The sequence below is a fragment of the Chamaea fasciata genome, unplaced genomic scaffold (assembly GCF_029207755.1).
Source record: "Chamaea fasciata isolate MVZ Bird 193981 ecotype frontalis unplaced genomic scaffold, bChaFas1.0.hap1 SCAF_7, whole genome shotgun sequence".
Lineage (NCBI taxonomy): Eukaryota > Metazoa > Chordata > Aves > Passeriformes > Sylviidae > Chamaea > Chamaea fasciata.
The window spans coordinates 33631815-33905459 of record NW_027094092.1 but is presented as its reverse complement, the minus strand read 5'-3'; the positions used below and the strand labels follow the sequence as shown (position 1 = coordinate 33905459).

General features: G+C 36.9%; 1 protein-coding gene across 4 annotated transcripts; it reads left to right on the top strand.

Annotated features, from left to right (window-relative positions):
* The first annotated feature begins 83101 nt into the window (after nucleotides 1-83101).
* STXBP6 (syntaxin binding protein 6) lies at nucleotides 83102-185439 on the top strand. Of its 4 annotated transcripts, XM_066188350.1 has the most exons (7): nucleotides 83753-83896; nucleotides 84865-85004; nucleotides 123120-123305; nucleotides 159501-159631; nucleotides 161421-161586; nucleotides 180985-181142; nucleotides 182305-185439. In XM_066188350.1, the coding sequence occupies exons 3-7, from the start codon at nucleotides 123152-123154 to the stop codon at nucleotides 182326-182328; spliced, it is 633 nt and encodes a 210-aa protein (XP_066044447.1). In that variant the 5' UTR covers nucleotides 83753-83896; nucleotides 84865-85004; nucleotides 123120-123151; the 3' UTR covers nucleotides 182329-185439. The 4 variants fall into 4 exon arrangements, with proteins under 4 accessions (XP_066044448.1, XP_066044447.1, XP_066044446.1 ...); XM_066188351.1 differs by lacking the exons at nucleotides 83753-83896; nucleotides 84865-85004 and adding an exon at nucleotides 83102-83205; XM_066188349.1 differs by lacking the exon at nucleotides 84865-85004.
* The last annotated feature ends 88206 nt before the right edge of the window (nucleotides 185440-273645 follow it).

The following is a 273645-nucleotide window of genomic DNA, read 5'->3' as shown; positions in this document are numbered from 1 at the left end:
GATACAAGTCTGCATTGCCACTTGCCTTTTATGTTCTGCTACTGCATTTTAAGTCATGTGCATGTGCTACACAGCGCAGGTACTTGTACCTTCAAAGCCAAAAGCAGCTTCTCAGACTAAACTTGTATTACAAGAAATCATCAGGAACTTATTAAGGCAAGACGGGACAGGAATGGAAAATGTGGGTTCTTACACTCTCTCCTATTTCATGAGTTTTTCTCCACTCATTTACAACAATTGAAGAAAGCTTTTTTTTTACTGTAGAAATTAAAATAGTTAGAATCTTTTGCAATATTGAAAAACTGGTTGCCACACTACTTTGATTTATAAAAAATGTGCTGCATGTATTAAGTTCAGATTAATAGAAAACAGACCCTAATTTATGTTGAATACTGAAATGGCGCATCATTAGGTATCAGCAACTGGCATACAGGTATGTGATTTTTTTTTTTCTTAGAAATGTAAGTTGAGGTGTATGATGTTCCTAATTCATACACACAAAAAATAAAAAAAAAGAAAGAATTGCTTTCAGAGAGACACTGAATCTTATCTATGGTATAATACAACAGCAGAGATAAAAAAAAACCGAAACAACCAACTCACTTAGCAGCGGGAATAGTAGTTTTACCAAGCAACAAATGTTAGTCACCTTGTTTAGTACCTTCCTGGAAGATACTAAAGTATATTATTGTCTTAAAGTGTGTGTAAAGTGTAAAACAGAAGAATTAGAACAGAAAATTCACGTAGAAAGTCATATTTTCTTGGTGTGTAAAGAATGTCCTTTTGTAGGCCCAACTTTCACATTAAAATGTGGTTTCATCATAGAAGATTGGACATAAACATCCATTTCCCTTTCCTGTCTACATCACTGGATGATATATTCAGAAAGGAATAATGTAAGTTAATTGTCGTCCTGGAGGATTCAGAATGGTAGTAGCCAGCTCTAGTAGTAGTATCAACAATTTGAGAAGAGATTGAACCTCTTTACCTGAGCTAGATAAAAATACTGGTCCCATTTCCGGTGTACTGACTCAGGTAAAGCTCTGTAAAGCCTTAAAGGGAGAGGCTTTATAAAGAACACGTTATCCTGACTATCACCTCAATTAACCCATATTTGTTGAAGGATAAACTTGTCCTGAATATAGAGCAGAAATTTTGGTAAGTGGTGTCAGTATCCTGTTAGATTCACAGGTTAGTGAAAGTGAAAATGTGTCAGTCATCTTCTGTAATTCAGCAGGTCACATCTTGATACAAATATACTTAGCAACAAACATATTTTAAAATTCTCAGGAAAATCTGGAGAAGTTTAAGACTTTGGCATAGGATGGCTGCAACTTCTTGTTAAAAAAACACATATAGACAGAGGGATGCCAAACATCTGATGAAAGCTGATGCTGATGTAGACAGTGAAACACTGTTCATAAGTGTTTGACTGCTGGCGTTTCTGTCCTATCAAAGGATGCATGTAGATCTTATAATTTTCTTTAGTGGATCTTGGTTAAGTAGAAACAAACTACTGAAGGTAACAGTGTGAAAAAACAGCATTTGGTTTGGTTAGGGGAGGAGTCTTCTTATAACATTCTACTAATCCGAGAATAACCTCATAAGAAAGGAATTCATTGCTGATTGAAGAATTACTATTACCAGCAAGAAAAATGCAATTTCCATGTCAATCAAACTCTTGTTAAAAACTCATTTTTATCCACTTTAAATATGAAGAGCGCTCATCGCATATGGCTCCTATACTGAAATTTCATTCAGTAATCACAATGTGAAAATCACTAAGGTCCAGCATAATGCTTGATCTTTTCCTTGCAATAAGTCTTTATTGCTGCTGCTAGAGCAGAGATGACTTTTCAAAGACATTAGGGAACTAAGAAAAAAATATTTTAATTTTTTATTCCTGCAATACTGTGTGTACCTCCTTTGGATTTTTTAGAAGACTGCAAGCAATCAGTTTCCCTAGTGAGGACCTGGCCTCTGGATCCCTGTTGTTTTCTACACCTGCTGAAAGAATGAGTAATCAGAGAATTTTAATATCCTTTCCTTAAAGATACGAAAAGCAGGTATTCTGGATCAGTGAGGTAGTTCTTTGCCTTCTAAGTCAGACTTTGATGGAATGAAGATGTGGGTAGGAGCAAGGGAACTCTGCCTTCATGACTCTGCCATCAAGAGCACAGAAGTGTCCTTAAACCTAGGAAAACAAGGCAGTTATTTGGACAAAGGACAGGGGAGAGGCTAGAGCAGAAAAAGGCTGAAGAATTCCTATTTTTTTTCCTTATTTTATATGAATATTTTTATTAATCCTTTCTCCCATATTCTTTAACAAACCACATTCTTCCTGTATTTACTCAGTCTCTCCCTGCTGCAACTGCGAGCTTTCACACCATCACCCAACATCTCCACATAATCCACTAAAGTAGTAACAAAATCATGTGTGCTTTGACCATTACCCCACTTTTCTCCCAAAACAGTAGATCTGTTTCCAGTTCTTGAAGCCCTTTAAAGGCCCATCATGGGGGAAGACCTCACGGAAAAATCATAGGTTATCCTTACAGTATTTTCATGTTCTTTGGTTAGCCTGGGAAAATAATTCATGAAGCTGAGTGAGACCTAAACTATGACAGAACATTTATACATAAACCACACAGAATTACACAGGGAGTAAACAATAAATGGCACAAACAGGAGCACACAAATATATTAGGTAATTAGTGTGATGAGCAAGAGTTACACAAACTGCAAATGACAACTAAATATTCCATTATAGTATCTGTGCACATACAAATTTCCCTCATTCTTTTTACATGTGAGAAGGGGAATATTATGTTTTTCATACTTCCTATTGTTTCTTCCTTCAATTCTCTTTATTATTCCTTTCTTTCTTCCTTCCTTCCTTTTTATCTTTTTAGAGACTTCTGAAACTAGCAAGATTTTATGACTGCACCTTTTTTGCACAGTAGAATATCAAAAATCAATATGATAAATCAATTTCTGTGTTCTCTCCATCATAGATAGCACAGGGGTTCATTGCATTTGCAACTTGCTGCAGCGATTGTTATGGCAAAAGGAAAAAATGGAAAGAAGAAAAATATTACATCTGTGACTAGAGCAAGTCTAGCAATGGATATCTCATCATTTATTTAATGACTTTTGCAATACCTTTAAAAATATAATCTGATCTAGATCTTTGTAATTTTTCACTGAGATCTCAATGTTTGAGAATGGTTGGAGAGATAACAGTCACTTCAGTGTCTGAAGTTTTGGAACTAATTCAACCCAGCAAAACAATCTTAGCCAAGTATATCTGACACCTGGGAGTGAAAAAGGAAGCAAATATGATAGTGACAGAAGTCACTGCAGGAAGCAACAGTAACAGTGATTCTGTCTGGAGCCAGAGGTGTTTCACTGTAATTGCTGCTAGATGATCTAACATATATTCTTTTTCTGTAATGCAGCCTTGGATGAAGCCTGGGTATCAGCTGACTGACTTCAATACCTGAATGCCAGAAAGTGCAATTTTAGAAGTGGCATTGCTGATCTATTTGCAGAACACATCACCTGCCATTTGCAACATTGCTTGGGAGGGGGATCCATTAGAAGAAAAGAAGCTTCAGAACAGAAATGAGGAGCTTTCCTTTCTTCTCTCTGGCCTCTTTTCATCTTCTTATGTTTCAGTAGGTAATTTTTCCCACTTCTTCCAGGCTTTACGCTGTAGTAGTGGTGCTGAATGCTGATGAAGCTCTGCTTAATGCAACTTCAGGCAATGCAGCCTAAGCTTTCTATAGTCAGAGAGCCTTTAAAGTGCCTTCAATTAGCAAGCATCTAGACAGAAAAGATAATAGAATGAAATACTTAATAAGCCCTTAAAAAGAGACCCAATAAAGGTACCAAGGCAAAAATTAGAACATGGTAGTAACATTCAAATACTTGAGATATATGTACAGTCCGAAAGATATATCCAAGGTTAATGTTCATCTTACTTCAATTACAACCATTTACTTCAATATCTCTAATATTGCTGGTTTTGTCTTTGAATAATTGCACTTCATCTATCCTTTGTTTGGCTGCAACCTGTACAGTAAGTCTGTATATTTTACAGTCAAGAATTTAGATTAAATTCTTACTTATCTAGCAGACCCAAAATTATTTGTGTGTTCTGGTACTGTGTAGCTTTCAAAGCAATTATGTCACCATGCAGACTTTGATTAGCACAAATGATATTTCAATTATAGATGGCTAGCGCCTGCTGAAATTAAACTCATACCTGTTTGAAAAGTCATTTATTTAATATAGATCATAGTGGCAGGAACACCATTTTGGAGCTTGCTTGCTTGCTTGCTTGCTTGCTTGCTTTCTTTCTCTCTCTCTCTCTCTCTCTCTCTCTCTCTCTTTCTCTCTCTCTCTCTCGTTCTCTCTCTCGTTCTCTCTTTCTTTCTCATTTATAAATATTGATTACCACAGACAGTACACTTTCAAAATACAGAATTGATTCTTTACAGTATAAATAAAATGGAAACAAAGTGCTAATCACCTTTTAGAACATTCAAATTGAATGTTCCAAAACATCCAAATATTTTCACATTTGAATACAAATGCAGAGCTAAATTTTGAAGTTGAAATTAAAGTGTCTCGAGAATGAAATATATCTCTTCATAAGTAAACAAGTCCATTGGGACAACTGTTAATATCCCATATATAGATAAACTTCAATTTACATAAGCGAAATGAAGATACATCAGAAGGGGACATATTCTGTGTTATGTACATCACTTTCTAAATTGTATTCAGAAATAAATGATGACTGAAATAGTGCTCTTCAAGTAGTATTTTCAAATAAACTAGAACTACACTCTTTTAGCTCTATTCAGATCCAGATTTTGCCTCAAAATGGAAAAGATACTCCTTCAGTGTTATGCAAAATTCAGTTTTCAAGAATTGGAATTGCAGATTTTTACCTCCAGTGGCCTCCAACTAATTGTAGACCTACATGAAGACCCCACAAGTGTTGCCATTGCAGCAGGTGACTTCTTTTGATTGAATAGTTCAAAGCCATACACTTCTTGCAAAGCCTGCAATCAAGTTTCATCCCCATTTGTTATAGTATGAAGCAATACAGATGAGGAATAATGCAGTGTTCAGGGTTCTCTGCCTCAGCCACACTTTTCCTCTCTGACAGTCAAATCAGTGATGGGATTCAGAAAAATTGTTAAAACTTATATGGGATTACAAAACTATTTTCAGTTGGATTATAGGAAGATTTAGAAATTGGATCTCAAAGGAAATCTATTTTTTCACTCCTGATTATGTGAAGACTTGTATATATGTTTATCTTTACATATGCAAGTTAAGAAGCTGTAGACAACAGAATAATTCACAAAAATGGTATTTAAAAACAGACACCACAGTTGTCAGGACAGAAACATCTATAAAACTGTGCCAGACAAGTCAATTGTTACATAGTTATTACTTCAGGGTAAAAAAAATACATTTTATTCAACTGAATAGATTATTTATGAAAAATGAGATGATCGATAGTTGAGTATTCTGCCTAAATCTATTCCACAGAATAAATCTCACCTGACTTGTTAATGTGGTGACAGCTATGAATCTCATTATTTTAAGTTCTTACTGCTGGACACAAGTTTTATTGCAATGACTGTCATGAGAAATATTTTTTACTTAAAAAACAGAGTACTAAAATCACAAACCCCTACCTTGAGGCGAGCTTGCAGCAGTTCTGTCTGTTCTTGGTAGAGTTGCTCTCAACAGCTACTGTGGGTTTAGAGCACCTCTTTGTGGTATGTTAGTGAGGTGTTACTTATGAAAAGAAAATTCATAGGAAAACTTATTTCATACAGTGGATAGAAATCTATTTTTAAAAAAAGAAAAATTGGAAAAATTATTAGTGTTAATTGTTAAATAAGTGATGGAGTGTGCATCCTTCCTGTGTTCTTTTTCTGTTGTTTCTGTTGGTGTTCTATACTGTATACCCTAGGCCATGAAAAGTTATGTACAAGATGTATTTAACATCTATTGTGATTACACAATCATTATATTTTCATTTTGGAAATAATAATATTAATAACAATAATAATGGAAAAATATATTATTGGCTTTTAAATACTTCCTGAAATTATCTCAAAATCTATGGTGAAGTATATCTGTTATGATAAAGATGAAATTTTATCTTAATAATGTTGCATTAAAATTTTCATTTATGCAACTAAATACATAAGTATGGAAACATAATAGCTATATTTCCTTAAGTTCAGTTCTAACACTGACCCATTCCTTCACTGGCTGAATCAACTGCATCCTCTTTATTCACAGAGAAAGGCAAAGGCACGTACAAATGATGCTGAGAAAAGGAAGTACATGCCTTATTTTCTCCCAGAGATAATGAATTTCCCAAGGCTTCTCAGCTGACTCTGCATGTAAGTCACAAGGCAGCATAATTCTAGGATTTAGAGGGAAGGTGTTAAGGTAGAGATGTCTGTTTTGGAGAGTACCTCAAGGAGCTATATTTATTTATGTTGTATAAAAGGCGCTGTTCTTTATGAATCAGTGACACATATGATAAGCGCTCTGTTATGGAAATTAGCATGGGAATCATCTTGAGTTCAAGTGAGCTTGTATAATTAGTATTTTAATAGTGTGGTTTTCCAAAAGAAGAATTTTCAAAACTGATACTTTCAAATGATTTCATTAAAATAAATGATTGATTATCTTTGGTAAATACAAATATATTTTAAAGTATTAGTGTTTTAATGTGGAAATTAAACTCATTCAGGTGATAGGAAGGAAAAAATTCTAGAGTTTAATCGCAGTGTATAAGCCTTCACATATATAGGCAAACTATAGAAAATGGTATGAAATATCTCCCTAGAACTGCATTTAGAAAATTATCAGTGGTCATTTCTTTTGCACAGCAAAATTTGGAAGGAGGATCAGACAGTTTGGAATTATGCATACATAAAGTATGTGTTTTGCCATAAAAATATTATCTAATACAAAAAGCAATAAAAAATATTGTTGGACACAGAAATCCTCTGCCGTTGCCCTGGTAGATACCCAGGGGGCAATTTCTTGTTCATATATGCTAGAGAATAAATCAGTCCTCAGAAGTAGGACTTTTATGTGTTAGGAGACATTCCCATTGGAAATTCATGTGCATTTTAATATAAATGAGCATTTATAATTTAGAAAGCTTAAACCCCCCACAACTGTTCCCTAACCACCATTTATTTATAATGCGTTTGTTAGTCTGTCAAGCCAATATTTAGGATTTTTTCCTATTATTGTGGAGGCCACCCTTGCAAGGATTATAACATATGACAAATATGGAAAGATAAGAGATTTTGGTATTTGCTCTAAAGCTTATGTCAGCTTTCCTGCTCTTTGAAGCATAAGCCTCTTTTTGAATTGTATCCAAATGGCCAGACATCTTGTGTGAAAAAATGTCTTACTATGCAAAGGTCTGTGAAATGACCATGGAATTCAAAGGGCATTCTGTCCATTGGGAATTTTGGAAAGAAAAGGAGTCTCACTTCAGCTTAGTTGTTTGAAATTAGTCTGTAAGCCTTTTCCGAATTTTCCTGTTATTTCACTCAGAAACGATGCTGCAGTCATGTTATGCATTTTTAGCCTGATTAGCAAACTGAAGCTACTGAAAGGTTGTCTGCTACCGTGAGGCAGTGGGCTACATCCCGAGCTTTCTGTCATACACATCAGATCATTATCTTGTTACCTTGACAATGCAAGTAACTTTAAGAAGCAGAAAAGTTAAGCAAATACCTTCACTATGCCAAGGACTACAGTTTACTGGGCTACACTGAATCCTCCAACAGTGTAAGATACGGATGCTACATGTGGCCATTACTAATGATGTAGTCTTACTGGATGTCATCTTTACTGAGGATGTATCTGAATGTAATAACATCTGAAAACAAATTTCAGATGTGCTAGAAAGAGGAGAAATTAATCATAAAGAAATGGTTCACTAATTTGTTTGGTTCTTTTTCCATTCAGGAATTATATGTGTTTTGGCTACAATTTTCAAGAATGCATCATTCTCTGTGGATTATGGGATAGGGTTTGTGAATTATTCTTGATCAGGAACTCATTCACTAGCAATTAGCTGGAAGAAATATATATTTTAATTCCTTGATTAAGGATGTGACTCCTCCCTATAAGGATGAGAAAAACAGCTAAATTTCACGTAATGTTGAGAGCATCAGACCCCAGATGAGTAATACAGCAGGACATGGTGCACAAGGCATACATTTGACTCTGAAGTGTCTAGGCATCCACACAAATGCAGTTGGAAAGCCTGCAACCCTTGTACAATACATACATAAAACTTCCTGTTTCAATATATTCTTGCTAGTAAAATAATTTCTAGAAAGAAAAGAGGGGGGAAAGGAACAGAAAAAGATGAAGAGATGCGAAGACAGGCAAAAAACATTGTTCTGAAGAATAAAATTACTTTTGGTTGCCCTAAAACAGATTATGAGCAAATAATTCATGTGACCTTTTCTTTCTGTGTGTTAAAACTCTTTCCTAATTACAAATTCATTGTCAAATTTTTTATGACAATGTTATTCAACATGGGAAGCTAAATATATTTATGTTTCAGCTGATGATTTCGTATGCCTACAGGTGGCAGGAGCAGAGTCATGGGAATTTGATTGCTACCCCGACTTTTTAAAAGTGATTAGTGCCGACTGTATTTATTAATACTTGGGGAAATAGTCAGAAGGTTTTGTTTGAATTATTTACTGGTAGAATAAATGTAGAAGGATAAATCAGAATTACATGCATAATGAATTAAATTTGTCTCAGCTAGACATGGCTTGGCTTTCAGGTGCTTCTCAAAACCAAAAAAGATTTTCTTCTGAGCACGGAGGATAAAAAGGGTCAGAGGTCAGAGGGAAGAACTGTAACACAACAATAACGAATCTCTGGTGATCTCAGGAAGAGTAACTGTTTCTGTAAACATCACCTCTCACACAAAGAAAGGACCTGAAAATATGTTCTTGTGCTACCTGGTTTTTCCAGACACTAGTTATTCATCCAACCAGTTGTACCATGACTGTCAATACAAGCATGGACTCAGAGGACCGAAGAAAACAACTGAGTCTGTCACATGCTAAAAGCTTTCACAGACTAAGCCATCATCAGCTTTCTCATTATTCTACGGCACTACTCACTGTTCCCAGTGACAGCCAACACCCTCTTTGGCTTTCACCATTCTGATTCATGACATTTCACAATATAAGCAAGTTAATATTTTTGTAGGTTTTGTGGCTCCTCTTGAGATCTGCGCAGTTTGATAAAACAGCAATTGCCTTTAGAGCTTAAAACAATTGTGACCCATTTTTTTTAAATAAAAAAGCAGATACACATTATATGACATCTCCTGAAAAATCACATAGGTAAGAAAATTTCATCAAATATACACTTATTTGTTGATATATTCCCAAAATGCATAAAGGAAAAAGAAGTTTCTCAAATGTCTTCATCGTAATTCTTAAAACTTCTAAGGAAAATATGTCTTTATTTATTTTATTTTTCTTTGAATATTGCTAAACTTTATACAATGTTTAGAGCTCAGTAGGTACAGTTTTGTCCATTTGAAATCAATTTCAGTTTGGTAGACTCAAATATTTATTTCAGTAAGGCAAGTTTGAAGTATATTCTTCTGCTTATTTCAAGCAATGTGTTCTACATTTATAACCTCAGACTGGTATTTTAAAGTCCTATCTAAATGATTGACAATGATATATTTTTGTCACTGTATAATTGCATTCTGAAAAAAATATTGGCTTTTCCAGTATAGGTTTTGTCTATTTTGCCTGAGAACCTCAGACAAGTCTCTATTTATGTGCATGTGCCTGTCTGCTGCCTGTCTGTGAAGGGAAATTACAAATTTTTGAATATTCTGAAACTGCTTAGGATGCCATATGTTCCTTTGTCCGCATATTATTTTAGTTTCAGTAAAAGAAGCAATTACAAGTATATTTGCAGATTCGAGTGTCTAAAAATTTAGGCAGAGTTTTAATTTTACAATTCAAGGAAGAATTTCGATTAAAATCAATATTGTTCTTCAATTTTGTAAGTAAGGACAGTTCATAAAAAGACTGTTAATGTTTAAGGAAAAAAATTCGTCAACAGAGAATTGCCCAGAAGGATTGTACAGGTATATATTGAAAGATTGTTTTTCCAATTATTATGCTCTTAATTTTGTGTAGGGATAAAAATCCTTCAAAACTATATTTCAAATCAAAATAAACATGCAAATGAATGCATAGGGTTTTGGTGTTTGGGGGGGTGGGGTTTGTTGGTTTTTTTGTGGGGTTTTTTGTGCGTGTGTGTTTTTGGGGTTTGTTTTGTTTTGTTTTTTGATTTTGTTTTGGTGGTTTTTTTTTTTTTTTTTGGTTGGTGTTTTTTTTATGCTCTTCTTTTCAAGAGTTTTGAAGAAGGGAAAAGTAATCCTGCACCCGTATTTCTATTTTGTCATCAGAATTCAAAGTCTTCTTCTTATAATTATTTTAATTAAATAAATGAGTTACAATATGTTTATATTGATATGCAGCATGCTTTGCGAGACCCTTTCTACAGACCACACAGTTATTTTCAGTGGTCTCTCACATGAATGCCTTTTTCCATGGCTGAGTTTTTTGACTCTTTTGGGGAATCTAGTCATTTTGCAGATGTGAGGCTAATTGACTGAGCAGTCTTTAAGGACTTCAGTTAATTTTAGTTGTATAAATGTATGCATATTTATTAAAGCACTAATTGGAAAATATGAATTATTTGTATTATTTAGCCAATATTAAACTGACAGCTAAATCATAAACCCTTCAGTGAGTGCACAAACACTTTTCCCTCATCTTTTCTTCTATGCCTCTTCTATTCTCAAGGTCATGTCATTCTCCACTTATATCTCTTGCTGTGTTTATTCTGGTTCAGATGGCCACTCCACTGCACTTGATCTGATTCTCTGAGCAGTAAGATAGCTGCCACTGTTATCAGTGTATTTTTATTCCTCTGGTTACCGCCTGCAGCCTTGTTTATCAGTCGTTTTGCTCTTCCCTATCTCTCCCACTTCCCTTGTCCCCAACTCCTACACAAGCAGATTTGTACTCATTCCTGACAGGATACTCCCTTGAAAAAGGAAAGTTCCATAATTTTAATTTCAGGGCTAAAACAGAGGCCATGAGACAGGCATCACAGTAGTAAAGAGCAAAAATTGCTATTCTTCCAGCATCCATGAAAACCCAAAATTCAGCAGCCCACTGCTTTCTCCTGGAGGCGCTAGATGGCAGCATGGATCACTGCTGCATTGCATCAGTAGCAGAACATGCCAGGAATGTAACAGTAGCGCGGCTTTCAATGAGGATTTTAATTGAGGAGAGGAAAGCTTCATTATGGACGCGCTGCATTTTCATTAAAATTTTTTTCAAAACTCTCGTTGTCTTTATAGTGAAAGACCAAGAGACAACGCTGGATATCAAGCCCGCTCCCCCACTATCTAAGGCAGCCACATCTATAATCTATTTCACCTTAAAATGACAGGCACTCTTTTTCTTCCGTGATTTTTCATGAAAGGTTGTTCCATCCTGTCTCCCATATTTAATGAATTTGTGTCTGAAAAATGTGCTTAAATGCAATTGTATTTCTAGCTGAATGAAAATTCATGAAAATTGTCCTGAGAACAAGGAACAGTAAGACACAAAGATGGACATGAGTAATACATAAAAGTGAAATGATCTAAGGGCCAGTTATATGCCTGGTCAGTTTCTTTTCTCTTCCATTTCGATGTTCCTTTTATTCTGAACAGACTATGAAGAGAGGTTGAAGAGGATCTCTTGCATCAAAACGCTTGCTTGTTTTTCTTTTACTGAAAGACAACTTTCCCTGCTTGTGCCTATACTCAGAAATAAAAATCAGTTCCCAGAAAGGAAGAATGCAGAAGAATGGGAGAGATGATTCTGATTAATTACCTAGAATCATATATTAAATTGACATGTATAATTTTATTTAAACAAAAGTGCATCTCAAACAAAAGAAACATACAACAAAGTAAGTAGAAAGGCATGTCTGGAGGGCATCTAGTCCACTTATTTGTTGAAAGCAGGGCTAATTTTGATATGAGATCAGTTTGGTCAGAGTCGTGTCAAGATGAGTTGTGAAAATCTTCAGGAATTTTTATTCCACAGGCTCTTGGAGAAGAAAAATAAGAAATTGGCAGAAACTGATGCACAGGAAGTTCCACCTAAACATGAGAAATAACTTCACTGTTTAGGTGACTGAGCGCTGGTATAGGTTGTGCAGGGAGGTTGCGGAGTCTCCCTCACTGGAGATATTCAGGAACTCTCCGGATGCAATCCTGTGCCATGCGCTCTAGGATGACCCTGCTTGAAAAGGGAGGTTGGGACAGATGACCCAGTGTGGTCCCTTCCAACCTGATCCACCCTGTGATTCTGTGAAAAAGAGGGCAGATGAAGACAAGAAGCAGAGAATGAGTGAAATGCATCTCAGAGCAGCAAGGTAAAAGCAGTGTTTCTGACACTGAGGCATGTGTGCACCTGTGTGGGTACATGCTTGGATTTGGAGCTGGGACAGGGGGCAGAGGAGAGCACCTGCAGTTACCAGACATTGTCTCACTGGAGAAGCCTCTCCAAAAAGAAAATTCACAGCACTGTACCTCTCTTCCCTTGCAGAGTTAGAAAGGGCAAATGTCTTTTATCTGTCTCTTCCTGCAGAAGAAGCCTTGTTCCATAAAAAACAAACTTCTGCTAGCTGAAAAACTTCAAAACAAATCTCAGCTTTTGTCCATATTTATGTCCTTCCACTCAGTATTCTTGTGGAAAAGATCAGTCCCAAGACTTTTGCCAGTAATGGTCATCCATTCCGTTCAGTAAGGCTCTGAGGTGGCCTCATTCCTGGACTTCTCTGTTGCTTTCTTCTGACTTATGGACAGGCATGTTAAAAATATCTCCAGTACAGAAGAGCGTTACTTCTTTTTCAGACTTCATAAACTAAAGTCAGATGGGAACTTCTGGTCCAAGGTAGGTTAACTAGGAGGCAGGAATAGATGGAGAGGATCTACATTTATTTGAAAAAAACAAATTAAAAAACCCCTGGAAAATCAGCAGACTTCAAATAAAAAATAAAAAATAAAAAATAAAAAATAAAAATAAAAAAGTGACAAAAAATAAGTCTCTGCTATGAAAGTCACAGAATGGGCTCTGTCCTTTTGTTTGCTACTGCATGATATTACAGTGGACAAGATGCAATATTAATGTTAAATGTAAGATAAACTTACATTTTCAAGCATTTTTAGTGCTTGAAATGTTTATTTTTAGTTTCCCAATGGGGGCACGGCTTTCTTCTCGATAAGTTTCTAAACTTTCTCCACTTCTTGAGAAAAGAGCTTATATCTTAAATTCAAATATCCCAGCTTCATAAAAACGTGAGTAATATGGGCCTACTGTACTTAGCAGAAACATTGCAATTGAAAATTGCTAGGTAAACAAGGAATAGTTTTCCATATTTTTTTTTTAATTCACCTGTTTTATCAATGACACTTTTAGTATTCTTTCTTATTTTTTCATCCCATTTATTATTAAATTATTCAGGGCTATATTTATTTTTAAAATATCTCAATAGCTGAGCCAATAAACAAAAATGCCAAGGAAGGCAGCAGATTTGTTTGGCTGCATTTACTGTTTGGAGAAGGCAGAACTACAATTAAGAGACCAGAAAGGAACAATTTCGTGTAAGCTGCAGTGGCTGATAACAGCTTTGAGATACTGAATAATCATACATGGTATGGGTGGCTGTAAAAATACAACAAAAGTAAGTATGATACCTTCAGACATGCATAAATTATCCATCTGTGAGGAAGATTTTGGAGTAGGTTTGTAATATCACTGTCATATAAGGTAACTCCAAATAATAAGAGCATGCAAGAATATTTGAAATGATTGGTTTACAGTTATAATTTTTAGTTATGAAACATTGTACGTACTTCTTTTATTTGTATGGTAAGCCCTCGAGAGAATCCCTCTTCCATTCTTGGAAGTAGTATTATGGTTCTTCCAAACCTTGTTTTAGATGTAAACCAAAAATATGCTATTGTCATCAGGTCCATATTAAAACATTATTTTTAAAATATATATATATTATTTATTCTTTATGCTTTCCTCAGTAAAATACTCTTCTAAGGTGGAGTAAAAGCAGAAAAAAATATTTTTATATGTTTAATTAGAATGTCTATTCTTTCTCAGATTGAGAGGTTTTATACATTGTCTCAATTACTTCTTAACCCTAAACAGTTTGTCTATGAAAAGAATTCTGTTTCCTACGTCTAGATGAATATTAACACTTAAACGTTATTTTTTATTCATTTAAACACATAAAAATATGACAAATTACCTGCTCTCCTTTGCTTATGGGTTAGTGCAGGGTTCGTGGTTTTGTTTTTTCGTTTGTTTGGGGTGTTTTTTTTGTTTTTTTGGGGTTTGTTTTTTGTTTTGTTTTTTGTTTTTTGTGTGTGTGTGTGTGTAATTTCTTAGGTAAAATCCAGCAATGCTCTAGCAGCTTTAACTTTGCCCACTGGAGGGAGTGCACGGGCACTTTTCCGCGATGTGAGGTAATGCCTCGTGCTCTGTCGGGGAAGTTTTTCTCTTTACTGGTTGTAGCTATAGAAATAAACTCCAAAAGTATAAAAAGAAACGAATGCGTGAATTTAAAAAAAAAAAAAAAAAATCTAATTACATGCTGGTCTTCCTAAATGCTAGACTTTCCAGAGCAAAGGAAGAACCCAGGCCTATGCACATTTATAGGCACCATTTAAGTTTCTAATTTCATTTCCCTCAATTAATAATGTCAGGTATTTGTCTAAGCAATTTCTCTAGTGGGAGTAAAAAAATAAAAAAGGGGGGGGAAGGAAAATGGAAAGGAAGCAAAAAAATAAGAACAAGAGCAAAAAGGGGAAAAAAGGAAAAAGAAAAAGCTCTAAGTCAAAATTGAGAGATATGATACTTTGGAGATCTAATTGTATATTCAACAGAGTGTGTAAGTCATTGCTAATACAAGATCAAATTGCATATTTAAAGAGGGAAGTGTGTTCTTCTGTGTACATACATCAAATTGCCCATGTTTTGCTATAAACAGAGATGTTCTTTGATATACAATATGTTTGTAAACTGAAAATAAAAAAGAAATCCTCATCACATTATTGTTGTAGCACACAATTCTTATCAGTCATCTCTTGTAGTCTTAATTGGGTTTCATTTTCTTTTCTGCTCTCTTGTGAAATATTTCCTTCAGTTCAATGGAGTTTTGCATGAATATGTCTCAGAAGAACTTTTCTCATTGTGCAGTGTATAGTTCTGTTGAAATAAGATTCTGTATCTGTAATGTCAGCAATTTAGTTAGAATAAAAAGATATTACAAATCAAGTATGGTAAATAGAGATTAGTGGGTGAATGTTAAGTTTGGTAAAGAACTCAGACAAGAGGAATCAGAATAGATTATGTTATTTAAAAAAGCATCAGTCACAAGGAAGTTGTTTTGAAATAGATCTTAATACCTTTTTAAATTTGAGCGAAGTATGAGTTTGATTTGTGGTAGTTTAGAGCTAGAAATGAGAGAAATTTACAGTCTGAACTGAAATAAAAGGCTGTGAGATTTTTTTTTCTGCTTTGCTAATTTGGGCCAGACAAGCTGCAATATATATTTAGTTTAACTTCTCTGAATCTTAGAAAAAATACTGATGGTGTTATACTAAATGGTATTAAACTGTGTATTTTAATGCAACATAGTAATTTTCATTAAAAGAATATTTCTTTAATGTTATTGACCGAAATGTCTTAAATGCCAAATTTAGTTCCCTAATCAGTAGGTTTTATAATAAATACAAAATAAGCATTGTATTTATTTTTGTAAAACATTATTCCCTTTCCCTTTTAATTTTTCAAACCTTCTCTTCCATAACCAGAATTCTTTCCAAAAGAACATCCAAAGGGGTAGTTACCACCATTGCTTCTACCAGCTCTAGGCAGTCACAAGCACAGCAGGAGCTTTTTAATGAAAGGACTGAAAATAACACAACTGAAATGCATTCTTGTTCATACAAGATACTCCAGCAGTGAGTTATTATTAGCTGTCTGCATATAATGATTGCTGACAGGTAGGCTCGTCAAACTATATTATGCGTAAACTTTTTTGTGTAGGTATTCCACTGATACACAAGTTGTATGTAATGTGGATGCTTTCTGTAACATCCACCATATTAAGAGGTTGAAGAACCAAAGGTATTTTTCCACAAGAGGGGGCTAATACTCCTTACTAGGCTCTGAGTGGTAAGTTTTTCATCAGACATCTGAAACCTAGGCATGCCACAGGGAGTGGAAGAGGGAGGGAGGGAGGGAGGGAGGGAGGGAAGGAAGGAAGGAAGGAAGGAAGGAAGGAAGGAAGGAAGGAAGGAAGGAAGGAAGGAAGGAAGGAAGGAAGGAAGGAAGGAAGGAAGGAAGGAAGGAAGGAAGGAAGGAAGGAAGGAAGGAAGGAACTAGAGTTACATTTCTGTTATGCCCATTCTAAAATGTTAAATCCCTGATCAAACGATCTGCCACTGTTGAGGGGTGACATTTTGACCTTGGAGAGACTCTACTCAATGCAGGATCAATAAAATTTCATCAGCAGTGAGCTGCTTTTAAAGAAAGAACTAGGCGGATGTGGTCCATAACCATGGTCCATTACTGAGTTATAATTTGAAATGAGTGAGTAGCTAGCCAAAGCAATTATGAGGAGTGAGGAATAAAGAAGAGTTGATAACAAAAATGAGCTGATCCATCCTACACCTTGATCACTTTCAGAGTAGGTCCTTAATCATGGCCTGAGCTGGAATTGGTGATAGAGCATTCACATTTGTTTTATCATTGCACTGAAGAAATTAAGTATACTTTGTAGAACTGAAATTCATAAAATATAGAGAAAAAAGGCTGGCATCTACTTACATAGACTGTAGTACATTGAAAAAGGACTCAAAGTATTAGTAATAGACTTTAGCAGATGGGGAGAGGGGATAATAACACTTGAAATTAACAAATCCATGTAGATAAGTTATGCCAAAAACAAAAAAAAAAAAAAAAAAAAAAAAAAAAAAAAAAAAAAAAAACCACAAAACAAAACAAAACAAAACAAAAAAAAAACAGGAAAGTAATAATTTTAGCAGTTTACAAACATGTTTTCATCTGCATCTAGAAAAGAAAACTATGTATTTTTTAAAAAAAAAATTGCTTATTTTAAACTAACATTTGTCAGTCAACGAGGCATGTAGTGATAGTGACAGCAGCGGCAGATATGGCAAGTTCTGGCAGGAAATACCTGAAAGAGCTAGAGGAGAGGTTCCTGGAGCCAGGGAAACCTGAGAAAAAAAAATGCATAGACTCAGCAGGACCTGGCAGCTCTCACAAGAGGATGGTATGCTGAGGGTCTTGCCAGAGCAACCACAGGACATGCAAATGGCTCCAGAGAGAGTGGGTAAGCAGTGCAGGCAGTTAGGGCATGGTGTGGCACTTCACACAGATGGAGCACGTAGGAGGACACAGCCACCCCCAGCTCCTGAGGCAAGCTCACCTGGGAGTTTTCACCTGCCCAACTAGGACACGCCCAAGGATGATTTCCACACTGTTGAAAGCCATCGCTGGAAGGAGCATGGTGATGCAGATGGAGCTCCCTGAGGAAAGTGCAGCTATCCAGATCTCCACTTCATCGGGCTGCAGGGATTGTTTGAGCCTGGCATCAGTATATGAGGGCAAAAGAGAGCAAATGCATGTGGTGTGACCAGATAGACGATCGGCCTGGTGGCAGAGCTTATATAGGAAGCAAAGAAGCTAAGGCCTATCAGGGAGTGTGAGAGAGAAATAGACTGGTAGTCACACCCTTCCCTGCCTGAGAGAAATGCAGCTTATGGAACCTTGACAAGAGTCAGAAGAACCCTGACTCTCTTGCTATAAGGCAGAATGAGGAGCCTACATCAACTGTGAGGAAAGAAAGAAATTTTTTTCAGAGCATTTTTTCTCAATACTGAATAATGGAAATACTACAGTAAGAAAAACAGTTATCATTTCTTGCAATTTTTTTTTTTTTTATGCTTGTGTATTGCTTAAGGCTGAAACCTTCAAGACATTTTCTGCTTATACAAAAACATACGCTTTCTTTTTCCGAAGTGTATCTAGCTTCTGCAGCTGCTAAGATAAGCTATAATACATGGCCTCAGTGAACCCAAAATATTCCCAACCAGGGAGCTAATTAAAATTCCATCCACTTCTAGAGGCTTGCTCTTCCAGCTTGCCTATTTGTTTGTATCTGATTATTTTATGCCATCTCATGATTTCTATGCAGCCTTAGTCATGATTCTTGAATGCTTGAGATAAGCAGTACCAGAGCACTTCTATTCCTAATGCTACATCAGTACTCTGCACCACTGCCCAGCTCCTGCTGAGAACCTTCCCCACCTTTCAGAGTTATTTTTGGTAAAAATTATGCCTCCTTCTTATGGCTGTAGTGAGGCATGAAGTACAGCTATCCCCTGCAGTGTGAATTTGGAATAGGATGTACAATGATCCTGTGCACATTTCCTGTTGCATGCTCCGTTACACTACCAGTTATACATTTTATATATATTATATATATATATGTATCTCCAGCTAATTGGATTGTTTCTTCATCTTCCAATTGCAATCAGGGATTACTTGATGACTCTATGCAGGTACAGCTCATTCACACAGTCCATCATTCTTATCACTGATTGCAGAAGAATCAACTTCCAGGATACAAGTGATTTCTGTCTTGTTTTAATAGTACCTGGATAGATAAAAAAGATCCCTTTTGTGTCATAGCGCAATATTCTGAACTGAACTTTCTGAGGGGAAATTTACATTGTGTGAAATTATGAACTCAATCAGATACTGCAATTTTGAGATCCTTAATTTTTTTTGAAAATACCCCTTTTTTCTCTCTCTTCAGTTGATGAGACACATTGATTAAGACTAATCACCAAAAGCAGATCATCTAACAATTGCAAATTTCAAGAGGTTGAAACAAATGGGGAATGTTTCTCATGGAACTCAGGTATTGAGCATGGACAATTCTTTGAAAAGTCGGTTAGGCCAAAGAATTTTATATTAAGTTTGAATGTCAGCAGTCCTTTTCATGAAAACGTGAACAGGTCCAAGCACATGAATCTTACTTGTAAGAAGAAATACTTCAACCATGTTTACACAGGCATTTTAGAGCAGTGTTCTGGTTTGTTTAAGTAATCTGAATAACAGTTCCAATTTTTTAGTTTGGAGAAGACAACAATAATAATCCGTAATGTCCAATACCTCTTTGCTGGAAATAGGCAGTCCCTGTTTTAGGTTACAAATCAAAGCAAAAAACATATAGCAAAAAATGAATCAATTAAGAAAACCAAACCTGAATAGAGGTACTTTGTACCCAAAACCTGCCTTTGAAAATATTTTATCACACTAGTCAAAACTTCATATATTTCCTGATCTATATTCCTCGATAATTTTCTTTTTTGTGTCAACTGTTATAGTGGTTCATATTTTTCATAAATATTCAAGTAAGGTTAAAGTAATAATCTGAATAAAATGTAATGGTTTTCTTCATGGTTTTCCTGCCTTGTCAAATTCCAAAACTCGTCTTTTATAAGACCAAAATAAATGTTGTCAATCATACTGTTAATCCAGATTTTATGCTAACAAACTCTTTTTTCAATTTTAAAACCAGGCAAAAGGCTTTCTTTAATCCATTTGGCTCACATTATGATGGTTTTATCATTATTATTTTTCTCATCTTTAAAAAGAAGACTAATCTATATTTTTCTGGTTTTCTGATTTTTTTCTTTTTATTATAATGATGAAGCCCAGACTAAGCAGTTCTTAAAATGGATCTGATATACTAACTTTTAAGAACAGGTTTATAATTCCACAAAAAGGGAGATTTTTAAATATTGTGTAGTAGATGTTGGATTTGAATCAAATTGGGAATGGCTCTGCAGTCCCTTGAAGTTCCATTCTCTGATCTCAACCAAAATCAAGATTCAGAGGGAGAGTAATTTTTTTTTTCTTTTTTAAAATTTGATCTCAGGAGTCTTATTTGCAAGCATATCTTGCACCAAAGTGCAAGATGGTACCAATTTTTATTTTATCTATAGACACTCATTCTGTATCTACTTATTTACATCAAAAGACTTAACACCTAACTCCCTGTTATGTTTCTATTGTTTTGTAAAAGATGAATGGTATGTAGGAGTCTGAAGAAGAGCAGGAATAGTGCCCTGATGAGAAAACATATTCTGTACAGAGCGCATATGCCAGATGTCTGGCACACATTGCTGATGTTCTCTCAGATAAAAGAAAAGCCAATATACAGAGATGGGAAATGGAGAAGACAATAGACAGATAGAAGACAGCAGATAGATGAAGAGCATGTCACAGTAAACAATACACACTTTTTGTCCCATGGCAGAGCAGGAGCCAATTTCAGAGCTTTGCCATCAATGGAATACACGTGCTTGCAGAGGAAGCCTGCTGTTTGAAGGCAAAATTGCAGTAGGTTTTGAAGAGAAGAGACAATAGGTGAGCACAGGAAGATGATCAAGGGTCCATTTTAATTCCCACGCCTGACAATTGTGCAAGGAGGTCAAGCAGCCTTGCACCTCACTGTAGATTTATTTGATGTCTCATAGGCTCACTCTGTCTTCAAGAAGAGGTACATCGCGGCACAGGAACTCAGTGCTCAGAGGATTCCCTTTGCCTATGGAATCCTTCAAGCTCATCTTCCTTTGAACACTGTCCCTTTAACAGTTTTTTTCCCTGTGTCCATGGGGTACTCCTTGGTATGCTTCACCTTTCAGAGCAAGAAATAATGCAGGAGGATCACTCCTTAATGGATTCAGCTCTTCATTTACAGGCCTGACACAGGGGTTTATATGCTATTTTGTTCACTAGCATATTCTGATTTTATTGGTAACATAACCTCAAACATACCACATGATTGGTGTTTGCACTGTGAGCACCTGAGAAGTTTCCACCTATCCCACTTTTCAGAATACATCTGGTTAGTTCTTACCCTTCCAAGTAAGCAGCCAGATTCAGTACCAGTATTTTTTATCAGTTGCTGTTGTCTGCCAGCAAGACAAATAGCCTTGCTCTGCCTCCAAGCAAGGTCAGTATAAAAAACTTCCTAACAGTCATTAAGAAAAAATTAGTTTGTCAACATGAAGATTATATGTAGCATTTAAGAAGAAAAAAAGCTAAATAATGCTCATATTGGTTACAGAAAAATACAATTGTGAGAAATAAATATTTAAATTCAGAGAAGAATCAGAATATTTGAAAAAGAAAGCCAGTCTAACTGGCGTTATTATAGAAGTTGTTACAGAATTGCATTAAATGCCATTTTCTTTACTCCAAATTAAATATATAAACTTAAGCTTGTTTTAATTAAATAATTTGGACTTGGAAACTGAATGCTGGTAACAATTTGCTTTCAAAGCATTTTGGTGGGGTTTTATTTTTGTCAAAAAAATGTATAACAAAGGCTTCATGAAACAGGGGAAAGAATCTGTCTGATAGTGACAGGTTGCTTGGTAACTGCAGTTTGAAAAATATCTTTCATAATCTACAATAGTTGCCCTTGTAAAAGTAGAATTTCCTGATGCAAAACTGGCTGTAAAAGCAATAGAAAATAAAACTGAGGAAGAGGAAATTGTTTGACCTTGAATACTTTAGGATTCAGGTCCTTATGAGATGTTCAAAAAAATCCAAATGTGTTTAAAACTAGTTTGGCACCTTACTTAAACAAACAAAAAAAACCATAATACAGGTTTCAGCTGAAAAAGCAAAATACATCCTTGCAAGATGCAATGACACACTTAAAACTAGCTAAATAGTTTTGAATAAAGAGTTCTTTTCTGATGGGATGCACTTCTTGAGTGAAATTTATGACCATGATAGTGCATGTGAGTAAATATATGAAAGCAACATACACACTTGAGGACACTAAAGATTTTTTAAATTTCCTTTCAAATTACAAGTTATTTTTTGTATCATTAAATCTTAGAAGTAATACATCAGAAATGTCTAGTGCATTTTTTGAGTCCTACAACAAATTACATGTATTCTACACTTAGTTATATTTCTTAATTATTTACAGCATTCCAATAGTCCAGCTCAACTTTTTCTGAAAGTACAGAAATAAATAATTCATAGAGACTTTTTACTTTAGGGTCAACTTTTTGTGAAAATAGTCCTAAATTAATAGACATGCAGATTGTCTGAAAACAATGCCTCAACCCATTTTTGGCCACAGAAATGATTTATTGACTGAGAACATCACCTTTCTCTTCAAAAGTTCTAATAAAAAATTGACAGCTGCTGTGAGGGATAAAGGCAAAGGCGTTGCAGCAGAAAGTGTATACACATAGGACCACTAAAATGATTAAAGGATTGAGTACCTGTCATATAAGGACAGGCTGAAAAGAATGGGAATTTTTAACTTGTAAAAAAGATGTCCTGGGGGAGGGGGAGGCACTTACCAACTTGTGTAAGTACCTGATAAAAAATGATGCAGCCAGATCCTTCTCACAGGTACACGGGGAAAGGACAAGAGGCAATTGATACAAACTAAAACAGCAGAAATTTCATTTAAACATAAAAATAATGTACTGTAACAGTGATAAAACACTGGAACAGGTTGCCCAGAGAGATTGTGGACTCTTCATCCTTGAACATGAGCAAAAGGCAGCAGGATACAGACCTGTACAATGTGCTATGGCTGACACTGGATGATCTGGTTTCCTTGGACTATAGGATCTCCAAACATCTCTTCAAACCTCAACCATTCTGTGATTATATGTGGAAACTACTGGGAAGAAATGACTATCAAATCTTAGTTAAAACACAGTTTGGCAAGGACTTATTTCTGATGTCCAGACATACAGACTGAAGAAATGTAGTCGTATCTGTCCTACAGCAGGGAGTGAAACATGCCAGACACTTGTATAATCCATAGAAGGGGAGTTTCTGAGCCTTGGCAAAGATTATGCACTTGGACTCTCTCAGTTGCAATCGAATTGCTTACTTGTATTTGATGCTTACACCAGATGGACAGAAAAACTTGGCTAGTAAACAAGATATCAAGTCCTTGCTTGTGATAAACGAGGCAGTTCACATTTCTAAGTTCAGGCATTTAAATATCTTCTGAGGGTGCCAATGCTCATAATTTCAAGTCTAATTTCACAATATAAGATGTGAAATCGCAGAAGTACAGTTTGGGAGTCAAACACATAGCTGGACGTTAAGTTATAAACTGGTGTTACAGTCTGATTCACCATTCAGTTGACAGTAGCATCAATCACGGGCCATTCACTTAAGAGATGGACTTGATAATCCTTGTAGGTCTCTTCCAACCCAGAATGTTCTGCGATTCTGACAGGGACAATTCTGCACTAGTCACACTCATGAATCACTCGAAGCAGTCTGAAACTCTTTCTGACTGCCACCAGTCAATCAGGCTGTCAGGGGTGCTGCCAAAATATTTGAAATTCCCCCCACTGAAGTATACAGGAGCTTCAGAAGTGGAAATTAAGTGTCTAAGTGTTGTGAGCTGAAAAGTTGCTTCATTACTCTAGGAGGAAATCCAGTTTTAAATAAATTCACCAAGTAATGAAGAACATGACTGTGTCAGTAATTACCCTCACTGTTTTATGGATACAAGCAATTTCTGAGAAGAAATTTTATCAGAATGTAAATTATTTAATACAATGGTGACTGCAATCCTGGCACAAATCATACCACCCAAGGAACTGAAAAAAAAAAAGATATTTGGACAACTTGTGTTTTACTATTAATACAACATAAATGGCCAAGGACATTTTACACTAATGCCCTGGATGGAAAAATTAGGCCTCTAAAGTGTACCTACACAAGGTGTACCATTCAAATAGCAAGAAAGAAGGACTTCTATACAGAATATACTTTGAAACTCACCTACTTGTTACCTCTTACATTTATATGGTGTCTCTCTTGCTCTGAAAAGTATCCTCTAGCCATGCCTGAACCACACTTATAGGACTATCATCTGTATGGATCCATATGATCCTAATCTTTTGGACTGCCTTAATGAAGTCCCTAAGATGAAGTGCAGCTGTATCCACTTTTACTGTTGGCATTTCTTTGTCAGCATATTTAGAATAAAGAGTTTTACCTTCTAGAACACAGCATGGTGTAAGACCACAGGTGCAAAACCTAAACACGGCCATGATGGTGAATTTATATTCCATTGTTTTTTCAAACATCTCAGAGCCGTGCCCCAAAGCAATAGACTTTTAAGTGCTTTTAAGGCTCTTCCAGTTGCAATATATTGTTTGTTTTTACCCTATCATATTACTTCCAACTTGTCACACTCTTCTTACTGAATGCATCTCCAGCAGGAATAACAACAATCTGTTTAGCTCATACCATTACAGAGGAACTTTCGGTTCTCATGTTGAGGAGTACCTTCAGGACAGATATCTCTGTGATAGCTGCAGTGTGAGCTGCAGGTCGATCTCTGGGTGAGGAGAGCCAGAGGCACAGCCCCTGCCCTGCCGACCTCTTGTGTAACAAAAGGCACAGGGACCTGTGGCCCAGCCAGGGGACCAGACACTCAGAGGCATAGCAGGAACCCACAGCGCACAGACTCTCGCACGCTCAGACTGTGAGGGTGGAAAAGCCTGGGGGTTCCTCTATTCACAGTCCCTCAGAGGCACCAGCTTCAGCTGTTACTTTGATTGTTATTGCACCATGATCAAATTATTTGAAGGATCTGGACATCTGAGACTGTTATGGGAAGCCTGGGGTCGAGCAGGTGAGGAAACCTGGTGGGACTGTGTGAGAGTAGAGGGTGCAGCTGTGAAGGAGCCTCACCAGTCCCAGGTGAGAGAGTGACTGCACCAGAGAGCTCCTGGATGGTCAGACAGGGCTGTTTCCTAACACTCAATGGACAGTTACTTAAAGAATAATTTCCAGCAACAACTTCTTTCTGCTACTACTTTATGACTGTTGTGGGGTATTTTTTGATTTCACCAGGATCATTACAACCACCATCTGACTTAGGAATTCTGATGAAGAGAAATGCTGACAGTCTTTGAATGAAGTCTGTAGCTAACAAGCAGATAAAGTGATAATGGTTGATCCTGCAATATTCAGAGAGGATTTGGAATCCTTTATGCCCTTTCATGCAACTCTTGTAGCCTTCAAATCTTCATCCTGTGTCATTTACCTGCTCATTTTGATGAATAAGTTTTGCATGACTATGTGCCTAAATACAACAACCACATTAGCATGCTGTGAAGCTCATAGTCCTTTTCACAAGTCTTATTTGGACAGCATATTCTTCTGCACAACTACTCTTTCAGCTAAACAATGAAATATTGACTTTTGGCTGAAATGACATTAGTAATGATATTTTTCTATTTTCATTTATTGAATTAAATTATATCACTTCTCATGTCATTATTCTTCTCTTCAGAATGCCAATATTTACCAGTGGCTTTCTAATTTACACAGTTTCTCTTCTCTATTGAAAAATTATGCTCAGTTATTCTTTTCAGCCTAAATGCTGATTATTACAGTTCCAATATTCAGAAGCTGACTAGGATTTACCGAGACGGAACTTTCAGAGCTTTTACATCAAAGCTTATACTGCTGTAAGGTCTTTGATGAAGTAAGGCAACATAAATTTTTTAATTAATTTAACTTTTTTTCTTAGCAAACATTTACCATCAAACTAATAGTCAACTTTAAACCACAGAAGGCAAAGAAGCACAAAATTTTGTTTCCTGTATCAATGAAATCAAATAATAGCCTCCAAGGATATCATTATGATGATGTTAACATCGATACTGTTTTGTAAGCATGTAGAAATAGTGATGTGATTCTACTTTGATACTTTCACAAAAAAATCAAAAAATTAAAAATGAAAACAAATGAGAAAACTTATTTCCTACAAAATAGTATATAATATGAAAATTTCACAGTCGCAGTCCTGTGGAATTCATTATATCCAAGGCCTTAGTGATCTTGAGCAAAATATTACTTCTCTATTGGGACTTTCACTTCAGATTTGATAACCCCATTAGCATGAGCAGCTGCTGAGCCTGCAGCAGGAGCCTGCTGGAACTCCCTGTGCAGGTCTGTGCTGAGTGCTAGGGGCTGCTGTGGCAGAGATGGCATTCCAGCCTGTCAGGAGAAGATGTGATATTTTTGTTACACAAAATGAAATTTACCACAATATCAGAGGAAGGAGAAACTTTTCCATAAATGGAGGGGAAAGGTCATCTAGGATCTGCCTGATTCTACACAAAATGCAGGATTTCCAGCCTCTGAAAGGATATAATACACACTCTTCAGTATTCTACTAAAAAAAAAAAAAAAAAAAAAAAAAAAAAAAAAAAAAAGTGGAATTTTTAATGCCATTTTTTGTCACAATTTTTTTATGGCAATCTGGTAGGAGCCCAACACCATCTCTCTCACTCACCCCCAGTGCAGAACATTGATGAAGGGAGAGGAGATGATGAGTTACATTCTTCTGCATTATTAGGATGAGTTTTGTGTTAATTCTGTTGACTCTGGGTTTTTTGCCTCTGCATTCAAATATATTAATATCTACACAGACACTCTTACTGTTGTCAGGAGGAAGAATAAAAGAGAGATCCCAAAGTCTGCTAGGGGATACTTCATAAAAATGTTTTTACATTTGAAGCTCCAGAAAAAGAATATGTAGTGGGTGACCACAGAAACAGGTACAGGTATAACCATGAGTTCATCTAAAAATGTACTGATAGCTAGGAAAAAATAGCAGCTGTTTCCCCCTTAATTTTATGCAAAACACTACTGGACTCTTACTTGACCGTATGAAGAATGAGTGGCTCAAAGTGGATAAAATGTTCCATGGAGAAGAATGATTTTCATTTGGTGGCCTCTTTTTCTAAAGAAAATAAAAGAAAAAAAATTGATAAATACAACAATTAGCATAAAGAATAAGATCAAGACTTTTTTATGCTCTGAAAAAGTTTAAAGAAATTTTTTGGAAAATGAACAGGAAAAAAATTTTCATCTCTACAGATATTGTCACCAGAATTTATTGGAATCTTATCATACTTCATACTTTGGCTAGTGGCTGGCATAACCAATAGTAAGAAATCTGGAAAAAGAGAGGAAGAGGTATTTTTATAATTTCCATGTTGGTTTTTTAAAAAGTAGAGTAGATGGATCTATTAAGGAGCAAATAATAGGTATATAGGCAGCAGAATTTACTGCTGACAGAAGTAATAAGGTAGAAAACACACTGAGTAAATCAGCACTCTTTCAGGTTAGATTGTCAGATGAAGCCCAGGGAAATAGCCAGAAGGTTTGTATGCCCACGCTTATATTTCTGGTAGCAGAGTACAGTGGAATAAAAATCTTGTTTAAAGTACAGTTTTTATCAGAGACATGTTTCCTGGAAAAATAGAAATTAATGTAGAGACTGCAGTATTCATTAAGTGTCAAACCTCAGCAGTCTCTTAGGGTCAACCCTGAATTTTACAATTCCATTATACTCAGAAGTTTCCCCGATATTTCCGCATCATCTTGCTCCCTCTGCATGCAGAAATTACTTCTTTTCTCCTCATCAGACATATACAACTGCAATGCTGTATGCAGTGTAGGAGATAGGTGCTGCATTATTAATTATATCCTATTATCTAATTTTTCCCTGTAAAAGAAAAAGAAATATTGAATGCATCATTACACTTGTAATTAGACTTAAGAGAGAACCGAGAGTTTCCTTTGTGGGAAACATTCATGTTTTGAAATAATTTAGTTCAAAATTTGTACCAAACATATTTCCGAAAAAATATTTAATCCTATTCTATATTACAAATGCCCTTCATTTTCTAAATTAGGTAAACAGAAAAGATATTTAAAATATTTCAATTCTGCTGCACTGCCATGTCATGATCTATCATAGGATGTAATGTGATATGATATTTACTAAATGCATTTGCTACTGAAACATTATTAAGAAAAGGGAAAATTATAATGATAATATAAAATAACAAAATATCTGTCTAAATAATGTCATTTTCAAACAGAAGTTTTCATTTTTTTGGTGCAAAGGTTTCCTTAGCTTTATAGATAACTCTTTTAGAAGACTTATTGTAAAGAATCCTTTTTTTTTTTCAAAATAGGTTTTGCCAAAAATAAGAGTTCTATTAAAATTTTGTAACATTTTTATTTCTGAAGTTACAAGGGTTGCTCCAAACAGTTGCTAATGAATAGATTGATAATCATTCCCTGCCCATATGCAGCTAAATGTTATTTGCACTGCAGTGACAAAGGACAGTGATAAATTGGTCAAATCCAATAAAAGTAACACTGAGTGCAAAATTATGCAGAATCCAATTTTGGCAGAAAAGCGACTGAGTACTAAATATTGAGAGTACTGAGAAAACCCATGCTCACTATTGAGGATATAGAATTAATCCAGTGAAAAGGAACATGTATATTTTATAGTCAAAGTGACTCTTCAAAAATTCAAATACAAGGTTTGGCTTAGAGAGAACAGTCATTTCAGAACCATTTCAGTAAAATATTTGATTTTGAGAATTACAAGCCTAGGTGAAAACAAACTAGTTCTTTTCTAGTTGTCTTTTTTTCTTTTCTATTTAGTAAACTGATATGAAGCAGAACAAAAAAGTCATCAACTCCAAAATTTGCAAAGAAACAAAATATCTTCTTTTTATAATTTTCATTATATGGATAATACATAGATTACAGATAATACAGAGAAACAGATGACTTTGTTAGGTGCTATGTCAATGAAAAACTAGAGTTACATTGATATTTCTTATAGATTTCAAGGGTGTCCCACAAGGTAGACTAATAAGGCATGATCAGGCAACCCAAAATGGTACTCTCAGGTGAGGTAATGTCCTTTAGATCCCATCAGAATAAAATCTCACAGGCAGCAACAGGGATCAATAACAACTTTGTTTGCATTCCTAAAAACATTTCATCAATATATATCTGTTATTTATTGTTTAATTTTATTTTGTAGGGCTTTTTAGCATAATTTAATTCATCATGTCTTACATGAAAGAAATGCAAAACTTTATTTATGCAACTAGTTTGAGATAACTGTCATTTATGACAATGCAATGTCTTGATTACATTCCTAGGAAAAGAGCTCATTTATATTACTGCATCAGACTGAAACTTTTCACATCTTCTTATACAAATCAGGAATTTTGAAGTCTGCCATTGTGATATCATATCATCAGCCTAACTTTGGAGGAAGTTTCTATACTCTACATATGTTGATCTTACCTCTTCCCCCAACCCCCACCCCAATCCCCCAAAATTCTTGAATAGAATATCACAGGAAAGAAATTAGGTCAGTTTTTTCCTCAAGCTAAGATATTATCTCTGTATCCCGAAACCCTTGTGGTACTTGCATCATCTCTTTAATCATACTAAAGAATACTTTCATTCCTTCTAAGGATGGAGTGATATATTCTCATTCACGGGCTTCTTCTGTGGAAGTATTTGCATGCTAGACTGCAGTCCTCAGGTTTTTTTACCTTTTCATCAGAAAAGCCTGGGATGTTTTCACTATCAATTATTTGTCTTGAGTAACAAAGCTTTAATTGAATTATGAATTCCCTAAAACAAGGTGAAACATTGCTTTTTTAAATTATATTTTAATCCAAGTCTTTTCTAACAGGACTCATCCCAGTTCTTTTGTTTTATTTGGAACTTTCTGTAAAGTCAGTATTTATGGTGAAGTACATAATTTTCAATCTATGCTAGATACCAGGATATTTTTTTCCTGATGTTTAAACAACAACCTGTTTTTACATACCACAGCCCATTTTATACTGCTTATTTTGATATTCCATCTGTGAGCTCTAGATTAAATTATTCTTCTTATTTTCATCATAAGTGAGCTGCCTGCAACTCTCTCAGGTCTTTTGGAACTTGTCTGAGAGGAAAAAGGGCACAACATTTTTTTCTACATTTTATTTTCTACAAAGTATTTTAGATTTTAAACTTTCTTAACATCTGAGGTCTAACTGTATTGTAATTTCAGGTGAAATCCAATGAGAGAAAGGTTTGGACTATATCACAGTGTATAATTTCTTGTTGTACTGGGAAATTAAGTAGATGGTGTATTTTCAATAACAAGTTCAAACTATTTCTGGTATTAAATTACAGTGACATATAATTGTAATAATGAAGTTACTACAACATAAATTAATCATGATTGGAGTGCTTCTTCATTGAAACAGTTATTGTCAATATGCCAGATCCTCTTTAAAATTAGTCTGTCAGTTTAATCAGCTACATTGAAAAGAGAAAAAAGAAATTGTGGAACTTTTCCCTCATCCAACAACAGTAAAGCTGATCTTGGTATGCCAGTGAACACCAATATGCAATGAAGATTTTTGCGCTGCAGGTAAGGAGTACCACAGGCACAGCACCATAACAACTGGAAAGCATTGATTTATTCAAGTGCCATTGATAAGGTTTGCTCTCTTTTATCAAGTTATGTGTAGATACTGAGGGCACCCATACCTGGGGGAAAGACAGGTTGTACATTTGATTTTTGATTATAGATTGTTGCAGAGGAACAATAATTATACTGAAAACTACTGTTCGATACCTAATGGTATCAGCAAGAATAAGTCATGAGTTATTAATATTCATTTGATTTTTAAAATCACATTAAATTATTAATATCAAATCAGTGTAATATGGGAACCATAATTAGAGAGTCTCGATTTGCATTTCTAACTACAGTAAATAAGAATTGTATTCAAATAGGTTTACTTTCTTAATCTACAGCTGAAGATTATTGAACCATACTTTTGTTCTGGTAGCTAGGAAAATGAAAATGGTCATGATGCGTCCACATCATTTTGGGGTTATTGCTGAGATTTTAAACAAGCTGAATTCTGATGTAAATGCAAAACATTGTCTATAAACTCTAAACTCTTTCCAGTGGAGTCTAGGGTGGCAATAACATATTAGCCACCTATGCTACAAGGTAAACTCACTTATGGAGCAGCATGCCATAAAAGCAAAATAGATTGAATATGTAGAAAAACAGAATATCCCCCAGTACTTTATTTATAACTGTCCTAAAGCATATGGGTAGGTGTTTTTAGAATATTTGGATACCTCCTGAAAGAATCCACTTGAGATATCACGTCCCAGAATCCCTTCCTGCTTCTTCATTTTGCCACTTCTTTTGCAGAAATCTCTCATTTTCAATTGCCTAGGAAAGAAAGTCCACCAAAGATCCCAGAAGTTCATGAGGTATGATCAGAATAAATCCTTTATATAGCAATTTGGATGAATAAATCTTTTTTTTTCCTTCTGTAAATAATCATTTGACATAAGCTTGGCTTTCATAACATTTTTTTTTCTTTGACAGAGGAGAATATTATAGTTTATAGCTGTTGGAAAATAGTACTTCACTTTCAGAAATTATTGAAGATGTCTTCTGCATTTCATATACAGTTTTGGGTTTTTTTTTTATTCTGGAGTAAAGGCTTCATTAGAAATAAAAACAAATGCAAACTTACTTTTGATTTTAGTAGAAGAGTACAGGGTTTTTTCCATTTTTTAGTCTCTACTTCCAAAACATTACAAAAGAAGATAAAATGCTAATGTTACTAAGCATAACTATAGCCAAAAAAGCAGTCCTTTAAGAAAGATGAAGTAACAGGAATCAAAATAAGCTGTTCAGTGAAAACATTTTCGCAAATTAGTCAATCATCTGTATCATTTGAATTCCCTCCAATGAACTCCATCTGCTTTCAGCTCTCCCTTCTTTCACAAAGCCCAGCCTCCTATATGCCCTAAGTTTCTTGGTACATGATGTCAGAAGTTCCTTTCTAACATGGTTAACTGTGAACAATCCACATTAAGCATGGGGCCTTTTGTTTGAAGGTCAGATTCATCTATCCAGCTTAGCTCTGTACATGAGACCATGAAGAAAACATCTTTGTGGATTTGCTTACTTGCGTGCTAGTGCAGATATTAGGTATTTTAAAGTTCTAAGTGTGAAGGCCAAAATCGTAATATGGAAATATGCCTGGAGTGTTCTTTCATACAAATGTGCTATACAGATGTAGACAAGACCAAGAACAACGTATGTTCATTGTCTTCACAATTCTTGAGCATTTTTTAAGAGACTGTCTTTCATGACTATGAAACATCTGGTCATGAGAGCTCAGCATGAGACCATGGAATATGAAGTATAAAGAGAGAACCTTTTCTGCTCAGTCTCATAAAAGGTATCAAAATATTTTTCTTTTCCTTCTTCAAAACATTTTTCTTTTTCATTCTGTCCTGTGTCAAGATTCGTCCGCCTCATCAGCCTTCTTTGTTGAAAAGTCTGTGGTATCACTTGATCTTCAATGGCTTCAGGAAAAAGGTTTCTGAGATATCGGTCTGCTTCTGGTATGTTAGAACTCCACATATTTGGGCTCCGAAAATCTTATTCATTCAACTTTAAAATAGATACCAGATTTCACCATTTAAAAGTATTATTAAGAACTAAATTGAAATATAAAACCCAAGGATAAAATTAATTATACAGTTTTCTACTGAATTGAAGTGTGCATGCCTGGCAACTTAACAGACCAAGTTATATTTCTGAAGATAATACATATTAATCACATTTCTATTATATATTCCTCACATTTCCTGAACACATGCATATAGGTTAACTATTTCTGTGAACTTATTTGGATATGAGTTAAGGGCTTTTGAGGGTCTTTGGTGGTGTTTTGGGAAAATCTCTTTTCTCAAAATTCCGTTTTATGGTCCCAGATCTTCTGAAGAATCTTCTTTCCTGGAGAGTGTCTCAAATATGCAGTTAGGTTATGATGCTCTTCTCTTGTTATTATTTCATTCGGCACTCTATCTCTGTTCTCAAAACTCACACTTCTCTACTACATCTCAATCACTAATATAAGGAAGCATTAGGTGCTACAAGACTCATTGGTAACAGATGTAGGGAGTTAACACAAGGCCACGTTAATCTCTGGTATTTGTGCTAACCCCTGTAGGTTACAAAACTAAGCATTAAAATGCATATAGGGATTGTACATTATTTTCCTAAAGCTAGAAGAATTTTCCAATGTCTTCCTCACTGATGCACAGACTTCTTAAATAAATATATCCTATTCATTAACATTACCTTTGGATTTCTTCAGGCAACATGAATAAAAAATTCAATAGATTGCAAATGTCATTGTATTACATTAACCCTCTGCTATTAAAAAGGCAATCTTTATATTATAGAGTGTGTGACAGAGGAGTTTTCCATTCAGTAAAGATGTGACAGGTTTTTTATTCAATTAGCAAAAATGAGGAATAGGGCTTTACACCTTTGTTCCTGTCAGGTTGTGCTGTCAATGAGAATTTGGCAGAAAGAAACTCTCCACGTGCTATAAAGCTCCCACAGTAACAAGTCTGTAAAATAGCTCCGACATAACTGTTCACCCACATATGAGCATCAGCAGTATTGCCAGCTCCAAATGTCCAAAAATATTCAGTCAATTTAAAAGAGTTTTTGAATAGTCTTTTATTTTTCAGTGTTACACTTAGGATTTAATATTGTGTAGTCGAGCTTAATGTTTCCAAAGCCAGGACAACTGAGATAATATCTCTTTAATAAAGAAAATCTGGTAATCTGTTAAATGAATCCAAGAGGTCCTTAAGACCTACAGGACAGATAATAAGACACTGAGAGCTTACGATGCAAAGTCAAAAGGGTAGAGTTGTGGGTCTGTAACACAAATCCCAACAGAATATTTCTGGTCTAATGTTGCAGACATGAGGATTAGGTTTTTTTCCCAGAAAAGATAATTTAATAAAGCCCAGTTTTCTGTGTTTTTCTGGAACTTTTTCTAAGCCCTCATCATAAACATATTCAGGGAAATTATCTCTTTTTCTTTCCCTCATCAGGTAATTTTTCTCACCAGGAATACAAATGTTCCCTGACTGTTACATGCAGATGGAAAAACTGGTGTGTTAGCACAATGAAACAACGTATGATGAAGATAAGGCTTGGAAGGGGCCGAATCAGCTCTGCAGGTCAATCTGCAGCTACTCCAAATCTTTATTGGCCACTTCAAAATTTTATGGATCTACTATTTTTGTAATATTTTAATGCTGTGATCTGAAGAACAGTTGGTGATGAACTTTGGTCACATAATGTATAACACCTTGTAGTAAATAACTGTACATTTAAACTCACTGAAGGGCTCTGTGGAACTATCTATCACCTCTATAAGCTCTATAGCAGCTTTACAAAATGCAGGTTGCTGCATTTCTTTGAAACTTTTAAATTTCTTGCTGTGCTTTGTATGTTGCTGTAACACACAAAATTATGAGGAAGCACATATTTTCTCCATCTTTCTAATAGCCGAAACTTTAAAGTGGGAGTGGCTTTTTCTTTTTTTTTTTCTTTTTCTTTTTTTTTTTTTTACTGCTGATACTGCCTCATTGAGCAGCCCAAGAATTTTCTCAGCTTGATATGCTAACAGAGCTGTGGAGGAATTTGTTTTAATGGGGTAAATTTTGCTATGTAAATCATTCTAGAAAACTGAAAGAAATATGATTCACCATAATTAAGGAGAAATTACACGTATTCTGTTTGATACCAGTCCAGTTTCTTCAACCAAAGGCAGTTGAAGCACACAGAAAATATTTACAATAGATTTACTTGAAATATTTGAAACTATTTGCATCATTTCCTACCTAAACAGCACCTCTAGAGTTAGACAGAAAACAATGTCTCTGGCAGCAGATAACCAATAATTACTTTTTGCCGAAACCATGTTAATGTTCTAAATAATGCAGTCACTTCTGTGTTAAAATTTCATGAGGTTGATTGTAATTATTCTTCAATTTGTGTCAGACTCAGCTCTGCAGTACACTCTACAAGGCATGATCCAGATCTAAAAATAGCACCAACTGTGACTGCTTTGTCCTTTTTTGACACTAGAAGACTGTAAATATGGGTGGAAACACCTTCTAACCCTGTCTGCCCTTTGTATGACATCTTACCTTTTCACCCTCATACAGCCACCTGATCCTTCACAGCACAGCTAACAGGCTCCAATTTCCTCTCAACCAGCTAACCCACTCTTTTATAATTCACATCCTTTTTGGACATAGCTGTGAGGACAAAGCTGTTCCCACTCTTTGGTAATTGGCAGAGCTGCAATCTATAAGGTGTGAGATTGCCTTCAGCACTATCTCTATTCCTCCTCGCACATGATGGTTTAGTTATTGCAAAGCAGTGCTTCCCCTAAGTCAAGAACTTTAATTTTCCAATCCTCTTCCAGTGAGGAGGTGCACAGGTAGCTCAGGAGGGAGCACAGCCAGGACAGGTGACCCAAACTGGCCAATGGGATATTCTGTACAATAGAACATCATGCCCAGTACATAACTTGCTTATATACCAAACACTGCTTGAGGACCAGATGGGCATCAGTCAGTGTGTTGGTGAGCAATGTTATTGCATACCACATGTATCTCTTCAGTTTTATTCCGCCTTCTTCTTGACATTAAAATTTGTAATAGTAGTATCCAATTTTTGTTCTCACATTTTGTATTTTCAGTTATTACATTGTTATTAGCTCACCTTTTCTTTCCAGTTCTCCTTCCCACCAGGGTTGGGGAGGGCAGGGAGTGAGTGAGCAGCCATGTGGTATTTAGTTGCCAGCTGCAGTTCAGTCACGACAATAATTTAAATCTTTGAGATAACCTTGGGGAAAAGAGCAAATAGAATCATTGTCATACAGGGTGTTCTGCAATGGGAGATGCTGGTCCATTATGGTCCCCATAAGACAGTCACTCAGACACTGTAAGGTATCATTCAAAATGCCATTTATTAGAATTAAAATTATAAGAAAAGAATAGCACAGATAATCTTACATTCCCTTAGTTGCTGCCAATCCCCGTGCAGCATGCCATGCAGACCCTGTCGAAAGGAGAGTGTTTCCTCTTTTGACCATTTGAGCTGTTATTGGATTTTCTTACAGGGAAGAAATTCTCCACTCAATCATTTCTGCAGTCAAACAGAATCCATGGTCACAGGAGAATTTCTTGCTGTCCTATTAGCTAAAGGCAAGGCCACAGGGATAGTGCACTCACATCCAGCCGAGGTGATCCTGCGGCCAAGGGTTTGTGCCACACCACATGGTCACAAGGGTGTTCTGGATGGACAGTGTGGCACAGCACAGGCCTGGACTTACTTGGAGTTAACTTTTGTGGATCACTAATTCCTTGGTATGCAATAATCTTCCATTTATTTGGGATGAAAAAAATACATGGGAGAATGTGAAGTGCCTGTTGAAAAGCTAAAGCTAGTGACAGAAATAGGAATACAAAAGAAAATGCATAAAAAGTAAAAAAGAAAGCATTCTGAGAGTTTATCCAGGTGGAACAATGGATACTTAATTATCAAAATATCACTTTTACAGATACTGTTTTGCAAAATAGGAACAATATCAAACTTCTTTTGCACAACTCTTTTGAATGGACTTTTCATTTTATTCCTAGAATATTGAATTGAGACTGCTTACTACAGAAAATCAAGTTATTTCACATAGAACAATCTGCCTTTAAAGGCTGATATAATCTTTAGGTTCAACTCAACAAAAGTGAACACCTGTGCCAATCTTTAAAAACTGGTCAAATAATCTATTAAACATTTGCACTGCTGCCTTTCTGTATTTATTTCACCTGATACTTATATGGATAATCAAATTGACATTTCATTCCAGTCACTGAAACTTCAAATATAATTTGTTATTCATACATTAAAAGCTCTGTTGACTGGGAGATCAGGTATATGAGATAATGTAAAGAAACAAGTGAAAGTAATGATTTCAAATCCAGTAAGGTCAATTTTAAAGGACAGAAAAGGAGTTTAAGTTAAGCAGTTTTAGACCACAGTGTGTTTAGCTTCTCTATAAATCCATTCTAAGCACGTATATCATCTCTATATATTCTACATTTATTGTTACCTTGTCTTTGTGGTGGCTTGACCCTGGGTGGATTCCAGGTACCCACCAAAGCTTCTCTATCACTCTGTCCTCCTCTGGACAGGGGAGTTAGAAAATATAATGAAAGGCTCATGAGTTAAGGTCTGAGAGAAAGTACTTACCAAATACTGTCATGGGCAAAATTGACTTTAGTTAGGCAAACAAGTTGTATTTATTACCAATCAAAATTAGAGGGGGATAATGAAAAGTTAAACAAATCCTAAAAACACATTGTCCACACCCCTCCTTCCATCACATGCCCAGCTTATTCCCAACGCTTTACCTCCTCCACCTCCCTCCAAAGCACAGGGAGGTGGAGAATGGGGTTTACAATCAGTTCATCACGTGGTTTCTGAAGGTGCTTCCTTCTCAAGGAGAGGAGCCCTCCCCCTGCTCCAGTGTGGGGTCCCTTATGGAAGGCTGTCCTCCACAAACTTCTCCAACATGAGTCCATCCCATGGGCTGCAGTTGTCACAAGCTGCTCCAGCATGGGTCCCTTTTTTTTTCACAGACTGCAGGTGGATCTCTGATCTACCACAGACCTCCACAGCCTGCAGGGAGACAGCCTGCCTTGCCATGGTCTGCACCACAGGCTGCACAGGAATTTCCACTCCAACTCCTGGAGCACCTTCCTCCCCCTTCCCCCTCCTCCTGATCTTGGTGTCAGCAGAGTCATTTCTCTCACTTATTCTCACTCCTCTCTTCTCTGGCCACAGTTTCATCTGTGAAATAGTAGGTTTCCTTCTTAAATATTTTACCACAAAGGCACTGATGGTCTCTGCCATGGCCAGCAGCAGGTCTGTCCTGGAGCGGGCTGGCATTGGCTCTGCTGGATATGGGGGGAGCTTCTGGCAGCTTCTCACAGAAGCCACCCCTGTAACCACCCACCACCCCCAGAACCTTGCCATGCAAACCCAACACAGTCTTGTAATTCACTTGTCAGAACTTATCCTCTGCTATTATTACTGGATCTGTACTGGCTTAAAGGATATATTACCATCAATTATGTATATTATAACAAAATTTGACATCTTATTTTGCTGTATGAATACAATAAGGGTGGATAATCAGGTCAGAGGCATTTAACACGTAATAAAAGCACAGAGGATAAGCTCTGATGGGTGAATTACAAGACTGCTGGTCAACTTTCAAAATCTCACTAATTCAAAAGTTAGAATACTTCTTCAGTTGTTGATGGATATCATAACAAGAGACAATCTGCTACAATGCAATAGCACAGTCTTTTACAGATTATTAAAATAACAGAATTTGGACATAGATACAGTTGATTCCTTTTGGCCTTGCAAGTAGAACACCAAAGAAGAAATCTTTCTAGTTATCTGGAGAAATCTGGAGAACTAATCACTGCCACCAAAAATTCATTTGAACAAATATTATATTCTGTTACAATATTCTAGTATGTTTTCAAAGTGTGTGGATATTTAGTAGACGATTTTTAAAATATCAGATCATTGTTAAAAATGCTATAAAACAGAAAAAGCAAATTACTAATACAATCTTTTCAAACTAGCAAAAGGCTGATTCAACTTTTGTTTCTGTTCTACTGTGAGCAGTTGGTCAGAAAAAGCCTCCATCTTTCAACAGTTTGTCTTAACAGAAACCATTGGTTTGTAGTACCATTTAATGCAAGAAGAAAGTTTCTTCAGGGTAGCACAACACATTCTATTTGCTCATAGATAAAAATAATGCCACTCCACAGAGAACACTTTGTATTACCTACATTTTTAATTTTTTTTTCTATAGAACACAGTAGGAAAAAAAATCATAATTTTGTACACCATATGTAATAGAAGATACTGTACAAGCAGAACATATATGAGTTCATTGTGGCAGTGTTCCTGGTACAAACATTTTTCATTCTGAAAAAGCCTACTGAAGGCAATCTATAAAGTCAGGAAATTAAAATCCAGCTTTGTATTAATTCCTTACACGAGTGATTTATGACAGTTAATTCCTTTATGCAGTCATCTTCCTCAAATTAATTGCATTAAAATTTACAGGGAAATAAAAGACTATTTCACAAGGATATTAGTATTCTGAGACTTCGGAAAACTTAAACACTTAGCTTGATATGACATACTAGTGACAGAACAGTTATTTTCCATTAATATTTTCTGAATTTTCAACTCAAAAGACAGTTTAGCAACATTTGTTATCTACACAATAAAAATCTGAATGCCGTGTAAAAACAAGAAATCTGCATACAAATAATGCTCTATCCTGACACTGTCATCGTATTTTGTGTTTTATAACATTTTAACTTATAAATATTCCTAAATAACTTGAAATATTCCTCTGTTTTATAAAGTAAACTCTGTTCTGAATAAGACTGGTAGCACAAGTACTAACAGCACCTTCCTCGTGTTACCTGAGATGTAGATATTCATTGTATTTTGTAGACTTCATTAAAATTTATTGCCTGGAATAAACTGGATTATCCAGAGTCTACACATTTAAATTGAGTATTTTTGATCCAAATTGAAGTCAGCGAGGATGTGTGGTGCAGTTACTCTGTGCAACCACAGAATAAGCAAATATTTACCAAGAAGGAAAGTGCTGTTAACAAGAGCAAAGAAGAACAGAATGAAGGTGCTGAAGTCAATTACATCCATGTTGCCAGTGGTGAGGCTGTGGAACAGGTTTCGCAGGTAAATTGTGGATGCCCCATCCCTGGAGGTATTTAAGGCCAGGCTGGATGGGGCTCTGAGCAACCTGATCCAGCAGAAGGTGTCCTTTCCCACAGCAGGGGAGGTTGGAATTAGATGACTTTCAAGGTCCCCTTCCAGCCCAAACCATGTCATGATTCTATGATTTTCTGAATCAAAACGCAGCTGTTTTGTTGGTTGAGTTCAAATTACACACCTTTACATCACCCATGTCAATTTTGTAATTTTAATTTTCTTTCCAGTTCAACTTTAAGAAGTTTGAATGTTGGCCATTAAATCTGTAAACGCTTTGAATACTACAAAGAAAGTTCTATAATACTAGTACCTTCTACTATGAAAGTAATTATAAACTAAATAAGACACCTTAACCTTCTTACTTTAGAGCTAAGTAAACTGGGTGTTTTTTACTGCATAAATAAAATTTGAGAGCTAGATCACAGATCAAACCTCTGATTCTACAATGTAAAGAGAAAAGTCTTTTACGGTGTATAAATTATTTAAAACTTTTTTTTTCCTAATATAGCAGTTGAATAGAGTCCTTTGTGTTTGCTCTAGACTGCATCACATAACTGGAAGGAAGTCCTGACTGCAGACTGAAAATCAAACTGATAATTAAATAATTGATCCTTAAGAAGCACTTATTTGAGAAACACGAAAGACATTGAACAAAATGTCAATAAAATATATCAAAATTAAATGTCTTCTCATTCTTCTCATTTCTCAAACATACAATCCAAAGCGCATGAATTTGATATACAAATGAAATCATTATGTTTGTATGGCTATCATGTTCTTGCTGCCGATCGCTAGCACAGCTACCAAGGTCTTAAAAGATCTCTATTTGTGCGTTTCTAGTCTCTCAAATTTAATTTTAAGAAATTTAAATTTTTAAGAAATATAAATTTAGTGATTAGTAATCAAATGCTGAAACTGTCTCAAAGTTCATTTTTAGCTGCAATGTATTTTACAAACAAGAAAAGTTACTATAACAGCCTTTTTTTTTTTTTTTCTGAGGCAATGAATTTTCTATTGCTTAGGCAAGTATTTTCTGCAGAAAGCCCTTACCCAGCATCATGGTTTCCTTCCTTGGAACTAAGATGCTTTGAGTCATCTCTGTAGATCCACTTCCTCAGCACCTGGCCTATCGTCTCTGTAGACAATCTTCCAGTTGTACTGTGGCATTTTAAACATGTTCGAAATCAAGGGTAAGGGCTGGATGTGTTTGTTTTCTCCAAAATCTTAATTTTCTCTTCTTTCTAACTACAGTTAATGCAAATGCAATATTGATTATATTATGAAGTAAAATTTATTGCACTGTGATGTTTTTAAACTAAGAATTAGTTATTCCAAAGACAGCAAGCAATACTAAAATGAGCATCAGTTTTTCTATCAGTATTGCATCTAAGCTATAGCACAATTCAAACATGGTGAATTTCTTTCAGTGAATATTTGAAAATGGAAAGCACCTACTTGAGAAAGAAACATCTCCTAGCTGAAGATGTACAGCTACTTGTGTGAATGTGTGAACATATATGGGGGCTTTGTGTGTATTATCATCATCTGTGCTGGTTAAACCACAATAATATCTTAAATCTGATCATCAAGTTAAGCATTAGTTAAAGTAGTTGCCTTACTTCTTCTGCATTTGTTTATACTAATCAAGGTACTAGCAAAACAATAATGCTGTTAGAAAGTGTTCTATGCCAACAGCTGATTTGTCTATATTATTGTTCCTTGAATGGTTAGAAAACAATTTAAGCAATATAGAGTTTTCAGGGCTGTCACAGCTTTAGAGGCAGTATAATTTTTCACAAATCTAGGTGGACTTCAAATGCTGCAATAATATTAGTAAAAGTAGTTTGATCAGAACAAGTCACAAATAGGATCACTAATTCAGTTGCTCTGGCCTTACTGCTCCCTGTGGAAAGGCTGAGTAATGGCTAAGGATTCTCTAGGAGCTAAGTTCACTTGCAAATGCTCTACACCTTTCTAAAAATAAAACTGTCTGAAAGGCATTATTACAGCATGCTTTAACCTTTGAAAGTTAAAAACATCAGAAGACACTGAAAAGTAAGAGAAATCATCTCACCTCGTAGCCTCTCTCCCTCTCTTTCTGGAAAGGATGGGGGAAAGAGAAGTGGCTTAATTGGAGTTGAATTTTTGGCTGATGTTAAACACCATTCAATTAGTGCCCAATGTGGGGCACAAGAGAATTGAGATAACAGCTTTGCCAGAAGCATTTGTGTATTAAAAAGAGAGGTATATGGTTACAGTGTAGCTTAATCACCTAACCCTGTAGATAGTTCAGTATGTGCTCCTCCTGACTTTTCAGAGTATAAAAAAGTGGAGAGGAGATCAGGATTGCTTTGTTGCTGTGCTGTGTGATATCAGTTTATGGCATAATAACAGCAAAGACAATGAGGGTCATCTGGGATATGTGTTCAGTGTTTTCCTCCTGCCCCACCATGGGTGCTACCTCTGGGAATTCATTAATAATCTTACCCAGCCTGTGGGGAAAGCAGAAGGTGGTTTTTCCAAATGTTTCACCTCCTTCTCCTCCTTAAGGCCTCCTACAACAGTGTTTGAGAATTTTTAATTCCCTCTGGATGTTAAGGAAAGCATGTTCCTGTTGCTATGTCTGTCTGCCAGGTTCCTCAGTACAGTCTATAACAGGTTTAGAGTCAGGATAGAGATTTCTAGGAAAGTTGTCCAGATATCTGCCCCAGGGTAGTCATGAGGAACATGAAATGTGGAAGAAAATGGTCCAGCTTTTGAAGGATTATTCTGCTATACTGGTTTGGAGCAAATGAACAAACACAGGATGCTTAAAAGGTGGCAAAACATTTGAAATAAAATCTCTGTAGCAGTTCCAGGCAGGTGCAAAATTATGCCAGGTGCTGGCCCCTGGCTACTGCTGATCAGATCCTGCTGCTCACGGGGCAGCGCCCTCGGGGGAAGGATGGGGAAAGCAGATCAAGGCACTGTGGCCGCTCAAGCTGCGCTGAACCAGAGGGACAACCCGTGTCAGCAGCACTCACCCCTATAGACAAGAAGAAATCCAAGACCAAATCAGTTCGTGCAGTGAGTAATGAAGAAGATGCAGGATCCTCACAACTAGAGAAAGAGACAGGGACAGAGATAACCACGCGATCTGTATCCCTGGGTGAGCTGAGAGAGAAGCAAAAACATTTCAGCCAGTGGAGAGATGAGCCCCTCCTGACCTGGCTGCTGCGGTGACGGGATGTCACGCCCAATGGTGTGACACCAGATGGAAATGAAGCCACGTAATTCGGATCCCTGTCCCGGCATGCAGGCATTGACCAAGGGACTACGAAAAGACCAGAAACTCTCAGATTCCTTATCCCAGTAAATAAAGATAAGTTGTGTGTGACGACTCAGCAGTTTTTTTGCCACTTAATGCGGCATTTTTAAAAAAATATCTGCTTTGTAGATCTGCAGGCTGGGATTTATTTTTGTTCATGGTATTAATATTACTCTATAGTAACCTCTGTATGATTGAAACAGTTTTGAGCCATTCAGTGGACAAGAAAATACATACTAAGGATTTTATGCTTCAAGCAGCATGGAAAATAGAAAAATATTTATAAGAAGCTACTCACTTCTGAAAGCCATTTCATTCAGAAAACAGGGAGTGTTTGTAGATAATGCTTCATTTAGCAAATATTTTGAGAAAAAATGTTGATAGTTTACTGTCATCCATAGAGTATAGAGACAAATTTTCATGTGGTAGATTGTTTACTAAAGAATTTTTTTTGTGAGTTTTCATACTCTGATCTTGTAGTGATAGCCTTCCTGATTTACAAGCAAGTTTTTAGTTACATCAGAATTATTTCTTTAAATATACATTACTGTCACTGTCTGATCACATAAGTAATGCTTGGCAACATGTTCCTTTAGAGTGTTGAAACCATAATTTTCCCAAAATATTTTTTCAAAGCACATATTTTTTACATTGAAATTGTATGATTTTTATATGGTCCATTAGCATTGGAGGTGTTCCAGATATAGCAGCTGCAGAATATAGCTGTTTGGAAATAACACTTCAGTGTTTTAAAATGAAAAAACCCCAAACCATAGTTTTCTAAGGTGTTTTGATTGTCAATGATACTGATAGACACGAACAAAAAGAAACAGCTCGATATTAACAAGCAATATCTAGGTCTCCAACAATTGCCTTAGGAGCAAATGCCTGTGAGAATTTGATGTTAAAATTTTCTCAGAGGGGTGCTAAGAGCTTTAAATAGTGGATGATACAAAAAAATAATAGTATAGCCGTTTGCTATTCTTTGCTAGAAGTAGGAAAATGGACAGCTGTCCATTTTCACACATAACTTTTAGTCTTTGATTTATTTCTTTATTATTTCTTTTTAAGGAAGAACTTAATACATTATAGTGCTCTAAACTACTTAACCAAGTAAAACAAATTGAGCTGGTGTTCATGGAAACACCCACCAATAATTTATTGTTGCAATATCTAAGCTATATTACCAAAGAAGAGATTGTTCTCTTGTCTTTAGATTTGCTGGGAATTATGAGATGTCTCCTGTATTGTTGTTTTTCATTTGTTTGATTGGTTGGTTGGTTTTTTAAAATATCAGTGAATTATTCTATTCTCGTCTAATTTTCTTACCAACACTGGTGTCAGCCAGTGGAAGTTCTCTCCAGCTTTAGGGTATAGTAGGAAAACTTCAGTTGTCTCTTAGTCACTGCCTCACAAATTAGAAAGTATATGCCCTGCTGGCATTTATCTTGAAGCAGAAAATAGTCATGAAGCACTGGTAGAAGTGACACAGAGTGCCACTTCTACATTACATTTCATGGTTGTATTTTATGACCTCAACTAATTTTCTTCCTCCTCAGTTGGGCCTGTTCAACCTCAAGAAGAGCTGACTGAAATGGGATCTCATTAATGCATATAAATATCTGAAGGGTGAGTGCCAAGAAAATGGATCCAGGCCCTACTGGGTGATGCCAACCAGTGGGACGTTAGTCAAAAGGCAGAAACTGGTGCACAGTAAGTTCCACCTGAACATGAGGAAGAACTTCTTTACTGTGCAAGTGACCAAGCACTGGAACAGATTGTCCAGAGAGGTTGTGGAGTCTCTCTCACTGGAGATATTCAGGAGCTGTCTGGACACAAACCCATGCCATGTGCTCTGTGTGCAATGACCCTGCTTGTGCAGGGAGATTGGAGCAGATAACCCACTGTGGTCCCTTCCAACCTGACCCATTCTGTGATTCTGAGATTCTTTGAATATAGAAAAGTTGGAAATATCTTACAAAATGAATATTTAGAGGTGACTATCAGTACTGTGGAGAATGACAGCTGCACTGGGTTATGCCTGTGTTAAGAATTGAATATAAGTGTAGACATAGGTTTTTGCAACTCAGCTAGTTTAGTTTTTGTACTGTCTACAACAATGGTGATGTGTGATAGAGCATACTCTTATGAATAGCTTTTCATGATACCAATTTGACAGACTCCATTACAGGTCTTGTTTTTACCACATGATGATGTCAGTCTATTCACTCCTTGAGACCTTATACTTGATGTGTTCTTGCATGAATTAAACCTGGAATTTCTGTAGGCAGGAGTAGAATAGTAGGCTGTTTTTAAAATTTACAATGGAATCCATGACTTCATGTCATTTTTGTAGCTTCTTGAAGCATATAAAAAGGAGCAATAATTAATTATTCTGTTTTATGTACCTTCAGCACAAACTTCACTAGCACTGAGAATACTGAAAATGGTGTCATGAAAATATTGAAAATAGAATATAAAGTTGTAGAAACATAGATAATGGTTTACAGTTCTTCACACCTTTACAAGTCAGGAATAAAGAATGCCAGATAAAAAATATCCTATTTATATTTTAAATAGTTTTTTAAAATTCCAGAAGCAACATATGTAGCTTTTCTTCTAAGCTAACAGTGAAATTCACTGTAGTAGGAAACACTAAAAATATTGTGTTTAATTTTTACCTAAATTCTTATTCTCAGCCAAAATTTAGGTAGAATACATTTTGAATAACAATGATCTTATAGCGTCATAAAGCAAAAATGTCATGAAGGGGAGATATGAGTTGGACTTGATGATCTTAAAGGTCTCTTCCAACCTACAATCACATTCTGTGATTCTGTGATATTTGCCTTAGCCCAGTGTAATATTGAAGTAATGTTGTTTCTTTATACAGTTTTTCCATAGTAGCCAAGAAGTTCTTCATAACAATTTTTAAGCCATTAACCATATTATTTTGGTCTCTCATAGTTGTGGAACATACAAAGGAAGGAATTCTGGTTGTTTCACCATTAAATTCAAATGCTAGTCCAAAAGTAGATAAGCTATCTTCATGCTTACATGCCTGAGTAAATCAGATCGAATAGAAGATGATGAATTGTCTAGCACTGTGTTCAATAATACTTTAATTACCACTCCTAACTATAGCCATGTTTGTTGAAATTTAAAATTAGTTGTTGTGACCTAAAAGAAAACATTCTATGTGTGAAGTTCCTGAGTGAAAGCCAATGAAAATAAAAGCTTATTAGTACCCTTCACAATTGTAGAATAGTCTAAAATCTTCACTGCTGATAATGAATTGAGGATAATACACATCAGTATGTGCATTACTAATAGTTATCTATGTATGAATAGAAACTCAGCCAAACTTGTCTAAAAGTATACCTCAAGGACTGCTCCTTAATGTTACATCTGAGGAACAGGTTTGTGAAGATGAACGTGACATTTATTATTCATTTAAGGATTGAAAATAGGGGAAATCTTATTCCTTTTAAGTATTTTAACCTTGTATAATGGTAGTATAGGTCCTTCAAAATTTCAAAGAGTGTCCTTGTGACCAAAAGCACTCAGACAGCAAACTGCCCTAAAAATTTCAGTTATGTCAGCTGTGGAAGTTATCTTTAAGTTCTTGTACTCTGAGGAATCACCTTGGGATTTCAAAGGAGTGAGGACTTTTGCCTAGTTGAACATATTCACATTTGGGAACAGTAAAGTGATATTTTTTGCTGCTGCAATGAAATTATTCAGACTAATCATTTTTAACATGAAAGTGAAAGGTTGCACTGATAACACTTAGTGACTGAAAAAATGACAGGTGATTTGATGACAAATACAAAGGAACACTGCTTCCAAATGTGCAGGCATTTTGTGGCAATTTTTTGATCAAATGTACTCACAATTTAAACTTCAATCTCTAATTCAGTTTCCTATTTCCTGTCAAAGATGTTGCCCATGCTATCCTAAAGCAGCTCTTGAAAATTCACATTTTTGTCTGTTGGAAACAAAAAAAGATGAGAATAAAACTCTGAACCCCAAGACTTGTTCAGAAAGTGCCAAACTGCATTACTAACATTTTCTACCATCCTCTCGGGCCAGACACACTGGAGGTTACTGATGCGTATAGCTCCACTGCAGTACAAACACATTACACTACAAACCCTTTAAACTCATACTATCTAAAAAAAGGCTTTTCACTGAATACTTTTATTTTTAATTTTAATGAAAATTAAATGGTTTGCATTTTACTGAAAACTTTCCTTACTGCTATACTAAGTTTAGTTAGGGAAAGTATCAATGCACTTTCACCACCTATTAAAGCATTAAAGAAGTTTACTTTAATTCAGGAATTGCTGGAGATGAATAAAATGTTTCTCTGGGAAACAGACAACCACTAAGTCTCAACATAATTTTTCTTTTTTTTTTTTTCTTTTTCTATGTGTTCAGTGCACATTCTAAACCTATGCAATACACTTGTTAATGAAAACTGACTGTAGGTCTGACAGATAAATCATCATGAAAAGATTTTGAAATTCAGAGACTTTTCACAGCTCTAGAATCTCTGTAGTCAGTGTTATCAAGCTATTGTGTGGTTGTTTCTTCAAAATATGAGCAAAAAAAAATATGACCTCTGTTATTTTCCTGGACTGATTTGATTTTTCCACTCTTCCAGGTAAGAAAATGGATATTTAATCAATTACAAAGCACTATATATATATGTTAATTATTGGAAAAATGAAACTGATAACAGCTGCTAGCATGGAAAAAAGGAGGTCTAGAGAAAAAAGTTGTAAAAATACTTAAGTGTGTGTTACAGATGAGTGCTGAAAAAGAGAAGGGAAAAAATATGTCTGACAAAGCAAGAATGAAAAGGAAATAACAAAAAAATAAACACAGAAACATTGTGAGAGAGGAGAAATGCACAAAAATGTAAAAGAGGGTCAGAGATCAGAAGATTTTAATATCTAATTCAGTAGTCACAAGTAATAGCAGATGCTAAAAGTCTACAAGAGTCAAAAAAGCAAAAGATTGCATCCATGGAAGAAAAAAATAACTTCAAGGACTACTAGATATAGAGGATTAATTCCTGGCTTTTGAATGTCTGAGCTGTAAAATGCTGGAGAAATGCAGGAGAATTTTCTGGGGAGCTGCTAATTGCAATTACTATATTCTTACCCTTTCTCCATGCTGTCCTGGCTATGCACTAAGCAAGTTAGCAATGAAACCACTGCCATCATTCCAAACAATTAATTAATCCTAAAGATAACAGAAATAGCTGAACATTCTCAATAATACTGGAGATCAATTCTTAATCAGCAGCAAAATTGGAAGACAATTATAACATACTTTGGTCACTAAAATGAAAAAAATCTTACAGAGAATGAGCCTATAGATTTTGTCACAAGTTCTGTAATGCAGCTGATTTAAATATTTAGATAAAGATTTTCCAATATTTTCATTAAAAACTGTTCATTTAGCAATATCTAAATCTTTTGGGTAGAAATAACTAATTTTGTGAATATTTCTATTACATTTATCCAAATTATTTGGTTTAGCAAGTTTGAAATCTATTTCAACTATATTGTTTTACTTTTATTATGAATTTTTTACAAGAAATAAAAGTGTTTGAACTTCATCATGAGGAGTAGATTTAATGTGAAACAAAGAAGTTATAAGAACCCCCTTGTTAATAACCCATCACCTTCGCTCCTGGCATTATATTAACATTTGACCCGACATTATATTCACTAGTAGTTAACACAGAAATGAAACTATCAGGTTTTGCAGATATTAAATTACAAACTCTTTCTGGTTGCTTTCTGGTTGCATCTTCAGATTTTATTTACTATAATTAGATACATGGATTTTTTTTTTTCTGTAGCATACTTCTGCTTCTGTTTTTTTGGACAGGGCAGAAGAGAATTTGGGCTGCATGCTTGTTCAGTCTACAGTGGGGCTATATGGAGAAGAACAATTCTGGGTGAAAAAAAAAACAGATAAAGACTTAAGGCTTATCGATACTCTAAACCAAGGAAGCAACTACAGCTCTGGAAATCTCAGAAGCCAATGCCTTATTCTGAAGACAAGCCCAACCATATATCTTTCAGTAATTTCCATGGACATAAGATACAAGGTTCAGTTCATACACAAGCCTAAATTCATATCAGATAGAACCAAGGATAATATTATGCAGTATTTGAATATCCAAGATGGAAAATTGAACCCGTATTTTTCTGTATTTTCTTTCCAGCAATGCAGAGCTTCATAAATTATCTTTCAAGAAGAACACATCACTTTATCTCAGATTTAATTCTTTCATTCTGAAATTGATGTCCCACTGAAAAGGAACACTGTAATGCAACAGATCTGCCTGAAATATGTTATGAACCATGTTGTCCTGGGTTGTAGTATAGGATGTGCACAAAGTATTCTATCACCATCTTCATGAACAGTTGAATCCAGGTGGGGCAGTGTTTCCCCAGACCCCCTCTCTCTGGGCCATTATCTTCTGTTAATGGCCCATCAGATGCCTTGCCCATGACTCATAGATAACTCCCTCCAGGAGTTATCTCTGCTTAATGGGCCATCAAGGACCCCCTGCATGACCCATCATCCCATTGTGAGATGCTGCGCCCAGGGGGAGGAACCAAGCATTCCAGCCTGGATATAATCTGGGGTTTGGGACAGTAAAGGGGGCCCTTACCCACTGGATTCTCAGAGGAACAGAGCTACCAGACCTTTCTACAGGATCACTGCTTCAGGAAGACCACCTCATCTGGACTGCTTCCATCACTCTGCTCAGGTTGTATTCTGACTCTGTCAGTGGTCTTTTGTATTATTGCATCTATTTTATTTTTCTTTCTTTTCTTTCTTCCTATTAAATTGTATCTCTGACTTGGAGCCTCTCATTTGTTTTGCTTTCAAACCAGTACACATGTTTTATTCAATATTACTCCTGATGGTAAGTAAGATGTTTACACAGCATTCTGCAAATGACTTGTACATTGGGAAAAAAAAGTCATTGGGAAAATGGAAAAAAAAATCCACTGAGATTCCCATAATTAAACAGAAGAGGGAAGTAGAGAGCCAATGTCAGTACAGTTCCGGCCATTGGACTTCATCAGGGCTATTTTCAGTTTACACTAACGAGTCAAGATATCTGGAAATTATTGACAGTTTCTGTGCAGCACAGGTTGCACTCAAATAATACTTAAGTGAATTTGAATGGGCTAGGTGAGAGTAAAGAATGGAAAAAATGTTTTAAAAGATCATAGCAGTTTCCCCTGCTTAGCCATCAGATATCTGAAAAAGCAGCCAAGTAAGAATGATTTCATGTTTACAGCAGGGTTGTGATTGCCATCAAGAAGCTGAAGGTATTCAGCAAGTGTTAATCTAGAATCTAGGGTAGATACTGTCTAGAATATGATGAGAATCCTAAGACAGAAACTCTAGGGGTTTTATAAAGATGGACATTTGAGAATTCATCACCTCATAATCAATGTAGAGGAGAAACAGCATGGTGTCACCGTCTGTCATAAGTGTGCCAGACTCTGCATAACTACATCATAGGTGCTGGCTCCTTTCTGATCATGTTTACAATCTTAAGTATAAGAGGAAAATCAGAGCAGCAAGGGTGAGAAAGACAACTGCCATGTCAGCATGATGGGCATTGCCTTAAACTGCCTAATAGCTATCTAGTTTTGAAAAAATGTCTATGAACTAGTTAGACTACCAATTCATGTAGTACTCTGAGTACTGTACACTTACCATGGAAACAGCAATGAAGGAAAGTGCCTCTTTGAAAATAAGAATGGTAGTTGAAAGCTAGTGGTAACGCAGTCCTAAGGCTGATCTTTTCAGACACCAGATTGCAGAAACTGCACAGAATCATGAACCTTTGCCTTCTGTTAGGGATGTCCAAGTCATAGAACATGTTTTTAAAAGGGAAAGCAGACAACACCTCATTAAAGTGTTAAGGTAATTTTTTGGGTTCTTGCAAAAGCTTTGCTTTGTTATTAAAGCCTGCCAAATTGCAAAAATTCTTTTTTCCAGATATTTTTTAAACTCTGTAGTTGTTTTTCCACTTAATTGTCTTCAGTGACTTTTCTGGAGTGCAGAAATAAAATTGACATTCCATTTCATTCATCTTTAAGATTAAATGATTATACATAATTTTTGACACATTGCATGGACAGTACACTTTTTGGACTATTTTACTGATCTTCACAGCATGAAAAGATGTAGACTGTGGAAACAGAGCTGTCAGCCTAATTTGAAAAACAGCAACAGCAGCAGAAAAATAACAAAGCCAGCTAACCCTTTAGTCCAAGAGCGAAACTACAGCAGCAGCAAATGCAATCCCTGCTGTGAGGGAACATTTCTTGTGTATTGCTTTCTTGACTCCTTCCTGGAAGTGATTTTTTTATGCAGGGGGGTTACTCCTTACTTGATTTACAAAGGAAATAAAGTCAATAGAACTGAACCAGCAGCCTGAAAACATACTACTAGGGTTCCTTAAAAATTCTGATTTAATCACTTTCCCACATCCACACTGACTTTGTAATTTAATGTGTAGGTTTTGGAATTTCTGCCTTGAGTTCTTCCTGCTTCTCTTGAAATTACCCTTCTGATTTTTGGATCACAGTCACTCTTAATGAAGCCCCTCTGCCAGTAAAAGAGCAAGGGAGGGAATATTAAATTTCACTGTTCTGTGATTGCACAGACCAATCAATCTCCCATTCCTGAACATGGTGTGCAAAAGACTGACCATTTTGATCATTCACTCGGAATTTTGTGTAATAATGAATCAAATCAGTATCTTGACTACTATTCTTTGTATACTGATAATATGTACAACACCTATATGCATATACCTATAAGCTTTTGAAACAGGAAGCATTTAAGCTGAAATATAGGTTACCTGGGTCATAACTGTCATGTCCAGAGTCTGCTTTGAGGCCTTTCTTAGGATCTTCATTTTACGTCTTTGAAAGGGACAGCAGTCATTCTAACAGTGACACTTCATGTGAGAACTAATGTATTTTCCTAGTTTATTAAGTGCATTATAACAGTACAGTTCTTGCTATTACTGGTGAAAATTATTCTGTTTTTCTTTCCCATACCTCTGTTTAAACTTTCTCCCACACAACAGAATTCTTTTTCCAGGAAGTGCGAAAAAACCCCATCATGGTATCCCAATATTTTTAAATCTTTAAGACAAAAGGTGTGAGAGATTCCAACCAATCTTATCTCAGGTGAACCAGATAGACAGAAGTGCAGGAGTGCCCCAGTTCTTCTGCCACAGCACATCACATAATCATGGAATCATAGACTGGACTCGGCTAGAAGGAACCTTGAAGATCATCTAGTTCCAGACCAACTGCTGGGAGCAGGGACACCTTCCACTAGGCTCAAAGCCTTATCCATCCTGTTCTTTAACACGTCCAGGGGTTGGAGACCCACAGCTTCTCTGGGCAACTTGCACCAGTGTCTCACTAACCTTGTAGTAAAGAATGTCTCCTTAGAGCATTTTTTTGATTTTAGTGTGTGAACACAGGCACCTACAACATGGCAGGCACAATTCCTGCTCTGAAGAATGGTGTCCATCCACATTGGAACGCCTTTAAAATTTTCTTTCCATTTTGAGTCCATTGCAGTGACCTGCAACGGAGTTAAGAAATATTATGTAACAAGTGTGATGCTTTTTTTTAAACCAATTCTTAAATTCCTTATAGGGTTGTTATGCACCCATGCACCTGTGAAATAGCCCTCAGTGGAAAATGTTCTAGGTCTTCTTAAAGATGTAGAAAAAGATGTGGTGTTTTCAGGCTCAGGCTGAGCATGAAACAAGGTCTGAAGTAGACTGTTACATGGTCCCTCACAAAATGTAGTTGCATTTTTTTTTGTTTTGTTTTCCGATCGGAGCTAAATACTCCTATCTTTAACTTTCGTCTTGATGAATAACCCATATTCTTCTTGTTTTGTATATCCTTCTCTTAAGCCTCTTGCATAATACACAAAAAATATGAATACATGTATCCACTACAAAATTTTCTGTTGAGCTCCCCACCAACAAAAAAGGCTGGGGCCAAAAATGATGAGCTGGTGTAATAATACTGGTGTCACAACGAGTACAAAATCTATATCCTTTAAAGAATCAGAATTTGTAAAGAGAAGAATATATATTATCAAACCAACTAATGAACATGGAAAACAACAGACACTTCTGAACCCATAAATCTCCTGCAGGTCTCTGGAAAAATTATCCCTATAAAGGGCTTCTCTTCCTAAAACTATGCCTAAATTATATCCTTCAGCCTAATGGAATATTTTCACTGATGGCGTATTTTAATTTGGGGACAATATGGTATCTAAATCAGTATATTGGTCTGTAACTCCTTTCTCAGGAATATTTTCTTCCTTTCAGCCTAGATAACCTCCAGACTAATAAAATATTCATTTTTCCACACCACTTTCTTGACTTACAGACTTGTCATGGATGATCAAATTTACAAGAGTATTTCCATTCCTGTGACAACAGTAAATTCTGGAATATTCAAACTCACTTAAGCAGCAAATTGTCATGTATCAAATTTGACAGGTTAACCCCACTCTGAAATGGTCCTCAAAGAGTAATCCGCAAAAAATTTGCAAACACAAAGATGAATGTTGTGATGGTCCGAAAAGAAACATATGTACTGGTCTATGATCACAGTTCAACTGTAGACAGCTATATAAAGTTGTAGATAATGGGCACTCCGGGCAAGGCAAGTCATGATCAAAGGGGCTTCAAACCTGCCAGAGGCTTCATCCCTGTGGTTCCAAGCTACAGGGCAGCCCTGATCCCAGGGAGCAAAGGCAGCACCTCCAGCCCCACAAACAGTGGGACCACACCAAGCAAGATGGCCAGATCTGCTCCCCACCTACAGGGAGGCATGTCAGGAATGGTTCTGCAAAGGAAGCTTCAGACATCTAGTTTGGTCCCTTGTCCTCTGGGACTTGCAAGACTGCATTTGAAAATCAGGTTTGACTTCAGACTTTTCCCTTTTTAGATAAAAAGACATTCATCTCTGTTCCTCTATTAATCTAAAATAAATAGTTAATATTGATTGGAAAGAATCAAAATTTATTTTCCCAGTCAACAAAGCTGTGCAAAGCATTTATGCAGGGCTGGCAATTTCAGCAAATTATAGGTTTTCTGGAGGTGTCTATATAATTATTGACGTTCCTGTCCCAATTTCCACTTCAAAACTATCAGAAATAATATTCTTGTCTTTACAGAAGACTGAATATTTTTCATATTGTCTTTTCTGTCCTGCGGAGAATTTTGATGCATTTTCTAGAAGAGAGTATTTGCAACAAAGTTGGAGGTTTTTGTTGACCCCCCTGAGGAAGACTTGGTCCCACATGCTCAAATCTCCTGTTCTGTAGCCAGAGTAACCTCTCTGATGCTAAGCAGCTGGGGTATTTTTCCCTTGAGGGAAAAAACGTCTTTTGTCTTTAAATACAAAAATGTCAGTTCTCCATACACTTCTGTGTCCTATATATTATCTCAGCAGAGGTACAGTCCACATGATTAAACTCTGTAATGTCAGACTACATTTTCCTCTTGGCCTGTGCAGTTCATTTATTAGGAGAAAAAGTATTGATGATAATTCTGTTTCCATTAACTTAGCTGTCCTTATTAACCAGTTTCCTGCTCTGTTCTTTTACCAGCTGAAAATATTGATACCTGTTCTGAGTGATACTCCAAATTTTAATTTTCTGACCTTGGAGTAAATATAATTGATAAAAGCAAAAGCTTACAGATGCTTTTAAACTTAATTGAAGATTATTGAGAAGGAAAAAAATGCAAATGTAGCCAAGAAATTTCTTTTAAAAGCATATGTCATTCAGTCTGTGACCAGACCAGAATATTCACAAAACACATTTTCTTAGGAGTTTTTAGTAATTACTCCTGTCAGATAGAAAGAAATCAAAGTTCATGCATTTAAAGTACATGTTCTCTATAATCACCACCACAAATGATGGTCCACAGTTTGAAGGAATACACTTCTAGAAATATATAGAACCTAAGGTAAGATAGTGACCTTGTTCAGTATCAAATGTCAAAAGATCCTGATAAATTACTTTTTAGGCTACTACAGGATACAAGAAAGAATTCAAAATAACAGTCCCTCTCAAATGCATAATTAATTCTTCAAAAAACAATAACTAATGGGACATAATGACTCTTAATTTTCTTTTTTAGCTGAAGTTTATGGAATAAATAAAAATTATGCTATTACTATCCACAGAGTATTGAATATACTTCTCTTTTTAAAGACTTTTAATGTTTCATATATTTGTATCTATGTGAGATGTGATCTTGATCTATGTGAGGCTTTTAGAACATCTAAAAACCCTTGTGATTTTAAAAAAGTTTTAATAAAATGGCAACACGTTGTCAAGCACACAGGAACATGCAGAGAATCAAACGTTATGAAAGCTTTCATCCTGCAAACGTTCTTAAACTCAGTCTCACTTTCAATTTTCAGACATATGGACTCGGTGCCTGTTTCTTCTCCACATTTAATGTTTCTGTTGTAAGACAGGAATCTTACACTTTCTGAGACTTCCTGAATCTTACACTTTCATCTCCTGTGAGTGCAACACTAAGGGAAGATAAAAAGAACAGAAGAGGGTAATATTTATCAACACCTGAATGTTTTCTTCAAGTTTGTAGGCAGATGATGGTTGTTCAAACACTTATATGGTATTGATACTATCTTAACATGAACATGCTTCTAGAGAAATCTTGCCTGTTTTCCATTTTGAAAAGCCAAGTTGACTCAAAATCTGGTGATTCTTTGCTTCCAGAATTTCCATATGGTGCAAGCTCTATATTCTGTGTTTCTATACCTGGGAAAGTACATTTTGCAAATTATTAGCAGTTTTAAGGGTAAATTGTGTTTCAAATAAATTTTGCAGTAGAAGGACCTGTAGCTTCACACAATTTTATTATTTTAAAGATCTGTGAAACATTTCTCCTTAAAGTCAACCTTGCATACTACAAGTGTTTAAATATCAAATTTATCTTCCTTGATATGCCATAAATCCCCAGTAAAATTCCATAGTTAAAACTTTGACCTCCTTAGACTTTTTCAGAATTGCTAGATGTAATTTCAAATAATTAACAAAATCACTTTGTTAGTGTAAGTTTTACACAGAAATTCAATACCTCTCTCCCCAAACATCATGTGAAGTAAGAAGTAAGGAAAAGTAAGCCTACAGAGTGGGAGAGACAGGGAGGAAAATGTGAGAGACTTGTGATTTTGCTGGTGTCTGGAGTTATATTTTGGTGTAAGAAGTGGAGAAAGTGTTCTGAGAGACAGACATAATAGGCATAAAATTTTTATCTTTCTGTGAGTCTTTTTCAGCTCTGAGGTAAGGCAATATTCTTTTTCACCCAAGTGTTTTGTAGCTCAAAACTAAAAATCTGGGAAATTTATCCTCAGGATCTGTAGACAAGAACAAGCATGATGGCAGCCTTAGTGTTTAAACAGCTAAACCTTTAAATGTCACTTGAGACACCTTCTGAGCACTGTCTTTTCATTGTTTTCCCTTAGAAACACCACAGAGAAGTCTCAGTCCTGTTTTGTTGGCCATGCATGAAAACCTGCCAAAGAGACAGGCCCCACAACAGAAATCTACTGTCCTCAAAGTGGTCCGTACTTCCCAAGTCTGCAGTCACTCATGTTCAAGGACCAGATCCTTATCTGATCAAATCAACTTAATGCTTCCACAGTAAATGCATTATTTTTACTTATATCAGAAGGAAGGACTTCTGTAGATAAAGAAAACTACAGAACAGTGTGAGAAAAGTATAGAATTTGAGGAATTGCAAATGTTGTTACAGATTTCCTTGCAGTGGAGTTTCTTAGGGATTTGCAAGGCATCTTTGAATATAACATTCTGGAAAAATGAAAATGAGAGTGGAAATCCATTGGAGACACAAAACATAATTTTACATTATTCTTTGTCAGAAAAATACAGACCTGATCTCTTTCTGAAGATCTTACATTGAGAAGCTGCATTGTTAGCAAAAGCCCCACACTCAGCAACAGTAGTTGTAAGCAGCAATTCAGACAATAGATTTTCTTTCCATTCCTTGTGTATTTCTTTAAGTAGAGATTTATCTAAAAGCCATTTTTGGACGCTGTCCTGGAGCAGAGGCTTCCTAATTCTTTTTGAAAAGTAGTACCAAATAGCTTTACTACACATCTCATATATTAAATACATTCAGCATTTCCCAAATTTTAATGGTGATAAGTGAAACTAATGACCACAAATGGATTCACTTGACTTGATTGCAGAAGTTAATTTTAGAGGTTGAAAACAATAATGTCTTACTTTAATGAGCTTTTAAAAGCATGGAACATAATGACTTTCCTGTGCATTGCTTTTAGTATGTTGCTGAATATTAAAAATAATTTTCTTGGATAATAATATATTAGGTATATATGTATAATATATCTCTGTATATATCATATGTATAATATGTCTCTGCTATCAAGAGAAGTGACCCAGACTGGAAATGTGTATATTTAACATAATAGATTTTCTATAATAATATTTTCTTCAAAGGTCTTCACTAAAGGAGTCGTGTTTCTCACACTAGACTACTTTTAGTACATAACTGAATCATACTTGCAGGAAATAAAGCAAAATTTTCTTGTGAGTCAATAAACAGGATTAACTGGTGCAGATTAAATTGTTTCTTTTAGGGACTCACTGTGAGGGAAAAAAAATTAAATTACTTTTAAAATTACTCTTACGTGCTCAAGCTGTTTGCTACTGAGTTAGCAGACCTAGAGTCACACATCACATCAGGGAACACCCAGTTTCACAGTAGCTGCTACATCTGCTTTTACAGACAAGAATGCAGAAGTATTTTCGATATTAAAATTGAAGTGCTGCAGTTAGGTCACAAAGAAAGATGCTTGTATACTAATGTGGTTCATACAAAATTCCATATTCAGTCTCTCATTTTCATAAGGTCTATGAACCAATAGTATTAGTTAAATCAGGATAGTTAGTTAAATTAGTTAAATAAGAAGTGGAATAAGTATTTTAGGAGAAATCAAAGAAGTCTTTTGAACTTTGATGAAACCTTAATCATCCTAATGAATTTTATTACTTGAAGCTTCTACTGGCCAGCTGTGACACTTACCAGATTCTCATGCAACAATTTCTTCTCATGCATGAGAGCACGTGATTAGACTTCAGGTGTAGTTATGTGTGTAAAACTGTGATCAACAGCTTCTAGGCCTCTTATACCGTCTGTGTCTACTAATTCCTTCCCCCTCCATGTTCAGTGTGAAGCTGTACCTGCAAAGGTGTTGGATGGAATGCAGCTGTCCCTAGAGCCCAGTTTGCCACTGCAGGACCCCACAGTGACACCTGCAGAATTTAGCCCCAGTGCCTGGAGCTGCTGTTCAAATTTCTAAGTACTGTGGTTTTGCTTTGATCTTTTGCTCACAAGGTGTTTATTGGTTCATTGCTAGACAATTGCTCCAAATAATTCAATGTCTCATTGCTAACTGTGAGGCTTGGAGGAGAATCGATCATGCAGCATATTTCCAACATGCTGAAGAAAAGGTTTCCTTGATTGCTTTTTATGGGTATATTCTTGCTTTATTTAAATTATGCAAACAAACAGGATTTCTGTTAATGAACTAGGTAGATCTTTAATTTCATTATCTGCTTGCAGATTTGTAGTCTATCTTTATTTCAATTTTCACACAAAAGAAGTTTTTAATAACAGCAATTAATTAATATCTGTCTTTTTGGAAATAAATGTCAAAACATTTTTTATCCCACCGTGTAGTGGAGCACAGAAGTGACATGAAGTGGCTTGGCTAGTGTCATACAACAGGTATATCCAGTCCTATCTTTTTCAACATGCTTTCCTATACCAAGTACAAAAGAAAGAGAAATCCACCTGCTTTAATTTCTAGACAAATGCATTTTCTCTAGAAATGCAAATATCATTTTTCTTCTTCACTTCTTATTCTGAAAAGCAAATCAATTCTTCCCTTATTGGTCATAGATATCTGCAGTTAGTAAAATGCTTTTTAAAAACTAAGTACCCATATTTTAATAATTCGTTTCAAATATAATCTCATGCAAATTTGTTTGCATGCACCAACCACAGTTCCAAAGTATCTGATCAAGCAGCAAATAAACATTTTCCTCTGATATCTCACATCAGCTCTAGTATTCCATGCCTACAGAAAAATTCTTTCTCAAGAATTGTCTATTCTCAGAAACCAAAACCGAATATAATTTTCTTTGATTCAACTTCCTCTTCAAGCAGTTTCTGCACAGCACTGAAAATAGTTCTCTAAAACACTTATTTGTACATGAGGACAAATCCATCAAAACTATATGCAATAACACCATGAGCAAAATATCATCATAATATGCATATGCATAAATCTAGCTTTCCATTGTACATGTCTACAAAATAAATCCTCCGTGGAAATGTACAGTGATGCAAATTTCAGGTTAACAATCTTTGAATCTTTATTTATAGCTCTAACTGGAGTTTATTAATCAACATATTTAGTGTATCAATAAATACTCTAGGGAAAAATTTAATGTAGTTGTGCAACAACCTGGAGATTTATTTCTAATGCTCTGATGCATTTGTTCAAAGGTTTTGTAAGGAGCTGTGATGAGTCAGATGGTCTCCACAAGCAGAACTGTTAGAAAAGTTGAAAACCATGTTCAACTGGTTTTAACATGGTGAGTTAACTTTGGCTAAAGGCCAAACTCCGACTTGGCTGCTCACTCCCTCCTCCTACTCAGCAGGATGAGGAGAAAATAGGATGAGAAAGACTGTAAGGAGATAAAGGCAGGGACATCGCTCACCAATGACTGACACGGGGAAAATTAATTTTATTTATTACTCATTAGAATAGATTCAAATAGTAAGAAACAAAGACAAATATTAAAATATACTGTTTCTCCCCACTTGCCTATGTTCAACTTCACACCTTAACACCTCTGCATATGAGCTCTGGAAAATTTATAGCTACTCAGTTCAAAGAAAGAATCCTTCTTCTGTAATGACAATAACTTGCTTCTTACATACCTTCTAGAAATTGTCTCTAACACATGACCTCGATAGAAACACAAATTCATATGATAAGCTAATGTGCAAGGGACCTACAATGAACATCAAGTACAACTCCTGGCCATGCACAGAAGAACCTGAAGGATCACACCATGTGTCTGAAAGCATTGTCCAAAACCTCCTTGAACCTCATTTCTCTCTGTGATAAGTTATGCTATAAGATAATCAGTACTTTCATTTAAGGAATGCATCTATTTGGGTGATGTTTTCCCAGATTTGATCAAATTTTAAAGAGTTTCTTAAATTAAAGTGAACTTTGAAATTCAAGTGCATAACAGTAACTGCAGTAAATGGACACCATTTGTAGCACTGTAAATAGAGCTACCAAGAAAGCAGAATTATTGAGCCACAGACAGATGGTATCTGAAATTCTATGGTCAATGTGCTGGTTACCACCAGTTTTATAGCTTTTTTTCCTGGATATAATAACAGCTAAATGTCAATAAAATGGCAATTTTGCAATTTGCTTTGACATCTACATTACCTAGCAGGTTTTGGATTTTTTAACTCTCTAGCACGTAGCATCTGTCTCATCTCAGAACCTCAGGTTTCATGGCATAAAAATGTAAGGATCTTTCCCTCATTAATTCAGGGGAAAACATCAAAGTACAATCAATAAAAGATAAAAATAAAGGTAAATTAAAAATAAAAGGTAAATTAAAAAACAAAACAAAACAACAACAACAAAGGTAGAACCCCATCTGGAACCCAAACTGATCTGTAAGACAATTTAGCAGCTTTGGAAAGCTTTGGAGTATGGCAATGCTAGATGCAAGCTTCCACAGTACAGCCGTTTTCTCTTTTTAATTTTTTTTTTTATTTTTTTTTATTTGGGGGAGAAATTATGACTTCAACTGACTTAAGACATATTGCATAGAAAAGAGCACTTCTGAAACTTGAATAATTCAAGACTTTAATAGCTCTCTGAAATAATGATGTTGACAGAGCAAATGTTGAGAAGGTTTAAGGCTTGACAAGAGGAGTAAGAGATTTATCTCTGAACAGTTATTCTTTGAGGAGGTTCAGCAGGGAATGCCAGACTGAAAGAAGTATTTTTTCCACAGAAGACAATAAAACCCCTAGAACTCCAGAGAAATTGGTTTTTATTGCAAAATATGGCAAATTATGCATCATATATTTTCTCTGAATCTTACTGTATATTAAAACACATGCTATATATGTAGTTGCAATATATCAATAATCTTTAATCAGTTTGGTGACTTTCATAAGTGGTAAATTTTTGGCCAAAATATTGCTGAAAATGTATATAAGAATAGAGTCAAAGCACTAGTTAAATTTTAAACCAAATTTACCGAGGAGTTGGCTAGGTTGTTCAATAAGCACTTTCAGCAAACATAAGCTGACACAGATACTGGAAAAAGCACTCCTTACCACCACTAAAAACATGCTCCTATTCTCATTCCTCCAATCCTTATACCAGCACAAATGATTGGGTGTGCTTATACAGTGTACAGCAAGAAAGCTGCACAGATAAAAATGGAAAGAAGGAGAAGAGGCAAAGGAATAATTTTCTGTCAGATCAGATCCTGCATCCAATTCACTATGACACATGAACAAATTTTGGACACAACTGAGCCTTGAGAGCAGGGAGCAAACAGGTAAGGAGTGAGAAGGACTTCTCTGCTGCAAGTGGTGACCTGTAATTGCTGAAATGGCTGCTGAGAAATTCCCATGTGAGAAGTGCCAGAATCAGATTGTGGTATAAGCTGACTGTGTTCAAATATTTTCTAAAATGACAGGTTGAGATTTTATTAGCAGCATTTATTTGTTACAGGATTATACTGGCAAGTAAATCAGATAAATATGCAGTAAAGATCAGAACGAATAACCTATAATAATCTTACTTTTCTCTTACAGTTAGATTTCTTTCTGCTATGTTACAGGTTTCCTTCTCATACTTTAGCCTGGATTCCATGAATTTCATCTATTCAATGATACTCCCATCTTAGGATCTACACCTGGTCACACAGAGAAAGGAGTAAGTGAGGTGTTATTTTAGGCCATTTACACTGAGATGTGGGTAAGTCTAGACTCATTATAGTTCATTCTGCTATATGAGGAATGCTCTTTGCTGTAGGCCCTCTTGGAGCTGGAGTACTTCTTTAAGTCTATTTTTTATTACCTGTAGAATGGCTGAGACTTTCCGGGAGAATTTAAAACAGGATTTCAAATAAAAATTTGGTTTCAGTTTACCATTCTTAAGAAGTCACAGAGGACATACTATTCTGCTTTTTATAGAGGCTGCGTTTTAAGCCATTTTCAAAATTCTTGAAAATATACAATGGTTCCACACTGTTGGAGCCTCCTTTCAATATCTTTCAGGCTTAAGCTAAAAACAGAATTACCTTCTATCTGAAGCACAAGGCCTTCTCATATAAAATAATGTCCATGAATATATTTAGAGGTAGAGATGCATTGTAGTGCTTTAAGAAGAGTGGTGAACTTTTCCCTGTACAGCTTGTTCTCTGATATTGTATGAAGCTGGGTGAGAGAATTGTATCTGCTCCTTTTGGCAGTAAAGCACCATATTTTAATACTGTCATATTTCAAGTCTATCATGCCTATAATTGAATATGCATAGTATGTAAGTAAGTCTGCAAGTGAGTAGGTGAGGAGTGGTTTTGTGTCCTTTGCTGTAGCATCGACACAAGGACAGCTGCAGCTTGGGCCCCCAGGAGTTCTGGAGATTAACTATCCACTGATCTTAGAGACAGCTATATCAGCTGCAATATAAATTTTACTTGCTTGAAGCTTAAATATAGAGAGAATAAAACTCCTGTGGCATGGATGTGCTAAAGCAGAGGAGGAGTAGTTTTTAAGGTACTAAACAGAAAATTTGGTGCTTGCAATGAAAAAAAAGAGCAAGCAACAGAAAGTATCTAGGGCCTGCAAACAAAATTTCCAGTCTATCACAGGAATTTCATTTCATATTGTGGCAAATTAAAACCCGAATAATATTTCAATAATTACATTTTAATAGAAAGAAATAATGACAGCTTCATGAAACCATGTCTGGTTCATGTATATTTTAGTTCTTTCAGAGTCGATAAATGCTTATTTTTTTATGAGCAATGGGTAGCTGCTGGAATGGGTACTGATACTGATACCAGAACAGCTAACCCGTTCCTCCAGATGGTTGTTTTCCAGTGAGGGAAGGAACCATCCACCTCGTTCTTCTGACAACTGTCATATGGCCATTTCTCACACCAAATCAGCCTTTGGTTGAAAGGCATTTATCCCAACCCCCTTCTCAGAGCAGGTCTGATTTTACCAGGTTTCTCCAGGCTAGGTTAAGTCCTGAACACCTTGCAGGCTGGGGAGTGGGCAACATCTGGGGCCAACCTGATCCTCTTGGTAAAAGGTTTCTTTGTCTCTAAATGGAGTTTTTCATGTTCCAGCCTGTGCCTGTTGCTTCTCATCCCACTGCTGTGCACCTCTGGAAAGAGTCTGACTGCTTCTTCTCTCCATCCCATCAGGGATTTGTAGGCAGCAGGAGGACCTCCCTAGAGTCTTTCTCTTCTCCAGGCTGGTACACTCAGATCTTTCTGTTGCTCCCAGTAGATCCCATTCCTCAGCCATACAACCACCCTGAGGGAACTAGTCCTGTGAGCACCAGCCTTGACAGCTGTGCCCATCCTGCCTGTGAGGATCAGATAAAAAGGTGGCTGAATGCAGAGGGAGGAGAGGAAATTGGATGTATGACCCTGTGCTAGATCAGCCTTCTCTCACAAAAAAACCCTGGAAATTTTATGTCTAGGCTTTCATTTATTTTTGGTGAGAATAATAAAAAACTTGTTCCTCTGGCAGCTAGACAACAGTGAGTGAAATTAGAGTATTCCTTGAACTGACTAAACTTTCTGTGTTTAAAAAAAAAGGTAGGGTCAGAATGGAAGAATTGTACATATTTGCAGAATTCTAGCCATTTGTCAAGGGCTCTTGCTAAACAGGTAACTTCGGGCTGATCTTACAGTGATAGATGAGTTGTAACTTGAGAAAATAATTTTTAATCACTAAGAATATGAGTTATAAGAAAAATATTTCAAAATAAAGACTTTTGAATGAGCTTTATATTACACTGGCAGAAGGGCATTTTTGTGTGTATGAGGAAGGTAGATTAGTTATAAAACTATTTTTAAAATTGTGCTGACTACATTTAAATTTATAATGTCTCTTGGAATTAAAGTATAAATATTTATGAATTATATTATTAATTTCTGTAACAAGTCAGATTTTATTTGAATATTTCTGGAGTAAAACTATTTCCTTGGATAATGGAATCCAAATGATTAAATAAAAATGTTCATTTCTAATAAATATCTAACATGAGAGTTTGCAAATAGTTGTTTCTTTTGGTTTTTATTCTCTCTTAATACCTGTCATAATAAGCTGTGAGCTGAAAAAGGTCATTTGTAGTATGACAAAGCTGTTCAGCTGGTGAATTAAGCCCTTAAATTATATGGAATATTAGAATCATTTTTTATCAGAACAAATCAGGTTTAATCCCCTCAAGAGGGCTGACTTTCTAGACATTAAATAAAACCAAGGGAAATATCTTTAGAATTTGAATGCCTTTTAATCTATTGTACTGAAACTAATGGCAAATAATTTCTTAAAATGTCCTTTTTATGAACTATTTTTGTCTGTGTAATAGGCTAAATGCTATGGGAGAAATCTGCAGAGAACTATTACCAAGCACCAGATATTTACAATTGATTCATTATTAAATTACAATTTAATGACTATTAGAAGTTAGCTAATACTACAGTAATCCTTGTTCATGGAAGATATTGAACTTCATATAACTGAAAGCTGTTTATATCCACTGATACAGGGAGTCAATATGATATTAGAGGACAAAACGCAATTTCTTTCAGAGTCTTTCTAGTTCACATACCTGTGATGCACACATTATGTATTATTGACAAATTTAAAAATACAGAGCAGCAGTTTTAGATAGCAGCCAAATTTTCCAAAATTTCTGTTTGAGGCCTCTTCTCTTTTGTATACAAAGTAGATCGAGAAAATAGGCTTAAAAATGAAAATCTACAGACAAAATTTAAGGGCATCGGGGTGTTAAAAAAAAATAGCTAAATACACAAATGTAGGTTTTCCACAGAAAAAAAAAAAAAAAGAGGAAAATAAACAAAAATACTCAATGATGAAAAAATCTTCTAGAGCTGGAAAAACAAAACATTTCTATTTTACCGTGGAGGATCTCGTTTGGGATTTGTTTGGTTTGTTTGGGTTTCTTTGGTTGTTTTTTGTGGGTTTTTTTTTTGTTTGTTTTTGGGGTTTTTTTTAATGCATCCATTTTCCTAGGAAAAAGCTTTTTTCCTAAATTAAGTAATTTTAATAGGAATATTTCTCCACTTGAAAAACTTGGCAAAGGCTTCCATTTTATAGGCAAATATTGGCAGATCATGAGAAAAAAATTACATTCCTTTCTCTTTTTTTTTCTAAAAGACCACGCAATATGTGTGGTTCGCCCCGTGGTGGTTCAGAAGGTGGCACTGTTCTCCCTGTTGACTTTAAATGCTTGCGTGGCAAATTGGAACAGGGAACAGCTGTCATTTAATGAAGTTACATGAATTTCTTCCCCTTCCATTAGCGCATATGTCAAGCAAATGGAAAAATAAAAAGTATGTTAACAATTTTCATTACTCACTGATATGAGTCAAATAATATCCTGTTACAATTCCAATTATGTCTCTTACCTGCCTCTCTGTGCTTATAGTACATAAATAATTTCTGTTCACACGATGGAATTACAGACACAGAATTCCATTATGAATATCTTTCCTTAATTGTTTTTCTCATAGTCAGACATTTGGTATATGGTCTATTATGTTCATTCTACCCACAAGTATATGCCAGACACAGTAAAGACAGTAGGCCCTGGTTACCACTTAACTCACCCATGTAAATTATTTTGTTTTCTCTAATAAACAAGCGAATATTTACAGTTTTCAGAAAGGAAAAAAAATCCACTTTCTAGCTGTAATACAGTAACTGAAAAACTGTAAAATAACAGATGTCAGTGCAGATTGGATTTATTTTTCCAATATGCTTTCAAATGAATGAATGTGAAACTGTTTAATACTTGTTGTATCTCAGAAAGTTGGTTATATTTACATGATTTTAATGTCTGTTTTTTTAAATCTTAGAACAGTAGTCACATATGTGGGAGGTAACTGGCACTTCCCAAAAAAAAGGCTAGCTGTCTGAGCTTGTCATTTAGGATGACAGACGTCTTTTCTTTCCTATTTATTTTGTGATTTCATAAATCAGATCTTTTTGTTGTTTGGTTTTTTGGGGTTTTTTTCACAGTTAGATACTGAATGCATATTTCCACTCACAGTACAACTCAATAATCAGATTGAGTCTAACAATGCTTTATGGGCAATCAGGTCTAACAATGCTCTATGGACAGTGAAAAAGGGTATCCTTTTCTAGGAAGAAAGACATTCTAGTCTTCCACAGTGGTGTTTCTTGTGCTGTTGTTGAAGCTGTACAGAGACACTTCCTTCTTGATGCAGATAAAGAATTACATTCATTCATTGTTTGTTACTTGTCAGCATGTTAAGAATATGATAAAATGAGATACAAAAATAAACAAATCTGCCGAGCTTATGGTAAGGAAAAGTAACATTTTAATGTTATTGTCCTGTTACTCTGAATCTACACCCTTGGATGCCGTGGAGTCACACATACTTCCATTAATGACAAGGACTTTTTTTTCCACTTCTGCGTTATAGTATCAACACAGTTATGGAAGAATGAGCTGAGCTGGTCTGCAGCTTTCCTTCCACATCATCCACACTGTCAGATGAGCTCTGTCTGCAGACTCCTCATTAGAAAGGAGAGTGGAAGGAATGAACAGATTGCTTTTTTCAGATTCCAGATGGAGTTTGTAAATCTGACAGGTGAAGAAGAGAAATGAGTTGGAAAGGAAAAATTTCATACTTGTGAAATTACAAAAATCTGTCTAAAAATTACTGAGAAAGTGAGTATTGGACGAAATGGGGTTGTGAATTATACCCTTCCTGAGTATAACAGCATCTGAGGGGTTAATCATTCAAAAATGGTAGAAACTGACACCCAGATAATCTGCAACTGGCAATATGTCAGATGAATACCACCTGAGATAACTGTCCATTAACAGGTTACTTTGCATAAAGACATGTGCTATTAGGTGTTTTTTAAAATTTTACACAACTTAATATGCTGGGTTCCTTTGTGACCTTGTAAGAATGAGGCCGTAATTTTCCAGATATGTGTATTAAACTACACTGCACAGATGTCTAACCAGGTAGCTCTTTAGCTTCAGGTCACTACTTACCTGTTTGCTTGCTTTATATCTGACTGTGCTGCTCATTTGAAATGAACCAGACTTAAATAAATACAGCAGTTAGTTTATGTGGAATCATACTTGCCATTCTGCACATTTGCAGATATCGCAGGCAATGGTAAAGAAGTCAGCTTGGAAGCTTAAAAACTAAGGTTTATACTAAAGCCACTAAATTTCTTTATTTACCCAACATATTTGAAAAGTAAAAGGTAAGGAAAGACTGAAATACAAATTTTCTTTATCAGTGTGAATAAGTAGGTGGATATATCTGATTGGTCTCTGCAAATCCAAGCTAAGCAGCTATGCAAAACTACTGGCCAGCAGCAGGTCTAGATGAGATATGAACTAATAAATATAAATATAAATATATTATACACACAAATATACATACTTCCAGATTACCGTGTGCCATGATAGAACCTTTAGGTGATTTGTAAGCTCCTCCAGAGCACAGGGAACTAAAATAAATGCTAGGTAAAATAAATAGCTGTATGTCACTGTGTTGGACACCCCAGTACTTTAGAGCATTTAAAGACTAACTCTACAAGTAACAGAGGAAGTCTTTCATATCAATTATGATCCAGACATGGATGATAATTTCATAGAAAGAAAATAAATATGTTCAGGATGTGATGATAAGAATTATTCAACTTAATTCTGCACAATAATACATGTTTTTATAGAATTACTTCAAGATATTAAGAAAGGAAACTTTCTGTTAGCCTCACCTTCGTATTACACCAGTAATATTAAATTTAAAAACTAAATCTAATTTTTTTAAAATTTTTTTCATTATTTTGAGGCTGTCCACCATTATTCTGAAATAATTTATTAGTTTTGCATTTTCTTATTGTGAGTGTTCTTATTTTGTGTTTCACTTGACTTTTCATGCAGGAGCTGAAAACTGAAATAAAATTAATACTCCATTGGGTGAGTGCAAATGTTTATCTAATCCTTTCGGTGGCTTAGAGTGCATGTAGAGGAGTACAAGAACCAGGGTATTTATATGATCCTTTCTCTTTTGGATTCTGGAAGATCAGTAAAACTGAAGGTTTAAAAGAAAAAATTTGTGTTTAGCAGCTATAAGTGGAATCATCTTCCAAAAGTTATCTTCTCCTATTGTCTTTTAATACGGAAAAAAATATTGTGCTGATTTTTCACTTATAGTGCTTTACCCTCCATCCTTTATAGTAGAGACTGAATCAAGATGACTGTACTTTCCCCTAAAAGGACAGCCCCAGAAGCTGTGAATCCATCAAATGATGTCAAAGCACCTAGAAAAAACCAATACCTAAAAAGCTATTTCTATAGTCTGAAATGGGTTATTGTCAGGGCTTCAGAATCTGGATATAAATTTCTTCTGACCACAGAAGGTCAGCATCTGGGTCAGAGTGGAGCAAGTGCTCTCAAGGAATATGAGATTCATGATTTTGCTCTCTGTGGAGTGTAAACTGCTAAAGGCTGCATACCTGCAGTCACATTCAGAAAGAACTCTGGCTCCTTTGTATTCACAGAGGGATATCAGACTCCTAGATATCCTCTGGGGAAAACATATATATATATATATATATATATATATATATATATATATATGCTGAGAAAATAAAGGTCTTGTCTCTGCTGCAGGGAAGTACTGCACTGTTGCTTTTATAAACTGTGGAAGAATATTTCTGACCAGTTCTGCTGTCTTGTACACCATAAATTCTTCAGGTTTTTGTTACAAGATGTTATTTTTGCTTTAGTTGGATTTAGAAAGAAAAACTACCTTTTAGGCTAGTATTTCACACCTCAACTGTCTGCAAAGTATGCAGAAAAAAGGATTATTTACTTGTTCAGTCAAAGAATTCGAATTTCTTTTCCCATTTTTTTATCTTTATGCCTTAATCTATGCTCTTTAGGAAACAGCCATATTATTCTCACAGAGGCATTAGGCACAGATTTATTAGCAGCATACTTCTGAATTCTTCAGATAATATATGACTGAAATGTAAAGTGCCCTTACTGATTATAGAAAATGCAGCTTATATTGCCAGAATACAGCTTTTTTCATTGACTTAAGGTAGAATCAAATTCTGCTGCATTTGTATCCAGGATGTGTATTAGAGTTAGGTAGTAAGAGCTACCAGAGTTTAATTAATTTTGTTTCCAACCAAAAAAATATGCATGCTAAAAATATACTTAAAATATTACTTGGGCAGCCTCTAACAGTGCTTGGCTTTGAATTAGTCACCAAGTATTGAGAAATAATTATAGCACTTAGAGTGAGCGTGAGGAATTGTGGTTCTCGTTGCTGAAGCACAGATAATTGCTGCGGAACAGAGTCTCCACCCGTGCCATTCTATAAGCACTCAGTTTGGGAGTGTGATGGAGAGATTGCTTAGATTATTTCTGCAAAAGCATGTCCACAAAGTTCATTGCCTGGAGTATTAAGAGGAAATTTGTTTCAGTGAAATCAGTGGTAATTTTTTTCTTCCACAGTTATGTCTTACTCTACCAAACTATCCAAGGCTCAAATGTGCTTATCAGTCCATCTCCCCAGTAGTAGCATGTTAGTAGCATCCACCTGAAAACAATACCTGCTTTCTGCAGAACTATCCCCAAAGGCTCATGACCTCCTCATGATCCTCCCGTCTCTTTCCATTTCAGTCCCAGGTCTCCTTACAAGCACCAGAAAAGCCACACAGCTTTGGAGCTGAATAGAAAACAGTCCCCTGTGTTTCTGGTATCCAGCAACTGACTGGCATGAACTTCTTTTTTTTTTTAATCCCCCTTGGGATATGAATGCCTACATCATATATTTACACGAAAATATTTGGCATGTAAAAAATTTTAGGTGGTCCCCACAGATGCCTTAATCACCACCATACTTTTTCTCCACCTTTCTCCAAAACTGGAACTGTACACAATAGCAATCTGTTCTATGTAGACTGCAGATAAAAATGCATCCAAGGACTCTAACGTTTGACAAAGATGTTGCCTAGGCTGGTGCCAGAACACACTCTAGAGAGCTTGCTGTTGTTTCTCTGTCCCCTTGTCAATCCCACAAGCTTTTTTATGTTTTTCTCAAGATCTCTCTTCTCTTTTTCCCGCTTTCAGACTGTCCAAAACACAACTCCAAATTTGGCAGCAATTCCTAAGGAAAGAATTCAACCATATTTTTCTCCAAATGCAGCCCAGTGTGTGGGGATATTCTGAAAGAATGTGGGGAGGGATTTCACATGGAAGGAAGTACGAAAAAATGAATACCAACTGAAAAATTCCCCAAGTAGTAAGTTATACATGTGATAACTCAGCTGGCCTAAGGAACTGAAGCACTCAAAGCACCTCTATTTCATGTACAGACACTTGGACATGGAGGTCAGATGTCTATGCTAGTTTCCACGATGGCAAGAGAGCAAGAAGCTTGCAAAGAGCTCACTACCCATTCTCACTAGGACAAGCACAACAAATTAGCAGATTTTCTTAGACCAAGAATAGAAAATGAAGGCCCTTCCTTTCCTCCTTCTCTATACTTACATTTCTCAGCCTTTCCTACCTACCTAATGGAATAGCATAACCCTGCTCTCTTCTTCAGAAACTTGATTTTCCAGTGTAGAGTTCAGCTACCTGAAAGACCAGCATCTAAACTTCCTTCTGGAAATAAAAATAACCCCCCATAGTCCCCTATCATCATCTAAGACAACATAAGAAGCATTTTCAAAGTATGACCACATATTGAAATTACTGCTGTGTCAGACACAATAGCCTATGAAGATGTTCTAAAAATACACTTCTGATTCAGAGTGCTCTTCATTACCTGAGTATGGAATTTACTTTTTGTTTTGTGATTTTAGTATTGTGTAAAAGATTCTATTGTTAGACTTGTTTCACACTGAAAACTGAGTCTGAGTTCACGTCCCACCCTATATTTGATCAGGAGAGTGTATGTTCTTTATTACAGACACAGTGTGTTTTTAAGGCAACTACATCTTATTGGCAGATTTCTACATTTCTGAAAAAAACCCACAGGCTTAGTACTCCTGTATGCACATTAAACAAACCATATTTTAACTATATGAGAAAGAGTTTTCATGTACGATGTAATGTCAGGAAGTGGTTTTTTTCAGCCTAGTCAGCAAAATTAAGTTCTAATGGAATTAATTATCCCTCACATGAGAAACAATTGCTGGCAATGTGGCATCCTAAGAAGCAGAAGCATAATTTTAATAAGATTTTGATATGTTTTTTAAATTAAAAATCACATTACATAATATTATTTTCTATATACAATTTTTATTCCTAGACAAGTTGCTGTAACATAAAATGTCAATCACCATCTGTTAAAAACATTAATTATTTTTTGTATTTTAAGTTGTTCCCCCTTGAAATGACATTGCTAAAAATATATTTTTCTGAGTAGTTTTCAGTGTTTTTCAATATTACGTGTTTCTTCTGCAGGGTTTTCACCTAAAAATAACTACCTACCTTGATATCTTCACACTCTTCACTCTGTCTATTTTAAATATTTTTGTGCACACTACAAAGTGACAGTATATTTTTAAGGAAATACACCTATGGTCCTTTGTTACTGTATCCTGTTTGCAAAGATCCTTAAATAAAAATTACATTAAAATCAATAAGACCGTTTGGGGTTTTTTTCTTTTTTTTTCTAGCAATTATTCAAAAGCACTGACATCAGTATCTGTACCATTTATGTAAAGTACTTCAATAATTTTAATTTAAGGGAACAAGCTCATTCTAATAAGTAATAGCTAAAAGGTCAATTCAAAACAAACTTTTTGAATTTTCAACAATTAGTTGATCAGCTGTGTTTTTTGAAAAATCTAATTACAGTCTCAGAGCTGTAGGACATCTTGAATTTTTTTAACCAATCCTTATGTACTGAAAATCTCTTTACTCATCACGAAATCTGAATAAATATTAAATAAAAACTTTTATTATAGAGTCACAGAAAAATTTACTGAATCACCTTAACTAACATCTTGAAAATAGAAAGTGCAATAAATATTGACTGATTTTAATGTTGCTTTGTTTTGGACTGTCAGGATGACTAGCTCGTTAGAAGAATTCCTTCACGAGAGCTTGGGAGATCTATATAAAACCACCAGAACATCTGGGTTAACCAGTTATATAGTCTGATTAAACTGTTAGGCTTTGAGGGGATGATTCTCTTCTTCTGGGTGCTGATTGGTGAAGAACTGAGAATTTAAAAGAACAGACACGACAGGCAGCATCATGTACATAACCCAGATACAACTGGGGTGAGAAAGCACAAAGATGATTCCTTCTATATCTGTCACTCACAAAGAGGATGGGCAAGAACTTTTGAACTGGTGAATGCCACCTCCTGAATTACTTTGTCAGATGATAGTCAACAGTAGGCTTTCTGATTGCCAGAAATGTCAGCTAAAGGGGGAACTCAGCAGAGATTTATGTGCATGGGCATTGACTCTCTCATCTGGAAGCAGGCCTTCCACTGATGGCCACACTACAGTGTTCAGTCAGTATTGTCCCCAGGCTCCAGACACTATTGGTGTTGGTGTCTGGGTGTTTATGAGAGAGACATCTGGCAGTCAGATGCATCAGCTGCACTGCCAGCTCTGTTCCCTGCCTACCACTCTGCAGTTTTTGGAGACCTCAAAGCTGTTCCATGGCTGCACAGCTCCATTCCCAAAGCCCAGCTGCTCCCAGGTTGCAGACCAGAAAGGCTTCAAAAAAGTACACTGAAAATTACTGGGCCCAAAGGTAACGGTGTCCTGATAGTGATGTGTTTCTTTATCAGGGGCTATTTTTGCAGGGCTGAGCTAAGAAACAGGAGAGCCTAGGAACCAGCTGCCAAAAGCCTCCTCAATGTGCCATGCAGATAAGCAGAGGAAAAACACTAGGCAGTCTGGAATGGCTCCCATGTGCCCACAGAGTGTGCAGATGTAAATGCCATAGTATGGCATTTACAGTAGTATAGTTTTCTGCACTCATATCTACTCCTATTCAAATATGCACTACTTAGACATCTGAGGGCACAGGTATCCCTTTAAAATGAACATGAAGGTATGGTCCTAAGTAACAAAATCCTTTCTCTCCTAAAAGTTTTTCCCTAGTTTGATTTTTTTTTTGTTACATTAAACTCTCATTCTAGCTAAAGTTCCCTGACTCAGACCTCTCAGTATTAACACCTGAGAACAAAATCACAGATAAGTATTTTGAAACCAAATGTGTTCTGAAAACTGCCAAGAGATCCATGACGTTTTCAATTTATTTAATTTAAACTGTGTTAACCTCTTAAAGGAAACAGTGTAGTTATCTGTATATCATTCTGTGTATTACTGCAGTGTACTCTGTTATCTTGGGGAGAAGGCTTTACCATTTTAAGTACTTGTATCTGCACTGTTGCACAGAAGAATACTGAACACATGCGAATAAAAGATTGCAGCTGAAAAGAAAAAATGTCTTTTGTATTTGGTTTACTGACTGTAAGCAGTAAAAGAATGTTGGGGGGTGTGAAATCCTACGTATAGATATGTATGAAAAACAAATGTTTTTCCAGTCATAGAAAGATGTTTTACTGGTAGGCAAGCAAAGTATTTGCTTTCATGAAAGGAAAATGGGTAGAAAAAAATTGGGAAGATTACAAGACGAAACAAGAAGTAACTCCATCAAAATTAGGCAGCTACAAGAACAGAGCAAAGTCAAAGTGCACAATTCGGAGTAGGGCCAGCATATCCTGATTATCAATATTGACATGCAATGGAAAAACACAAGTTAGCTGCAGTAACATTCTCATTCACAGAACACCAAAAAACAGCGTTTGGATGTTAACAAGAGTGTATCATTTCATGGTTTTCTTTTCCTCAACTTCCCTTTTTATTTTAGGAAGTTTTGCCATGACTACTTTCTTCACTTCCCTTTAAAAGGAATCAAGCCTCAGGAGGCAGAAGTTGCACAACATGGATATTTCATTTATTTTTCTTTCACCTTAAAAAAAAAAAAAAAGAGTTTACCTTTAGATACAAAAGCAAAATAAAAACCTACAGATATCCAGCACTCTTTTTTCACATTTTTTCACTTAGATAGGATGGTGGGAATGAAAGCTTATTTTAGAGCTGCTTATTTAGACACTAAAGTACCCATAAAAAAGAGAATTTATCCTGTTTTCCAGAGATATGCAGGTTAAAAATAGCACGGTAGTGAAGAAAAACAGATGATGACACTGTGCCAGATGACAACAAAATGGCCTAGCAATGGAAAAGAAATTAATTCTATATACAGTAAGTTTTTCTCAAGTGCTCTTATGTTCTACACAGTTTCTTTTCTCAGTTATCCTGTACTATAGTCTGACTCAAAAGCAGAATAGGTAACAAAATGAAGTGTTAACTACAAGTTAGAGATATGCTACTATATTTGGTGTTTGGGGAGGTGAGAGGGTTTGTTTTGTAGGAAACAAATTCTAGATTTTATCCATTAACTGTCTTCATTATTATTTCTGTTAAGTAACAACCGAATTTGCTAACAAATTATCAAACAGAAGGCAGTTCTAATATTTTGAATATCATTAGTTTAAATACCTCACAGGAAATATTTCTGAAAACAATACTCAATGTGCTTTGAGAACTGAATTTATTCAAGAGTTTGGTTGGTTTTCATATTAAGTTCATCTCTTTCTTTTATAGAGAGAGAATGTTTTACTATTTTTTTCTTCTCTCATTTTGCAGAAAGTAAAAGTTAGGGAAGAGATACAATTTAGAATCCATTAAAAAAAGTCAGGTCATTATTAGAAAAGTTAAACATTAAGCCTAGTCAAGACAAAGTTTAAAATGCAAAGAGGTTCTTCCTAACTTATACTAAGAAATGCTTACAATGAACATCCATAATTAAATGAAAGGAAATTAGTCTGACTATTGTTACTATTATACAGAGAATGAAAGCTTTTCAGAACAAACCACACTTTAAAATTATCTGAATATCTAGAAGAGAAAATTCCAAGTACTTTGAGAGTTTATGATCATTCTTGGGAAGTTAACATTACTGGCCATATATAGGTATGCAATTAAACTAATTTTCTAATACTAAAGAAAAAGCATTATTTTTTAAATCCTCAAGAGTATAAATTTTTAAAGTACCTATCCATTACATGGACTCAAATCCATCAAATGCAGTATTGTCAATGCAGTAACTTCTCCCTCCCCAAATTGATTATGTCTCTGTATATTGACTACAAATATTGAATCCACATTTTTAGTATTTAAAGAAACCTGACAGTGTTATCAATTGTATTATTGGTAAGAGATTTAGGGTCAAAGCCACAGTATTGATCAGAATCCATCTCTGAATGAAATAAACAAACTGAACACCTATTGCTTTACCTTTCTGTGCATGTATGTGTGTGTCTGCACACATGCATAGCAGTTTATTTTGACAAACATGGTTTTATTTGTCCCCAGAGGAAATAGTGCCATTATTCTGATAATTATGAGTGCAAAACTATCCATTGGGCACTTAAATAATTGTCAGAGTACCCAAAGCCATTTCACCTAATTGATTTTTTAATGTTAAAGAGGCTGAGTACTATGCTACGTACAGGCTGAAAATTGATTATCCTTAATACAAAATGAAACTCAAAAGTTATTAAGTATGCACGCTTGCTGCTTTCCTTTTTTTCTATGCAATGAAACCTTTTTAAAGTTGGAGATGGAGCTGACTGAACGCCAAGGCTCTTCACTCTGAAGGAAGGATGTGATACCTATTGCTCCTCCCAGTATGCACTGGCTTTGCACTGCTTAGGCCTCGCGGCAAATGGCTTTTTCCCCTCTGCTGCAGAAAGTCTCAGGACACTTGTACTTAATCTTTAAGAACTGTGACTATTTCAGAAAGGTGACAATCTTAAACAGTATCCCCACAGAAACATATGCATGTGTGGTATATAGATATAGATATATATATATATAAACATTACATTTAATTAAAAATGCTTATTAAATAACTTACTAATATCTTTCTTAAGACCTCTGATTTGACTCTTTCTGCCTCTGAAGACAAGATTTAATTTACTGTCAATAATTGGGCAATGTATCTTACAGCTTTCAGGTTGTAAGTGGGTTTCTACATAATAATCCTGACTACTATGAAAAGCATTCTCCAGAATTCTCCTGCTTTCATAAATTCCTATCCAAGAAACCTGTCCACACAAATTATGTCTAATGTCATTTCAGCACAACCTCTGGAACGGGCAAACAGTGAACCGTCTCTTAGTGTTAAATACCTTTACAGGGCCTGTGGCTGATTTTACCACAAGCAGACTCAAATCTTGCCCTTAATTTAACACTATTTCATATATTAAGTCTATGACAACTTTGAAACTATTTTCAATTTGAAACTCTTTTCACCTTCAAAATACCTACAACTACTCTGGAGCATACGTTATCCACAGCTCTCATCCATGGCTCAACTTCTATCAGAAAGTCTGTTACTCTCACAACTAGGAAGTACAGGGACTCTTGTAATTCTGAGTTGTAATCAGACATGAAATATGAGAGGCTTGTTTTTTAGGTACAAGGTATTATTAAATATGGATTCCTTTGTATCGCAAATTTTCTGTCAATATTTGTGTTCATAGCTTCAACTGTCTCATAGAATTGCACTTTAAATGGAATGCATGACTCTGCCTAACATTTTTCTTTCAATTGGAATTCAGACTGTTTGTGTATATATGTATGTATTAGCTATGAATCCAGGCAGTCGCACACACAAGCAAAAGCATTCAGATAGCTTCCAGAGCCAACTGAAAGGCAATGGTGGTTTGACCTTAATTTGTCACTTGCATATGCAAAAATTAAAAGTCAGATTGAGGAGGCTTTGGAAATTTTGCACCTTCCTAAACAATTGAGAAACCAGCAATATGATATTGATAAAAAGACTACAGTTTCCAGAAGTCTATTTTCAATGCCTTCTCTACCACATATCTTCAGTTATCTACATATATGGTCTTTAAAACTACCTCTCATTATCATCAAGTTATTTCAAATATAGTACTGCAAAAATAATACCTATTTGAGGAAAATACATTTCATGACCATCCTATATTTCAAATCTAAAACCATATAATGTTTTACACATTAAACAAAATTAGGGTTCATAATCACTGAAATAACAAAAAATACAGGATTTCTGGGAGAAAAAAAAACTTTCACAAAGCAATCAGATTTTTCTCTTTTTTTTTCTTCACAGTTACAAGTCGAACAGAAAAATAAACTTGTTTCTTTCATCTGGATTATCTAGTCTGGGACATAATTTAAGAAAGAATACTATGGAGCTGATAAAGCATTACGCAAGTGCTTTGTACAGGCATCACAGTAAATTATGCTGTGCTGTTTGCTTTTTCTCCCCTTTACCATGAACGGCATTTTTTAAAATAATTGCTGTAAAATTTTTAAGAACTCTTGACTCCAAAGCAAATATTAAAATGTAAAAATTTTTAAATTAACTGTCATGAAAGCATATTTCTAACCTTTCTAAAGTCCTTGGATGTCATATTCAGACCCATGATATTTAATACCACTTTTCACATGGCTATGATACTAACCATTAAGTGATGATAAACAGTAAGGCATGCTGTACAAATGACACATAATTTCATGTTGCATTCCCCATACCCTATTACATATCACACTAGAATTTCTGTGGTCAGGTCATATACTGGTGCTAGGCCAGGCAGCACGTGATGTCACTCCCCTGATAATCATAAACATTATGCACAGATTTTATCTACTGGTCAAAAGAAACCTGTAATTAGTGACTAAGCCAACCAGATCTAATAAAATTACAGGGTCTATCCAGTCCTATAAGCATGGATTAATCAACAGCTTTCCTTAAAAGATCCCACTGCTGCCTAACACTCTGGATGTCTTTTCAGAAAAGTGCATGTTCTAAAAAAAATTTAGGAAAATATCACAAACATTTCCAAGATGTCTGGGGCTCACTTGTGCCCCTTCACACTCCTCTGCCTTGCTGTGCCTGCAAGTTTTCTGAGATTTCACTGGTCAATGAAGACAATTACTCATCTCATTTTCACATAGTTATTTTTAAACTGGTCCGTGCATGTTCTGACAACAAGATTCAGTGACTTCATTGCAGGAACTAGGACAATTTTAATGTATCCCAGTAATTAGGCATTTGGATTTTCCACATATAGATACATACACATCTATCTGTGTCTCTGCATATCTTGATGTCATCTTAATTAGATTTAAATTAAGGGCTATTTATTTTGGACAGTGTTCATACTTAACTAAACATTTTAATTTTCAATTGGTAGACTTAGAGAAGATCTGAGTTTGCAGTTAGAGATATTGCTTTTAGTGTAAACAGGAAATGAATAAACAACAGAAGATATCAGTGAATAAAGCATGAACAGAAAAATGGTGAAATATTATTTTTTTCTTGCCTCATTTTGTCTGTATTAAAGAAAGATAAACCCATCTTTTAAATGTAGAACAGCATTCTACACATACTGTTCTTTTATTGACCCATTGGAGTAATGAAACTTCCTGCTCTTGTTTTATGGTGCCATAAGATATGAGGCCCACAATGAACCTCCTTTTCTTTACATGTCCCATAGATTCTGCTGTGGAATATCCCATATCCTGACATGGCTTTTTGCTCAGCCTGTCTTGCTTCATATGCTCGAGCATTGTGGCTGTTCTTTCAGCTGCATAGAAGGAATACTTTCAGGAAGGTAATTGAGGGCAGATATGTTATTATTATATGCAAAAGGAGCAGTACTGAAGATAAGAGAGAAGGAATGCCTCCTTTGCTATCTGCCAATGCATTCTGCTGCTGAAAGAAGTGCAGAATTCCTGAATGCTCTCTCCATGGGTAAGAAAGGCCTAGAAACAATTTGTCAAATGACCTTACGATCACCAAAAAGTCTGTATCTACTAATACAGACATCATTTTTGCAGTGCATAGATACATAATGCTTATTTTGCAAACAGTTTTAAATCATTAATTCTATGGATTGGGTTGCACTAAATTTCTTTTTGTTAAGCAACACTTGCTAATACTGAGGACTTCAAGATAATAGAACTAAGCAAGGATCATGGGAAGTATCCTTTTATGTTAAATTTTTATTTGTATCTTTTACAAAAATACAGAAGCAAAGCTGCCCATTTACTTTTGTACATAGGGATGCATTCTTTCATCATTCAAAGAAACAACACAACTTATTTCATTCTGAAGCAAAAAACAGTGGTGGTCCTTCAGATGATACACTGGGGATGTGCTGTAGTTCTTCAGTACATATGCATTTGTCACAGATGAGTAGTTTCCACTTTTATCCACACTGCACAAGGTTTTGCCCCTCCTGCCATCAGCAATTCAAAGAGCCCAATTCTTGACTCTTCAAGACTGGCTGCTTTCCCATTAGGCAACAGGAACACCGGCTGCTCTAGAGAATGCCCCTGTCACCACCCAGTCCCTGACCCTCTTTACTTTTAGCCACAGACTTGGTGGATTTGCCATGAGGGATTTTATGGTCTAAGGACTGGAATAATTAGCTAGGGGGACAGGGTATGCAGGTGACTCAGGTCCAGTGCTGGCTCCTACAGCACTGGAGCCTGAGAAATCAGAAAGTCCAGCACACAGCTCCCCTCTCTAGATAGTTCATCAGTAAATTGTATCACACACTTTCTTTTTTATGATTAATTTTCTCTGTCTTGTAACTAAGCACTTAAATTGCTTAATGACTTTAGCTATCCACTAAACAGGAGGTCCAACACTTGTCATTAGTAGTCTTGCACATTCAGTTTACACTGCATATCTTTATATAATATGTTTTAAAATTAATTCCTATAGAAGACTTCAGGTGTCCTGCACTGTTAGTGCTCTGAGGAATTGTAGATACCCTGCTTGCTAGTCCTTTATCAAGCTGCTTATCAGTGACATTCTAGTGGTTCAACTGCATACCTATAGCAGTCAGACTTCTGCTCTCCAGGCCCGCAAAACATTTCTTTAGTCTTAATTCTGACACCACGTTTCTCAGAAACAGTTTATTATCTAAATGTAATTTTAAGTATCTTGTACACAAATCATTTCAATAGCCTCATGCCCTCTTGGAGCAAAAGCTAAGGTTCACTTTTGAATACTCAGATGAGTCTTACACCCAGATAACCACCAATATCTCTATTTCATCTCTGGATGGATGTGGAACTGATGAAAAGTGAACCTTTCTGAATCTGGACCTCCCTCTGGATCCCACAGGATTACAGGACGTACAGGCAAGATCCAAATTTGTTTCTCAGATCTCACTCCTGCAAACACTATGGTTCTCAGAGATGTGCTTTGGTACAGTCATTTAAAATTATGTAAAACGCTATTGCTTCCTTAGTTTAAGCTCTGCCTCCTGGCCAGAGATTGTTGCAAGGAATGTTTAGTTTAGAGGTGAGGTTTGTTTGTACTGAGATAATAGACTATGAATTGGGGTAGGAGAGACACAAACATGTCCTGTTCTACTATGAAGACAGTAAGCTCTGTGAAGAAGTCTGGCATACTGCAGTGGGCATTAACCTTTCATCTTTTCAAATTTATTCATCTAACTGGACCCCCCTAAGGCACACAAATAACTTTACATGGTTGACTGACAATTTTTTTTTTGTCTTGTTTACAGCTACTTTCATGTGTAAAACCACTTGCTTTTCTAGACCTCTTTGGCATGAAGGCTGAAATCTGCTGGACAGTTTTTGTATGCTAAATCTGTCTAACTAATAAATTTATCCAGCCATAGGAGGAGAACAATGGCTGAGCCCAAGAATGTCACTCAATCTGACAAATCCAAGGACATTGAGGAAGGAATTTTACAAGAATGGTACATGTCACTGGAAATGACAGGCTATATGCTTAAATATAAACTCAAGACCATCAGTACAATTTAGCATTTCTAAGCACCAATCCAGTAAACCAAATTAAATACTATCAGTTCAAAAGACAATGGAAGAAAAATTAGACAAATTTGAAAAGTCTGAGTTGCTGCAAAAATAAAAGCTGGACTTCAATTTCTACTCTTACCTAAAACACATTGTCTGCAAGAACCGAGGGGAGGAAAATAAACCCCAGAAAACAAAAGAAGAGAAAAAAAACCAAAAACAAAACCAGAAAACCTCAACAAAACACAAAAATTCCAAAAACCCAAAGCTCACCAAAATACACTAAAAAGTGAAGGGAAAAAGGCGTGAAAGGCTGAAGGGCTGAAAAGTGTCATTGTTAGTATTCATGAATGCATATTCAGCTTTTGTCTCCTTGGTTTCCAAAATCAGGCAATTAAATAACCATTGCAATTGCAGCATTACTAGTCTGTATGGTTGCAGAAAAATTAGAAAATAACATTTTAAATGACTTGGTATTTAGATCGTAGATAAAAATGGATCATTTATCTGGATGTTCCCAAGTTTATCTTTCTAAAAAAAAGGTCACGATGAACTCCTTGAAGGTCTCAATGCTCAGATTCACCAGAAAAAGAAAAAAAATAACCTTGTTTCTAACTTTGCCTTTCCTAACTGTGGCCTGCTCTCTCTGTTTCCTCTTCATGGCTCTGCATCTGGCCTGAAGTCCACATATGCTGGAGACACTGAACTCTACTGGCAATCATACTCACAGAAAAAAAGGGATCTATCTGTTGAAAAATTGGTTTTGATATAGAGGGACAGGCAAAGGCCACTGGGGGTTGAACTTTTTATATATAAGATGAGAAGGCATTTGTAGGAGGCTATTGCCTACAACAAAAGTAGATTGGCCTATTTCCATGATATGCATGCAAAATTTATTGGAATTAATATGAGTCACTGAATGGATTTCACAGCATTTCTAAGAGAGATCTAAAGGAATAGCAATACAGCTGAGTGTAATGGTCTGAAAAACTGAGGCTGTAGCAAACTGCCGCTATGTAACATCAACAACCATTAGATTAAATAACAGGATCAAAATACACATCCCCTGAGCAAACAGTCAACTTACATTTCTATTAACTAACAGAAGTTCTACCAATTACAATTCACGTTGACAATCATACAAAAACTCAGTTATAAATTAAACATTGTAAAATAAAGTACAAAAATATTTTGCTATGTTGTGAACGTTTATTTTCTAACTAACCAGCTTAGTATATCCAATCTTCACATTCCCAGCATTGCCACAGTGGACACACAGCAATGTGGCCCAGGATCTGCACACGTTACTGACATCCAGCGTGGAAAATACAGTTGTTTACAAAATAAGGCAGAATTTGTTTCCAGCCTTACTCTCAGCGTGGAGTAACAGCCCTCTGTTATGTGACGCTTTGTCAGGACACAATGCCTTTCAGGAACTCGCCGGGGCCCTGAGCAGCCATCGCACACCTGACCGATCCCAGGCTCTCCGTGCTTTGGCTCGGCGTTACCCGCGCCGGGAAGAGCCAAACCCTACTCCCGCCCGCGGGATTTCTGTGACAAGGTGAGAACGTGTTTCTGTTTCCAGCACGTTTAGCGCTGCAAAACTCGTCAGGGAGCTAAAAGGGAGTTTTATACGTTAATTTTGGAGGTTTGCCCGTCAAAACTCCCAATCCTGGCGCCGGGCGCCTCCGGCCGCCCCAGCGGCTCCGGCGGGACTCCGGCCGCGGCGGAACCCGGCCCGCGGGAGGCTCCCGGGCCGCGGTGGGCGCACGCCTCCCCTGCGGAGCGCTCTCGCGGAGCGCCGCTGCCGCCAGCCCGGCTCCACGGCGGCACCGCGGGCGCGGAGGAGGAGCGCAGCCCCCGACCAGCAGCGTTTGAACTCCCCTCCCTTCAGCGATCCCAAACTCCGTTCCAACGCGCTTATTTCCTCCTGCCTCCCAAGCCAGCTTCCTGCCCGCGCTGCCACCGCTTCTCCCCAACATCCCTCCCTCCCGCCGCGCCGGCGGTTCGCGGGCGGCCCGGGACGGTGGCGACGGTGGCGGCGGGGGCGGTGGGCGGCCCGCGGGCGGCCCCGATTGGCGCAGCCGGCGCACGTGGGGCCGCCCTCACGCCTCGGCGCTGGCAGCGCGGCCACCGCCGCGGGGCACGGCAGGGGAGCGCTCCGTGCTCCGCTCCGCGCGGGTCTCCGCGCAGCGCACGGGGCGCTGCGGCGAGGAGGGGAGAGCGAGGAGTCAAGCCGAGCCTGCGGAAAGGTGGGCGTGCGGACGGCAGACGCCGTGCTGCGGGTCGCGGTGGGCGGGGGCGAGGTGCCCATCGGGTCTCTCGGTGGCGCGCCGCGGTCGCCCCGTTGGGGCTGCGGGCTGCACGGCGCCCGCGGACGGAGGTCTCGGAGGGAGCGGCGCAGCGAGTTAGTGATCAACTCCGCGGTGGCGTCCTCCGCCCCGGCACGGCGCTGAGACCTCCCGGGCGCCCCGGCGGTGCCGGGCCGAGGCGGCCGGGTCTGCACCTCGGTGGCAGGCTGTCGTTCCCGCGGGCGGGGGCGGCCCGAGCCGCGGAGCTCCGCCGAGCGCCGTCTGCGCCGCGGCTGGGGCGAGGCGGGCGGTGCGTCCGGCAGCGCAGCCCTTCAGCCCGAGCCGTCGGAGGCTCGGGAAGCGGGGGGGCCCGGTCCTGCAGCCACCCCCGGCACAGGAGGCTTTGCTCTGACACCGGCCCCGAAGTCTGCGCTGCCGGGAGCCGCTGGTGCAGCCCGGCGGTGGTCGGTCCCTGTCGACCATCCCGAGAGGTTCTGCGGGTGGTGAAGAGCAGCACAAAACCGGCCAGGAAACGTTTAGTAGATGTACTGGTCCCCTTCCAACACGATGTTTCAGGACTAACCTTGACAGCCCAGTGAAACGACCACCACCACCCTCCCCGCTTTCTGTTTGAGCCAGCTTTGCTAATGGAAAAGTAAAATACAATAGCTGTCGTAATTATCCACTTGTGTTGTGCTGATGAAATCTGAAGTTCGAGGAAATATTTACTATTATTTGGAGAAATGTGTTAATTTTTTATCATATTTTGCCCCCTGTCAAACAGAGGAGCTTATGTTTAAGGAATTACATCACTTTGCAAATCCCTCTATCTTTCTCTAAATATAAACTGTCTTTTAGGATGTCTTCAACTTGGCTCTTTTCCTTTTATGAGTCAGAGCTAGTGTTACTGCTTTTCATTGCTTGAACAGGCTCCACAGACCCATGACACTTCTCTTAAGAGTTTTAAGAATTGTTGCTCATGTGATGGGGATCATCTGGCAACTCTGCTTAACGTTACTGAGGCAGACAGGACCTTTTCCAGCCTGAAATACTGGATGATGACAATAAGGTATCTTGATTCTCTTTTGGTTATGACATCTAATCAATGCTGCAGTGACTGACTGTAGGGGAGGTCTGTGACCTGCAATCTCTTTTAAGGGAGGAGTAAGCAGAGGGCAGGGAAGTTGTATCTTGCTGGTCATGCATTGAGTTAGCAGCTCAGGGGTTTCATTTTCACATCTGTAGTTTCAAAGCACACTTTACGCCGATTTTGTCTGTAATTCTAGTAAGTTATTTTAACGAGGCCCTAATAACTCAAGATGTAATGAGCACAGAGGAATATTTGTTGTAGTTTGAGTGCAAGTAATCATAATGGGGAGTTGGGCCTTATTTTTTTTCCCCCATGCTCTGTGAATAGAAATTTATGGCTTCTTGCCCCTAGGAAGAATGTTCCCCGTGGGGCTGATGTTAGTCTGCTTGGTAAATACTTGAAAAAGTCACTTTCAGTGAAATGTTTAAGGCCTTTCTGCTTGAGGGAATGCAGTTACATTGTAGTCGTGCCACCCTAGTTTCCCTTCTATTACTCTTGATCTTCTTCAGGACTACTTCTTAAAAGTTGAATGGCACCTTTAAAAATGCACCAAGGTAAAACAATGAAAAAAAAGTACTTTAACATTTTGAGTGTAGAGTAAAAGCACCATTTTGGAAGTCAGCCCAATCACCATTTTGTGATAACTTCCTCAGGTGAAGGAATTTCCAGGTGCATAAAAAAGACCGTGAAGGATTGTGCAGTGGAAAGTAAGAGGTATCTTGCCCTTAAGTAAGAGTGTTTGCTGTGGTGTCTGAGATGTCTGTTAACTTGCACATATTGATTTCTCATGTCTATTTCATTTTTCTTCAAGTTTCTGAGTGTCTCCTAGACGTGGTCTGGATAGGAACATGTAAAGTCAGGAAAGTGTGATGCTAATATGGTGGTGTAAGCTATAGAAGGGTCAAAGAGAGTACTTTACGTTTTTTCCTCTAGGTTTTTGTTCAGGTCACCTCAGTCCTGTGTGCATGTGGGATGTTTAGACAGTGAAGATAACATTAGTCGTTTATAAAGTCCTCAGTATGAAAGGCTTTTTTAATTTTTTTAATTAGGGCTACTTATACTAGAAGTTCACTTCTTAAGTAAGATGAATTCATCAATAGGTACTTCTTGTGTTTGCGGTTTTGTTATTAGATTAAAGCATACGTTTTAGGAAACTTAAAAGTACCTTTTTTAAAAAATGCATCTTATAAGACTATATGGAATAAGATGTCTTCTGTTTTATTGTGAATAAAATTCTGTGAAATGCCAGCTCTGCAGAACAGTAGCTGTTAGTCTCCTTTGGGGACAGCATGCTGTCTAAGTAATAGTTAATTTGTTCTTTCTTTCTTTTTTCCTTGTAACTTAATGTCTATTTCCAGTGTCCAGCTGGTAAGCTAACATTGTCAAGGCTGCACGTAAGTGTTTTAATCACAGGTGTTCAGATAAAATGATGATACAACAAACTTCTCTTCTGTTTTTAAGCAAGCAGGAATGCTGTAGCTAATGTGTGCAGAGAAAAATCGAGTCCTTCAAGAGAGCCCTTAATTTGCTGAGTCCTGAATTGGTGGTCTCTGGTGATGTTGGGGATTTGAAAAATGGATGAACTAAAAAGCCTTGACATTAATTTATATTGTATCCAGACATGCCAGTGAATTCATTAATACACTTCTGCACATGACTGCAGCAGTTAGTGCTGGTTTAACTGTATAGAAGCATGTTTAAATTTAGGCTTTTGGTTTGCCTGTTTCTTGTTGTTCTGAGTCAGGACGTACAAACTAGGATGTATCTAGTGTTTTATGAGTGCTAATAGACATTGCCTGATTATTTACAGTTTCTTGTTGTGTAGCATTCCTTGGTTATACAGATCTTCAATTTTATCCTCAACAAATTTCTTAAGCTTGGAGAAAGGGATAGGAAAATAATAATAATAATAATAATAATAATTCAAAACAAGAACTGTGTTAGCAAGAGAAGGGGCAGTTGGTTTTCCTGCCTAAATGATGTCATAGAACATTTAGGCTGTGTTGTGCAGGGAGGAACTCTGGCCTTAGGGGAGTGGGAGGAAGGACATTGCCTCTTACTACTTTTTTTTTTTTTCCTCCTCTGGGTAATTTGCTATCACAGAAATGAATAATGATTTCTCAAAAGCAAATGCTTTTCTGAAGCTATGCACAGCAGAAATGAACTCATGAAATATGTTCACTGGGTAGCTGAGGGCCAAAAAGAGATCAGACCATTTAACAAAATCATTGTTTTCAAACTCTTCCAAAACTGCCAGTGTCCTCTTCCATCCTGAAAAACCTTTTTCCAGTAGTCCATTTCCTTTTTCCAGTATATGTTTGTTGAAGGCCTAGTTGACTTTTGGCACGTGTTGTTCATTGTGATGCTCCAGAGCTCATCAATGAACATTAAGCTGCCTTTTTTCCATCTTAAGCTTAGGCAGACATCCTCTTCACCTGAGGTCTTTGACACAGACAGTGCTGTGGGGCTTCTTTGTCATAAATATAAAAGATTCCTTTGTAAATGGGACTGTGAGTTAGCTTGATATATTACATATTCCTATTTTCCCTTTCATAATTTTTCTTTACAGATAGTTTTGGGAAAGGATTCCTGCTGCGCTGAAGTGCTGCAGGTCTGGGAGCAGTTTGGTCTGTAATGTTCCTGGAAGGATGGGCTGTGTTCTTTACGAGAGAGCACTTGTATTGGATTTCTGATGCTTGGAAGACCCAGGTTTCTATATATGTGTATGTTGTCAGTTTCAGACTTTTATATGTAGATAGCAGTGGTAATCTACTGTCAGCAGCCCCAAGGGAAAAAAATCCAGACATTTCTGTTCCTGTAGCATTTTGATTTCCTTAATGAAACAGGAGCATTGTGGGAGTTCAGGGTTGCTCAGTGGTGCAGTATTCTTACCAGTGGCTATGAATACAAGTTATTAAAGCTTTTACTGTCATGAACTGCAGATTAAAGTCCAGCACTAAAAGCTGAACTTGGTTTGTTGTTGTTGTTTTTTTTTTTTTTTTCCCCCCTTTAAACTTGGTTCTAGTCTTGCTGTAGACATGAGAATGGTGCCAGCTCCAGGAATCTTTTTTTTGTTTTTTTTCTTCTGCCTTTACTATCTTGTGTGGTTTTAAACTTCAGACACTTTCACTTCCTTATTGCTTCCTAGAGATTTCATGTGTTTTTTATATATGTGAAGTTTCTAAGTAGTGTAAAACACGTTGTGTAATTACAGACATATCCGTAAATAATAGGGGAAACCTCAAGATTACTTATATCTGTATGAAACACTTAGGATGGAGAGACTTTATAAAACAGGTTTCTGGGTAGGTTGAGTTTTTCTTGTCTGTGCATAAAACAGTACAGTTAAACATATAACAGTAATAAATAATGAGCTTGTTTGGGGTTAGATTTCAGTATAAGAAATTAACATACTCCTACTGGAATTAAACTGAGCCATGGTTAAATTATTAAGATTCTGCTGCTGTGGAAACAATTCCTTTTTCTTGATGCATCACCGTAAGATAAAACTGGAAATGTAACTTCTGTAAAATTTGGTGCTTGCCTGCAATTCATCTACAAAAAATAAATACTTTTAATTTCTTCTTGCTAACTGTGCTGGCCAACAAGATTGTTATTTATACATTTTCCTTTTCACAAGCCATTCTGTGCTATGCTTGCAGGCTGTTCGAGAAAACACACTTTTGTATCTTGCAGATACTTGCTTGGAGAACCAAAGCAGTTGTTCCTTAACTTTACTTAGAGGGGTTTTTTCCACGATTGTTGAGCTGTAAAATTGAAATGTAATCTAATTTTGTTTCTACCTTTCCACTTACTAGTGTATTTAGGAGGAGGGGAAGAACAAACAACTGGCCATATGCAGTATACACTTGGAAAACTCCCTCTTGGTAACTAATAGAAGTTCTAGGATGTTCACGAGCTTCCTCTTGAATTGTTTGCCTTTAATGGGCCATTATCTGAGCGTATCAACTTTCTGTATTCATTTAAAGGGACACAATGCTCTGTTCAACATTGTTAATCGTATATGGAAAGAAAGAAGGAAAGAATATGATCTGTTATTGACAGATTGGAATTACGCAGTTATAGTGAGTTCCTGTCAGTTCGTTAATTTCCTTGAGCTTGTATGGCAGGTTCCTGGCAGTGTAATAAAGTGTCCAAGTCCTCTGATATGCCCCGAGGTTAGTGACTAGTCTGTTAGCACCTCTGTGACTTCAATATAAACATAGCAAATAGTTTTTTGAAGTGGCAATTTGTTCAGTGTAGGTTAACAATCAACTCTACCCTGTAACATCAAACACTTGTTAGTCTGTAGGTCTCTGTGCTGGGGCCTTAGGCTTTAAGGCAGCATGGAGAAAGGATGGATGCTCAGAGAGGTGCTCTGCTCATGTGTAACAGTGCAAAGGGGCTTCTTTCTGGCTTCCTGGTGCCCATCAGTTCCCTGCTGGTAGGTGTGTACTGCAGATGGGGTCTGTACCTGGGCCTTTGCCATGTTTTTCATTGAATGAAAGTTACAAGATTCAGGACAAAAAAGTGTCCAGTGTCTTTCCACAGGGAAGGGCCAACAAAAAACTCGTGTTCAGCTGCCCTTAGTGTCTTAAGGACAGATTTAAAGGTATGTGTTGAAACTCCAAATTCACAACTTAGTTTTGTCATTTTAAAATCTAGATCTATACTGAAGGGATTGCCTGAAGGAAGCAGTCTGACTTTAAAATACAAAAACCCCCAGAAGGTCACAGAACTGTAGAACAGCTGGGTTTGGAGGGGACCTCTGGAAGTTTCTTTTTACAGTTTTATTATACCATTCTCTTTAGGAGAAAAGCTGTGTTAAGCTTAGTTTTTTGTGGACAGTGCAGTCAGGCCCATGGTGTGATTCTTGGACATGTCTATGCATGGCCAGGAGTTTGACTTAATGATCTTTGAGGGTCCATTCTAACTCAGGATGTTCTATGATTTGTTTTGAGAGATGTAGAAAGGAAGTTGAATATAGAGGTTGTGAATATAGAGGTTCCCTAGTAAGAGGGGATATCAAACAAAGAGGACTTTGTTTTGTAAGCAGACAGCTGAGTGAAGTCAGAGGCACATTCACAGATGGAACTGAGTTCTTGGTTACTGGAACTGAAATTTTCCTAACTTCCATTTTTTGAGCCTTAAATGGGGACCTTTTCAGAATCATCTTACATTGTGCCCAAGCTATTAATTTTTGTCTCGATCAATGCAGAATTTCAGTTTCAGTATAAATACAATTCAGTATGTTCTTTGAAGAAGCATTATTCTTGACTGATTTTAGTAAAACTCAAAACTTTAGAAAATTAGTGTGTCAATTGTTTATTTAAAACGTCAGTTTTACTGCAGCCTATGTGCATTTGCAGCTGTTCAGAAGTGATTGTCAAAGGAGCAAAGAATGATTCAACAGCATATGAAGTGCTGGATGCTTCCCACATCATGGGTAATGTATGATCTGTATTTGAAAAATGTAACCAAGACTGAATATTTACATGTTTTATTTTTTTTTTCTGTGTGACTGACTAATTTGACTATAATATCAGACTGAGTTTACTTTAATTTAGCGTATTTGGATCCCTTGCAGTTTACTAGGGCCTGAAATATACATACAGAAATTCACGATGGAAGTGTTTGTTTTGAATATTTTGATTTAATTTAACTCCTGTGGAAAGGCTGTAGCTGACTTCACTGGGACTTGAACAGAGCAGGTAGGCACACTTTGTCCCATAGAGTTGCTTTACATTTCTGTGTTCTCTGTATTTAGTAAGGTTTCAGATGTTCCTTTAGTATGTAACTATAGGACTAGGCAATGTGTTTCTTAGATGCTGAGACATAGTTGCAATATATAATCTATTGTTTAAATATCCACATGCAAGATTAAGGTTTTGCTATAGGTCATCAGTTGTATCTGGCAGAGTTGTTAATTAACCTGCACTTAGACACAGATTGTGTGTGCGATTCAGTCTGGGATTAAAACTAGAGTCTTTTATGTTGGTTCTGCATTGACTTGTGAGATAATGCTGGCTGCTTAGGCACCTGATTATCTCCTGACCTGAGGTGTCCACATTTCCTGTCTAGTCAGTGGAAGGAGTTGAAAGCCTTGGGGGCATGAATCACAGCATTTTAGTGTTTCACCAAATAGTAATGACATTACTTCAGTAACCAGTATTAAAAAGCATGAACAGAAATAGCTTTTATGTGAGTTGGGAGTAAGGCAATACAATTTTGTGACTACTGTGTCAGCTGAAGGTAGCTGTATCTGTTGGGTTACACCTCATTTACACATCTTGACACACCACTGTCCCTGCATGCCTCAGTTTGCCAAGGTCATACTTAATCGTGGATGGTTCTTGTCCCCAGCCCAAGAAATCAGTTGCATGGGAGTGTCTCTGGAGAAAGCTTTGGGAAGGTAACCTAATTGATTATCTGTGAAATTTTTCAGGAGGAAGCTAGGACCTAGGACCTTTAACTCAATTTAATGATTCAATGGGATCTGAAAGATGACATTTAGTTTCTTAAAAGTAAATTCTTTGTGTCCAATATGATATTTTAACTCAGAGCCCTTATCTGACCAAAGGTTTATGTGACAGCCTTTAAAAGATTAAAAACAGTGTGTCTATACCTCTAAGGAATTTAGTAGATAGGAGCCATGTATAGGGCACCTTCAGATCCTCGTAAGAGTTACAGAAAAGACTAGTTTCAGGTTCTGCTAGGTTGCTAGACAGTGTTTCATTTTAGGATACAAGAGGTATGCAATTAAAACAGTATTAGACTTCCGTAGCTTTTTATTTTTCTTTTAGTTAACATTGTGCATTTTAACCTCCTAAAAAGAAAACCTCAAAGATAAGCTAAGAAATATGCTGGATTTAGTCATGTTGTGTAAAACAACACTGCATTAAACTGCCCTTCTTTTTCTTTTGGTGGTGGTTATTGTGAAAGATACAGTAGTGTTTTGGAGTGGGAGTGTAAGGGCTTATGATGGTTCCAGATGCCTGTGGGTTCAATTCTACTCTTAGTTACTTCTGCATAAATCTTCTCATTTATTCTTGTAGAAATGACTGCTTATTTGAGAAACTGGAAAGGGCTGGGCTGAGGAAAGGCTCGATCCTGTTGTCCTTGGAGTGAAATAACAGTGCTTCTGCATTCCTGTTAGGGCGGTGATAAGACCATGTTTGCAACTCTGCTTTCTGTTCCTCTCCACTAGTTTGTTAGGGAGCTCTGATTTGGTTTTCTGGATGTTTGGGTTAAGAAAACTCGGAATTCTCCAGTAGTATCAGACACTTGTTGTTTTCATGTTTGTCCCCTGTGGAAACGTGTGAAGGAGGATATAGTCAAGATGCAGACATAGCTTGTGATTAGTTGCTTGTTTCAAACTAATAGCTGATGTCTTCAAATCTTAACTTTAGAATACTGACTGGTTTTGTGTGTGGAAGTAGGCTTGGTATTAATTCAGAGGCTACATTTGCAGGGGTTTTTTTGTGGGTTTTTTTTTGTATTCCGTTTGGTTATAGTGGAAGGTGCAGGAATAGATTGTCTTTGACAGTAACCCAGGTACCACTTTGGGTGCAAAGTGAGGCTTCCTTACAGCTCTCTCTGAGCAGTGATCAAGCTGAAGAATTTATTTGTGCAGCCCTGTAACGCTGACCTGGTGGTCCCACAGGTGCTTAGCAGATGCCAGCCTCTCCCATACATTCATGAGCTGAGTGTGGTGAGCCCTCATTTGCTGCAGAAGGAAATGATCTTAAATGAGTTGTTCAAGGTTATATCTGTGGTAAAACTGTGATAATAATACGTCTTTCCAGTTCTGTTTTTATAGAGTATCAGCGTATCAGATTTTTATTTTTATCTTTTAAGCAATTCAATCAGAAACTTGTAATCAACTCAGTGTGCATTTGAAGTCCTCTTGGTATTAGAATTTGTGAATTTATCCCATGGAGAATCTTGCCCAATGTATAACACAAACTTCTTCCCTTTCCAGTTTATGACAAACCTGTTACTTTGGTTTCTAGAGTAAAACAGGCAGTGATGTATATGGACTTTTTTTAATCTTTTTCATTGTGCATCTGCTGTGTCTTCCTCTGTGCCTGACATAGTTTGTGCATGTACCCTGCACATAGTCTGTGCATGTCTCTGCACAGAAGGAAATGAGTTTTCACAGGTGGAGCAATAAAAGCTGCCCTTGTGAAGGTGTAGTGTCTGAATGTTTCGTAGGGAGCTGGTTTGGTCACCATGAGCATTTTCTCACTTCCTGCTGATGACAAAGCAGTAAATCCCAGGTTATTTTTCTGTATGTTCCCCCCACTATGTGGATTTATTTCATGTTCTTACAGCACAGGCTTATCTGAACTTGAGGATGTTCCCAGCTTTGACATGAGTGCTCATACTTATTTTTGCCTTTTCATTTAAACATTTCTCCTTTCTCCCTTTTCAAAAGGGTGGAATGAGGTGGGACTGACAACTGATGTCTGTTATGACTAAAAGGGAACCTTGCTTTTCTGGTAGAGGGGTAAATACATAATTTAGCTTGCAGTAAGAGAAAAATACTTTTTTTTCATTCAGTGAACTGTGCTGAGGTGGCGATAGTAGGGATCAGAAAAGTCGAATCCAGACTGTGATATAATGTATTGTAGTATGTTATGCTGAATAAAATTTTCTGAAAATAGAGAAGAGATATTATAGGACTCCTAGGAAGTGCAGCAGTCCCCTTAGAAACATGTCTGAGATAGGAGGAAGTGAGAGTTCAGTACCGCTGAAACGCAGAGGTGCAATGTGTTGTGTTCTGAGGCGTGGGAGCTGTGGGAGGTATTTATCTCATTAATGAACCAGTAGCACTGGTTCAGCTGTCTTCTTTGGGCAAGGATTAGTCCCATAACATGGTCTCAGCTTTGTCTAGTCTCACTCTTTGTTTTCTGCCTTTATAATTTGGTCTGTTTCTTCGTCATTTCTCACTATTTCTTATCTTAGTAACCCTTGTATGTGATTTTAATCAGGAGACTGTTCTCTTTCAAACCTCATTTAGCAGTCCCCAGTGACTCCTTAAAGAACTTAATAGCTGTGTATTTCCCTGCCATGTGTCAGCCTAAACATTAACTTTGACATCTTTGGTCAAAAAATATTGACTAGAGATTGATTTTCTCTATTGATAGGTGAGTTCTCACTTTTCTTCATGTTCTTATTTCCTCATTTAAATAATTATACTTCTCTAGCTTATCTTAGAAACAAGGTAACTTTTTGAGAGAGTAAGATGCGACTCAGATGATTGGAGAAGCTGAAGAAGCATTGTGCCCATCTTGAGAAAGAACAGAGAGGAGGATCCTGGAAGCTACCAACTTGTCAGCCTCACCTCTGTGCCTGGGAAGGTCATGGAACAGATCCTCCTAAAAGCCATGCTAGGGCACATGGAGGTGACTTGAGACAGCCAGCACGACTTTACCCAGGGCAGGTCTTGCCTGATCAGGTGCCCTTCAGTGTTGGACTGACTCCACCAGTGGACAGGGGAAGCTACAGATGTCATTTATCTGGACCTTTGATGTGGTCCTCCCCAACATCCTTCTCTTTAAATGGGAGAGAGAAGGATTTGCTGGGTGGACTGTTAAATGGATAAGAAATTGGTTGGATAGTCACATCCAGAGGGTAGTAGTTAATGGCTCAGGGTCCCAAGGCCCATCAGTGACAAGTGTATCCCTTAGGGGTCTGTAAACCATGTTATTTAGTATCTTCATCATTGACACAGACAGAAGAATTGAGTGCACCCTCGGCAGGTTTGCAGATGACACCAAGCTGAGTGGTGTGTTTGACACACGTGAAGGACAAGATGCCATCCAGAGGGACCTGGACAAGCTCGAGAAGTGGGCCCATGAGAACCTCCTGAGGTTTAACAAGACCAAGTGCTGGTGCTGCATCTGGGTTGGGGCAATCCCCAGTACCAGCACAGGCTGGGGATGAACAGACCCAGATCAGCCCTGCCCAGAAGGACTTGGGGGTGCTGCTGGGTGAGAGGCTGGACATGACCCAGCAATGTGTGCCGGAACTGGGTAATCTTTAAGGTCCCTTCCAACCCAAGCCATTCAATAGTTCTGCAACTTACTTTGTAGTTTCCATTTCCCTCTACTTTCAGTTCTACTCCCCTTTCACAAGGTTTCTTGTGAGTTGCATACTTTAAATTAAACAACAAAGTTATTAATGATAAGGGATGAAAGGTAAGTGGTCTATAAATGCCACTGTGGTATGTTCTGGATCTTTCCAGATAGGTTATTACACTCTGTGACAGGGTGTGAAATGCTCCACACACATTGAGTACATAATAGCTGTTATGGACAAATGCTTTTAAATTAGCAGAGCTGGATAACTTATTTCTGAGCATCTTTAAATGAAAAGCTGGAAGAAATATCAGTAGATAGAGTAAGGAAAGACCCGGAATTGTTAGATAACTAATTAAGTGGTTGCTTCTTATTCTGTAGTGGAACAAAGGAAGCCAATGCTTTGCCAGTGTTAAAGGGTCACTGAAAAGAAAAACAAATTTGGAGTGGTTGGGTGGGTATTTGCCTCAGTATGGTGCTGGCAAGTCTAATATACTTTATTAGTATTCTGAGAGTATTCTGTATTTAAATAAGCTTAAGATTTGAGTAATCTACATTCAAAAGCAAGAAAAATGTATCTGTTATCTTTTAATCTTTCATTGAATGGAGTAATTGATTTCAGTGTAAGATTACCTATATTACAAGATACATGACACTGAAGGGCTGCTTCTGCTTCTGGTTTGCATTTTTCATTGTTCTGAAAGGTCTGAGCACTTTAAGTACAGGTAATATCTCTATTGTACTTTTAATTGTCTATTCTGTTTCTTTTAAATTATTGGTTAAAGGTTATCTTTAGTATACATAATTTGTAAATTAATTACGTATTTATGTATACCTGAGATCTTTGCTTTTTAAGAGGTGAATTTGCACCTCTGCGTAACCACAGTGTTTTGGGGTTTTTTGTTTTGGTCTTTGGCCTGAATGGTCATCTGAGGCAAAAAGATTTTTGGAAGGTTCATTAGCAGTAGATCCTTGTTTTATTCCAGATGGAAATCTTTCAGTTCTCTTGGGGGTCCTATGGAATTGTTCTCTCCTACAGTGATAAAATAGTCTCTCAAGTATAAATGATGCTACAATTGTCAAGCTGATCAAGCAACTAAAACTAATGAGTTGCAAAGAATTCCAAGTATGCATCTGGCTATTAGGGCTTTACCCACAGTTTTGTGATACCGTTATTTGGGAAAACATCTCTTGCTTTCTTTACTTGCTGTGCAGATGGCCACACAAAAGATTGCTCTTTGAAGAAAGAATGAAACATCAGTAGGCATAGTAGCTACAAGCAAAGAATGCACTTAACTCTCTCTTTCTTAATTTCAGAATCTTTCTCATGAGGTTTTAGAAGCAGCTCTTATAATGATGTAGCTTTTGAGAAATTAGTATCCTTGTAAAAGCTAGATAAAAGCCTTTTATGAAGTTGTAAGAGCAGTATTTTTACCATGTGCTATGTGCCTACAATCATGGCTCCTTTATTACAGATGCTGGTTTTTACAGTTACCTGTCCTTGCAAGCCTTTCTGTATAAATTTTTCTTGGCGAGACAGACGATTCTCAAATACTAATAGATTTTGTAGTCCATAGCATGTGTGTACATTGCAAATGAAATGCTTCTTTCTTTTTTCAGCAAATGGAGTAATGCAAATCCTTTTTGAAGAAAAAAACAAACCCAGAAGCTTCTCCTTCCCTCCTTTTCCCCCTGCCTCAAGTATTTTGAGATATTAACTTTAAAAATGTAGTTGACTCCTCTTTCCGTCTTCGAAAACTCTTTAACATATAGACAGGAATGGTAAAAATGTTTGATTAGTGCAATCCTGAAAATATTCCACTTTTTAAAAAGAGATTAGTTCTATTGGACTCTTGAAAGCATATGAACTTGTGGAAGACTAAGTTCAGCTACCTTAGTGATGAATGACCAGAAGAAAGCACACATAGATTCCCTTTGGGGTGCACTGGGACCCTAATAAGGATATTGTTTAGTGGGTCTCTTTTTTTTTTTAAACTTCCCTGCCTATCTGTAAACACTGTGTTTCATTGGTGGCCTCACTGTACTTGTCAGGCTGAATAAAGGCTGTTAGTTTATATTCTGACTCAGCATCACTCCTGAAATGCATACTGTACATCTGCATTGTATGTAAACTCACTATTAAAAAATCCCAATCAACTTTTTAGTATTTCTTATGTCTACCAGGGCTTGGATTCAGACCTTTGAGTTTCTGGATGGGTTGTTTTGTTTTTTGAAAGACTGAAACTTACCATATTCAACCCTGAGAAACTGTTGTGATGGTACATGATAGCTGATACTCACTGGGTAAGGATGAAAATGTTATTTGCAAAGTGAATGTGAGCAAAATCAAATGGGTCTGCCTTATCTCTGTGGGGTATGGGAAATACTTTGTTCATTACGATTTTTTTTGCTTTTGTCTTTTGTTTTTACTGTGTTTAATATATTTTATTAATGATAACATCTATGATAAAATGCATGGCTGAATCCTTGCATAATGCGAGAGCTACTGAAAGAGCTGTTAAATATAAGTAATTATCTGTGAGGCTTTACCTACCTATACTGAAGATCTCTCTCAGGGATTTTTCCAGTTGTTGAACGTAATGAGCACAGACCATCATGAACTTTAAAGATAGTGTATCTTTAATCCTCACGGGATTCTGGGTCTCTGTTGAATGTATGACACTTGCTGATTTTCTCCCTCCTGGAGGAAGACATTTCTCCTTTTAAGTCTGTCCTGTCACTGTTGCGCAATTGTCTACAAATAAAAATTAGTAGGGATTCTCTACCTTTTCTTGTTTTCCTCTTTAAGTTTCTTTCACATTGTTGTGGTGTTACATACTTGGATTGCCTTTCTTTTATCTTCTGTTTCATCACTTCACCAAATTTCACACAGGTATGAGTGGTTAAAAAGACTGTAGTTGAAGCAGGTTGCGTACTCAGGTGACAGCACAATTAGTGTGAAAGCTTAATATTGAAAGGAGAAGATTGCAAAGAAAAGTGTTAAGGTACCAGCAAAAATGTACCAAACCTTGATATTTAACAAGATGTAGAATGCCATACACATTGCAGTAAAGAGTACTGATCACAGTATATTAATAATAGTAATCTGGATAAGATTTTAACAGTTCTAGAATAGGATCCTAGTTAATGCAAATTTGCTTTACAATATTTTCCTTCTTGCTTCAGTGTACGTTCTCATACATCTCTAGCCTTGTCACTGTATTGTAACAGGGCTTACACCCCCTGAGTAAAGCCATTTTTGATTCCTTTTCGGAAAGAATAAAGGAGGGAATTGTGTTTCTGGTGAAGTCAGAGCTGTGTACAAGGAAATACTAGATCTGAATTGTTCTTATTACAGTTGTGAAAAGGCATCAGAGCGGTAAATAGTTCAGTTGTATAGCAGGAAAGACAAATAAAGGAGAGTAAACATTTGCATTTGATCTTGAATCTGATTTACATAGTTTATTTAATAAGGCTATCTGCTTTGATTGTAGAAGAGCAGGAACTTTTGGTGATAAGGTGAGCAGCAATTTGATTTTCCTCTGCTGTTTGCACCTTGGGCTGACTGGGTATCGGATACCTTGAAGCAGTTAACATATCTTCAAAAGTTAGAAGGAATATTGCACACATTTGAATGCTCAGCAAACATTTGTACATTATTTTAGGAAACCTGACAGGTTTTAGAGTAAACTTAAAAGTAACGAAATGTACTGGTACATTGAAAACACATCTCAGTGTGAATGCAGCTGTACTAGCCTCCTCATTACCGGGAGGGAAGATCCTGGGAAGGGTGAGTTCTCCTAACAGAAGGCAGAGAAAGCCTGGTGATGTTTGAAGGACCTAGTTCTTTCTGTGTGTGAGGTGTAGTTAGCATCATCTTCGCAGCACAAGAGAAGAGAGAATGAGATAACCTTCTTGAGAGCTTCAGAGGCCACATTGATTTGGTTTGAAAGCATTGTATGAAAAAGTCCAGTAGTTTTCTGTCTCAGCAATAGTATAGCCTGGGAATAGGCCTGAAGACTACCCTTAATATCTTTGTGGTGTTGACAAATTGCAAATGAAAAAAAGACTGCATGGGCTTGAAGGGAAGATGAAATTCCTCTTCTTTCATTGTCAATAACAGCAGATGTAGCCAGAATAACGTGTTAATTTCAAGTAAACTGTTCAGTGTAGATTTAAAAGCCCTGAAATACATAGAACCACATTTGTTCATAAAACTTGGGTAACTTGAAGCAAGTTGTGAATGTTGTTCCTCCTTTCACCTACACCCCTCTATTCACATTTTGAAATTATACTGGGATTGTACCACCAGTTTCAACCATGTGTGACTGCAGTGCTGTAGGTTTCTGCCTCTCCTTAAATAAAGGTAAGGAAAATGCGGTCATTCCTATTCTCATTAAAAGTGTATTGTTGAGTAATAGCAATGAGGGCATTTTACTGAAGCTGTAAAACTGTCTTAGATCTCTTTCATCAAAACACTGTTCTTCAAACAAAACTGACATACTCTAAAATGTAGTCTACCAGTATATGTGAACTAGAGGATACAGGCTCAAAGATCAGGCACAAAGTAGTGTAAGCACTTACTGAAACTAAATTTATGTAAAAAGTGGTAGTAGGTAATTTCTTTTTGCGTCTTCTTTGGGAAACATACCCAAAAAGCCGATAAAAGCTGACTTGTGTAGATCAGAACTGATAATATTCCACAGTTATGGCATTCAGATCCAGCATTTGCTCCTAATTCCTTTTCCTCTGTACCTGCATAGTACTGCCCACTCCTTCCCCCTCTGAAAATACATACTGGAGATCCATAAATTGGGAAAGGATTTCATCTCCTCTAACCAGATAAGTTCATTATCACTTCTGTGGTATGAAATTTGCAGATTTGAATCGCTCAAGACATTCCTCAAAAGTATATCAAAACAGTAAGCACAGCAGTTTACAGAGTGATGGGGTTGAAATAGAGGTGTTGAGTAGAATGTAGTACTGCAGTGAAAAAATAATTTTGTGCTTGGATTAACGTCATAATTCTAAAGGATATTGGGGCTGATTTAGCATAAAGATGAACCTTTTTTCCTAAATTGCGTAATGAGAGGAAACATTGCAGTAAGAGACAGACGGTTCCTGCCATACACTAGAATTATGATTATACTGATAAAGTTCATTAGGATGATTTTTTTTTTCCTTTCTAAGGTGCAGGTGGCAATTCCTCTCTTAGAATATGATTTTTGACATCTTCTGTTAATGTGTGCAACAGTGAGACTGCCAGAAAATAGTTCTCTAAAAATGCAATCTCTTAAGCCAACCAAATGCTTCATTGCAAGAGGCTTCTTTTAATCCCCAAGTCAGTAGCCATCAGTCCTGTTTAGTGGTTTGAGTTTTAAAAGAAGAACATTGATGTCGCACTGAAGCTTGCATAATGCCAGTGGTGGCTGGCTAATGCATGTTATTTCTATGAGCTGTTCTAAATTCTAGACTTCACTGGTAGCACAGATACTGTGTATCATTTTCTGGAAGCAGAAATGGATGCTCTTCTGCATACCCTTTTGGCTTTATTTTCCGTGTTCAAGATTGAGAGTAACTGAAAAAGGTCCTTTTGTCTGCCATTTTCCACCAGTGGGCACAGCAATGTTTCTAGATAATTCCAGTTTAGCAAAAGAAGTTTATGAAGGTAATCAAAGAAAGGTCATTTTGAAATAGAGCAGGGAGAGAAAGGGAATCTTCTTCTGTGGATACTGTCCCTGCACTCAGGTGAGAATGGTTTGGAAATCTGACCTTTGCATATGGGTTTGCTTCTTTCTTTTTTCCTTTTTTTTCTTCTTGTTGGTTTAATAAAGTGGATATGCTGGAGATAAACCCATGTTAACCTCTCTGTTATAGTATGTGGAGTGCTGTCTCAGAACTAAAATGGGAAGAGGGAAAGGGAACCTAATGTGGGACAGCAGGATACAATTTATGAATGTGTGTATTCAAATCTAGTGTTTTATTTCAGTATACTTTCAGTTTGCATCTGTTTATGTACTTGGCACAGAACAACCACTCATTACTTTAGAATTGACCATTCAATTTTATTTTTTTTTATTTTATTTTTTTTTTTTAATTTTGGAGCATTTTGTATAACTGGATCACCTAAAATGTAACTGTTTGTCAGTGAAGTTGATAATGTCTTTTGCTGCTTTAGCTTGAAGGAAGAGCTGTGGTCTCTGCTATTGATAATCTCTTTGTTTTGTATGATTGTGCTAGAAAGTGGTAACTAGCACCTTGCTTTTTCATACTATTTAAGGAGGCCTTATAATTAATATAATTTGCTGTTCTTCAAGGTAACTAATTCACACATGCAGTAATTCAAAGGAAACTGAAAGGAAGTTACATGGAACTTCTGTTTTGGCTGTGCATAGTAAGCATGCTTCATCATGTCAGAAATTCTGTTCAGTCAAAGCCTAATTTTGGAAAAGAAGGAAAACTCTCTGTTTCTGTCTGGAACTTGCTTGATACAAAGCAAGCAATTAAACTTTCTACCTAAAGACTTTAATTTGTGTTTGAAAAAATTAATGACTGTAAGGGAAAAATCAATAGGAGTTCGAATCTTGGGTTTTTAATTTGATTTCAGCTGTCACGGAAGACTTGACTGGTTTCATTTATAGCTTCACCTAACCTCTGTTTATGAATATGCTCTATGTTTCTCCTTTCTTTCTCCTTTGGGAATGCTTGATGGCTGTCATTGTGGATTTTTAGTTGAGTGAAAATGACAACTTGAGTATAAGTGACAGTTTTCAAATCCACTTTTAAATAGATACAAGTTTTCCAACTTCCTTGTAGATTATATCAATCCCCTTGCAGTGCTTTTAATGGGTCTGTGGGATCTGTTCAGCAGCTGGCAAGGAGTCCATCTTAAAACCTTATACAGATTGTCATTCATCCTTTGCCCACTGTACTATCTGTGGTTTTCTGCAAAAGTGCTGAGCTACCCCAGCATGGATATGTGTGACTTATGAGTCTGTTGCATACCTTTATCCTGTGCATAAGCCCTGTAGTTACCTCATGTGTAATGAGCACAGGCATGAACCTGCTGTGTAATAAGGAATGCTTGGCGGAGCAATGTAATTAGGCATGGCACAAACAGGACATGTCTGTCTGTCAAATATGAGCTGTATATTCTGCAACCAAAGTGCACAAGTAAGTGCTCATCCCTTGGATGGACAGATATTCAGCAGTTCTGATCTGTCAAGTGCTAAATGACAGGATTATCATGTGCTAGATAGAAAGCTCTTACTATTTTCAGTTTTAAATTTGAATTTTGAAGATTTAGATCTGTGTTTCTTCTAATGCTGTTCAAATTAATTTTATACATCAAGACAGGGGCAATAGTTTCTAATTTTGAAAAGTCAGATAACTAGTTTCATTACAACTTTTTTAATGTATTTATGCACTTTTGCAGTGATTGTGAGTTTAAAGTGTTATACAGATGCAGCTGCGGTATAAATCGTATAAATGACATTAGTAGTAGATTAAACAAAAGGATATTAAAACAAGCCAAGCAATTGCTCGTTCTATTTATTTATTTATTGTCTTGTATGCTTAAAGTAGTTTCCTTTGGTTTAGATAGTTGTAGCGATGACATTTCCTGACTTTGTGTCCTGAGGCAAAAATATTTTTTTAGTAGGTGGTTACCTTGAGTTGGTGTTAACTGAGAAATATCAGTTGTAAATAATGTATATTTGAGCTACCCCCAGTAGGGACTGGATCTTTTGAAATGCTTTCGAAATCTATTTTCTGAGTTTCAGTAGGGTTGAACGTCTTTCTGAACAAAAACTTCCTCATTCTCTTGTCGCCAGAAATGAGTTGATCCACTGGTTTTGGTGTTCTACTATGAGTAAATCTTAACTGAAATTTTGCCTGTCATTGGTACCAGTTTATTTAGGTTTTATTGATGTTTTCTGCTTTGAATTTCAAAATGTTGCCTCCTTATGCAACAGAGAAAGCTGAAAAGAATCTGTTTTATCTATAAGTGGGTATAAAAGTGCTTGTTTACAATGAGCAGTTGTGCTTATCATTTTATATCTTCACTCACCAAATGGGGAGAAAACCTGTGGAAAATAAAGAAGCCTTTGAAATTCATCAAGATTCATTTTGAAATATTACCTCAAAATTTCTCACAACTGTTCAGGGTGAAGTTGCAGTCTTTTATATACCCAGCGTTTTGAAAGGTAGAATTAAATTATTGAGGCTTGTAGCCTTGTGTCTTATTGATAGTTACCTGTTCTAATATCTGTGAAACTTCTTGAACTTTTTCTGAACCACTGGACAAATTGCTCAGAAATCTGATTTTAAGTGTTAATTCCACTGTTATGAGTACACAATAGCAATGCTAACTATTTGAACTTCTTTTTTCTTTCTGTTCAGACATGGCGTAGAGGTTCAAGGTTTTATTTTCTGTTTTAATTTCAAGTTTACAGACTAGAGTCTTCCTGAAATTCAGATGACTGCCTACTGGTGGCCCATATGGAACAGGAACCATTCTTAACTGTGAGCAAGACCATTTTGTGCGTAATTCTCCTTTTTGACTGCTCTATTTATCATCTTACTAAAATGGGATTATGCTCCCAGGATGTTGATGAGTGTTGATGAGTTATTGTCTGAGCACTTACTTCTATAATGCGTGAACTGTTGTATTTCAACAACCAGGAATTTTTATTGACACATATATGATGTGTTTGGCTCTCTAATTATCATACTGTTGTTGTAGTGTTTATCTTGTTATCTTGACTTAGTGTGGAAGAACTGGCAAGGCTTGGTAGCTCTTTTGCCTCTTATCGAATTTGAGTTTCTTGCCAGTGTCACTGGAGCAATTTTTGATGTGCTCTTATTAGACTAGAACTGCTTGTGTCATTCTTCTTTTCTACTAAGTCTCAGCCCAGAGTTTGTCAGCAGGACTAAGTATGTTCTTGAGATGCTGGTGTTTCAAAGAATGTCATTAGTCACTTTGTCACTGTGCATTGAGGCTTGCCTACAGGAGGTGTGGTGACTAAGGGAGATGCTACAGCCTTTCTAGGTCATCCTCAAATCAGGCTGCTGCTGTCATTCTGCAGAAGTTTTGCAGCCCTTCCTCTGAAGATCTCCATCTGCGGTTTTGAAGTCCTTGCTGCCCTTGCTAACCACATATAAGCAGAAAGTTTTTGATCCAGTAGTATAGCTTTTCCAGTGCATGTTGCCTTCTTTCCCACTGCTGAGCTGAGCAGTCTCTTGCATAATTACCTTTTATTTAAAGAAGAAACAGCTCCAGCTGGCTACTGCTGCTGAATTACTGTGTGCAAGCAATGATTAGGTGTTCTGACTTTCCTTCCATGTGCTTCTCTACTCTCACCACTTTGTCCTTTCCTGGTACCTTCTGCAGTAGTCTCTCTCATGGTCTGCCATCCATTACTTAAAACCTTCTATAAGCGAGTAAAAATCAGTTATATTTGCTTGATTCTTTTGTTTTCCCTTTTCCTGTCCTTATGAGACTTGGAATAACTATATGATAGCAAAAGGCTTGAGTAAGCACAGGCGTTGGATTCTGTTTGCTGGTTAGTGTGTTTACTCAAGCTGTTGCTGGTGTTCCTTGTGCAAACAGCTGCTGGTGGTTTTAAGTTGGTCTTTTGTTTCTGGTGTTGCTAAACCTGCCCAGGGTGCTCTGTGAGCTGGAGGCTCCCTGCGGTTGTGGCACCAGGAGTGGTGAGGGCTCCCTGGGGTGTGGGGCATTGGGTGGCCTCAGCCTGGGGCATGGGACATCCCTGGGGATGAGGTCATGCCCAGGCTGGGGTACCAGGCCTGCTGAGGGAAACTGTGGTCAGACACGGCTGTAAGGATGGCCTGAGGCCAGACTGGAATGTGGGCTCACAGGTGGCTGGCTTGGTGGGACCTGTGGCCACCTGGTGGGAGCTGGAGATGGGCCCTGCTGGGCTGACAACTGCAGGGGTGACATGTGGTCCTGGGCACGGTGGGGGAGCCTGTGGGACTGTACCGGGCCAATGATGCTGTCAGGATCATGACAAAACCTACACAAGGTTTTTGCTGTAAAATTAAAATGCCTAATAGAAGAGTTTAAAACGCCTGTGTGAAGTGGTTGTCAAGTGTAGAGAAGACACAGCTGAGAATATTTTCTAGCACAGAAAGATCATGTAGGTATTGGCAATCTTTTCTGACACCATAAAATGTAACCTTCATAAAATGTGCCTAGCTATTTCTTGAACGTGCTTATTGTAAACTTTCTCTTCCTAAACAGTGATATGGTGTGCAATTTCAATATTTCTTGTTGTGTATCTCTGCTGATACTTCTAGCATACAATTTTCATTTTTGGTCAAATTGAGTGTTATGGAAATAACAGCTTGTCATCACTTTTTTGCAGATGTCTTCTTGCTGAATTGTAGCCTACATTTAAAACTTGGCTGACAAAAACAGGTTACTTCCACTATTCCCTTCTCCATCTATGTCTTTTCTTTCTCCTTTATGCTAAATAGGAATTAGTATATGAAGAACTTCATTCATCTAATTCATGTGCCAAAGATCATATGGCTTACAGCAACAACAAAAAGTCTGAGACTTTTTCCAAATTGTTTTTACTTTATGTAGCATAATGAGACCTGGGTTTTGCTGTTGGCTGTACATAAAGGAAGAAAGTTAGTAGTGCTATATATTGATCTTACTATGAGCATTATGTAAAGCAAATGGTTTTGTGTAAATGCTTGGCTATGAAAATACCATAGTCAACCACTTGCTTCATTTCAAAGAGATTTGCTTGCTGAATTATGTTACTTAAGTTAGAAGGTAGTCACAAAGTCAGGTCATTCTAATATTGTTTCTTATAGCTCTGAAACCAGATTGATCTCAAACTGATTGGGTAGAATGCAGTGGGACTGGGACAGAATCACTTCTCTGAACCCAGCAGAGAAGTTACCAGCTGATGACTGTGTTGATGTATTGAATGTGGTTTGATGTAAGTGGACTCAAGCTGTTACTTTCTGTACTTTTGTATCCTTTTCAGATAGCTGTCAATGTCCTTAATAGGCCCGTATTAAACAGTTGTATGTTGATTGCTTTGACGCAAATGTAGAAAATCAAGAATTGTAGGGAGATGGTGATTATAGCTTTGTAATTATTATTTTTCATATCAAAAGAAGTATTTTTCATACCAAAATAAGCATGCTGTTAACTAAGGAACTCAAGCTCAAGTTACATATGTTTCACAGTTATTAGCCTCAGTTTGAGCTACATCTTTACTCAAATGAGTAAAGGTATACCTTTGTTGGTCAGTAGGATTTTTCCAGACTGTTAAAATTTCAGCTGCATGGATGCGTGTCTTGCATTTGGTATAAAAGCTGTGAGAAAGGTCAGTCTTCTGCAGTATTGAATAGCATGTAGGTTATTGAATAAAGACTAGACATACCGTTAAGTGCAACTGAAATGTAACATATTTGTGCATAAATAAAATAAGTTAAAGTGAGGAGTTTGACAGTGAATTTGGAGTTGACTTCCATTTCCATGGATTTCACTAAGGTATGGGTACTTAGCTTCCATAAATTTTTGAAGTGCCAGATTTTCTTCACTGGAATGCAAATTAGATACACCCTAGAGTAGTGTTACAGAAGCAACTGGATAAGAAGAATGTTAGAAAACAGTAAGCCATGTGCAAACTTTAAGGCAAGAAACTTGAATATTTAGAAGCTACACATTTTTACTGTTCATAACTGGGAAATGAAATCTTTATTGGCAAAACAGAGTTCTTTTTCCTAGATAAGATATTCAAGTGTCACCAACATCCACTGCCATTTCAGTTTTCATAAAAGAGTATTTAGAAAAGAGTAGTGTAGGAATACGACTGTCATGCTTTATCTTTTGCATACAAAGTAAAGCCTGATTATTTTTTATTATGAGCAGGGTGTACTGAAGGAATTAATTCATAAACAAAACATCTGTCTCTCCAGCAGTTTTCTTTTTTTTCTGGGATTGGAATGAGTCATGGGTTTGGAAACTGTGCTGGTCTCAGCACAATGAGATCACCAGAAGACTTAAGGGTTTTCGCTGTGCTTTCCAGAAAGAAAAAATATATTGTGAAGTTAGTAAAACTTAAACTTAACCTCCTTTTACATTTGCACATGACCACCTACTTTTATGCCTTTATGATACTGGGACCTCTCTTCCAGGAGAGCAGTTTCCTTTTATTCTCCAATAAAAGGATTGAAGGGACTTGGACAAAACTCTATATACTAGTAAAAGTTAACAATCTGAATATGATGAGAGAGAATGAAGAATGTCAGGAGTGGTGAGGAGCAGTATGTTGTTGCCAATTCAGTTTAGGCCTAAATTTATATATGGATAAATAACATCACTGAGATGTCTGATTAAAAGTAGTCCAGAAATGTTTCAAAGAAAATCAGATTTTAACTGTAAATTACTTGAAAAGCAGTATTATGGCACTAGGAAATGGAAAATAGTCATTGAAAATGAAGCTGTGTTCTTCTGCACTTGATTTTTCTGAAGTTTTATTTATTAAATGTTAGTTTATTTATCTAGCTGAGTTATGATTTATTTACAAGAAGAAATTGAAGTGACTCTGTGCTTTGACTGCTGCTCAGTCAAATTGAGTTGACTCAGTTAATTCCTTCTAACTTTTGTAGGAGTTGTAGCAGGTTTTTTAATACTGTCTAGTAAGGCTCTTGTATCTGTATTCTCTAGATTTGGTGCTGTAGTTCTTAAGGTGAGAATAGACAGTAATTTTGTTGGCAGAAATGCATGCAATTGTGTTAGCACAATCACTTTGCACTTGAGCTTTCCTTCCTGACACTTCATAAATTCTCTAAATTTGATTTGTATGGAAACTGATCCAGTTTCAGTCCCTTAAAAGAATCTAATATTTGTACCTTAGCTGCTAGATCCCACGTTTCTGAAATATTTTGTTACCATGGTGGCCAGTGAGACTGTCTCCATGTCTCTTGTGTATGTTCTCACTCTGAGATTCTCTATCTGACAATCTCATTAAGCAGCGGGCTCCTGTGCTCCATTTATTAGTAGTAGGCCTTGCATAGTTTTATTTCCTCTTTAGGGTGTGATTTTCTATGAGAGTTTTAATTTTCAAAGTCTGTTCTATATATATCAATATGTCTTGGATGCATAGAAATTGAGGAAGAAGACTTACCCTAAGGTTTTTGGAGCCTGAACAATTACTTTTGTCCTTGGCAAGGTTATTGGGGTGCAAGAGTGAACTGCTTCCCGTGTCTTTCTGTCATTCCCTTATCTAGCCAGCCCCTGGCATAGCTGAAGCCCAGCGTGCTAAAGCCCAGTCCTGGATTTCACCATTCACACTCCATAGTATGGCCTGGGAGGACCACCTTCAGTGCTTCTGAGTGGAGGGGCTTGGCTTCCACTTGCACATGAATTCCTGCAGTAAAACAAATAAGCAATTCAGGTTCTGAAGCAGCAGCTTTGTTTTGTTCAGACACTGCATGTCTGAAAAATATCAATTAAAAAAATCTTAGGTGCTGAAGGTCAAGGTTTGGCATTCTGTAAGTTGAGCTCAGTGTTGGAGAAGGAGCAGCTTTTCTGCAGGTATCCTCTTGAGTCCCTGAAACCTAGTCAGGGACTGTGCTGCCCTCTTCCACTACTTGACTTCATATCCATTGTTAGAGAAGAATGAAGTGTCTCTGTTTCCTGGCTGGGTTTGGATTTTTTGTGGCTGGTGGGTTTTGTTCAAGTTCTTAGCAGAAACCTTATTTTCCTGGCTGCAAGCATCTATGATTGCACTCAGATGGGAGAATTGTATCTTTTCAGTCTCAGTCTGAAGGTCAGGTTGAAGGAGAATTAAAAACTACTTTCATAATCTTGTACCTGAATGAAAAGCATGGAAGTGGGGATATGTGTCCTTTTTTTTCCTGCCCTAAAGAGACATTTTGGAGTAGAATCCATTTTAAGTCAATAGCCTTGAAAAATGGGTTTACTTTTTTTACTTGGAAGTCACTAAGTAAGGATAATGTTCGGTGAAGTTCTCCACTTTGCAATTCCTTTGCCTAGAAATGGCAAGTTATTATTTATTAAACAAAATACTGTAACACCTGTACACAGACTTACTGAACTGTCCACTACCACTGTTTCACTTCTTGTTCACAGAACAAACTCTGAGAAGAAATGCCAGTTACAGGAATTGCAATGTATTGTATCAGGGTGGCAGAAGCAGAGTTCCTCAAGTGTTCTGTAGAAAGTCTTCTCATTTTAAAATGCAATTAAAAAGCATCAAACCAAAGCGTATAATGCATACCCCTACATATCTTTGACCATATCTGCAATGCTGAAGCAAGTCGTTCTAATTTTCCTCCTCTCGCCTGGGTAGTCTGAAGATTCAGCCGCTTTACTGGTGTTTCCTACTGTCATTTTTTTCATTGTTGGGCTGAGTCTCTCTGCTGAAGAGTGCAGAGAACTAAAGTCACCACTGTGGTGGTGGTAGGGTATGCAGGGCATCATGGTTGAGATACGCTGTGAAGGCAACAGGATAAGTACTGAGAGACAGAATACGTACCCTACATTTCCCTCTCTCCCGTTTTGGTTTCAAGATGTCATAGGAGGCTCTTGCATTTTGTCAGTGGAAGCCATTTCTAGGCACATGAAGGACAAGAGGGTGAGCCAAGGTGATAAATCGTGCTTGACAAATCTACCTTCTCTGATGAAACATCTTCCTCAGTGCATGAGGGGAGACTTGTGGAGGCTGAACAAAATGACAAAATATATACTCCCAGTGCAGTGTATTTCTGTTCTGGTGTCATCATAGCATTTTGAGAAGTGGGGCTTTGTCCCTGCCCCTTTTATTATAACGTACTCAATTTGTTTCTTCTGGTAGAGTTTGGGTTGTTTCTGCTCTCTGCTAGGACATGGCTGTGTTATATGGGTTAAAGAATAACCTTTGTCTGGAATGTCACTTTTGTCTGGAATGTTGAGACATCTTTGTTAATCTCTTGTGGTAAAATAAATAGTTCATTACTGCGTCACTTGCCAAATGCTTCTAAATCAAGGGCCTCTTGTGCTTTGAGTTATACTTGATTTTTACTGGTATTTCAATAGATCTTCTCTATGTGTCCCATCCCTTCTTCACTGGAAGCTGGGATTGCTCTCAAGTTTCTTGACTGTACCCATATTGTTTTGACAAACATATTTGTTTCATCTGCATCTTATGTTCCTTGCACCTGTGCCCACCGTGCCTATCTCGATAGCTAGTTCTTTAAGGTGGATGTAGTGAGCTTTTTGTTTATTATGTACTTAATATTAGAAAAGTGTTGTTTTCAATGTGGATTAACAAGCCACAGAAGTGGCTTAATGTCAGTTTCTCAAAGTATGTTGTTTGTCTTAATAAGTTCTTCTATACCTTGAACATGCAAGCGTATTTTAGGTTTTGGAAGTTGTAAATGTGTATTGTGAATTTAAAGCCACCTGTGTAAGTTCTTAAACTTTTTTGCCTGTCCTGTTAGTCATTATGAAATGAATATGTTTGAAGTAAATTGTTAGAACGATTAAGCCTAATGAAATGCCAAGTATCAGGTTATAAAGTCATGTTTATTTACCTACTGGCAGTGTGAAATGAAAAGTAAAGGGTAAAGTGAAGCTTGATTGAATCACTCATGTTATTAGATTAACCGTTCTCTTTCAATCTAGTTGATTTCTAGATGGGTGATTTTGAGGAGTTAGGAGCCTGGAGATTATGCTACTGATACCTTTTATGAATTTTATGCTTTTTGTTGTTACTATGTCTGCAAAATATATGAAGGGAAAAATCTATAGCCAAAAGACCACTTGGTTTTAACATAAGATGTACTTATAAAAATTTTTGGGTGCTAGATGTAAGCAGTTAATTACTGAATTGCGGAATTGCTTTTAACTACTTATGTTGATTGTTGGATTACAAAGGCAAAGTAGTTTAATAGTTTTTAATAAAGTATGGTGTTAGGATTAGGAGAGGCTATAGGTCCTATTGAGTAAAGAAAGAAAAAAAACTGCAGAGGAATCTGTAAGTTCATTGTAACAGGACATCATTGTCTCTGAGATGAATTTAGGATTCAAAAATAATAAAGTTTAAGAATGTAATTTTAGGGCTTGGTTCTAAAGGAATGTGCAGAGATGAGGGTAAGGTTTGAAGAATGAATTAACCCAGTGAACTGTAGGTTACTGCCAAGAATAGTGCATATTCCTCCCACAGTCTCATTGTGTTGATACTAATGTGCAGCTGCAAATTTTAGTATATGCTGAGTGTTCTAATGAATCAGGAAAATACTGGGAGATGAAGGATGTTGACCCCTTCATTTGGTAACAGTCCACAATTTTTCTGGCATAAGCCGCTACTGAAAAGCTTTTGGTTGAGGACAGGACTAGATTTATTTCTCTGTGAAACAGTATTCCTATCTGTAACTGGAAATTTCTGTCCTTGAGCAATTGTACAAGTTGCTACTATTGTGTACTGGTGGTTAGGTTTTGCACAGGTGGAAGGTTTTCATAAGGCTGTTTATGCTAGAAAAGGTATACATATGGGATGAACACGTCTGTATCTACATGAATTTGTTTTCTAGGCTGCACACCACAACCAGGGCTGTGTGGCAGTCAGGTTTTTTTCCCTTACCTTGTATTCAGATGTCTTAGTTAAAGATGGAGTGTATTTCTTCCTGTTGTTGGTACAGAATGTATGTGTAGAATAAAAATCATAATTTTGTATGGAATATGTGTTTGCTCTTTTGGTTGGATGCCATTTTATCTAGGGGTGTGGCCATGTAAAATACGATATGGATTGTATGAACTTGATTTTGGCACAGAATTGTTGCAGAGGATTTGTTGCTGTGGATGTTGTCAGTTACTGTACATACGAATCTGATAGAGGAAAATTAAAAATGCCACTCGATTTTTAAAATGTATATTTATCCATCAAGTGTGCATTTGGTGCTAAAGGTACATTTTCATAAGCCTGTGAAGATATATTGAGAGATTATGTTATTTCAGGGTCCATAGCTATGACTGCTCTTTAGAGACAGCGTAAATTATTCATTGTAACATTGCAGTTGACATTAAAGTTGGAAGGGTGTCTGATACATTGATTAAGCTGGAGTCTTCTGGGATTTGTCTAAAGGAAGACATATATTGTATATTTTGTCATGGTTTTTGTTTGTTGTTTGGGTTTTTTTAAACAGCCCTTTTACTTTGACCTGTGAAATGGGTAAATGCCTCGTGGCTATAAATCTAAGTTTTGTGTGCAATAGGCATAACTTATTCCTTATTAATAGGAATAACTCTTGAATATATGAAGTGAATGAAACAGGGGAGTTTTGCTGTATTGTCCTGTTGTGTCCCTGCTCCCTGGACAGGATATTTCTTACACAAATGTAGGTGTTACTCCTTGGTCTACCTGCTAATGCCCTCGTATTGTCTTAGTTTCAGGCATGCAACTAATGATTCTCCTAATGTTTTCACTTCAAATAAAGCTATTCCAGTCTCTTTCTTGGCAAAATGTAAAAACACAGAAGTAGAGAAGGATGTTTTTTGTTTGCTTGGGGTATCTAGGTTACCATAATTCTGTCATCCTTCACTGTGCTGTTATACTGTTTTTCTCAGAATTTAATGTAGAACTGCAGAATGTCAGGATGTGTTTTACAGGTATCCCATACATTGATTAATACCACACTGATCTGTAAGAGATACTAATCTAAAACTTAATGGTTTGTTCAGATCCATAAACCTGATGAAATTTTGCCCATTCTCAAGAAGCTACTACTTGTTCCCTGCAAGGAGTGTAGAGGGAAAAGTGATATTTTATTTATTTTTTTCTTTTTATTTTTAAAGGCGGTCTTTTTCCCAGCAGGCAAAAACTTAACTCGACAAAGTTTCTGCATTGCCATCTCCATGGCTTGATGAAAACTTTCTAGCTATTAAAATGGAGTAATTCTGCCACTGATCACTGATTCCAAATTACTGTGAAAATAAGTAAGAAGGAATTACTTGAGAGGAGAGGTGAAAAGCCAGTAGTTTCCTTTCTAGGTTTTTTTTTCAGCTTTCTTTGAGGCTGAACAGGTCAGTCATTAAAAAAACCCAACCAACAACAACCCCCCCCCAAAAAAAAAAAAAAAAAAAAACCAAACCCACAAAGCCCCATAAATTTCAAACATACAAGATCTGTTTGCTGTCATGGTTTTCTTAACTGGATTCTGTCAGGAGAGCAGAGCTAAGTTATCAAGCATAGTGGGGCTAAAAGCTGTGGATGACATTTTTAATCATTTTTGCAATGATATCATCCCTTGAACAAAACACTGGATTGGTGTTTTGTTCATTTTATTTTTCTTTGTAATTTCTTAAGTTTGCAGAAAAAACTGCGATTTTGGAAGCTTTGTTGAACTCACCCATTTTGAAGTTAGTGATGCTTGTAACTGCTGGAAGATTCTTGGAAAGAAGTATACAGCCTGTCAGAAATGTGTTCAGGTTGTGTTATTTGCCAGAAAGAAATCTGTATTTATTTAACTGCTGCAAAGTATCAGGACACTGCCAACAGATGGTTTACTACTTTTACATGGTGCTTGTTTTCCCTCAAGATAAACATTCATATAGTAGTTCGTAGAAGTGTCTGATCTTACAGAGGTTTAGTATCCCCAGAACCACATCTATTTCATTCTTAAAAGCAGTATGCATTTTGCTAGTAAGTTATTCTTTTTAGGCATTTGGTGTGACTGAAAAAAAAACACTATTTATACTTTCTGGGGAATGTTGATTAACCTTAGATGGATGAAATAAAATGCTTTAATACCTAGACGTTACGTTTTATTGTGTTCTCCCAATGGATCACTATGCTTCTGTACTTTTTGTCAGCATTAAAGTCATATAAAGGAACTTTTTTTTTCTAAGGTGGGTATTGCAGGTTGCAGTTTAGAAAATTGAAAACACTTAACCTGAGAGACCTGACTTTGTTCCCTCCTTCTCTTTTGGGATATTTAATTTAATGGATGACTATAAAGTGCAGAAATTTGCAATTTGTACCAGTATCAGTTATGTGAGGAGGAATGGAAATGGAACTTGGGAGGATTTGTAAAACCTGATTTCAGAGCATACTGAATTATACCAGGTGGAGAAAGCCAGTGGCAAGAGTACTATGTGCCAGCTGTTAGATCAAACAGTTTTGTGGGGTTTGATTTTTTCTTTCTTGAAAACACCTTCAACTGATACTGTAGAATAGCGTGTCTCTCTGGCAACCTGTACACTAAACTATGAATCTATATAATGTGTTTTTTCAATTACCAGTGCTTAGTAAGTCAGAATCTGGTTCCTGTGAGATGTCTTGACAGAGTAGGTGATGTGAGTTAGTGTGTTGTAGTTATGGGTGCTATAACTGCGGCAATATGGCATTGCATCATGTTTTGTATATCTCTGTAGGCAGCAGTTCTGATAGCAACCTAACAGAGCCTGACTTTTAACGCAACTTTTTGCTACCCTTCTGTTTCACCCATCCAATAATCGAGTCAGTATACCAAGGAATTTTATACTCTCTCGAGCCCCATTTGTTTTTATCAAGGAGAAGCCCCATATGAACTCCTGTTTTAACACGTTTTAGTAAGTTTGATTCTTTGTAGCAAGTTGCGATTTTGAAAAATTTTGTCTAGGTTGGCTCCATGCCATGTCTTCAGTCAATGATTTCAATATTTGATGAAAGTACATGACATTTTGGGTTCTCTCTTTAAAGCGCAATTTCATGATCCTTGTAAACTAATAGTGTTGGGCACCTGTGGGAGCCTTAATCTTACTACCTGCACTTCATTCCCATGTGCTGACACGCAGCTGTGGAGTGCACTATATCAGGGAGCTTGAGTGAAATCAAAACTAATCACTGTTTTTTTTAAGATAGCTTAAAACTGGATTAATTCTCGGCTAGTTCACTGGACTACCACAGAAGCGTTTATGCTGTCATAAGGAAGAGAAGCACAAAAAGAAATCGATAATTTCTGCCAGTACAAGTGCTCAAGGTGGTCAAGTTAAATGAGAAACAAACTACTGAAAGAAACTGTGCATGTTCTAAACTACAACCCTTTCAGCTAATTCCTCTTTCCTTGAGGAACATTGCTGCTCCTTCTCACCAGTATCCTTTAATTTCATATTTTTAATGATTTTTCTTTCCCAAAATATGGACAAACGATTGAACAAGCAGCAATAACTCAAATGCAACTTCAAACCAGTTGTTTTGGGTTTGTGATAAAGTATTAGGCCATGTAATAGGTTGGAACTTCTTTAACGGTGCCTCTGATGCTGTCTCGTGATGTTAGTCACATTGGGTTAACTAAGGAAATTAGGTTCACATGAAAGTAGCATAAGATGTAGGAACACAGAAATGAATTGGTATCTTTTAGTTCTCACTGGAGGAGTGAAAGGAAGCTGTGTTGGGTCTCAAACAATTTTAACTGTCCAAAGTGATGGCACACAGAATGTAACTCCTGACTTCTTCAGTGGGTGTCTATGTAGACAACTGCAAGTGTTAAAAGACAGAATTGGACTGTAAAACAATTGTACGGTGGGAGAAATAACCTTAAAGCAGTAAGTACAAAAATCCCCTTCTAAGTTGGAATGATTAATTATTCAAATGTCAAATGTCTTTTTTATTCTTCCCCACAAAAAGATTGAAGAACGTGGTAGGTGTTGAACTAAAGCTCGTGTTTTACTGACTATGTATGGCAATAGCTTTATAAGGAATATTCACTCCTTGTAGGAGTCTGTAGATCTTGAGTTGGTAGGGGCACATAAGGGTCACTAAGTTCAACTCCTTACTCCTCACAGGACTACCTAAAGCTAAACCATATGATAAGGGCATTGTCCAGGTGCTCGTTGAACTCTGACAGGCTTGGTGAGGTAACTTGGGGAGCCTGTTCCAAAAACCAGATAGTTCTTTCAGTTTACTCTGGTGCCATCAATGAAGCTGTGAGTCCAGGCTTGAGGATCGCATTTCAGAAAAGATGTAGGCTAATGAGAAAAAGTCTAGAGAGGTGAGGTGTTTGGAGGAAGAAATCTGTGAGGATGACAGAAGAAACTGTGACAGTCCCTCCTGCAAATGGAAGTCTAAGCTTGGGTGTAATAACTGGTCTTAAGATCTAGACACTTCTGAAAGATCCTAAGAATTAAGATAACCTCTTAAGACTAAGATTTCCAGTGTTGTTCTGCATAGTAGTTCTTACTGCTGTGAATGTCCCAGAGTCCTGGGGGACTCTCTGTGGCTTTGTTATAACATCTGGCAGTTCCTAAATTTCTTGGTGAATCTGTGTGATTCAAAATGTTCCTATTTCAAAAGGATGACTCCAGCACAGTCTTCCCAATAAGTTCTTGACTGACTTTTGGTAAATTGTTTTGTAGATTGGGTGGTGCTGTCTAATGTAGTGTTGTTCCATCTTTACTTTCAAATTCTTACATTTTTAAAATAATAATGACTTTCAGATTGTGGGATTCTTACCAGGAGAACCTGAGTGGGTCTCCAGCTGTTGCTCTTCACTCAGAATGACCTGGAGAGGGCTGTACCATCTCTGCAGAGATGCCTTTACCTCCATGGGGCAACTCCCAGAAACACTTTTAGCTTTTCATACCGGTTCCAGGGGAGGGCACATGTAGGGAACGCTGCTGCTTTGGGCAGTTAGGAAAATGCTGAAAGAATCAGTGTCCACTGATTCTTGCATTATTATTTTACTAATTTTTTATGAATATAGTCTTGATCCAGAATGCTATGTAAACATAAGCAGAAATAAATTTTAATTTGCTGCAGTTCTTGAATATATATTTTTGCTTGCATACCTATTGAAAATAATCTACTAACGGTCTGCAGCTATTCACACACAGAATTGCAGTACAGAAATGTTATGTCCTATATTAGAGTTGGATTTTCCCAGACTGCAGTATTCTAGGTTCACTTCAATATTACATCCTTTTTGTGAGCTGGATCTATACTGTTTACTAGGTCATTAGCTTCTAGATCTGGAATTGCTGTTTTCAGAACAAGAAAAAGCTTTACGACCTGGAATATATAGTACCCATCCTTCAGTATGTCTCTGGTGCCTTCTTATGCCACCTCCCACTTAATTTTCTGTACCGTTTGGAGACAGTTTAGGGGCACAGTCTCAAAAGAACCAAATGATACTGCATCTTCGGCTTCTGCTGCATCTGCCTTGAGGAAGTAGAGTTATTACTTACCATGATGCTCTATGATTGTATTTCACTCAGCAGAGCAGAGTGTGGAAATGAAAGCAGGTGCTCTGTCTTCCACATGAAAGTGGAACTGGTTCTCATTTCCACATTTGTGGGACTTTGGTGATGCCTCTGATAATCTGTCTTTGTAAGGAGATGTTTGGGTTTTTTGTGGGGTGATGGAGGAAGGTGTACAAAGCTTCTAGGTGTATTTTTTTTTTAAGGATTGTGTTACAGATTAAATAAACTCAAAGATACCTTCCTTTTTTGCATCCCTTTTTTACTGCGTCTTTATAAATACTTATTCCATTTAGAGCTCTTTTTCTCTTTAAATCTGTATGTCCATAAAACTTGCACAGAAGTCAAATAATTTTCCCTTGCAATGAAAGGTTATAGGAATTGCTCAGGGCCTCAGGCTGCCTGCCTCAGGTGAAGAAACATGTCAAGCATTGAGGTATTTACTGCTTTTCTCTGACTGTAAAGTCCTATTACTGTGCACTTCTCCTTTATTTTTTCCTTTACCAAAAACATCACATGTTCCCAGGCCACACAGTATGGTAGCTAGTATAGTCTTACCCGTTTCTTATGCTTATTCTAGGAGCTTTTGAGAGATTCAGTGATTCAAACCAGGCTTCTTCAAAGTTTTAGTAAACAATGCTGGTAAATTCCCATAATCAAACAACATCTTGATTAAAAACAAAGTTAAGGCTTGTATTTCAAATTTACAGTAAATTCTGCCATATGTTGGTCATGGATGAGATTGGCTACAATATAAAGATTCACTTAAAAGACAGAAAGAAGTTACTTCTTAGCACGTAAGATTCAAGTTCTTCATTTAGAAGCTGCTGCTCTCTGAAGTCTCCTTATGTCCTGTTCAGCTTGATTGGGCAGTTTAGTTTGTAATTACATATGTAAGTGAAAACACATTTCTTGTTTTTAGTTGCTAAAAATACAGTTCCAATTTTCATATGCTGGAATTAATACATGGTTCAAATGAACCAGTCTTAGCTGAGAGGTTATTTGGAAAAATAAATTGGAAATGGGACAGCCTACAAATAACTCTGGAGAATGATTGAGGTTTTTTCCAGTAAATACTCCTAAAAGTTGTAAACCTATGTTAGTAGGAAGTAATAGCAATTTTCTGGCTGCTGCTATTGTCCTAATTAAAATAAATATCTTTCAAGCAAAATTAGATTTGAAAATAGAAGGATGACATAAGATGATCTTATTTATTTTTCTGTTCAAGCATTTAAAAGATTTTACCTTGACCATTTCAGAATAAGGTTGATCCACTGATTTGATCCTTGTTTGCAGAGATAATTAAACTTGGTTTTATTCCTGTAGGATAAAGATATGCTTAATAAATGTATTGCAAACCAACTTCTGGGACTTGTATGTTCTAATATTTGTTCTTTAATGATTTAAAAATTAGTTGCCTTGGGGTTTAAATTATTTTTTTTGCTTTTTCCAGGCTTGGACTAGCTATTTGTTTGAGATGACAGCAAATACAGGATTTTGATGACGTGTAATATTCAAAGTAGTTTAGACACTTCGTACAAGTAAATACCAGGCAACCATTACAATTGCAAAAGCTGTTCTTTTGGCAACAGTGTCTTGCAATGATTTTGTAAAGTAAATGTCATCTTTCAGGATAGTGGCTTTATTAAAAGCAGATCTGAGTGCTTGCTAGAGTTACTATTCCAAGAATGGTTGGTTGCTCAGATGATTTCACACTGCAGGCAGCATTTCAGTGGTTAGGCTGTCCTGTGAGCCCATCCCTGTTTGTGATTAAACTAAAGATCCTTGAAAACAGCAAGGTTTAGCACACTGAACATTTTTTTCCTCTTTTTGGAATCCATTATGTCCTTTTCCGGCTCTTGCTTTGTATTGTAATTTACTCCTATTTGAATTCTGCATGCTGAGGATTAGTTTTCCCAGTTCTTTCTGCATACCTATACCCTCAACAAAAATACTGTAAATCTCCTTTTTTTACACTCACTTGCATAGAGTCCTATGAAATATGTGGGTGTAAAGATAAATCAGCCATTTGCTGGCTGTGTGCCTGAAAACAGTCTGATATTCTGGCTGACCAGAAAACTGTCCAGTTTGGGTTTTTTTGTTGTTATTGAACGTGTGGGATCCATTAAGGATTCAGCTTAATTATCTTGGTTTTATTTAATCTTCTTTTTAAAAAATTGCTTTTAATTGCTGTCCCCTCACCTACTTCTAGAGGAATAGTCAGCTGTTCATAGAGGGAGTTTTTAGTGATAGAAATATAATGGAGAAGAACTGTAGTAGAGAAAGATGTGAGAAGATGCAAATGAACAGCGCATTGCAGGCGCTTATTCAAATACACACAGGAATCTTCCCTCTCCGTGTTTCTTTTGTATGCTGGGGGCACAGTGTAAATGCAAACATTCTGTTCTATAATGCTATAATAGATGGAGTGATAGATTGCAGAAGAAAAATGGGGTCTTTGTTTACCCAAAAACATCATTATAATAATTTGAGTGGAAGTAAATATGTATAACAAAGCATGTGAGGTAGGAAATCTGGTCTCTCTGGACTCAGGTTTACTGGAACTTTTAAATCCCCCTTGCCTCAGAGGGGCTAATGTTGCAAGCAGAAGTGGACTGTTTCAGAGTGCTCAGAGATCTTCCAATTAAGTTTCTCTAAAGCATTTTATTTTGTATTTAATTAGAGATGGGAGGAAAAAATTTGTGTTCCATGCATGAGTTCATACGGGACTTGAGTGGAAACTGCTGATGGTTTGAATTTGTCCTGGAACATGAACCAAGAGAAAACATTATTGTGCAAAGAAATGCATATACAACATGAAGTTGTGCATGTACAGGCAGTGGTGTTGTTTTTTGGGGGGTTGTTTTTTTGTTGTTGTTGTTGGGGTTTTTGTTTGTTTGTTTGTTTTTATTTTTAATGAAAAGAGGGATTTTGTTGGAGAATGGGAAAAAATGAGATTTATTCTTGTTCCTTGAGGAAGTTGTTGTTTTTGGGTTTTTTTTCTAGATTCTCTGCCAGAGATTGTATTATCTCCACTTGTGAAAACAAGGTGCATTGGAAGGCTTTACGTATTTAAACAAAGGTCTTTTACATACATCTATTAGCACATAGGGAAAAAGTTGTTTTATGAATTGAACTTGAATGTTTTATGAAGCTGCTGATTTTTTGACCTATGAAAAACAACTTCATCTAAACTATATTGACATCTCAGTCTCAGAAGTCTGTTTGTGCACAAGTACAGTTAGTTATTTTCTTTAAGTAAATAGGCTTCTGTGGTTTGTGTTAGTGTCAGTTTTCACATCAGATTTGGCAGTTGTGTCAAGTACACACTGTTAGATTAATTGTTTGAATATGGCTCGTGAAGTTGTTGTCAACCCGAGTTCTGGGAACAGAATGATCGCAATCTCTGAAGCCAGGAATCTACACTTTGATTGGAGGTTCCAGGCACAATCCAGGAATCTACTGTGTCCGTGTACAGCTTCTGGTAGATGTATACAAAACCAGCTTAAAGTCAAGGCCAATAGCAGCATGCAGCCATAAATCACTTAACATTTTATGATACTGTAGGTAAGAAAAACTTGCATCTTCTCTTAATCCAGGAAGCCTTTACATCCCTGAGTAATCTTTGAAGTCATATTTTATGTTACAATCCATGACCATTAAGAAAATGTCTGAAAACATCTATTCAACAACTCAGTTGCATAATTAACAGCATCAGATCATTGCAATCTAGAAATCACTTTTTCAGTTGAGTGTCACTTGAGTGTGTTTTGAACTGACAGCATTTCTGTGTGTCTTCCCAAAAAGCTATTCATTGAAAATTCTTTAGGCACATGAAGGTCTGGGTTTTGCAAAGATTATCAGTCTCTCTCTCAGACAGGAGGAGGTCTGTGTGTTTCAATCCACAGCCATTAACAGTAGCCTTGAATTAAAAAAAAAATTAACCCGAAAGTTTGTTGCAACGTCCCAACAGTTTAAGTGCTGGTATTATGTACTCTGCAAATATTTCTGTAACGCAGAAGAAGAGAGAAGTATGTGATGAATGTGAAAACAACACATTTTTTCACAACTTTTTCTTTAAGTAACTACCATGTAAGTTTATTCTTTTGATTCTGTTTTCATGTTGATATATTCATTGTTAAAGGATAGGTAACTAAGATGTTGGGAGTTATGAGATCACACCTTGTCAGGAGCTACACCTTGTCAGGAGCTATACATTCTTTGTTCCTTTGAAATTGGTCTGGATTTTTCTTTTGATGGAGTCAGCTTTTAAATGCAATTCAGTTTTGTAAAGGTTCATGTAAAATGACCTGATGGTAAAACATGTCAGAATTCAAATACCTCTCTGTTGGTTAACTGAGGTATACTGTTACAAATTATTTTGGCACAGGATTCTGTTTGCATCAAAAATTAGCAGGCAGTGAATTCAGTTTGTTGTGCTGTCTCACATGCACTTTTTTTTTTTTTTAATTTTCCCATTTTTTTTAAGATAAGGTCATAAATAGTGACAACAAAATATTGAGACTGAAAGTGTTAAGACAATTACTTTGCTGGTAGTATGCATACAACAAATAATGGATCCATGACTCTCCTGGTTTCATAATCTAATTTGACTGTAGTCTATTTACATTTATTTTCAGTTATGGCAAATTCAAGTGATCCCACAGGCAGAAGTACCAGGCAGTTCAGGCCATCTTTGTACTAAGAAAGCTAAGGTTGTCAGAAAGATCTGTCAGCTTGAAAGTCTTAGTAATACAGAAAAGTGGAAATTAATGTATGTGCATTGGAGTGTCATTATAATGGAACAATTAAAGGTGTCATTCAGCAGTTTCCATGAATGGGGGCCTGTGTATGTATTACAAGACATCAGTGCAGAACTAATTGGAGTTACAGCTTACACAAAGAACCTCTTAATGTCCCCTCTGAGTTCTCCCTCCTTTAGTTAGGCTCTTCTGTAAGCTGCAGTGAGGTTTGTTTTTTGGGATGTGCATGACTAAGCAGCTTCCCTCCTCCCTCCCTGTTCTCTACAATAATTTTTTCCTCTTTGAATGTGTATGTCTCTCCTGAGACAAATGTCTCTCCAAAGTCAGCTATGCTGTTTCATTACGAAACACACTGAGGAACTGACCTGGGTCAAAATTGCATAGCACAAAAGTAGAGGTGTGGTTTTGTCTGCGTTGACCCCGATGGTATCTCTGACACTGTCTCCTGTGCAGTTGCCCAGTCAGTAATTCCAGAGTTGAGGAGATGAGGTGCTAAAGGTGCAAGAGCTGTGCAATCAAGTGCTGTCACCAGGAGCACTGCTCCTGAAGGAACAGTCTCACCAGGTCTGAGGCTTTCTCTGTCTTCTGTGAACGTGACTTCTTGTGTGCCAGCACAACCACGGTGCTCCTTCCCTATGCCCTTGCAGGGCTTTCCTTTTGTATGTGGGACACAGATCTGAGTTTCCCTTAGTTATCGGAGGGGGAATTAATGAAGGTTTTATGCTGCATGAGGTTAAACAGGGTGTTCCTCTGAGAATATTTTGCAACATACTGAAGTGCTAGTGGTTCTGCCCAAAATAAGCTAAGCTAGTATAAGCAGATTTAAGAAGTGTGGAGAACTACTTCAGTGAAGACATTTAAATAGGAAAATTCTGCCTTTAAAAATACGAAATTATTTTCTAAATCCTTTGAGGCATTAAAAACTTTCTTTGAAGGTCAGAGTTTTTAACACCCATGTAAGTTAGGTGGACTTTGATATAACTTAAGAGTTACTAATATTGTTTTATATTTATGATTTTATTTTTAGAGAGCAGCAGTCTGCTATACCTGTGATCTACAATGAATGCCAAAGCTGCAATCAGCAAAGAGATTTTTGCCCCACATGATGAAAGGATGCTGGGAGCTGTTCAAGTGAAAAGAAGAACAAAAAAAAAAATTCCTTTTCTAGCTACTGGGGGTCAGGGTGAATATTTAACATACATCTGCCTGTCAGGTAAGTTAAATGACTTTTGACATCCAGTTATTAGTTTAGGTTTATTAGCTGATTAGCTGGTGCCTGTAGCAATAAGGAGCTGGGTGATTCCAATCTTCATAATGTAATGAGAGAATTATAGCACTTATACCTTTTGTCTTGAGGACCCACATGCTCTAGGCTATTTATATTTATATACTATAATAAATTGAACAGGTGCTTTCATTCTTTAAAAACCCCTAGGTGTTCTCTCACAGCACAGCAGCTGCAGAGTATGAACAAAGAGAATAGTTGGTAACAGTCTTTCCTTAGTCAGATTAAGATATTTCTTAGAAGGATGAACTTTTCAGGACATTAAGGTGATATACAGTGTAATTTTTTATACCGTGTTTCAATGTCTGCCAACTGAGCGTGTGTGAATACCTTTGGTATTTTAGGGCGAGTCACTTATGTTTTTAGGCCTATCAGTTGCTCCCTTCGAGTGTTTACATCTTGCATCTTGGAAGTACAGCTAATGGCCAGAAGAAATGTTTTGTGACTCTCAGAAAAGTACGATTATTTTTGGACTAAATGAGAGAGTTTCGTGGACTCTTTCTAATTGTGGTGGGTTTTTTTTAAGTAGTGTTAAAACTTTCAAAGCATAGAAGGTGAAACTCAGTGACTCTACTACTGTACTAGCGCATCACACGTCTGCCCAAAAAATATGTACATTTACTGAATGTTGTTGGATGTTATTTAGATACATATGTACAAATATGTTAAAATACAAGCTGCAGAGGAAATGCACATGCATAGTGAGGTCAGTGAGACAAAACAGAAGACCTTTCATTTACAGCTGAGTATTTTGCTTGTCATTATAGGATCATAGAATATCCTGAGTTGGAAGTGACCCACAAGGATCATCGAGGCCAACTCCTGGCCCTGCATTTTGGTAAACCCAAAACTGGCACCATGTGTCTGAAAGCATTCCCAAATGCTTTGTGAACTCTGTCGGGCTTGGTGCTGTGACCAGTTGCCTGGGGGACCTGTTTAAGGGTTTGAACACACTCTGAATAAAGAACCTTTTTCTGATACCCAGCCTAAGTCTTCTCTTACAGAGTTTCACGCTATCAGTGGTCCTGAGGGTGTAGAGATCAATGTGTGACCCTCTGCTTCCCCTCCTGAGGAAGCTGTAGACCACAATGAGGTCTTCCCTTAGTCTCCTGTTTTCTAGCCTGAACAAACCAACATGACCTCAGCCATTCTCCCCACATACAGAGCTTCAAGGAAGCATTTAAAAATTGATTCCCCTAGGCTGTTCCATAGACCTTTGGTTGGGATACTCTGTTTGGATGTAAGAATTGCATGCTTCAGTCTTCTCAAGGTGTAGAGGAAACTGATCTAGGCCTCTCAACTTTTAAAGAAATGTTCAAATCACCAATGCTTTTAAGCAAAGCTAAACACTTCTTTTAGCAGTCATATTTTTCAAATGTCAGTCCAGTTTCTTTCCTAAGTGTTCTTGTAAAGAGCAATCATGTTCTGGGTCTGTGCAGTAGGTTTCAGGATACAAAAGGTGTTTGATACCCATGTTCATGATTAAAGGTTAGAAATATGATCTATGCTTACATTTTTCTGTAGGCTAACTATTCAATAGGTCGGGTTTTTTGGTGGGGGGTTTAATTGCCATTCTGTAAAATTCAGCTCCCCCACCCTATATTCATATGTATCAGTCAACACAAATTTTAAGACAGTGAATGCAACACAGATTTTAAGACAGTGAATGGTCCCTGACTTAAGCAGAGTTTGTCAGTTATGATAAGGAGAAGCATCCAGGTTCTAAATAAAATCACTTTGTGGGAGACACTGAAAAGCTGCATATTGGTATTGCGAGAACCCTCACATGTGGCTCACTACTCATGCGATTTTGCACAGATCTGAGACCAGGTTTTTTCATGTGCATTTATAGTTTATATTATAAGAGTACAGTACGATTGGTAATATCAGTAGGCATCAAAGTGACTGGGGAGAGGACTGCCTGGCTGTGTTTGATGTCACATTCCAAACAATCTGATCAGAAAGATTATGTAATGCAGCAGGGTCAAGTGCCATTAGTTGCTTAGTAGGGAATCATCAAAGGCACAAAACCAAGCATTGGGGAACAAGTATTTATCCCACTGTGTTTAAAAGAAACTGTGATGAGGATAAACTAAATTTTGCCTATTCCTGTTGGCTGTGAAGCAATAATGGTTTTAGTTGCAGCGGGAGTCACAGAAAAAGTTTTTGTTAAGGCTGAGTTAATGTGGGCATGGCAATTTAGCTGTGCCCCAAAGTGTCCAAGATGGACTGTATCTTGGGACGACAGAATATACTTAATCACCTTCCATTTTTGATGTAATGCGTACAGTGAAGCAGACACAAGGGTGGCTAGCTCTGGATTTGTATTTCTATTTCAAGCAACGTGTTCTTTAGTCCTGAGTGTTGCAACCTATTTCCCTGCAAATGCCTTTATCAGCCTTTGACTCTTGTCCCATTTTTGGCAGGTTTGCTATGTGTTAGGTAAACAAAGTGACTAGAATATCTCTGTATTCATATTTTTCTTGGACTTCCTGAGTTTGGCCTTTGCTGAAAGAAATTCAATAACTTATTCTTTAGAAGAGAATTTGTCAGTTGAAAGAATAGAAACTGACTCCGAAACTGACTCCTTATATACTTAAGGGGTATAAATATTTGGGAGTATAAAACATCTTGTCTAGTTGTAGTTTCATCCAAGATGTGGTACAGAAAATTAAACATCAGCCACTGTAACAGTACTTCCATTTACTGCTCACTTTGTAACTGAGAAATTACACATATTGTTATAACCAGAGTTACATGTTTTCCTTTCAGTGTTGAACTGAAGTTTGGTGTTGAAGATACATTCTATCATAGTTTTTGTTTATTTGAATTTCTGAAAGCATGGATAGAGATGCTGAGCAGGGAGAATGCCCTTAGGCCTCAGGGATGGGAGAGTGAACCATTAAAAGAATCAAATATCGAGCAGAGCAAGATGGGAAAGTAAGGGAGATTCTTCCTTAATACTGGTGTTTGAAGTATGTACTGGGGTGTTTTTTATTTTATGATATTGAATACTGAGTTGGTTAGAAATAAACATTAATGCTTGAAAGAAGTATACCTAAAGCCTGTAATCTGAAACTGGAGACAGATTAAGTTAAGAACGCTGTAGCAAGACTGCTTGCCAACCTGGTGGAAACCAAGCAGCTGGGTTATCTGCAGCTTTCTAGCCCAGTGTTGGAGCTAGGCAAGTTAAACTGGCAAACAGAGCCAAGACAGATCTTTAAGGAGTTATTTAGTTGAAGAACAACAAGAAAGGAGTTGGCAGATGGGAAACACCGAGGTGGGGTGACTGTAGGCAGAGCAGAGAAAATGAACACTGGGATTTTTTGTAATGTACAAGAGGATTTAACACAGAAAAAAGACAAGAAATTCAAAGCTGAAAGTGGATATTTATCACCTCCTCCACTCTAGCAGACCTAGTGAGAGTTATTGGATCAGTTCTAAGTTTTAGTTTTGTTGCCATTGTCTTATGTAATTGAAACATACTTGTTTAAAATAGTTCTTAGCCTTATTTAGAATTCTGAATTAAAATAAAAAACAGTCACTTCAGAAATGTAGGTCATTGGCCTACTTGCTTTTGCAGAGTTCTGTGTTCTTTCACACAATCATTGTATTTTTTTAATTAACTTATGTTATTTAAAATATTTTTAATGTCACAATGCCTTAGAAGTAGTCTAGTTTGTATGGATGAATGTTGTGTTGACCTTTCAGGATTAAATATCTCTTGCAGTTGTGGTGAACTGAATGAAACAGGTGGTTCCTTTTGAACCTGAATTCTTGTGTGTCATAACCCTCAGTTTAGTTGTACCAATGTTTCTGGTACTTCTGCTGAAAACCCTGGAATTAGAATGTAAAGCTAAAGTTCTTTAAAACCAAGAGTGAAGCATTTTCCCCCTGTGGTTGTGACTTTTAGTAGTGTTTTTTCTTTGCCATCTCCAAATTAAATTAGCACTGTCAATTCAGGGCTCTTTTTGCTTTGATGCAGAAGTACAGTCTATCAAGAATGGTGCTAGAACAGCGAAAAGGAAATGCAAAGAAATCATAAGACATAATATGCAAAAGTAAGGTGCACATGCAGAGGGAGAGCATGTTGGGCTTTTCCCCTTCTTTAAAAGTTAACCTTGTTGACCATATTACAGACTTGTTGAGAAGATGGGGAATCAATAACATAGAAAGCTTTTTGCATTTATCACAATAAGCTCTTGGCTTTTGGGTTTTTTTACTTCTGTTTCTAAGTATACAGGGAAACAGAGCTTAGTTTATGCAGTTAAATAGTTCTGTGGATATCCTCATTTGTATGCTTACAGCTGATGCTCAACCACACCACTCAATTGCATTTGCATCATGAGCTTTTGTGCCTTGATATCTCGTCTGTAATGCCATGGTGTCGCAAAATTGTTTTTCCAGTTACAAATTTGTTGTTCCTTCCATAGTGGCTGCTCATGGAATAGAATGATACCCAGGAAGGTTGCTGCTTTTGAAGTCACTTGATGTGGCTGCCAGAAACTGGTCATAATTTCATGGGGAGTTCAAGGACAGGTTAAGTACAATTGACTTTTCAGCACGGTCACCGAACTGAAATTGGGAACTAGTGAGAAGGAACTTGTTATCAAAAGAATTCCGTTTTCTCCTAATGTGCTCTTATTTTCCATTTGAGTTTTACTGAAGTGACAGTCTCACAGTTTTTTTTCAGAATTTTCTTATTGAAGAAAACATCCCATTTTCAGGAGCTTATAGTGCAGAGGAGTCTCATGTTTCCTTTTCAGGACATGAGAAACCAAGTAAATGTCATTTTCCACTGACTTTCCCGGATAATGCTCTGTTTGTCTGCCCATAGGTTTTATTGATTTATTAGTGAGTGTTTTGTGGGCTGGGGGTAGAGAGGGTGGAGGTGGTATTTTCCCCTCTGGTTAAGCGTTGTGAAAATGTTACTTCAGTGTTCGTCATATGCACTTTCAATCCAACTCACTTAGATGTCAGACTCTATTGAATATTTGATTATTTATAAGAAAGTGGTCATGACTGACATAAGAGATTTGGTCATCCCAGAAGAGCACACCAGCTAAATGGTGGTCCAGTCTTTTGCAAGCTCTGTACCTGGACAGCTCTTTGCAGACAGCTGCAGGCCAGTTGTGGTGCTTTGCCCAACCCCATGGACCCAGAGTGGATCACAACTGAACATCTGGGCACAGACTGGGATGTTCAGCAAGGGCTGAACATAGTCCAGTACAAGTGTTTTGTTGTGAAAGTTTGAATTCCTTTTTTCAGAACAGAGGAAAAAAAAAAACCCAAGCTTCCTTCTTCACTATCTTGACTTAGCAATGGCCTCTTTAAGGTGAAGGTTTAATCATTCAGGAATCTGTAGGGCAAATAATGTCTATCTCCTCTTGCTGTGGGCTCAGTGACCTATATTTACTGCTTTAAACTGACCATAAGTTGGATAATGGAAAGCACAAGTTTTTTGAATTGTCGCATAGCATGGTTCCATTCATGTACTGTATTATATGTGTCTAAATAAATATATATTAAATGTACACATGCAGCATAAAGCATCTAGGGCTAATATTAAGCTGTCAAAATATAATTGCCTTCATCTACTTTTATTAAATTATTGTCATACTGAATGTAGTTCTTAACCAAGACTCTTTCCTTTCTTCGTCACAACATACTTTGTCTTTGTTAGGTACTTCTGGGATTTTAACTCCAGGGTTCCCGTAAGGAGTTTTATAAAATCAAATATTAGTTGCTCATAATGATAATAAATTTCAAATTCCATTTTATAAAAGAAATTTAAAAATCTAATGTTAAGGGTCTTTGAAAAACAACTGGTGCATTTTTGAGTGGAAGACAGATTAACCTTCTCTTCTTCATTATTGATCTTTCTGTGTTTATTGAAATAGACGAGCGAAAATGATGAGCTGCTTTGGAGGGTAGGATGCATCTATTGATTGTAACCTTAGTATGTCTTGATGCTCTGATCTCTCCTAATTCTATGTTGTCCAATGTAATGTAACCAGTCCTTTTCCACAAGAATTTTGTGTAGAAGGGCATCTTGTTACAGCAGAGCTACAGAATTATGTATTTGAAAGCATTTGGTCCTAAGATTGGTGTGTTTTGGTTTGCTTTTTTTTTTCCTCTTCTTAAGGTGTAGGAGGAATGTATGTGTGCTCCTGTGCATCCTCCCAATACCCTACTTGATCTTATTCATATGCAGAAAATATTTTCTGAATTGCAAGCTGAAAGTGTGCAGTTCTGTGTCTGCTGTTTAGTGCCTTTTTTTTCTTTTTTTTCCCCAGATCCTTCAAAATAGATTTGTAGCAGATTGATAAAGCTTAACAGCTTACCGTGCATCAGTGGTGTTCCCCAGAGCTCAGTATTGCACCCAGTCCTGATTAATATCTTTATTTATCATCTGGATGAGGGGATCAGGTTCATCCTCAGACAGATTACAGACAGCACCAAGTTGGGCATCTGGAGGGCAGGAAAGCACTGCAGAGGGATCTGGGCAAGCTGGATCAGTGGGCCAAGACCAGTGGTATGAGGTTCAACGAAGTCATGTGCCAGATCCTGCACTTGGAGCACAAGAACCCCAGGCAGCCCTACAGGCTGGAGATAGAGTGGCTGGGAAGATGTCAGGTGGAAAAGGATCTAGGAGTGCTGGTCATCAGCCATCTGAACATGTTCCAGCGTGTGCCCATGTGGCCAAGAAGGCCAGTGCCATCCAAGTCTGTGTCAGCAACAGTGTGGGCAGCAGGATGAGGGCAGTGACTGTCCCTCTGTACTCAGCATTTGTGAGTCTGCACCTCAAGTCCTGTGTTCAGTTCTAGGCCTGTCACTGCAAGTAAGACATTGAGGAGCTGGAGCATGTCCAGGGAAGGGTAATGGATCTGGTGAAGGCTCTGGTGAGTAAGTCCTGTGAGAAGCAGCTGAGGGAATTCGGGTTGTTTAACCTGGAGAAAAGGATGCTCAGGGAAGATGTTACCACTCTCTACAACCGCCTGAAAGGAGGCTGTAACAAGGTGGGGGTCAGCCTCTTCTCCCAGGCAACCAGTGATAAGACAAGAAAATGGTCTCAGGCTATGCCAGGGAGGTCCAGTCTGGACATCAGGAGGAACTTCTTCATAGAGAGGGTTCTTAAACACTGAAATGGAGTGGACTGCTCAGGGTGGTTGTGAAGTTACCATTTCTGGAGGTGTTCAAGAGAAATGACTGGATGTGGCACTTAATGCCATGGCATAGCTGACGTGATGATGTTCAGTCAAAGGTTGGACTTAATGAGCTGAGGTGTTCTCCAGTCTAAATGATTCTGTGACTCTGTGAGCACTTTCAGTTTTTTAAAATGATGTGTCAATACACAGAATTTATGTTACTAATGTTGTTTTCAATTCTATTCAGACTTGATCTCTTGAATTTGCTTTTCTTTCCACCTCAACCAGACATAAGATCCTTGGAAAGATTTCCAAAATCTCAAATGAGATATCTTAGAAAAATAGGAAGGGAAAAAGTGTGAGCAAAACAAAGACATTGAAAACTTGATGGGAAATATGAGGCATCAGATCTGTTTATTCAGTCGTATGTAAAATGGCAGTAATTAAAAGGAATAAATTCAATGTTCATAAACACAAAGCAAGTTTTTATCTATGAAACAAATTGGTTGTAAAACTGTAGACTGGAAGTTCTACACTGGGAGCTGGTTGTTGCCCCATTCATCATAAAGGAAGCTTGATGAGATTAGTAGTTGGACTTTGTGGCCTTTTTCATGGAGGTATGCAAAAACTACTGTGAAAATTACCATGCCAAGTAGTTGTGTTGCAGACCTCCTTGCTCCCCTCCATGTTGAGAAGAGAATGGGGGCTCTGTAGAGTTTTATCCATTTATTGTGATTACTTGTGCTACTTTATTGCTTTATCCATTTATTGTAATTACTTGGGAAGTTTTGTATTCTTCAAGAGCTGGCAGCACCTTATTTCCGTGGCAATGATGTATTTCAGTGCCATGGTTTGCCCAGAACATGGCAGATGCTTGCATCAAGTTTAATGCCAGGTTAAAATATTTGAATGTCGTGTTGTCTTTGGAAAGAATTTGCTCATTCTTTGTCCAAGTGAGGCTTTTGGCAGGTTTTGTTGGTATCTTGTATGTGATAAAAATGCAGAGCTGTAAAGTAAGGCTGAACTTAAATTTCCATGGTAGCCCTCCCTTCAAGCTGGAGTACAGCAACCATGCACATAAGACTTGTGTATCCCCTAACTTCTAGCTTTGGCAGCAGCTATTCTTGTGGTACCAAAACAGTTAAAACTGCTGTGTTTTGTTTTGCAATAGGATTCATTCTGAACAGTTTTCTTAGTTTTTGTGGTGCTGGAGTGTAGTATGTATAATACCCTGACTCACTGCATTATGGATTGTTGAACTGGAATCATCCTGGGCAGAAAACATCTGAAATGTTCCCTTAACATTGCATTTCAGAAATCAACTTCTGTTGATTGCTGTATAGTTCTGCCATAGTAGTAGCAAAATAATCTTGTGAACAAAACCAGAAGTTCTTTCTCCTTGACCAGTGCTTACTGTATTACAGACTCTTTTAGTAGATAAACATCAGATTAAAATCTTATCCTTCTATAGTACTCCAAGCTATATGAGTCAAATCCTGTAAGTTTTCACCATACATCTGGCCTTCAAATACTATACTATCGAATAATTTTCGATACAGAGCAGCACATAAGAGGTACTTAACAAAGGAACTGCAAAGCTGATTAGAATACTACATCAAGCTTCTCTATCATTAGGTAGGTTTTATTGTTGCCTTGACAAAGAAAAAGATGAATAATACAGTTCTGATGTCTAAATATTTTCTGTTTGGGACTTTATTCTGTAAATAATCCTTTTAAAGCAAGTTAAATTGAAGAAGAACAGATCAGAACTGATACTTGATTTTCTGGTGTGTTTTTCCTGTATTCCCCAGTTTATGCAAACTGCTGCCAAAGGAACTCATATACCAGTCAAGTAGCAAGATACACCTGAAAAACAGAGTAAAGGGGGAATTTATTAATGAACAAAGTCTGTCTGATCTTTCCTCACTGTTCTAATATCTGAGTGTTTGACTTTTGCAATAAAAACAAGCTCATATTCTCATGTATGCGTGTATATGTGCTACTGTGAACAAGTGCTCTGCATTTACAGCATTGTTTTTTCCTCCAGCTTACTTTACATTTAGATTTTTAGTAATTTGTTTTTGTACTCTGATTATGCGTATCCTAACAAGATGGAAAAAACAATATATGAAGGGTGGGGAGGCTGAGAGAATATAAACTATGCAAAGTTTTGTTGGCCTTGTATCAGGGAGGAGCCTACCCATTAGTCCAAGTTAAAACAATCTCTTGTAACTGTTTAGCTGGAACAACTTCATAGAGAATGTCTGGCACACCCAGTCAGCTGCTTTTCTGTTCATTAGAGCTCAGCAGTACACAGTAACTCTCAGTAGTCTCAGGGAATGACAAAATTAAAACCCTACAAATTCTCTAATGTTACTATTTTAAAGAAAACTTCATTTGGGTGAAAATTTTTGGGGCTGAGTCTGAGAAAATTTTATAACATTGTGGAACATACTTGTCAGGCAGTGAAGTTCCTTGGACATTTTTAGCCCCTAATTCTAAACAGTTATTGGAATATTACTTTAAGCATTTTGTTCTCCTTTCGTATTGTCTGCTTAGACCTGTCTTCAGAGGACAGGCTCAGCAGGAAGAGAAGCTGCAAAATAAAACGTCTTGCTGGATGAAATAACTAGTAAGTGCCTTTGGTGGATAATATGATATCAGCCCCTGCTGTGTTAGTTTTCTCAAATCTGTGCCTCATGTCACTCTGTGGAACACAGTAGTAACGGCAAGAACAGTTTTCTGTGACTGGATCAATGACTTGGAAGAAAACAGAACTGTTAAAAGAACATTCTCTTACTTCTAGCAAGAGAAGTGTTTACAACATGTATGTTTACACAAATGCTTTTTATGCTTTTTCTGAGTGAGGCAAAAAATTGGAAGCTGAAATAAACAAAAACTTTCAACCTCCAGTCATTATATTTATTCACTTGCACTAATGACAGATTGCTAAAGAAAGCTTGGCTGTTTAAGTGTCTGGAAAAAACTAAAGATGTCTACTATCTTAGAAGATTTTAGGCAGCTGAAATGTATTGAATTTGCTTCAAAAGAAGACAGCATCTAGGTGGAGAACTCTTAGAAGTTCTGGAATAGTTTCTGCTCTGCTTCTGTTTCTTTATTTTTGTATTCACATATCATTATTTCTTTTAAGAATAGTTTTCTTAGGTTTTGCACACATAAGTTTGCCATACAAATATGCAAACAGTCCTTCAGCTGTACCATTTGAGGGAATGCTGCTTTTTTGCCCAGTGTTCAATCTGCAATGAAAGGTAGTTGGGAAACAAAAGAACAAAAACTGTCTTTAACTATGGGGAATATATAATGGGTTGGGGAGATGGTTTGAATTTTGTTAGGAACTGGAAAAAGGGAGGGTTTTTACAGTGGCATTAGGAAAAGTCTAAACTCATAAACCACTATATGTATTTACTGATAAAACTTTTCATGTTCTATTCATTTGGATTCCTAAATATTTTTTTTAATTGAAACTTAAAAAATATGTTTTCCTGTCATCTCCTGTTTTTCCCTGACTGCCCAGAGATTAAAAAAAAGTAAGCATGTTTGCCTTTGGATTTTATGTTGCACTTTGGAAATACTGAATCACGTAATCATTTAGGATGGAAAAGATGTCTAAGATCATTGAGTCCAACTTTGACCAGTCATCACCTTGTCAGCTACATTTTAGCACTGAATACCATGTCCATTTTGTCACACCTCCAGGGGTGTGTTCTGTGATTGGAGTTCATATAATTTTTAAAGAAAAGTGAGGTTTGTTTATGTTCTAGCTAAAACCTGGTGTAGCCTAATGAAATATTTTTGTGCTTAGTTCAAATAGCTTTTGTTCTGGCCAGGGGGAAGGGTCAGGAGGGGAAGAGCAGAACAGAATGAATCAGCATGTGCAACTACACAAGCTAGTTGAACCACATACTTCTCTTGCCTCTGATGATCTATTGGAGCATGATGTTGCAGTTCTGCAAGTTAGGGCTTTCATTCTGTACTGAGACACTGAAAGGACTAAAGTATGTAATGGTTGTGAGGGTTTGTGATCCATGTGATGGGAAAGAACTTTTCATTAAAGGCTCTTATTGCCTTTTAAATATGATAAAAATGTTTCCTTGTTTAATCATTTTTTAGTCCTTATGTTACACTGATCAGAGAATGGTAGAACAGCCCAGGTTGAAAGGAGCCTTAAAATAATGATCTGGTCCAGCCTTTATTTGTTAAATAATATATTTTAAAAAGCAGTGTATAGTGAGGCACTGGTATTGTTCAGACAGTCTGCTGGAATTATCCAGAGCAACAGCCTAAACAAGTAGGAAATAATGTCAAAAATAGTTTCAGCCATTCATTTAAGTAGATAGCACAGTCTCAAAGACTTGAATGACCATAAGTGTACTACTGCTTTGGACTCAAAATTTAATGATGTGTAGAAAATCTTGTGAAAATTACATGTATCTGTGACTATCTACTGCTCTGCTTTTTCTATTGTTTATCCATATCCCGTGGTTTCTCACTGCTTCAGTTCAGTCAGTTCTTTAAAGGATTTCATATGGTTTTCATGTCTGCTTAATGTGGACCTGTTCAAACAGTATTTCTTTTTTTCCATTTGCTTTTTTCTCTCTTTAAAATAACACCTGCATAATTTAGGGCAATCAACTTGGTTTCATGATGTTGTTTCCCTTTTTGCATATCTGTAACGCCTTTAGATAGAAGATGGGAAAAATGTTTGAAATTCCCTCTTTCTGTGAGTAGCTTCTTTTGTAAAAGAAATCATTTGTGGACAACTTCTTTTAGTCTTCTGATTTGTGGAAGTTTTACTTGGGGAAGCTTTCTGTTTGTTACTTCTACTTCTAAAATATTCCCTTTTCTTTATGATTACTTAATAGTATTATTTAGCTATGGCTATTGCTTCTTGCAGAAGTTGCAGTCACTAAACATAGTTGCTTCATTTCAAGTTAATTCTAGTTTTAATTTTGCGCACTTCCTTCCTGAATGTGAATATTCACTAGTAACAAGCCATTGTCCACTTGGCGCTATTTCTGCTTAACTCAATCTCCATCTGTCCAGCTCTGTGCAAGAATCTATCCTTTTATGAAGCAAAACGTAACACTAATCCTTCTTTGCTTATGCCAACTGCTTCTGTTCCTTACACACACTAGTAGTATTGCTGATTGTTAACCTCATGTGGTTATTACATCCCCTTTTATCTTCCTGCTCTTTTTAAAGAATCTACTTTCTGGCTTTTCGATCTTGCAGGCAGGCTCTTAGTTTTCAATGCCTCATCTGCTTTTGTGGACCATATTTTTGTTTTCCTTTGTTTTTCCTTTTGTTTCTAGAATCCTGCTGCAGCTGTAAACCCAGGCTTCCTCTATGCCATTTCCGTGAAAATTTGATATGCTATCACTTGGCTTCATTCCAGGTTCAGGAGGAATCTCTTGGAGTGTGTAATTCCTATTTCTTATTTTCCCTGAACACTTTGTCTGCACATGAGTTGGATATTTGATGTTTCTGGCAAGTTTTGTGAACTCCATGCTTTCTTAGCATCGTCTAATAGGAGATCAAAAGGTATTCGGTTGATTTGAGTAATAATTGATTAAAGCAGTCCTAGGAGTTGCTTGTCAGCTCTGTGCAGGAAGCTTCTGCACATAACAGAAGGGCAGAGAAACTGTTCCTAAAAAATGGTTGGATTTATTTTGGCCATAGAGCTAGGTTTTAAAACTATTTGAAAAAAGTAAGGAGCTCACAGAACAGTGAAGAAATAATGATTACTAGATCAGCCTTGTAGAGCTGTATTTTTGTCTGTTAATGAGTATTCATTAGGACACGTTTGTAGGGATGGAGCACTGGAAACAACTGTGTTGCTTTATTTTGAATGTTTGGGATTCATCTGTAAACTCCTCTGATAGCTAGCTGTGCTCTGGCTTCCTTTCCACTTGTTTCCCTCTAGGAAAGGTTTTTGGCTTTACTGTTCATGCTTTATTCTCTTTTGCCTATCAATCTCTATGAAAAGAGAATTTACAGCCCCTTCAGTTTTTCTTGTCCTCCGCAAATACTGTCACATATAACAAATACTCTATTATATTGTCCATGTGTTTTGGCTTAAGTAAACATGGGAGAGAGGAATAAAAATTGATTTCATTATATACACTTCCGTATGTTTTAAAAATAGCTTCAGACTTAGTTCCTCTATTTAAGTTTTCTCATAGCATTTCTTGAAAGGGAATACAGATAAAAATTCAGTAATATGGTGACTTAATTTTTTCTCATAAAATACTATCTCCAATAGTGTGACATGGTAATAACACAGTTTGTCAAACATCTGCATGCATATAGAAAATAGAATAGAAGAAATGAAAATTCTTTGAGCTTTAAATGCTGCCTAAGCAGACAATTTAGTTTAAATCATAACATGAATGCATCAGTTTGAGGACTGATATTAAAATTGTTTTCCTAACTATAGAAATTTTTTTTTAAAGCATGGGGTTTGTTTCATTTTGAGCATATTACAAACATCTCAAGAATTGGATAAAATGGATATTCAGAAAATTCTGAAAACTTAGTATTGGCACATGCAACTTTGTCAATCTATTTCGTGACTATATGTTTTATCTGTCAAAGCAATCTGACTCAGAGTACACATAGAATTTCCTAGAATAGGAGTCACTTGACTGACATGTCCTTTATTTTAAGGTGTTATTTTTACTGAACCAGTAGTTTCATAATCTAGTTATCAATATTCTTGAAACAAAGGCAGTTACCACCAAGTTGCTAAGTGACTATAAGCTTGCATAGGGGGTAATTAGTACTGTAAAGAAAAGAGGTAGGAGTGCCCACTTCAGATGTTTCCAGTATAAATCTAAAAATTCTTACCTTGCTTTTCAGGTTCATTCTTTGACACTGATTTGGCTGCGATTTGTACAGAATTTAGTTATCTTTTACTGAATAGTGAGTACCAAAAGATATGTTACAAGAACCCTCAAATAATAATGTAGTTGATTGTAGGATTGGCTTTTCACAAGGTGGGGTATTTCCTTGTTACTCTAAATGTTGGCTAATGCTTAGTTTCATTTTTTAAAGCAGGTGGAAGCAGAATCTTTATAAAGTACCTATGTCTGGAAGTGGTGGAAAGAACTGATGCCATACTGTGCAAGGTGTGCTCAGTACAATGTGCAGCCTGCATCATAAGGATGCAGCTGTGTGACTCTCTCTGGGCACATCTTTTTAAGCATAGAATCATCAGCCACTGTGAATGCAGCTCAGAACCTCTGGGGCACATGTTCATAGATTTGATATTTTAGCTTTTGGTAGCCAATGTATTGAAATGGAATCTGGATTAAGGGACTAACCAGCGTAAATTAGTATGTGCCACAAAGATCATTCACTGGAAATGATGATGGATGTAGAACATCCAAAATGTGATTAGACAAGGCATCAAGATAATATTTCTGGATATTTCAAATGCCATGAGGATCTGCAGGAGTTTCCTTCACCAGTATAATACAATATGAAAAGAGTGAACAGTACTAGTAGTAGCAGTAATAAATGAGCTTGCATTCCTTTCAGTGTTGACAGTAATGAATTGAACAAGCAAACTGAGGCATGTAGAAGGAGATTAATATACTAAACTGATGTTTATCAATAGATGCAAACCATGTGTTGGTAAGGCTTAGAATCTGGAAGGGATCATAATATTTGAGTGGGAAAAGTTGTTTCTTATGGGCATCTCTAAAGAATTAGGTGTACTTTGAAATGAAATGCAGAGTGATGTCATGTGTTAGCCCATTTCATATGTGCACCTTTAGGATCGTTTTGTTGCTCTGAAGTGCAGAAAATGTTCCAAAACTACTTAGTTGTCTTCCCCGTCTTTTGGGTTGGACCAGTAAATGTTAGATGTACAACTGATTACACTTGTGTAGTCTGCAAAACCTCAGTCTACGGATTAGCATTGTCATAATGCAGTAATAAAATTTAATGGTATTCTGCTTATGCATTGCTGGGGTTTTTTCAACTCTACAAGGTCATTCATATGATAATCAGTCTTGCCTGTGTCTTCTTTGTATTACATATTCTATAGAATCTCTGTGGGTAGCATTTGTGTAACCTTCCAAGATCCAGCTGCTGCTTATGTTATTGAATCCTTTTCATTATGTACTCATTAGAGAAGGATAAATAAAAATAGCTTTAATAACAATGGCAAGAGAAATCTACTGCAGTCTGGGATATTACAGATGCAATTTGTATAATCTTGTGCTTCATTTTGTGTTCAGTTCTAAATTTCATCATCATTAATACACAAAGAATCCACTATGAATTTTCTGTATAGTTTCTTAAATTAAATTTAAGGCTGGCCTTCACAGAATGAAAGAGTGAGTTAGTAAAGCCTGGGATTCCTATTAAGCTGACTGATTAATATACTGTATTGATAAAGGAAAGCCCTGAAAGAGATATTAATCTGAGAGCAATGGTAGCACGTACAGTATAAGATTCTGATTTGAAAATAATCTGTTAAGAATCTAATCATCTTTAATACTTACGGTATAAGGATTTCTTGCTTGTTCAAGGAGAATCTTAAAAATTGATGAGCTACCCCTCCTGCAAAACCCTGCCTGTAATACTGTACATTTTATAATTTCTCAAGACATAACTCCTTCTGAGACTTGTTCAACACAGAAGTTGGTCTGAACTGTGTTTGTGGAAGGGTAAGGAATTTCAGGAACTTGATGTAGATGTTGAGATGGCTGAGTTTTCTCAAACAGCTACAAGAAGGGATGGAGATTAACTCAGCCAAGTATCAGTGTGTTTCTACTCCAGGTACTTAACTAGCTAATGTTACTCCAGGCTATGGGCTTTTTGATCCATGTTACTTGCTTCATTGAGAGAACTACATGCAACTCTGATAGCTCTATCCTTCTCCATGAAGTAGTACTTCAGTGAGATTTTTGTAGTATTGAGGAGGACTCCAGGCATTCTTAAACAGAATTCTTGTGCTTATACATGGAATTTCTAGACAAATACTATGAAAGAACACACATTGGTTTTTCTCAGGTTCCTGGTATGTAGCTCAAACTCCTAGTCTCACCAGTGTAACAAATTCTGTGGGGAAACCTGCAAATGTTAAAAGTCTTGATTTTATGGGTAGGAAAGACTTTGAGGTAGAAAAAGTGAAGGATGTATCTGAGGAAACGTGAACACAGAGCAGGTCTTTTGCTTAGATTTGTTTTATTTTCAGCTTTCTGGCAATTGACTTGGTTTATGAAGAAAATCTTGAAATAATAGCCTTGTTAAATAATGTTAAAATAATTGATCTGCAATACATCACAGATACTTAAGTAGTATTTTTAAAAATTATTCTCATGTATTGTGTGTTAGGATTTGGGTATCCTGAGAAGTTCTTGATGCCCCATCCCTGGAAGTGTTCAAGACCAGGTTGAACGGGACTTTGGGCAACCTGATCTAGCCTGCGCATAGCAGAGGGAGATGGAACTAGATGATCTTTATGGTCTCTTACAATCCAAACCATTCTAAAATTCTGTGAAGTGTGAATGTATTTGTGTTTTAATTTGATTTTCCAGATTAAAGTGCTTTATCTTCTTACCTTGAGTTGTAATTAAATGCATCTGGTGGATCCCCTTTAGGCATATGTGTAATACAGTATCTTGAGCAGCTTCATAAAGCCATGTGTTCTCATTCCTTACCTCTACAGCAATATCAGCAGTATCTCTAGCAGTAACCCAGAGAACAGCATTAATATGGGTGGATTGGGTGAGTTTAGTAGTATATTCAGTGGTGCTTATTGTACTGGTAGTTGTAAGGTTTTAATTATCTATTTCATGCTGGAGGGTTTTCTTGTTGTTTTTTGGTTTTTTTTTTTTTTTTTTTTTTTGGTAACTGTTCCAACTAATTGTCAATGCTGCTGCCATGGGAAAGTGTACCAGTGGTTTTGTTAAGGGGAGAAGTGTCTGGCTCATCCAGCAGTAAAACATAGGTTAGATGTAAAACATGAACAATATTCACATGCTGTGTATTTTAATGCTATCATGTTGTGCTACATTGTTCGGTGAATTGGAAAGTGGGTAGGGTTCTAAGGCAAGAGGAGTTATTCTGCAATTGCATTTATAAAAATGGAGGAATTGAGTTGCTCTATGATAGCTTCGTATTTAACTGTTTGCTGAAAGATGTAGACCCCTTCTTTTAATCTCGTTATATTAAGCTGTCATAATTTCAGATAAAGTAATTTGGTAAAATATTTAAATTAATTAAATGTCAGAAGGTAGTGTTCAAGTCATATATAGTATCTTGAAAAGTATTATAGGAAACATAGGTCAAGAAACTCTTTTAAACTAGTATGGTGTGTTTTCTTTATGAAAGTGACTTACTGTGGTATAACTTCTGATAGCTTCTCACTCAAGCTGCTAAGTATTGGTTGTTTTTACTTTTTCTCTCTTGAAGTAGTTTTAAGCAAGTATTAAATCAACAGGTAGGCCACAGCGTGAACCAGAGCTTACAAAACATTAGATTAGAAGGAAGTCTGTCCACCAAATTGAGGTTTAACTGATATTTAGTCAGCTCTTACCTGGCCTAGTGGGGACTAACATAGTCAAAGTCGTAAAAGACAAAGAATTATCTCAATAATGTACTGGGGGATGTGTCAGAAAGAAAAAATAAACAGAACAAACAGAAACAAAAATGACTAAGTTAAAACAAGAAATGCAGGTCTGAAAGGAAACTGCAAAGCAAGTCCCTCAGTATAAGTCTTTACTTTTATTTCTTTGGTGGCTCTTTAGGGAGTTGCCATTCTCTCCCTCTCCAATGGCACTGCAGTTCATGCAGTCGTATTACTGACCCAGGTCAGGAACTGATTCAACTGAAAAATATTTTCCTTTTCCTATGTTCTTTTCCATCCTGCTCACTCTGCAGTCTAGTTCCACCTGTGACTGAAAGCCATGGCACGGTACAGAGTGAAAGCCAAGGCAGTGGGAGGAGGAACCTGACAGCAGTACCTGATTTATGCCAAAGAGGTACCAAACTTCTGACCATGACCTCTGCTGCCTCTGCACTGTCACTCTTGTTAAATGCTGGTACAAATCCTGAACAAATTGATTCCATGCTGTTGTCCAAAGAGACCAAATGGTGTCTTCATAAACCAGTTATGCATTTATTAAAAGTAAATAAAAATATTGTGTGTTAATAATCAAAACAGAAACAAAGTGAAATTCCCAAGGCTGATGTACTATGCAAGCGCTTTCCTAAGCACCAACTGGTGGTACCTTACTGCTTACTTCAAATGTGCTTCCCCCCATACCAAAATAGTAATTTCCATAGGTTCCTCTTAATGAATCAGTTACATATCTAGGATATACACTCAGAGGAAGCTGAGTGACATGACAGCCCAAGATATGAAGGATACATTCACAAGCAGCACAGTATTCTTAGCAGCAGAATTGACAGCTCACAACCCAAGTAGGTATTCTGGTTCAGTCACCTAAGCCTCAGAGATGGCTAGCCCATTGTAAAGAGGATATCTGACTTAAGCCATATATTTCTACCAGGTTTATGTGAAATATGTGATTTATTTCCTCAAACTATTGCATTTTATTTGCCAATGAATGAAGACTTGCTAAGTATCAACATTGCTGATAGTCTTAAATCTTCATTTTTATATGCATTGCAATTAATTAGCATAATATGCCATGTATTGCAAAAATAGATGTATAATATATACTTATCTTTCTAAAAGGAAATGTTGATTCTGTTTGGCAGTATCTGGTGAATTGGGGGGAACATACAGAATTATTTTTCTTGTCACATTCTAATCCTTGTGAGTATCTTATGGTGGGATATCAGTAAAGGACTGCTTCTTTCTAGAGCAGAAGTATTGCATCAGATAGCACCCTTTTTCATGGAAGTATGATACTAATGGGTGTGTTCCCGTGGGTGGGAAGAGGCATGGGTGACCTTTCTGCAAGGTCTTTTTAAAATGAAATTAATAACTCTTGTGTCTGGATAATTTGACCAACACAGAATTGTGGAAATGTGCCCGGTATGTAGGGGTGTTGTAACTGTGAAACATCGTTTGGCTGATGATGCATTTCAGCTCTCCTTAGCATAATTTGATGTGGTTTAATTATTTGCCTTAAAGTAATCTGATCCTGGTTGTATTCTTATACTTTTGCTTGTCATATTCAATACCTGTTAATCAGGGAATGTTCCAGCCTAACTTGGCACATAAAATACAACTGAAACAGATGTACCTTTAAAGTATAATTAAAACCTAGAGACCTTACTATTCCCATGGTATTGTCCAGTAATCCTTGAGCATTTGTAAGCTATTGAGATGCTTCTTTTAAAAGTCTGTTCATCATTACTGTATTTTTTGTGCATCATGCTGCTGAGTTTGACTAGGGAGAGCAAGACATCAAGACAAAAACCTTCAAATGGGATAAGGCTGCTCTGCTCCCTTCACATGTAATTTCAGTCCTTGTATCCTTTTAGTCCAAATGCCTTTGCTTTCTTTCCATGATGTAGTTTCTATAGCTATATTCTGGATCACATTCAACTTCTTGTGTCTTTGCAATTATACCGCATTCAGTAAATCTCTGAAAAGGCTAAATTGACTTCTAAAGAGCCTTTTGAAGGCCTCACTACCATCATTTTTTGTCCTGAAATGCTAATAGGGACACACCCCTGCACTTCTAACAGTGCCAAATTATTAAGTACTTGAATACCTGTCCCTATAGCATGTAGATTTTCTACGGTAGTGCTCATTTCTTTTAGTATATTCTGTATAGCTGTGATAGTCAGTCTGTGGAAACCGAGAACTGGGATGCAGATGTGTTCACTTAACTGTTAAACCAGCTGATGCTGCAATGTACTGCTTCTACATAGCTGTGTCTTAACAGACAAAACGTGTTTTAGATTCATAGGTAATCTTGTGGGTTTAAGATTTTAACTCATGTAAGAGAAAACCATTTCAGTTTTCTCAAGCTTGGGAAAGCTTGAGAAGAAAAAATAAAAGAAGGGTTCAGTGAGCACCTCTTGCTGATGCCACGGCAGATTTTGCAGCAAGCATTATGAACAACTCTTGGAGTAGTTAGGCAAATCAAATGATAGGTACTAATTACTGTGTCCCAGTGGTTCTCAGGTATTCTCATGTCCCATTTACTGTTTCATGAACAGAGACTTAAGTTTTGAAAAACAAGTTATTGCTTCTTGAAATGCCAGTGACAGAAAAAGTGTCAAGTAAGGAAGAACTCAAATAGGAATGGTGTAATAATTTCAATATGTAATTTTAATTAAATTTTTTGAGTTCTCAAATGATCATGTGAAAAGATGGAATGGGTAATTAAAACCCTTAAGGCAAGGGATCCTATTCTTGATCTTTTATTTACGTATTTCAGGGGGAAGCACAACAACTTTGGTTTTAGTAGATCATCTTACCTAGCAGCAGAATGCTGTTCTGAGTGAGTGCAAGCTGAAATGGCTGTATTTGCAATGGGTCACTAACTGGTATTAACTACCAGATTGAAAAGGTAGTGGAAATTAGTATTTGTGAAACAATGTAAGGTTTCTTGCTAGGAGAATAAGCCTTGTAGGGTGGGCTGTGTTGTTTTTTTTTTCCTCCCTTCTCCTCCCCTTCTTTTTAAGGTGTTATGTCTAACTGCTACTATTAAGGTACACTTAGGTAAGTAAGATATTTAATGTTGATGATTTTTTAAAGCTTGTGTTTCTGGGAAATTTCTCTTAAATTTCACTCCAAAGCAACTTAAATAATGTGATAGCTTAATTGCTATAGTCTTGGGATTTGGAAATATCCAACTGATTTTCCAACCTTCACTGGGAGACAGGGTCAGACCTGCAGAAATTATGATAGCTGTTGACAATATGCTCTTATTGTAAATTCTTCAAAGCTGTGAAAACAAGTCTTTAGAGTGTGAAGAAAACCCTGTGTGGTTTTTTTTAAGTACACAAATTTTTGCATTTTTGTTTCAAGCAGTTTTTAAATGTCAGTTCTGTTTCCAGCTCATAACTCTGAAATTTATTTATTCAGTAAGGTTCTGGTATGCAAAAGAAAGCAAAATAAAGGTTTATTGAACAGGTTTGTCATTGCAGGGATGAATTTGTGAAATTTTTTTCTTTTTTTAAGGCTCCTATGGAAAAATAGTAAATGCTTTTCCTCCTCTCTAAGAGAAATTGTTCAGCAAACATTCTGTTTAATTTTTTAGTTTCTAAGGAATTCATAAATGCTGTGAGTTTTCTAGAAGGAAAAGATCTGGAGGTGCGCTGTATTTTCTTGGTGGGTAGAGGACAGAGAAACCAGCTATAAAGGCACTGCATGTGGCTTGCTTTGAGTTACCCGTGTCTCCTTAAGATGTGTGCTTATCTTAAAGAAACAAAACATTAAAGTGATTCATTGTTTAGAGCTTATTTGTACAAAAAAATTGATTCCTAGCATTGAGAGAGCCAACCACAAAATATAAATGTTAATAATAAAACATGTCTTGTTGCAATGTAGTGAGTTCTTCCGGGCTGAACAAATCAATGCAGTTATTTATTATGGAAGCAGGACACAGTTTGACACTGCGTGGATGAAATTGTCCTCAGTTTATACAAACGAAAAAATGCTACCCTTAAGCCATATGTATGACACAGTGGCCTGGAGCTGTTTTCTCCTGGAACATTAGGCAGAGACATGAAGCCCTGATCCGGTTATCTCTTGATGTCTGAGCCTGGCTGGCTGGGAAATGGTGCGGAAGAGAACCATTAGGAGAAGACAGATTGTGACAAAGCTCCTTGTCTGTTCTCTTTTTATCTTGACTTAAGAAGACTGCCATGCCGTTGTCGTTGCCGCAGTGCTCTGATAGGAAAGGGGAGTGTTGCAAGTCTGAACTGTGCAGGCAGTAGAGGTGTGTAATACAAATGTGCAGCTCTAAGCATTGAGAAACAGTGATAGATGAGCTGCAGTCCTGCATCTCCCAACGCCACTTCCTGAAAATGCATAGAGTAAATAACCTTTGATTTGAAATGAGACTTTCACTTGCTCATACCAGGATGCTTTAGACTTTTACAGTGTTCTTTTCACTGCTCAGCATTTTCCATTAGCCACATTGAGTCTGTCTTTGTCAGATAATGGTTATTTAATCTTCTCTCCATTTTATATTTCTTTCCTTTTTAGTATTGGCTAATATATTTTGTTGAAATGATCAGTGATTCCTTTTAGAATTGATGATAGCGCAGTCTTTACAAACTTTTTGATTCATTTATTTAGTTTAGTATTTCTGATATTGCTTCTAAGCTTGAACTTTTTAAGTGGAGTTATATGGATTTGTTGCTGTGGTACCAATAATGTCTTGTTCATAAAAGATTCAGCAGTGTAGTTAGCTTCCAGGCTAGAATAGTCACTCTTGAGTCTGTAAAGTTGGCTCTGCATGAGAAAAAGGTATTATACAAGAATATTTGTTAAAAGGGTTTTTTTTCTTACATAGATGAGAGTGATCTTAATAGAGTTGCACTGAGAAAAGAAGCCTCTGATTATGACTATGCAGTCCTAATAAGTTCTTTAATCATGGCAAGAGGAGGAGAGGAGCAGAGGGCAAAAGATGCACAGATAATTCAGTGTTAAATTCTCTATATTGAGAATGATTGTAAATGGTGTTATACTTAGGATATAGAAGATGATGTATTTCAAGATAAGATATGCATTTTTCTAATTTTTAGGCATAACTTCAAAAACATATCCTGGGTAAAAATGCAAAAAAATTAAACTCATCTAAATCAAGATGGTTTGGGTAAGGGGCAGAGGAGAACAGTATAAAACTTGTTTACTAGAAATGGCCCTTCTTTGGTTTTTACATAAGTCATTTTTCTCTAAAGTAAGTCCTGGTTCAACTCTTCAATTGGCATTTAGGCATTAAAAACAAGAAATAGATTGCTTGTAATGCTAACATTTATTTACTAACTGTCCTGTTACACTGTTCTCCAGGATTTATTTTTTTATAAATTTGAGGATTCTCAGTAAATCTTAAACAGCATTCACTGGAAACTGCTAATGACACTGAAGTTAATTCTCTTCTTGCTTTGGCGGAACTTTGTTGTTCTTTTGCTTCTTAAAGCCAAAAAACGTCTGATCTTAAGTCCTCAATATAGATAGTCATAAAAGGATTGGTATTACTTGCATCAGTTGATGAATGGGTACAAATGCCATATGTGTAAGTTGGGATTGCACTGGGACTTATACCTCTTGACAGCCTGTCGACCAGCTGGACAGATCGCATAATATATAATAGTCTGTGGTGGGGGACTTCATGTATTCTGTCTTAATGGTAAAGTAAATGGTAAAGTTCTCAGTAAAATAGGGGGTCTTTAGTTAAGTCAGTTTTACTTTTTATATATTGATAGTGATACACCAGAAACTTACAATTTCACTGTATTTAAATTTTTTAAATCTGAGTCAACACTGTCATATTTTTTTCTGTGGAATTATAAAAGCATTATTCACTAAAATGAATACTTTTGAGGGATCAATTTTGTAATGTAAATCACTGGACAAAGCTGTTGACGCTTAGCCTAATTGACATAACCTGCAACTTTAAAGGAAAGTTATTTTCTTCCGGAAGTTTTGACCCTTTTTTGTTGGCCAACTCTCCTCATACAATTTTTGAATGTTAAATTAAAAAAGTAGGCATGTGTGCCGTTGATCTATAAGTATACTTTTTTCTTTTTCAATGCTTTTAAGCTCGGAAGTCAACACATGTAAGTTACATTCTCAATGTTATGACTTCAGTTCTTAGTTCATTGTTTGGTCACATGGCAAATTAATTTCAAAGGATGTTAGTAAACTTTTTCTTACATCAACTTAACTTCTGTATCATAATTGATTTACCAGGAAATTACTAATTTGCAATGAAAATACCTAGCATTACTAATAGGAGGTGAAGGAAGTAGTGTCAATTTGCTTTAGGATGGTGTCATTGGAAAGTCTTTTTTTAGACTATTGGAAGGATATAAAAATCTGGGGTAATAATTAACTTTATACATTTGTACACTTGCAAATATTGCTCTAGTATAGAAACTGACAGCAAAGAGGCATAGAATGTGGTAAAATCTCTTAAGTATCTTCTAAAATATATCCTTAATTCATGTAGAATAGGCGACAATAGTTCATGGAATATCTTAGGGGAAGTGCTTTGATGTAACTTCTGATTAATGTTCAGAATTAACTTTCTGAATTGCCAAAAGCTGAATATGAGTGCATGTGTTGCAGTGATACTGATTAGCTTTGCAGAGTTATTACTCAGGACACATTCACATTTTTTTGTCTGCAGCTATTAGTTATTTAAGTAACGCAACTGTATTTTCATTAAAATTTTTATAATCAAATTTTATATTGGACTTTTTTATTTTGAAAAGGCCAGTTATTGTCTTTTGAGGAGAACATGGCTAGCTGCTGGTCTCAGTAGCTACCACTATAAAGGTTTTATATGTTCAAGACTTTTGGCAAGCTTAGAAAGAATTTTATTTCACAAAGGGTTAAGCTTAAGAAAAACCTGTGTAGGTATTATTGCCACTAATGTAGCTCAAGTTAAAGCCATTCTGTTCATGTCTTAAACAGAAAATTTTAATGCAGTTCCAAACCCTTGTAAAACACATTGATACATTTAAAGTAAGCAATTTACAGTCATGGTGACAGGTTTTCTTCTTTGCTCCACCATTTGTCTGGTTTTATCAATAAGTATTTGTGGATGACTGGAAGAGGTTAATTACAGGGCAGCCTTCGTGGACTAGGCAGCAGACAAGCCAACAGTCATGGTGATTCTTTGCTGTAACTGTGCAGTGGGAAGAAGCTATTAGTAGCAAATTTACAAGCTGTGAGGCTTGGAATAATAGATTATAATAATACTGTGTATTAGAGGACAGAAAAATCAAGCAAATCCTGTACTCTACATAAAACATCTGAAGAGACAGAGGAACTTTTCTTTCAGGAAGGGAATTTTCCGTATTAGAGGTATATAAAGCAGAGAATAAGAAAAATACTCCCAAGAAGTCATAACCAACTGACAAAAAAACCCCCAGTTTACAAAGGCAACTGCAAATAAAAAAATGCATGTAAGGTGCATAGTAATAAATTTCATACAAGAAAAACAGCAATTGTTTTGTAAATGTTGAAAATCCAATTGTTAGTCCTGGTGTTTGGAGATATATCTGTTTCTTTATATAAGTTTTAATTTTGAATGGAGGGAACAGAAAAAATGAAGTTCTTCACTTGGTTTACTGTCTTTTGTAATTAAGCAGCCTCACTGTATGGTAATGTTTGCCCCAGTTTAAAAAGGGGTTTGACTAAGTGCCCTTGAGAAGTCAGATTCACTTCTGTGATTCTGAATTGTATAAATGAGCAGGCAGCTATGAAGGAACTCTGGCATGTTTTGACAAAGTAATTCCAGTCTGCCATGAAATCAAGCATGTTTTGGTAATCTGAGTGCTGTGTCCAGGCTTCTTTAAAGTTTCATGATGAAATTGATACAAGCAGCAAAAATTTTCTGCAGAAAGAGCAGATTATTAGATTCAGATTAAATCTCTGTCAACAAGCTGGGTGCTTTCTAAGACTGTCACATTTACCAGTGGACTTTTTTTCCTGAAGATTGAGTTTGGATAGCTCTGTTAGTCCTGAATTGACTTTGATTTGAATGACAAGTCCAATATATAAGAACTAGGATGCTAGTAAATGCAAGACATCTAGTGAGAGATGAAATGTTCTGTCAGAGCAAAACTAACTTGGTTTTATACTTGGTCCTGATAAGTATTGGCAAAAGTACCTCTGCTCAATCATAAACTAGTTGGTTATCTTTTCCAAAATTTAGCAGTGTAGTGTGGCAGGATGGAACAGCATAATGCTTTGAGAGAAATTGCATTTGATTTTAACTTTCCAGAGTAATTTCCCCCGTGAGGAAATCTCACAGTCAAGTCTTATTAAAGCTGGTATTTGAATCTTAATTTGCTTTTCAGTGGATGTTGCATGTTAATTCTGGAACTATTGAATAGATGTGGGGTTTTATGATGTGTTTCTGTATCCTGCTGTAATGGGTGGACCTGGTGTGTTCTGTTTTAGGTTAAGTGTGGCAGCAGTTGTATGCAACTGAACACAAATTACCCATTTTCTCATGATTTAGGCAGCAAGTATGCTGAGCCTTCTCAACAGATTACGGTAGATACAAGAAGTAGCCTCGTTTAGGGTCTTCTATTTTAAACAAACCAGAATAATTACTTTAATCTGGTCTTGTCTGAACCTTCTGGTGTCTGGCTGGAAGGAATCATATGCATTTTCCATACCAAGTGTTTTTCCAGAGTTTCTGGTAAAACATGTAGCTTGGTATATGTTATCCACTCTGTTACATCCAATGCATTGTGAAGGACTGAAAAAAGTCAGTCACAAGACAATGAAATGTCTTGAGACAAAAATGCTTCAATGTCAGATTTCATTTTTCAGGTTGTGCATGTCTTTAGAACTGCTTGTGTTTTAAAATCATAAATTCAAATACATAGTTTTAGAAAACCTGCCAATATTTTTTGTGTTTTTTTTCACATTTTAACAGCCTTGCCAGGTACCAAATTTGCCTTATCCTGTGGTGGTCTGCACCCCAGTTTGTACTACAGGAAAGCGGAAAATCAGCTAAAAGGGTTAAGTACAGGGAGATGTAATGAGTAGTTCATCCACTGTAAAATAAATCCCTCTTGTTGCATTTTGGTATGAATACATAGTGACAAGAGTAGGAACAAACCTTCAAGGTGTTATAGTGCTGCTTGTAGTATCAGTTCTCTCTATGTTCAGATTGTTGGCAATTTTTCGGCATTTATTCATACCCAGACTGGTCTTAGGGCTTTTTTTTTTTTTTTTTAAATACTACTAATGTTCTCTGTAGAACCGCTCACCAAGACAGCAGGCAGGTCCATCCATTATAGATCTTGTACCAACATGCACAGTGGGGCTGGAAGCTAGGGCCGCATGTCTGGTATCTCATGTTCAAACTGCCGAGTGTCCTAGATAGCGAAACTGCTTCAAATATTTGAGATTATAGAGCTCTCTGATCTAAACTTTCTGTATGTTTCATGTCTTGTCCTTGGGTGTTTTTTTCTCCGTTCACAGTCTTTCAAACCATTGCATTTATCTGCTTCAGAATATCTTTAGTCTTAACCTTTTGAATGTAGAGAAATCCGGATCTGAGGAAAAAACCTCTTCTTTTTTTCTTCCACCTGTTTTTAATTTGGCTATAAATATAAATGTATTACTAATACACAAAATCTGCAAAATGAAAGAATTGGTTTACCCCCTCTCAAGGGCTGTTATTAGTGTACTGTGTCTAGGAACACTATGGATATTGCTTTAGAAAAAGTATTCTTCCCTCAGTGTAAGTTTCCTTTGTCTCATCCACTGTGTACTGTCAAATCGTGTATACTTTCACCGGCTGTTTTCTGGTGGGAAATTGGTCCAATACAGTCAGGCAAAACACACATTTTCAAATAATTCATACTTATCTACGTGGGCAGATAAAATCCTATTGTTTCAGGTACTTCAAAACAAAAAGACAAGCAGTAGTGCTTTTAACGGACATGGTTTTACTTCTGGCTTCATGGCAGTTTCTTGTTTCGGATTGGTGTTTTTTGATAGCTGGTACTTGATAGAGCAAAATTGAAATGTACATCTCTAGTAGTAGCTTCTATTGTTGGCATTTGCAGATGATGGACAAAATTATTTCAGTCTATGCAGACTTGTTAAATAACACTTGACTGTTGACCTGGAACCCAAAACAGAACTTTAAAATGTTTCCAAACTGAAATTTATTTTCTCTTTTGACTTCATATTGCATTTCAGCTGTACCCTTAGGTACCTCCCCACTGCTATATTTCTGGGGTGTTTATTGGTTTGGGGATGTGTGTATGTATGTGCTTCAATTTCTTCACAGCCTTAAGTGGATAAAGTCTGGCAGATGTTTTTAGTTGCTTATAGTGAGATTTAGATGTTTTCATACCACATGTGTATGTGAAGTGTTCTCTAGAATTCTCTCTGACAGTCTGAGTTATAGGTATGGAATAATTAGTCCACTGTTGTTCTGACTTAGTTCATTGTATAGCAAAAGCTGAGGATTTTGTCTTGAATGGCTGTAATAGTCATTTCTTGCATCTGCTCATGGAAAGTATTTTTTCAGTAGCAGTCTCATCAGCTGTATTTTAGGTCATTGATTCAGTGCAAAATCAAGAAAAACACAGTTTTCTAAGTAACTTTAAAAGCTCCAGTAAACCCTCTACCCTGTACATCAGGATTCCCTTAGCCTGCAGGATCTTAATAGTTGTTGGCCAGTTTGTTTCAGAAACTGAAGTCTCTCAAGTTATCTAAGCAAGCTTAGAAATGGAGCACTGTTTGTTAAATACCATGCTCTTTTTATGAGTTACTGAGTAACAAATTCAGGCTTTAGTTTTCCAGAGCCTCTTCCTGCCTCTCTGGACACTTGCTGTGAAGTTCAAACATTGTTTTCAGGCTGGTGAGGTAATTCCTAATGTACTCTCTGCTGCAGATGCACATCTGTTAACTTTATGGGAATTATGCCAAATTCCACTTAAGTTCACAAGTACTTTTGTGGTATTGATTTTAATTGGTTCCTCACAGTTTCGGGTGCTAAAGTGACCATAATGTGATAAAAGGACAACCCACACACGTATTCACTATGGTCTGTATCTTGAGCCTTGATTTCCGAGCTAAATTGAAGTGAGATTTTCTGCAGTGTGCACAAATGCTTACTAGGTGATTTCAAAGTATCCTGTTCAGCAAAGCCTGTGTAGGATTCTGCTTTCCTTTCAAAGAAAAGAGAGCAAAGGAGATCGAAGGTATAAATGTTCCAGACACATAGAGTGAGCTGAAATTCTCAGTCACCAAATACTGTCCAATTAAGAGATGAGGTTCTATCATACCAGCTCAAGATGAACTGCTAATAAAAAATGCTGTAGGTCAGGATCAGCGGGAGCTTTATTCTAATTGAGAGGTCTCTGATGAAGATTTTGATTTCTGGGTTGTGAGAAATTCGTCATTCTTCCATGGGACCTGGCTGAAATATCTGTTATCTTTCCCTGCAGTAACCCTGCTTTGGTAGATCTGCCTGAGCACCTTCCTGTCCTCTCAACTAGGTTTTTACTAAAAACATACACACAATAAATCTGGTGGTTTTGGCTAGAAATATCTTGAGTCCTCAAATGCAGCTGACTGTGTGCAGGAAAAAGGAGGTGGGAAAAGTTTGAAAGTTGGCTGCTTTGCAATATAAAGTAGTAAAAGGCAATTCAAACAAAACCTGGAAGTTCAGTCATCATTCTGGAAGTGAAAATGTGTTTAATAAGATTCCTTTCCAGATATTTGTAGTTAAGTAGAAGCTTTCTCTCTGGCGACAAAATGAAGACTACCATTCTTGTCACTGTTACCTACGTTTATATATAAACGTATATATATGTATATAACTGCCACTATGAAAAGCAGTTGCCTTGATATCAGTAACTTAAACTATATTGTTGCAGTATTTGAAGAATAATATAAGCAAGATATTAATTTAAAACCAAAAGATTTCTGTATTTATAGCTTTAAAATTTTGATAGAAATGAAAAATGAGTCTTCTGTAAGTGGTATGAATGATGGGGGCTTCAGGTGTTTGAATAGTCGTAAAACCTGTTTTTAAGGACAAATATTTACATTGTTCTGTGAAAAATGAGTATTACTAGGGGAAAAAAACAAAAGACAAGGCATTCTGCCTCTGAGCAGCAGTTTTTTATTAATACAGTCATGTTGGAAAGCAAACAGGCTCTCACTTCAGGCTTATACCACTTCATGGTGTCATGTGCATGAACAAAAAAATGTATTTTTTCATTGCAACTCAAAGCAATATTTTTTTAAAAAAAATTAAAGTCACCAGGACACTCTTTTCTCTAATCCTTTATCTTGGGAAGATACAGTACATATCTTAATCTGAATTTCCAGGTTAACCAATTTTTTTTAATTCTTGATTTTTCTTTTACTATTCAGCAGATAAAGATACTTGCATTTAGAAAGAAAATTTATTACATAAAACTACATTTCGAACAACGTATGAATATATATTCATTAAGAGGGAGGCATTTCATACATTTTTATCCTGAAGTATGAGGCTGCTTGCTACAGGCAGTGATGCAGTAGGGCTGATTTAAGCAGACAGATGATGCATATTGTTATCTGAACTATTGGGAAGGGCTGTGGGAAAACCAGTATGTGTTTAGACTTTGGAGTAGTTTGCCTCTTTGGTATCTGAAAGCTTCTCTTTTTTCCAACTTGATGTCAAAACATTATGCTGTGCCTAAAGAAACAGAAGGAATTAATGTTTGGTTACACTGCTATGTATTTAGGGCCACTTACATCCTCATGTCCTATTTGGCAAGTGGAGAAGGTGGGACTGTGCTGCTTGGCCCTGCTTTCAGCTCCTTACATCCCAGATGGCGAGAAAGCGGCACTGTCAAATGAAGGCAAGAGGAAATACGGGCAAAAATAGGAGATGGCATTCTGAGAAGTCAGGCTTCAACTTATGGACATTTTGACAACTGGCAAGACTTGACCAGCAAGCAGGAATTTAAACCTGCCCTAGTTTTCGCTGGCTTTGTTTATTTTCAGTGAGGCTAGCTGTCTTTTGCTGGAAACATATCCGTTCTTTTCTCCAAAAAAAAAAAATCATTCCTAAAAGTGGCGGCATAAGTCTGAGTTCTTTTTATACCTCAGTCTTCTCAGATCATCCCTTTGTATTATAGATAGTTGAGGTCTAAGAAGTGTGGCAAGTGTGCAGGAGGTAATAGTCGGACAATCGCTCTGAGAAGACTCAAAATTCTAGAATTAATTCAGACTCCACATTAAATCAGTTTTAGCTGAAACTGTTCTGAGAAAACACAAAACACTAAAAGTTTTGGTGCTCAAATCCAAAGCTGGAATTGATAGGAGCAAAGCTCACAACCATCATGTAAAGGAGACTGGAAATAGTTTTCCTAAAATTTGCATGGTATACTAAGACAGTATCTGGATCTTATTCCTCACTACCTGAATAAGTCAGAATGCACCTGTTTGCTCCATCTTAATTCTCAACTTCATTTTTCCTATTGTCAGAAAGTTATTGCAGGAAAATCTGGAAATTGCTTGCCCAGGACCATACTTTGGGAACCATGTGGCCTTAACAGCAGTAGCTTGAACTACCTTGTAGCCTTGCACAACAGAGTAATACTAACTTCTACTATCAGAAGGGTTAAGGGGATGCTGCATTATTTAGTGTCCTTTCCCCTGCCTAATCTTAATTTTCTTGCTTTGGGAAGAAAACAGGGGGGGTAAGATTTTGAAGGGGGGGCAAAACAATTGTAAGGTTGTCTTAGTGACAGAAGGAAGAGCTTCTTACATTGGAGCAATAGAGATAGATCATCTTTTCTTGCATTTTGCTTTGGAGTTACATAGGTGAGACTAGCAAATGGGGGCCAGTCCTCATAGATATCTCAATGTCTTTTCTTTGAGCCTTTGTACTTTGTCATTTGAAAGAAAACCCAAAAAATATTTCTTTATCAAACTTCTGGGGCATTTCTACAAGTTACTTGTGTTTTGTCCTCTGAATCAAAAAGTCCAACATTGCAGGATTGAGTAGCAATTGGACAAAGATAGAAGAAAGTCACCAAACCTCACAACGTCTTCCAACATAAATTGCTGTAGCTAAATTCTCACACATTTTCTTACTTCACCAGTAGCTGTATGTTGTTTAAAAAGAAGAAATCATATTTCCATCTATGACACACAGAAATGCAGTATGAACCTACCACTTTCCAAATAAATGTATTTTGTCTGCACTGCTACAGCTTCTTATTTTGAAGGCATAGTGTTACAGTTTAAAAAAAAAGACAAAGCAAACAAAAAACCCACTTAAAATTCAAGTGTAACTTAAATATTGGCTTTTATTAAGATAGATAATGATTATGATAATGATATATCGTATTATAATGGTATATCTTAGCAAAAATACCTAAATGATTTGTTGGAGAAAGAATGTGTCTAGGTGTATGTAATTGCTGCCACATTTTTTCATTTTTTAACAAAATACTTTTTACATGTTTGCAAGATAACTCCTACTCAGTGGCTGGTGAAGTGCCTTAATTTTTTAAGCAACATAATGAGCAGCTAGTGAGGATGGTTTTCCGGCTGCCAATGGGTTTCTCAAGAGTTACAGTGACTGCCATATTACTGTCAAGCTGTCATGGACTAAGTGAAGGTTTTCAACTGTGTTTGGTGGGTTCATTAGTAGCTGGTTTTTTTGAATGCCATAGAAATGCTAGCTGTTTCCTAAAATACTGAGACACAAAAGCTGAAATGCCGACTGGATCTGTTTGGCTGTGCACAGTAATCGTGAGTGTGAGATGTAAAGGAGGAACTTCTGCTTTCCCAAGAGGATTGCATCATTTAGCTTAAGACTGAATTTCTGCCTAAGGTGATGACATACCCAAGATCCTTGTAGGTTCCTCCATAGAAGAGTAGCCCTCTTGACCTCTCCCAGAGTTATGTGGTGGATGATACAGAAACAATCACCTAATCAAGATGATTTTATAGTTCATCACTAATAGGCATTTTTGGGAGGTGATGAAGTCTGGAAATGTAACGTGAGTCTTTCACTGCAGTAGAGTGCACTAATGGGTCTAAATGAAGACGAAGCTGCTGTTCATTGATTATTAAAACTGCTATATAGAGAAGTTTGGAAAAGCAGATTTTGAATATGTCAAACAAACTAGTTTTTGGAGATGCTGAGATTAGACATTTAGTGTTTAAGTATCATCTGTAAAATTTGGTGTTCTCACTTTGAAAGATATGATGCCCCCTGTTTCCAAGAGCACTTGAATGTATGTCATGTAGAAGCCTTCAGAGCAATAAGAAGTTTGCTGTATTAAAGTTTAAGGCTATACATTTTGTGATTGGTTATCCATGGGACTGAGGGGAAAAAAGCAAGTGTTTGACCACACAATCCATCCAGTGCTTCCTAGTGTCAAACCCTTTGTTTTGCAGAGCTGCTAGTGTTAATTATATGTGTGACTTGCATAAAGTGTGCACAATTTTTGCTTTTTAATACATAGCTCATTTAGCAGTAGATCATTGCCCATTTTGCATGGAAAGAGAACAATCCACAGGCCATAGAAGTTGAGTCACTGTTGAATAGCCTTCAATTAGTACTGCTTTGTAGAAAATGTGTGAAGCTTGGTCTAGTAGAATGCTGTAAAGTGTTTCAAAGTGATCACTGGAGTTGACAGAAAAGACACGAATACAGATAAAGAGTAAATTTAGAGAAGATAGTCACGTAAACTTGTACAGCTTTTGTTTCCCACTCAGTACTGTGTAGATTTGAAGCAGAAACAGAACCTGTATATACCCTGTAGGTATAGATAGGTTTCCTTTTTGCATGCATGGGCCATGGAGCAAGCAATGAATCTTTAAGACTAATCTCACTTCTTATTAATAGCAGTCTTTGCATTTCAGTAGTCTGTTTGCATTTCTGGTCTAATTTTGCTGCTACCTTTCTGATACTACGTTGATCTGTGTTCTGTGCCATTTGATGTAAGATTCTAAATCACCTGCTTCACCATGCACGAGTTTGGGTCTCAGTGCTTCCACTGTCAATAAGATTTCTGGCAATCTGTTTACTACATTCTTGTCAATAGGCTGATCAACATACTGAGTCCAGCTGTGCTTTCTATTCCAAGGTAGCTTCTTAAAAACAATTTTCTGCCTTGTGGAATGCTTGTATCTCTTTTGGTTTGTTGTTTTTTTCCTACTAAAATTTTCTTTGGAATGAATTTTCTGTTTATTAATTTTAGTTCTCATAAGGGTGTTTGGACTTTCACAGACACACACAGAACTGAAAACATCTAAATCTGTGATATTGTAAAGAACTTTTCATAATAATCTGATTTTAAAAATCTATTTCAAAATACATTTAACATCAAGACACTGATCTGTGTGTTTTAAAATTTTCATCCTAAGAACCAATATTAACTTTTTAACTTCCTGGAATGATAAGGGATTATATCAGTATTTACTTACTGTTTAACTGTGTCCCTGGGTGCAGAAGTGCATGCAGCACGCGTTTTCAGAGTGGGAAACCTCTTACTTTTCCTGGTTATTTGGGCAAATGGAGTGCACAAAAATAAGCAATCTTGCTGTTTAAGTCTTGATTATTTTAGAAGCTTTCTTTAACTGCCAGCATCTAAAAGCAGAGAAAAGCGACTTTTCCAATAATACTCTTATTTGGCGGACCATATGGATAAAATTATTTTTGGAAAGAGTTTAAGTAGAAAAAAAAAATAGATGACACACCGCTTTAGTAGATTATGCAATACAATGATTATGCAAAATATTTCTTCACAGAAAGTGGAAATGTGTTTGGGAGTAACTTACCATACAGCAACAGAAAAGTAACATGTAAATAAAATACACACTTGACTACAGAAAGTGTCTAAAGCTGCTTATGGAACTTCCATCGAGTTATACTGATTAAAAGAATATTTGTTTAGACAAATATCTAACGCAGGAAGTCAGTTTTCCTGCTGTTGAAAAGTTAGCATTATTAAGTACTCTTTGAAAAACCAATTCTGACTTAATGATAGACTAATTTGAGCATAATATTGCCTTTTTATTAGTTTCCAAAATCAGAGTAGTCTTCTTCTTTGTGGTTTTTAACATACATTTTGTTTACAATAAGCGGCATCATTCTTATTCGTGGTTGTTGTTCATGGTCGATAATATTTGGAAGGGGAGGTGTGAAGCAAGCTTTAGTTCCTTAATTCTTATACATTAGTCTGTTTTTCACAGACTATTGTCTAATGCATGGATTGATGGATTTACAGTGTAGTAAGAGCATATGCCTATGTCTCTTGACTGATAATCAAATGCCACAAATGTTAGTGGTGTTACACAGGCATGACCTACATGTACCATGTTGTGAAAAGACTGGAAAAATGTTTTGTTTCGATCAGCAATATGAAATTCAGTCTAAAGTAGCAGGTTCTTTTAATAAGGTGCATATACTTACATGGTCGTGTGGTTGGGTTTTCTTCCTTCTCTATTTACTAAATTGAGAAGATGAGAAATTATTAATACTCAGTGCTAAATATGAGAAACTTAAGCAAATTATTATGGGGAAAAGAGAACAGTAAGGTTAATTGATGGTGTACCTCTCCTATGAGGAAAGTCTTAGAGACTTGGGTTCGTTCAGCCTGAAGAAGAGAATGCTTTGGAATGCCCTAATTGCGGCCTTACAGTAACCGAGAATCTACCAGAAATCTGGAGAGGGACTTTTTAGAAGACCATGTAGTGATAGGACAAAGGGAAATCACTTCACACTGAAAGAGAGCAGATTTAGGTTAGATATTAGGATAAAAAAGTCTTTACTGTGAGGATGGTGAGGCACTGGAACAGCATGCCCAGAGAGGTGGTTGATGCCCTGTCACTGGAAGTGTTTAGGACGGATTGCATGGAGGTCTGAGCAACCTGGTCTAGTGACAGGTGTCCCTGACCATGGCAGGGAGATAGGAACTGGATGATCTTTAAGGTCCCTTCCAACCCAGACCATTCTGTGATTGTAAGAATGAAATGGAAAGACCTTTGTTGTAGTTCTGGGTTTTTTACAGGATGTTGGTTACTTAGGTTGATAATGGCTAAAATATATAGAATTTTGAGTAGTAGACAGCTTGTTTGGCATCATACCACCATTCTGACAATAAGGAATACACTTTTCAGTACGTTTTCCTGGAAAGAGAATGCTTTCTACTGTCAGAACTGGTGACATGTATTTGCTTCGTGGGACACTGTAGAATATACACCAGCAAAATAGCTACTGCTAAGTGAAGTAAACAGCCTGTTCCTGAATCACAAAGCCCATTTCAGTTATATGTTTTTCTGTGTGCCCAGTGACAAACAAGAAACCAGCTCAAGCATCTATTACGAAGGTGAAGCAATTTGAAGGCTCCACGTCATTTGTCAGGAGGACACAGTGGATGCTCGAGCAGCTTCGCCAGGTCAATGGTATAGACCCTAATCGGGTGAGTTTGAACACTTTTCTAGAAAATGAAAATTGAGCTGTTATGTAACTGATTTGTGAACCAGGCATTCTTAGTATTCAGAAGGCATCTGGAAATATAAGATACAGGTTTAAGTGCAAATTCTCAAAAAATAAATACGTGGAATACGTGAAGTAAATTTTAATGGGAAATACAGGAGGAGGCTAAAACTCAGTCGTATGGATTTTTTCTTCTTGTCTTTCCATACTTTTCTTACTACTTTCTCATTTCTTTGTGAAGAGCAAAGTAAAAGCCTTGTTTGCTTCAACTTTAAGCCTCTTGGGGTCTACTTTGGCATGCAGCTGTGCTGTGAGAGAGAGCAATAGGTAGAAGTAAGTACAGAAGAGATTGCTGAGATTCAAATTTGTGAAATCTTGTGAATCCTGCATTTTTTTCCTAGGACAGTTCTCTCCTCAGATATTTCAGCAATCCTTACCTTATGCTAGAAAATCTGGTAGTGTCCTTTAGCTGCAAATGGCAAGTGAACACTGATTTTAAAAAAAAAAAAACTACCAAAACTAAAATAAAACAAATCAACCCTGTATTAAATAGCTGTGGAAGTATTCCTTTAATTTGGACTATACAGCCCACCTTCAGCTATCTCAAGACAAAGTTGTACTAATATGTGTTAGGCCTATGAATACAATTCTCCAGTACTAAAACAACATAATTAGAAGTTAAAAATGTGGCTCATACTATGTGCTCACAAAGTGATTTAGAGTTCTTTTTATAGCAGAATATTTTTGTGACTAACTCCGTTGGTTTCTTCAAAGCTGTGCTCTGATCAGCCACCTAAGTGTCTTAACTATGGTGCACCAAATTCTGTGACTACCCAAGTCTTGGTTAGTACCTAACTGCCTAGTACCATGTCTAGTTACTACTGAAAGACCTGATACAAAAAAGAAGCACTTGACCACTGCCCTATGAAATGCAAGGAGTGGAATTACATTTTCTGTGGCTAAAGAAACTATGAAAACAAGGAAAATGACAAATAGATAAGGGATATGAGTTTTAGGCCCTTTTTCTGCATCTGCTATGCAGCTATGTACATAACTGATTCAAAGTCCTACCAAGCACTTAAGTTTAGAAATGTTTCTTTCAAACTCATCTCCCTGTGCATTCCCAGTGCCATCAGTTGGAAAAGAACATTTACTAGATTAGACTGCAAATCAGTGTTTCACAAATATTAAATACGTGGCATGACTTCTTGCACAAAATTCTTTTATTTTGGCTGCCAAATCTGGTATAGAGCTGCACTGTGATTTGTTATGGAAGAGGCCTTTGGCTCATGTTATCCTGAGTCCTTTGCAACATTTCATGAAAATGCATTAAATACAATATCTAGGACATGTTATTTGCTTAGGACTTAGTTTATTCGTTTGGTTGAGCATGGAGAGCTGAGACACATCTTCTATAACATAGTGTGACCGTAAATACTTGCATAATATAGACGACACAAATAACTATGTGTCTGAAGATACCAATGTTTTCTTACAAGAATTTGACTTTTAATGTTTTGATCTTAATTATTTTTGTTTTCAGATATTTTTGTCATAGCCAACTATTCCTCATTAAAAATAACAGTAAGAAAAAGAAATCCTGCCTGTTTGGTCTTTTTTGTTCAAAAATATGCAGTAATACCAGGATGGTTATTGGTTGCATGACTATTCTGCTCTTTGCAACAAAGTGCATTTAAAAAAATATCTTTCTCCAAATCATTTTTAAAACTGGGATAATAACAAGTCTTTTTTTTTTTTTTTTTTTCTTCTAGGATTCCCCAGAATTTGATTTAATATTTGAAAATGCATTTGACCAATGGGTAGCAAACACAGCTTCAGAAAAATGCACATTCTTTCAGGTTCTACATCACACTTGTCAGCGATACCTTACAGACAAGAAGCCAGAATTTATCAACTGCCAATCTAAAATTATGGGAGGTAAGTGAATCAAAGCTTAATACTTTGCAATTGGACATGAAATGATTTGCATGTGATTTATTCTGTGTTCAGATAAGCTTGCAGCCTAATGACATTGTGAAATTTTGGGTCTGAACATGCTGACTTAGCAGTAAGCACTTCTAGGCTTCAGCATTTCTCCATCAAGCACCACTTCACACTCTTCTGTTACCTTTTCATTCCTTTCATTTTAGCTACTGAAACTAATAACAGATACAGGTAACTTTGTCAATCAATTGTTTTCTTTTAGTGTCTCCTCAAACTAAGAAAAAATGTGCAAAATTTCTTATGTCTTCTCTCATTCTTTCCTTTTCCACATTAATAGGATTTCCTTTGTTTTCTTTTTGGTGTGGTAGTGAGGAGGGAGCTGCATTAATGGGTGAAGATATACTCTACAATTTTTCTGTTTCATATATGAAGTCTCCTGTTGGTTATCTGTTTGCTAATGTTTCTCACTTCCATCCTTCCTGCAAATAAGTTGTTACTAATAAACCACAACACATTTTGCCTTTGAACTTGTATTATTCTCCTGAAGTTGACCTGTCCAAAATTGAGTTCCTGATTCAACAGACCCAGTTATTAACTTTATCCTAAACAAATGTCATCACAGTGGAAAAAAAATTGCCACTGAGGTTCATAAATATATGCTTAACTTCTACTTTTTCAACACAGGCTAGAGCCTACCATGTCCCATGAAGCACACCCACGTTCTCCCTTTGACAACTTCCTAGATAAAATGGGAGTATTCAGTAATCCTCTGATAGCAGGTGGTGACCATTTCCATATTCCTTGCATGTCATTCTGTCTGGGCACAAGTCCAGTCTGTGTGTGTGTGTTCACACACAGTGCTGCATATAGACATTGTATGGGAACTAATAATCTCCTCATGGATACAGCATTTCTGCTGTTCTTCACACTATCAACTTTTTCCTCACACTGGGTGATACAGTCCCTGTGGGTAGGTTTAAATTTGACAGAAACTGTAAGAACTGTAAACCAAGTAATAGTTGACCCTAAATTTCAGTGACTTGCTGTGTGTCAGCTTCACTGAGCCAGCTGTTTGTATCAAAACCCATTTAGTCCTAAACCTGAAATACCAAGAGGTATTTTCTGAAAAATATGTTGCAAGGTGTTGTCAAGCTCAAATTCATCCTGACTAGAGAAAGGTCCAAATATATGTAAGCAAACTAAAGAATATACACCTGAAAATATAGCATAAAATTTATTATATCCAGTTGAAAATCCACAACTTCGATTTTTTGTTGTTACTGTTATGTTGGTGTATTTTGCTAACTGGTCAAAGCACTATATTCAGATTGTACTTAAATCTTAGTGCAGTCAGATTTCAAGATGAGGCTTGTCACTTCATCCCCTCAGCCAAGGCAGCATAATATTTTAAGTGATATTCTTGTGAACTTTCTGGGATGTGAAAAGTAATACCTTTTTCTTTTGGATGGTTAGCCAGTTTAACTTCTAATACTCTGCAAATCTTTAAAAATAAGTTATCGGAATATGCATACATCCGCATGTCCTTTTAAGTCATTCTATAGATATGCCCATCGTATGTGTAATGTATATCTTATGCATATTTTCAAAAATAAAAAAAAAGTTGCCACCAAAGAACATTTTTCCTAGGTGGAACTGAAGATGAAAGAACTTGGAGGGCTTATTTACAAGCCTGCTTATCTTATTGAACCACATTCCTTCGTAAGGAATGAGAGTGAAGAAAGTGAAATTCATGCTGCTCCTGTTTCTGCAGGAAGTGCTTAGGAGCTTAGCATTAAGTAAATAAGGGTGTTCCTGTGGAACTCCAGACCCTCTTTGTGGCCATCTTCCTTTTACCTCCTTTCACTCTCTCGCACACACATGGACACACACACTTCCCCCTATAGACCAGAACCCTGCCACTGACTCTCCTTCTGCAGAATCATTTTTTTGCCTTGTTTTCATTTGCGTTTCATGTAAGTATAGTCTGCAGAGTTAAATAGGCTAGACTGTTTTCTGTAACTTGATTGATGACATCTGTACTTGCAGCAGTAATGAAAACTGACTGAAGGTGTGGGTGCTTATTCCAAGAAGAAAGAACAAATTCAAGTTTAGGCAGGCGGTAACAAGATTCCTCCTACTAGTGTTTTATACGTAATATTTCAAGTTTGTCTTTTGTTTAGAATTTAGGTGAGCCCTCTCCATAGCTTACATGCATTCTGGATGTTACGGTGGAGAAGAAAGGCAGGCTTTGGGGCTAGAGGGCTTTTTTTGACTGAGGTAGGAAATATTTTCCCCTTGTGTAGCTTCATAACATGCAGGTTCTGATGCTGGAATGTGTCTCATTTGGAGTATCTTTGTCTTCTGTTGTTATTTGGTGGCCTTATTAGTCAGGTTGTATTGCTTTTACATCAGTAAACATAAAAAGCAAAGTTGGAGATGACTGGTGTGCAGAAATTTCATCACTTAGAGATTGTGTTCATTGGAACAGTTTGATTCTTGACATAACATTAAACTGACATTGAGGATGCATTTGACTCTCATTTCTGGATAGAATCTTGAGATACAGCATTTGAAGCTCTTCAAAGATTAACGCTGGGCCTATAATAAAGAACAAACATTTGCTGCCACCTTTAGATGCATGTTAGAACTGCATTTGATTTTAAGCTTTGTCCTACCTATGTGCATTGGTATTTAACAATTGTTCTGCTGAATTAATCAAAATATTCTTGGAAACCCAAAATGGTGGCATCTTTACCTTTGTAACCTTTTCTGTAGGACACCCTGCAGGAGTTATTTTTTACTCTTTTTCCTCCAAGAATAAGATGCCAGTGCAAGAATGGTAATGAGTACTTTTTCCATACAATATTATTCATCTTGGGTTATGACATTTGAGACCTGCTAAGCATTTGTGGTGTTTACCATACTGAGCAAGATTAATGACAGACTAAAGGAGATGAAGGAAAACCTGTGTTAGGAATTTCCCTGAGCATCCTGATCTAGTGGGTGGTATCTCTATCCATGCTGGGGGTTATGAAATAGGGACATCTTTAATGTCCCTTCCAACCCACACCATTTTATGATTCTGTGAGTTAGGATGGGAAAAAAGACAATTGTTGCCCTCCCTCCTGTCAAATACTTGGTAGTTGGTTGTTCGTTTCAGTTCTTACCTCATAGACATTGAAAAAAGTGTGTGTTTGAACATACTGTTCTTGCAGACATTCACTTGTAAATTAATTCTGATGGAAATTAATTTACCCCCCAAAAAATGAATAAACAAACACAAAGGTTAATTATCTGCAGTAGCTGTTATTTTGGTGGTCTTTTGGTGGTTTGAAATGACATATGAAATTTAGCCATGTTTCCATACAGAAAGAAATTTTTTGCAGTTTATTTAGGTATTTCTTGCCAACGTATACCAAATACTCAGTTATTGTCATTTTAGAGGTTAAAATATTAGAAGCTAATTTTCTGCTATCAAAGACCATTTCAGATGCTTGCTTTTATGCCCTGCATATTCATGTCAAGATTAATTCTGCTTTGGAGTTTTACTTAACTATATGTATTTTAGTGATACATATACTATCACTGTATGATACTATGTATCATATATATGATATATAGTATCATGAAGTGATACTATATGTATCACTAAAAGCCAGGTGTTGAGATTAGAATGGGTAAGAATAGCTGAGATCTTTTTGCATAGAAATTTGGAATATAATCAGAGCTCTAAATTAACTTCTAAAAGGAGACTCTTGTAAAAAAAAAAAAAAAAAAAGTACATTATGTTCTTGCAAAATCTGTAGGAATTCATAAATTGAGAAGGGACATTTATCATTATAAAGGTTGGTTCCTTTTTCTGATCCGTATAACCCTGAGACAAGGTAATGCAGAAAGCAGCAGTAAGCAAAATATTTGCTTGACTTTCTGAAGATTGAAGGTCTAAGTGAGGTGTTATCTTCAAGATCTTTAGAGTATTGCTGTTTGCCATAGGAATTAGATTTTTTTTTTTTTAACTGATTCTGAAAGTGTCTGGTTGGTTAGACTGTCCTTTAGTATAAATGTTATTATTGAAAATATTGCTTACTTAAGTTAGCATTAATTTTAGAAATAGATGAGATTAGAATTAAAAGTTTTACAAGTTTAAATACATTTATCTGTTTGGAAAGCAGGTAAATGTTGTGTTAATATGAAATTGATCCTAGTTAGGTATTTCCTTAATTCATAACTAATATACATTATAAAGTAACAACCTGTCCTGGCATCAAGGCCGGTAATTAAGAACATTAATGGGAGAAGATAAGATTTTCTGTAAGGCATTTGGGACCTGTCCATTGAACTCTTTATCCTTGTTCTGTGTATTCTCTAGAACTGGCAGAAATGTAAAACAGAATTACTCTTCTGTTTCTTCAATAGAAGGAAAAAAAGCAGTCCAGGGTGGCAGACAAATGAAATCTGTGAAAGGGAAAATTAATGCCTGATTTCAGTAATTTGACTAAACTTGAAAATTTAATACTGTATTGATGTAGGAAGGTGGAGACATCAAATTCTGTGGTGATGTTGAACCCTGGAACCCTAGAAGAATCCCAAACTGTGTGAATGTAGTGGGCTTGGAAAACTATAAATTACGGCTCTTTTTATTTTTTTAACGTTTATTAGCACTAAGCCCAGATCATGACACCCCCCCCCAAAAAAAAAAAAAAAAGTATAAAGAAAATAAAAAAGTCTTTATCTATGAAAATCCTACCTGTGACAAGGAAAACTAGCCTGACTCCCATGTTGCGTTACAGGGAATGAACGCTAGAGATTACATCCTCCAGCTACACAGTTAAGATGGATTACAACTGCCTGGTCCCCTAAAGTAATTACGATGTTAGTAAAAAGTTTGCAACATGTTTCAACTGCACTCTGCAGGTAGCTGGTATTTGCTGCACTTTCCTATAGAAAATGGTGATAACTAAGCTGAAGGTTGATGTTCTTCTTCACTCATCAACTGGTCTTAGCACACCTGAGTTATGACACACTCAGTTTGTCAGTCCTGTCAGCCCACTTCAAGGACTTCTTGAGGCCCATCTTACCCCGAGGTGGAACTTATCTTGAATGTAATTTATGATCATAGTGGCAGAGCTCTTCACTGCTAGTTTTACCCTAATTTCTTCTACTAAGATATCTTTCACTGTTTCACCTCACCTAGCTTCATTAATTTAGTGTTTTTGATAGACTTGTACCTTAAAAAATCTGATTTGTACATACTCAGTATATTTATACTTATGTAGATACATCAGTATATGGATAAAACATAGGCTTGGATTTGAATATATATTTTACAGCATTTTGGAATTCATCGGTTTTTGCTTAAAATGAGGTTGATGCCAGTTTTTTCTTGTGATGCTGAGCATTACTTGATTGGTGAAAGCTATCTTCCGGTCACCTTTGTGTGTAACCAAGCAAGACCGGACATTATTTCTTCATCCTATATCAAACTTCATTTAATCTAGCTGACCTCTGATGTGAAAAGGTGATTGTCTATGTTCATAATGACTTCAGAACTATTAGAAATGTAAAATAGAATTTTTCTATTTCTATTAAAGAAGGAAAAAAAGCAACCTTGGTTGATAGACACATCGGTTAAAGGGAAAAAATCCACCACCTGAATGCCCAGGTGTTTCAAAAACTAAAATCTTCCTTTTCTTTTCCTACAATCCAGTATTTCTTACATTTCCACATTAGTTCACTGTTAGGTCATTTAATAGAGCGTTTTTTCTCAGTCTGGAAAGTGAATGCAAGTAGTGCATCAATAGTAATAACTATTCAAAATGCCTCTATGGAACATACTTTGTTAATGAACCCAGATCCGTTTCTCAGTATTTCTGAGCTTCTTAGACCCTTGAGAATAAATTTTGCATAACTTGGGTTAGTTGAGACCAGAAAACTCAAATGAAGCATTAAATGACAGCTTTTTCTTAATGACTCTGCGCTGAATATTTGACCTCATCTTGTTTGTAAATCACATAGCCACTAGCTTATTTGAAATAAACAGAGATGTATGGTCCTTAATGAATTGCTATATAGTTGTTGCAGAGTTATCCTTTTGTTACCTTTTCGAATTTTAATTCTTTCCAGTGTCTGTCAGAACAGATCTGTCAAAAGAATCACTTCTTGATCTTCTGTATGAAAATGTTTTTCGTTATCTGTCCCTATGAAAGTCATAAGGCTATGGCATTACTATATATTGGAACAAAATCTATAGGAAGTGTGAATTATCTTGTACTTGTCCAGCATTGTCTCCATCCCAGAAAATCTTTCTAAACTCAGTACATTGTAGTCCATCATAACTAGCAGGATTTCATTAGTGTGGACATTTTCAGTCTTCTGAACTTCTTCTGTTGACACAGATAGGATCAGTTCAGTATGTATAATCTTTCCACTGTGATAGCAGGGGTCATTTCTCTTCTGAAGCATTTTAGCATTTTCTTTATCTTTCCCAGTTCCCTTATTGACATAAGAAAATAGAAGACCTTGTTTGAATAGTCTCATATACTAACATTAAATTTTTTTCCTGTTTTTTCAGATGCAATGTTTATTTAATAGCTGTGGTTTAATTTGTAGTATGTATAGTATAAAGGCTGCAGTTTTTTGCTGGTTTTCATTTGTTTGTATTTTTGTGGTTTATTGCATTATTGTGAACCTTTGAAAATGCAATTCAGAATACACTGCTACAGTGGAACAAATCAGCCTTGTTTTCCTCCTGCCATGTTCTCACAATTCAGATTACCTTTGAATATGGCTTTCCAGGTCCAGGGCTTCTAGAAAATAAATTGGAAAACCATATTTAAATGTTTAAAAAAGTCCACACTAAATCTTTGTGAAGACAAGGCAAATGGACATCAGTTAAACTACATTCTTCATCTCCAGACTTTATGGGAATAGTAGGGAAAGAGGATAAAAAATGTTACTCCACAGCTGGGATGTTGGGAAGTGATCCATTTGTTCCACATTGTAATAGAACGTAATCCTTTCCAGGTCACCTGGAGCAGAACTTTCGGATTCAGGAGCCTGGTTAAAGGAATAAAGAAATAAAGATTTAATTTTAGTTGTTCGGTTTGTTAATGCATAGTTAATTTTGTGTCCAGCAAAACTAAATCTACAACAAAGGAACACTATTAAGTATTTTACTGCTGAACAATGAAATACTCCATATTTTCATCTTTTCTCCATTTCAGTTCTGTGTACGTAATTTTTTTTTATGTCTGCTGGAAATGCTGATGCAATTCATAGCTATCTAAAATAGCCCATTTTAATTCTGTTTTCCATCCCTCTATTTTAACAGTCATTCTATCCTAGCTTAGTTATACCTATTCAGCATCCACATTGGAATAGAATGTTAGTCTCTACTTTTCTTTGATTTCAAACAAAAAGGTAGTTTTTAGGTGTCTAGGCTCTTTCATTTGGTCTCCAAATGAACCTGTATACGAAAGCTTGCTCCTAACCCAGATTTCTAAGCTCTTTGCATTTCTGACTTTGGAGAGGTGAATTTAAGATACAGGGCTGTAGACCATCTGTCTAGGTAGCAGATAAAGAGAAAAATGTCTTAAGCCATTTGAAAAATAACTCACAGAATTCAGTTGCAATGACTTGATATTTTGATATTCATGGATTAGAATTATTGTTTAATATAAAATATTAAGAAATAGAACACTGTGGCATGATAGTAATTTTCTAAGTAGGTAAATTTTTCTGTCTCTCTTCACAGTATTTAAACTCACTCATAAAATGCAAAACAGAATGAATGTTCATCACCTTCTCTCACTGTAGACTTTATTGCATAGCATATTTTTCTTCATTAAAATAATACATAGTTGATGGATCTGTATAACATTTTCTGTTCCCGTTTTACTGCCAGACCACTAACATCAAATGGGTTTTTCTGTATTTGCTTTGATTTACGTTTGGCAATGATATAAAATTACTACCTTGGCCAGGTGCTGTTTTTGCTAATCAGTACATACCCTCAGTCTGCACACCTATGTAAACACTATTCTTCCTGTTTCCTTCTCCTCTACAGGCTGGTGCTAATATGATGCTTTAAAACTGGTTATAGATTTGGATAGGAAGGTACAGAGTGTGAAGTTCTCTACAGTGTTGACTTAAGGCTTCCAGTTTGGAGAATCATTGCTGGCCTGGACAGGTTTTTAGTAGCATATGCTTTCACTTTAGACAAATTAAGGTCTTTCAGACTTCGTTATCCCCCTTCCAGGACCATAGCAGACTTCTCTTCATTCACTGTGAACTTCGACTCACAATTAGTTGGCCGTTGAGTACCTGGATACCGTGATTGCTCTACAAGGTTCATGCTTGATAGTGGTGCAAAAATGAAGAAATTTTATTCCATCAGTTTCTCGTTCAGAAGATTTTCACAAAGATGTGATTAAGAAAGCTCATGCAAACATGTCAAGCATAATTCAGCTAGTGAATGGAGTACTAGCCTTAATCTAGTTATAACAGTCTGGAAATCAGAGCATTTACTCAGATCCTCAGATAGACTTCAAAGCCTCCTGTGAGTGTAGCTGTGACAGTATTGTTTGCAAGACCCTGGCCAGCAGTCCACCTCTGGAATGGCTGTGTAGGCTGCAGTCATTGCAGAAATCTGAAATACACATTTGTCAGTCAGTCAGTCCCAGAAAAGCATGGACCTTTCTTGTTTAGCTTTTTTGGTGGAAAATAGGTTAAACTCAAGGCTAAAACAAGAACTGGGATGCTACCCACTAGACTGATTTTTATTTTTTTCCCATCTTAAAATGTACCTTGCAAATCTAAGGAGCTGATATGGCTAATAAGAGCAGACGAAGAAATTTATCTCTGTTGTCAATAAGGCTTATCTTGGTTTGTTGCTTGCTGATGAAGATGCTGAACAGTCAGGATGATCATTTTGACTCCTACATTCTCTGTAATTGGTAGGACCTTTTTAAAAGTGTGTTATGATGCACAGGGTGTTCTTTGTTATTGTTAGATATAACTTGCAAGCATCTGTTTACCTCCCAGGGTTATAGGTATTATTTGACTACTAGCAGGAATAAAATATGCTTTTTCTTCATGTAAGAGTTGAGATAAATTTGCCCTCTTTTGGCCCTAAAAGTACAAGATTTCAGATACACAAAAATAAATTGTGTGCAGATGTAGGCTTTATTTCATGTGTTGGAAATCAGGAAGACAGAAAAGTACGTGGTCAAATCTGAATAGTTTTACTGGGGTTTAAAGAGTGACTATAATATACTGTTGTTTTTTGGGGTTTTTTTTCCTTTTTCTGTCTTACATGCTTTGGACAAAATACCAGATTAGATGAATTTTTAATGTAGAAGTCTCTTTGCATCAACATAATATGCAATATTTGCCCACCTTTTTATATTTACATCTGTTCTGGCCAGTTTTGGTATTGATGGATATTAAAAGATCCACATGTGTCAGAAGAAATTGCCTAGCCCACATGAGAACAGGGGAAAGTACTGTAATCAGTTTAAATTTGAGATCACTTCTTACTCTGAAACCTGTATTACTGTTCAGGGCAGAATAAGATTTCTATGAAGGTGGAACCATTGATTGTGTCCCTTGGGAGTACAATGATTCTTAATGTTGCATGATTGGTAAAGGCTACATTAAGTGCAGAATATGTACCACTTACATCAAAATAGTTACCAGACTTGGTAACTAATGCTTTTTGTAGGCCATGAACTTTCCAGATTCAGATGCAAAGACTTACAGAAGTGTTTTGTTTACTTTCAAAGAAGGTGAAAGTCCATGGCAATCCTCCTGTGCAGGCTGTGACCCTTCTAGATTTTATGGATCAAATATAAGTTGGGAAGTAAGTGGTCTTTGAAAGATAAAGTGAGAAGTTGATGTTCAGATTTAAGTTCAGATTCAAGTTTTCAAAGCTGGAAACCCAGTGAAGATTCTACTTTTTATGAATGTTCAGTCTTTCAGATCACTTAGTCATCCGTTCTGAATGATAATTTAAATATTGAAATTATCTAGAGAACATTCCATTTGTGTGATACAGGAATTCATTGAGTTGTAAGAGTGTATTATCTTACAGGATTACTATCACAGAAGTACTGTTTCTGTGATCTTCTACATATTATCTCAAGCTGTTTAAAAAGATTTTCATATGGCTGTTTAAGAGTAGTCAGAGATGTTTGTTTTTCTGTTTGGGCCTTTTTAGTAGCTCTTCCCTTTTTTATTCAAGGGTGCTCTTAACCAAGGCTGTCAGCACAGCACCAATATACATGAAAGGATGTAACAGTTGGCAGGGAGCTGACAGGGATAAAGAAGGAGGGGCAGAATGTGTTTGTCCTGTGGACCTTAAAACCAGCTACTATGTTACAGATATGATGGAAAGCCTTGGGTTAATGTTAGTCTAGGAAATGTAATTCTCTGGTAATGATGATTTCAACAAAACAAATGTGCTCAGCAAGGAGAGGCAGCTAATGGATATGTGAAGTGCCACCATCGGTTAAAACATCATCAGTCTAAATATGTTCATTTTGAGATACCATAGATTCCTGAGTTAGATGCCTAGCGTTCATTTAATCCTTTGTAATTATTGTGGTATTTCTTGGGTATCATTCCAGACTAAAGTTTTCCTTATTGTGAGCAATGTCGTAACATTCTTAGCAGTGGAAGGAGATTTGCCTTCATGTCTTCAGTGCCATGTTGCAGTAATGAGCAGTTCTTAACCTTTTTTTTTTTTCTTTTTTTTTTTTTTTTTTTTTTTTTTTTTTTTTTTTTTTTGGTGGCATAATTCTTCCAACAAAATGTATGATTTTGATTGGTGAATATAGCAAATATGTGGGAGTCACCTGAACCTTGACAGAATAGAAGAACCTTTCAGATTAGCAAAACTTGTATTTTCCTCTTGAGTTTTCTGTGGTCACTTGCTTGATTCTAAAGTGTTGTTTTCAGTGGTTCCATACATCTTGGAGGGTGGAAGAAGAGGTGAGTTTTTTTGTAAAATGCTGTCTATAAGAGCAACATTCAAGCTATTTTTTATTGACAGTGGTTGATTGAAACAGTTGGGAGTAATGTGCATATTAGCAGAAAAAACTGTTCTCACATAAAAATCTGTCAGTCATACCAATCTTAGGTGATTGGTATGGGGCTAAAATATTGCCCTTAAATGTATAGCTCCTGGATTACCCTGAGGACAGGGCTGGCACAGCCAGTCACTCTCAGGTCAGATGGTGCATTTTTCATTTGATGTTTTCCAACCATTGCTCTTGACTGATTTCATACTGACCTTGACCAGTTCTTACTCAGCCTTCATTCTTGTTCAGGAGCCATAACTTTATTTTCAGTTTATGTGGTAACAGAAGTTGGGGATTTTGAATATGCTTCTTAAATACCAAACACAGAATTTTCAAAGTCACTTATCTGATGAAGAAATAGGAATCTGTTGACAAATACACTGTGTTACATGCTTCCTTTGTAGCAGGTTAATACATTATGTTTCTCAATAATAATTAACACTACTTAAGCAGAAGCTCAATCAATAGTATTGGCACAATGTCTGCAAGAAATATCTTTGTTTTTGAAAAATCCTGTGGTTCATATTCAGGGAATGTTGCTGTCTAAATCTCCCACCCACCCTAAAAGAAATGTCAATACTTTGGTGAATTTAATTTGAAACAAAATAACAAAATTGCATCAGGAGATGCTAAGACTAAGTGTTAAGACTAAGTGTTAAGACTTTGGACTGCCTTGTCAGGGAAAAGTGTAGAAAAGTGTATTAGGCTTTGCATTGGTTTTGCCTGGGGTGGAGCTTATTTTTCTTCATACCAGCCAGTACAGTGTTGTATTTTAGATTTATGACCAAAGCTGTGTTGGTAACATACCAGTGTTTTAGGTGAGGTGGGCTTACACAGCATCAAGACCTTCATGGTCTCCTCCTTCTGCCTGCCCCCTAGCAAATGGCCTGGGAGGGGACACAAACAGGGAAGCTGACCAGAACTGGCCAAGGAGATGCTCCAGGCCATGTAACAGTGTGCTCAGCAATAAAACTGGAGGGGAAACTGCTTTTTCTCAAGGTAGACACTACTCAGGGACTAGCTGAGCATTAGGACAGTGGTGAGTGTTGGGTGGTGACTGCTTTGTTTTTGCATCATTTGTTCCATAGGGTTTCATTAAAAATAGATTTTTTTCCTTTTAAATATTAAATATAATTCTTCATAGTAGTCACTGGTTGGGGGATTTTCTTATCCTGTATGAAATCCGTTTCACCATTCTGAATATTCCCTACAGAAAAATATTCTGATTTTGAATCACATTTGTTTGAATATTTCAGCTTGTGGTCAGGAAGCAATGTAGTAAGTACTGCATTTCACTACTGGCAGAAATGGCTGGAAGGATTCAACGAAAAAAACTCTCATACTTTTTCTTTATAGGATGACATCAATGTCAATAAAAATTGACATGGGAGTTATCCCATTTCCAATTATTTTACCTCTCAGCTGATCAAAATCAGCAAAGCTTGCAAATTTTTTTGGTGTTCACAACTCTCACAGCTCTCACTTGTGACCCCATGGGAACAGCTTTGAGATTAATATTAAAAATTTGTCAGCTCATTCTCAAACAGAGGCTTTCCAGGTGCGTAGCTGCTGTTCTTTGTGTTAATTACACATTCTGCTTCTTGTCAGGTTGGATGTAATAGTGGTATTGCTTGAGATCCTGCTGAATTCCAGAACTTTTCCAGAGTAAGCCTTTTTAACTCAAAATTGTCATACTGGTTAAATGTCACTGCACAGTAAGATTTTTGGACATTATTGGTTTTATACTGCCCAAGGAAATTACCCATTATAGAGAACAGATCAGGCTTTTTTCCTGCAGGGTTTTCAACGTTATTACATACGAAGGGTTTTTTTTTCTCATTTGGATCTTCAGGGATGAAGTTTTTCCCAAATGTACAAATTTATCTGAACTTAATAATCTTGACTGCAGTGGTTTGTCATTAATATAAGCACTAAGCACAGAATTGTTAGGGTTGGAAGGGACCTCTGGAGATCATCTAGACCAATCCTCCCATTTAATATTAACCATCACGATTGAATGTAATTTAATACTGATTTTAATTTGTCAGGGTTTATCTATAAGAAGATACTTGCTTAAAAAGAATAAATTTGCTAAAAAAGCAGTAAAGGTCACAGCATATTCCACAACCCTTGCCCCCACCCCAAGATGAACAACATTTTGACCAGAGTAATGATCAGAGACAAATTCCTATACTAGAATGACACAAAGATATGCTAAAGTAATTTGTCTGATTCTCCTGCTGGAAATTTGACTCTGTAATTAGTTAAGCTATTCAAAAGCATGAATAATTTATGTGATATCATTGCTGTTGAGTACTGAATAAAAGAAAATCTCAGTAGAGCAGGTGGTATTTTTGTTATCAAGATACCTCATCAATGAAAAAAAATCTTTTTGTTTTACTCTAATAGCCTCTATGTTATTTAATACCACTATTTAACATAAAAGGGCACTAGCATCAGAGATAAAACTTTTTTTCATATGACTGTGGCAAGGAAGCTTGTCCTACTTAACTGCCCATAGAAGAGATTTTTATAGTGCCTTGAAGAACGGTTGTTTTTTTGTAATACAGCTGTTTCTAGATTTAAGATTTTGCAAGCCACACTGAGAAATGTGAATACACTGTTTGCTAAGCAATAAAAATACTGAATTGTTGAACTCTTAAGGTTATTAAGATAAATTATTTTGTCATGTTTTGGGGTTGTTTTTTGTTGGTTTTTTTTTTGTTTTGGGTTTTGTTTTGGGTTTTTTTGGTTTTTTGTTAGACCTCATCTTCACGACTTGAATTTTATTTACTATGGTCTGCAGAAGTTGTTCTGTTCATGTGCTGCTTTCGGCTTTTTGTCAGCTAATTGTCTGCTGTTTTTCAGGCTATGTTGATTTTCTTTCATTTCTGTGTGTCTGGTCTGCATCTATTGAAATATGGGAGTTAAAACAGCAGAAATCATCCAGATGTATTTGATGTGTTGGAGATGATACTATTGGAGCTAAAAGTAGGGGTAGTTCTTTTTTTAGAGAAATTTATGGAAATATTTTAGTCAATATACGTGCAAAGATACTCTGACTCAACCTCAAAGCCACAAATAATTGTAAACCTGGAAAATATAGATAAGTATCTATATATTTATTTTGCTCTAAAACTTTATTGAAAACATCTGCTGATTCTTGCATTTTCATAATTTTCATAATTGTCTATTGATTTTTTTTATCATCTTGAGAAGTTTTCTTTAAACATAAAGAAAATTCAAATCAGATCAGTGCAGAATGTATTTAGTCTTGTATTTTGTCTTTTATAGCAGCATTGTTGTTTAGGAATGGTATTCCCCTCTCTAGTGCTCCAACCAAAGCTGTGACAGCATTTGCTTCCCCTCCCCTCCAGCAGAAATCCCAAAAGGCAAAGATTATAGGTTGAGATAAGAAAAAATTACTGAATACAACAATAAGAGATGACATATAAGAAAATGAAGAGTAACAGCAAGAATACTAACAACAAATAATCAAAGCTAAATTTATTTCCTTCTCAGCAGTAGGTAGTTGCTAAATGTTTTATTAATGCATGTACAATTAAAATTGAATGCTCATGTTTGCAAATCAGTCACTGTATCACTAATGTAAAGATAAATCTCTGCATTGAGCTGAAATATATTTGATAGGGCTAATAGAGAATGCAACGAACCTTTTATCAATGTGTGATAAAACAAATGATGCAATCTAAATAATGGTATCTCTAGAGACCAATTAATTTCTTCACATACTTGATTATGACAGTATCTTTCAGGTATTTGGTAGTTTTCATTGTGTATGATAAAAGTCCTAAAACTGACTTCATGGGGTGTGAGAGCCTCTGATACAGTTTGAATTGTAGAATATCCTGTGTTGGAAGGGACCTACAAGGATCATCAGAGTTCAGCTTGTGGCTCTGCACAGGATGCCCCAAGAGTCACACACTGTGCTTGAGAGCATTGTCTAAATGCTACTTGAACTGTCAGGCTGGTGCTGTGACCACTGCCCTGGGGAGCCCATTCCAGTGCCCAAACACCCTCTAGGTAAAAAAATGTTTTTCGAATAACCAAAATAAACTGAAGAAATCAGTGCCTGCCCCTCCTCTTCCCCTCATGAGGAAGTTGTAGACTGCTGTGTGGTCTGCCCTCAGTCTCCTTCAGGCTGAACAAGCCAGGTGGCCTCAACCACTCCTTGTTATAGCTTCTCCTCTAGATCCTTCACAATCTTTGTAGTCCTTCTTTGGACACTCTCCAATAGCTTTATATCCTTTGGGTGGTGTGGTGCCCAAAACTGCGCACAGGACTCAAGGTGAGCAGAGCAGAACAATCCCCTCCCTTGCCTGGCTGGCCATGCTGTGCCTGATGCCACCCAGGACATGCTTGACCCTCCTGGCTGGCGAGCACTGCTGACTTGTGTTCAACTTGACATTAACCTGGATCTTTCCATGACAGTGGTCTCCAGCATCTTGTTCCTAAGTCTATACATAAATCCAGGGTTCCCCCATCCCAGATGCAGAATCCAGCGCTTTCCTTAGTTGAACTTCATGTAGCTGGTGATTGCGTGGCCCCTCTAATTTTTCAAGGTCTTTCTGCAGGGCCTCTCTGCCTTTAAGGGAGTCAACAACTCCTCTCAATTTAGTATTGTCTGAAAACTTACTCAGTATACATTTGAGTCCTGCATCCAAGTCCTTTTGAAGATGTTGAAAATCGGGCCCCACAGAACCTCACTATTGACAGGTCGCCAGTCTGATGTCACCCCATTCAGTATTACCCTTTGCACCTGAGCCATGAGCCAGTCACTCACCCATGACATGATGTGTTTATCGAGCTGTGAGCTGGATATTTCGTCCAGAAGGATCCTGTGAAAGACAGCATGAGAAGCTTTACTGAAATCCTAAAGGATTCCAGCAACATGGAGAACATTTCTCAGAATATTTTGAAACTGAGTAGTTACCTCTTGAAGAACAGCTTAAAAGTTTTTCAGGTTGTAGATGATTTGTTCATAGGAATGTTTTTCCAATATGTCCAGTGCAAGTGTTGCTATTCCTGCAGTGATACTAATACAGGGATGAGGCATAGTCAGTTACAGCAGCAAACACCTACACATGCTCTATAAATACACTGATGAAATTCCATAGACTACTGACATGTGGGTTTCTGAGTTGCTTATAGATGAGAGCAGATTTTTTTTATTGTTTTACTGACATTCCATTGGTAAAGATACTCCAAAAGTAGTTCTTCAGAACAGTCTCAGAATAGCAGCTTCTCTGCAAGTCACTGCCCATGAGAAAATAAAGTAGATCTTAACTGGAGTGAACACAATATTTTGTTAGCTAAAGGAAAAACAGTTACTGTCATTGTGCCAAACTTTCAAGTTCATTCTTCTTTGCTGAAAATAATGTGGAGAAATAGATACCAATCTTTGGCCACAAATCTACAAATATTTTTAGGAGTATAGAAAATAAAGAATATTTTTAGGAGTATAGAAAATGAAAAATGTTTTTGTTCTGTAGTTTGCTATTGACATGGCAAAAGGTCAGCAATATGTTAAATTCTGCTCCCCAACACATTTTAAGTCTTCAAAAGATGCTTAGTTTTGTAAGGTTATCCATGTAGCCTGCTTTCCTTGAATTCAGCAGATGATTTATGATCTTGTAAAAAACAGAATTAATTCCTTATTGGAAACTTTTAAAACTCCTGTCCTAGAAAACTAACACTATACAAGAGGCCAGAGCCATTAGAACACACCACCAAAAAAGGAAAACTATTTCCAGTGCAGTGTTGCTCAGTACATGTGTTTATTGGAAAAGCTGCCCGAACAGAAGCCAAAATAATAATCTGCTTAAAAAAAGTATGAACAAAATAGCAATTGACTGAAAAAAATTAAAGTAAGAAAGTGTGCAGTATGTAAAGTTGTTTGGTTTTACAATCAAACTCCTCAGTGTCTGAAGGGAGACCACTTGAAAAGATTAATTTCTGTCTCTGCAAAATTCCAGCTCACACTATTGTTAGATATTAATCTCTTCAACAAGAATGCCAGCTGTTACATTCCTTTTCTAAATGCAACAATATAAAAAACCCCTCCAAACCTGCATGTAACAATAAGACTTGTAAAAATGTAACAATATTGGTATATAGGAGGCCAGAGTGGTTTTTTATTGCTATTTCTCATATTAATTCATCATCTGTGAGTCACTGTGTGTAGGTTCTTATGTCTCTCCCTCACCTTCATAGTTTAATACCGGTTGAGTTTTAGTTTAATAAAATTGTGAGGCAGTTGTCTTTATCTCAGGAATTCCTGCATATGCAGCTTGTACTGTGCTCCACAGGCTACTTAGGGCAGCCTTTACTTCCACTATTCAGTGTTTGTTTGGCCTTTCTAAGGAAAGGATTATTATCTGAAAACTGAGTCTGAAAGGGTTGATTGTTCTTCTGTTTTCTAATGAAACTGTGTGCTAGTTTTGGCTGTGTTAATTTTTTTCACAGTGGCTGGTACAGAGCCATGTGATAGTTTTGTACTGAACATGGGGTTGATAATATGGAGATGTTTTTGTTACTGCTGAGCTGGGCTTGCACAGAACCAAGGCCTTTTCTGCTTTTTGTACTGGCCATGCTGGTGAGGAAGTTGGGCCTGCATGCAAGATTGGTAGGAGGAGACACAGCTTGGACCACTGACCAAAGGGATATTGCAGACCATATGACATCATGCTCAGTACATGAAGTGAAAGGAAGAAGGAGGAAGGGGAGGAATTTTGCAGTATGACATTTGTTTTCATGAGGAACTGTTACTGTGTGATGGGTGCCTGCTCTCCTGGAGACAGCTGAACCCCTGCCTGCCCATGGAAAGCAGGGAATTGATTCCTTGTTTCACTTTGGTGCATAGCTTTTGCTTTCCCTATTAAATGGTCTGTCTCTCTCCCCAGTCCTGCTGGTGGGAGAGTGAGCAAGGGGCTGTGTGGTGCTTGGTTGCTGGGTGGGGGTCAACAAACCAGTAGCAAAACAGCCCTTTAAATTAATGTTTGGGTTTGATTTTTTAACCCAACAATATTTTTGAAGTAGGTACACTTCTCAGATTAATGATAAAAGCAGTAATAAATAAATAAATCAGATTAATTATAAAGCAGATAATAACAGACTTTAACAGCAGATTTGCTGTAGTGCTCACTTCAACTATGTTGAATTTGCTTTATACCGTTACCAGAATAATTCATTTAAGAGCATAATATATTTGGTTCTAGTGCTGTGGAGAAAAATGAAGACAGCCAGGACAACCAGGGAATCATGCCTAACCAACATGGATTTATGAGAGAAAGGGGCTGCTTGACTTGCCTGATGTCCTTCTAAGAGAAAATATAGATGAGGGGAAGGCTGTGGATGTTGTTTACGTAGATTTCAGTAAAATGCTTGACACCATCTCCCACAGCATCCCCCTAGATCAGCTGGCTACTTGCAGCTTGGGTGGGTGGACTCTTTGATGGATAAAAATCTGGCTGGATGTCCAGGCCCAGAGAGTTGTGGTGAATGGAACTAAATCCAGTTGGTGACCCATCGCTAGCAATGTTCTCCAGGACTCAGTTTTGGGGCCAATCCTGTTTGACATCTTTACTGACAATCTGGGTGTAGGGATTGAGGGCACCCTCAGTAGATTTGCAGATGATACTAAGATGGGTGGGAGTCTTGATCTCTGAAGGGAAGGAAGGGATCTGGACAGACTCAATCAGTGGGCAAAGGACCCAGTGTGAGGTTCACAAAGGCAAAGAGCCAGGTCCTGCACTTGGGTCGCAGCAATCCCAGGCAGCATTACAGGCTGGGGCAAGAGTGGCTGTCCAGCAGAAAGGGGCTGGTCAGCTGCAGCCTCAGTGTGAGCCAGCAGTGGGCCCAGGTGGCCAAGAAGACCAGTGCCATCTTAGCCTGTATCAGCAATAGTGTGGTCAGCAGGACCAGAGAAGTGACCATCCCTCTGCACTCAGCACTGGTGAGGCCACACCTCAAGTACTGTGTTCAGTTTTGGGCCCCTCACTTCAAAAAGGGCATTGAAGTAGCGGAGTGTGTCCAGTGAAGGGCAACAAGGCTCATGAGAGGTCCAGAGAACTTGTCTTTTGAGGAACAGCTGAGGGAGCTGGGTTTGGTTTAGCCTCGAGGGGGCTCAGGGGGGAATCTCATCACTCTCTACAACCACCTCAAGGGAGGTTGTAGTGAAGTGAGGCCTGTCCAGATAGCATACAGCTCTAGAACATTATAAATTAAATTAATTGTATTTAATACAAAGCATATATACACTTGAGTGCTCTAATGCCTTCTTTTGGTGTTGCAGGAAACAGCATACTCCATTCAGCAGCAGACAGTGTGACAAGTGCAGTACAGAAGGCAAGTCAGGCCTTGAATGAGCGTGGTGAAAGGCTAGGTCGTGCAGAAGAAAAGACAGAGGAGCTGAAAAACAGCGCTCAGCAGTTCGCAGAAACTGCACATAAGGTAAGGTTTCAGCAGGATAAGACTCAGTAGGTTAAAGTCAGACATTGGACTATCAGAGTTTGTTGAATGAAAGCATTTATCTATACTTAGTTGTATAATGGCTTGAACTTAGCTTAGGGTATGCATCAAATCCTCCTTGTGACACCTTCTTCACCTTCTTGGCCTCTAAAAAATCCCTTCCGTTTGTTGGTGACTGCACAGAATCTCAAAAGTTAAAAATTCTGTGTAATAAAAACTTCTCAGAGTTGACTGCCAAAGGCACTTTAAAAAAAATTCTCTTTGAGGAAGGAAAGAAAGAAAAGTGTTGGTTTCAGTTCTTTCATGCTGAAATGCATTTCTAGTATATCACAACAAATATTAATTTCTTTAAAATCTATTCGTAACCATATTCTTGAGTATCAAAGGTTTATGTCAGTTTAGTTTGAGTTATTTATTGGTCATCATTGGTAGCAAATGAGTGAATTTTAACTGCCCCTACCAGTTCTGTTTTCTAGGTAATTTCCCAGAGGGTTCACTCATCTCAGCTTTGTTAGCATCTATTATTTACAGATAGCAATTTTTTATTATATGGAACTTAACCCTAAGCTCTCTGCTTGGTTTGCAAAGTCAATTTGTCTACACATTTTATACAGGTTTTAACTCTCTTCATCTCTTTCTTCTCCCTCTCATTCCCCATTAAGTCCATTCTTGAACTACTTGAAATGGAAATAATTGGTAATCACAGAGGTGGAAAGGCAATCAGTCCTTTATTTTCATCATTATGTAGTAGAGCTCCTGAATAGATGTTTTAAATTACTTGTGTAGAATCTGATTGTAGTTAACAATCAAAATCATTGGGTCAAAATCACTATTCTTCTAAGCATGTCTTTTTTTTCTGGTGTCTTGCTCTAGCCTTCCTCACAGACAGCAAAATATTGGAATATTGAGAAACAGCTGGGAAAGCAGATAAATCCGGTCTCCTTGGCATGGCAGAGAGGCTTTGCCTGTGTGTCCCAGGAAAGGGAATGACTGTATATCTGTATGCAAAGAAATTAATGAATTTCAGACATCTTTTGGAGAATTTGTCTTACAAACTCTGCTTTTCCAGACTAGCCGTGTTAGGTTGATACAACCGTTGTTCTCAGTGATTTATCTTTAATTAATTTTTTTCATTCTTTTTCAGCTTGCCATGAAGCACAAATGCTGAGATACTGCCCAAAGTTGAAATCTTCTCAAGAGAAGCTGAAAAGGCTATAATCAGCAACTTTTACAGGAGATTCAGTCTCCTGTGTGCTTTTTCCTTCCTGTTCAGTGGAGATGCATTCTTTCAGTTTCTGTGCAGGAAAAAGTGTTGCATTTCTACTTTTCTGACTTACTTTTGTTCCTCTTTTTTAATATTGCTACACAGTCCTGCAGTACTTTCTACCTGTATTTCAGTTGTTACAGGAGTGAAAGCAATCATTGAAAAAGGACCAAATGACAAGCTGAGCAGGATTAAAATAGTAATACTCTTCCATGGCTGTACAAAAAAAAGATTGATCTGATTGTGGACATGTGTGTGGAAATAAAATCCAAAGAAGGGGTATAATTTTCTTCATTTAATGTAGCATCAGCAGAATGTGAATGAATGTTAGAATTAAACATCTGGGGTTGTAGCTATAGTGCAGGACAAACTGCTTTGTCCTGTGAAACAGAAAAAACTTGTTTCTTCTAATTAATGTAGGAAGCGTTGCATGTGCACCAGCATTCAGAAGTGCATATCAGAATTTCATTCATATCAGCATTTTACATGTTCCTATTTTCACTTTCACACTGATTATTTGAATAGTATGTTGAAACCTAGAGAATGTATGCTTGAAGTTTTAAAATTGAGGAAAAAAGTAATTTTTACATCTATACGCACATAGCTCTGCCTCAAACACAATCTACAATTTAGCAACCTTACAAAATAACATTTCTTTTTACTTGTGCTCTTGTGGCTAAAGGCCTATGAAAATGAGAATGCTAAGGCCTGGGAAGATGAGAGTGCACTATTTTCAAGTCATCTGTTTTTCATAAATTCTGCAGTAAAAGAAATTATACTTCAGAAATTTGTCTGATTTTAATGACATTTGTGTTAGCAAGTTGTCTGATTTTTAATAAAGAGGCTTTCAAAAAAGCCTGTCTTGGTACACTAGAATCAACTTCTGGTTTGAGTCTCAGCTTTCAATATGTTATCACTGGAAGGGTGACTCTACTTCATCTGTATTCACTGTATGCGATATATGGACTGTATTTCTCTTACAAAAATAAGTAGGTTACCTTTATCCTTCACAGCTGTTTTCTTAACACTTTTAAGATGGTCTAATATGCTTCAAGAATGAAAAGGAAAAAAAGAAAAAAGAGAAAAATATGTTGCTTTTTTCCTTTTTTAAACCAGTAAGTTAGAAAAGAAATCCTTGCAGAAGGTACAGCCTTCATTTTCTGAAAATGCCTGCTCTTCATTTTTGCCCTCATCTTACCAGAGAAAAGCTGGCATTATGTGAATGTACTGTATTCATTGTAGAATATGATTTTTGCATTATTAATGACACAACAGTCTAAAATCCTCAGAGCAGTGCTTGTAAGAGAGATAAAAGCTACTGTGGTAATTGAGAATATTTTACTTACCGCAAGCTGAAATAACTGAAAATCTCATGGAAATGCCCATTTCATAAAAAAATGCTTGCCTGTAGGAGAGTATTCTCATTTGAACTAAGGACACTGGCTATGTAGCTGATTGCATTCAAACTTTACAAAATCTGTAAAGTCTGTAAATCTGTTTTGTTTTGGGGTTTTTTTTTTCCTGTAATTTAAACAGTTTTGTATGAAGTTTTTTTTATTTAATTTCACACTGGGAGTTGAGAGAATGGGCCATTTGTGCAGTGCCATATGATCATTTAGCTGTATTTAGCATCAGCTTCGACAGTTACCAAATCTAGCACCTACTGAAATGGAATTTGGCCACTTCTGTTATAAATCAGAGCAGATTCATTAACAACACAAGTTCTGAACAGTCAGTTGAACTATGTATAAGTAATGCCTACCCTGGAAATGTCTGAATGCTATTGTAATGACTGGGTATTTCTGCAATTAACCAGGAAAACAGTGTCTGTTCTTTAAACAGAATTTAAACTTTGGCTAGATACAAAATATTAGGCTATTTTTTTTTATAGATAGATTATAAGTCAGTCAGGGAGTACATTTCTGACCACATAGCTATGTTCTTGTCATATTTTCCACTCTTTTATAAAACTAAATTCTGCTGCTAACCTCACAAGTCCCTCAAGAGAGAGAGAAGGAAGTAGATTCTGAACTGCTGCCATCTAGCCAGTCCTCTAAGCTTACAGATAATTAGAAGAAATGTCTAAAACCCAGGCCAGATAAACCTGAAAATAATTAGTTGTCTAAATTTAGATAAAAAGGCATATATTTTCAAGTGTTTACATAAATATCAGCTGGACAGGATGAGATCACAATTGCACTGCTAAGTTCCAGATCTCTTGTGAGTTGAATTGTACTATAACATTGCATTAGTCCCACCTGAGTTTTTCAGCATTTTGAGTTGTTTTATATCTTCCAGTTAAGTCTGTTGTTTTTTATCATAACTCAGGACTTTAATCCAACCATCAAAAGCCATTTACTAGGGGAACTTTTAGTAACCTAAGTCTTCTGAATGAAGGAAAAATGGTTTGTCTGTTTACTTTGTTCTTGCTGTTCTTTAAACTACTAGGTTTGGTAGTTTTTAGAAAAAAAAAAATCAAGGTGTATAAATGTTTATCCAAAGGTAAATCTTAGAGCATTGCAGTTTCCTTCTGGAACTTAGCTTGTAGTGTATACAATCTAGTATTATTAGTCATGTACATAACATATACTATGATTCAGGTTAATGTTTCATATGAAAGAATGTATTTGTAAATTGTAACAATATTAATAGTTTCTTTATCTTTTTAAAGTTCTGAACAGAATAAAAATAATGTATTGTTAGACTTGACTGCTGTGCTGCAAACTCTGTCTTAAAAGGCTACTTTTGTGTCTAGCAAAAGTTGTGTATTATGTGAAATATTAACAAAAATGTGCGCTCTTAAAACTGATCTTAAAGGTAGGTAGGTTTTGCTATGATTTGCCAGAATTGTAATACTTGCTGATATCTATTGCAACCAATTCCTTGGACATTCTCAAAGATGTAGAAATTTATTTTGTGCCGATCTGGGGAGAAAAAAGAAAAGTGGGACCTGCTCTCTTGACTCACTACTGGAAACCCTGATTTTTGTCATTAAATACTTTACTGTGATGAAAACTGTCTTTGGATTATTTGAGTTCTCTGTTCAAAATATCCATTAGTTTTGAGTTAGGTTTTTACATTTCACTTTAGCAAAATTATATTGAATTCTAGCAAAACTGAATAAAAATTATTTTTTCCTATGGTGATAAATTTTTTTCTCTAGAATACTGTAATTAAAAGAGAAGTAGTGGAAACTGGGTTAAAGAATTTCCTGTCTAAGCAGGTTCCAGAAAATAATTACCATAGGTTGAAGTTAGAACCCTATCTAAAGGCTGTGCAGGTTAAAAAGAATTCTGGTAGTTTACTCTCCTATGAAATGCTTATTCTCAAGATGTTAATATCTTATTTTGGCTATCTAATTTTATTGATAATTTTTATCAGTTCACAAGCAATTTTAATTACCCTGTAAGAATAAAACTATAAAGGTAGAATTCTTCTGCGCACAGAGAAGCACTCTGTTAGATTCAAGTGAGCTTTACTTGCACAAGAACCATATCCAATACAAACTGACTTTGCTGCTATCTCTCTTTCAGGCTTAAGTATGACCCCTGCAATCCCAATCTCAAAAATGTCTTGTTGGCAAATAACTGTTAACTGCTCAGTTACTGTAGGTACTAGGTAAGGTTTGCTAGAATTCTTGTTACCCGTAGATATTGAATACCATACATCCCCAATGCCCAACCTGTCTGAACCTCTTAGTAAAGCAAATAGATCTCTGGTGGATCAGAAGCTAATTTGATCTGGACAGCGTTTTGTTGTAGATTGAACATAACTATTTTTCAGTTCTTTTCTATTATTATTGTATGTTTATCCTGTAAGCTAGAAAGAAAACATTTAGATCATTTTTGAACATTCTTTTAGGTCAGTTTCACCATGTCATTTTTTTTATCGATGTTATGACTTTCATAACATCAGCCTTATTTGTTGCTGTGTATAAATTAGGGAAAAGATGCTAGAGGCTTTTTTTGTTATCTTTGAGTCATGGAAGAAGCTCAAGCATGGATGTTGGCTGATTCAGTATGCTAGGTTTGCTAAGTAAAAGATACATTAGTATGTTCCTGAAGGAATCATATTTGACCGAGAAACTTGTTCTTCAGCTACGAGTCGTGGCATCTGTGAAGATACAGAAACACAGTACTTAAGGCAGTGAGCAGGAGTGGTGTCCAGTACTCACAAAGGATTGCAATGTCTCAGATTAAAAATAGCTTTGTCTTATTTTGAAGTTCATCCCCCATGGAAGTGGTCAGCTACCACTGGGGTAATGACATTAATTTATATGACCAGTAACTTCCCTAATAATTCCAAAGCACCAACTTCTACTTCGTAGCACATCATTACAGCCTGTTCTGTGAATCATCTGGAAGCGCTGATGGTATTTAATGTCTGCTTCATTTATACTTTTTCTATTTGAGCTGTTCCTGTCTTTTTGTCTCCTGTCACCTCATGCAGTCTGAATTGTGCCAGCATTTTTTTGTGATGGTGGCTAGCTTTGACTGGGGCTGACATGGGATTACAGGCCCAAAAAGTATTTCACTATTTATTTTTACATTGACTGAACAAAAGTAAACTGAGCATAAAGGTCTGTTACATGGAGGTATAGTATTATGTTAGATCTTCAGCATGCAGGTCAAGTATCCAGGGTAGAAAAGTAACCTTGTTAACTAGGCAAGTCAGGCGGCTTTAGAAGTGTAGAAAATAGATATCTAACAAAATACTAATTGATATTTTAAACAGTTTCAGAGGTCCCTGGTAGCTAAAAGGGTGATAACTTACACAGAGGACTTGAAGCCTGTATTGTATTGAAATTCTGTTGCTGCTAAAGAGGGGCAAACAGTTCTAAATTTGTATTAAGTAATTTTTTTTTCCTAGAGAAAAGAGAAAGAAAATGTAAAAAATAAATGAGAAAACCTTGATAGTGTTTCATACTATATTGAAAAGGAATTCTTCAAATTGTGCAACTAACAATAATCATCATGCTGGTTTGCTGCCAAACCAGTTGGGTTTTTTTCCTATTTTAGAAAGAATAGACATAGGAAAGCTTTTATTGCTTTGGCATGATCCTGGAACTAGGGCTTCTGCAGAAAATGCCTTTACTTGTCAGAAGTATTAAGATTTTAATGAGAATCCTTTCCTAAACTTTCACTGGTTTTATGAAAAATAGCATTTGGAAACATTTATTTGTTTCTGTGAGAAAACATAGAAAAAGGAAACATGAAAGAGAAGGCTGTTAGATTTAACAGTAGATTGCTGCATTCCTTTGAAGATTGTAAGAGACAAGTCAAAAGCATCACACTATTACTTTTTAGGAATAAGGAAGTGTAAGCACTGTTCATGCTGCCAATCAAAAGTGCCTGCTTGTGTTCCCTTCCTGTTCGTTGTTTAACCTCAACCCCTTTGAGGGTGGTCCAAGAAGCAGAAAAGGCCTTGACAGTGTGCGAGGCCTGCTCAGCAGTAACTCAAACATCCCTCAATTATCAGCACCGTTTCCAGCCCAGAGTTAAAACACAGCCCCTTACTTGCTACTGTGAAGAAAATTATACCAGCCAAAAGCAGCAGACTGTTTAGTGTTTTCTCACAAATGGGTAGAGAACTATTTGCAATTTTAGCAGCATGTTCTAGTAAAATTTCTTCAGAACAGTTCTGAGGTGTTTGAAGCCTGCATAGAGAGAAATGTGAGTGCCCTCAGTCTTTATCTTACCTGTTCTTTTCTGGTGCTTTGCTATGTGCAGTTGTGCAGCATTTGAGACAAGCTGAAAACAGGTCTGTTAAAAGTCAGAGCAATGAAAAAGCATGACAGGTATTATTCTTCACTGAGACCATGAACAATTGCAGAGCTGCCAGTGTCTGAGTGAAATAATAGCTGTATATATAGGATCATTTGTAAGACAGATGGCTGAGAAAGGTACCATTTATCTACCAGGCAAGGTTTCAAACTTTTGGCATCCATTCTTGTCAAAGGCATCATTAATGGTTAGCTATTTGCTAATCACCTCAACTTAGAAGATGTTAGATTAAAATGCTTTTTTTTTCCAAGTCTATTCTAGATGGCAATCTCTGCAATGGCACCGAAAGAGGAAAGGGAGTTGGGAAGAGGTTATGTAGTTATATTCATTGGCTGGGTAGGCTTCATAGAATCTGTTCCTCTTTCTAGCACATTACTTGTGCAAGGTTATTTATGGCTTCCTTTAATACCCCAACTGTCCTTCCTAGTTCCCACTTTTGTATAGTCTTCAATATTCAATGTTGTGTTTTTGTCATATTGCTCACTTGAAAGTATGTCGTTGTAAGGAGTGGCTCCACAGCTGAACTATCAGGATTTTTAAGGCCAGCATGAAGTAGGAGCTTTAGTATTTGCTCTTTGGGGTTTGAGTAGCTCCTCTTGCATTATTTATTAACTGCAAATTGTTGCTGTTTGTAGATGAAGATGTAGGCATGTAGTGCACATGAAATGAGGATACTTCACATCACAAGGGCAAATTTGTAGTGAAGGTGTTTCAGCATGTCTAAAAAGATTTAGGATAAGATTTTTCAGTCAGAAATTCAGAGTGCTAGACTACCAACTGAAGTGGTTTTTTCTTATTCTTGCTAAAGGCTTTTTCTCCGAAGTCTGTAATGAAGCTATAATAAATAACACAAGGTGATTATCTTAAAGGTAGGGGGTTTCACCCTACAAGAATTCAAAGTGAAATATCAAATTTCTTTCATATAGGTATAAAATAAGCCCTGGAAGTAAGTAATTTACAGTAAATTAATGGGCCAGAGTAGAATTGAGGTCTGAGAATATAAACTCCAGTTTCTCCAGTCCTAATAGAAAATTTCAGGAATATAATGGAAATACTTCTAGTTTCTTGACTTGTTAAAAAAAATCAGATACAAAAGTATGCTTCTCTCTGTCTGGCTTTAACCCCTCTTAGCAACCAAGCACTATGCAGCCACTCAGTCCTCCTGTGAGATTGGGAGAGAATCTGACTAATAAAAGTTAGAAAACCATGGGTTGAGATAGAGACAGTTTAGTAGATTAAGCAAAAACCACGCACACAAGCAAAGCAAGACAAGAAATTAATACGCCAGTACTCCACGTATCCCTGCCTCCTCTTTCTTCCCTTGGCTTTATGTGCTGGGTGTTACCAGACCACATGGTCTGCAATATCCCTTTGCTCATTTGGGGTCACCTGTCCCAGCTGCATCTCCTCCCAGCCTCCCATGCACCCCCAGCCTCCTCACCAGCCTGACAGAAAAGGCCTGGGCCTTGGCTCGGTCTAAGCCCTGCTCAGTAATTAAAAAAAAAGAAAAACACGTCTAAATTATAACCCTGTGTTTAGCACCAATCCAAAACACAGCCGTATACTCACCATTGTCAAGGAAATACACTCTACCCCAGCCAAAACCAACACACAGACTTTTTTTTTTCTTCCTGCTTTAGCAATATAGTATCTTCCATGGCATGCAGTGTATGCTGTTTGCAAAGATCAATCTGTTGTTGCAAAACGTATCTGGAGAAAGAGAGGCACCAAAGGAAAGCTAAAAAAAAAGCAGCAGTAAAATCTCATTGCTGCTCTTCTTGGGTTTTGCACTGCTAGAGCAAGCAGTCAGCTTTCAGGCTGAATGACTTCGTATCAATGAAAGAACCCAGTTTAAGGTATTTCAGGTAATGCTGTGTATGTATGCCTCTTGTCACAGGCTTCAGCAACTGTGAGGGGAAAATATCTGTTGCCTTGTGCTCAAACAGATCTCTGACTTTCTCTGATTTAGTCTAAGGACAAAAGGACCTCTGTGTCAGAGACACACAGTGCTTAGTCAGTGTCAGCTTCCATTAAACTGCCCTTTTGAAACGCAGAAACCCTCCATCCTAAAAGCATGGGAAAAATAATTCAAGGAAGAGAAGACACATCCTAATAAAGCATCAGAAACACTCATGTTCTACAATGGTATTTGTTATAAGGGTTCATACTGAAAAAAGTATTTCAATCAGCCAAACTTGAGCAGTTTTCTCATCTCAGCAGAATGAGATTAAAACATGCTTCACAATATTTTCTGTCCCTTCATTTGGAACTTAGAAATCGAGCATTGTGATTCTCAGTTGAAGGGTATATTCCAAAAGAACAACATGGTATAAATAGGATGAGAGTACTTATAAAAACAAGACTCACCACTGCCCATGGGTGTGGTAACCCATTGGGGAGTCATGTGATGAACACTTGAGGCATAGAAACACCAGTCATGCTAAAGAAATGAGAATAGACTGGGCCACCTTGAACCTAAATGGGCAACAGAACTCAGCATTTCAGGATGTATGCCTTGTCATTTGTGACATCTGTCATCTTGGTCAGTTGGGGTCACCTGTCCCAGCTGTGTCTCCTCTCAGTCTCCCATGCACCCCCAGCCCCCTCACCAGCCTGACAGTATGAGAATCAGAAAAGACCTTAGCTCTATCTAAGCCCTGCTCAGCAATGAAAAAATACACCTCTGAATTATCAACCCTGTGTTCAGCACAAATCCGATGTAAAGTATGTCATTTGTGGCTGTCATGAAGGGAATGATCAAGGATCATTCATGTAGAATGCATGATCTTAGAATTTAAGAGAAGTTATGAACAAAAAAGTAGGGAGACTTTGTTTTTTAACACCAGTTTAACACCTGTCTCTCATTACCAGCACAGGTAACTTAATTGTAAGCTAGGCTTATAATGGCTTTAACTCAACCATTTTCAAGTGTAATTCCCAAAGTGGTAAGCAACTTTTCCATTCCTATTTAAATGCTAATATAATAGAGCTCAGTTTAACCCAAATGAAAAGCAAAGAGATGTCCTAATTTTCCTTCTAAATGGTCAGAAAATACAAGAAGCTGTAACTTGGTCATCCCTTCCACATGAAAGATTTTTGCAATGTTGACAGTTTACTATTCCACCAGCTCTGCTAAGATTCCCTGTCCTGTAGTAGGGTTAAATGAAATCTTCTAGTATCTGCTGTCTTCACATCTGGAATTTTTCAGTTCTGAGATTTCTTCTTTTTTTTTTTTTTTTTTTTTTTTTAATATTTCTACTAAAATAACACGAAGTCCATGTCTCAATTTCGTTATTATACAGCAAATTTTCTATCTGAAATACATCATTGTGGATTTAGTGACTGACAGGTTATGCTATGAACTGCAATGATTTGTCAAACCACAATATAATATTATTCAGTTCTAATCAAATTCTTTATATTGCTAAATATTAATTCCTCTCTTACTAGGACTTGTCTTAAAACCTGTCATAGCTTTGACATTCCAAAGATTGTAAATCAACAGAGTAGCATTTTTCCAGACAGTCCGTGATCCCCCAAGTCAGACTGCAAATGCAGCTGCTTGTATCAGGGGAACTAGAAAACTCTCCAAATAAAATAGCTTCAGGATTTTTCTTGCCAAATCAATGTGAAACAGTGATGGAAATGCTTTGGGAATGGAAGTAATAAGGTCTTTTATTTTCTTTTATTGAAGAGAAGGGCTGGCTGGAATCCCTAGAAAGCACAGGGCAGGGGTTTTCTAGGAAGAGATGATAGGTAAGGGTTGTTTGTACAGTCATAAACTCCCTAGGCAAGTTCTGTGACCCAGCTTCAGCTCTGATATTTTTATGAGTTGCAGCACAATACATTAAGACACTTCTGAATAGGATATGCAGAAAACAGCATGCTGTCCAAGAAAACCTTCAAAGATTTCATATGGTATGTCTAAAACTAAGAAGTCACGCAAATACACTGTGTCTTTTTATGCAGTTGCACTCTTTTAGATAGAAATTCTCAGAAAATTTTTTATTTATTGCAGTGCATGCTTAATTGGTTGGTTTTGCCACTGCTCTTTTCTGTTTATTAACCATAGTTTCTTAATCTTCTCTATATATCTTAGTAATTAAGACAGAAATGTGGTGCATTTAACACTGCTTCTGTCTTGAAGAACTATTTTGCTGAAGTACATGGAATTTTGTGATGGTGTTTTACGTAGTGTTGCAAGTACATCCAATGATATAGAAAATAACTTTTAATTTAATAATTTGGCCCCATAAATGTTGCAAACTACAAATACAGTATAGATTCCATAGTAAAATTTCTTATTGCTGTTGGTGTTCTTAGCCTGATAGTTAGAATTGACTTGTGGTCAAGGATGCCCTTTGGACACCTCTGGATTTGAGATTTCAGTTTTTGGAGTGGAACTTTAGCTTGGATATAATCCTTGAGTTTGGGTTAGGTTAGGTAACAAATTGTCCTTCTCCTCTTTTGCTTTCCTTTTATTTCCCTTTGAAAGAATAGAACCTGGCCACACAGGATGGCACTGAGCCACATATTTTGAAGCCCTTTTGAGGTGTCCGAGGAAAAGAGTAAATGGGATAAGTGGCACAGCACATTTTTCTTCAGTGTTGATAAAGCAGAGAGATTGAGACTCCCCTGCCCAATATGATAAATTGTGTTTTTTAGAACTTCTTTGAAAGGGTTGAAAAGTTAATATTGTTTATGTCTCAAAAGTGTGAGTTACAGGAGGTAGAACTCTAGAAATAGATAACTTCTGAGATCACCATAAAATGGTTTGTGAAGCACAGGCAAGGAAGGAATGCACAAAAAAAATTAAAAAAAAAATAGGTCTTTCTGGTCTAGGATTAAGATTTGAAAAGTGAGGGGTTTCCAAACTGTAGTTTTTGCAAGAGATAAAAAGGGGCTTGCCAGGCTTTCTGGAGCATCTGAGGAAGAGACATAAAGAAATCTACTTTCTTAACTGCAGTGGTTGTTAGAGTTAGAATTCCAATGTCAACTAAAAGTCAGAGGAATTAAAAATTAAATATCTTGGTCAACATAGCTTTGTGTCACAGTCGAGTCAGACATGGCAATGCATGCCCTGGATCAACTTCTCATGATCATTAGTCTCTGCAGGCACAGCAGTTAGTTTCAATTTCCAATAAATCACATCGTTATTGGTTTGCAAAAAGAACAATGCTGCAACAACACTGGCATGAGGGAACCTCTCTTTGGATTTTTAGTGGTTTTTTTATTTGGATAGGTTTTTATCCCCATCTCCCTTCACTTTTTTCAATCAAAATTACATCAGGTTTTTTTATGTAAACATTTGTCTCTCACGCGTTGTCCCTGGAGTTTCGAATTGACTGCAAACTGGTAAGAGTCTCATTCACACCCAGCTAGTACTTCTTCATGGCTTTTTATGGAAAGGAAAACAAGTCACAAATGCACAGAATGAGTTTGTAGAATTTCCATTACATATGCATGTGCAACATCAAAACCATACTCCAGTGCATAATATCTCTAATTTGTCTAATTTGTAATATGACTACAATGTCATTCATTTTGCACATAAAAATCTTCTATTTTCCTGCAGAGTTTTTTAACCTGTATCCCAGTTTTTCATTTGTATCTCTGGAAGATAAATGATGAGGTCATTTGAACCAGGAAACTCAAAAATTTAAAGATTCTCTAAGAAAATTATTTCTGAAACAGTAGGTATTTATGTGCCAATAATTCTTCAGCAGTCATCTGTGTTATTAATGCACTCATCTATTTAGTAATTTTTGTTTGCTTGTTAATTTTAGTTGAAAAAAGCTCTAAAATCCTTAAATGCTTTAGGATAAATTATCTTAGTCTTTACATATAATATAGGAAGTATTAGTATACAGTTCATGCATTACCAATAAAAAAAATAAAATAGAAAAAAAAGAGGAGTTTTCATATCAGAATTTAATTTTGTATTTCAGATGTACTACAATGTTTTATTAATTGCTCTATAAACTGAGATATCTGGTCAGGCTATGTTGGAGATAATTCACTCTTTTCCTAAAACATCCTTCACAAATAATGTGTCTTCTCACCTTGCTACAGTACATAACTGCTATTGATTACCTACTCTTTGTTAAGTTCAGCTTCTGTTCAGCACTGAAGGGCACATACAGGAATTCTGACAGATTGATCAGGACATGCAGAATGAAATTTAAAGAGATGATAACTCTGACCTTCAACCAAGAAGCCGATCCGAGCTGCTGTGTGAAGTGTGTTAATTACTCAAGTCTGTGCATTGATATTTTCTTTGACTTTAAAAATATATATTTATGGTTTGTATGAATGCTTCCATAGGAACACAATATACAAAGGTACACAAAAGGGTGTTAATTATGCCTGGACAAAAAGAAAAACAAAATAAAATAAACCCCAAACAACGACAACAACAAACCAAAACAACCCCAAAAACACCTCCTTCCCTCCCAAAAAACTAACCTTAAATTTGAAACTTTAAATTTTAGATTCTTTTTAATAATTCACTTCCTAGAAATAATATAGGAATACAATGCTGTTATGGTTTTACTCCAGCTGGCAGCTAAATATCATGCAGTCACTTGCTCACTTCCCCTGCCCTGACACACTTGGTGGGATGGGGGGGAGAATGCAAGGCTGAGCAGTGAGAAACTTCTGTGGTTTGGATTATTAGATGCCAAATCCAGCAAATTGGAAGCACAACAGCTTGGTAAATGTACAAGAGGAGGCAGAAATAGTGCTGCAATAACTACTGTCTTTATCCAAAGAAGCCTTCACATGCACTTAGGTTGTCTGGTTAGCCCAAAAAACAAAAGGCTGGTGAAGCTGTTCAGTTTTATTGTAGTCATATGGAAGGACCTGGGACACTTTACAGGGAATTTTGCTCAAGATCTGGTAAGCACATCAATTTTTCAAAATAACATCTTTCTAAAACTCATCCAATCAGCTGTGTTGTCTGCATCAAATATTTTTTAAGGATCTTGCCATGAAAGTTTGTTTTACAACAAAGCAGAGGTGAAATTTGTGTTTTAAAAAGCTGCCTCATGACCAGCAGAAGAATAAATGGCTAGAAAACACCATAGCTAAAGCCTCACCATGACAAGAAATATGAAATAAAACCATCTGGGGTATTACTTACATGTGAACAAGTTTGGTTTTTTTCCTGCAGAAAGTAACAAATTTGTTCAAATAGATGAAATTTCAAAGTAGTTTTGTTGGCAGTTTTTTAACCTGGTTTGCTTGTTATTTTTTCTGATATCTTACCTGAGCAATAATTTCATTTTTCTGGGACAGTTCCTTTCACCCAAGTGTATGCAACATTCAAACTATCTAACATGAAACTAACTAAGTGCTGGAGTATGTTGCTTTTATCCTTATTACCATCTCTTTTGCTCAATACAGTTTTGGTATCCTTCAATCCCCAGCATGCTCCTCTTCATCATTTCTCTTTCACTTCAAAATAGACTGCAAAGTTCCTATCGTTTGGGGGGTTTTTTTCAATTCTTAATTTTCCAGGTAAAAAAAGTCCAAACAACTTATTGTTCACAAAGTCGCAAAACCTTTTTGCTACTTTTGTTATGTAAGAGTAAAAATTTTCAATATTGCTTGTACACTTGTTCTCTTCCACAAAGAGAGAGCAAAGAGTCTGACAAGAGGAAAGAGTAGCCTGGAACTGTGGGGCAAGAAAAATTATCTGTAAAATGTAAGCATTAGGGAAAGTCTGAATGTATTCAAGTCACTTATTGTAGCAAAGAAAATCAGAGAATACATTATGACTTTCAAATATATGAAAAGACAACATGAAGAACAAAAGCAATAAAGTGTTTCATTATAGATAGCTTTAGAAGCAATGTTATTGCAATTCAGGGAAGCAGATTTAAGTTAGACAATAGAAAATATTTCTCAGTGGTGCAAATACAGTTGAGTGGGCATTACTACATTACATTTCTGAAAACCAGAAATGATGGAGCTATGATTTATTTTCTCTTGGGGCAGATAACCTCAATATCCTTTTCATCCATATCATTAATGGTTCCATGACTTCTGATCTCTTTTCTATTAACTGTTCACTTAAATAGACTCAATCAAACTGGATTTCACATCACCATTATCCTTGTCCTGGCTCCCCAAATGAACTCATTACATCATGAATTAAATTAGATTGTAAGTGACCTTTCCGTGAGGACTGCTATAAAGTGTCAGTTCAGTACATGGCACAGTAGAAAAATCTATAGAAGTTACTCTGAAATACATCTCTCTCTCTCTAAGGCTCCTTGGAAATTAGGAGGAATGAAAGGTATGAAGATCAAGGATGAGGGGGAAAAATTGATTGGCTTGTCACATTTCTGAATAGTCTTGGGCTATGTCACTGAACATTCTAAGCAGGGTCTGAAGTCCACAGTTGCCTTTAATCAAAACTGACTTGTTAAGATCTTTGTGAGTGTAGCTGAATAGCTAAGTTGTAACAGTACGAAACATGGATGTGACTCCATGCATAGCAGCACTAGTATGTCATTTTTCTCTACTTTCCTTAATCTTGTTCACACATAATAGTGAGCATGAACGTAAAAACTTATGTAAAGGTTTTTTTGGATTTTTTTCTGAATGTAAAAAATTGTAAAAATTCTCAAAGGAATTGCTGGACTACTTTTTTGTTTACTACATGTAGAACATTTAGTATTTTGGATTGTATCTCCAAACGTCAAGAGCAGAAGAAAGATATGAGTGAAGCTTATACATTTGTACTAAATACCTCTACCTTACCCTATATGCAGCTGAATACATTACATAACTTTAGAACTCATATTTGAATTAGATGCTTCAAATGCAATTTGTGCATGTCAGTGTCTGATGCTACCTAGTGGGCCTAAACTAACTAGCTAGAGATTTTGATCTACAATCTTTTCTGATGTAAATTCTTTCAGGACCCAGTAATGGTAAGGAACATTCCAGGATGTCCCACTCTCAGCCATGTTTTATCCTTAAAATATGGGATATTATCTCAGCTAACAGATAAGATGAAAATCCTAGTAACATTGACAGGCCTTCAGGAGCTAAGGTACATGGCAGGTTGGAAAAGTTTCCATTGCTATTTCTTCTTATGTTTCTGCTCCCTAGCCAAAAAAAAATGCTGTCCTTCTGAACCTCTGATGCTGTATGATGAGCCTTAGTCACTTTTTAATGTAAATAACAAAAATTTAAATTTGGTTAATTCAGAATTAAAGAAAATAGACAAAATTCCAAACAATACTAGCATTATTTCTTCATTTTTTAATATGCTCCAGATGACTTAAATCACAAATATAATTTTTAATGAGTTATTGTTCGCTGATTATTTTCACTTAGTCTAACAGTCATCAATCTACATCTTGTGTATTTATTTTCTACATTGTTTATTATTAAGTTTTAGAACTAGTTGATGGTCAGATATATACCTCTGTTTACACCTGTTTAAAACAGATTAACCCTGCAGTGGAACATGTGGTTCTGACCTGTTATTCAATGCACCATATCTTTAACTCCTGTGAATGGAAGTAAGGGAAGTTACTGAATGCCAAAAAATTAAATTCATTTGCTATTAGCCTTATTCTACAAAACCAAAAGTGTTCAGAAATGAGTGAATTAGTGGCTGTGACTGGTTTCTTTTCACTTTCTGAGTGAAACAAGATTAATTGACTGATAAGATAGTGCATTAAAGAATTATTTTTAAGCTTAAATATTTGAACTCTATGCTCTTATTTTATGCATTTTTCTTAGCTATATTTTAACATAAGAATTACTTCATTATATTTTTCGGTTTTAAATAGAAGGTCATGCTTGGCAAAGGTGTACTTTGAATCATGTCCATTAAAATGACTCCTACTGTTTTGCAAGTGATTGGAACAGTGGGCACTTTTGCTGAAATCTACTTTTCCTCTTGCTGTTAGAATGTATCAAAGAATAAAGAGTAAAAAAAAAAAAAAAAAAAAAAAAAAAAAAAAAAAAAAAAAGCCCTTTCTACCAATAGTGTTCAAATTTAACAAGATAACACTTTAAAGCTACTTTCAGAAACATGCTTAAGGGTTACATTTGTACCAGATACAGCTCTGTGGCTGATGGTGGGTGATTTTGTCACATAATTCTTACTGAGTTCAGGGATCCTGGATTTTTACTTGTCATTGGTAACCTGCTGTTTTCATAAAGCAGATCCGGGTTTTTGGAGAAGGTGGTAATTCAGATCCGAAGGCATAAATCACCTTTGGATTTATAGGATTAAGGACACACATTTTAATTAACTTTGTTCATGATTAAAAACACTTCCATGTTATCTTCAGTGAGTGATGTGTTTGCACTAATGTACATGAGGGGAGAATTTGGCTTATGATATCCTGATTAACAACTTTGTCCTCCTAGCTGACTATGCAGAAGCAGAAGAGAACTCTATACATTTTTATATATATATATATATATATATATATATATATATATATATATATATATATAATATTGCAACTGATATAGTATAGACCAGGAAGCAAATTCTGACAGAAATGAAAGAACACATCCCTCTAAAACATAGGTCAAATGTTAGGCATAAAAAATATGACAAGGTTGCTTTCTTGCTCTCTCGGTTTCCTTTAGGTTTTTCTCATTCAATTACTTAAATAATTTCACTGTAGTCTTGGATATTAATGGCAAAGTAGCATTTAAGCTGGAGATTCAAGCTAGATTCTGACCACATTTGGGTTTTTGGGATCCCATTATGAATTTTGTAAAAGCAAGACTCCCATCTTCAACAGGCTTGATCATAATATATTGTCACATTCTGTCTGATCAAATTCTCAGTGCAATTTTAATTGGATGTGACATTCTTTATCATTGATGTTGAAAGAGATGAAAGATGCTTATACCAGTAAAGTAATAGTATTTTTTTAATACCTAAGCCTGTATTTTTAAGATGCTTTGGTGAGTATGCAAATTTAATATTAATATGCAGATAATATGTACATGTGCATATCTATATGTGTGCATAGACACTAAATTTGCAAGATCAGGCTTTTGACAGCTAGACAGAGCCAGTCTGTTTATGTACTATCAACTTGTAACTAACGTTCTTAGATTTGTGGTTCAGTATTTGCAGTCATGTCACCACCTTTTCTCCACAGACCTCTGGTTTAGTTCCAGGCATGATGGTATTTCAGATGTAACTCTGTGGAATTTCCATCCATCTTTTTGCCCTTTTAGATGTGGTGGCTGAAGAATGAGAAAAGATGACTGCAGGGCTCAGGCAGCTAATGATTTCCTTGAGGAATGGGTTTCTGTCCCTATTATTTCATCTGATGTGAGTACTATTCTGCCCTTATTTCATCCAATGCATTTCTTTCTAATGCCTCAAGGTGCACTTTTCCGAGTATACAGTGATACAGCTGTGCTTCAACCACAGTGGGTGTTGGAAAATGTCATGCTGCTCAAAAACTGAGGTCTCATAAATTTTCCAGTTCATGAACCTAAAAATAATAACATAAGGGTTTTTTTAGTCTACCAATATAGTGGGAAATAACATTTCACACCCTAGTAAGTACTCTGAAAATCAATACTATTTGAGAAGGACTTGGACTATATTCAGGGATAAACACCACAGAGAAATTGTAGCCAAAATCATCATTCACTGTTCAGAATAGTGTTTGGATGATGGATCACATACAAAGTAGGGACTGACAGCCTAAACATTACATTAAAAACAAAACCAGAAATTGATGCCTTGTTGCTTCCTTACATGTAACTAAATGCCAAATAATAAATATGCATTATTAAAAGCATAAAATATCACAGATCTCCAAGGAAATGCTTCTTGCAGTAATATGTGATTTGGAAAGTTTAGTAGCAAAAAAGTAATTTAGTTGATTCTTTTTTCTTTGGGGCTGGTTTTGGATGAAAATCTCGAGAAGATTTGGCAATGTGTGCACACAGCCCAGAAAGCCAACAGCATCCTGGGCTGCATTCAAAGCAGTGTGGCCAGCCATGTGAGGGAGGGCATTCTGCCCCTCTGCTCTGCTCTTGTGAAATCCCACCTGGAGTTCTGTATCTCGCTCTGGAGCCTCCAACACAAGAAAGACACTGACCTATTGGAACAAGTCCAGAGAAGGTCACCCAGTTGATCACAAGGCTGGAGCATCTCTTCCTATGAAAACAGGCGGAGAGAGCTGGGGTTGAACAACCTGGAGAAGAGAAGGTTCTAGAGAGATGTTATAGCAGCCTACCAGCACCTAAAGGGGCCTACAAGAAGACTGGAGATGGACTCTTCACAAGGGCATGTAGTGACAGGATGAGGGGAACTGGTCTTAAATTGAAGCAGAGTAGGTTTAGATTGGGGATTAAGAAGAAATTCTTATTTATAAGAGCAGTAAAGTGCTGGCACACATTGCCCAGGGGGATTTCTGACTCTCCATCCCTGGAAGTGTTCAAGACCAGCCTGGATGGCACTTTGAGTAACCTGTCTAGTTGAGAGCTGTCACTACCCAAGACGAAGGGGTTGGAGCTGGATGACCTTTAAGGGCCCTTCCAATCTAAACCATTTTATGATTATTTTTTTCAGACTAGTGCTGAGTTGCCAGTAAACAATGAAGTCGTGTATGCAAGCTTTCCTTCAGCCATGGGCGTTGTGAAAGACATGTTTCTCAAGGAAGGACAAAAGCATTTCATAATCACAGGTCTCTAGCAACTGGAATTTCTAGAGATGTATCAAATATTTTGAAACCAGTAACATTATTTCGATAATTAATGACAATTCCTTTTCCAAAGAAATAGACTTGTATTAGGAGCTGTAAGGAAATTAGTGTTGTCAGACCTGGACAGCACAGCTGCATTCTGTAAAACGCTTACATGTCCAGCTCTCATGACATTCATGTAGTTCAGCTTGCAGGAACTAACAAAACATTCTTGTATACAGACTAGCATCTGTATTATTCTGTACTGTTATTGTGTTATTTGTTAGGAGACCAATTAAGACGGGTTCTGTGTACTGGTTCAGTACAATAAGGTCTGTTACAATGTGACAGTAAGTATTAAAATGTTATTTATCATATTTTAGAAGTTCTCCCAGGAGCCAGTTATATGAAGAATAATCAGAAATTTTCTAATTCTTTTTTAATTTACTTCCATATATTTTGGTTTTGCTGTTCTGAAAACATTGAATTTCTTAGTTTCCAGTCTGGATAACCTATTTTAAAAAGAAAAAAAAATTTAAAAAATTAATTAATTTTTTTTTAAAAAAAAATAAAGCTCAAGCGGGAAAAAAAAGTTGTGACCTTAAAATTCCAATACTATAAAAAATAGGCAGATATTGCCTCTCACTGAAGCTGGTGGAGACACATCTGAGATTTCTCTATTATGTTTTGGAGCTATAGTTCAGAAACTCTGTATTTTAATACTTAGTCCAAATATAATAAGTAAAGCAAAAGGCTACCCGAGTAAGGCTATTAATCTTTTTTCTGTATGAAGAACGAGTCAATTTCTAACTGTACTTTTTATTATAAAATACAGTCATAAGCCCTAAAGATTCTGAAATAAAGTCTGTTTTGACATCCTACTAATAGCTGTTCAGATTGAAAATTTTCTTGTGTCACCACACCGCAGCCCAGCTGGTGCAAACGATAGATGCTTTCTATTTTCTTAAATTGGTTTCCAGCCTCTGGATGATTTGCTATTCAAAGGCTGCTGTCCCAGAAAGGTTCATGGCATCCTTTTAGAGACTTGATACCCTCGCATTAATTTCCTCCATGCTTTTTCTTTTTTTCTTTTTTTTTTTTTTTTTTTTTTTTGTGAATTAAGCCTGGCACAATTTTGACTGAACTCTTTTGATTAAACACAGGGGACAAGGACTGCAGTTCATTTACTACCTCTCAAGTAACCATGTCGAAGTGTATTATAGAGCATGATGTCTGAGGAGGTGTTCCTGCTATCTGCACTAAGCAGGCACATTTGCAAATTTCTGTGCTATTTTTGAAATTCATGAGCCATCCTCTGCCCAGTTTTTCCTTTTGTTTTCTACAACAGAACATTCAGAATATTTAATTTTTTTTCTGAAAGCACATATTTTAAAACATAAAAAATAATACAATAAAATTAAAATATGTATATTAAAAAAAGGTAAAGCAAACACACATGGATTATGGTCTTCTTCCTTAGCCACATTTTTTTCTTCATTCAATGCATTTCCAGATGAAATCATATGACATATGCAATTTCCATCCATTTCATCTTCTTTCATTCACATGATTTTTTTTTTTGTTTTTGTTGGTTGTTTTTTTTTAAGAACAAGTTATTGTGCTCTGTAATATGTTCCAATGAAAAAGTATTCGTCGATGCTCATACATTAGCACAGGAATTGTACCTAATTATGAATATATGATCATGAATAAAGGTGTGTGATTTTTGATCAGTCCCATACCAGTGTCTGGGCATCTCACCCAATAAATCCCATCAGTTTTCCACACTGAAGACTTTTCCTGGTCTCAGGAGAAGGGTGTGTGGACAGCAGTAGCTACCATGGAATTTATTGGACCGTTCTAAGTGTAGGACTCAGGTTTACATGGACATTCCATGGACATCACCAAAACACTTTTTAACCTAAACATATCCTGTGCTACTCACATGGTTAGGAGACAAAGTCAGAAAGGCAATTATTCCTCTCCCCTGTGCAGGGCAATGTGAATAACAGAATATACACTAGGAGCTGGACGGAATTCTTTGCAAATTGACACATTGCAAAATCTTTCTTGGTAACTGGTTGGTCTTTGTAAATCACAATAACAGATATTTGTTGAAATGAGTGCTAATGCTTAAACTACACTAATCTTTTATATAGTGGATATAACATACTGAGCTTCAATAGCACATCTGATTTTTCTTTTTCATTGTCACAGTTGATTGTCTTTAGTCTCACACTAAACTTGTTTTTCAGTTTCACCTAGAGAGCTGTGAACTGAATAAATACAAGAGGTTGTGGGAGAAACTATAGGAGTTGCTCAGTGCTCTGTAACCCTGCATTAAATAAATACAGCCACAAAATATCAAATAGAAAGAAAATGGGCAATGGAGCAGGATTTTGAAATATCATTTATGTGGAAACATGAGAAAATTACACAAAGCACCTTAAAAGTAGAAATCAATTTTGAGGCTTTATATATATGTATATATACATACATACATATATATATATGTATATATATATATATATATATATATATATATATATATATATATATATATATATAATGTCAAGAATCATTCCTAACAGCTCCACCAATTGCAAAGAGAAGGCTGCTCTTCTAAGAGTGCAAATTTTGCATCAATGAAATTTTATGAGAAGAAGCTGCAAAACCCTCCCCACATAGTCTTTTACAGAGGAATGGTGCCCAGAGAAGAGATTTCCGTTGCTCTGTGGCAACATTACTGAGAAATCCATGCACCTTGCCATTTTCATGGACTGCTGATTATCGAGGAAATGATTGTTGAGGTGGTTCCACAGACTCAGGAAGCTTTTTTGTTAAAGCCTATGTTTGTGAACTGCCTGTGATTGAGGCATTTTCTGTTTGTCAATTCTGTATATACGGACCCTGGCAACCTTAGAGTTCAAACAGCCAATATTGTATTTCTTTGCAAATAGATGTAGGCTGAGGGTAAGTGAACTTTCCAGAACCTTCCTATCAGTACTACCCCATCCCCAGCTTCAGTCATGTCTGTCTGGAACTTCTCCATTTGGGGAAAAAAATAGGGAACATGTCAAAAGATTTTTAGTCCTATAATAAAAAAAGAGCTTTTAACACGTGCATTTTCTAATAATACTCACCCAATAAAATTAATAGATGTTTCAATGCATTTTTTAAAAGATCAAAAGTGAGATGTTTTAGTTAATAGGTAAATAATAGGTATTTACAATGTATGTGTGCAAAAAGAAGAAAATTCTACTGGCAAGAATAAGAAACTTCAGAAATATGTGTTCAGCTTTTATTTCATGACATTTACAATTATTTTTACAGCTATATCAAGGTTTTACTATAAATACGTGAAAGATGACATTTTGTATTGAATATTTTTGCACAATTAGCAGAGGATATGATAATGTCGTTCTGTCTATATTACAAATTGCAGTAGGTGGAGCTAAGATAAATGCTGCTAAATTTGCATCCAGGTTTAACAAAAATTACTGAAATGGAAGAAAAGCTTAGATGTGGGTCTTGATTGGATTTTCTCTCAGCTTGAGGATAGATCTTGAAAACTTAGTAGTCATCATGTTTTCAGATTTGTCAGAAACAGAAAAGAATTTACAGTCTTACACACCAGAAATAAATCTATGACTGAATTCAAAGTGGTTTCTTTGAAGACAAAGAAATGAAGCACTGAAAAAATTCAAATTACTCAGACTATCCCAATGGAGACTAGCAAGAGGCTTTTATACTGGAAGTGTGATATGAAGAAGACAGTTTTGTAGTGTATGGTAGATAATGATAATGTGATTAGAGTAAGGGTTCTAATTACCTATTGGGCAAAGGAATATCCATAAAATAATTCACACTATCAAGTTTGAAAATGTTTTCAAATGAAAAGGCTGATTTATATTTCTAAGCATTCAGGGCCTGATTCCTTTCATATAGCTTAAATGGTTTTTCAGCCCAGTTTAGAAATTTCCCAGCCTCAGGGAATTTAAAGTAGGAAATTTAAGAGAATAGTTTCTCAGCTTCATGGTACCTAAGAATGCAAGATAGTTCTCATTTCATTTTATCTATTTGCTGGATGGTTTATTCTTTCTATTTTGCAAGCTACTTGATATCAAATGAACAATATTCACTTGAGTGACTTCATCTGCCAAATTACTTTATCAGTGAGGAGAATTTATCCTCTGGAAAGGATTGTATGGAAGGGAAGATTGCAATTTCAATGATTGTTCTTGCTGAAGAACATGTCTCCAAATAAGTTTCCAAACATATTTTCAAATTAGTGTTCCACTGTTGTATTTCTCTGGGGAACGGCTTTTCCCCCCAAGACCCCTAATGCCTGTAACCATATGGTTTGACCTTTCCTTCCTTTCTTGATGTAATTGGCTGAGTGCCAGCCATCCTCCCAGAGTGGGAGACTAGATAAGACCCCTGTACTTCCTTGTTCTTTCTCTTGCTCCTGGAACACTTCGAGAATAAACACCTTGGAATAATTCTGGGGTAAGAGCCTCTTTTGGAATCTTTTGTCCTGTCCCTCTGAGATATCCCTCCAAAGCCTCTCAAGAGCTAGTCCTGGGGGGGGCGGGGTGGGGCTGCAGGGGAATATTTTCATTCCACTACTGTATCAAAGTTGCCGAGGATGTCTTGTGGCTGCATTGCCTACAATCTGTTTTTCAAAGAGTTTAGAGACCCAAACACCTAAGACACAGCAGAAGAAATTTTGACTTTGCTTTTCCTTCCCCCTCCTCATTGCTCTTCTCTCTGCTGAGAGTCTGAGCACAGTATTCTTTTGCTAAGCGAACATTTGAACTGAAGTGTACAAAACAATGAATAACTTGCACAACAGTAAGAGCATTATTATGTTTGTCAGGATTCCACATGCAGTAAATCTTGGGAAAGATACTTTAAAAGCAAATTAGTCACATTTCATAAGCTAATTTTTTGTCTTTTCTCCCCCAGCATGTCAATGTTCTACACTTCCGTAATACTGGTTCCTTTAAAGGTTTTCTGATGTAGGACACTGGCAATTTGTTGATTTTGCACTTATCCCTTTTGAATAGCAATATTGGTGTGAGCCAGACATTTTGTGGAGATACTTCACAGACTTTCTTTCACTGTGATTTTAGAGCACCTGTATGTTGACTTGTAATATCCCAGTCACTCTCAGTAAAAGAGACTTTCTGATATGATGAGGAATGTTGATGTATTTACATGGTTTACTCTATGGCTAAAAAGTTTACAATGGTCTTTAAAATAATGAATTATGTCAGCATTCAAACATTGCTCTCCAGATCTGCAGCATAAACACATTTGTGGAAAGTCCCAGCTTTTATAAATGATAAAAACAGACATATTAATAATGTCACTACTATACCACAAAGGGGTTCTCAAAAAGTAAAACAGAACACAGAATAGACAAGATGGTGATAATTACATTGTTTGGTGTCTCAAGAGGCTTAAAAATGCAGTAAGACCTAAATTATTTTGTCATATTGAATCCCAGGCACAATGAAAATTTATTTCATATCCAGGTAAGTTAAAATAATCTATCCAAATATTCATCACTAATCGACTTTAAATCTCCTGAAATTACACAGGAGGAAAAACTCAATTCCAGATTCCTTAGGGTGGTGAAACACCAGTTTTTGGAAGTTCATCTGCTCCAACTGAGAGGTGACCTTGATTCATCAGAGCCAGCACTTGCTGCCGAAGCAATCGTTGCCATTATCACACTTTGGCTGCAGCTTGCAGCAGCAGTGTAATTTTGTCACTCCTGGCAGAATTCCCTATATGCATTAGCATGAAATTGTATTTTAAAAGCCTATATAGTCAATAAAGATGTAAAGTCTGGAAAAATTGTAGGAAAACATGGTTAATTTGCTTAGCTCCTTGGGCTCATTAAATTGGCTCAATGACTGGATTTAAAATAACTGAGCTGATGTATCAGCCCCAAATAATTTTTGTGCCAGAAACAGCAGCAGTGTACTCTGTAACTCCAATGCTAGATTTCCCTGTGACATACTGCCCTCTTGTGCATCAGTAGCTTTCTTATAGTGATAATCTAAGAGCAAGGGAACCATTTAATAAACAAAAGTTCTCAGACTCTCCCTTGATCTCCTTTGACATTATTTATTTTTATCCAGAATGAATGCAACTTCTTACGTCATGATGGAGAGGCAACACAGACTGGGCTTGTCCAGCCTGGATAACTGAAGACCAGTAGGAGATCCTACTGCTGTGAAGGGAAGTTAGTAGCAGACTGGACAGAGTTGAGGGAGAAGAAATTCCCTCAGGACCAGAAAGTACTGTACTGAGTTTTCTGCAGCCTGGGATGCCAGTGAGTTGTCTGGAATTAGGCCTGGATATTTTTTAAATTGCTTTCCCATCTTCAGTTTTATTCTATTTAAAATGTTAAGAACCCTAACTTATATTCTATGAAGGCATGAAAAATTTCTCATCTAAAATCCCTTTTGCTTATCTATGGAGAAAGCACTACAAGGAGGCCTTTGTAACCTTAGACCTTCAGCAGAGTGGTCACAATTTTATGCCTGAGATTCTATTTCTACCTAAAGGCTGGTGCTAAATCAAGCCTCCCCAGACAAGAGCAAACAAAACAAATAAACAAACAAAAAAAAGCCGTTGTAACTTCCCAACACATTTGTTGTCCATTAAGCTCTGGGTGAAGGAATGTCCTCTTTCACACTTATTGAACCGAGGATTCTCAGGAATGCCAAGTACCACAGTTGAAATGAACTACACTTTCACCTCAGAAGAGGTTAGATGAGAGTTGTAGCTGCAGCTAGTTATGTTTGGCAAGGATTTGTTTCACTGAGGCAAGCCCTGAGACAGAAATGAGAGGTCATGAAAATTACTTCATCTTAATTTAGTCTGTCAAGTTTGGCAGTAAGCACTAAAGCAGGTACATTAGATATCAACATCTTTTAGCTGATATAGCCCTTCTGTAACAGTAACATCTGGAAAAGAAACTGAGGCTTTAGTGATTTTGAAAAATGTATTACTGTCTTTGGATTAGAAAATTAGAAAATTAGAAAACTATCTGGTAATTTAAAAATAGATCATACTTCCCTTACTTGTGGCAATGTTTGGCCCCTATAGCTTCATGAGGAAGGAAGAAATGGTAGTACAGCTATTTACCATCAGTCACATAGCATATCTCTATTAAAGTGCTAGAAGCTTTCAGAAACACAATAGTTTAGATTTCTTAAATAATAATAATAATGATAAAAAATAGTAATAATAGTAGTAGTAATAATAGTAGTAGTGATGTTAGTAGTAGTAGTAGGAATTTGGGGAGGAAAGAAAATATTTGTCATTTAAAGAATAATTGTTCAAAATATGCAGGGAAAAACTATCCTACACATTAGAATACTACATACTATATAGTTTGCAAGCTGAAAAATCCTGCATACACTTCATGTGTCTGCCAGGTGCCAAGGCATGTATAATGAAAGGTGTAAAACTGAGGATTAGGTCAGGTTGCCTGTGAGGTTTCCGAACCGGAACAGGAACCAGAAATTATGTGAAACGAGTGGGTGAATTGCTAGCTCAGGTTGAGGTGTGTGACAGTGTCTGGGACCTAAAGGCTGGAAGTCTTGAACTGCATCTCCCTGGTTTTAACTGCAAAGGAACTGGACTCTACCTGTGCAGAGTAGCAAAAGGGGTCTGAGTCCTCTGGAAGAACAGAAATGCTGCTTACTACTGTCTAAAAGAATCCTAGAGACAATTTCGTTCTAATTTAAAGTTATTTTTTAGGTGTCTAAAATCTTACAAGACAAACTTTACCAGCAAAATGAATCCTGGCAGTTCATGCTAAATCCTCCAGCTCCTTGTTCCTTCCAATGTAATATCATTAACAGCATCAATAGCATTCGTCAAGAGGTTTGGCGGTAGGTTATGTCCATTAACATAATTCTGAACAATAGTTTTAAATCAGTTAGTGTTATTTTCAGAAGCCACTTTAGACATAATTTGTAGTATCAGAAATAAACTCCAACATCTCCAGTGTATTTTTCTTTTGTGTGTTTAGCAGATTGTCACAAGAAGTTCTATTCAATTTTATTCCATTTCAAGCTGTGATTAGGGGAGAGCCAGTGAGAAAATAAAGTTTGTAAGCCCAGGAGTAAGAAAATAAATCTCTGAAGTTCATGTTAAATTCTGACATGTAAGTTGATATATGTCCAATACAACTGGAAAACAATGGGGATGAAATATGGAACAAAACCAAATAATAAAAGAGCCTCTATTATCTTTATTTAAAACAAAAAGAGAAACAGCTTAAAATTTGCTTATTTACTTGAATCAAAAGAGCAACTCAGTTGTGCTACAATAAAGTGATGACAGCAAAACTGCCCTTATTGTAGCTATTTTTAGTAATTTGTTTTATGCAAATAATGTCCTTACTTTATGCATGGTATTTTTCCCAGCTCTGAAAAAAACCTGCATCAGTGTCTAACTTTTTCTTCTGTGTGTAGTTGTACTGACTATTCCCAAGAATCAGAGACATTGCACACAGCAGAATTTGGCTCAGTCCTGAAACTTGTCTCAGTACAATTTGGCATCATCTTCTACTGTCACTTATCTACTACTGCACTTGTTCTGCAAAGATATTATCGGGCCTGTGGAGTATAATCTTACCAATAACTCTGAAGTAATTGGTAAAATCATATTTTCTTCCAGCAGAACACATAGCACTTCCAATTACAGCGCTTATTTACTGTCTTTTTTCTAAGCTACTTGTACTGGCTATAGTGATGCACATTTCAGTTATACTAGGTTTCAAAAAACTGGTGCTTATTAAAATCTACTCTGTCTGCCAAATTACAGTGGATATTTACATATCATCAAACTAACCTAATGACCTGTTGCCTGGGTCCAGATGTACAAAAAGAAGCAGCAGTCAAGCTCAGACTGCTAATATGAATGAAGAAACCCTGGGGATAAGAGGTCTATAACCTACTTGTACAGTATTTCTGTTGACTATTATGGGGTAAAATATCTCAATATACACTGAGATGTGGTGACACATGAGAGAGACTTTTGTATTTACTTCCACACGGTGTAAGTAAACATTAAATAAACACATTTTAAGGAAACAGAATATTTCTTATTTGTAAATTAAAGTGATTTGTATAGACAGAGCTTTGCAATATGAGTATAACCTAAATGTCCCCTGAAAGTCTGTAAGTGCAATTTGTGCAGTTTGCCTTTTTATGACAAAAAATGATGATGACAATAAGTTTTTTGAAGGACTGGCCTCCCTGGGGAGATGTTTTGCTTCACAGCTCACCTGTGCTGCTGCAGGTGTGCCCCACAGTTCCCGACTGCCTGAACCAGGCAGGGCCTAGGATACACAGGGAATGACTCTGGGATATCTAAAAAATATATTTCCTTCAAGAATCAGGAAAACTAAACCTATGAAATAATTTAAATTAGCCCTTTGCTTTGAAATAATTAATATCTCAGTTCTGTCACTGCTTTTAGTGGAACAAAGGAATTAGCGTGGACTCTTTCCAAAACCAGATGTGTGTTCCTTCTGTTAAAAGCCGGTCACATATTTGCATATTGTGTAGTATATGCTTCTCATTCCAGCTATGTAGATTAACAGGTTTTATCTTCAGCCATGGCCTATGTAAGAGTACAGATGTAGTTCTGAGTGTTGTAAAACAGGCAATAAATGTTTTTGTAACCCAAGTCAAAATGGATATTTTACAATAAGGAAGGTGACTCTTCCAGGAAGAGACTCGTGGTTGGAGGCCTCTGTGATGAAAAAAGTTGCACAATTTCGTGGTCAACTTAAAGAATATACTGTCTGCTAAATGTTCCAAGCATACTGGTCAGAAACTGTATTTTCTTTGATGTTTTGCCCTCCCAAGCACTGCTTAGTGTCAGCTGATGTCAAAATCATCTTCATTTTACTTGCATAGTTACATTACTGTGGTAGCAGTAGGTAGCATCAGTGGTTTGTGCACTTCTAGAATGGGCTGAGGTTCCTCTTTGCGTGTGTAGCCCTGTCACGTGTTTTGGGGCCCTTTGTTGTTGGCAAGGTCTCTCTGACAAACTTGTTTACTGAGTCCAAAAGAAGCAAATATGGAATAAAACCCAGTTTGGGGTTTTCTGGTGTTGTTAATGTTGGCTGTTATAAATCTTATGAGCACAGAGAGCAGAGCTTTTATTGAAGCGCAGCTCTATTTTCCTCCTTCACATGACCATATTGTTGAGAGAGCATCACATTTCAGTGTTTGCCAGTGGGTACATTTATAATGGATGCAGGGGTTTCATGCATGAAGAGGCTGTCTTTGCTGCTTTGTCAGAGATAGACTAGAGACATCCATGGTGGAAAGCAAGAAGGAATCGCTGGTCAGTACATGCTGCCACACAAACAACATCTTAGAGCAAGTATCTCTGGAGCAAATTAAAAAAGAAAATAGTAGTATTAAAAGAAAGACACTTATTTGCCTTATGAAATGGATGATTGAACCATACCCACATGTAGTGGTGAAGATCGCTATCACAACTATTGGCAGTTTCATTTCTGTAATGATCGGATGCCCAAGCCAAACATCACAGAGAGACATAATTCTTGCAGCAGTGATGTCACTTAATATTCCAGAGTGTCAGGATGGCAATAGGAGCCCTAGTGCTCCTTAACAGAGTAACAGCAGTTATGACCACTTGTCTTTTTGCAGTATCCTCTGTGCCACTGGTATCTTGTCTATAAACAAACAAACTTTTTTTTAGTTTAATAGTCATTCAAAGTTTTTCATTCTTGTAACTCAAAAACATAAGACAGCTCACCAGTGAAATTTCTAAGCCTGGTATATTAATTTTATGGAGCTTATTTGCCAAGGCAGGAGGCAGCTGTAGGCCGAGACCATGTAGGCAGTTGCCTAAGGCGGCAAAAGGGACACGAAAGTCACAGTAATAGCAGAGCAGCTCCCCCAGGCACCACCTGGTCTGTTGAGATTATACAATCTTCTCAGCCTCAATAACGAGAAAATTTATCCCACCCCCTGGCTTTGTTTTCCCTCATCCTCCTGCTGGTAGACAAAGGAGGTCTGGAAAGATCCCAGCATGGAGCCAGAGAAGAACTGCTCTTCCTTTTATCTCCCTTCTCTCAAGCAGTCATGCTACATTGGGTCAGAAAGTCCAAGCAGGTGTTCGCAATTTTAACCTCATTAATTTAGAAACACTGCTGTGAAACCTTGACTCTGCCTGTGACAAAATCGTTATACTATTATTACATAATTTCTGTATGACTGCACTGGTTTGGGCTTAGAACTACTTTTCTTCATATTATGGAACTGCTTTTCTGGTCTCTGATGAAAACAATGTTGGTAACTCAGGAATGCTTTAGCCATTGTTGAGCAGTGCTTGCACAGCACAAAGATTTTTTTTCTCTTTCTCACACCTCCTTGCCATCAAGTGGGCTGGGGGAGTACACGAATCTGAGAGGGGACAGAGTCAGAACAGCTGACCCCAGGTGATCATAAGGATATTCTATATTGTACAACTTCATGCTCAACAGTAAAACCTGGGTGAAAGAAGAGAAAAGTGGATAACAGTGTTTTCCCAAGTAAATCATCATGTCTGATGCAGCTCTGCTTTCCTGGGAATGGCTGAACACCAGCCTGCCCAAGGGAAGTGGTGAATCCATTCCTATTTTACTTTTCATGCTTTTCCTTTTTCTGTTAAACTGTCCACATCTCAATGCACAATTTTTCTCACTTCTACCATCCCAATTCTCTTCTCCATCCTTGGAAAGAATGAGTGGCTGAGTAGGGCTGAGCTGCTGACTGGGGTTATCCCACAATGACCACAGAGAATTTAGGACTGTAACTCCTGAACAGCAGTGAATTTGGTCATTCTGATCACTCATTTGTTTATTGTTTGTGATCCTTGTAGCTTCACATTTTTACTAATATAAAAAAAGCTTCAAATCAGCCTGGCAGATTTTATTCCAACGTATCTCAGGTTTCAGCACTGCATGCAAGTGCAAAGAGAATTTGCACTGGCTAATTCCTGCCAGCCTTTCTCTCTTCCTCTCTCTCAATCTTTATAAGATCATTGTGAGTTGCACTAGGCAGCAGGTTGACAACCCAGACTCTTACGGGCCTTATGCATCCAGCCTCACAATCTAACAACTTAGAAAAATCATGTGTTCCTGTAAATTCGTTGGCTGTTAACTTTACCTGAGGTTTTCACAGCTGATTTCCAAAAGCTTGAGAAAAGTTGATGTAGGGAACCCTAATGAATTGTTATTAGTCTCAAGTAACTTAGTAAACAATTTCTAGTTCTAGGATTCCTTGAAATTTTCTCCAGAGGAGTAAGGAAAATTTTAATAAGACTGAATATATGCAAGAATTATACCAGTATTCCATTTGGAAAGTTCAAATGCTTTACTGTCATTACTCTGGGGTCTGATTTTCACATCTGTTGTTTCACATGGGGATATTATATATTCCTATCCTTCTGAAATTAAGTATTCATAAAGACTTCTGAGATCTGTACTTTATACACTTTGCCACCTCTGGATTTTTTTCAACCTTCTTTACAATTGCCTCTTTAGAAAGTCATGAATATTTGTTGCTGGCAGAAAGGAGTCTCATTTTTCAACCCAGCTACATGGCCATCTGTGATGTTTGCAGATTACTAGATTTTTTTTAACCTATCCAGGGAATTTCTAGATATTTCTGAATCAGAAAATTCCCACTTGTCAGCTCTCATTACCATGTCCTTTCCTAAGTTGAATCTGATGTAGCAACAAAGACAACAGCAGCTGGTTTAGTTTCAAGATGCTTTAAATAAGGGGAGAATGTATATATCTGGGCTTGACTCACTAAGAGGCAGCTAATTTTTCAGAAATGTTTTACTTGAATTATTTTTCATTTCATTTGTCATAGTTATTTAATGATGGAAAAAATATCTTACTAAGAGGTCAAATTTAGAAAGATTTAGAAATCAATAAGGAAGGAGGGCTGTTTCATACTATAGGAATTCTAGAAAAAAACAATTGAACAGTAATTACATTTGAAGGCAATTGCAGATTAGTACAGACTGCAAACATGAGAAAAGGCAGAGAGATTTTTTTTCATAAAATCAAGATTGTAAATAGTTGCTATTTCTAGCATGACTGCTGAATCCACACACTGTACTTGACTCAGATAAGGAGATTTAAAATAAACAAGCTCCATAGCATAGGACAAAGTAAAAATGTCTCCAAACTAGCTACCTCCAAGCTAGATAAAAGCAATGGAGCAGAGTAAATGTAGCACATCACATGAACTGATTGGTTTTTCTGAGAGATTAACCATTTCTAACCTGAAGGTAAGTTGCTCCAAAGTACAGGTCAAGTGAGACTGGGATTGTCTGCATCAGGCCATATACACAAGCAGCAGAAATATTGAAGCAAAATTCCTTAACTCTTCACAGCTTTAAATAATCTAACTATTTTTTATGAATGTAATTTTAATCTTAGTCTATCACTTGGTCAGTCAGCATGAACTGTCCTTCTAAAGACAGGAATTTATAAGCTTCTTTTTTTAATACAGGTTGTTCTCACCATTCTAGTAGAGTTTCTAGGAGTTACTTTATTACTCTACCGATTTTTAATAACCCTACTCAGAAACTTTTCATTGATATGAAGACTTTTGGGGACTTGATAATTGTTTAGGATTAAAGATAACCACATCATTTTAAGCACTTTCTCATAAGCCCCATAAATGAACCAGAAAAAATATAATGAAGAATAGTTTGCGTCCTAAAATTTTGTGGAGGTTCACAGACTTAATGCAACTTACAGTAGAAAGTAATTTTCATTCATAAAGAAAGTTAAAAAAGATTTTGCAGTGACAATAACATCTATTGCAGATCTTCCTTGTATAGCTTTTAAATTTTCTTGTAACTTCACCTACAACTACTATGTACAAATACATTCTTGCTTTCATGCATCTTGTTCACCATAATACCGAAAGGCAATTCTATCAGTCCTAAATGGGAGCGGTGTTTTGTAGGAAAGCAGTAACTTAGTTGGTGTTATATGTACATATGTGTATGTGAGGATGGTAAAACACAGAATTACCCAATCTTCACTTCCTACCTGAGAAGAGAGGTGAGACTGAGGAAAGGCTGACATAGGGAATGCAGCAATATAACTGCATGGTTTTAAATGTATGCAAACTACTCAGTGACTGAGGACAGATCTTCAGACCTACAAATTTGCCCAGTTTAGGGAAGATCTGAAAAGAATTTTAGGAAGAAATCCATTACATTCCCACCCTAAAGCATTGATCTAGTTTTCAAAAATTAGAGATCTGAGGAGAAGGAAAAACTGATTCAGAAACCACTAACACAAAAGATGTGATCTCTAGTACATTGTATTATATGTTTGAATTAGAATCAACCAGTGTACATTGCAGCAGAAATCCAAGAACTGAGCATCAAATGAGAGTCCAATTAGTAGACTTCTCCTCTGGCTTTTTTTATTACATTTATTTGGACTTGGAATTTCACATCAAAGAATGTTGCATCCTCATTGCATTAAAGTTTATTCAGATATCTGAGATTAGAGAATCAGAATGTGATAAATTATTATATTAGAAGTTTCTAAGATGTGATTTGTTGTGGTTCTGAATTTTCATCAATGATAAAAGTTTCTGCCAGCTTTGACTAAAAGTTCAAGGTTTTGCTTTTCAAATACCTAAGAAACTCATGAGATGCCCCTAAAAACCTGTTATAAAACAGGTCACAATTTACGTAAATTTTTATGAGGCCACTAGATGGTGCCACATTTATTGTTAAACGGCACAGAAAACAAAATTCTGGGGAAAACCAAAAGAACAAACAAGCAAACAAGACATAATATTGCTTCGTGAAATAGCGAGGCTGTGTTTAGATATTATTTCCCAAGGTCTCCATCCTGTCATTTCCATGTATGACCTCAAATTGTTCTGTTCTTTCTTCTGTGTATTGGGTAGGACTATTCAGAGGGATCCTCACAGCAGTGTCAACTCACTTTAGTGTACATGATCAATCGTCTTATGTTTTCTCACTATAAATTTCTCAGCATTAACTTCATTAATGTCTACAGATATTTTGAGAAAATAACAATTTTTAAATGTATACTGTTACAGTGTAATTGGCATAGTACAACAAAATTTTACAATAATCAATTGTAGCAACGTATCTGTATAACAGGCCTTTCTAATGCACTAGCCAAACTGATTGTGAGTAATATTATCAAACCACCTGCAGTTTTGTTGTCAGAGCTCTCAGAATTTCATCAAAGTTACTGAGAAAACAACAAGATCAAAAATAAGAAAAAAGCCTAAAAAAATGTCTACAAAAATGTAAACCCTAAATAGGAGAAGCACAACGTGAGGATGGACACTTGACCAATTGGATGTCCTGAAAGATGTGTGCCTGCCTCATGAAAAAGCAGCTTAGCCAACCCAGAGATGCGTGCCCACTTGGACAGTAAACCTAAAATCTGTATCTGGCATGTAATGTAAACAATAAATGGCTTCTGTTGGAATCTTATTGACTCAGTTATTCAGTGGCCCATTTCCCCCCTGCAATCAATGGCTGATCAAGTCAGCCAAATGATCCTGCACAGTACTCAAGAGTGTGAGGCAGCAAGACTCCTGGGGTTCATATACACTTGAGTTTACCCTGGAGTAAGTTGAACTATTCCATGAGTTGTGCAGTGAGTGCTTTTAAAAAAATAATCCTGGTGGATTATTTTCCTGGCCCCATAGGCAATTGTGAGAAAGTATGAAAAAAATCTATGGCATTTGATTGACACAGCGTGTGCTCACATAAGGCAGCCTCATGCTACTGGGTTCAAGCTCCTCAGCTTCCTGGGTTGTATTAAGTTGGTGTATATGTTCCTTTCAGATGCTGCTTTAAGATCTGTCAGTGTGAACTCAGAACACAATTGCTTTTAAGAAAGGGATTGCAGTTATGCATGGCACCCAATATAGCCCATAGCTCATTTTTATATTGTAAAATGGAGGTGGGGGTTGCACACTGCGGCAATACTCAAGGTACATGCAGAGTTCATTCTTCAGTGAATATAAATTTCTAGCTGTTTAGCTCAGTTTTCAAGTTGACATTTCATTGTGTGGTAGTGTTTGTGAGACCTGACACATGACACAGTATCAGCCTGAGACTTCTTGAGAAGTAGCTGTATGGTTTTATTTCTGATCTAATTCTAATTTTGAAAGTTCTGTTTATTTTGTTCTATGCAAAATCTGTACTTATATGCTTACTTAGGATAATAACTCAGGAAGTCAGTGAAGCTATAAATGGAGGAAAGCAAAAGTGATCAGTCAGATAAATTGCTGAATATTGAAAAGGCCAAAGCAATAAAAATTAGCATTGTAATTCATAGAGTATGTGAGGCACTAAAAAAGTCATGCAGGTTCAGATTTTGACCAAGATTTATTGCAGAGAAAAATCAAATAGGACCTGATTATTTTTTCATTACAAATATGGTAAAGAAGATAAAAAAATAAAATACACTCATTGTTTCCTAAAAGACTTCACAGAATCAGGCTGCTGGCTTGCTGTTTTCCATCAGATTTAGTCAAGGCTGACATTTATTGGAAGACATTCTCTGTGCTATAGAAAAGTGATGAAGGATGTGGTCATCTACTATTATTATTTCTAGCCCTATCCCAATACATACTTACATGCCATAAGAAGTGCTTTTTGTTGGATTATTTTGGTTGAGGATTACGGGCAGATGCATTTCTTCCCAATATTTCAGCAATTGTCAACTTAAGCAGTTACATATAATTTGTATATTAATTCAGTCAGTCATATTGAAGTAATGGAATAAAGTTTTGTTTTACAAACAGGCAGAACAAGGTAGGCCTTAATTTGAAGCCCTTACTGTTTAATTTCCATCAGAAATAATAGAGTTTTACTGCAGAAAAATAGGCCACAACATCAGATGGTATTTTCCTAGCAGATGTATCTAGGTGCAAATTTAGATATTTTGCCTTAGGAATGAGATGAGATAGTAAATAATGAAGTGAGGCCACATTTTCAGGAGATAAATGTCCTCATAGCCCTCACCTATGGGGAATCTGCACCTGTGCCAGTGAAACATAGGACTGTAGACATGTAAGTCACACCAGGAGCTCAGAGTTTCCATTCTGGTTAATAAACTGTGCATTTTCATTAAATATAGGCAACAATAATTTGGAGCTTAAAAACATAGACAATGAAGTTATATCTGCTGAAGCAGATAAACAGCTGTCAAGTGAAAGCTGTGAAGGATTGTATCAGCAGTAATTCAGATACTGCTAATAACAGAAGGCAAAACTGAAATGGTCCTACCTACCTAAACTAGAGAACCAGAGAATTAAAACTACATTAACAGACACAAAATGACTTAGTATATGCGTAGTCATCAGAGTTATTCCTCTTCCTTAACTCCTGCTGTATCACCAATGGCAGTGAGGCATTTGCCATACTATTCAAACCTTGAGGTAGCTATTAGTAGAAATACATTTGTGCAAACCTGTGCAAAAATTATCCTTTCCAAACCTATCTTCCAGCTTAACTATCTGTCCCATTATGTCATTTCTGATGAGGAATGTGAGCTAGATGGGCAAATGTCAGTCATTAGAAAGGACCTTCAGCCTCTGATGCCTTCATTACCAGTGCTATTTAATAAATCTTAAGAGTATGTAGTCCGTCCTTTATCACATATAAGCTAAATGTTTGCATTTGTTTATAATTCCAAAATTTGAGAAAGCACAGAGAGGGAGTGCCAGTTCTTTTATTAATAAGGCAAACCACGGATTTGTTTTCAGTTGCAGAATCTCTTCAACTCCCCTTCAGACAATCTTATGAAGATTGCAGCTCCTCCCCCCAGCCTCTTCCTTAAAAGCTCAAGAAATCCAGCTCCTTCAGCTCCTTGTCAAAGCGCATACTTTGTATCCTCTCTCGGCATCTTGGTGGCCCTCCAGAGGTCTTTCTCCATCTGCTCTGTATCTTTGTCCTGAGGTCTCAGCCTGGTCTGGGTACACCAGAACTGGCCTCCAGGGTACCAAGCAAGCAGCAGGGAGCAGCCACTTCCCTGTCCTGCTGGCCGTGCTCCCTCTCTGTGCCTGGTACACAGACAGGCCCGTCGCCACAAGAGCGCACTGCTGACTCACGGTCAGCAGAAATCAGCAAAATTATCCACTGAGATCCCCGCTGATGGATCAGAGGTGTAACTTCAGATAAGCAGATGACTTTCAAGGGATGTGCTTTTATTTTGGCCAGACCTTTCCTTACTGTAGCCTCTAATGCAGCAGTCAAGTTTTGGCTACCAATTTGTGTGCCAGTGACTATTTAGACTCCATGCACAGAACAGGAGCTGCAAATAAAACTCAGTAAGTAATTTGCAGGAGAGAGCCCCTGGAGCAGGCATATTTTGATTTTGGAAAAGCAAAAGTATTATTAGCAAACTTTTTAGAAGTGATTTTAGGGTAGTCTTGAAATTTCCTGTTGGTTTGGACACTTTTTGCTTATACAGAGAGAAATTTCACAGAATCACAGAATATGGTGACTTCAGCTGCTCGTCATACCTCGACACCATTCACCGTTCACCATCTTTGCTGCTTTCCTTTGGATGCTCTCTAATCGCTTAATATTTTATATTGTGGTGCCCAAAAGTGCACACAGGCCTCAAGGTGAGGCTGGCCCATTGCAGGGCAGAGCAGAGGGGACCATCCCCTCCCTTTCCCAGCTGCCCGTGCTGTGCTTGATGTCTCCCAGGGCACACTTGGCCCTCCTGGCTACCAGGGCTTGCTGACTCGTGTTCATCTTGCCACTGACCAGGTCCCCCAGGGCCCTTTATGTGGCACTGATTTTGCCTGGTTGGCTGTCAAAGGCCTCCAGGTCCTCATGGGGCGTGGGGCCATTGCTCGGGTGTCCCTGAGCCCAGGAACACCCTGTACAGCTCGATCCAACCCTCAGCCCTGGACTTACCTCGGCCGCCACTGCTGCTACTGCCACCTCACCAGCTTCTTGATTTTCTGACTAGCCCTAGAGTATACTGTAGCTTAATAAAAACACTGATATCTTAGGAGTAGGCCAAAATGCAAGAGAAGCTTGGCTAAAAACCAAAGTTCTCCTTTTTCTCAAGGCCTTCTATTCATGGTCTTACAAAGTGCCTTTTTAAAAAATCAGCCCTAAACAGAGATAAAAAACCAAGATGAACAGATTTTCACTTGACCAGAGGTTATAAAAATGATTCAAATATTTATTAAAGTTTAAAGCTATGTATCCAGAAAGTGAAGCTCCTCTTTAAATGCCCAGTCTACTGAAATGTTCCAAATACTTGGATTTATTACAAGTTATTCTCATTGCAAACTGACTGGTAGCTGCAGGATACTGTCCTGTGGGAGGTGACCTCTGAGAGTTAAATTTTAAGCCTGGATAGGGCCATCAAGATTCAGCCATGTGTGAAAGGATTGCACAAACAAAACCTCTTACACAAACAAAACATCCAACTTGCTTTCCTATATTCACTGCCAGTCATGTCTATGATTTTATTTTTTTTCAGAGAATCCAAGCATGTTTCACAAATTTTCATCCTGCTGGCAATAATGTGCCAGCTCTTTTCAGGACAAATACATTATTTTGATTAGCCTAATGCCATTCTAGAAATGCTGCTTTCTCCTGAGGCATTATGCAGTTTTGTTTATCTCAAGTGTTAAAAATGCTTGAGTGACCTTTGGCCCCTACAAAGTCCTGGCTTTATGGCATCTTACTGAGATTCACTGGTAAATTTAGGGAGTCAGGGAAGTATGACTCAGGCTGCCATCTTCACACTTTCTACCTTCTCACCCTGAGCTGTGTGTTCCCCATGCAGTCTTAGGTGTTTTCCACCAGATGACACTGGAAATATTACTTCTTTTCTTTTTTGTAAATTATTCTTAGATTATTCTGGATTATTTTTCAAATATTTATGTCTATTTTACTCCCGATCTTTATCATACAATCAGCTAGACCAAAAACATCATCTCTGCTGCTTTATTTCTAAATGATCTCAGGAATTTAAACCACTTTAAAATTGCTATTTCCAAGATTACCATCTATTTACCCTACACATAAACAGAAGTGAACAAACATTTCTGTGTTTTGATATTACGGTTTGCCTGAAATTGCAATAGTACTAAACAGGATATTTTGGTGCCCAAGACCTCAAAATAGCTCTATGCAAGAGTATGCAAACAATCTTGATAAGCAAGTTACTTCATTCCGAACTTTCCTTATTTACCTTCCAATGTAGAACACCTTCGTAGTCTTTTCTTTCCAACAGCATTCGTGTATGATCTCTGATATTCTGCACAGCCTTTTCTAACCTGAAAACTTCACTTCTCTTGTAATTTTATTATCCAAACAGGTCTATGCTAGAGATTTCTCCTCAGTTACTGCAAATGAGAAGCATATGCAAAACATTTCTCATAGGTGTTTGAAGAAATTTTTAAAACATAAAACCCTACAGACTCAAATCTAGTTGTATGGAAACAACATTTTAGTTCTGTGTATCCCCCATTCCCAGCCTTGATGAAGACAATTTCCTCAAGAAGAAAGGACACAAGATGATCCAGGAAGCGAAATCTGACACCAGCAGTGAGCAGTTTAGCAGCTGACCAGTGTGAGCTAGTGCCAGAGCAGATATCCTGCCTCTTATCATTGGTATCTTGGGGATAAGTCTGGAATTTATGGGATCTTGCATTGAGTGCTTCTCTACTGCTGATAAAGGTGTGAGTATCAGTTTTAGCATTCTGATGTGAAACTAACAGAGGTACAAATATTCAGTGTAATAGATACATAGTATTAAATTCGTGGATTAAAATTGTGTGTATTAAACTTTGCAGTGGAATGTTAAAAACCCCTGAACTCCTGGAAACAGTTCCAGGGCATCTCTTTGCATCCCACAGTCTTTTCACAGTCCAAAGGTGTTACCTCGACATCTGCCAGAGAGATAACCGAGAAACCGCCCATTAATCATGGGCTGTCCACATCTACACAGTTCATCAGGAGATCCAATACCAATCTGGGCAGAGGGTGGCAGAAACCTTCCGACAGAAGATTCGGAGACTTTTCATTCAGACGTCTTTTCAATCTCTCAGGAAACTCTTTCAGATATCCCTTGCGGACACCAGACATTTCAATTATTATGTTATGTACATGATGTCTTGTTCTTCGGGTTCTTTGTTACCGTCTTGTTTATGCCTCAGGGTAGAAAAATGGTATAAAATACCTACCCTGAGACCCTGAATTTGTGGGCAGTTCTCCAGAGACCCACCCTTTGCTGCTCCCGGATTGTCCAACCAGCATTCGATCGATGTTATCCGAGTTTATCATGGCATTTCCCAAAATTGCTTTTCAAATTTGTTAAATAAATCTTTGATTTTGAAAATTGGCTCTGATCATTTATAACAGTCAGCACATGCATTAAGCAAAACTTTGTTAGGAATGGGAGAAAGGAATGTGGGAGTAAGCAGGTTTGGGATTACTGTGGTTAAGCAGGATAAAGCCAGTGGAGTAAATTAAATCAATAGCTGAGACAATGACAGAGCTCAAAACAGAGAGTAAGAATAACACTGTCACAAAACCAAGAACATTTATAGTTTGAATGTGCCCTCAAAGGTTGTCACTGGGTGCTGAATCACTTTAGCCATGTGCATTCCTAGCAATATCATACTACCATCATCATGTAGCATCAGCCTTCTAATTTATTTTTGCAGCTGATGTCATTGCAGCAGCTTGCCCCTTAATTCAAACTGCAATAATATTGCACCACGCTGTTGATTTTTAAGTCAATGAGAATCAAATAAATACTTCTGGTTACTGTATTACTGTATTGTATATGCTTCTCCCACTTTGGCTCCTAAACCTTCAAAGCTCTGCCATCTGCATATAAACTACATTATAACACTGCAGAGGGCACTCTTGGTGCATATGAGCAGCTGTTAAGCAAACCCACAATTTCATCTGCATGAAATTAGGACAAGGGATGTTTGCAAGTATGTATTTATTCATTCCCTTGTGTTAGACTGATTTGGTTCTATTGATGTTAAGGGCCTGGTGATGAAATCACATCTGGCCAAACATCCTTAGATGAAAAGAAAATAAGATAAGATGAAATAAGATAAGATTTCTGCAGTCAGTTCAAAATTCCTGTATATTTAGAACTTTCTTTAAAAAATCATGTCAGAGGGAACCTCCCTCCCCACCCCCAAAACTCTTGCTTTTGAGTGATGGTTAAACAATTAGTTTTAAATCTCTGCGCATTTTTCTCTGTGATGTCTTAGTTTTTAGATGTTTTTAGTGTGTACCTATACCCATTGAAAATATGATTTCAATATTTAATGAGAGGTCAGCTTTAAAAATTTCACTTGTGGTTTAAATAGGTACACTAAACCACCATATAGAAAACCCTTCATGCACTCTCTAATAGCCATTTAAAGAGAAGGTTTGCCTCTCTTTCCAGATCAGTTGCTGAATAGTACCATGACTTTAGGCAATAGAATACTTAGTTCATGTATGAATGTAAATTGGTTGTGATTGCTAGTAAAATGATTTCTAATTCTTGGATAGAATACTAATAATTTAGGAAAATATTTTGGCATCTGTGATTCTTGAAAGTTTTGCTCTTGAGCTGATTTCTGTTCTGTTGAAGATAGAGAGTTTTGATGGAAAATGGAAGTTCGGGCTCTTTGGAATTCACTATTCAAGTAATTGGTCTCCTGTTTCTTTCTGCAGAGCATAAGTAAGCAGCTCAAGCCAGAAAGTGTTCACCCTGATGGCATTTTGCTGACTTATCTACTTTCTTAATGTCCAGAGAGGGCCTTAACCACAGCTATGATAAAAAGAGCAGAAAAACATTCCCAGTAGAAAAGAGCTCTAGAAAATATCTGTTCACACTGACTCAAAAATATTAGAGGATGATTTGATCAAAGGGGCCGAACAGCTGGTACAGAGTGTGTTCTCAGGCTAGTCTAGAAAGGTATGAAAGGATCCAGAGACTGGAAGTTGAAAACGGGCATTTTCACAGTAGGTTTATTTGCCTTTTTAGGGATGTGAACAACTAGCTACTGGAAAGACATGTCAATATGGCTTCTCTATCATTGCATTCATTAATGTATTTACTTTTATCTCTGAAAGATATGTTCTTCTAAGGTTAAAAATTATTTTCAGAGAGATTCTGTACTCCTCTACCAAGGCCAATCCCATATAGATTCAGATCTAGATCTAGATCTGCCACGTAATCTTAAAGGAGGGAGCAAAAACTATTTTACAAGTCTATTCCTAAGCTTCTCTTTGGCTTATATAAGGCTTATTTTATATGATTGGCTCCTGACAGCCATTCATAAAACTTGCAGCATTTGCTATCCAAGTAGCTTCCAGGCACTGACATTATATCCTCTAGCATATCTGCTTACATTCTGCTGTTGTCCTACTTCCAGACACCATTCATCTTTGAGTGCACAGTTTCACTAGATGCATTAGTTGCTTGCCCTTCTGATATCTTCATTGAAAGTACTCCGATATTACAAACAGCAGCTGCCATTTAAGCAAGATATCCACGTGGTTTGATATGTTAAAACACTGTACGTCTCTCTAAATCTGCTAAGCTTAAACACTGAGTAAGAGTGCTTACTCACTGGCTATTCATATTGCTTTTACTGGATTAGTGTAAACTATGTAAAAATTAGTTGGCTTGAAGGAAAATTAACTGACAGCACTAAACATGGTATATTAACTATTTTACAGTTCTACTGCTGAAGTGCTTGAGATGATATTTTTATGAACATTAAATCCCAATAAATCAGCATATTTAAACAGGGGAGCGGACCCAGATGTTCATACCTATTTCTGTACCATTCCTTCCCATTTTTCTTCCTTCCCATCCCAGTGCCCCATGCCACATTTATAGGACTTTTACTCTAAAATCAGCAGAACTGACCTGGATTAAAACTAATTCAGGCCAAGACTAGCTAACTGAATGGTTTATGTGGGCTGTAGTTGTGCTGTAAACTTATTATGCAGCTCCACAAACAACTATTGTGGTATTAGGGAATGAAACAACATAGGGTAGAAAACAAGTATGAAGGGCAGTCAGAGTCTCTTTTGCTCAGGCTCAAAGCTTTTGTGAAATTCCTTTTTTTTGTGCTATCTTAGACATCATTTCCAGGTCTGGCCTCAGCATAAGATCTAGGAAAAATACAGCTGAATATGAAATGCACATACTGCATTCTTAAAAATAGGTTGCATTCCTATCTGATACTAGATGTCTTCTTACCAAGGTACCACATCAATCAGCATTTCATATGTGCAGACTGCAAGACTATTATAATAACCTTGATTCCCTGAAAACTTCAAGAAGAAGTAATTCAATTTGATATAAAAAGGACACATGCAGCTTTTTTTTTTTTATGAAGCATATACAAATCACTTTCAAGATACTATTTCACATAACGTTTTTAATGATGGGTAAACAAGTGAAAGTTAGCATTATACATCACTGAATTAGTTTCGTTATCAACTTCACTGGCACTATCATGAATGTCACCATGGAAAAAGAAATGTGAAGCTATATTACATTGCGTTTAATACATATTACTTGTCTAAAGCCAAATTAACTGCTAAGTAGAAGAAAATTATGCTTATATCTCCTTTACGTCTAATTTCTTCTTGAGTGATATAGAAAGTAAATTGGAATTTTGTCAAGAAGTATCCTGAATCACTGTGTTCTTTGTTGGAGGTTCTTATAACTTTCTTACACTTTACACTGTTATATTATCATTTTACTTGTAAAACCTTGCACTTTTTAAAAAGTAGGTTAAGTATGAGTCATACTGTTATAACATGATTGTACCTCATTCCAGGCTAAGATGTTGAGCTTGCAGTACGCAAATGAAATCTATCTGGAAAGAAACAGTAAGTGACTTACTCTAATCTTTTTAGATTTAAAACTTTCTTTAAGTGCTGAAAAAATTATTTTCAGCACATGAAAAATATCTACAGAAAGGGTAGATTCAGGGAATAAATCACAGAGCTAGATCAAATGAGATCAGAATAGTTCTCTTTGTTGCACATAATTGCAATGTGACCTTTAAGTCCATCTGCACAGTGCTTTGCATTGACTACCTATGAGTGAGCAATTCATCTCATCGAACCTCAGCAGTTAGGTATCTGTTTTTTTGTCTGGATTTTATTTATCTTTTGTCAATACAGATGTAAATATATCATTCAGATGGGATGAACCTTCCTTGGGAACTTTCCCCACCAGCAGTCGAGAAAAAATAACTTGATCCAAATGCATCCATTTAAGTTAGGTAGCTAGGTATATTAAGCATTACCCTAGTAACTCACTGGTTAATATTGGTTTATTTCTGGATGGCTTTAATAAGATTTTCAGATATCCTTAAATTAGAAGGATGAAGTAACACTGGAATTTAGGCTTACTACTTTGTCTTTAGGAACCCTCAATCTATCTTTTTTAACTCCTCCTGGTTGCAATATAGAAATGATAAATATCTGCTTTTGTGTTCTGGTTTCAGCTGGGATAGATTTAGTTTTCTTCCCAGTGGCTGCTGGAGTGCTGTGTTTTGGATTCAGTATTAGAACAAGGTTGATAACGCAGTGATGTTTTAGCTGTAATGCTTACCCTTAGGTCAAGGACTTTCAGGGCTTTTAATTTCCCATGCTCTGCCAGTGACAACCTGCACAAGACGATGTCAGGAGTCATAACCAGGACATCTGACTGGAACTGGCCAAAGGGATATTCCGTACCACAGAATGTCATGCCCAGTATATAAACTGGTGGGGGGGGGACACTTGGTGGGAACATGCCAATTGCTGCTCAGACTGGGCATTGGTCAGTAAGTGATGAGAAATTGTACAATGCTTCAATTGTTTCCTCTCTCTCCCTCTCCATTTTTTTACAATTATTAGTATTGTTATTATTTACTTTATTTATATTATTAATTTGTACTTATACCAAACCAAAGATTTTTTTCTTTTTCTGATTTTCCACCCTATCCACCAGGGGGCAGGAGGAGTGAGTGAGGTTGACTTCTGGGGTCAAACCATGACATTTTTGTAAAACATTTTCTCTTTCCTGCCTCTTTTGCAGTATAAGCAATGAATACTAAACAAATTAAAAGTTAATGTGGTTTAATTGACATGGAATTTCTTGATTATTGATTCTGCCCTGATATTGATTACTATATGGACACTGACATACTGGAACTATTGACATGCCTTCTGTTGTTCTAAGGCCATAAAGGCCACATACTGCATTCTTAAAAATAGGCTGCATTCCTATCTGATCTAATCATGATTTTGGCTATGACTGCAGTGCAGAAAAAGTCCCCAGGTCTACATGCTTAGGATCTATATGAATATTAGTTTAAAAAAATTAAGACAGAAATGAACATGTGCTAAAAGACAAAACCCTTGCTTCTAACTGAAATAAATCAGTTGCTTCAGCAGCTCATCCCATTGGGACACCTAAAGGCAATAGTTCTTATTATGGAGTAATGGGCTGCAAAATTTCAGTGTAATGACAGAAATTTGTTTCTGGCAGATTGACAGAATTTTGTTATTTTGGGGAAGGCTGTAGGGGTAACCATAGCATAAAAGTAAGGTCAACTCCAGTCAGACAATTTTTAGTAACTGGAAGATTGTGATGGTTGCCTGGCAACTACAGAAGATATAAACTAGCTTTTCCAGGTGACTTGGGAGACTTACGGAATTTTCACTTTCTATATTGAAAAGATAGCCTTTTAAAAGGGTCTGGCAGTTAGAAAGGTAAATTAATCATGGTTAACTTGGCCCATGGTAAATACAGAGACTGGCTGATCTGTCTTCTTCCTAGCACTTTTTTTTCCATGTTTTCATGAAGTGTCAATTTATCATCTAACTCTTGAATTTGAGAGACAAAGGCTTAATTCCTTTGCTGCATTTGAACAATCCAAAAGCATGCATGGGCTCAAAATATATCTCCATCTTCACAGCATCATCCCTTAAGCATTCACCTTAACTCAGAGGCTCAAGAGGTAGTAGGTGGGACCCACTCTCTACTTTTACTCCAATGCTTATTCATCAATAGGAAATTAATGCAGAAAGCAAAGTCACCCCTTCCAATCCATGAAGGACTCTTATAAGAGTGTGATTTAAATTTTAAAACTTCTCTCTTTTGCTGAGCTACTCCCATCCCTGGGAAATTTCTCAATACTTCCTACTATTTCATTAAAGAAGTATTTCCACTTTCAGATTGGCAAATTTGATTTTCTTTTTTTTTAACAAAAGTTGGCTCACTGTTTTGTCCCAGCCATAGGCATAGGATACATTTTATCAGGATTCTCCATTTTGAGGCCTTTCTGAACTCTGAAATTGCATAGAAGATATTGACAGACATCATTTGTTTACCTAGTCACAGCTGATGTTATTTTCTCTTCTGGGAAGTTTTTATCCATCTGAAAAGAATCATAGAATATCCTGAGTTGGAAGGCACCCACAGGGATCAATCCAAGCCCACCTCCTGGCCCTGCACAGGACAACACCAAGAATCAAACCATCATGCCTGAGAGCATTGTCCAAATGCTTGGTGCTGTGACCACTTCTGTAAGGGAGAGTGTTCCAGTCCCCAGTCACCCTCACAATGAAAAAACAGTTCTAACCCCTAACCTGAACTTCTCCTTACACAGCTTCATCCCATTCCCTCAGGTCCTTGTTGCCATAGGGTATCTGGTAACAATTTCACAGATGATGCAGAGAGACGTCTGAGGTGAGGAATATTACTGCTGAATGTCTGCTTGGTTTCCCTCCTATTCTGCCAATATAATCTGGATATCAGCTGTTCTGAAAAAATCTTTCTAGTTTTTTTTTTCACACTTTCTGATAGTGTGTATCACTGAAACTGGTTATGCTTCACCAATCTATGGTTTTAACTGATATTTTGTAATTCTTCTGAACCCTTCCTCTCAGGTAATTGTACTATATAATTTCTGAGATACTGTATATTTTCTACAGGGCTCCAAAGTGTCAAATGCTTAACTGCTCATAACTTTATGGTTTAAACACCGTATATTCATTCTATTTCTTTAGGAGAGTTGTGGGGAAATTTGGGGTTGTTTTTTTTTTTTTTTTTTTTGACAATCTCTGTGAGTTTATTTTGTTGTAAATGATTCCCACCAGGATATTTGCTTTGTTGGCCTTTCCCATGACTCTTACTCATAAACACTGAAACCTGTCAGCATTGTCATCTGGTTCTAGACAACCAAACCCCTCAGCAAAACCCCTCTACCTCTCCTTCCTTGCCTATCCCTTCTGAAGACTTGAGAGCCACATGTAATAAATGTCTATAGAAAAAGTAAGTTTTCAAAAACAATAAACAAGTGTGTGTGCTCGACTACTACTCCTTTTACGTGATTCTCCATCATTAATGAGATGCTGTGCTTTTTAGCATTTCCCACCCCTTTTGCTTTACCAGTTATGTCATCAAATTTGACCATCAGTTACAGCTCATTTGTGAAGAATAGCATCAATTTGAAAACCTTTATGCTATTTCACTTGTCAGTGAATGGGCTTTTTTTCCCAACAGATGTAGGATTTCCACAAGGATTTTCATTCTTGCTTCTCTCATTTTGTGCTAGAAATTGTCCATGTACATACCTCCTCAGAGTATTGTTCTGAATATAGCTTTTGTTAAACGTGTTGCACTAATCCATCACCTATTTTGAAGGTAAGATATTCGGACAGCTGCTAAAAATCACAGTACCTAGTGCTATGGAATGTTAATTCTTTTTAGTGCCACAGATGCTGCTGTTAAATAACTAATGTGTAAAAATAAAATATAAGACTAGTGAATTGAATGTACCGCATCCAAGGCATGGCAAGCATTTTTAAACAGTCATGTCTGTGTTAAGCAAATTTACAAAACACATTTCTGGTCACAAGAACATTGGCAGAATTGGTGAGCCTCACAATATGCCTACACAATCATGCTTCCCTGAAAATATCTTCATTGTAAGTCTTAACACAACTATGCTGGGTAACTGATGAATTTGGCACCTATCTGGAGGTGAGACAGGTAGTAAGTAGGTAGCATAAAGTCATGAATAACCTTCATTCAAAGCAGTAGTTCATAAGTAGTCCATAAGAAGTAATAGATTCACACAAGTCATTCATCAGGCAACTAAAAATGGCAGAACAAACTCAGAATATTCAGGAACAAAAAAAATTTAGTTATACATGGTAGCATTAAATTCTTCCTCTCAAGATATGCTTCTAAATACGCCTCTAAGATACTTAGAACCTATCATAGAATTAAATTTTCATTCCTCATCTCTAGTCTAAAATGTGTCAAATTTTACAGTTAACTCACAGTTTACCCTTCTTCACACATATTTCAACAAGCAGAGCTGCAGTCCTTGTGCTAGAGTAAAACCTTGAGACAAGACAGGCTTAACTTGGTTAAACACAGATCTCTTTGGACTGTGTGTCTGGTTCTGTGCCTCCCGTGTTGGACATCAGGGAGCTGGCATGAGGTGGTGTCATGCTGTGAAAAAAATTATTTCCCAGTTCCACTACAGGGAACTAGGAGTTGAATGTAAGTTAACCTACACATTGACAATTAACAAAGTGCAATCATACACAAGAGAATAAATTACAGCATATAAGGTTTATCACTTCAGTGGGAAGTTCTTGGAAAGTCATCTCAAAAACGCTTATATCCAATGTCAGTTTTGTTTCCGTAATACTTTCGCATTAAACATTCTCTTAGGTCAGTGATATTTCATAATGAACTACACATTTTACATCAGACTACACAAAGAATCAAGGAAAAAAGAATTTAAAATAGAAGGTTCCATTTTTTCCTCCCCTCATTTTATTTCTTCCCAATAACCTAAATCTACTTGTAGACCATGCTTTTTGGTATCAGACACTAACATATTTACCCGTCTATTGTGTCCTAGCAAAATGTTAAGTAGGTGATATTCATTTAGAATTCTGATTAAATCAGAAATAATCTGTATATGGCTTATGGTGCAGTATTTGGGGGGAAAAAAAAAGAAGTAGAAAAATTAAAGTAGAGAAAACTTTAAGAGTTGATATATACATTAGTGCAGAAAAGTTACAGAAACATTTCAGTAGAGAAAAGTTAAAAATAGATTATTTTAGAAAAAAATATACAAAGTATGGCAATTTCCATTTCCCACTAATTCATGTAATGATTTTGCAAATCGGAAAGGTAGAAAAGATTTCAAGTATAAAGAAAAAGAAAAGGAAAAAAAATGATTAAATAAAATTATAAAAAGGAACCTACATAGGCATATTTGCTATATTAAATATGTGGTAAAAGTAAGAAGTCCCACTGATAAAATATCACAAGATGAATGTGCATCCTATGCATTCATAAAACTATAAATGGCACAGTGAAAAGGGCTTTTTTCGAGTCTCCCATTCATTGCATGGCTGACCACATGGCATAGCAGCATATTACACTCGTCTCAGAGTTTGCACCCCGGTTTTTTCCTGTCTGTTGGAGTTGTTGTTGTTGTTGTTGTTGTTGTTGCAGGAACACGAAGATCTGATGGTTTTGCTCAGAATTAGCTGCTCCTGAAATGTTTCTTTACAGCTGACTGTTACTGAGGAGGTGCATGGTATGTGATGCTGCATATAAAATATTGACAGTGCATACAAAAACCCGTTCACACTAAATATTTCTATTTAGTAATCAAAAGAAGTCCAAGCACAAAATACACAGAACTGGTGCTTTGGTACTTGTACCTGGAACACAGCTAAGCTGATCTTGAGGCAACAGCCCTTGTTCTTTCTTTTTCCAGCCTTCCATTCAGTACTGAGCAGCTATCATTCAAAGTTCTCTTTCTGAGATAATCTCCCAGTCTGTCACACAGTTGATAGTCTCTGCCTCTAAGAAGACAGATCTTTGCTACTAGCTTGACAGTAAAATAATATGATATTTTCTTGCAAACTCTCCTTCTAGGCCACTTAAAAGCAATATAATATTGCTGCAGTGTAGGCTTGCCTTTTTTCCCATATTCACTAGTAAAATTTGATTAAAAAATTTTGGCTCTCTGTCTCTAAGACTCAGTACACAGATTATGGTTCCTCAAAAGTGATCACTCAAATACATATTTTGTGTTTCTATATGATATCCTGGTATTTAAAAAACATTGTATAGCTTTCTGTGTCAGTGTACACATTTAGTTTCCTTCTGAAGCTACAAAAGAACTAATTTAAGACAAGAAAATTAAGTTTAAAACAAAGATGCCAAATGGAAACTCTGACTGACCTCTCACAAACACTTCTCTTTGACTTAAGGAACAAACTGAGTGACACAATGAGGCATTAACCTAAGTATTTTGATGAAAAGTACTTACTTTAAAGAAAGCATTCTTTATAGTTTGCTTGCTTAAACCAGATGGCCTAACCTTTTTTAACATAACAGGCCTCGATATAAACTCAGTCACTTTTTGTTAACTTCAAACCTCTGGCTACTCCCTCAGATTGTCTCATGACTATCTGAAAGCCTGAAGCCAGAGCCACAGAACTGACAAATATTGCCAGCACTGAGTGTCAAAGGACGCCTTTCATCTGCACACAAGGGCAAGCACGAAGGGTGCCACAGATTTAGACAGAAAAATATACATCGGTAGTAATTTGTAATCCAGACAAAATCTTTTGTACTAAGGGCATAGGTAATCTTGTGCCAAGGTGTTCAACATTTATGAAGGCTTTTAAGGAGATACGTTGATTTTCTGAAAGGTTTTGAAAGTAAGTGTTATCAGGATGCATCAATAGGTTTTGACTGTTTCTAGTTTAGGAAACATACTGTGCTTTTCACCCCAGATCACCTTGCAATTCTCACATTCATCCTTATGTGACATAATGCAGCTGAAACCAGCCCCGGAGCTATTATGCAATGCTAATGCCTTTTTGTTTATAGTAGAAATCAGCCATTTTCTGTGAAGCCTGGTTGTTGCCATTCTGAAGCGTCCTACAAAATGGCATGGACATTTTCTGTGTTCCTTCCAACAGCCCTGCAAATACAGTTTCACAGAAACTCAGAAAGAAGGGCTTAGCCTAGTTAATGCTGCTGATATTTCAAAAATAATTATTATTAATAATTTGTTCTCTTATGTTTTAGGTTGTATCTTCTGTGTTTGGAAATATCAAGATAACTGTTATGCAGCCTCTTTTTAAAATATTTTTGAATTACTATTAGAAATGTATCTCTTTTAGAAAAATTTAAAAAATCTATGATGATGTCAGAAATCGGAAGCCGATGGCAAGAAGAAACTATAACTAGAATTTGCAGTTATTTGCTCCTAGTGAAAATCAAGGGGACTTTTACCCTAGACTGCAGCAGAAAGGAAGGTAGGCCTCCACAAAAAATGCTTTTTAAAATCACTATCGCAGGCATCAGGGAACCCACAAGGAAGGCAAAAACAATAGTGCTCAGCAGGTGAATGAGCAGATGAATTATTTGCCTTAAAATGGAAAAAGATACTCCTAAAACATTAATCACCTACGTTCCCTTTGTAAGGGTTGTTGGTGTGATATAACTGAACGCTTTTCAAGTGACGTGTCTGCTCTATTGCAGTGGGCTTTTTTCTTCAAGAACTAAGCTTGCTAATAATATACTGGGAAAAACAAAACATTTCTGTTGTTGTGCTGGGTTGGTCTTTCATGCTAGAATTCTTCTTTTGTGGTCATTTTCCCAGACTAGGCAGAGTTACTGGGCTCCATCTGCTGTATAAGTGGCATATTACTTTAGGCATGATGTATTACTGCATCTGTCTTTATGCTAAGCTGGAACATGATCCTGCATTTAGAGAATGGGGAGAGCACAGATAAAATGTCTTTTCTGACAACATAACATTACAGAGGAGGGTGTGGACAGAGAGGTTTTTTCTTTGTTGCCAGTTATCCAAGAATTCAATTCAGTCAATCAGGAGCTTCTTGGTTTCTTTGAATAGGACTTCTTTTATGCAAATTTTATACATCTTTGCTCTAAGCTAAACTTATAACTCTATTAATTTAACAAAATAATTTACTTTAAAATATTTTGTTGTAATTTGATAATTATTCCATTGTTTTGAACTTTGATTTTCACATGTGTACCATTTTTCAGTAGAAATTTTCAAGTTTAATAATTTACATGTCTTTTGGGAGTTTTGCAAGGCAATATATGATTTTGTTCTGTGAACTCTTCATTCATATTGTACCAGAGACAATGTACAGCACTGTACAATACTGTATTTTATATGTGTTCATCATCTCTTCATTTGAACTGATTTTTTTTTTAAGAAGGGCTGTAAGACAACACGCGAAATGGCATCTAGATGACAAATTTTACAATAAAATAATGTTTTCTGTTTTATCCACTGATGTGATGTAATTCTTCAAGACAAATTTTCATTATTCTCATTGCTAATGATCTGGGCAACTGTTCCTACCTTGGGATAACACATTGTCATTTTATTTTGCCTGCAGAAGTTTGTTCACTAGCAATAGAAGACTGTATTTTCTAAGCTGTCATTCCTTAGTCATTCTATCTAACTGTCAGCAGCATGGAATCTGGACGCTTTTTTGGTGATTTAAGCTTGCTATAATTCTCCAAAGTCTCAAGAAGTGATAGATATGGTCAAAGTCAAAAAAGAGACACAGGACGGTGAGCCCACAGGATGTTAAGACATATGGACATTCATATTATCCATCTGCTTTTAATCTAATGTTAAACTAAAGAGCAGGAGTGGTCTTTCAGCCATACTATTCAGTTGATTCTGAAGTATTGTGCATATTAATTTTTATCGTCAGTTTATTCTTTACTGGGTTATTTACAGTAGCTCTTCAGGTCAGGATTAATCTGTTTAATAGGTTAGCAGCTCATGAACATTTATTATAAAAAATGACAAATTTAGGTAGGTTGGAAGCAACATAATATGAATTATTAGGTTGACAGGTTCATAGTTTTGCTGCTAGCAGACAAATAGTCTGTAATGTACCAGTTGCTACACTAGGGTTGTTGCCTATATTTCCATGTCAAATCAAAACAACCAAAGAAAGAACAGGGATACTGAACTGTCTTTATGGTTATCTAGCAGTGTGCAGTACTTGCGTGTCCTTATATAGGTGGCAGAAATGTTATTCAGGTTCACAAGACATATTTTCACAAATTGATCACAACTGCCCACATTTAATAATGATAAATAAAAACATTATTCAAGAAAAATGATCCACTGTACACCAGAAGCACTGTGGTTTAGACTACAGGTTTAGACACATTATAATATGCAGTTCTGTGTAGGACATAATTTTTCTATAAACCTTGAAGACTTAATTACTCATTAGAATTAATTGAAGAGTTTCTATGAAATGGAAAAAACATTAGATCATCAGATATGGATGAAGTTTTTACTCTTTAACGAAAAGGTTTTAATAAAATTAATTAAAGCTACAATATCTTGACCTTCATGTATTTTATGCCTTGCATTTCCTTCAACGAGAATATTTCCAGATCTGCCCAGTACAAAAGGTAAAATAAATCCTGCTTGTCCAGAACTAAGGATTAGAGGAAATAGTGAGAAACCTGAAGAATTTAGAAACTGCAGGTTTTCCTTGCTTTTTTAATATAAATAGTAAGGAAGATAAATAATGTAACTGAATTTAGAGAGAGATTACTGAGGGGAAAGTGTTTTACATAACACTGCTTTGTCAGAAAGAAAATAAAGCTAATCTTTTTTTCTCAGATACTTTGGAATTGTTTTTACAACGCCTCAGAATTCTGAATTTCTTACATATTAATGTTTTTATTATTAAAGTGAAGAGGAATATTGCCAGTTATCACATATCAGAGTTTTCCAAAATCAGTTTTTTGTTCCTAGCCAGAAAATAGTGACAGTTCATGGTTGGGGATGAGAGGGGTCAAGGGAGAAGAGTTTGTTGCTTTTTTCTTATTCCCACTAACAGGAAGGAGTGCATCAATTCCTATTTTCTGCAGGGAAATAAAACGGGAAGAAAAGCAGCCCACCTTCCAGTGGCATTTTGATCATCTGAGAAAAATAGAGTCAGCTTAGGCCAACAGAAAAAGCCAAGAATAGTTAAGAAGATGGGAAAAAAGGTAAGGACTTGCCATTAAACTTTTACATCTCGTGGTTCCTATTAGATAACTGGTTTAGCATTCTGAGATATAAAAGTATCATTTTTTCCTCTGAAGAGAATGAGAAATTATAAATTATATAGCTGTCTTTTGGGTAAAAGGCATCTCTCTTTATTCAAAAATTATTTCATAATGTATCATCTTTCACTGAAGAACTTTTAGCCAGTAACTGTTTGTATAGTGGTGAGGTGCTTGGGGGTTGAGAGGTTTTTTATGAGAATTACACAAATCAGAGTAGCTGAAGCCTAAAGACATTGTGCTGAGAGATGCAGGCCAATCTTTTTACTGGGGAGAGAAAGCAGCTTTGTCTAGTCTTTTCTGCCTGGGCCATATGGAGGTGTTGCTGTGCCCTCTGTAGGAGGCATAAATCCCCATCCATCCATCCTTCCGCCCACGTGGGGGAAGCCATGGCAGCCCTTCTGGGGAAAAGGCAGCTGGCCAAGCAGGATCATCCCCTGGGCTACATCCAGCTCCCACAATACCAGAGACTATCCCAGCCAGAGCTGCTAATGGGTGCATCAGTTAGAGCTCTGAAAATACCATGAACCTTGGCAGAGCCCAGGAACTGACCTTTTACAGAAGAATATTCTTGTCCTAATACTTGTTTGGAAAACCAAACAACCAACACCACACACATGCACACCCTTGCATGTTAATTCCTTCAAATTTCTTTAATTTAACATATCAGACTGCACAGTTCCTGTGAAAAACCGAGTAAAATTACTGCTTTTTGGAGGGATTTCCTGCTACAATTATTACTGTGTCTACTGTTTTTGGTTAATTGAGCAAACAATGCCCTTGATAGCCATTTCCTTTCACCATTATCAAAGGCAAGATAATTAACTAATTGCCAGAAGGGATTGTTAACTGCTGGTAATGAACCACTTTTGAGAAAATTACTGCTACAATACCAATAGATACTGCAGGCTTGCATGTAGGGGAAAAATACTGTTTTTGATATTTCTCCACTTTTTCTCCTGCAAGGAAGTTGTAGCAGATGTATTGTTGAGCAAGAAAACAATTATCATACAGAAGAAAAAAATTATCCACATGTTCACAATTGTTCTTCATATGTCAGAATTGACCTAAATGTAATGAATTTTCAATTTTTAATACAATATTACAAATCAATTCATATTTCATCCTAAAAATATTGACTGCTTCATCCAGCAATATATAGAGTAACAATACTATGGTACTGTTTACATGATGAAGTACAGTGTAATGCATTTTTATGTCATTTACACAGAGGAATTTTAAAGAAAACCCTCATTCTAATCTACACCTGATTTTGTAAATTCATTCGGACCATTCCCAATGAATGGATGGTCCCATCACAAAGATAATCATAATTCTCACTAATGACTGTTTTATGCTTGTATCAAGTATTTACAAGTCAAAGAGTTTTTAGAAGGCTAACTTATGGTGTAACTACAATAAAAATAGGAATTAAACATTCAGTCAAATTTTAAAGAATTTAAAAAATCTTAAGAGCACACAAAAACATTTCAGTCTGAATAAAAATGTCCTTGTGTACTGTGATTCGGATATTCATGCAGAATTCTATAATAAATACTTTCAATGTATTAAACTCAATTACACATAAGAATCATCTGTGCAGAGTAAACACAGAACAACATACATCATATCTTACAAAAAATAATTTTTCAGGTGTACTGTGAGTTCACAAAATCACAGAATCACAAAATTACAGGATTCCTCAGACAGGTTCACCTAGGGCTGATTGCCCAAGACCATGTTCAGATGATTTTTAATGTCTCCAAATCTGGTGACTTTACAACTTCTCTGGGCAACCTCTGAGAGTTCTCTGACAGAATCTCTGGTCGTTCTCAATGTCCAGAAAGACCCTCCTGTATTTCAATTTGAAACCATTGCCTCTGGTCCTGCCACTGGATGCCACTGAAAAGAGTCTGTCTCCTTCTTTACACCATCCTTTCAGGTATTTATGTACATTGATGACCCTCCACCTGCTCTTCTCCAGGCTGAAAAGCACCTCCTCACTCAGCCTTTCCTCACAGGAAAGCTGCTCCAGTCCCTTAGTCATCATCGTGGCCTCTCACTGGACTCTCTCCAGAATGTCCTTTATTCTCTTTATTGGGAAGCTCAACACTGGACACAATACTCTGGAAGTGGCCTCACCTGTGCTAAGTAGAGGAACAGGAACAGCTCAGTCAACTTGCTGGGAACAGCCTTCCTAATGCAGCCCAGGACATTTGCCTTCTTTGCTGCAAGGACACACTACTGGCTCAAGTTCAACTTGGTGTCCATCACCATCCCCAAGTCCTTTTCTGAACAATTACTTTTTCAATTACATATCACAAACATAAGCTCATATGAAAGCTGATAAAAGGCAACCACTTGTATACTGTATCTGCAAACAGAAAATAGAATTCAGCAACACCTCTGGCAGCCTCCACCTCTTCTGAGTGATTCTGTCTGTATGCTAATAATCCACAGAAGTGTCTCCTTGTCTGAGCAAGCCTTGGAGCTGAGTTTTACTCACCATACATATACCAGCACAGACATCTACTACCTATCCATGTCTGGTCTGTGAAGGGTTATCATATTCTTTTACAGGAAAAGTCTCTCCTCCAGCAAAAGTATTTAAAGAGTTGAGAAAAACTGAACCACTACATCAGAAGAAAGATAGTAGAAAATTCAGTGAAATAATACCAAGAATTATGAAGTTACTAGCAAGCTGAAACAATATGAGTTTCTATAAATCAGTGTCTACTACCAAGAATCATATTTTATCCAATTTACCTCTTTCTCATAAAGAAATTACTCTTTATTAGTTATATTCATGTTGATATCTATCTAGTTATATTAGATTTTTTAATAGATTATATCATAGCTAAACTTCTGGGAATATTTTCATTAAATTTGATATAAATAATTACTAGCTAACTGTAATTTATTGATTAATATTCTCCATGGATTAGTATTTATTATGCAATTTCTCAAAAGGAAAACATTTTAGTAACAGAAAAAAAGGGGATATTTTTGAATAATATTGCTTGTCATCCTGGTTTTCTTTGATGAGTAAGTCTGAAGTAGATTTTAGCAAATAAGTAGAGTTAAATTCTGGTGTTGAGGCAGTACATAAGAGAAGGCACAAAAAGAAAGGTACCACATTTTATCTACATAACAGATTAACTATTAGTTTACTACATGCTTTAAAGGACAGGGAAAACACACCAGGAAGCAGAAACTGATGTATAGAAGCTCAGAAACCAAACTATCTGTGGCCAGATTTCCCATTTGTGATCTGTTTCAGGCAACATAGACAGCACCTACTTAAGATACCTAGGATCAAGTACCTTTGTTCCAAGCACCTATTAAGTATCGAGGAGATTCAGAGCAGCTTAGAAGAGCTCTTGGACTGGCAGTGAGTACATCTCTATAATTCTGTACAAGAAATTTATTGTATTTCTGTACAAGAGACGTAATTGTTCCACATGATTAGTTCAGCGTAGTCCCATAGTCAGAAAGGGGCATAAGCAAGAAATAAAATCTCAGTATCTCAAAACATGGGCACAAGCTTTCCTTAGGCCCAAGCCTTTGGAAATAGTTATCCATGCTCAATAGATTAGCTCCCTACCTCTCCCAGATAGCTTTGCAATGGAATTCAGAGAGCATTTTAGCTCTCTAAATTTAGGCTGCCACTCAAGTTCTCCAATCCAGCTGCGAGACCTTCAGAAAACCCTGCTTAACTGCTGCTTAATCTGAAAGGCACTGAATTTATCTCACCACCAAAATACAGCAATGAATTCTTCTAGGTGCCCATATTTCTGATGTTGGATACTGATATCCTGAATATATCCTGAAGATGCCAAGCAGCTGCAAATGTGAGCATAGAAGATTCTCAAATTAGGCATCCTACCACTTTGCTTTTCTGTTGGGATTAATCTCGTAGTCATCCTTATATGCCAATAATTCATTCAGAGTTCAGATGTCCTTTTGTCAGAGGAAAGGATGTCGGGATATCTCTGAATAATTCACTTTTGCATCATTTTTTTGGTAGGTGGAAGATCTGCTTTCCAGATCACACATGCAAGTAAGGACCTGAATCTTTTCACTGAGATGTGGTATAAAAGAGAAACATTGCTTCTGCCTCTTTTATCAGAGAGAGGCCAGTAGAAACGAGGATTAATAATCCAGATCCAAATTTCTTCTGACTATTTTAGTAGTGCTGCTGCTCAGGAGCCTTTTCTTTTTCTTCATTGGTCTTTCTTACAGACTGTCTTGGGGGACTTTTTACTATAATAATGCCTGCCTAAGAATAGGACCCTGACACTTTCTATGTGCAAGAAATTCCTAAATCTGGACTGACAATTTCACTAGAGAACAAGTACCGACCAATCAGCATTAGTGAAGTTAATATGACTTGGAAATTGGAGTTTTCTAGAACATGCTGCTCCATGTTCCATGTGCCTGGACTTTCAGTTCAGTACTGCCTGCTCTCAGGTTTATGTTGCTGTCTCACTGTGATAAATCGAATCCCTGCAGCAGATAAGATGTTTGTTCCACTCTGATTCAATACCAAAGTCCTGCTGCTTTAATTGATACAAGATCAAATGTGGTTTGGGATCACAGTTTCTGGGACTGTCACAGGGTGAATCTGAGCAGGTCCAGACCAGTTTTCAAGCTCATAGCCTCAGCTACAAGCTCCTTCAGACAATAATTTTCTTTCATTTCTGTTCAACATCCCATGCACACCTGCAAAACTTAAAAATATATTAGTAAGAAGATGGAGAAAAATATTACAGGATGAAAGGAGTTTGGTATTGATGCCTAAAGAGGCTACCTGGAACAGAGGTTAGACAGATTTAAAGGAATAAAAGAGGTATTTGTTAAAAGGCCTTCAGAGGATACACCTTGGGCAGTACAAGAGCCCAGCTGTGGCTACACCCAAGATGGACAATGGGTCATGAGTTTTCACACTTTTATAAGTTTTGGTCCATTTTCAATTTGGTGATAATTGTTCAATTACAGCTTCAGGTTCTGAAGTTCCATCCTCCCAGACTGCTCTCCTCAATTCACTGTTGTTTACACTTCTTGGGCCTGAAGCTGTAACATTGTCCCTGGCTCTCAGGCTGGAAAAGGATTGCTTTGTCTAACCATGAGGAGAACTTGTTAACACTTTATATGAAGTTAGAGTCACACACTAAGGCAGTACAGAATGTGGAAAATGTGAAAGCTAAAACTTAAGGCATCATTACGAGTGACCGTAAATAGCGAATTAAAAAAATATTCTGCTGTCCTTAACATGCCATACAGAAAATTAATTTAGCCTGGAAAATCAGCTGTTGGCAGGATTGTCTGGACAACTGGCATTCAGTTAAAGTGTAGTCCACTATATAACTTCTGTAAAAATTTAAAATCAAAGATTACCCTTGTCTGAGATTTAACTTGCTAGTGATCTAAAATGGTTACTCCACAGAATAATTCTGGATAGAATAGACAGATAATATCTTTCAATAGCTATTGGGCTGCAAATAAAAAAGAATGAAATTTTAAAAACTTTATTAAATTTAGAGGTGTTAGGGAATATGCAGATTTTCTATTTTTAAAAGAATTGCAGAGGAAGATATATATTTTTTATTTCCATATCTGCAAGGATAAACTCACAGTTAAGAAAAATAATCATTCCTGTTGCAGATTTCCAAGTTGTGCACTGAAAGGGAGTGACCGTGAAGTAGAGCACGAATAACTGAAAGTCAAATAAGATATTCCCATAACACTAACCCATAACAGTAAACGACAAATTTATTTTCAAGTGTGACTATTACAAGTCAATTTGGTTGAAGGATATTTGGGGGGCAATATTATTTTAGAATCATTTTTTATTTAACAGTTTTCAATATTTAAAATACCTTAGAATCTTATTTTATTTAAGCTCTAATACATCCTCATAATAAAAAGAATAGCTGATTTTTTTTCATTATACCTTTAACATTTTAATTACCATATAATTTCTTAAATATATTATGTTTCAGAACCCATATGCTTAGTTTCAGTCCAGAAAAAAGACTGGGTTTTGATTGATTTGTTTGGTTTCCAGGGTTTTTCTAGTGGGTCTACCAACCTTTTGATATACATGAACTGAACTAGTATTATATTGCTTAGTAGTTCCCAGTGAGTGAGAATAAGCAAAGTATATTTCAAGATGAAATTATGAGCTGAAAATTCTCATGGGAGATATCTTCATTCTTTTGCTGCAGAATTTAACAGTTTTGCAAATCAAGGGTTTGACAAATTATTTTATTTTTGATTTTGTTCTGAAGAAAATGAAATGATTTTTATATTTCCATACTATGCCATGGGGAGGCGTTGGCAACCCAGATTGGTAAGTAATGTAGCTGACCTTAGTGCCATGCCATAACTGAATTAATCAAGCTGGTTCACAGTCTGACCTTTTAGTCTGGATGTGGAACTGAAGTGCCACTGTACTGTTTTCAAATATTATTTGAAAGCCCAGTCACACCTATAGCTTTTCAGTGTGCATATGAGCAAGCTTGGAGCTAGCTCAGAGGCCTTCAGGAGGAAAGCACGCTTTACCCTGTTTTGACCTAGTCAGAACTCAACAGGTTTTGTGAGCATGGGGGAGTTAATTTTGCCAATTTAATTTTCTTGGAGAAATTATGGCTATAGGAAGAATCTGTAACATATATTATTGCCAAAGCTAGATTGATGCTTTTATTTTTTTGCATTCCCCTTATATAATTAAATGACGTACTGCAAGTTCTTTGCTTACAATGTAAACTGATCTGCCAAACAATGGGATCATTTCAGAGGGAATGTTATTTTATTTGACCTGGAAAAAATACAATGTTGACAGAAATACTACACTGTGAATTATGAATGTTCTTGATATTTCATCAAGAGTTGATTTCTGTTCTAGTTCAGTTTAATCACAGAATCAGGCCTTTAGGTTGGAAAATACCTTTATAAATAACAAGTCCAATTGTAAACCAAATTTAAGTTGTTCTGTTCTAATAGTCTCTTATATAGGAACCATACCACAGGCACCTTGCATTGCACAACCATATAGGTAAGATGGCCCATGAGGTGCCCGTAGATGACTTTTACTGGAAAACCAGTCTCTTTATTGACGGAACACGACACAAATCCACATGTATGCTAATTTGTGTTACCAGCACATTTCTACAAAAATTCAGAAGGATAATAGTATAAGCAGGGGTCCTCTATTAATAACCTTGAAAGCAAGGAAATTATTTATCTAGGAAATTTGTTATTCCTCAGTCCAACATTATACTTGGCTTATGGAGGATGTTCTATAATTATTCTTTATTTTCTGTTGGGGAAAGAAAAGTTTTCCAATAAATTATTTCCATTTAACAAATAAAACTTTAGTGTCTTTGGCTGGCAATAATTCTGATGTCTGGGTTGTGAACACATACTATGAAGTATGGCATTTGAATAAGTTAATTTTTCACAATAAATAACATCACCATACGTACTTTGTGAAATTTAGAGAAATTTAGAGAAAAGGAAAAAGCAATTGAAAAAATGTAAGACAAATATTCCAAAAATACAATTGCTTAGTCCAGCTTATATTACCTAAAGATCAAGAAGATTTGAGATTCCTCAGTATTAAGTGGGTATTATTCAGTACTTCAACATTGTCAAATTTCATATCTAGTACTCTATGCCAATGCAGAACAAGGAAAGTGAGAGCGCTGCTGGAAATGGGAGGAAACTCAGCTTTTAACCCTGGGGTGTTATATAAGAACTGCATCACTCTGCCTGTCCAAGTTCTGCTGGCATCAGCTGAAATGCTGCAGGAGGAGCTATCTACCACCTTGACATCCACGTGAATCCATAGCTAACAGCAACCACATCCAGAGTAAAACAGGTCTACTCTGCAAAAAAGAAAGAATCAAAGCAGCCAAAAGTGGAAGTAGAGCAAAAGCGTTTGAAAGTTCATATTTTAAAAACTGCATGTAGTGACTTTTTTTCCTTGAAATTTAACTGGTCCTACATTCAGTAGGCTTTTTGTTTTGTTTTTTTTTTTTTTTTTTAATATATATTTTGACCTTCTAGAAAAAGTCACTAACATTTGGAGATGACATCTTGTTAACAATATTGTTAGCCTAGATTGTTTTCATTTGAATAATTGCACATGGCAAGTATGAGGAGGTCTATCTTTCTGTTTTCTAGTGTGCCTAATATAGAATCACAGAATAGTTTGAGTTGGAAGGGACCCTTTAAAGGTCACCTAGATCCAGCTCCCTGCCATGGGCAGGGACACCTTTAACTGGAGCAGGTTGCTCAGAGTCCCATCTAACTTGGCCTTAAGCACTTCCAGGGACGAGGTACCCAGAACTTCTCTGGGGAACATGTTCCTGCATTTATCCATCCTCATTTTAAAAAATTTCTTACTCATATCTACTCTAAACCTACTCTTCTTAAATTAAAATCACTGCCCCTTGTCCTGTCACTCCAGGCCCTTGTAAAAAGTCCCTCTCTCTCTTTCTTGTAAGCTTTCTTCAGGTACTGGAAGGGTGTATTAAGGTCTTTACAATAGCCTCTTTTCCAGGCTGAACAACCCCAATTCTCTCAGCCATTTCTCACAGGAGAGGTGATCCATCCTTCTGATCATGTTGGTGGCCCTTCTCTGGACTCACTCCAGCAGGTCCATGTCCTTCCTGTGCTGGCACCCAGAGCTGGATGCAGCACTGCAGGTGGGGTCTCAGCAGAGCAGAGCAGAGGGGCAGAATCCCCTCCCTGGCCCTGCTGCCCAGGGGGTTCTGGATGCAGCCCAGGACACGTTTGGCTCTCTGGGCTGGGAGTGCCCATGGCTGGGTCATGTCCAGCCTCTCACCTTCCAGCACCCCCAAGTCCTTCTGGGCAGGGCTGCTCTGGGTCTGTTCATTCCCAGCCTGTGCTGATACCAGAGATTACCCCAACCCAGGTGCAGCACCAGCACCTGGTCTTGTTAAACCTCATGAGATTCTCATGGGCCCTTTCCTTTAGCTTGCCCAGGTCTCTCTGGATCGCATCCTGTCCTTTAAGTGTCTCAACTGCACCACTAAACTTTGCAGATGTCATCTGTCACCCCTCTGTCATTAAGGAAGACATTAAATAACACTGGTTCCAGTACAGATCCCTGAGGACACCGCTTGTCACTGATGTCCATCAGGACACTGAGTTGTTGACCTCTACCCTCTGGTTGTGATTTTCCAACCAGTTTGTCGTCCACCACATTGTCCATCCACCAAATCCTTCCCTCTCCAATTTAGACAGAAGGATTTTGTGGGGGATAATTCCAAAGGCCTTACAGAAGTTCAGATTGATGAATAGATCCATATCTATGATAGATCCATAGCCTTTCTCTTGTCCACTGATGGAGTTAACCTGTCAAAGAAGGCCACTACATGGGTCAAGCAGGACTTGCCCTTGGTGAAGATATGCTGACTGTCTTAAATCACCTCCCTGTCCTCCAAGTACCTTAGGATGGCTTCTAGGAGGATCTGTTCCATGACCTTCCGAGGCGCAGAGGTAAGACTGACAGGTCAGTAGTTCCCAGGGTCCTTCTCTTCTTTACCTTTCCAAGAGATGGGTATAATGTTTCTCTTTTTTCAAGTCACCTGGGACTTTACCTGACTGCCATCACATTTTAAATATCTTGGAGAGTGACTTGGCAAGTCAGTTGTCTCAAGACTATGGGATGCATCTCATTGGGTGCCAAATGTTTCTTTATATCCCTGCTCCTCAGGGGGTCATGAACCTGATCTTCGTACAGTGAAGGGGAACTTGCTCTCCCAGTTCCCATCGTGCAGTTCATTCACTTTTCTACACAGGGTTTCTTTGTATTTAATACAGCTGTTGGGTCCTAGACAAATGTTATTATTAGTTTATTTGCTGTTTAATGTGTCAGTTTACTTTTGAAAAAGCATCTGCATGACTATATGAGTAAGATAAATTTTCAGAGCAATAATTTGTCCAACATGTCCAAAGTCCTATTGTCTGGCATTTTCATTGTTAGGGGGTTTTTTTTCTGTCGTGCATTTCCCAACTTAAAAGAGGGAAAATGAGAGGTCATGCAAATTTATACACCAAGATTTCCATTCTACTGTGAGCAAAAAACATATTTGAATCTTGGAAAAAGTATATAATTCAAAGAAGTGTATTTACATATAAAAGCAAGAGGTTATTAAAACTGTACAGAGAAAGACATGAGACTAGGTTTTTTAAATTGTGTTCTAAAATATAGGAAAAGGGGTAACAATGAAGCTGAAAACATGGTATGGTGAGAACAAAAATATCTTTGATGTTGAAAGAAGAACAAACTATTTTATTTGATTATGCCTAGGAACTCATGGAGTCTGTTTACAGATCTGAGAAGATAAAAACTTTGTTAGTACTGATCAGTATTGTAATGCTAGTATATTGTGTTGATGATACTACAATGGAAATTAAGTCTTTGGACTGAGTGGAATGTGTTTGACTAAAACCTTGAGCCATATATGACAATACAGGCTCTAATTAGTTGTTATACAGTCCTGCCAAAGAACTATGTTGATCACTGATCTTGGATGTTTGGATTAGAATAAATATTCAAATTATATTGGGGTGTGTGTAATTTACACTGTTTCAAACTCCCCCCTTGGCCTCTGATCCTTAAAATACATCTCAACATACTTCTTACCAATACTTTTGCAAGGAGAGAAGCACAATTTGAACCATTGCCCAGACAAAAGTGAAGCAGTGAATTTCCTAATCTTGCCAGTATTGTTACTGAGGAGCTGCAACACAAAATTTTTTACAAACTCAGTGTCTGCCAAGGTAACTTCTGTGATTATACAAAATTTTGCATGAAAAAAAAGTCCAGAGGCTATAGTATCAATTTTATGTAAATATTTGAGATTCATTAATACACAGAAAGGCAGTTTACTAATGCTTTATGCATTTGTAGATTAAACAAAGGCTCATTAGCTCACATGAGACAGTTCGGTTTTATTTTTAGCTACAGTATGGCTGGTGCAATGCCTCTTCTTTTAGCATTTTCATTTTGCATTGCCTTCAGTCCTGACATGAAAGTTAACATTAATCTGCCAACTCATTCTGATTGGATTGCTTTGGAAGTCACTCCAAAGTCACAATGGCTAAATGGGATGAAGCTGTAAGACAGAAATGCATTGCAGTTAATACCTCTGCAGTACTGAAGCTAAGCCAAGGCCAGCCCTAATTCCTGAAAGAAAACAAATCCACAATAATCCATCCCTCAATTCTGAACAGAGTGGCATACTGCCAAAAAATATAAAACATGTATTCCTTACTAAAACACTGCATCTTATTCCACCACGGTTTCTCTTGGCCTTTTATTCATGTAGTTTGAGGTCAGCGAGCAGCATACATGTGAAGGTGTTATCTGTCCTGACACTTATAGCGTTCCAGAGTTCTCCTGAAATAAGAGGACTTGGGGAGAGAATGGTTGCTGGAACAAATAATTTCAGTTTTTGTTGCAACAATTAGAAGGCAAAAATTAGGATAACTCCTAATTCCTTCCCCTCAGAGTTCCTCTGAGAATATTTTCAGCCATTTAATACATCTAATGTCCATCTGGTTAAAACTATAACTGGTATTGATTTTTCATAGTCTGGGTCAAAATTTGGTTCTGCTCAAAGCAAGGATGATCCCACTCATGTCTGATTAGTCTCAGTTTGGAGATTTTTATTAGCATGCTGATTTTAGCCCAAACCTAGGCTGTGTTACTTAGAATTTATTCTTCCCTGAAGTGCTTTTGTGATGATTACTTATTGTGACAAAAAGAACCAGTTTAGACATTTCTATCTTCATCCAAAAATGTGTCCTCATCTAGAAATAAATCTTAAAAATATCTAACTAACAAGAAATGCCCCAAAGAAATAGATAATCACATTGGGATGAATTAGGTGACTAGAAAGTATTTCTAGAGGTTAGAACTAATTTAGAAACCCTTAGAAAGCCTTTGTGATAGTCTTTTTGTAATGTAAGCCTCATAAGTTATTAAAAAATATTTTTCAACCCTATGTCAAATCACAATATATAAAGAATTTGTTCATTATGTGCTCAGAGCTGAAAACCAAGAATAAAGTAGTGAAGTGCCTCACTTGTTTGAAGGTTGGCCAGCCTTGCTGTGAATGAAATCCTGGTAACTATTGTAAGGCCTTGAAGTTGCACATCTCCTCAAAGTGACCAGTGTTTTGAGAAATTAATTTTAAGTTGCTTAATAAAATACTAGAAAAAAAAATCTGTTTTCAACCATTAGATAGACACATATATAAATAAATATTTTTGCGTGTTATTCTTTACGAATCTGTTTGAATCACTTCTTCTGACACCTAGTCAACTTTGTATTATTTCTGCTGTCTTTGGTAAGGCTGCAAGATTTTCATTACTAGAGGAAAAAAAATCAGTGTGGCCTACAGAATTTTATACTAGGAAAATACTTACTGCAAACATTTCAGGAATCAAAACTTGTCATGACATGACTTGTCAAATTTGGTGCAGAAAGCTGAACAAAATTGAGATTTCCCGTCCCACTATGTTTTAACACCTATGGTACACTTGAGTTTGGTGCCGTTCTCAGTACATGACTGGATGGCTGGAGGGTGGTGTAAAACAGAAAGTAGCCACAAGCCAGTCCTTCAGTTCTATGTGATGACGTGAGGAAACTTAATGAGAAAGGAAATGGAAGTTCATGTACAACCTGATATCTGGAACTGCTGTGATGGCGATAACTACAGCTCTGTGGTAGGACTCGCCTATGTATATATATGTACGATAACATTCAGGCTTATTGTTAACATCTACTTTTAAAGGTAGAAAACCCTACTTACCTCCAGCAAATGCTGCAAACAATTCATTCACAAGTGAATTATCAAAAATGTTCACAGCACAGAGCCCATGCAACATACTGCTCTGTGTTACTGAATATTCAGAACCTGCTGCCTCTCATAGCTATATACATCATGCTCATGACAGGTTTAGGCTCCAGTTGCCCAGAGCCTAAGATCTGGCGTGTGTTTTGGAGCTAGAGTATTTGCAGATTAGTGAATACCAGCCACAGGGCCAGGTATGATGTGGAAACCTGAATATTTGAAGTGTCTTTACTGATATACTAAATATTACTGGAAAATAATATAAAATATATATGCTGGGAGGAGATGAGAGGAATGACTGACAAATGTTTCCAAATATAAAGCAATTTAGGCAGCTAGAGTCCTAGCCTCTGTCATATGCAGGACTTCTGCTGTAAACAGATTTTTGAAGGAAAGACTGCTAGCATGGAAAATGGGATGAAACTGGGTTTAGCAAGGATAGAAATAGCAAATAAATCTGCTGAAAGGTTGATCAGCACCAAAGCAAGTGTGGTAGAAGATGGGAGCACCTCTGGAAGGTTTAAGCCATGCTGATTTGTATCCCTTGAAGGTAGTGAACCAAGCCTTGTGCTGTTTCTTTGTACCCTTTCCTGCAGAGTCAGAGTGCTTGGCTTGATCGTGGTTCTAGGAGAGAAGGACCTTCCACGTATTTCAAGCCAGAATGGTGAAGTCTCCAGCACCACCATCATAACAGTAGAGTCTTGCTGTCAGTCCCCTATTTGGCAAGAACAGAATAAGACAGAAATGCAACACATGTCATAAGAAAGCTACCCCAGTCTGATGTACACAGGGTCAGCTCAGAGTCTGTTCAACGCTGCGTTCTCCCCCATTCCAGGAAGATTTATTGTCTTGGTGGCAGAAGCGTATGAGATCATGGAACTTAGAGTCGAATGGCAATGTGGCTCTCTCTCTACTATGCTGCATTTCACACAGTAAACTCCACCAGAACCTGGAGTGCTGTGGTGCACACACGCCTTGATTGCCTCTGCATGAAGTCGGCTTGTGTTCACTCCCGCCTAATAGCTCTAGATCCGTGTGACAAGAGTGTGTCTACTTTTACAGATTTTGAAAAATAATCACTGCATTTCTACTGTGTTTCTTGTCAGCAAGCTTGGCAAACTAAAGCTGGCTGTTCTGACCTGTCTTGGAGTCTGCACACCTGCAACATGAACTGTTCAGGTACCTGCACAGTCTTGGTAACCAAGTTAATGCACAGATATGACTGTGGGGTTAAAATTTCAATGCATAAATCAAGCTACAGAATAACTATTTGGGGTTTGAGCACTTGTTCTGAGGAATTTAACAAACAAAAGGCAAAATCTTCTTCTGATTATTCGATTTTTTTTTTAATATTTGCCCAGGCAAAGCTATCTGGAGGATCACTCAGATATTGCTGTTGAAACCCAAGGTTACAGTAATTTTCACAACTCATGTGATAAATGATGTCTTTGCTATATGGGAATGAATAATTACATATAGAAACACTGTAATCTTGAGTTACAACTGGTAAAAAATTCAGCTATTGCAGTCCATAGCAAATTTTTAATATGTTTTTACTTTCTCATGGTGCTGCAAAAAATCCCTCCCTAGGTACTGTGGGAAAATGCTGAAGCTGATTAAACAGAAATGTCACTGCATGTGTAAAGGCTTGAATTGCATTATTTTGATCTGAATACCAAAAATTTAGAAGCGCATTCTTTCCCTACCCTGACGTAGCACCTGGAATTGAAATTTGAGGTCTCTATTTAAGACTGTTTTGGACCTCTGTGCTAAGGACAAGAAGTTTGAATGAATATAGAGTCCTGACTTGAACCTTCGCCCTCTGCCTTACCCCATCCTACTCACTATTCTGTTACAATCTGCCGTTAAGGGATTCTCCCATCAGCTTTCAAATATCTAAGCATTACACATAAAACTGTGTGTGTTCAAATAAAATTAATCTCCAATGTGCCACTTTATTTTTAGTGTACCAGTTGCTAACTGAGAAAAATAATGTTTGAGCTGCTCATGAAGTCAGTGAAAAGCTTCAATTATTCTCCCCTGAGATTTGTCAGTTGTGGGGTTAACATTTGCAGAAGAAGATTTAAAATCTCTGCTGATTCTGGCTGGCAAAGGATTACAATACGGTCTTTTCACAGAAATGCTGTGATTGTTCATGTTCTTTTGGCTTTTCTAGGCCATGGTAGAGTACTCCTAAACCTGTTGTTATTTACAGGATATTGAATTTTGTTAAATTATGGCTTCACTGAGGGCTTTTGAGATATTTTTAGCAGAAGTGGAAGAAAAAGAGGTTATTGAAAGGGCAACTAGCAGATGATTTGGCAGCATTACACGGAAAGCATAAACACTCTCTTCTTCCACTGTTGCTTCTTGCTGTTCATGTTCCTCTGACCAAAATATGTCCGATATTTACATTGATCTATTTGCTATCACAGAAAGGGAAAGGGAAAGGGGAAGGAAAGAAGACTTTTTTTTAAAAAAATCACATTTTCTTACATAAATACTTAAAAATTTGATGGCAAACAGCATGTAGACCACTTCAGCAAATATTATATGAATATTTTCAAACAACTGGGATTTTAATTGTGAAAACAAAGGTGTTTGTTACTGTTATTCATCAAATTATTTCTGCATATACTTTAAATTACTCTGCACTTATATAGTTTGTCTAATACATCCTCATATTGCAATTACTGCAATGGCATAGTCTCAACTAAAAGATGCTACAAAACAATGGATGAAAAAGACTTCTGTCTAGAACATTGGTAAGTGGAGCTAGTTACAGGAATAAAATTTTCCTGTTTACCAAGGACTATCAGATACTTTAGAAAAGAACCTGAAGAATATCACCTCGTTTTACTTTCATTCTTTTCCTGTGAACAAACACAGATGAAAAAGCTACAGGGTATGTATTGTAAGGTAATTATATAGAAACCTATATATTTTGAGGTATTCATGTAGATTGTCTGGTTTTCATTTTTAAAAATCTAATTTGTATTGAGATTTTGTTTGCTAAACATGAGGAATATGTTCTACAAGTACCTAAAACATGTACAACAATTCAAATTCCTCCAGGTGCATTGGACAAAAGAACTCCATCAACCAGACTCATTGCCCAGAGCCTTCAGTGATACTATCTGTGTATAAGATACCCCGAAATTACTTTAGAGTCTTCCAGTGGTTTAGAAAAAATGCCTAAGGGCTTGGCAAGAGGCAGCCTGCCTGATGGTGATCTCCTTAGTACCTCACATGGCTGTGGTGATGATGCAGATGAGTGGCTGATGAGCAATGCCTGCACAAGCTAGTTCAAAACTGCAGACAGAGAAGGGCTTAAAGAAGCTTGAGACTAATGGGAAATCAGTGAAAATGAAAGGATCTCAAAAATATCTGGAAGATTTTTTTTCCTTTGGTGAAATTACAGACTGTTGTTTAAGAGGATATAGGATTAGCTATGGTAAAAAATTACATAAAGCCCTGTCAAAGTTTTATCTGCCATTTCAATGATATCAATTAATTTAAATGCTAAGATCTGTAATGGGTGGTTTATTATCATGTAAACTGATAGATGCAAGAAATTAAATTAGAAAGTTATTACATAAATGAAAGAGTTGTATTTTGGTAAAAAAATGGAATTAGATGTTAAGTGATATTTTGCCTAGACAAAAAAATGCTGTGAAAACATAGAATTATTTAAGTTGAAAAAGAACTTTAACCTCATAGAGACCAACCATTAACCTAACACTGCCAAGTTCACCCCTGAACCATGTCCATAAGAGCCACATTTACAAGTTTTTAAAGTACCTTCAGGCACAGTAACTCTGCTACTTGCTTGGGCAGCCTATTTCAACTCTTGTCCTGTCACTTGTTACCTGGGAGCAGAGACCAAACCCAGCTGGCCACAATCTCCTTCCAGGGAATTGAAGAGTATAACAAAGGCACTCCCAAGAGTCCTTTAGTGCAGGATAAACAATCCCAGTTTCCTCAGTCACTCCACACAGGACTTATCCTGTAGACAGCTTACTAGCTTTGTTGCTCTACTGATTTCCTCTTGCTGTACTGAAATGTAATACCATTTCCTATCACTAATATTCTCTAAAGTTTTTAATGTAGAATAATGGTCCTAAAGATTTCTTAATATTAATTGCTATAATGTGTGAAAACTGTCATTACGCTTGTATTTTCAGAATTGAAAGGAAAGCATAGTTTCAGTGCTACAAAAATTCAGGTGCTCCCAGTGCTAGAAAATTTTAAAGGTAATAGACAGAACAGTAACATTTAGAAAGAGCTGAGAAAATTGGCATTTATTAAAGCTACATCAGGTGTTGATGTTGCTGTTGTTGTTTTGAGCCATTCCAAAAAGGCCAAATAGATCTTTGTTAATAACAGGTCACTTCCCTTAGTGTCCAGAATTGTCTTTGTACAGAGTTTTCATTGTCTAACTCTCTGTAAAGCAGTGGAGTAAAAGACTCTACATTCCTAAAGGTCCCAGTGGCAAAGCCTTTTGGAAAAACATGAAAATAAAAAGTCAAGCTTATTTGTATACCTTAATGATATACAAACCAAGAGCATCCCACAACTCAAGGATTGCATTTGGGTCAGAGTAATCCCAAGGACAAATACTGTCTGGGCAGAGAATGGGTTAAGGGCAACCCTGCCCAGAAGGACTTGAGGGTGCTGCTGGGTGAGAGGCTGGACATGACCCAGCCATGGGCACTCCCAGCCCAGAGAGCCAAACGTGTCCTGAGCAGCATTCAGCTCTGGGGGCCCCAATATAAGAATGATGAAGACCTGCTGGAGTCAGTCCAGGGAAAGGACACATTTATGGTCACAGGACCAAGTACCTCTCTAATATGGAGACACAGAAAGCTGGGGCTGTTCAGTCTGGAGAAGAGAAGGGAAGAGCTTATTGTGGCCTTCTACTGCCTAAAGGGGCCTAAAAAAAAGCTAGAGACAGATTTTTTAGAAGGACCTGTAGGGATAGGCCAAGGGGGGATGGCTTTAAACTAAAAGTGTGGAGATTTAGAATAGATATAAGGAAGAAATATGTTTACTCTGTGGTGGGTGAGGCACTGGCACAGGTAGCCCAGAGAAGCCGTGGATGCCCCATCCCTGGATGTCTCCAAGGCCAGATTGGATTGAGTTCTGAGCAACCTGGTCTAGTGGAATTTGTCCCTGTCCATGGCAGGGGGCTTGGAACTAATATTAAAGGTCCCTTCCAACCCAAATCATTCTATGATTCTACGACTCCTGGTTTCTTGGCTTCAGGAGATTTTTATTATGAACAGGAAACACAGGAAACATACTGATTTTCTTCCTCTTTTTTTTCTTGTTATATCCTACATGGTGGTCAACCTAGATCTGGATTAATTCCTGACACCTTAAAATAAAATATAAATCTTGTTGCAGCAATAGAAGATGCCAACTAGCTTTGCTGGAAATGGCATCCTGGCATCATGAGCAGCTGTGTGACCATGTAGAGGGCCAAGATTACCAGAAGTGAATAATGATTCTGTTACCCAAATGAAACCTCTCCATGTGTCAGACAGCAGGTAGAGCCATATCTTTAAAATTAATATATAAATATTTTGGAAGGAGCATAATTAACATCCCTGGAAAATCTTAACTTATCATTTAGGAAAAGGGCTGCTGGTAGGCAATGATAAAGCCAGTGAGTGTTGCCTTATGATATACTGCCTTTGCCATACACACCTTATCCTGTGAGGAAGGTTTGAAAAGATCCCCGACCAGATATTACATTTCTTGTGCCACAAAACTAATTGAAAATACATTGTGAGGTTGCATAACTTAAAAGATGCTCCATATATTCATCTTTATGAATTCAGGTTGTGGAAAGAAGCATGATTTTTTCACTTATTTTGAGTAAAAAGGTTTGAAAATGCTCTTTCTTTCTTTCTTTCTTTCTTTCTTTCTTTCTTTCTTTCTTTCTTTCTTTCTGTGTCAAAGTGATACTATAGGAAAACACTAGGCAGATGAACTGACTGAATGTGGAAAAAAAATCAGCTCAGGATTGATCAGTCATAACTGTATGTTTCATTACCTCTCTAAAAAACCCTGAAAAGTCAATTACTTCATAAAATTCCATGAAAATCTGACTAATTGTTTTTTTAGGAACACCTTTCATTGTGCTGTGAATGCCAAATGTGTACTTCAGCACAAGCATACATGGAATCACCTGTCACTCATTCCTACCAAGCCAATCTAAGAGACAACACATGCCAAATGCTCATTCTGTGTAATGTGGAAGAGAAAAAATACACCATGTGCTCCTAAACAATGTAATTCAGATTTTTATTTTGCAGGAAAAAGTATTTTTGTACTAATAAAAACCATCACCACCACCAAAAGCCCAAATAATTGAATGTGTTCTAATATCAATTTTTTTTCTGTGCAAATTTGGTATACCAGATAGGGAAGAAAAAACTTATAGGGAAGGAACAGGCCATTTCATACAGAGCTGCACTTTCAACTCATAGAAGTTGAAGAAAGAAACATTTCTTTCAGAAAAGAGAATTTTAAAGAAATAGAAATGGATTCAGGCATGAGATCATGCAGTAGAACACTCAGTTTTCCTACAGAGCTGGACTAGGAAATGTGAAAGGTAAAATAGCACAAGTACTTTTCACACCCAGTTACTCAACAGTTGTAGGAAAAGTTTCCACTGCTCACAGTCTTTAGCCTCTGTGTAAGACCATAAGTTTTTAAATGACACCAAAAATCTCAGGTTTTTAAAGGAGAAATAACAGTCCAGAATAGGAAGTCAGCGACTCACAAGAGTTTCTGGTAAGCAAGAAGTCATATGTAATGTTATGCCTAGTCTGACAAGGTCATAATATAGTAGGACATTGATGTGTTTTCTGAAGTGAATCTGATAAAGAACTTTCTTATTTATAAACATAGATTTTAGAAGTATATGCATGAAAATATAATACAATTAGAGATATATAGTCTGACCCAGATTATTTGGATAAGCGAGTATAAGTGCAGTTTTGCAAAACCAGTTTTGGAAAGGTGAAACGAATACAAAAAACTAGATACAGAAAGAAAAGCCACTTGTGTCAGTATTTTTAATGCTGTTCTCCTTCTGCAGTGTGGAATGGTGATTTTTTAATCAAATGATTACTAATGAGATGGAGATTGCATGCCTCTATTTTTAAATCAAAAGGTGTTATTGTATCCTTAAGGAATGCCACTGGATAGTGCAAAGTAAAACATCCTTTATTTATAAGGTTTGGTTTAGTTTCACTATTCTTCTGGACATCAATGTTTCTTTATTAATAAATACACTGTCCAAGTTCTAGGACTGGATTAGATTAGGGCAGGGTTAAGAAAGGGATATAGTAACTTTATCTCCTCTTTTCACTCCAAAAAGTATTGGTTTTGTTTCCTTCAGCACAGAGGACTGAAAATCTAACCATATTCATTGTCTGTGTGGATGGTTTCTGGATTTGATGTCCACTGACTTTACTTGACTGTCTATTTTCTGGCATTGTACTGTCTGTACATCTCCTCACTTGATGAGATTGGAAGAAAGAAACACTGGGAATCTGCTGCTTGAAGTCACTTGGTGTCAATGCTAGTGAGAAAGTTGCTAGAAAATTACCTGTCTCTAAGTATGGAGCAGAATCTGTCTCAGAACTGTAGAGGAGAACTCCAAAACTCAAGATGTGCTTGTGCCACCCCCTACAGCAAATAGCAGCCCCTAAGGTGTGTGGGAGGTCTCAGGAAATCATCACTGGATTCTTAAGGAATTTACTGACCTTCAGATTGAAGCGCATACAGAGGAAGGACAAGATGTAGAAGGTGGGTCAGCAGAATTGAACTCTTATTATGCTGTAACTGCTGTTGCTATCAAAGCAAAAACATTTCCGTTCCTCCGATTCCCACTCAGAGCGTGAACATAATCCTATGGCCTGGCCAAGGTAAATAGCACATAAATCAGGCAGACCATCACAGCACTTCTAATACAGGGCAATTGTATGAATTACATTGCCTGAAATGTCGACGAAAATAATTTCTCCCCCTTAATTGACTGTAGTGATCTATTTGTTTGACTAATTATTTTTGTGAAGAAAATCTTCTCTTATCTTATACCATAAAATTACCATGAAAATGTCCTCAGCTTGGTGCACTACACTATATATATTGCAAAAATATTCTCCACCAGTATAAAGAAAGGCTTTAAACATGTCATTCCTTATTAATATCACAGCATTAGAAACCAGAGACAAAAGGGAGGAGGGCAAAATTGTTTCTTTATTTAGAAACAAAGTACATGGGGAAAATAAGTCTCACTTGTTACAAGGCACATGGTGATGTCACATTCCACAAAGATTTTGGTGCAAGGAATATAACAGTCTGTATCTGTTAATTTTTATAGCACTTAACACTAACTGGAGCAGAAAGAAAATACAGTATTTCCCTTTACTACTAAATATAGGAATCCTATGAAGCCTGTAGGTAAATTCTTGTTATCTAAGGAACCGCTCATTACTCAGTCAAGTCTGCACAGGAAGACAAGGCTATCACACACTTTTGAGATGCCTGATAGTGGCTGTTTAGAAAAGTCTGACCCAAGCTCATTCTTAAATAAATTGCCTCCTGCAGCGTGTTCCCAGGCAAACCATGGTCTGCATGTCAGCTATAGGGCAGATGGCTCTATAACAGGATGATACCTGTATGCATACGATGCCTCTCACAGCCTCCTTTCCTTTAAAAGGAAACTTGAATGGTCAAGAAAGAAAACTGCTGCAGTGTAGTCCCAAGTTTTCCATGGTCTGTGTGGCTGGAAGTTGAAGCTGCAGAAGGAGCCAGTGAGCCTGGCATGTAAGTGCAGCCAAACAATGGTAATGGAATCTCCATGCACTGAATTATTGTGTACATAAAGGCATGCAATCTTATGTGACATGAGTACTCAGAGGAAAGGACATTTTATTGATTTGGGTCATAAACACCTTCTGGCAATATCATGATGTTGACAAGATACTCAATTCTGTATCCATGTTGTAATACACTCATCATATGCATTATTTTTTTTAGTCAGAAGGCTACTAGTTTATATGTAACTTCTTTGCCACACTTTTTTTCACCTTGCCAGATTTATAACAGTGTTATTCTTAATAGAAGTTTTGACAATTGAAATAATCTGTCATCCACTTATGTAGCAGACATGAGGACAGAATCAATACCTTCAGATACTGATAGCTAAATTATCAGTGCTTTTGAAAAGTTATTTATTCTGATGGTTCATAAAGGAGTGTGATAGCAACTGCTGATACCAGGAAGCACAATGTTATTCAATGCATACATATAAACAAAATATACAAAGCCTGATTGAAATCTCTTTCAGCTGTTTTGAAACAAAAGTATGAAGACATAAATAGGCTATATTCCAAGTATTATCTACTTCATTGTTTTCAGTTCATGGTTGATAAATACTCCTGAATGACCATGAAAGCTGACAGACACTTGTAACATACAATTTTGACTGTGCTTTCCCTGATTTGTCAAGGTTCTGCAATTAGCCAATGTTCAGTCCTACATTTGAAAGCATACAACATTATTTCTGCCTCCAGCATCCTCAAGACAATCAGAACACAATGTGACAGTAGTTATTGACTATGGGACAACACCACTTGCAGGTTATTCAAAATGTTTCAGAAAATTTTCTATTCTTGTGTAATGTCTAGAATGGTACCATACCAAACTTGCTGAACTTTAGGGTTATGTGCTGTAAAAATATTTTGTAAAGTAGACAGTTCAAGTATTGCATCATCCTGAAAGCAAGGTGTTTCAAGGAGAAGGGATCCCCAACTTTTGGATCACATTTCTTAGGTAGAGGGTGATAGTTGTCTAAGGACTGGAACAGTGAGATGGACTGTGCTGAGTATAGCTAGACAATGAATCGGAGTGCTGTGGCAGGGAGATTGAGTGCCTTCATTTACAGTGGTAAACTAGCAAAGCAGAATACTACAAAAAATTGAAGATCAGTCTGTGGTCAGTGAATGCAAAGGAGGAAGCAGTGATTTCTAACTCATCATGTTAATCCAGAGGATTTTGGGGGTTTAATGAATTCAGTAGATATGCAAAAAACCCCTACATCTTACCCTGGGCCTAACTGCATAAAGACCTATACAAATGTTTAATATTACATAGATGCTGTAGACATTTTAAAAATTTTGACCAATACATGTCTGCTTCCCCCTTCTACATCAGAAACTGGGCATAAACATCGACTGAGAAGCCATCTGATGATAGATTACAGACTGCACATCTGAGGATTTAAATGTCCCAAGTAAAAAAGTTTCCCAGTCCTCAGAAGAACTGTAGAAGTTAAAAATTCCTCATTCTAATGCCTCCAAGGATTGAAATGTCCAGTCTCAGTTTTCCCCAGCTGCACACACTCTTGTGTGAGTGATGATGGGCTCAGCCATCCATGCGATGCAGAGAGAGACAGTGCTTACATTACAGTGCCACAAATGTGTTGCATCCTCATGCCTCGTGGAAGAGGGGAATTTGGTAACCAAAGCCCTTCATAGCTAGAAGCTGACTGCTTTGCAAGCTACTGGTTGTGCTCTTTAGTTTCTTCAGTTGTGCTGAAATACTAATGGGGATTCTGATTCCTACTACAGGCATTTCAGAAATCGTTTTGATGCTGGGGAAAAAGGTGCCCAACCCTTCCCAAGATTTGACGTGCTGTGTTAATTCAATCTTTCTTCTTTACTGCGGAGGCCCAAGTGCACCTTTAGTGAGTGTTACAGGTGGAGTAAAAGCATTACTGCTTTGAGGATTAATGTCTGGTAATCTGCTGCTTTGGTGGGAGAGAAGAATGAGAATATGCTAAAAAGCACAGCTAGAAGAGTGAGAAGAATGGATTCTATTTTTCTCTCTTCATGTTAGTTTAAATTTCTCCCTTCCATTTCTACAAACAAAGTGGTAGTTTTAGTTTACAAGTGTCGAAAGTCTTGGTGAAATGATTTTTTTAAAAGAGGGTATTTTGATGCTTGTATAAACAGTGCCTAAAAATATTTCAGCATGCTATTTTAATTTTTAATTAGTACTGTTCAGCCAATCCCCATTTATTCACAGATTTTTGCAAATTTTTTCTCTCTATTTTTAAGGGAACCATGAAAAATCTAAAAAACCAACTAAATTTAGAAAAATCTAAAATGGATCTCTGCCTTAACCTCTTCTGGAAAAGTCACGTATAAAACATGGCCCTTGGGATAGCTACAAAGTGGGGTTCATAATGGTACCCTGCTTCATTTTTTTTACATATAAAAGTTACACAAAGGCTAAGAACATTGGGTTATATAAAAAATAGTGGGATACGTAAACATCATAAGCTGAACTGCAGATGAAAGAAAGAGAAAGGAGCCCCCCGTGAGCCATTCATTCCTCTTAAAAGAATTAGTTGCTTGAAAATTGCAGAAATAATTGTCCACCCCTTTCTCTTCCCCAGAGATAGACAACTAGCTTAGAAATTACACTTAATTTTCAGCAGATGAAATGAGTTGCTATGGAAAAGAAAGTAGAATTAGTTTTCAGTTTTCTTTATAAAAACTAGGAAGACCAAAGTGATCAAATTTTGAGAGGTTTCTACCCTCCTTGGTGTGAATATTCTATTATTTTTCTGTTTATCATACTATTTCTGTCAGCTTGTTCTAGGTTTCTTCAGATTGGCTGTGAGTTTTAGCTGCATGCTAATGCAACTCGAAATTAGGTCCCATATGGTTCTGGACACCACCCAATGCTAAAATCAGAAGGAAGGATTACTTCTAATGTGAGAATTCAAATCTATCCCAAACTCATAGAAAGCACTCAGATTCAAAGTTCTTTTTTGTCTGGGCTCTACTTAATGCCAGAAGTAAAAATGTAAAATACATGACAAGAGGAAGACAATGCGGAGAGAGGAAAGAGTGAGTAGGCAGAATTCCACTCTGCAAGGCCAGGAATAGATTTGCTGCTGTTAGCAGATCTGCCACTAAACACAGCACACAATGCTGTAAATATCACAGCATGGCACTCTTTGCATCTTACAGAAGATCACACCAGGGCAATAGTGATGTGGTCTCTCTGCTGTATACAGCTCCAGCAAGGAAAGGCGGGAGAGTTGCCATCATGCCCATAAATTTTATGCTGTGAAAAGATTGCAAGATATTTTTATAGCTGTCTGGTTTCCCTCTTCTCCTTGAGGCATCTTTCCTCAGGCAGCCTTCCAAATGGAAGGCCATCATACAAGAAAAATAAACAAATAAAATAACTGGATTTGCAGGGCACATAAAAAATGTAGGAATTTTAAAGAAACAGGTTAGAAATATGGAATTTGCATGGCTTGCAGTTTGAAAGGTCAGAGAGCAGCTAAAACCTGGCAGCTAATCTCCAGTGCTCACTGACAATGCCCTTAACCTGCCTTTTAATGCTTTACTCTTGAAAGGCATATAAAATAGTCAGTAATTACAAAAAAAACAGGGAACGTTAAATTCTTGGCATATTTTCAGTTCTTCTCCAGTGATGTTTCATTCAGGATCAAGCTTTTATAATCCATGTGTTTTGCAGGCACATGGAGGGAAAAAGGTTTGCAAAACTCTTCAAAACAAATTAGGTAAGACTGACATGATAGACATAATTGACCATTGTTAAAGCCCATTGTCATTGGCCAAATTGTTTTTAATAGAATCAGATCCAGGTAAGAATTTTAGAGGCCTAAACCAGCATTTCCTCAAGATTTACTAGGAAGTATGCATTGTTGCTATTGTGCTCACTTCTCTGCTGCCCATGACTCATCTTCTAGAGCACTGCAGCTGCTGGAACTCCAGAGAAAAATGTTTCCTACCCATTTCGTGCATGAGTGGGAGGACTAAGAGAATCCATAATGCTGCACTCTTCTGGGAATACAAGTATTGCCAGCATTAGGATTAAGATAGATGGGAATTATTAAGGCCAGCTGATTCAATGTAGGATTTCCTCTCTCATCACATCTCTGAAGAGACACATGTTCTTTTTGCATGGCTCACAAGGTTCATGCAAGGGACAGTATCACAACCCCATTTATCCTGAAAGTACTGCTGTGACTAAAGACAGGATTTTCATTAATATAAGGCAATACTAAGTTGTTATTTTTTTTCCTGGAGGAACAGAAAGAACCAGTTAGGTATAGTGTGAATCCTACTTTGCATCTTATTTTGCTTTTCATGTCTCATCATGTAGAATCTTTCTGGTACTCAATATGTCATTGTGGCAATGGGAAAGAAAGAACACTCATTTTCCTGCTTATCCAAATCCCTCCAGTTATTCTGAATTTTGTCAGGCTTTTTATTTGTGCACTAGGTTTGTACACTTCAGTACAGCCTCACCAGAAAGCTCATGGTAATACGTAGAAAATCTCTTTGTAGAACTCTGCATCATGCATGCCCTGAAAAATCAAGGCTTGAATGTTTCTGTGTACACATATCTAACAAGAGTTCAATCACTGAAGTAAGAAAGTAAGGCAATGAGAACTCATTATTTGAGAACTGATAGACTTTGGCAGCTCTGCAAAAATGACAGACTATTTCTTGAAGGGCAGAAGGTCATGAATAAACAGAAGGTGGATGTATTAGAAGTATAAAATATATAAGAATATAATATCACATATTTAATTCAACATAACCAAGTAATTACACACACTGATTGACCAGGGGAGAGAGAAAGAAAGACTTTCTGCAGAAGTAGTCATTAAGTGGGAAACACAGCACACGGTGCTGCAGAGTGCGGGGTGAGAGAACACGCAGCTGAGGGAGATAACAGGAAGAATAATGTGTGTTGGTAGATTAAAGAGTAGTGAACTGATTAATTAAGTGCGACTTGCAATATTGCACAATGGCATTACTTCAGGCAAATTAGAGAGCAGTTTCTTGAAGGGTGTGATCAGCGAGTTGGGTTTTTCTCAGATTTTTAACTTAAAATGTGTTATATTTTTCTTGCATCAGGCAAGACAGTACAGATCACAATTGCACCATCCTCAGGAACGTAGCAAAAGATCCAGTGTCCAAGTGTTGTGGGTTAACCCTGACCAGCAGCTCAGCCACACAGTCTCTTGCTCATTCATGCCAGTAGGATAGAGGGGAGAATTGGAAAAGTGGAAACGCCCAGGGGTTGACATAGGGACATTTTAATATGGAAAGGGGAACAAATCCTGTTTATGCAAGCAAAATAAGGAATTAATTCACTGGCAGGCAACTGTTCAGCCTTTTCCAAGAAAGAAGGGCTCCATCATGCTTAAGAGTTACTTGGAAAGACAAATGCTCTAACTCCAAATGTCTCTCCCACTCTTCCTCCTTCTTTCCCTGGCTTTTTATTACCAAGATGACACCATGTGGCATGGAATACTCCTTTGATCAATTTGGAACACCTGTTGCAGCTGTGTCCCCACTGTCTTATGTACCCCCAGCCTGATTGCTGTTAGGTTGAGGGTGAGAAATCACAAAATCACAGAATGGGTCAGGTTGGAAGGGACCACAGTGGATCATCTGCTCCAACCCCCCTGCTCAAGCAGGGTCATCCTAGAGTACGTGGCACAGGATTGTGTCCAGAGAGTTTTTAAGTATCTCCAGTGAGAGACTCCACAACTTCTCTGGACAGTTTGTTCCAGAGCTCAGTCACTCACAAAGTAAAGAAGTTCTTCCTCACATTCAGGTGGAATTTCCTGTGTATCAGTTTCTGCCCCGTGCCCCTTGTCCAATTGTTTGGCAGCATGGAGAAGAGCTTTATGCTGTGTAAACACTGCTCAGCAGTACAATACCAAAAACACTGCTCTGTTATCCTTAGTGTTTTTTTCACAAATGTGAAAAATTGCAACCTACCAGCTGATATGAAGAAAATTATCTTTCAGCTCTGTGAAAAGAAATAAGGTCTCTCCATGTTACCTTTTTCCTATAAAATGTGGGAACTTAGTGAGAATTAGCTTGGCAAACAAAGGATAAGGAACGGAAACTTAGACATCTGCATGTGCAAGAGAGGACTAGCAACATCTTGCCCTTACTTTTTGAGCATGTTTTTTCTGATGATCTGTGGGGAGCTCCATGTCACACAAATGGAGCTTCTTTTTCAGTATGGGTCTGGAACTGCCACCATCAATATTGCCAGCACGCGGGACAGTGATTGTCATGCAATGGGGGAAATGGCTGAAGCAAAACCAACCCCTTAGCACTTCTCCCCTCTGCACTTGCCTTCAGGGATGCCTCAAATGAGTGCTCAAAGATTATATAACCTGGCAGCAGCTCTTTAGGCTGGTTTGTGAGCCTACAATATCTACTGTGGCTTTCTCTGAGTAAGATGGATGTGCTTGGTCAGAGTTATTTAAATATTTCTCTCATGGATGTAGCTTCCAGAAACCAGGAATCATCAAAGTTCACATTTTTTTCTAATTAAAACAGTTTGCAATAATTAAATTGTATGTGTCTGTGTTTCTACTTTGAAAAGGCTAAATGGTTGGCAAGCATCCTAAAGCAGGATTAGACTGCAGACCAGCTCAGACAATGCTTCCAGGCATCGAGGATGTACTGCAGAATCAGTTTAATAAAGTCTGATTAGATTACTTTCTCCGGTCAATTTGAAGCACTGTGGCCATGGGATAAATCATCTTTTTATCCTCACCAGGCTGCTCTTTTTCTTTGCTGAATCATATTTTAAAAGCACTAAACATATTTTTTAAATATCTATTTATTTACAGATGCAAAGAAGCATTACCTCATAAATTCCCTTTTGTCCCAATGCCGCTTGATATAATATCTCAGTTGAAAGGATTGACTTTGCTCGCTAAGTCTGTACTCAGGTTTCCCTTCTTAATATATCTCTTCTTCCTCTACATAAACAAACTTGTTAGCATTACAGGAAAACAGTCCTAAATCTCTTATCTTGATTTGTCAAGACAACTGCTTGTACTGAGAACAGCCATAAAGTTAGATGTTTCTGACAAACCACTGCTATAAGCAAGGTGTTGAACTCCAGACATTTGTGTTAACATGTACATGGATCTGATTATCTTTAAACTTGATTTGTTGCATGCTATGTGGAACAAATAAAGAGGTTTTCAGAATGGCTGAATCTAGAACCTCATTTGTTTTCATTTTCAATGTTTACAGCAACAGAGATTGCATTCTGCTGGTTTCTTACCAAATGCCATGACTAGTAGAAGCTGTATTCAAGGATTTAACACAAAACATGCCTTCCTCTGACCTCTTTTCATGCTGTGTTATGCCAAGAGACCTTATCATCCAGTTCAGGTCCTTGAAAATGCATTACTCCAATATGATCTGCCTTTTACCAGCCAGTTTTTCAGTCTCTGATGTGGTCTGATGTGTCTTTCTTATGTTGATATAAGAATTCTGTTGCACTGTGTACATTACATTGCATTTTCCATTAGAATAAAGAAATATTTCACCTTCTTCTGAAGTCATTATTTCCATATATGAAATACCATATTAAGAAATACCATATTAAGAAATAAATATTCCCTATGGACTCTGGAATAACATTCAGTAAAACTACTTGTAGTACCTGGCGGCAATAGGAACATACAGTGTCCAAGCCGAAGGCCATCTTCTATGTCAAGGAGCAGCCCTATCAAATGCTGCTTAAATTTCTGTCTCATTGTTAAATTATGAACAAGGGTGTTCAATGTTTTGCGGGCTCATTCAAGTGAAATGGCCTAGGATGAGCTTAAAAAAAAATTTAAAATTGCATTATAATTTTCTACTGCCACAAGAATGAAGACTTATGAAAAATAAAGGGGAAAAATAAAATCAAATATTTCCAGAGTTCCAATTAAAACACATTGTTGAAGTTTGTATTGTTAAGCTGATAATATAAAACAGATTATGCCCATGTGGTCTGTCCACACATTCTCGCATTCATGCATTCTTCAAGTTTGTTTTCTTCTAACCTAATTAACCTACAATTTCTCTCAAATGACATGTATGCACTGCTTTCAATTAGGGTAGCAACATATGGATAGAGAAATGAGAGGAAAAGAAAGAGAAGAGAAACCTTTCCCTCATATTTTCTGGGGAGTCCTCAAAGACTGGACAAGGAGTCCTGACACATCTTGTCATGCTGCTGCTAAAAATTTAAAAAGAAATCAGACTTCAGTACTCATGGGGTAGCTTTTTTAATAAGCTTTTTGCAATTTTCTCACTTGGCACTAGCTACTGTAGCTGGTGTACAGTAAATAAAAGATATATCTCAAGCTTCTACTGGGAGATACACCAACCTGGACATGTATGTAGTTTGAAAGCCTGAGATGTCTAGTCTGGCAAACCATTTTTCCTTAGTTCCTCTGAGAAATTCATTCTCCTGTGAAACCTTATGAAAATTGAACATTGATGCACTTTGCAACCTGGATTTGTGGGGCTCATCTGCTTGCTAGTGAAAAGTCACTAGATGCTGTTAAAACTTGGTTAAACCTTACAAACCAAATCACTCAGCAAAACACGTTAAAATAATCTGGATAGGAGCCAGAAGAGATGAGACAGGATTATTTAAATCTAATATGTGTTAGAATACAGCTTAAGTCCTCTGACCCTAATCACTTTCCACCGGAGTACATCAAATTAGGATCCTGGGACAATTTACGTAGGAGTCTGAGTAAATGTACTGGCTTTGCCCTATGGAAGAATTCATGAAAAATTCTTCCATGAAAAGACATGGATAGCCTCATATTACTTCCAGAGACTATTTATATGCATGAGAAAATCCAGTATAAAAACTTCAGCACTGATTTTGACCCTGAAGTATACATACAGTGAATGATGAGATGTGCTGCACCTTTAACAGCCTCTGATGCAGCTCTTTTTCACATTACCCCATAAAGTTAACTTTGTGTAATAAGAATTTCTGTATAGTTTGTAGGCTTTCATTTTCTTTAAGCATTCTCTTAGAATTCTCTTTGCTTTCAAAACTGCCTTTCTCAGCTAATGATCTGGAAAAAACTGAGGTGGGCTTGAATGACATGATTCTTTCTGCTGTGCATTGTTAGAGAAATGTCAATCAGGTCATGGTAATGACATTGCTTTAATGAGGGAATTGGCATTCCTGAGAGAATTGTGACATGGCAATACTTAGAAGTGCTTTGGACCTCTTGAATTGCCTCTGTTGCTCCTAATAAATGGGGTGCCTTGAAGTAACTAGAGAAGATCATTAGTGCTGACACTTGGGGTTGTTTATTTGGCATGGATGCATTTATTCGTGTTTGTTCTTGATGGTGGTTATTAGATAGGGTGGAGGTAAAATATGTCAAATTTTCATTTTGCTTTGCCTGATTTTTCCATTTTTTCATTATTTAATTTATTTTTCTTGGGGTGTTCAGAATAACACATTTCTCAAAGCAAGACTGAGCAGCTTGCCATCAAACCACTTTCAAAGAAGACATTTCCGATCATTTTGTCATATGGGTGTAAATAAATAGTCTTCAACATTTTGCTGTGTTTAAGTCATGGAGAACTAGTCAGGTAAGTAAGCAATTAGATTTACAGGGATAGTTCCTTAGGTACCTCCTAGGTGGTTTTTGCCTCTTCTGTGTCACAGGAGTCAGTGCAGCTAGCTGCTTCCAACTCAAGAATATTCTATGAAGCACACCAAAAATAGAAGGCCAGTTAAAATAGCTATTACCTGGATCTAGTATAGCTAGATATAAGATTTACAATGTATAGTTAAAAAAAAAAAAGTTAGCATAGGAAGATCTGTGATCTATTTTGATACTGATAGAAAGAATACAAGATGATTTTTCAGAGCAATGAGTTCAAAAAATTATATGTTTAGAAGACTAACGTGTATATGGTGGTGCTATTTTAAAGTGGCAGCAGCCAAATGTCTCTGCAGTCTTTGGCTTTCTGAATAAGATGAAGTTGGTCATCTCTGACAAGCTTTTAAAAAGCAGCTGCAGCTGTGACAGTCTGTTTTGTAAGTTAACATTTTCTGTTATTCTGTCTGAGTGAAGTCTCTTGCTGGGTAACAAAACTGTGGAAGCATTTCTGCACTCAAAACAAAAAACCAAGAAACTCCTGGCTTTTCACCAGGACTGAAGCATTCTAGAAAGAATTTCATCTGAGATACTGCAGTGGCAGCATTTACTCTTGTGAATGAGAGCTACTATTTCCACTCAGGAAGCAATTCCCATCAGCCTGTACATTAAGGACTTTTTAAAAGGTTCCCTATACTTTCACAAAATCCTTCCATTTCTCAATAATTAAAGTAACACATTTCTCAATGATCTAAATAATATAATAGAGATGAATAAATCATTTGATCATGAGGCCACATTTGAATTTTTATTTATAGTGTCACAAGGGACAAAAATGTTTACCCTAATCAGTATCTCCTATTGTTCAGCTGTTAGTGCCATGCATCGATGAGGCTGTAACTTTAAACTGTCTCTAGATCCAAATTCATATTTATTTTGAGGTTTACACTAAGATCCATACCAGAATCAGCCATGGTACCATGGCAGTGAATGCAAATAATGTCAGTCATCTGTTTCAGATACCTGTCTCATTTCAATATAACTCCTCTTCTGGAAGCAAGAAATCCTTCACAGATAATGAAAACAAACTTTGGTCAAATGCAGTTCAGAACTGTGACTAACCACATAACACTGATGGATTTTCTGCTGCAGTGGTTGCTACAGTTCATCTCCAGTCACAGAAAGGAATTCTTTTAGAAACTGCAGAAATAATACTACAGAGCTGGCTGTGTTCCCTTTGTAAATCTGAGTAAAGGCCCATTGGACTATAGTTTTTACTTATCATCTTCTCACCATCTAGATTTATACCTAAAGCAGGTAATGAATTGTATGACAAGAAGGGTTCTCATAGGAAATAATTGTTACATTGTGGAAAGATGCCGTGTTTAATGGGGAACTTCTCAAATCTAAAATGACCAGATTCAAGCGATGTCTTAAGCAGTCAAGGTGTCAGGAAACCACTCGGTCTCAGCTGTTAAATTAGTCTCAGCCCACAATAGCCCCAGAAGATACAAACCCAGGAATTTATAGCTTTCTCTCTTTCTTCCTCATCCTTTCAGATTTCTGTATGATTAATTCCTAACAGAATAGGACCAGATGGACTTAGGTTTGCTGACTGTCATGATGGCCTTTCTTATGTCTCTGGTTTCTGTTTCAAAACTTCAGTCCTCTTCTTCCTCTTCTGTCTTCCTGCCCTCTGCATCACTAGCTTTATTCACTTAATCTTTTTTTCAGGCACATATGGATGTTACTTTCAATTATTACAAATTTCACAGTTCTTTGCTGACTGTTAAGTGTCTCCTTTGAAGTTCTGCTTTAAGTAGTTAAAAGGTTTTAAGGGGTCTTGAAAGCTCAAAGTTCTGTTTACATATGAATGAGAAGAACTGGGGCCCAGTCTTACCTGAAAGTTACATATGACATCACTGGGAAGGAACATCTGTAACTGTATTGAGGATATGTCTCTACTTTTATTATTCCTTGTATTCTAAAAGCATAATTTCTTTCTAATGGAAAAATCCTCACCCAATAATTGAATAACAATTATTTAAATAAAGGAATATACAAGAGTATGATGCAGAAAATGAAACTTTTTTTTATCCTGTTAAGTGCTTGTATTTATCTGACTTAGTAGGTCACATATTTTAAATCTAAACTCCCCACTGTCTATAAAGTCATCTTGGATGAATAAAGAAGCCAAAACAGACACTGTACCTTAAAATAGCAAATTGTCACACCTGGAAAATGTTTGTGTCTTCTCCTCAGCAGTGTAATAGGAGAAAGAGATAGAAAAACATCAGTCTGTTTATTCAAGCTGCTAGTAATCTCAGCCTTGCTGCTGTCTGTCTGTCCCTTTCTCCAATCAGAGTGACTGGCAGCCATAAACACATATTCCTCTCTTTCAAAAGAGGGCACTCAAGAGATCTGGGCACTCTGGCTAGAACGGCTTGCTGAGAGGCAGAAATTATCCACGGACGTGATGCATTTATCATGATATGCACTTTGTTCTAGGCGTGAATATTCTCAAGACAAAAAGTGAAGTATTTGTGTTCTGGGAGACTCATTACAAATGTCAGAAACTGAACCTCAGTCCTACATATTTGGATTTTTGCTTTATAATTGAAAACTATTCACAATTGTTTAATGTTTTGAAAAATCAGACCAGTCAATTGTAAGTCAATCACATATTCATTCTGAAAATGAATATGTGATTATTGACATGTTATATAAACTTAGCTTCCAGGTGCAGGCAGTGGAGAACCAGGCAACAGATAAAGAGTGCATACCTTTTTAGCCAATCACTTTCACTAATGCATGGTATGTTTAAGAAATCCTTTTACCATAAGCTTGCTTGACACAACCTTAAGACATATTACTAATCCCTCTAAAAGATTTTTTTTTTGATTGTCTAAGGAAGGAACTCAAGTAAGTGTATTGAGCAAATTAAAAAATGAGGCAGGTCGAGGGAAGCAAGACAGAAAATCACTGATTAAATGCAGAGGGTCAAGAGACATTCAAATGGGATGATTCACAAGGATAGGAGAAATGGTTGTTTAAAGCATAAGAATAAAAGTGAGTAATGCAACTCCATGTTTTGTTACTCAAATGCAGCCATAACACCATCTGTTCATAGTACTCTTTCTGCACTTTGGGAGAGGACTACCTCTGTCTCCCAAGGAATTGGCCCACGTCCTCCAGTTCCAGATGTAATTTTCCACTTCTTTTTTCAGTTGAGCTATGTGGGTTTGGCTGTTAGAGAAACTTCTACATCCAGAGAGCTGAGAATCATATTCTATCTTAAATACAAAAATATCACTACTGACTGACACATTCTAGCATCACTTACAGCATCATCAATAGAAAATGTTCTTCCTTTGTACTAATTTGAAAACATTCAAGCTACCATAAATGAGTAAACTTGTAGTGGTTTGACCCTGGCTGGTCATAGGCTTTAGGTGCCCGCTAAAGCTATTCTATCACTCCCCTCCTCAGCTGGAGATGGAAATGAAGATATAACAAAAGGCTCGTGAGTTGAGACAAGGGCAGGGAGAGACACTCACCAATTGCCATCACAGGCATAACAGACTTGACTTAGGGAAATTAGCTGAATTCATTACCAACCAAAATCAGAGAGAGATTATAGGAAATAAACCAAAAAACACCTTCTCCCCACCCCTCCCTCTTTCCCAAGCCTAACTTAATTCCTGATTGTCTACATTCTCCCTGCCAGCACTGCAGGGCAATGGTGGTTACAGTCAGTTCTTTGCATGTTGTTTCTGCTGCTGTTTCCTCCCAAGGAAGAGGAGTCCTTTACCTGCTCCAGTGAGTGGCAAAGGACAGGAAAGTCTCCCACAGGAGGCTTTCCTCCACAAACTTCTCCAGCTGAGTCTTTCCCATGGGCTGCAGCCCTCCATGAACTGCTACAGCATAGGTTCATTTCCATGGAGGGCAGTCCAAGAACAGGCTGCTCTAGCATGGGTCCTCCAAAAAGTCACAAGTTCTATCAGGAAACCTGCTCCAGCATAGGCTCCTCTTCCAACAAGTCCACAGTTCCTTCCAGGAACCTTATCCAATGTGGGTTTACCATGTGGTCACAACCTCCTTCAGGAATCCACCTTCTCTGGCATCGGGTTCCTGCAAGTGAATCTCTGCTTCCCCATGGACTCCTGTGTGCTGCAGGGGTACGTCCTGCCTCACCATGGTCTGCACCACAGGCTGCAGGAGAATCTCAGCTCCAGCAGCTGGACCACCTTCTCCTCCTCCTTCTCCACTGACCTTGGTGTGTGCAGAGATGTTTCTCTCACATATTCCTACTCCTGTCTTCTCTGGCCACAATTACTTATGCACAATGATTTTTAATCTTTCTAAAATATATTTTTCAATGAGGTGTTACTGCCATTTCTAATGGTCTCAGCCTATGCCATTGGCAGGTCTGTCTTGGAACCTTGGGCTGGCATTGGCTTTCTCAGACATAGGGGATGCTCTTAGCAAAGCAAAGAAACTACCCTTGAAGCCTCCCCCACAACAAAAGCCTGGCCACACAAATGTAAAATAGATGATTAATTAAGGTGGGCTTGCCATACCAACTAGAATGGTAAAGAGGATGACTAAATAAAGAAGGTCAAAAGTTTGAGATTAGGCGTAGTGATTCAAGTCAGGAAATGTGGTCAAGATAAGTACTAAAAGGGTGGGGTGTGTCTGAAAATGTGCCACACAAGTTAATGAACAATATTTAAACAGACACTCTAGAGTGATGATTTCAATGTTTGTTGTAGACTCAAGATTTCAAGGTCAACAAATACCACATTGGCTTTCTTTTAGAGACTGCCAAAAAGGAAAACCTATAGTTAAGTGTAGGTACTAATAACCAAAATGAGTTTGCTGAAAGCAATGAAGACTGCACAAAGTGTGACACACTAGAACTACGAAAAAAAATTAACTCTGGCAATAAGCAACAATGAAAAAAGGCCATAATTACTCCTAGTCCAAAACTTAAGGATTCGTTTATAACTTTTTCTATCCACTCAGATGCATGTTGTTTTTAGACTTCTAGTTTTAAACTTCTGTGGTTTAGACAAGTTCTTTTAGACTTCTTTCAGGCACTTCTCTTTGTGTCAGGCTCAAATGCATTTGCCATTTGTAATTGGTCTTTCTCTCCAAACTCTATCACAAGTGATGGGCAATGAAGAGGCACAAAGATTTTTTTAAAGTTTTTTTAAAAGAAGGAACATTTTTCAAAAATAACAGCAAAGAATATTTACTTCCTATCTTTTCTCCACTTCTATTGACATATCCTATGGAAACAAGAAGAGTAATGATTTCTCAGGACACATAACTTGAGGAAAGCTGTGGTACCATGAGTACCATGTAAATGCAGATAGATAGATAGATAGATAGATAGATAGATAGATAGATATAGATAGATAGATAGATAGATAGATAGATAGATAGAGATAGATAGATAGATAGATAGATAGATAGATAGATAGATAGATAGATAGATAGATAGATATTTTATTTTTTTGGTAAGAAACCTTCTGGAGGGACTGTAACTGACATGCTGGTTAAATCTAAATGTAGAAAAGGGCAATAGCAGGCAATGAGGTTAAGCAGAGATCTAAAGATTAGTGGAAGCAATAAACAGAAGGCTTTTAAAAATGAAAACAATATTGAGAGTCTGGGAAGGAGAAAGATGTAGGAACTACAAAGTACAGAAAACGAAAAAGTGTATTGCAAATTGAGCTACAGATAATACTCTGGTATGTATTTGTAAGTGATCAGAATGCTCATTTTAACGTAAATAACAAAAGGCTCAAGATCTCATAGCTGATGAAATAGCGACCATAAATATAGCTAGTTTCATAAATTAATACATTTGATGAAGTAATTTTTATATTTAGAAAAAAATATATTTAGTAATAAAAAAGATCAGCTTGAAGTGAACAGAGAAGGCTAGTACAGAATGATAATGTGGAACTGGTATTATAAAAATACTGCTGAAAAACAGTTTTATGATAAGTAAAGTTCAGAAGTTTGATATTTCACAGCAGATTTAAATCAGGGAAAATAAAGCTTAAAACATATTTATAGC

Excerpts from the sequence above, each read along its gene's own strand:
- STXBP6 (XM_066188351.1), top strand. The coding sequence starts at position 123,152 with ATGAATGCCAAAGCTGCAATCAGCAAAGAGATTTTTGCCCCACATGAT. Across the intron at positions 123,306-159,500 it reads AACATACATCTGCCTGTCAG|TGACAAACAAGAAACCAGCT; the intron begins GTAAGTTAAATG and ends CTGTGTGCCCAG. Across the intron at positions 159,632-161,420 it reads ATGGTATAGACCCTAATCGG|GATTCCCCAGAATTTGATTT; the intron begins GTGAGTTTGAAC and ends TTTTTCTTCTAG.